Source organism: Loxodonta africana, chromosome 8, assembly GCF_030014295.1.
Source record: "Loxodonta africana isolate mLoxAfr1 chromosome 8, mLoxAfr1.hap2, whole genome shotgun sequence".
In the NCBI taxonomy this organism is placed as follows: domain Eukaryota; kingdom Metazoa; phylum Chordata; class Mammalia; order Proboscidea; family Elephantidae; genus Loxodonta; species Loxodonta africana.
This window is the reverse complement of record NC_087349.1, coordinates 107,934,309-108,222,666: the sequence shown is the minus strand read 5'-3', so window position 1 is coordinate 108,222,666 and position 288,358 is coordinate 107,934,309.

Genomic DNA, 288,358 nt, shown 5'->3' with positions numbered 1-288,358 from the left:
ACCCTTATGCTCATCCAAAGACAGAAGAGTAAATAGACATCCTACAGACAGGGAAAAAATTTTTGTCTATGACAAATCCAATCAGCATCTTATCTCTAAGGTCTCCAAGATACTGCAAAACCTCAACAGCAAAAAGACATGTAACCCAATTAAAAAATGGGCAAAGGATATGAACAGACACTTCACCAAAGAGGACATTCAGGTAAATAACAGATATGTGAGAAAATGCTGACAATCATTAGCCATTAGAGAAATGCAAACCAAAACTGCAATGAGATACCATCTCACCCTAACAAGGCTAACATTAATCCAAAAAAACACAAAATAATTAATGTCGAAGAGGTTGTGGAGAGACTGAAACACTTATACACTGCTGATTGGAATGTAAAATGTTACAACCACTTTGGAAATTGATTTGGCACTTCCTTAAAAGAGTAGAAATAGAACTACCATACGATCTAGCAACCCCACTCCTTGGAATATATCCTAGAGAAATAAGATCCATCACACAAATAGATACATGCACACCCATGTTCATTGCAGCACTGTTTACAATAGCAAAAAATGAAAACAACCAAGATGTCCATCAACGGATGAATGGATAAACAAATTATGGTATATTCACACAATGGAATACTGTGCAATGATGAAGAACAAGGATGAATCCGTGAAACATCTCATAACATGAAGGAATCTGTAAGGCATTATGTTGAGTGAAATTAGTCAGTCACAGAAGCACAATTATTATACGAGGCCACTGTTATAAAAACTGAAGAAAAGGCTTAAACACGGAAGAAAACGTTCTTTGATGGTTATGAGGGTGGGGAGGATGGGAGAGGGGAATTCACTAACCAGAGAGTAGACAAGAATTTTCTTAGGTGAAGGGAAAGACAACACACATTACAGGGGAAGTCAGCACAATGGGACTAAACAGAAAGCTAAGAAAAAAAAAAAGTGAAAGTTCCCTGAATACAACTAAACACTTTGAGAGACAGAATAGCAGGGGAGGAGGTCTGGGGACCATGGTTTCAGGGGACATCTAGGTCAACTGGCATAACAAAGTGTATTAAGAAAATGTTTTACATTCCACTTTGGTGAGCGGCAGCTGGGATCTTAAATGCTAGCAAGCAGCCATCTAAGATGCATCAATTAATCTCAACCTACACGGAGCAAAGGAAAATAAAGAACACCAAAGCCCAAGAGACAGAAAGGGCCACATAAACAAGAAACTTCATCAGCCTGAGACCAGAAGAACTAGATGGTTCTGGGCTACCATCAATATCTCCCCTGACAGGGAACACAACAGAGAATACTTGATGGAGCAGAAGAAATGCAGGATGTAGGCCTCAAATTCTCATAGAGACCAGATGCAATGGTCTGATTGAGACTGGAGTGACCCCAAAGGTCACAGCCCCCAACTCTCTGTTAGCCCAAAATGAAAACATTCTCGAAGCCAACTCTTTAGACAAAGATTAGACTGGACCATAGGGCATAAAATGATACTGGTAAAGAGTGTGCTTCTTAGCTCAAGTAGACACATAAGACTATGTTGGCATCTCCTCTCTGGAGAAGAGATGACAGGAGCTGGTTGAATGGACACAGGAAATACAGGATGGAGAGGAGTGTGCTGTCACATAGGGAGAGCAACTAGGGTCCCACAACAATGTGTGTATAAGTTTTTATATGAGAAACTGAATTGAATTGTAAACTTTCCCTTAAAGTACACACACAAAAAAACCTCTGCTAATATAAATAATGTATTTTTTTTATAAGTCAAAGTTTACAAATGCTTATAAGTTTCTGTAGTTAATTCCATTTAGCCGTTTGGTTCTCACAGAATGCTTTCTATTATTTTTTGCCAAACTCTTGTTTAACTCTATAGCCAACTTATGGTCAAAATTGACAAACAAGTGTAGCTTTAACATCAATGTTGGTTGATATATTTTTATGCAGCAATGAGTAAGAGCAAAGGGTAACAACAAAGACATGTTGGGAATTCACTCATTCTATGCTGAACTGAATATTAGTTTTCTAATATTAAAGGATATTTCCTCAATATTTTATGCTATTCACAATGTAATGACTAAAGACTTGACATACGGCATTATTACATTTTCTGCATCATTATCTTAATACTAAATGATTCAAAAAGCAATGTATGAAGCCTTACTTTGGAGAGTTTTCTGATTTATGTGGTATAAATACTCCTACGATGGCTAATTTGAAGAGACCAGTGTAAAATGCAGTAACACACCATTATATCTTACTTCCATCACCCAGATTGAATAGACATAAATAACTGCAAGAACATTGATAATAACAAAATATAAGAAAGGAAGATTTTGAATATCTATTACCTTGGTTTTTAATTTAATTAATTAAGTTTCTTTAATTTTCAATAATGGTTTTGCTTAAAAACCAGCTCATGACATTCCAAAACTTAACTATTGCTCCTGGGAGCCTATCTGATTCGGTCTCAATGTGTTGCTGATTCTATACGTACCCTGATAGCTCAGTTAACCACAGCCCACATCATGCAGTGGTATATCACAAAGTACTCTGGGATCTGGTTAATGTGATTACATTAATAAAGTAAGTCACGTTAATAAAGTAATTCACAATAAGAATTACTTTGTATTTATAAAGAAAACTTGTTAAACCAAGTGTTGAGCAGGAAGCATTTGGGGAATAATTATGAATAGTGATTTCCTTTAGTTCAGGATAATAAATCTATACCAACAAACTCTCCTTCTTCTTTTTTTTCTCCTCCTCCTCCTTTTTTTTCTACTTCTTTTTACTCTCACAGCTAGTTTGCCTATGTATTTTCAAACATGGATCAAGCATTACTACCAAACAAATAATTAGTCCTATTCTCCCAAAATAAGAACCATGAAAAGCCCTGTTCCACAAGGTTGAATGAATAAGAGTTAAATACGAGGGAAGGTATATATCTTAGCCTAATCAGCTTAGAGTACACATACAACCAAATTTTGTTCAACTGTAATGAAAAATGAAATCCCGATATACGCTAAAGCATGAATGAACCTTGAAAACATTCTGCTCAGTGTTATAAGTCTATCACAAAAAAGACAAATACTATATAATCTTACTAATATGAAATATCCAGAATTGTCAAATGTACAGAGATCAGAGGCAGTGGTTAGAATGGGAAGGAAGGAGGCAGAGAAGGGGAATTTTTATTTAGAAATCATCGAGTTTCTGTTTACAGTGACCGAAAATTTGACAAGAGATATTAGTGATAGTTACAAAACAAGATTGATGTAATTGGTGTCACCAAATTGCACACACGAAAAATGTTGAATTGGCAAATGTCGTGTTATCTGTATTTTTCAACAATAAAAAATAGCTTATAATGCAATTATGAATGTAAAATGAAGGAGAATTTCAAATAATGTTTCAATATTTTATGTAAACTTTTCCTCTTTTTCCCCCTCTTTCCTTCTTTGGTTAGGTGTTGTGTATACAACTGTAAAACTGGACAAGGATTTGCCAATTAAATGCACATCAAATCTCAATAAACTAACCTGATCACAGTTATATTTCAGTATAACCATACACATAAATTCCTTCCGTAGCTCAGTGACTGAATGAACTGCATTTCAATATCTGTTAATTTATTGAAATAGAGCTTGATTTGCCATCATATCTTTACATGAGTTAATTATGTCTTGTATACGTGATGTCCACATACAAGTATCCCCCTTTTCAAAATTTCTTCTTAGGCCACTTCGTTTTTATGAAAGGCCTGCATTAGTGCGTATTTTCAATAACAGAAAGAAATCCAAAGAGAATTTTCATTTTTATGAAAAAAGGCAAAAAGCAGAGAGTTCAGCGTTTGTTTTACAGCAAGCCATTAAAGAGGCCTCGCGTACCCCAGCAGCGAAAGTGGCATTGCCAAACTTCTTCCCAGGGAGCTACACTCCGCATCTGAACGTTAAAAAGCCATAACATGGAACTATATCTGTGAACAATCAAACGCTTGGTGATGTATAAATGCACCATGCATGGCGAGATCCCATCCTTGACTTGTCGTCCCCTGCCCATTTCTATAACTGTAGGATTCATCCCTCAGCACGCCCAGTTAAAACAAATCCCGCTCTTCTGCCGGATACTAATCCAGCCCTTCAACCCAGGCCCGTGTATCATTGCCAGCTAGGCTACGAGGCTAACATCATCACCACCCCTTCTCAGCCTTCCAGTGTGCTTGCTGGCTTCCCAATTCTGGTAAGTGTAACTGCAGAGTATATAAGCTATGTATTTATCATATCATTCCTGCTTTTACTATATGTTAGTGTTATTTTAGGTTTTATGGGTTATTTGGTATGATATGGTAAGTTATTTTTTGAGTCTGGGAACGCTCAAAATTTTTTCCAATTTCAACTTAGGAAAGGCTTCATAGGAAAGCTCTGCTTTCAGATTGCGGGGGAAACCTGTATTCCTTTACATGTGTTAGAATATAACCAACAAAACAGCATGCTATTTTCTTATATGCAACCGGATTGATTTTGAGAAAACTCTAAATTCAGAATAGTAAGATACATTTGGAGATTTGTTTGTCTATCTTGTCCTAGATGAAAACTTAGTTTTAAATAACCGACCCAGCAAGATCTCTACCAATTAAAATTGTACTAAGACATGTACATTTTTTAAATTTCCTACCTAAAGAGGTATTGTTGTTAGTTTATTTTTTTTTACTTTTTTCTATTTTTTTTCTTTAAAACAGAATCATTCTTCTATTCTATAGTTAAATTCATGAATCTACCTTAACTGTTCATGAGGAATTTGCTTCTACCTTAGGGTAGATTCCTTATTAGAGATGTGTATTTTAGATCTATTATACAAATTGCATGTACCCCACATATTTTGTCTTTTTTGTTATAGTAAAATAAAATGTTATTAGGAAGAACATCTTTCCTACTAAATTTCTACTATATCTTCCAATACCATATTTCTTATAAGACGTATCTTTCAAGTATTTAAATTGGATTATTAATTTGTTCTTACAGCTCAGGGGCAGAGTTTAAATTTATATGGAAATGTCACAACTTCTAAAGGTCTGAATTCATCTAGTTTGTTGGAGTGTGACTTTGCATCACAGAAAGTATGCATAATCCCCAGGAATACAAATGACATTCTCCAGTTATCTTTATTATAATAACAGGAACATTTGAATGCTTATGAATGTATAAGATCTACTTTATACTTCCATAAATATATCTCTACAGAGTCTTACAATATGTGTTATCATTCACTTTGAAGTCAATATCATTAAATGTCTAGAATAAGCCAACTAAATGTCACTATGAACATATTTTCAAGCACGTAATAAAAATAATTATGAAATATGCATAAATAATGTGCAAAGGAAAAGAGTGTTTGCACACAATCTCAGGCAAGAAAAAAATATATAGACAGTGGAGTCATTCTTATTTTGAAATAGCACCAGACATAATAATTCTACACCCTCTGTTAACCTGTTTTTTTTTTTAATAACAACTATTTATAGAAATGTCTTTTTCATAAAGAGCTTAATAGTCTCTTTAGGTCTTCAGAAAGATAGAGAGCTGTTTAATGCATCTCCTTTTTTAACCTTAATATGACCACACTCTGTTATTAAATCATCCCTAATGGTTCTGTTTTTCAGGGTAAGTGCCTCCATATTCTTTTTTTTTACAATAAATTTTTTCTGCAGGTCAAACTGCCTCAACCACTAGGTTATGGAACTACTCCAGGACAGAGGCTACATCTATTTATCATCACTCTGTGTCTCATAACTTAGACCATACCCTACATTCATAGTAGACACTCAGTAAATGTGTGTAGGATGAAAGATTTCCAATTCAAAATTATTCTGTCAGCCCACCTTGAGTCAGTTCCACTCAAGGTGACCCCACATGTGTCAAAGTAGAGCTCTGCTCCACCCGATTTTCAATGGCTGAATTTTCAGTAGTAGATATCAAGGCTTCTCTTTTGAGGTGCCTCTGAGAGGAACGGAACCATCGACCTTTCAGTTAGCAGCCTATCAAGTTAACTGCTTGCTCTACACGGGGACCCCAGTTCAAAATTAGCATGTAACATAGCCCCTATCATGCACTGGACAAGGTGTTCAGAAAAACAGAACACAGCACAGTCTTTGTACCCGAGGAAATTCCAGACGTGAACAGCAAATGTTTATGAAACAAAATGATAAATAATACAGTGGGAAAATATACAAGTCTCAGTGTTAACTCTAGGAGGGAAAAATCGCAATCAAAGAAGTTGGAAAAGACTTCAAAGTGGAAGAGTAAGTAAAGTACAATGTAATCGTATTAAGGGATTTCAGGCAAAGGAACTGGAATAGTTCATGTCCTGGATGAGGGTTTAGGCAGTAGTTTTCTGAGACCCACAGTATGGTAGATTACTAGAGATTTAAATTCAAAAGGGGTTATTTGGGTGTAAACATGAGTGTGGTATGGAAACATTTAGCTAGTCAACTGTTCTCAAATCATGTATTGAATAAGCAATCTGCACCCACTGCTGTAAAATGACACATTTATTATGTAAATGTACATGTATTTGGTTCCGTTTTGAACTTTGTATTAAACTCAATAAATTTATGTCTATTCCTGATCATTGTATACATTTTTAATTCCTATAGCTTTATAACTAACTTGATTAGGTTGTAGGGAGAGAATTCTTTATTACTTTCGGTTTTTGAAGATTTGTTGAATGAAAAGATGTGGGAATGGATATGGATATGAAGAGAGTGGGAATATGTGGAATAATATCTGCAGGGTATGAGTTTCTAGATGAGCTTTCATAACAGGATTGCTAGTCAGGATGGCAATCACAACTAAGATTAAATGCCAAAAATCAGAAAATGGATTATCTCTGAAATTGTATTGTATTCCCCTAAAAGTTCAGATTCCCGGGTACAGAACTCAAAAGTCAGGTGGTCACAAGTATCCCACTTTGGTTTATAGAAGGAAAGAAAATGGCTGGGTCATTGAGCTATTGGTTTAAGACTTCATAGGCATGAAAGTGAAGTCCCAACTTGGATTTTATGCTTGATGAACAAAAGGAAACATCTGTATTGCAGCAGAAAGTTTAGAAGTAAGAGAGTAGAAAAGAGTGGAGATGATGCTAAGAGAATTGGATATTTCAGAATTAGCTTCAGGTTTCTAGTAAGAAAGAGATCAAAGTTGTGGTCATGAAGCCAGTGGCAAAGTAAACTGGATTTGTTGGTCATTTGAATTAAACAGTTAAAAAAAAATCAGAGGTTAGAATGTTATCAGTCCTTTCTTCAAAGACATTGGAGATCTCCATGATGAGAGGTTTTGTTTTTAAATCATGAGATGTATTGGCTCCAAGAAATATGGTGATAGGTGATGTATTCAGGAAATCCTAAGAAAGAGAAAAAGGGGAGGCAGGAATGGAAAAGATCAGCTGGGAGAAGAGGGATTGTGATGGTTGCAGTTATTCTTGGAATTTCTATAGCTTTTTAGGTAGCTTCATGCAGGATATAATAAACATAACTAAAAGGATTATGTGAATGGTTGAATACTCAGTTAATATAAGAATTATGTCTAATTCACTATAGCCGGTCACGATTATATAAGTTATACATATGTTTTTGTTAGGTGCCATCGAATTGATTTCAACTCATAGTGATCGCATGTGAAAGAGCAAACTGCCCGGCAGGGTTTTCTAGGCTGTAATCTTTGGACAGGTTAGAACCTTCAAATGTTAACAGTCAAGTGCTGAACTGTTGCCCTAGGAGCCCTTTATAGATGTATGTGTGTGTACATATACAGACACACATATATATACACACACACTCACACATATACAAAAAAAAAAAAAAACTGCTGACAAATCGATTCTGACTCATAGCAACCCTATAGGATAGAGTAGAACTACCCCATAGGTTTTCCAAGGCCGTAAATCTTTACCAAAGCAGACTGCCACATCTTTCCCCCACAGAGTGGCTGGTGGGTTTAAACCACTGACCTTTTGGTTAGCAGTTGAGTGCTTTAACCACTGTGCCACCAGGACTCCTCTCACATATATACATATGTGTGTGCATATGTGGTAGGAATGTAATATTAATCTCTAATAGTTAATTATTAAGAAAATTTTAGCTTGATGTTTTTCAGCACATCAATAATGGTCTTTTTCTGTGTCATAATGTTCTTTTCTCATGCCATTCTAAGCTGGGGTAATATAACCTTATATCTGGACTCTGTTCTCAAATTGCTTTATTCAAAGCTCAATTTATATGTTACATATTTATCAACTATTTTATAGAGTCTTAATTTTGCTGTTTACATCCTGCAAAATCCTTGCCACTGATTAGTCAAAATAGGTGACTGTGCTGTTGCACAGTCTTGCAGTTTTTTTCTTTTACACTAATGACAGCATTCACTGATGTATATCCAGATGTCTCGACTCCTATTGTTGTTACACCACGGGAGGATGTGTTATATTCAGATTTCATAAGTGCACAAATACATGGAAGCTATGGGCTTTGTGGAAATATTGCTAAAAGCTCTCCCTGGCTCAGGTATACGGATTTATGTCTGCCATCAATCAGTTGGACCGATGCTACTCAAATTCATCACTCAGTGTTTGCTGAACTAGTATGACTTTTTCGTTTCTTTAATTCAATCTTTGGTAGTGTTGTGGGCAGCAGGGTGATTAGAGGAGTTGGGAAATGTGAGACCACTTTGCTTTTGGGCTGTGTATTAATTGAGGCTGGCAGAATTTCTGTGAGAAAGAGACAAGAGCTGTTTATCTCTCTTTTTCTGACTTGTAGGCTTAGAAACTGGACAACTTTTAATCAGAATTTCTCTTATAAATACTTTGTCATTCATTAAGCAACTCCTATGCTGAACCCTCTTCTCTGGGCTTCCAGATTAAAAGGACAGGCTGCACCAAAGCGTTTATCCCATTTTCTGGACTTCGGATTTTGCCTCCTGGGCTTACTTACACTTTAAAAAAATTTTTTTTTTTTTTATGAATATATAAATGTACCCAGATTCCTGGCTTGGCCTTATGTCAATAAGTAGGCCTATTTCAGCCGAAGAATGGGGCACAATTTTCTGTTTAAGTAATTTGAAAGCTGAAAAATTGTATCTCTTTACTTAATTTGATCATGTGTTTATTGAAAATGTGTATTATCCTTTTGTGAATTGTCTTTTTTTTGCTAATTCATAAAAAAAATTCATAAGTAATCTTTTAAAATTATTAATACTTCTGGCATTATGTTTACTGCAAATTGTTACTACAAGTTATTAATATTTAAACAAAACAAAACAAAAGAAGTTTTAGTAGGCTTCAGTCATTCCAAAATTTCAAATTTATTTTTTAAACCTTTCTAATTAAAATTAGTACATTCCACCTCAGAGAATATGGAGTAGACTTATTTTTCCTATTCTTTCTGCTAAATGTAACTAAAAATCCTGGACATTATATATGAAGCAAACATAAGACTCTGAAAGTTGGAGAGAAGAACGTAGAGTGGCTAGAGGCTTCCATACCTAAGCAACAGCATGGTGGAAATTTCCCTGAGGTTTTTTTTTTTTTTTTTTTTTTTCTTGCATCATGTATCTTAGACATGGAGTCGAAATTACCAGCAATCCAGAAACATCAACAGTAACAGACAAAAGTAAGACTGAACAAAAGTCCCATCTCTCTAGTCAAAGGACCAGGAAAAGAGAATCCCAGCAAAACAGAAAACTTAGATAGTAACCACTCTATTTCAGCCAAACAGCACAGAGAACACTGAACCCCACCCCACCAATGCCCAGCAAAAGCCTGGAGCTTAGATTTTTCACCTGTACCAGACTGTAACAAGGAGCCCCAGACCCTTGCACAGATGATTTCAGAGAAACCCTGATAGGGATTCAGGACTTTCACATAAACCAAGCAGTAATGATGTCCACTACCCTATGATGTAAATGCAGACCATATGAGGAGCCTGGACTTTCATCTCCACTGACAATAATGAGGCTTGCTACTTCTTCCAAGTGAGGTGTTGTCAGAGGAGGTCTAGTAGATATTTGGAACTTTCACTACCACTCAGCAGTAAAGAAGCCACCCACTCAGAAGAGTCCAGGTGCAAAGCAGTATATATGCACTCCTGCCTCTCAGTCAAGATGTAGTAGGGAGCAAGAACTCTCACTCCTACCCAACAATAACATGGAACCCCTTTACCCCTACTGGATGTCAATATAGGCCACGTGAGGTACCTGAACTTCTTCATTTGTAATGAGGTGGTATCCAGTCTCTCTCCTACTATTTCCCATATCCTGCTAAAAAATTGTCAGAGGAAACCAGATTAAACAAAAAGTTAACATAAGACCTAGAGTTTCATAACGTAAAACTCAAAATATCCAGGTCTTAATAGACAGTTACACATCGTAACAAGAACCAAAATGACCTACAATGGAAAGAAAAAAAGACTGTCAATAGATGCCAATACTCAAATGACAGAAATGCTAAAATTATTTAATGAATATTTTAAAGCAGCCATCATAAAATTCTTTAATGAGAAACTATGAATATGCTTTAAACAAATGAAAATGAATAAAGCCTAATCAATGAAGTAGGAAGACTCAGCAAAGAAATAGAAGATATAAAGAAGAATAAAATGAAAATTTTAGTGACAATACAATAATACAAATAAAAGTTCAATGGATGGGCTCAAACAGCAGAGTAAAGAGGACAGAAGAATCAATGAACCAGAAGGCGGAGAATATAAATTACCCAATCTGAAAAACAGAGAAGAAATAGACTAAAAATTAAAGAAAGAAACAAACAATAGCAGCAGCAAAAATGAACAGTCTCAGAGACATATGGGAGTGTTTAAAAAAAAATCTAACATTTGTGTCGTTGGAGTCCTGCAACAGACACAAATATAGACTGTATTCTGGACCATTACATAAGCCTAAACAAATTTTAAGAACTGAAATCATACAGAGTGTATTATGTAATCACAATTAAATTAAACTAGAAATCAAGAACAGAACAATAAAAGGAAAGTATTCAAATGCTTGGAAAGTAAGTAACAAATTTCTAAATAATCCAGTGGTTAAGAAGTCTCAAAGGAAATTTAAAAAAATACATTGTATTGGATGAAAATCAAAATACAACATATCAAAATTTGTGAGACATGGCTAAGGCAGTCATGAGAGGAAAAAAATTAGCATTAAATGCATACATTAGAAATGAGGAAAAGTCTCATATTAAAAATGCAATAATCCAGCAAAAATAATAATAATAAAATAGAAAGTGCAAATTAAACCCAAACCTCTCAGAAAAATAGGAATAGAGAACTTCCTCAACTTGATAAAGAGAATCTGCAAAAAAAGCTAGTTAACTTTCTTCTTATTGTTGAATGATAGTATTATTTATTAAGGACAGGAATGAAACAAAGGCGTATGCTGTCACCACTCTTATTCAACATAGTGCTGGACATTCTAGCCTGTGAAATAAGACAAGAAAAGGAAACAAAAGACACATAGATTTGAAAGAAAAAAATAAAGCCACCCCATTATCAGTTATCATGACTGTCTATGTGCAAAACTCAAGGAATCTACAAATTAATCTCTAGAATTAACCGATGAGTTCATCAAGGTTGCAGAATATGAGATAATCATACAAAAAATCCATCACACTTCTAAGTACTAAGCAATGAACACAGAAATTAAAAATGTAATACAACTTATTATCACTCAAAATAAAATTCTAGGTGTAAATCTAAGAAAACGTGCAGGTCTTGTATGCACAAATGTATAAAACACTGATAAATGAAAAAATAGAGGTCTAAATAAATGGAGATATATACCATGTTCATGGATGGGAAAAATCAATAAAGACGTCAACTTACCCAAACCTGGAAAACAGTTTGGCAGTTTCTTAAAACTAAACATGCAGCTATCATGCTGCTGTTGTTAGTTGTCACCCAGTTGGCTCTGAATCATGGTAACCTTATATATAACAGAATGAAGCATTGCAAAATCCGTCACCATTTTCATGGTTGTTGGTGTGTTTGAGTCTATTGTTCTGGCTATTATGTCAATCTATCTCAGTGAAGGATACAATTAGATGGATTGACACAATTCAACCCACCAATGGTACTCCTGGGTATTTATTTTAGAGAAAATAAAGCCTATGTTCGCAAAGAAAGCTTGTACATGGATGATGTTCATAAACGCTTTTATTATAATAGCCCCAAACTGGAAACAATCCAAATTTTCATCAACAGGTGAATGGTTAAACTGTTGGACACCCAAACCATAGAATATTTCTCACCAATGAAAAGGCAATAACTATCAATAAATACAACCACCTCTATGAATCATCAGAGACTTGTGATGAATGAAAAAAATCAATCCCAAGAGGTCACATACTATTTGATTCCATGTACACAACATTCCAGAAATGTCAGAATTGTAGAAATGGAGAACATTAGTGGTTTCCGGAGGCCAGGAATTAGGTGGAAGAAGGGACGTACATGTGGTTATAAGTGAGCAACATGTGGTGACGGAATTGTTCTGTTTTTTGTCTATATCAATGTCAGTATCCTGAATGTGATATTGCACTATAGTTTTTCAAAATATTATCTTTGAAGGAAACTGAGTAATAAATGGTACATGTGATATGTCTGTATTATTTCTATGTGCATGCAAATCTCCAATTATCACAAAAAATCTTAATTTAAAATTGTAGATATTCATTTAGATCACTATTTATTCATAAAGTACATTTTAAGTTTAAAAATGTTATTATGATCTTCTCCCTTTTATTACATGTCCATACACTTTCAGTCAATGACTTATTGCTATTTGCCTGCACTGATTTGTGGTTAAATTTCCCAGTTAGTGCAATGTTTTGTTTGTCTCTGGAAACTATTTCATACCTCCCCAAATATGCTACTGGTAAAGAATTTTTAAGCATTTTTCATTAGACTTGTAGAAAATTAAGCAAATTTGTGTGGTATTTATCCCTGTATAGAATGGAGCTAAATAAACCAGCTTGTAACATGACATGGTTAAGCAACATGACATTATTTTTCCCCACAGTCATTTAGCTTATGACTTCCAACTGTTCAATTCTCTATGACTCCGACAATAATCCAGCTCCTTATTACTAGCTAAGCTGAGCAGTTTGCCATACATTAATTAAAAAAAATAATAATAATGATAGCATTTAAGGATAGGCAACTATGCCATTAAATCTGAATTGTTTGCACAAAAGGCAGATAAAGATGTTATATTCATTGGGGAAGTAAAAATAATGGCTATCTGTTAATTATGTTATAGATAATTAAAATACCTGTAGTGTAAATACATAAAATCAATTCAGTCTTCATTGTTTGAAAAATTATTGCAGATTGATAATATACTAAAGTGTTCTTGCATATGTTGAGTTTTCCTTTGTTCTATTTTCTGTTTTATTAAGGTATCGGTATGAACTTCAACTGTAAGATATCTACTTTCTTGGCATCCTTTTTCCTAATTTCCTACTGAAACAACCATCCCAATATTTTCTACCTCCCAGCTCGGAAATCAGGGCGTGTTCCAACCAGAAAAGATAATGGGCATGGATTGCTCTACCAAATCAATGTTTCTTTTGAGTATCCACCCACTCCATTTTTTAAATAATATTTTATTGAGATTTTGGTGAAAGTTTACAGAGCAAGTTAGGTTCCCTTTTTGACAATTTCCCAACAAATCATTAAATGACGTTAGTTACATTTGTCACAATGTCTCAACATTCTCTTTAATGGCATTCTATTTGTTCCATTTACAATACTCTGGTTTCCCTGCCCCCTTCTCATCATGGCATTTGAGTAATTGCTGACCTATTGGTCACATACTGATTGATGTTTTTTAAGTAGAACACAGATCTTAAGGGTAATACTCTTTATTTCATGTGTCACACTGCTATTTCGCTAAAAGATGATCTCAGGGAATAAGTTCGGTTATAGATTTCAAGAGCATTTCAGGGCAATAGTCTTAGGAAGTCCTCTGTTCTCTACTGTTCAATTTGTCTTTTTTTTTTTTTAAATAGGAATTTGAGCTCACTGCACATTTTTCTCCCCTCCTGTCTGGGACCATCTATCCTGAACCCCATCATAAAGGTCAGTGGTGCTAGCTGGGCACCATCTAGTTTTTCTTGTCACAGGGTAAATAAGGTAAGGGCTTGTATAGACTTGTTCCTTCTCTGAGCTTTTGTTTTGCTCCTGGTGAGTGGAGACAATAGTTGTGTCTTAGATGGCTGTTCATAAGCTCTTCAGACCCCAGATGCTACTCACTTCATTGGGATGCAGATTATGATTTTTGTGAACTACATTATGCTAATTGGCTGAGTTTTCCCATGAGACTATGGTCCTGAGTTTTCACGCCAAGGAAACAATCTTGCCAAGTGTTTTCTTATGGCTGTGGAGTATCCTTATTTGTGTCTTCAGTGAATATATGTGCCTGCGCCCACGTATTTATATTAACACATATCTATAGATACTTCTCTCTCTTTTCTCACCTACGTACACATCTGTAACAATCTATATATACCAATGTGTCCATACCTATCCATATGTGCTCAAGTACTCATTTTTACTTTGGTTGTAGTGTGGTTACTACACCCACATTTGGTCCCACTTTTCCCACCATCAAAAATAAATGAATGAATGAATGAAAAATAAATAAATAAATAAATAAATAAAAGTCTCTACTATGGAGCCCTGGTGGCACAGCGGTTAAGAGCTAGGCTACTAACCAAAAGGTCAGCAGTTTGAATCCACTAGCTGCTCCTTAGAAACCCTGCGGGGGACTTCTACTCTGTCCGATAGGGTAGCTATGTGTCGAAATCGACTCCACAGAAAGCTTACTTTCTCCTCCGCTTCCTCCCTTGTAACCACCAATGAACACTATTGCTGTTGTTAAGTGCCCTTGAGTGGAATTTGACTCATATTGACCCTATCTATGTACAGCAGAAGAAACTGTGCCCAGTCCTGTGCCATCCTCATAATCATTGTTATCCCTGAGCACATCGTTGAAGCCACTCTGTAAATCCATCTCCTTGAGGTTCTTCCTCTTTTTCACTGACCCTCTATTTTATAAAGCATGATGTCCTTCTCCAGGGATTGGCCCCTCCTGATCACATGTCCAAAGTACTTGAGACAAAGTCTCTCCATTCTTGCTTCTAATGATTTCTGGCTGTACATATTCATAAACAGATTTATTCCTTCTTCTGGTGGTCCATGGTATATTCAGTATTCTTGCCAACACCGTAATTCACATCCTTCTTTTTGGTCTCCCTTATTCATTGTCCAGCTTTCCCATGCATATTAGCTGATTGAAAACAACATGGCTTGAGTCAGACACACCTTAGTCCTCAAAGTGGCATCTTTGCTTTTTAACACTTCAAAGAGGTTTGTTGCAACAGATTTTCCCCATGCAATATGTTGTTTGATTTCTTGACTGCTGCTTCCATAGGCATTGATTGTGGATCCTAATAAAATGAAATCCTTGACAACTTCACTATTTTCTCCGCTTACCATGTTGTTGCTTATTGGTTTTTTGTTTTCTTTATGTTGGTGTACAATTCCTACTTAAGGCTACAGTGTTTGATCTTCATCAGTAAGTGCTTTAATTCCTCTTCACTTTCAGTAAGCAAGGTTGTGTCATCTGCATATTACTGGTTGTTGATGGCACTTCCTCCAATCCTGACATCACAGTCGCCTTCATATGGTCCAGATTTTTGGATTATTTGCTCAGTGTACAGATTGAATAATTATGGTGAAAGGATACAAACTTGATGCAAAACTTCCATGACTTTAAATCACACAGTATCTCCTGGTTCTCTTCAAAAAACTGCCTATTTTTCTAAGTAGGTTCTACAAAAGCACAATAAAGGGTTCTGAAATTCCCATTCTTCCAATGCTAAAAATAATTTGTTATGATCTACACAGTCAAATGTCTTTACATAGTCAATAAAACACAGGTAAACATCTTTCTAATACTCTCTGTTTTCAACCAAGATCCAGCTTACATCAGTAATGGTATCCCTTCTTCGTGTACTTTTCTAAATCCAGCTTAAATTTCTGACAGTTCCCAGGTGATGTACTGCTGCGACCGTTTTTGAAATATCTTTAGCAAAATTTAAATTGTGTGAGATATTAACGATGCTGTTGTTGTTGTTAGGTGCCCTTAAGTCAGTTTTGACTCACTCTTACCCTATATACAACAGAGTGAAAACACTCCAGGTCCTGTGGCATCCTCATGATCATTGTTATGCTTTAGCCCATTGTTGCAGCCACCAGGTCAGTCTATCTCCTTGAGAGTCTTCCTCTCCTTTGCTTACCCTACACTGTACTAAGCATGACATCCTTCTCCAGGGACTGGTCCCTCCTGAAAATACGTCCAAAATATGTCAGACCAAGTCTCACCGTTCTTGCTTCTAAGGAGCATTCTGGCTGTACTCCTTCCAAGACAGGTTTGTTCATTCTTTTGGCAGTCTGTGGTATATTCAGCATTCTTCACCAGCAGTATAGCTCAAAGGCATCAATTCTTTGGTTTTTCTTATTCATTGCCCAGCTTTCACATGCGAATGAGGCAACTGAGCACACCATTGCTTGGTAGGCGCATCTTAGTCCTTAAGGTAACATTTTTGCTTTTTAACGCTTTAAAGAGGTCTTTAGCAGCAGATTTTCCCAGTACAATGCATCATTTGATTTCTTGACTGGTGTTTCCTTAGCCGTTGATTGTGGATCCAAGCAACATGAAATCCACAACAACTTCAATCTTTTCTCTTTTTATCGTGACGTTCCTTATTGGTCCGGTTGTGAGGATTTTTGTTTTCTTTATGTTGAGGTGCAGTCCATATTGAAGGCTATAGTCTTTGATCTTCATCAGTAAGTGCTTCAGGTCCTCTCCACTTTCAGCAAGCAAGATTGTGTCATCTGCATCACACAAGTTGTTAATGAGTCTTCCTCCAATCCTGATGCCCCCTTCTTCTTCATATAGTCCAGCTTCTCAGATTATTTGCTCAGCATACAGATTGAATAAGTGTGGTGAAAGGATACAAACTTGATGCACACCTTTCCTCACTTTAAACCAAGAACTATATTCCCTTGTTCTCTTGAAATGAATGCCTCTTGTTCTATGTACAGGTTCCTCATGAGCACAGTTAAGTGTTCTGGAATTTTCATTGTTTGCAATGTTATCTGTAATTTGTTATGATCCACACAGTTGAATGCCTTGGCATAGTCAATAAAACACAGGTAAACATCATCCTGGTTTTCTCTGCTTTTAGCCAGCATTCATCTGACCTCAGCAATGATATCCCTAGTTCCACGCCCTCTTACGAATCCAGCTTGAATTTCTGGCAGGTCTCTCTCAGTGTAGTACTGCAACTGCTTTTGAATGATCTTCAGCAAAATTTTACTTGTGTGTGACTTTATTGATATTGTTTTATAATTTCCACATTTGGTTGGATCACCTTTCTTTGGAGTAGGCATAAATATGGATCTCTTCCAGTCAGTTGGCCAGGTAGCCCTCTCCCAAATTTCTTGGCATAGATGAGTGAACACTTCAGTGCTGCATCCATTTGTCGAAACATCTCAATTGGTATTGTGTCAGTTCCTGGAGACTTGTTTTTCACCAGTGGCTTCAGTGCAGCTTGGAATTCTTCAGTCAGTACCATCAGCTCCTCTTCAAATGCTGACTCCTAAAATGATAGAATTTCAACCAACTGTTTTTGACAGAGATTCTGTGAATTCCTTCCATCTACTTTTGATGCTTCCCATGCTGTTCAGTATTTTGCCCATAGAATCATTCACTATTGCAACTCTAGGCATGAATTTTTTCTTCAGTTCTTCTACCTTGCAAAATGCTGAGTGTGTTCTTCCCTTTTGGTTTTCTAACTCCAGATCTTTACACATGTCTTTATAATACTTTGTCTTCTCAGGCCACCCTTTGAAATCTTCTGTTTAACTCTTTTATTTCATCATTTCTTCCTTGCACTTTAACTATTTTACATTCAACAGCAAGCTTCAGAGTCTTTTCTGACATCCATTTTGGTCTTTTCTTTCTTTCCTGTCATTTTAAGGACCTTTTGCTTTCTTCATGTATGACGTCCTTGATGTCATTCCACACCTCATGTGGTCTTCAGTCATTAGCTTTCATTGTGTTCAGTCTGTTCTTGAGATTGTCTCTAAATTTATGTGGGATGTACTCAAGGTCGTATTTTGGCTCTTGTGGACTTGTTCTAATTTTCTTCAGCGTCATCTTGAACAGCATATGTGTACTTGATGATCTGTTCTGCTGTCAGCCCAGTGCCTTGTTCTGACTCATGATATTGAGCTTTTCCACTGTCTCTTTAAACAGATATAATCAATTTGATTCCTGTGCATTCATTCTGGTGAGGTCCACATGCTTAGTTGCAGTTTATGTTGTTGAAAAAAGTATTAGAAATGATTAAGTTCTGGATCTTGCAAAATTCTGTAATGTGATCTCTGGCACAGTTTCTATCACCAAGACCTTATTTTCCAACTAATGTTACTTCTTCATTGTTTCCAACTTTTGCCTTCTACTCACCAGTAACTATCAATGCATGTTAATTGCATGTTTGATCAATTTCAGACTGCAGAAGTTGGAAAGAATCTTCAATTTCCTCATCTTTGGCATTAGTTTATGACAGGTAAATTTGAATAGTAGTCATATTAACTGGTTTTTCTTGTAGACATATAGATATTATATCAACTGGTTTTTCTTGTAGACATATAGATACTATATGACAGAGTTGTACTTCAGGATAAATCTTGAAATGTTCTTTTTGGTGATGAATGGGATGCCATTCTTTTTCAATTTGCATTTCTGGCATGGTAGACCATAGGATTGTGTGATTCAAAATGGCCATTATCCATCCATTTCCACTAACTAATTACTACGACATTGATCTTTATGCATTCCATTACATTTTTTAGGACCTCTAATTTTCCTGTATTCACATTTTGTACAGTCCACATTCCAATTATTAATGGATGATTGCAGTTTCTTCTCATTTTGAATCATGCCACATGGGCAAAAGAAGGTCCCCATAGCATTACTCCATCCATGTCATTAAGATGGACTCTATGTGGAGGAGTTACCTCTTCCTGAGTCGTATTTTTGAGGTCATTCCAACTTAAGGGCCCATCCTCTGGCACTATATCAGACAATGTTCTGTTGCTATTAATAAGATATTTACTGGCGTAGCTTCCAGCATCACAGCAACATGCTAGCCACCATAAAGTATGACAAAATGATATAGATGAGTGAAAGAAGGATCATACATTTGTCCTTATATGCTTCACTTATTTCTCTTGGCATTATGCCCTGTGTCTATACATACTATAATATGTTTTGCAGACTCATCCTTGTTCTTTATGGTTGTGTAGTATTTCATTGTATGTATGTACCACAATTTGCTTACCCATTCAAACACTGATTTACACTTTGGTGATTTCATTTATCTGCTACTGTAAGTAAAGCAGCAATGAACATAGGTGTGCATATGTCTTTTCATGTCATTATTTTTAGGTCTCTAGGGTATATACCTCCTATGCATCTGTAAGTTTGTTGTGCTGTGGTGGCTTGAATGTTGTTGTGATGCTGGAAGCCATGCCACCAGTATTTCAAATACTAACAGGGTCACCCATGGTGGACAAGTTTCAGCAGAGCTTCCAGCCTAAGAAAAACTAGGAAGAAGGCTTGGTGGTCTATTTTTGAAAACAGTCAGTAAAAACCTTATGAATAGTAAAAAAAAAAAAAAAAAATTAGTAGCAGAACATTATCTGATAAAGTGCCAGAAAATGAGCCTCTCAGGTTGGAAGGCACTCAAAAGATGACCGGGGAAGAGCTGTCTCTTCAAAGTGAGTCAACCTTAATGGCTTTGATGGAGTAAAGCCTTTGGGAACTTCATTGGCTATGTGCCATGACTCAAAATGAGAAGAAGCTGCTATAAATATACATTAATAATTATAACATTAAATGTATGAAGTATGACTCTAGGAAAACAGGAAGTCATCAAAAGTGAAATGAACTCATAAACATCGATATCTTAGGCATTAGTGAGCTTAAATGGACTGGTAATGGCCATTTTGAATAGGACAATCATATGGTATACTGTACCAGATATGACAAATTGAAGAATAATGCAGTCATTATCAAAAATAACATTTCAAGATCTATCCTGAAGTACAGTGCTGTCAGTGATAGGATAATATCCATACACCTACAAGGAAACCAGCAAATAGAACAATTATTCAAATTTACACATCAACCACACATGTCAAAGATTAGGAAATTGAAGATTTTTACCAACATCTCCAGTACGATATTGATTAAACATGCAATAAAGATGCATTAATAATTACTGGTGATTGGAATATGAAAATTGGAAACAAAGAACAACTGATGGTTGGAAAATATGGACTTAGTGATAGAAATGATCCTAGAGATCACATGGTAAAATTTTGAAAGAATAACATGTCCTCCCGATGTTGGTGGGGTGAGTTTTCCCAGTTTATGTGCTGTACTAGCTACTTCTCTCCCCTGCTTCTGGACTCACCCTTACTGCAAGAACCTCAGCTGCCACAGAGAGTTCTCAGATCTCAGTCTGTGCTTGTTTTTATTCGTTGTTCAGTAGATTAATTGCTGGGGGACTAAATGGGAGCATCTACCTATTTTGCTATTTTGCTCCATCCCTCTCCACCCATTCTTATATAAGGCTTTCCATATCCCTTTACATGCAAAATTAAGACCCTCTAAAAACAACAATAGGCAAGGGAAATATTTTTTCCAAAAGTAACACTTAGCAAGGTGATAACAGAGGAAAAGGATTCCTAATTGGATTTGTTAGGAATACCTGTCTGGAATGGCTTCAAAATTTTAGAGATAAGTCTGAGTGAACATGGTAACTACCTGAGGTGGACATGGTTGATGTGGAGCCCCATGTATCAGCTCCATAAGATGTTTAATAGAGGTGTTAGTCACTCAAATTGAGCTGGATGTTTACAATCGCCCTTATCCCTACCCTTTTACATCAGTCGGTGAAATATTTTTAACACGAAAGCACAAAAGTTCCTTCTCCTCTATTTTTGTTGTTAATTTTTAATTGTGCTTTAAGTGAAAGTTTACAAATCAAGTCAGTCTCTCATACAAAAACTCATATACACCTTCATATGTACTCCTAGTTGCTCTGTCCCTAATGAGACAGCACACTCTTCCTCTCCACCCTGTATTTGCCATGTCCATTCAGCCAGCTCCTGTCCCCCTCTGCCTTCTCATCTCACCTCCAGACAGCAACTGCCCACATAGTCTCATGTGTCTACTTGATCCAAGAAGCTCATTAAATGCTTCACCAGTATCATTTTCTATCCCATTGTCCAGTCCAATCCCTGTCTAGAGAGTTGGCTTTGGGAATGGTTTCTGTCTTTGACCAACAGAAGGTCTGGGGACAATGACCTCCGGGGTCTTTCTAGTCTCAGTAAGACCGTTAAGTCCAGTCTTCTTATGAGGATTTGGGGTCTGTATCCCACTGCTCTTTTGCTCACACAGGGGTTCTCCGTTGTGTTCCCTGTCAGGGCAGTCATCAGTTGTAGCTAGGCACCATCTAGTTCTGGTCTAAGGCTGATGTAGTTGTTGGTTTTTGTGGCCCTTTCTGTCTCATGGGCTCATAATTACCTTGTGTCCTTGGTGTCCTTCATTCTCCTTTGCTCCAGGTGCGTTGAGACCAATTGATGCATCTTAGATAGCCACTTGCTAACCTGTAAGACCCCAGACACCACTCTCCAAAGTGGGATGCAGAATGTTTTCTTAATAGATTTTATTATGCCAGTTGACTTACATGTCCCCTGAAACCATGGTCCCCACACCCCCACCCCTGCTATGTTGGCCTTTGAAGCTTTCAGTTTATTCAGGAAACTTCTTTGCTTTTGGATTAGCCTAGTTGTGCTCACCTCTCCTGTATTGTGTGTTGTCTTTCCCTTCAACTAAAATAGTTATTGTCTACTATCTAATGAGTGAATACCCCCTCCCTCAATCCCTTCCCACTCTCGTAACCATCAAAGAATAGTATCTTCTCTGTTTAAACTGTTTCTCGAGTTCTTATAATAGTGGTCTTATACAATATTTGTCCTTTTGCAACTGACTAATTTCACTCAGCATAATGCCTTCCAGACTCCTCCATGTTATGAAATGTTTCACAGATTCATCGTTGTTCTTTATCGAATTGTAGTGTTCCATTGTGTGAACATACCATAATTTATTTATCTATTCATCCATTGATGGGCACCTTGTTTGCTTCCATCTTTTTGCTATTGTAAACAGTGCTGCAATGAACACGGGTGTGCATATATCTGTTCCTGTAAAGGCTCTTATTTTTCTAGGATATATTCCAAGGAGTGGGATTGCTGGATTGTAAGGTAGTTCTATTTCTAGCTTTTTAAGAAAGTGCCAAATCAATTTCCAAAGTGGTTGTACCATTTTACATTCTCACCAGTGGTGTATAAGTGTTCCATGCTCTCCACAGATTCTCCAACATTTTTGTTTTGTGTTTTTTTGGATTAGTGCCAGCCTTGTTGGAGTGAGATGGAATCTCATTATAGTTTTGATTTGCATTTCTCTAATGGCTAATGATCGTGAACATTTCCTCATGTTATCTGTTAGCTACCTGAATATCATTTCTAGTGAAGTGTCTCTTCATATCCTTAGCCCATTTTTTAATTGGGTTATTTGTCTCTCTGTAGTTGAGTTTTTGCAGTACCATATAGATTTTAGAGATCAGACACTGATCAGAAATGTCGTAGCTAAAAACTTTTTCCCAGTCCATGGATAATCTTTTTACTCTTTTGGTGAAGTCTTTGGACGAGCATAGGTGTTTGATTTTTAGGAGCTCCCGGTTATCCAGTTTCTCTTCTGGTGTTTGTGGATTGTTAGTAATGTTCTGTATACTGTTTATGCCATGTATTAGGGCTCCTAACATTGCACCTAACTTTTCATCCATGATCTTTATCATTTTAGATTTTATATTCAGATCTTTGATCCGTTTAGAGTTTGTTTTTCTGCATGATGTGACCTATGGGTCTTGTTTCATTTTTTTGCAGATGGATATCCAGTTATACCAGCACTATTTGTTAAAGAGACTGTCTTTTCCCCATTAAACTGACTTTGGGAATTTGTCAAATATCAGCTGCTCATAAGTGGATGAATTTAAATGTAGCTTCTCAATTCGTTCCATTGGCCTATGTATCTGTTGTTGTACCAACCAGGCTGTTTTGACTACTGTGGCAGTATACGAAGTTCTAAAATCAGGAATCAGGTAGTGTGAGGCCTCCCACTTTGTTATTCTTTTTCAGTAATGCTTTTCTTATCCAGGGCCTCTTTCCCTTCCATATGAAGTTGGTGATTTGTTTCTCTATCTCATTAAAAAATGTTGTTGGAATTTAGATTGGAATTGCATTGTATCTATAGATCGCTTTTGGTAGAATAGACATTTTTACAATGTTAAGTCTTCCTATCCACGAGCAAGGTATGTTTTCCTACTTATGTAGGTCTCTTTTGGTTTCTTGCAGTAGCGTCTTGTAGTTTTCTTTGTATAGGTTTTTTACGTCTCTAAAAAAAAAAAAAAAAGAGATTTTATCTTCTTGGGGGCTACTGTAAATGGCATTGATTTCATGATTTCCTTTTCAATGTTCTTTTTGTTGGTGTAGAGGAATCCAACTGATTTTTGTATGTTTATCTTGTGTCCTGATCCTCTGCTGAACTCTTCTATTAGTTTCAGTAGTTTTCTGGAGGATTCCTTAGGGTTTTCTATGTATAAGATCATGTCATCTGCAAACAGAGATACTTTTACTTCTGCCTTGCCAATCTAGATGCCCTTTATTTCTTTACCTAGCCTACTTGCTCTGGCTAGGATTTCTAGCACAATGATGAATAAGAGTGGTGATAAAGGGCATCCTCGTCTGGTTCCCGATCTCAAGGGGATGCTTTCAGACTCTCTCCTTTAGGTGGACGTTGGCTTTTGGCTTTGTATAAATGTCCTTTAATATGTTGAGGAATTTACCATCTATTTCTATTTTGCTGAGAGTTTTTATCATGAATGGGTGTTGAACTTTGTCAAATTCCTTTTTTGCATCAATTGATAAGATCATAAGGTTCTTGTCTTTTGTTTTATTTATATGCTGGATTGCATTAATTGTTTTTCTAATGTTGAACCATCCCTGCATACCTGGTATGAATCCCATTTGGTCATGGTGAATTATTTTTTTGATATAATATATTGTTGAATTCTATTGGCTAGAATTTTGTTGAGGATTTTTGCATTTAAGTTCATGAAGGATATAGGTTTGTAATTTTCTTTTTTTTGTGGTGTCTTTACCTGGTTTTGGTATCAGGGATATGCTGGATTCATAGAATGAGTTTGGGAGTATTCCATCTTCTTCTATCCTCTGAAATACCTTTGTAGTAGTGGTGTTAACTCTTCTCTGAAAGTTTGGTAGAACTCTTCAGTGAAACTGTCTGGGCCAGGGCTTTTTTTTTAATTGGGAGTTTTTTTTAACAACCTTTTCAATCTCTTCTTTTGTTTGGGGTCTATTTAGTTGTTCTACCTCCATTTGTGTTAGTTTAGGTAGTTAGTGTGTTTCTGGAAATTCATCCACTTCTTTTAGGTTTTCAAATTTGTTAGAGTATAATTTTTCATAGTAGTCTGATATGATTCTTTTAATTTCAGCTGGGTCTGCTGTGATATCGCCCATGTCATTTCTTATTCAGTTTATTTGCTTCCTCTCCTGTTTTTCTTTTGTCAGTTTGGCCAATGGTTTATCAAATTTGTTAATTTTTTCAAAGAATCAGCTTTTGGTCTTATTGACTCTTTCAATTGTTTTTTTGGTTCTCTATTTCATTTAATTCTGCTCTAATTTTTATTATTTGCTTTCTTCTGGCGCCTGAGGGTTTCTTTTGTTGCTCTCTATTTGTTCAAGTTGTAGGGATAGTTCTTTGATTTTGGCCCTTTCTTCTTTTTGGATGTGTGCGTTTATTGATATATACTGACCTCTGAGCACTGCTTTTGCTGTGTCCCAAAGGTTCTGATAGGAAGTGTTTTCATTCTTATTGGATTCTAAGACATCTTTAATGTCTTCTATAATCCAGTCGTTTTTGAGCAGGGTATTGTTTAGTTTCCAAGTGTTTAATTTCTTTTCCCTGCTTTTTCTGTTATTGGTTTCTACTTTTATGGCCTTATGTTCAGAGAAGGTGCTTTGTAGTATTTCAGTGTTTTGGATTCTGCCAAGGCTTGCTTTATGACCTAATGTGTGGTCTATTCTAGAAAATGTTCCATGTGCACTAGAAAAAAAAGTATACTTGGCTGCTGTTGGGTGGAGTGTTCTGTATATGTCTGTGAGATCAAGTTGGTTGATTGTGGCATTTAGATCTTCTGTGTCTTTATTGAGCTTCTTTCTGGATGTTCTGTCCTTCATCAAAAGTGGTGTGTTGAAGTCTCCTACTATAATTGTGGAGCTGTCTATCTCACTTTTCAATGCCATTAGAGTTTGTTTTATGCATCTTGCAGCCCTGTCGTTTGGTGTGTAGATATTTAATATGGCTATATCCTCCTGGTATAGTGTCCCTTTATCATTATAAAGCATCCTTTCTTATCCTTTGTGGTGGATTTAACTGTATAGTCTATTTTGTCAGAAATTAGTTTTGCCTCTCCTGCTGTTTTTTGATTGTTGTTTGCTTGACATATTTTTGTTCATCCTTTGAGCTTTTTTTTTTTTTTTTTGAGCTTTAGTTTGTTTGTATCTCTAAGTCTAACATGTGTCTTTTGTAGGCAGCATACAGACGGATTGTGTTTTTTAATCCATGCTACCACTGTCTGTTTCTTTATTGGTGCATTCAGTCCATTTACAGTCAGCGTAATTATGGATAGGTATGAGATTTTTATGAGTTTAGTGCTGTCATTTTGATGACTTTTATTGTGTGTTGTTGACAGTTTCTTTTTCCTGCTTAATTTTCCTCTCATTTGTTGTTGCTGATTTTGTTTTTGCTGAATATTTTTTCTTGTATTTTATTTTGATGAGTAGGATTGTTAGTCTCCTTTTCAGCTACCTTAATATTAACCCCTTATTTTTCTAAGTTTAAATGTAAATTTTAATTCTTTATAACATCTTGACTTCCTCCACATATGAAAGATCTATGGCTACATTTCTTAGTCCCTCTTTACTGTTTTAATGTTGTTTTCTTTTGTATAATGGTTTCGCTGTTTCCTTGTTTTGGACATTTTTTTATCTTGATTTATTTTTGTGATTTCCCTATCTAAGTTGACATCTGGATGTTCTGTCCTGTGTTCTAGTCTTGGGTTTATATCTGTTATTATTGATTTTCTAACCACAGAACTCCCTTTAGTATTTTTTGTAGTTTTGGTTTGGTTTTTACAAATTCCCTAAACTTCTGTTTACTGGAAATGTCCTAATTTCACTTTCATATGTGAGAGACAGTTTTGCTGGATATATGATTCTTGGCTGGCAATTTTTTTCCTTCAGTGCTTTATGTAAGTCATCCCATTGCCTTCATGCTTGGATAGTCTCTGGAGAACAGTCTGAGTTTATTCTTATTGACTCCCCTTTGTAGGTGACTTTTCGCTTATCCCTTTTTTTTTTTTCTAGTGCCATATAGATCCCTAGCTGCTCTTAAAATTCTCTATTTAACTTTGGTTTTGTCAAGTTTGATTATAATATGTCTTGGTGATTTCTTTTGTGATCTACATTAAGTGGAATTTGATGAGCATCTTGGATAGATATCTTCTCATCTTTTATGATATCAGGGAAGCTTTCTGCCAACAAATCTTCAACAATTCTCTATGTATTTTCTGTTATCCCTCCTTGTTCGCATACTCCAATCACTTGTATGTTCTTTCTTTTGATAGAGTCCCACATGATTCTTAGGGTTTCTTCATTTTTTTTTTTTAATTCTTTTTTTGATTTTTCTTCAAATATTTTAGTGCCAAGTGTTTTATCTATTTTCAGTCTCACTAATTCTGCCTTCCACTTCCACAGTTCTGCTTCTCTCACTTTCTATTGAGTTGTCTAATTCTGTAATTTTATTACTAATCTTCTGAATTTCCATTTACTCTCGCTCTAGGGATTCTTGCAGCTTATTAAGTTTTTCATTATGTTCTTGAATAACCTTTTTAATTTCTTAAACTGCTTTATCTATGTGTTCCTTGGCTTGTTCTGTGTTTTTCCTGATCTCCTTCCTGATGTCTTGAAGAGTTCTGTATATTAATCTTTTGTATTCTGCATCTGGTAGTTCCAGGAAGGAACCTTCATCCAGAAGATACCTTGGTTCTTCCTTTTGAGAGCTTGTTGAAGTGATCATGGTCTGATCTTTATGTGATTTCATATTGAATGTTTTCTTCAAGCCATCTATAAATTATTGTGTCAGTTTATTTTATGTTTGCTTACTGTATCCTAGCTTCTTGTTTGTGTTTTTGATATGCCCAAATAGGATGTTGAGTGAGCTAACTTGATTATTTTTGCCTTTGAAGCTCTAAATTCCTGTCACCTGTTGGCTAGAGCTTTTATCAAGTATATAAGCCTAGGAGTCCATTCACTTTTCTTGTATGGATTCAGCTCAGGTGTCTAGGTATTTGGTCATCAAGTGTGTGGTGCAGGGTGTGTCCTACAGTCTTAGAGGTGCAGGAGTGATTGGTGTAGGTACCGATATCTGATTGTAGCAGGGGGTCACACACTGAACAAGACAGGAGTCTGACATTTTTCTCCTGAGGGCCTGTGAGGAAAGCATGTCCCTGTTCTGTAGAGCTCACAGGTGGGCAAATTTTGCAGTTGGAACATGGACACCCAATTCCTTTTGGTGTAAGGACTGGGAGGTACCAGGTACCCTTGGACCCCTGTTGCGAGTGGCTGGATGACCTGAGTGGGGCCACCAATCCTTACGCCCCTGATGTGGGTAGGTGAACCCCGTGTTTAATAGGCAATGCTGTGTCAAACATGAAACACCCACTTCTCCACCGCACAGCTGAAATAGTTGTAGTCTGCCAAGAAGGGCTTTTTCTCCTGAAATGGGCCCACACACGTCCATGCAGGGGAGAAAGTTATTCAAAGTCCATGGACCATTTATGTCTGGACAGGAGCCATTTCTTTCTTGAGCTCCCCAGCTTAGTGTAGCTGGGAGATTATCTTTTCCCCCAATTGTGAGTTTATTGCTTCTCCAAGCAAGAAGAATGGAGCAGGGCACTCAGCAGAGCCTATCTCAGGCCCAGGAAAAAAGACAGCTCCTGAAGTTGGCTTGAGGGCTGGGGGCACAGTAAAAAAAAAAAAAAAAGCAAGTACTTAGCTTTTGCCAAGAGCACCATTCTTCTCTGGTTTTGGAGGTGTCAGTAGGCTGTGCAGCTCACTGTCTCTCCCTAAGGAAACTGCATGCAGAAAGCTGTCATCATCCCACTGTGGTTGCTTCAGGGAATGTGTGTGAGGGTTCCCAGAGTTTCAGGTCCAGGAACTCCTCTCTGCTTCCCTCCCCTTGCCTCTCAGTCTGTTTTCTAACTTTGCCTTTGATGTCCAGAGCTCCTAGCTTGCATAAATATAATGGTTTCACTTGTTTTTTCAGGTCTTTTTTTTTTAAGAAGTATCACTGAAAGCGCCTGACTACTCCACCATCTCGGCCCTGTCTTCCCTTCTCCTCTATTTGCACACTTTTGTGGAAATGGGAAAGACTTTAAAAATAATGAAAACTACCTAAAATAGACAAACAAACAAATCATAAAATCATGTAACAGATTTCATCAACATTGGTGAAAACCAGGAATTAACATTATAAGCAGTCCCTGAATGGTGCAAATGGTTAACATGCTGAACTGCTAACCAAAAGTTTGGAAGTTCAAATCCACCCTGTTGCACCTCAGAAGAAATATCTGGCATAAAACTAGCCATTGAAAGTCTTATGGAGCACACATCTACTCTGACACACATAGGATCACCATGAGTTGGAATCCACTCCATGGCAACTGTTTCCGGATTTGGCATCATAAAGAGAACAGAACATTTGAAGAATATTTTGATGGCAGGATGCAATTGAGAAAACAAGTTGATAATCTTGACTAGCCTAAAATTTACACAGGAAAAATGATAAAAGCTTCCATAAGAGATTCTTATAATGATTTATCCTCAGAACAAGAGGGACAAGGAAAGTATAAGTCATGAGAATGGCAGTTGGGATGGAATGGAAGGCAAACTGAAGTGGTCAAGAAGTACTGCCCTTCTGAAATATGTTTAATAAGTTGATATAGGAAAAAAATTCCTGTTTTTAAAATATTTTCAGAGCAAGGATAAAAAAGAAACTGAGTATACTGAAGTTACTTAAAACAAGCCAACAAACTTGGAAAGAATTTTTAGTATGACAAAGAATTGTTATAAAGACATAAGAACAAAAATCACACAACATTAAAACTTTAATTAAGTTAAAGTAAAAAGCAAGAATAGTATTATTGCTTCTAATTTTTATCATTTCTCAACTTTCTACTTAATGAAATAAGACGAGAAAAATAATTGCAGTATAAACATAGAAATTACAATAAATTTATCAAAGTATGCAGAAGTTACAATTGTCTACCTAGAAATTATAGAAGATAGTATTGAAGAACTCTAATGAGCAAGTTAGTTTAGCAAAGTAGTCCTATACAGGAATGTAAAATGCATTTTTTTCAAGAAAGTATTAATTTTAAGGAGTATAATGCAAAAAATCTGATTCACAACTGTATATATAAATACGCATATAAGGAAATATAAAATGTATATGATGAAATAATAAAGCTTGTTGAAGAATTATCCTAATCAAAATATGAATGTAATTTACAAAGAATAATTTCAAAATCATTTGAAATGAAAAAAAAGTGCAAGAAAAGATCTTCCCGTAAAACATAGTTCATCCTTTGTATTTTATATCATTATGAAATTTGTTTCATGCTATGAAGTGAACAATAATAAGAACTTTTTTATTAAAAAAACTTCCATCAATAGTCCAATAAGATGATCTCCAAGTTTGATGTAAACATTAGGTTTATGAAAAATATTTTAATTAATTACATGAAGCCATATATCTCAATTACCTTAGGAAATAAAACCTGTTCATACCTTTAAACTATTGATTATTTAATGGATAAATGATTTCGTGATAAACACTTTTTTTTCCCTCCCTGTCCAATCCACCTCATTCTTTTTTTATCATCTCTCTCAGTATATGATTCAACAATCTTATATAGAATTCCAGGTACATTCTGAGGGTTTACAAAGCAATTTCCTTTTCAGCCGTGACTTAAGAAGGTGATCCTGACACAATTTTTTTTCCTCATCTTAAAGAATATAAGGACAAAATATGAAAAGCTAATATTTTCTGTGTGTATATTATATATATATAAAATAAATACACATAATCTATTTGTGTTATATATAGATATATATATATAGAGAGAGAGACCCCCTGTGTCTGTCAGTTTCTTGTACTGTGTGGGCTTGTGTGTTGCTGTGATGCTGGAAGCTATACCATCAGTATTCAGATACCAGCAGGGTCACCCATGGAGGACAGGTTTCAGCTGAGCTTCCAGACTAAGACAGACTCAGAAGAAGGACCCCGCAGTCTACTTCTGAAAAGCGTTAGCCAGTGAAAACCTTATGAATAGCAGTGGAACATTGTCTGATATACTGCTGGAAGATGAGCCCCCAGGTTGGAAGGCACTCAAAAGATGACTGGGAAAGAGCTGCCTCCTCAAAGGAGAGTCGACCTTAATGACATGGATGGAGTAAAGCTTCCGGGACTTTCATTTGCTGATGCGGCACGACTCAAAATGAGAAGAAACAGCTGCAAACATCCATTAACCATTGGACCTGGAATGTATGAAGTACAAATCTAGGAAAATTGGAAATCATCAAAAATGAAATGGAACACATAAACATCGATATCCTAGGCATTAGTGAGCTGAAATGGACTGGTACTGGTCATTTTGATTTGGACAATCATATAGTCTGCTATGCTGGGAATGCCAATTTGAAGAGGAATGGTGTTGCATTCATGGTCAAAAAGAACGTTTCAAGATCTATCCTGAAGTACAATGCTGTCAATGATAGGAAAATATCCATACGCCTACAAGGAAGAACAGTTAATATGACTATTATTCAAATTTACGCACCAATCACTAGGGTCAAAGATGGAGAAATAGAAGATTTTTATCAGCTACTGCAGTCTGAAATTGATCGAACATGAAATAAAGATGCATTGATAATTACTGGCGATTGGAATGCAAAAGTTGGAAACAAAGAAGAAGGATCAGTAGTTGGAAAATATGGCCTTGGTGATAGAAACAATGCCGGAGATCGAATGATAGAATTTTGCAAGACCAACGACTTCTTCATTGCAAATACCTTCTTTCACCAACATAAACGATGACTATACACATGGACCTCGCCAGATGGAACACACACAAATCAAATTGACTACATCTGTGGAAAGAGACGATGGAAAAGCTCAATATCATCAGTCAGAACAAGGCCAGGAGCCAACTGTGGAACAGACCATCAATTGCTCATATGCAAGCTCAAGCTGAAACTGAAGAAAATCAGAGCAAGTCCATGAGAGCCAAAATATGACCTTGAGTATATCCCACCTGAATTTAGAGACCATCTCAAGAATAGATTTGACGCGTTGAACACTAGTGACCGCAGACCAGACGAGTTGTGGAATGACATCAAGGACATCATCTATAAAGAAAGCAAGAGGTCACTGAAAAGACAGAAAAGAAAGAAAAGACCAAGATGGATGTCAGAGGAGACTCTGAAACTTGCTCTTGAACATCGAGCAGCTAAAGCAAAAGGAAGAATTGATGAAGTAAAAGAACTGAACAGAAGATTTCAAAGGTTGACTTGAGAAGACAAAGGAAAGTATTATAATGACATGTGCAGAGAGCTGGAGATGGAAAACCAAAAGGGAAGAACACGCTCGGCATTTCTCAAGCTGAAAGAACTGAAGAAAAAATTCAAGCCTTGAGATGCAATAGTGAAGGATTCCATGGGGAAAATATTAAATGATGTAGGAAGCATCAAAAGAAGATGGAATAATACACAGAGTCAGTATACCAAAAAGAATTAGTCGATATTCAACCATTGCAAGAGGCGGCATATGATCAGGAACCGATGGTACTGAAGGAAGAAATCCAAGGTGCTCTGAAGGCATTGGTGAAAAACAGGCTCCAAGAATTGTTGGAATATCAATTGAGATGTTTCAACAAACAGATGCAGCGCTGGAGGTGCTCACTCGTCTATGCCAAGAAATATGGAAGACAGCTTCCTGGCCAACTGATTGGAAGAGATCCATATTTATGCCTATTCCCAGGACAGGCGATCCAACCGAATGTGGAAATTATAGAACAATATCGTTAATATCACATGCAAGCAAAATTTTGCTGAAGATCATTCGAAAATGACTGCAACAGTATATCGACAGGGAACTGCCAGAAATTCAGGCCACTTTCAGAAGAGGACATGGAACCAGGGATATCATTGCTGCGGTCAGATGGATCCTGGTTGAAAGCAGAGAATACCAGAAGGATGTTTACCTGTGTTTTATTGACTATGCAAAGGCATTCGACTGTGTGGATCATAACAAACTATGCATAACACTGTGAAGAATTCCAGAACACTTAATTGTGCTCATGAGGAACCTTTACATGGATCAAGAGGCCATTGTTCGGACAGAACAAGGGGATACTCCTTGGTTTAAAATCAGGAAAGGTATGTGTCAGGGTTGTATTCTTTCACCATACCTATTTAATCTATATGCTGAAAAATTAACCTGAGAAGCTGGACTATATGAAGAACAGGGCATCAGGATTGGAGGAAGACTCATTAACAACCTGTGTTATGCAGATGACACAACCTTGCTTGCTGAAAGTGAAGAGGACTTGAAGCACTTACTAAAGAAGATCAAAGACCACAGCCTTCAGTATGGATTACACCTCAACATAAAGAAAACAAAAATCCTAACAACTGGATCAATGAGCAACATCATGATAAACAGAGAAAAGATTGACGTTGTCAAGAATTTCATTTTACTTGGATTCACAGTCAACAGCCATGGAAGCAGCAGTCAAGAAATCAAAAGACGCATTGCATTGGGCAAATCTGCTGCAAAGGACCTCTTCAAAGTGTTGAAGAGCAAAGATGTCACCCTGAAGACTAAGGTGCATTTGACCCAAGCCATGGTATTTTCAATCGTCTCATATGCATGTGAAAGCTGGACAATGAATAAGGAAGACCAAAGAAGAGTTGACGCCTTTGAATTGTGGTGTTGGCGAGGAATACTGAATATACCATGGACTGCCAAAAGAACGAGCAAATCTGTCTTGGAAGAAGTGTGGTCAGAATGCTCCTTAGAGGCAAGAATGGTGAGACTGCATCTTACATACTTTGGACATGTTGTCAGGAGAGATGAATCCCTGGAGAAGGACATTATGCTCGGCAGAGTACAAGGTCAGTAGAAAAGAGGAAGACCCTCAACAAGGTGGATTGGCACAGTGGCTGCAACAATGAGCTCAAGCATAACATCGACTGTAAGGATGGCTCGGGACCAGGTAGTATTTCATTCTGTTGTGCATAGGGTCGCTATGAGTCTGAACTGACTCGACGGCACCTAACAACAACAACAGATATACAGAGAGAGAGAGAGAGAATAAATGTATTTTATTGCAGTCCCATGCTATAGAGAGAATTGGAGATCACCAGAATACCCTACAATAAGTAGATTGTCACACAGAATATCTATCAACAACGACACAGTCAAAATATAGAACATTTCCACCATCACAAGGGTACCTCTTGTTGCCCATTTATAGCCACATGCACCTCCCTCTCCCAGCCTATTTTTGACCCCTGATAAACTTGAGATGTTCTCTGTTTCAATAGTTTTAACATTTTAAGAATGTTATATAAAGAAAGTATGGGGCCTTTTGGGATTTTTTTTTCTTTCCACTCAGCATAATTCTCTAGAGATTCATTGAAGCTGATATATCAATAGTTATTTCCTTTTTATTGCTAAAGAGTATTCCACGGTATGTGTGTACCACAGTTTGTTTAACATTCACTTGTTGAAAGACTTCAGAGTTTTCACAAAGTTTTGGCTGTTCGGAAAAAATTTGCTACGAGCACTCATATACAGGTTTTTTTTGTGAATATATATATATAATTATTTACTTCTATAAAATAATGTCCAGGCACATCTAGCAGTGTCACTACTTTTTTTTTTTAATTTTAGCAATCCTAATGGGTGTATAGTAATATTAGTTTGCATTTCCCTAATAGATATTGGTGTGGATCATGTGAATGAGAATTCCAGAACATGTAATTGTGCTCATGGGGAATCTGTACATGGATCAAGAGGCAGTTGTTCAAACAGAACAAGGGGATACTGCATGGTTTAAAGACAGGGATGGTGTGCATCAGGATTTCCTCTTGTCACCATACCTGTGCAATCTATATGCTGAGCAAATAATCCGAGAAGCTTCCCTATAAAGAAGAATGGGGCTTCAGGATTGGGGCAAGACTCACTAACAACTCGCATTATGCAGAAAATGCAACCTTGCTTGCTGAAAGCGAAGAGGACTTGAAGCACTTATTGATGAAGATCAAAGACCCCAGCCTTGAGTATGCATTACACCATAACATAAAGAAAATAAAAATCCTCACAACAGGACCAATAAGCAATATTATGATAAACAGGGAAAAGATTGAAGTTGTCAAGGATTTCATTTTCCTAGGATCCACAATCAATGGAGGCAGCAGTCAAGAAGTCAAAAAACAGTGGGTCCAAGGTGGCAGAGTAGTCAGATGCTTCCAGTGGTCCCTCTTACAACAAAGACTCGAAATAAACAAGTGAATTGATTACATATGACAATCTGGAAGCCTTCAACATCAAGGCAAAGTTGAGGAATCAGACCGAGAGGCAGGGGGAGGGAGAGATGGTTCAGAAGCAGCAAGGAGTTGCCAGAACTGACAGGGCAGGAACCAGCATCCTACAGGCAAGAGCAACTGGCACTAGCATGATGAGGCAAGCAGTGGCATTAGGTATGCATTTTCCTCATTGGGAGAGACCGAGCAGCAGAGCATTCACTCACACCTCCAGAATCAGCAAAAAGCAGCCCTCTGAGCAAAAGAGAAGTACTTGTGTATAACCTATCTCTTGGACCAAAAAACACCCCTTTGGAAAAAACTCTCTCCCATTTAACTGACTCCTCCTTGCTCTGCACCAGGTCCCAAGCCAGCTTCACTGATAGATGCTTTCCCTGGGGTGGGGGTAGAACCTGAGCCACCTTCCCAGCCTTGGAGAAGGAACAAATTAACAAATGGGAGGGAAAATAATCTGCCAGGTCCCCTAAGCTGGGAACTCAAGGCAAAGACAGCTCCTTTGACTAGGCACAGGCATAAGCGGTTCACAGACTTTGATAGCCTTTTCACCCCCGCATAGACCTGTGTGGGCCCATTTCAACAGTGTAAGTCCTCATTAGCACAGTACAACAGGGTATATATCTGAAGTATGACTTCAACTGTTTCAGCTATATGGTGGAGAGGCAGATTCATGACATTTGGCACTGTTCTGCCTATTAAGCAGGGTCCTCACCTACACACATCAGAGGCCTGAGGACTGGTAGCTCCACCCACATCACCTAGCAACCCTTGACAGGGATCCAAGGATGAGTGGTGCCTCCCAGTCCTTACAGCCAAGAGCACTGGGTACCCATAGTCCAACTACAAAACCCACTCACATAGGCACCGTAGGGAACAGGGACATACTTTCCTCACAGACACTCAGGGGCAGTTGTCAGTCCCCTGTCTTGCTCAGTCTGTGACCCCCTACCGCAGCCAGATACCTGTGCCTACACCAATCACCTCTGCTTGTCTAAGACTGTAGGTGAGCGCCTGCACCACACACTTGTTGACCAACTACCTGGGTACCTGAGCTGAATCCATAAAAGAAAAGTAAACAGTCTCCTGGGCTCATATACCTAGTAATAGCTCTAACCACCTGAAGACAGGATGTTAGAGCTTCAGAGGTACCAATAATTAAACTAGCTCACTTCTGCAGCCTATTTGGGCATACCAGAACAGGGGGAGATAACAGAAAACACAGAATTGTTGAAGAACTGTTGGCAGAAAACTCTCCTAATATTGTGAAAGATGAGAAGATATTTATCCAAGATGTTCATCGAACCCCACACAAGGAAGATCCCAAAAGAAAGTCACCAAGACATATTATAATCAAACTTGCCAAAACCAAAGATAAAGAGAATTTTAAGAAAGGATAGGGATAAATGAAAAGTTACCTACAAAGGAGAATCTTAAGACTAAGTCTGGACTACTAAGCAGAAACCATGCAGGAAGAAAGTAATCTGTTGAGTTACTTTCGTAATTTGATCCCATATAGATAGTTCTTAAAAGAGCATAATGCTCAAAGCAGCCAATTTTTTTTTGTTGTTTGTTTTTTTACTAGTTAAGCCAAACCATTATTTTATTTTAAGAAGACTTCAGAGGATATATTTGGTTTAAGATTTAAGGATAATCTCAGGGCAATAGTTTCAGGGGTTCATTTACTCTCCATGGCTCCAGAAAGTCTGTAATCCATAAGAATTTGAGATTTTTTTCTGAATTTTTCTCTTTTGTTCAGGACTCTTCTATGGAATCTTTGATTAAAACGTTTAGTCATGATAGTCAAGCACCATCAAGTTCTTCTGGTCTCAAGCAAAGGAAGCAGGTGTTCATGGAGGCAATTAGCCACACTTTCTATATCCTCCTTCTATTCCTGGCTCTCCTTCTTTCTCTGTTGCTCTAGGTGAAAGAACCCAGGTGAATAGAGACCAATTAATGTGCCTTGGATGGATGCTTGCAAGCTTTTAAGACCCCAGGCACTACGCAATGAGCTAGGAGGTAAAACAGAACTACGAAACATGTTATTAGGTCACTTTGACTGGGATGCTCCATGAACCATGACCCTAAATCTCCAAACCAAGGAAACAAATACCATGAGGTGATTGGTTATAGATAAGCAGCCTCAGCAGCTACTTTTGTTGTTGTTGTTGTTGTAAATACATCTATTTCACAACTTTTGCCAATTTTAACTTTTTACAGGTGTACAATTTATTTGCAGCAATTACAATAATCTACTCTGCAACCCAACCTTAGTCAATGCAATTTTTCCATCATTGTTAACTCCTTTTTCCCTGCCCCTGCCCCAAACCTGGTCAAAAAAAACAACTTTGCCTTCGAGTTGATTCCGACTTATGGCGACCCTGTAGGACGTAGTAGAAGAGCAGAACTGTCCCAGAGGTTTCCCAAGGAGCACCTGGTGGATTCAAACTGCTGAAATTTTGGTTAGCAGGGAAACTCTTAACCACTACGCCACCAGAGTTTCCCCATACCTGGTAAAAAAAAAAAAAAAGCCACTAATAAGTGTTGGTTTCTGTACATTTGCCTTTTCTTGTCTTTTTTTTTTAATAATTTTTATTGTGCTTTAAGAAAGTTTACAAATCAAGTCAGTCTGTCACATATAAGCTTATACACACCTTACTCCATACTCCCACTTACTCTCCCCCTAATGAGTCAGCCCACTCCCTCCTTGCAGTCTCTTCTTTCATGACGGTTTTGTCAGTTTCTAACCCTTTCTACCCTCCTATCTCCCCTCCAGACAGGAGATGCCAACACAGTCTCAAGTGTCCACCTGATACAAGTAGCTCACTCTTCATCAGCATCTCTCTCCAACCCATTGTCCAGTCCCTTCCATGTCAGATGAGTTGTCTTTGGAAGTGGTTCCTGTCCTGGGCCAACAGAAGGTTTGGGGACCATGACCGCCGGGATTCTTCTAGTCTCAGTCAGACCATTAAGTCTGGTCTTTTTATGAGAATTTGGGGTCTGCATCCCACTGTTCTCCTGCTCCCTCAGGGGTTCTCTGTTGTGCTCCCTGTCAGGGCAGTCACCGGCTGTGGCCGGGCACTACCTAGTACTTCTGGTCTTAGGATGATGTAAGTCTCTAGTTCATGTGGCCCTTTTTGTCTCTTGGGCTCATAGTTAACGTGTGACCTTGGTGTTCTTCATTCTCCTTTGATCCAGGTGGGTTGAGACCAATTGATGCATCTTAGATGGCTGCTTATTAGCATTTAAGACCCCAGACTCCACACTTCAAAGTGGGATGCAGAATGTTTTCATAATAGAATTATTTTGCCTATTGACTTACAAGTCCCCTTAAGCCATAGTCCCCAAACCCCTGCCCTTGCTCTGCTGGCCTTCGGAGCATTCAGTTTATCCCGGAAACTTCTTTGCTTTTGGTCCAGTCCAGTTGAGCTGACCTTCCCTGTATTGAGTGTTGTCCTTCCCTTCACATAAAGCAGTTCTTATCTACTAACTAATCAGTAAAAAACCCTCTCCCACCCTCCCTCCCTCCCCCCGCCCCGTAACCACAAAAGTATGTGTTCTCAGTTTATACTATTTCTCAAGAACTTGTAATAGTGGTCTTATACAATATTTGTCCTTTTGCATCTGACTAATTTCACTCAGCATAATACCTTCCAGGTTCCTCCATGTTATGACATGTTTCACAGATTCTTCACCGTCCTTTATCAATGCATAGTATTCCATTATGTGAATATACCATAATTTATTTAACCATTCATCCATTGACAGACACCTTGGTTGCTTCCAGCTTTTTGTTCTTGTAAACAGGGCTTCAATAAACATGGGTGTGCATATATCTGTTTGTGTGAAGGCTCTTGTATCTCTAGGGTATATTCCGAGGAGTGGGATTTCTGGGTTGTATGGTAGTTCTATTTCTAACTTTTTAAGAAAACGCCACATAGATTTCCAAAGTGGTTGTACCATTTTACATTCCCCCCAGCAGTGTATGAGAGTTCCAATCTCTCTGCAGCCTCTCCAACATTTATTATTTTGCATTTTTTGGATTAATGCCAGCCTTGTTGGAGTGAGATGGAATCTCATTGTAGTTTTAATTTGCATTTCTCTAATGGCTAATGATCGAGAGCATTTTCTCATGTATCTGTTAGCTGCTTGACTACCTTCTTTAGTGAAGTGCGTGTTCATATCCTTTGCCCACTTTTTGATGGGGTTGTTTGTCTTTTTGTGGTTGAGTTTTAACAGAATCATATAGATTTTAGAGATCAGGCACTGGTCAGAGATGTCATAGCTGAAAAATTTTTCACAATCTGTAGGTGGTCTTTTTACTCTTTTGGTGAAGTCTTTAGATGAGCATAGGTGTTTGATTTTTAGGAGCTCCCAGTTATCTGGTTTCTCTTCGTCATTTTTGGTAATTTTTGTATTCTGTTTATGCCTTATATTAGGGCTCCTAACGTTGTCCCTATTTTTCCTTCCATGATCTTCATCGTTTTATTCTTTCTGTTTAGGTCTTTGATCCACTTGGAGTTAGTTTTTGTGCATGGTGTGAGGTATGGGTCCTGTTTCATTCTTTTGCAAATGGATATCCAGTTATGCCAGCACCATTTGTTAAAAAGACTATTTTTTTTTTCCCAATTAACTGACACTGGGCCTTTGTCAAATATCAGCTGTTCATATGTGGATGGATTTACATCTGGGTTCTCAATTCTGTTCCATTGGTCTATGTGCCTGTTGTTGTACCAGTACCAGGCTGTTTTGACTATGGTGGCTGTATAATACGTTCTAAAATCAGGTAGAGTGAGGCCTCCCACTTTCTTCTTCTTTTTCAGTAATGTTTTACTTATCCAGGGCTTCTTTCCCTTCCATATGAAATTGGTGATTTGTTTCTCCATCACATTAAAAAATGTCATTGGGATTTGAATCGGAAGTGCATTGTGTGTATAGATGGCTTTTGGTAGAATAGACATTTTTACTATGTTAAGTCTTCCTACCCATGAGCAAGGTATGTTTTTCCACTTACGTAGGTCCTTTTTAGTTTCTTGCACTAGTACTTTGTAGTTTTCTTTGTATAGGTCTTTTACATCTTTTATTTTATCTTCTTGGGTATGCTATTGATTTGGTATATGAATGGTATTGATTTGGTGATTTCCTCTGCGATGTTCTTTTTGTTGATGTAGAGGAATCTAAGTGATTTTTGTATGTTTATCTTATAACCTGAGACTCTGCCAAACTCTTCTATTAGTTTCAGTAGTTTTCTGGAGGATTCCTTAGGGTTTTCTGTGTATCAGATCATGTCATCTGCAAATAGAGATAATTTTACTTCTTCCTTGCCAATCCAGATGCCTTTCATTTCTTTGTCTAGCCTAATTGCTCTGGCTAGGACCTCTAGCACAATGTTGAATAAGAACGGTGATAAAGGGCATCCTCACCTGGTTCCCATTCTCAAGGGAAATTTGCTTTCAGGCTCTCTCCATTTAGGGTGAAGTTGGCTGTTGGCTTTGTATATAAAAAAAAAAAAATAGATGCCCTTTATTATGTTGAGGAGTTTTCCTTCAATTCCTATTTTGCTGAGAGTTTTTATCATGAGTGGGTGTTGGACTTTGTCAAATGCCTTTTCTGCAACAATTGATAAGATCATGTGGTTTTTGTCTTTTGTTTTATTTGTATGGTGGTTTACCCCATTAATGGTTTTGGTAATATTAAACCAACCTTGCACACCTGGTATAAATCCCAGTTCGTCGTGGTGGATTATTTTTTTGATATGTTGTTAAATTCTATTGGCTAGAATTTTTTTGAGGATATTTGCATCTATGTTCATGAGGGATATAGGTCTGTAATTTTCTTTTCTTTTGGTGTCTTTACCTGGTTTTGGCATCAGGATATGGTGGCTTCATAGAATGAGTTAGGTAGTAGTCCATCATTTTCTATGCTTTGAAATACCTTTAGTAGTAATGGTGTTAACTCTTCTCTGAAAGTTGGTAGAACTCTGCAGTGAAGCTGTCCGGGCCAGGGCTTTTTTTTCTTGGGAGTTTTTTCATTACCTTTTCAATCTCTTTTTTTATTACGGGTCTATTTAGTTGTTCTACTTCTGATTGTGTTACTTTAGGTAGGTAGTGTTTTTCTAGGAATTCATCCATTTCTTCTAGGTTTGCAAATTTGTTAGAGTACAATGTTTCATAATAATCTGATATGATTCTTTTAATTTCAGTTGGGTCTGTTGTGATATGGCCCATTTGGTTTCTTATTCGGGTAATTTGTTTCCTTTCCTGTATTTCTTTAGTCAGTCTGGCCAATGGTTTATCAACTTTTTCAAAGAACCAGTTTTTGGCTTTGTTAATTCTTTCAATTGTTTTTCTGTTCTCTAATTCATTTAGTTCAGCTCTAATTTTTATTATTTGTTTTTGTTCAAGTTGTAGGGACAGTTCTCTGATTTTGGCTCTTTCTTCTTTATGTATGTGTGTATTTATCGTTATAAATTGACCTCTGAGCACTGCTTTTGCTGTGTCCCAGAGGTTTTGATAGGAAGTGTTTTCATTCTCATTGGACTCTATGAATTTCTTTATTCCCTCCTTAATGTCTTCTATAACCCAGTCTTTTTTGAGCAGGGTATTGTTCATTTTCCAAGTATTTGATTTCTTTTCCCTGATTTTTCTGTTATTGACTTCCACTTTTATGGCCCTGTGGTCTGAGAAGATGCTTTGTAATATTTTGATGTTTTGGATTCTTCAAAGGTTTGTTTTATGACCTAATATGTGGTGTATTCTAGAGAATGTTCCATGTGCACTAGAAAAAAAAGTATATTTTGCAGCTGTTGGGTGGAGTGCTCTGTACAAGTCAGTGAGGTCAGGTTGGTTGATTGTAGCAATTAGGTCTTCCGTGTCTCTATTGAGCTTCTTACTGGAAATCCAATCCTTCTCTGAAAGTGGTGTGTTGAAGTCTCCTACTATAATCGTGGAGGTGTCTCACTCTTCAGTTCTGTTAAAGTTTGTTTTATATATCTTGCAGTCCTGTCATTGGGTGCATAAATATTTAATATGGTTGTATCTTCCTGGTCAATTGTCCCTTTTATCATTATGTAGTGTCCTTCTTTATCCTTTGTGGTGGATTTAAGTTTAAAGTCTATTTTGTCCGAAATTAATATTGCTACTCTTGCTCTTTTTTGCTTGTTGTTTGCTTGATATATTTTTTTCCATCCTTTGTGTTTTAGTTTGTTTGTGTCTCTAAGTCAAAGGTGTGTCTCTTGTAGGAAGCATATAGACGGATCGTGTTTCTTTATCCAGTCTGAGACTCTCTGTCTCTTTATTGGTGCATTTAGTCCATTTACATTCAGCGTAATTATAGATAACTATGAAAAAAAAATTTTTTTTATGTGTTTAGTGCTGTCATTTTGATGCCTTTTTATGTGTGTTGTTGACAATTTCATTTTTCCACTTACTTTTTTGTGCTGAGACTTTTTCATTGTAAATTGTGTGCTCCTCATTTTCATAGTAGTTGAATTTGTTTGCTGAGTTGTTATGTTTTTCTTGGTTTTCATTTTGAGTTATGGAATTGTTAGACCTCTTTGTGGTTACCTTAATATTTACCCCTATTTTTCTAAGTAAAAACCTGACTTATATCGTCCTATATCGCCTTGTTTTCCTCTCCATTTGGCAGTTCTATACCTCCTGTATTTAGTCCATCTTTTTGATTATTTTGATCTTTTACATAAAGACTTCAACGATTCCCTGTTTTGAGCGTTGTTTTCTTTTTAAAATTAATCTTAATTTGTTTTTGTGATTTCCCTGTTTTAGTTGATATCAGAATGTTCTGTTCTATGACCTTGTGTTGGTATCTGATATTATTGATTTTCTGACCAATTTCCTTTAGTATTTCTTGTAGCTTTGGTTTGGTTTTTGCAAATTCTCTAAGCTTGTGTTTATCTGTAAATGTTTTAATTTCACCTTCATATTTGAGAGAGAGTTTTGCTGGATAAATGATCCTTGGCTGGCAGTTTTTCTCCTTCAGTGCTCTATATACGTCATCCCATTGCCTTCTTGACTGCATGGTTTCTCCTGAGTAGTCTGAACTTATTCTTATTGATTCTCCTTTGTGGGAGACCTTTCTTTTATCCCTGGCTGCTTTTAAAATTTTCTCTTTATCTTTGGTTTTGGCAAGTTTGATGATAATATGTCTTGCTGATTTTCTTTTTGGATCAATCTTATATGGGTTTTGATGAGCATCTTGGATACATATCCTTTTGCCTTTCATGATGTCAGGGAAGTTTTCTGCCAACAGACCTTCAATTATTCTCTCTGTATTTTCTCTTATCCCTCCTTGTTCTGGAACTCCAATCACGCACAAGTTATTCTTCTTGATAAAGTCCCACATGATTCTTAGGGTTTCTTCATTTTTTTAAATTCTTTTATGTGATTTTTCTTCCTTATCCTCCACCTCCCCCACTCTGCATTCCAATTGCTCGATCCTGCTCCTCTGACTTCCTATTGAGTTGTCTAATTCTGTAATTTTATTGTTAATATTTTGGATTTCTGAATGTTGTCTCTCTATGTATTCTTGCAGCTTATTAATTTTTCCATTATATTCTTGAATAATTTCTTTGATTTCTTCAACTGATTTATCAGTGTGTTCCTTGGCTTTTTCTGTAGATTGCCTTATTTCATTTCTGAGGTCACCCCTGATGTCTTGAAGCCTTCTGTAAATTAGTTTTTTTTATATTCTGCATCTGGCAATTCCAGGATTGTATCTTCATTTGGGAAAGATTTTGATTCTTTAGTTTGGAGAGTTGTAGAAGCAATCGTGGTCTGCTTCTTTACGTGGTTTAATATCGACTGCTGTCTCTGAGCCATCTATAAATATTGTAATGATTTATTTTATATTTGCTCACTGAGTCTTATCTTGTTTTGTTTTCTTTCAATATACGTAGGTGAACTACTAGATTGTGGTGTCTTGATTTTTGTAGCCTTTGAATCACTTATGTCCTATTGTCGGGTAGTTTGGGCTGTTACCAGATATATAAGCCTAAGAGTCCGTTCACTATTCTTGAGTAGAATCTGATTTTGGGTTACCAAGTGTGTGGTGTAGACCCTCACCTATCCACCTAGAGAAGTAGTGGTGATAGTTGTGTGTTCCAGATTCTCGTAGCAGCAAGGGGTCACATTCCAGAGGGGACAGGATGCAGACAGGCTTTCCCCAAGTGCCAGTGAGGTAGGTGTGTCTCTCTTCCTAAAGCACTTTGGTGGGTGGGCTCTGCAGCTGTACCTTAGGCACCCAATGCGTGTACCTCTACAGATTGGTAGGTGTCACCATCCTCAGACCCCTACGGCAGGAGGCTAGGTATTTGGGGGGAGCTTCAGTCCTCATGTTCCCATTGTGGGTCAGTGAGGGCTCTGTTGAATATGCAGAGATATCCGACCTGGGAAACTTGTCTTTCCAGTAATCTGCTAAAACAATTACAGTCAGATCCCTATCAGAATTGCCTTTGCATTATAATAGCCACTTTATTCCCTGTAGGGATGAAAGCCCATGACTGTGGATCTCATATGCTTGGCTGGAGCTGGTTCTGTATTTTTAGTCCAATTTCGGGAAGTCGGGGAAGGATACTTGGTCCCTGGGTTTTTTGTAGCTGCTTCTCTCAGGCCAGGAGAATGGGTTAGGAAAAGACACACACACACAAAAAAAAAAACCAGCAGAGCACTGCAGTCTCTGGCTCAGGAAATTCCAATGTTATTGAAGCTGCCTGGGAAGGTGAGGGGAGGGATCAGATAGATAGGAGAGAGTGGCACCCAGGAATATAGACAAAGTTAGTTATCTTGCTTGGAGATGACTGTTTTATCTGCGATTCCTAAGGGGTGTGTAGCCTGTGTGCATTGGCTGGGTAGAGATTGCCCCCAAGGGTCAGGTCCACGTCCTGTGCTTGTGCTGTCTCAGAAGCTGTTGCCAGTTCCTCTGCTCCCAGTCCAAAGCCCAGCCCCAAGGTACCCTGGCTGGGACGCCACACTCCAGGTCCAGTCTCCAAAACCAGCCGCTGCCTCCCAGTGATTTCTCCTCCTGTCAGCCGCATCGCCACGCTGCCTGTGTGCACTGGCTAGGCTTCCCCTGAGGTCACTCCTGGGGGCTAGGGCTGTGTCATGTGTTTGTGCCATCTTGGGATGCCATGCTCAGCTCCCCTGCGCCCAGTCCAAAGCCCGGTGCCAAGGTTTTCTGATTGGGACGCTGGCTCCGGAAACAGTTGCTGCTTCCCTGTGGTTGCTCGTTCTCTCGTTAACCACGTAGTGTGCAGTCTGCTTGCACTGGATGAGTCTCTGTCACTCAGGTCAACTCTTTAGATCTGTGTTGGATGGTCAGGGTTCGTAGATTGTCATGTATGTGATCAATTCACTTGTTTTTCCAAGTCTTTGTTGCAAGAGGGATCCGAGGTAGCTTCTACGTAGTCAGCCATCTTGGCCCCGCCTCATCCTTTTCTTGTCTTTTTATGAAAGTGAGGTCATACGATATTTGTCCTATTGTGATTTATTTCATTCAGCATAATGTCTTCAAGCTCCATCCATATTGTAGCATGTATCAAGACTTTATTTATCCTACTGGCTAAGTAGTATTTCATTTATGTATGTACTACATTTTGTTTATCCAATGCTCTGTTGATGGACATTTAGCTTGTTTCCACCTTTTGGTTGTTGTGAATAGTGCTGCAGTGATCATTGGCACACCAAGTCTCTGTCTGAGTCTCTGATTTCAAGTCTTTTGTATATATACCAGGGGTGGAATTGCTAGGTCACATGGTGGCTCTATTTTTAGTTTTTGAGGTACAATCACACTGTTTTCCAAAACAGCTATACCATTTTTCATTCCCACCAGCAGTGGATACCGCTAACCCGCTGCTGTTGAGTCGATTCTATTCATAGCGACCCTATAGGGATAAGAGTTCCAATTCCCTGCACCCTCACCAATATTTGTTATTCTCTCTCTTTTTTTTTTTTTTTTTAAACCTTAGTCATCCTAGTGAGAGTGAGATGGTATCTCATTGTGGTTTTGATTTGCATGCCTCTGATGGCTAATGATGATGAGCATCTTTTCATATGTTTTGTGCCCATTTGAATATCCTCTTTGGTGAAATGTCTGTTCAAGTCCTTTGCCCATTCTATAATTGGTTTGTCTTAGCCATCTAGTACTGCTATAACAGAAATACCACAAGTCGATGGCTTTAACAAAGAGAAATTTATTTTCTCACAGTCTAGTAGGTTATAAGTCCAAATTCATGGCATCAGCTCCAGGGGAAGGCTTTCTTTCTCTGTCGGCTCTGGAGTAAGGTTCTTGTCCTCCATCTTCCCATGGTTGAGGAGCTTCTCAGGTGCAGGGACCCCAGGTCCAGAGGACATGCTCTGTTCGTGGTGCAGCTTTCTTGGTGGTATGAGGTCCCCATCTTTCTGCTTGCTCCCCTTTCCTTTTATCTCTTGAAAGATGAAAGGTAGTGCAGGCCACACCCCAGGGAAACTCCCTTTTCTTTGTATCAGGGAGACGATCTGAGTAAGGGTGGTATTACAATCCCATCCTAATCCTCTCAACATAAAATTACAATCACAAAATGGAGGACAACCACACATGGCCTAACCAAGTTGATACATATTTTGGGGGGGGGGGCACAATTCAATCCATGACAGTTTATTTGTCCTTTTGTTCCTAAGTTGTGGAAGTTTTATGCATATTTTGATTTTTAGATTCTTATCAGATATATGATACAAAGATATTACAATAAACTACTCTGCAACGCTACCCTTAGTCAATGTGATTTTTTCCATCACTATTAACTCCATTTTCTCTGCCCTCCCACATCTGGTAAAAAAAAAAAAAAAAAAAAAAAAAAATCCAAGCCCAGTGCCATCAAGTTGATTCCAACTCATAGCGACCCTATAGGACAGAGCAGAACTGCCCCATTAAAAAAAAAAAAAAAAAATTTTTTTTTTGTTACTAATAAATGTTGCCATTTCTTGTCTTTTTCTGAAAGTGAAGTCATACAATATTTGTCTTTTCGCTTTTTTGGTAAAGTCTGTTAGTGAATGAAAGTTTCTAATTCTTCTGAGGACTTTTTATGTGTCTTTTGCTGTTTATGCTTTTGCTATTATATTAGAAAATTCGTTGTTAAAAACTTAGGCCTGACAACATTGCTCCTACATTTTCTTCTAAGAATTTTACGGTTTTACTTTGCACATTTAGGTCCTTAACCCATTTTGAATATTTGTGTGTGTGTGTGTGTGTGTTCATATGGTGCAGTCCATCTTTATCTCTTCTAACAGATTTTGTCTCAAAGTCAACTTTTTCTCACATTCAGATTGCCACCCCAGATCTCTTTTGATTATTATTTACAAGGGGTAAGTCTTTCCATCCTTTCACTTTCAATCTATTTGTGTCCTTGGGTTTAAGGTGTTTGTCTTGTAAACAGTATATAGTTAGATCATGTCTTTTTATGCATTCTTCAGCTCTTTGCATTTTGATTGGTACATTTATTTTGGTTCATTTACATTCAGTGTAATTACTGATAAGAAGTGACTTATTTCTACTCTTTTGATATTTGTTTTTTGTGTGTCTTAAGCCTTCTTTGTCTTTGTACTTTGGTACTGATCGCTTTTGTGTTTTGTTGGTTTATTGTAGTAAGCCTTTTTGGTTCCCTGCTTCTTTTGTGTGTGTGTGTGTTTTTGATATTCTCTTAGTGGTTACAATGAATACTGCGTTTAATAGCTTGTATTTATAACCTTCTAGGGTAAATTGGTACCAACTTGACTTCAGTAACATACAAGAAATTCTTTACCATTTCTCTCCTACCTTTTCTTTTTTATAATTGCTAATTACATTTTTATATTTCATGTGCCCTGTAATATAATTTTATCTTTACTTTTCATATATTTATTAATTAAAAAAAAAATGAAGGGCAAAACACTCAGAATTAGCAATCATTAATACCTTTCTACTAGCCCTTATACTTTTCCATTTATTTCTTTTTAGTAGGGATCTTTCTTTTTATGTATAGCTTTGAATTACTTTCTAGTGTCTTTTCCCTTTCATGTACAGAACTCCCGTTAGTATTTTTGTATGGCTGGTCTCATGGATATGAATTCTCTCAGCTTCTATTTGTCTGGGCTTGTTTTAATTTAACCCTCATTCGTGAAGTACAGTTTATCTAGGTATAGTATTCTTGCTTGATTTTTCTTTTATTTTTTTTCTTTCAGCACTTTAAATATATCATTGAATTGCCTTCTGGCCTCAAAAGTTTTTGAGGAGAAATTGGCACTTCATCTCATTGGAGATCATTTGTATATGACTGTTTCCTTCTCTCACACTTCTTTCAGGATTTTCTCTTTATCTTTACTTTTTGAGAGCCTAACTATGATGTTTCTTGGTGCAGATCTCTTTGAGCTTATCCTTTTGGGGTTTTTTTGAGCTTCTTGTATTTCTAGGTTCATGCCCTTCATTAGATTGGGGAAATTTTCATCGTTATTTCTTCAAATATTCTTTCTGTCCCTTTCTCTCATGTCCATCTGGAATCCCCATGATATGTATATGAGGTCTCTTGTAAAATGTGCTCAGCTGTCTGGAGTCTCTGTTTTTGTTCCTCTCTAGCATCTATAATTTAATTATCTTATCCTCTGATTTGTTGATTCCTTCTTCTGCCTGCCTGATTAAATCTGTTGGTAAGGCCTGCTATTGTGTTTCTCATTTCCGTTATCAACCCCTTTTTTTGCATTATCTCTCTTTTTAGATCCTCATTTGGTTCTTGCATTGTTTTTCTTATTTCTTTTAGCTCTTTGTCTATGTTTCCCATTAGTTTTTTAATTATGTTTAGTGTTGTATTATATTCTTCCTTTTTTTTTTTTTTTCATTGTTTGGTCATCCCTAGATGCACTTTCACTACCTTTGTCATGTTCATTTGAATGGGCCATTGTTTATCTGTTCTTTGTGTGTCTTGTGATTTTTTTATTGGGGTGTTGGAATTTTTGAGGGTGTTAACATTCTCAGTTTTCCCCAGTATTTGGTATTTTTGCCCACACTACTTTCTGCAAAAAAACTCTTAAATGGACCATGTCTTCAGCCTTTGCTTGCTGTTCCCTCTCCCTCTCTGTGGTAGCTTCTTCTCTCTCCCTGTTATAATTATGATTGAAGGTTCCAGTTCTCAATTTTCCATTTTCACTCTCTCCCAAATACAGCAGAGAACCCTCTGTGGTCAGTCTGTTCACCAGCAGACACCACCACACAGGTGCAATATTTTATACTAATTAATCTGTCCACCGGGGGCATAGTTCTCTCTCTCTGGTTATTACTCCCTTCTCTGTTTCTGTAACCATGTTTTTAGTTGGAAAACACTCTCCCACTTATCTCTCTTCTGGCTTGGGTATTGCCCTCTGGTTTTTCCCAAGGCTTCCTTCCCTGCTCTGTAGGGGCTGCTTATATCTGAGCTGGCATTCAGGGGAAACACAAGCAGACTTTCCTTCATGTCAGGAAGATGAGGGGCTGGAACTCCCCAGAGGACCTCTGAGAGGTCTTGTTGATTTCAGAGCCCCAGTGGCCCTGTGGTGGTTGGGGGAAGAGTCTCCATTTAGGTGACTCACCTCCTGGCTCTACTGTAGGGAACCTTCTGTAGGAGTTCATATCATTTCAACAGCCAACAGTTACCAGTTGAAGGAGAAGGGTTCACACTCTGAATAAACCCTCAGGGAGGTCAGCCTTGTTGCTATCAGAGCTCCCCACCACCACAATATGTTGGCTGTGGGTGCAGCTTCCACTCAAGATGCTTACTTCCTAGCACATAGCAGCCTCAGTCAGCAGTCCTCAGTGCTAACTGGAAGGGGGAGCATGCATACCCAATCAAATCCCTAGGGAGTTCTGTCCTGTTGGTTTCAGAGGCCAGAGCTATGGGGTGCACAAGGTAGGAAATAAGGTGCTGACTCCACTGCAGGGGCCATCTATAGTAGTTTGCAACAGCCTGGCAACTAGCAATTACCAAGTGGGGGACGGGGCATCATGCTCTGGTCAGATCTCCATGGAGGTTTGCCTTGTTGCCATCAGAGTCCCCTTGTTAATTGCTGGCTGTGAGTGTAGCCACCATTCAAGACTCCTGTTTCCCAGCACACAGCAGCCTCAGTCAGCATTCCTTAACACCAACCAGAAGTTAGGGCAGATTAACCGTTACTGACCCCCAGGGAGGTTTGTCCTGTTAGTTTCAAAGGCAAGAGCTATGGGGTGATCAGGGAGGCAGCTAGAGTGCTGACTATGAGAACAAACTCCAGTGCAGGAGTCTTCTGTAGCAATTCATAGAAAGCTTGCAAATGACAGTGTCTGGATGGGTAGAGGTTATCATGCTCCACAGACCCCCAAAGAGGTCTGCCTTATTCCCATCAGAGCCCCTCTCCACTCTCCATAGTAAGTTGGCTGTGAGTGTAGCCTCCAATAAGCATGCCTACTTCCTAGCACACAGCAGCTTGAGTCAGCATTCCTCAGCATCAACTCAAAGGGGGAACAGACAGACTTGAACTGACTCCCTTGGAGATCTGTCTTGTTGGTTTCAAAGGTCTGAGCTACGGGAGGCAGGTAGAATACTGACTATGAGAGCAGACTCCACTATATGTGCCTTCTATAGCAATTCTCAGGTGGCTTGCAGCCAATAGTGTCTGAGTGGAGTAGGTGCTGACATACAAGGTCTGCCTTGTTGATTTTAAAGCAGAAGCTTGAGTTTCTGTCTCTTTTTACAGGCATCCACAATCACTGCCCATGGAAGCAGTAATCGAGAAATCAAATGAAGTATTGCATTGGGCAAGTTTGCTGCAAAAGAACTCTTTGAAGTGTTGAAAAGCAAAGATGTCACTTTGAGGGCTAAGGTGTGCCTGACCAAAGCCATAATATTTTCAGTCACCTTAGATGCATGGGAAAGCTGAGCAGCGAATTAGGAAGACTGAAGAGAAACTGATTTATTTGAATTATGGTGTTGAGTACACCATGGACTGCCAGAAGAATGAACAAGTCTCTCTCGGAGGAAGGACAGCCAGAGTGCTCCTTGGAAGGGAGGATGGCGAGACTTCTCACACACTTTGGACATGTTATCAGAAAGAACCAGTCCCTGGAGAACTTTGTCATTCTTGGTAAGGGAGAGTGTCATGGAAAAAGAGGAAGACCCTCGACAAGATGGATTGACAGTGGCTTCAACAATGGGCTCATACACAGCAATGATTGTGAGGATGGTGGAAGACCAGGCAGTGTGTTGTTCTGTTGTACTAAAGGTCACTATGACTCGGACCTGACTCGATGGCACCTAACAACAATAACAACATGTGACTCATTTTTGATTCATTGATTCTTGCTAGTCTGCAGTTCCCCACTGCTTTCCTCTGTTCCCCGAGTCAGAGTTTCTTAAAGTTGAGTACCATTTCTTTGTTGTATTTCTTGTATTTGGGGGGGAAGGATTGAAAAGATGGTCAGTTTATGTCACCAGTTTCCCAGAATTTTCCAAAATTTTATAATATGATGTTTTGCATTAGATATATTTTGAGTTAGTTTTTGTATAACAGGTGAGATTAGGTTACGGTTTTGTTTTGTTTTATTTTGCTCATGAACATCCAGTCAGGCATATTTGTATGGGTCTATTTCTGAGGGTTTTATTCTGTTCTATTGCCCTGTGAGCTTGTCCCTCTACCAGTACCACATTCTTGATTACTGTAGTTATATAATATCTTAAAATCATGTCTATTAATTTCTCCCACTTTATTCTTCTTTTCCAAATATGTTTTATCTATTTTAGCTCCTTTGCTTTTCATATAAATTTCAGAATAGCCTCATCTATGCCTACAAAAAACTTTGGTAGAAGTTTGATAGAAATGCATTAAACATAAAAATTTAGGGAAAAGTGACGTCTTTACTATGCTGGTTCCATGAACATGGCATGTCTCTCCATTTATTTAGATCTTCGATTTCCTTCATCCACCTTTTGTAATTCTCAGCATACAGATCCTATACATGTTTGATGAGTTTATACCTAAGTATTTTATTATACTTGGAGTGATTATATATCTTATAGAATTTTCAATATCGTTACCACGTGTACATTGCTAGTACGCACAAATGTGCTTGTTTCATCAGCTTTGATCTTGTCTATTTGGGAATTGCTAAACTCACTTATTAGTCCTAGACATCATTATTTTAGTGTCTCTCATTTCCTACATAAGCAATCCTTTTATCTGCAAATAGAGATGGTTATACATAACTCTTCTTTATCTGTATGATTTATTCTTTTTCTTACCTTATTAAAGTGGCTAAAATGCCCAGTGATAAGTTGAATAAGAGTGAAGAGAGCAGATATTCATGCCTTTGCCCAATCTTAGAAGGAAAGCATTTAGCCTTTCACCGTTAACTATGTTAATAATGGTAGTCTTGTTTTCGTAAATGCTCATATCAAGCTGAAGGAATTCCATTCTCTTCCTGTTTTTCTTAGAAATTTCATTTGAACAGGTTTTTACTTTTTCAAATAATTTTTCTGTACCAATTGCTATAATTACATGGCTATCTTTCTCTAGCCTCTTATTTTGACGGATTACATCTGTTAATTTTCAAATGTTGAATCAGCCTTGTATCACTGAAATAAACACCAATCTGTCATGGTATGTAGTTATTTTTGTACATTGCTGGATTTAATTTACTATTGTTTTCTGGTCTCCAACATCATTGGTTTCTGTACTTATCTTTATTTCCCTTCTTCTGCTTACTTTCTGATTATGTTGTACTTTTTTTTCAAATTTATTGAGAAAAGTATACTATTTATTTAAGATCTTTCCTGTTTTCTAATGTAAGCATCCATTGTTAAAAATTTCCCTCTCAGCACTGCTTTAGCTCCATTTTAGTTGTTGCTCAAGGTACTAAATTATTCATACTTATTATTCTCTACTGGTGTTGAAGTTTTACTACTTTGAGTGAAGTTTAGAAACATTACTTCCATTTATTTTCTGAAGTTACTATCCTACTTTTGTTACCACTTTGCTCTTTTTGCATAACTTTCTTTTGTCATTCTTTGAAGATAGGTTTATTAATAACAAATTGCCTTATTTTTCCTTCATCTGAGTATGTGTTTATTTCCCCTTCATTTCTGAGGAACATTTTTGTCAAATGTAGAGTTGATAGTGGATGTTTCCTTCTTTTCATTACTTAAAATTATTGTGTCACTTCCTCTGTCCTCCAAAGTTTCAAATGAGAAATTCACTGTCATTCATATGGATGTTCTCCTGTAAGTAACACATTGTTTCTACCTGGCCACTTTCAAGACTTTTCTTTGTCTTTAGCTTTCGTAAGTTTAATTTTCATGTGATTTCATATGGATTTATTCAGGTTTATCCTATTTGTGGTTTACTTAATTTCTTGGGTCATAGATTTATTTACTTTTCCATATTTGGATGTTTTTGCTATTATCCTTGAATAATTTTTCATATGGATTTATTCAGGTTTACCCTATTTGTGGTTTACTTAATTTCTTGGATCATAGATTTATTTACTTTTTCATATTTGGATGTTTTTGCTATTATCCTTGAATAATTTTTCAGTCCCATACTCTCTCTCCCTGACCTCTCCTTCTGGGAATGATATGAATACTAACTCTTTGGTTATACTACCCTATTTCCCTGAAACTGTTAATTTTTTCAGGCTATTTTTTTTCTTTATTGCTTAGATTACGTAAATTCTATTTATCTATCCTAATTTTCCTTATTTTCTTCTGTCATTTCATCTTCATTCTACTATTGAGACAATCCAGTGAGGCTTTTGTTATTTATTTGTTTGCTTATTGTACCTTTCAAATCTGTAATTTCCAGCATGATTAAAAATTTCAAAGTGAAACCGTTACATTGCTTTTTGAAATCTTTCCAAAGGAATCTAAATACCACAGATATTTTCTGCCCAATATAAAGGGCAAGTGTTACGTTAAGAATAAAAAATTTTTCATTGTTCCTTTTCTTTTTAAAGTATGATCCCACTCCATGATTCTACAGAGTTTTATCCTAGTATAAAATATTTGAACCTTGAAATTATTTTACTAATCACTTCAGCATACATTGTGACAAAGTTATGAATAAAAAATTAATTTTGTAAAGATGCTGTGTGATTAAAGATTCTAAAGTAAATATTACCTGCATAGAGTCATTATAATGGTGAAGATTAAAATTCATTTATATATCTATATATATATAAAAAATGAAAGTTATCTGGGCAGAGTTATTATAATGGTGAGTATTAAAATTCATTCCAGATAATTTTTGGCATATATTGGATAAATTTATATATATATATATATCCCCCACGTGTCTGTCAGCTTGTTGCACTGTGGGGGCTTGTGTGTTGCTGGGATGCTGGAAGCTATGCTACCGGTATTCAGATACCAGCAGGGTCGCCCATGGAGGATAGGTTTCAGCTGAGCTTCCAGACTAAGACAGACTAGTAAGAAGGACCCCACAGTCTACTTCTGAAAAGCATTAGCCAGTGAAAACCTTATGAATAGCAGCAGAACATTGTCTGATGTAGTGCTGAAGATGGAACCCCCCCGGTTGGAAGGCACTCAAAAGATGACTAGGGAAGAGCTGCCTCCTCAAAGTGGAGTTGACCTGAATGATGTAGATGGAGTAAAGCTTTTGGGACCTTCATTTACTGATGTGGCATGACTCAAAATGACAAGAAACAGCTGCAAACATCCATTAATAATTGGAACATGGAATGTACAAAGTATGAACCCAGGAAAATTGGAAGTTGTCAAAAAAGAAAAGGAATGCATAAATATTGATATCCTAGGCATTAGTGAGCTGAAATGGACTGGTACTGGCCATTTTGAATTAGACAATCATATAGTCTACTATGCTGGGAATGACAGCTTGAAGAGGAAAGGTGTTGCATTCATCATCAAAAAGAACATTTCAAGATCTATCCTGAAGTACAATGCAGTCAGTGATAGGATAATATCCATACACCTACAAGAATGACCAGTTAATATGACTATTAATCAAATTTACCCACCAACCACCAGGGCCAAGGATGAAGAAATGGAAGACTTTTATCAGCTGCTACAGTCTGAAATTGATCGAACATGCAATAAAGATGCTTTGATAATTACTGGCAATTGGAATGTGAAAGTTGGAAACAAGAAAGATAGGTAGTTGGAAAATATGGCCTTGGTGATAGAAACAATGCTGGAGATCGAATGATAGAATTTTGCAAGACTAATGACTTCAACATTGCAAATACCTTCTTTCACCAACATAAATGGCAACTATACACATGGACCTCGCCAGATGGAACACACAGAAATCAAATTGACTACATCTGTGGAAAGACACAATGGAAAAGCTCAATATCATCAGTCAGGACAAGGCCAGGGGCCAACTGTGGAACAGACCATCAATTGCTCATATGCAAGTTCAAGCTGAAACTGAAGAAAATCAGAGCAAGTCCATGAGAGCCAAAATATAACCTTGAGTACATCCCACCTGAATTTAGAGACCATCTGAAAAATAGATTTGACGCAAAGAACAAGAGTGACTGAAGACCAGACGAATGGTGGAATGACATCAAAGACATCATCCATGAAGAAAGCAAGACGTCACTGAAAAGACAGGAAAGAAAGAAAAGACCAAAATGGATGTCAGAGGAGACTGTGAAACATGCCCTCGAACGTCGAGCAGCTAAAGCAAAAGGAAGAATTGATGAAGTAAAAGAACTGAACAGAAGATTTCAAAGGGTGGTTCGAGAAGACAAAGGAAAGTATTAAAATGACATGTGCAAAGAGCTGGATATGGAAAACCAAAAAGGAAGAACACGCTCAGCTTTTCTCAAGCTGAAAGAACTGAAAAAAAAAAAAAAAAATTCAAGCCTTGAGTTGCAATAATGAAGGATTCTATGGGGGAAATATTAAACAACGCAGGAAGCAACAAAAGAAGATGAAAGGAATACACAGAGTCATTATACCAAAAAGAATTAGTCGATATTCACCCATTTCAAGAGGTAGCATATGATCAGGAACCGATGGTGCTGAAGGAAGAAGTCCAAGCTAACCTGAAGGCACTGGAAAAAAACAAGGGTCCAGGAATTGATGGAATATCAATTGAGATGTTGCAACAAACAGATGCAGTGCTAGTGGTGCTCACTCATCTATGCCAAGAAATATGTAAGACAGCTTATTGGCCAAATGACTGGAAGAGATCCACATTAATGCCTATTCCCAAGAAAGGTGGTCCAACCAAATGTAGAAATTTTAGAAAAATATCATTAATATCACACACAAGCAAAATTTTGCTGAAGATCATTCAAAAACGGCTGCAGCAGTACATTGACAGGAAACTGTCAGGAATTCAGGCCAGTTTCAGAAGAGGGTGTAGAACCAGGGATATCATTTTTGAGGTCAGATGGATCCTGGCTGAAAGCAGAGAATACCAGAAGGATGTTTACCTGTGTTTTATTGACTATGCAAAGGCATTCGACTGTGTGGATCATAACAAACTATGGATAACACTGTGAAGAATGGGGATTCCAGAACACTTAATTGTGCTCATGAGGAACATTTGCATAGATCAAGAGGCATTTGTTCACACAGAACAAGGGGATACTGATTGGTTTAAAGTCAAGAAAGGTGTGCGTCAGGGTTGTATTCTTTCACCATACCTATTCAATCTGTATGCTGAACAAATAATCTGGGAAGCTGGGCTACACAAAGAACAACAGGGCATCAGGATTGGAGGAAGACTCATTAACAACCTGCATTATGCAGATGACACAACCTTGCTTGCTGAAAGTGAAGAGGACATGAAACACTTACTAATGAAGATCAAAGACCACAGCCTTCAGTATGGATTGCACCTCAACATAAAGAAAACAAAAACCCTCACAAGTGGACCAATGAGCAAAATCATGATAAATGGAGAAAAGTTTGAAATTGTCAAGGATTTCATTTTACTTGGATCCACAATCAACACCCATGGAAGCAACAGTCAAGAAATCAAAAGACACATTGTATTGGGTAAATCTGCTGCAAAGGACCTCTTTAAAGTGTTGAAGAACAAAAATGTCACCTTGAAGATTAAGGTGCACCTGACCCAAGCCATCATATTTTCAATCACATCATGTGCATGTGAAAGCTGGACAATGAATAAGGAAGATCGAAGAAGAATTGACACCTTTGAATTGTGGTGTTGGTGAAGAATATTGAATATGCCATGGACTGCCAAAAGAACAAACAAATCTGTCTTAGAAGAAGTACAACCAGAATGCTCCTTAGAAGCAAGGATGGCAAGACTTCGTCTTACATACTTTGGACATGTTGTCAGGAGGGATCAGTCCCTGGAGAAGGACATCATGCTTGGCAAAATACAGGGTCAGCGGAAAAGAGGAAGACCCTCAACGAGGTGGATTGACACAGTGACTGGGACAATGAGCTCAAGCATAACGATTTAAGGATGGTTCAGTAAGGGGCAGTGTTTCATTCTGTTTTGCGTAGGGCCGCTATGAGTCAGAACCAACTCGATGGCACCTAACAACAACAACAACGTGTGTGTGTGTGTGTGTGTGTGTGTGTGTGTGTGTATACATAAAACTAACAGTGTATTACAAATTTTGGTAAATCATAAACATATAATGGGAAATATTATTTCTTACATCTCCTGTCTTAGTTACCTACATTAGGATTGTATATTTTTTTAATTGTGCTCCTGTGCTTCTGAAATACAACTTACTCCTTGGATAAGTCAGGGCTCAACCGCATTTTTTTTTAATGTTAATACTTTATCTCTGCTCACATCAGTAAATAGAGGATCATAAGAGGAGTTTTATTATTGCTGTGTTATTCAATGCTTTGAAATATTACTGAGTCAGATGCCAAAAATCAGAGTGATCTGTCTCAGTCATTACTTTTAGTGATATAATAGCTAACATCTTGATTAGTTCCTCCTTCAATTTTGTTGAAAGAAAAAAAAAACTGAAACCTACTGACTCAGAAAAGCATTTTTTAATACAATCATTTGAATTCTTTTAAAAAATAGAAGAAGGTTGGCTGTCTAAGAACATCTTAACCTTAACCATAGATTTATTCTTAGGTGGATTAATTTTGGGAAAGACAACTTAATAATGACATTGGTGTTCTAGAGATTTATTTTTCCAAGAATATCTGTGAACTACCTTTTGAAGACTACTGCTACAGAGCTTCTGAAATAAAAGGACTATACCTACAGAATGCATCATAGATAAATGTATATTTTTCTCAAGCTATAAGTTCAGAAAGCAATGTGCTGTTTTATACCATTTAAACAAATTTTAACAAAAACACAGCACACATAAAAATTACACACAGAAACATACATACAGACATAATATAGAGTTCTACACCATATAAGATGAAATTATAAAAAAACATAAAATTGAAAGACACCTACTTTCCTCAGGACTTTGGTTACTTAAAAGGCTTCCACACTTTATAAAGGAAATGATCTTTGAAGAAGAGGAGGGAGGAAGAAGAGAAGCAGAAAAGAAGGACTAAATCATAGAGAAGGAGTTGATTTCAAAATTCTCATCAATAGATAAATTACAGATTTAAAGATGATATCCTATGTACAAACACTCTTGGCATTTCTCAAAATGGAAGAACTGAAGAAAAAATTCAAGACTTGAGTTTCAATATTGAGGAATTTTACAGGGAAAATATTGAATGACACACGAAACATCAACAAAGATGGAAGGAATACGTGGAATCACTGTAACAAACAGAATTGGTTCAACTATTTTAGGAGGTAGCATATGATCAAGAATTGATGGTAGCGAGAGACCAGGAGAACTAGATGGTGCCCGGCCGCAACCGATGAGTGCCCTGACAGGGAGCACAACAGAGAACCCCTAAGGGAGCAGGAGAACAGTGGGATGCAGATCCCAGATTCTCATAAAAAGACCAGACTTAATGGTCTGACTGAGACTAGAAGAATCCTGGCGGTCATGGTCCCCAAACCTTCTGTTGACCCAGGACAGGAACCATTCCCAAAAACAACTCATCTGACATGGAATGGACTGGACAATGGGTTGGAGAGAGATGCTGAGGAAGAGTGAGCTACTTGTATCAGGTGGACACTTGAGAGTGTGTTGGCATCTCCTGTCTGGAGGGGAGATAGGAGGGTAGAGAGGGTTAGAAACTGGCAAAATTGTCACGAAAGGAGAGACTTGAAGGGCTGACTCATTAGGGGGAGAGTAAGTGAGAGTATGGAGTAAGGTGTATATAAGCTTATATGTGACAGACTGACTTGATTTGTAAATGTTCACTTAAAGCTCAATAAAAATTATTTAAAAAAAAAAAAAGAATTGATGGTAGTGAAGGAAGAAGTCCAAGCTGCAATGAAGGCACTGACAAAAAACAAGGCTTGAAGAATTGATGGAATAAAAATTGAGATGTTTCAACAACTGGATGCAGCACTGGAAGTGCTCACTCCTCTATGCCAAGAAATTTGGAAGATAGCTACCTGGCCAACTGACTGGAAAAGATCCATATTTGTGTCTGTTACAAAGAAAGGTGATCCAACAGAATATGAAACTTACCCATCAATCTCATTAATATCACAGGCAAGTAAAATTTTGCTGAAGATCATTCAAAAACGGTTGCATCAATACATCTACAGGGAACTGTCAGAAATTCAAGCCGGATTCAGAAAAGGACATACCCATCACCCATTACCATCAAGTCGATTCTGACTCATGGCAATCCTATAGGACAGAGTAGAACTGCCCCATAGAGTTTCCAAGGAGTGCCTGGTGAACTTGAACTGCCAATATTTTGGTTAGCAGCTGAAGCACTTAACCACTAAGCCACCAGGGCATGGAACAAGACATGTCATTGCTGATGTCAGATGAATCTTGGCTGACAACAGAGAATACCAGAAAGATGTTTACCTATGTTTTACCAACTGTGCAAAGGCATTCAACTGTGTGGATCATAACAAATCATGGATAACATTGCAAAGACTGAGAATTCTAGAACACATAATTGTGATCATGCAAAACCTACACATAGAGCAAGAGGCAGTCCTTGGAACAGAACAAGGGGATATTCAGTGGTTTAAAATCAGAAAGGGTGTGTGTTAGTGTTGTATCCTTTCACCATACTTATTCAATGTGTATGCTGAACAAATAATCCAAGAAACTGGACTATATGAAGAAAAACATGGCATCAGGGTTGGAGGAAGATTCATTAACAACCTGCAATATGCAGATGACACAGCCTAGCTTGCTGAAAGCGAAGAGAACTTAAAGCATTTACTGATGAAGATCAAAGACTATAGACTTCAATGTGGATTACACCACAACATAAAGAAAACAAAAGTCCTCACCCCTGGACCCATAAGCAACATCCTGATAAATGGAGAAAATATTGAAGTTGTCAGAGATTTCATTTTATTTGGATCTGTAATCAATGCCCGTGGAAGCAGAAGTCAAGAAATCAAATGATGTGTTGAATTGGGCAAATCTGCTGCTAAAGTCCTATTTAAAGTGTTAAAAAGTGAAGATGTCACTTTTGAAGACTAAGATGCACCTGGCCTAAGCCATGACATTTTCAATTGCCTCACGTGCATGTGAGAACTGGACAATGAATAAGGAAGGCTGAAGCAAAATTGGTGCATTTGAATTATAGTGTTGGTGAAGAACATTGAATATAACATGGACTAGATGAAGAACAAACAACTCTGTCTTGGAAGAATTACAGTCAGAATGCTCCTTATAAGCAATGATAGTGAATCTTTGTCTCACGTACTTTGACATGTTATTATGAGGGACCAGTCACTAGAGATTGACATCATACTTGGTAATGTGGAGGGTCACCAAAAAAGAGAAAAACCCTTAATGAGATGGATTGGGACAGTGGCTGCAACACTGGGCTCATACGTAGCAACAATTATGAGGATGACATAGAGCCAGGCAGTGTTTCATTCTGTTGTACATAGGGTTGATGCATCGTATCCCACTAGACGACACCTATTAACAAAAACAAAGAGGAAAAAAAAAGAATAGGAGACATATAAAAGGCACAATAAGTATATCCAAAAAGTTAGAATTCAAAAAAAGACTAAATGTTATTCTGGTCCTAAAGATAAGGCCTAAACTGAGGTATGACATAGTGTATCCTCATGCAAACATAGAGAATTCAAAGATGATTAAATGGAAAATAACATGTTTTGTTTGTCCATTTGTTTTACCACCTGCAAACTTACCGATGACCAGATAATAAGGACCTTTTCCATACAAACAAGAACTTAGAATTATCCTACAAAACGATTACATTAGCACACACAACCTGAGTACATTTTACTTATTCTATATTTAAATGTTACAACAGCATTCATCTCTGTATTTCAAAGCATTATGTGGAATATTATATACACAAACCATTTCATTGTTTTTGGAAAAGTCAAAATGTATGAAAACTCAATAAATATATATTTTTTTGATTGAGAAACATAGCAGAAGAACAGGTACACATAAAACTTTGCTCTTTTGGCTATCTAGGGAGATACTTGAAAATTTATTCTCTTCCAAGCCTCTGAGAAGACGGGTTTTTCTGACTAATCCTTGTTCCCTGCTGTGCCTGTGTACTAATAGCTATTTTTCCCAGAATAAAAAGAATCACCAAGGTTATTGGTTATGCTAGACTGGAGAAAATAAGATCATTAAAGATAACCAACTGTTTCTTTTTATTTCTGGGAGTAGGAGGAGGTCAATGTCCAGCTTCAGCTTTTGGGTGGATTAAATGCTATAAGCCTCATTTCATAAGCAGGGCAGATTAACCATTCTCATAAAGGGTGAAGAACAATTTGTAAACATAAATGAACACCTGGTTTACAAATGTTTGCATTCTCATCACTCTCCAATTTCACTAAATAAAAGAAGTACTGTAACCTCAGAGTTTCTACTAGCTACAGAAAATGACTCTGAGGCGGCTAATGTGATAGGAAAACAGAGGCATACATGGTCTTTGGGACTGGATATCGTACATAGTGTTGACGAATGGTGTATATTCTCACACTCATTAAGTAGTTTCTAATATTATAAAAGAGAAAAATATAAAGCATCTGGACACTTTGTTTGGAAAACAGCTGAGTCTACCTTACGAAAGAGAAAACAATTTTAATGTTAATTTTTTTCCCCAGATGTTATCAATGACCAGAAGGGACTCTTTCTATTCCTGACATTTTGTATCATATGCTAAGCTCCAAAGACATAGGAATATGATTGGTACGGTGTCTCCTACTACAACACTGGGCTTCAAGTCCATGAAAGATCAAGGTAGATACTCAATACTGAAAAATAACCTCGAATATATTACTCCATGACAACCTGACTATGCCATAATTACCAACGGTTGAATTTCTAGGATTATAGTTGTATCAATATGCTACAACTATAATAAAAATACACCAAAGATATTAATTTTGATAATATAGCACTCTGTACTGTTTTATACTCATTTTACCTGTAGCAATTTGCATCTTATGGAAAGATGTCTGAGAATTTATCATAACTGTATTACATTTTAATGTTACTTAAGGGATTGAATATGAGAAATATTTATAAAATAAATGAATGGTATTGTGTTCTTTATTATTTTGTCGTTGGAGTCTTATCAGTTGGATAGAAAGGTGAGTAGGGGATAGTTTACACACCTAAAGTACTGTTTCAAGTTTTAAAACAGTTTGTGGAGGATAGAAGAGTTTAGATTGAGGTGGAATGAAAGAAACATTATCACTCCTATTTACATTGCTTAAAGTTCTGAGTGGTTATTCCATTGGTGAATCTGGCTTGGAAATTACGGAGAATATATTGTTCAGTGGGAAATCTAGGCTCAAGGGAAAAATTAAATAGGTCCATAAATAAGCAATTCCTTAGAACAGTGGAATGTAGTCCAAGATATGATTGAACTATAAATTCCAGAACTTTCTGTGCAACCCCAGAGTCTATAGAGATAATTCACATAATTAAGGATCTCATCAAAGAACACAGAACAGATCAATGGAAAATTGAGCGTGGATTTGGTAATTTTGGTAAAGTGTTCTATTTTTGATGATGGCAGAATAGGTTATATTGAATTAATCCTTTCTCCCGGATAACAATTATACATTGTTGAAAATAACTATTTGAAGGAACTGGAGAGCTACCAATAGTATGAAAAAACTGAAGGGGAACAGAACCTTATGGAAATGCACTGAATAAGAATTGTGTTTATATGGTATTTCACCAGATAGCACATATCAGTTCTTCAAATGGATTAATGGTCAATTATATAAAGGGTCTATGCATTACTGAGCTGAGGTTTCAGAGAACAGTGATCAGTGCTGGCAGGAAGGGCAGGAAAATGAGAGCATAAATTCCAGTGAGGGTGGCATCAGAGACAAAGAAGCCTAAAATCTCCATATGAACCTGACCCAAATCCTTGGCTGACTCTCACACAGCACGTACGTGGAAATCAAGCCACAAGTAAAAGGTTGAAACAAACTCAAATGCTTTAGCTGTTGTCCACCATAGAAGAGATAGAGCTTGGCATTACAGTTGAACTAAATTAATTCTCTGGTAGAACAAAAAACAATAGTTTGATTAAAAAAAAAAAGATGGAATCCATAATCTCTACAACATATAATAATGAAAATTTTAGAACTAAAAAATAAAATATTTAAAATGATAAATTTACAGATACCCTTATCATATTGAAGGCAGAAGGAGAAAGGGTCAGTGAAACTAAAGAATATTAATAGAAATTACAGAATGTGGAAAACAGAAGAATTAATAAAGAGAACAGAGGACTCAGAGACCTATGCAAGAATATCAAACTATCATATTGTCTAACATGCGCACAATTGCAAACAGAGCTCTAGTAGGAAAAGAAGGACAAAATTAGTCAGGAAAAGGAAGTAACAATGGCAAAAATTTCCAAAATGTGTTGAATAACCTCGAATTACAGATCCAATAGCTCAGCAAACCCTAAACATAATAAATAAAAAGAAAACCACATACAGGGGACCAATGATGAATGCTGGCTAACTTCACATTAGAAACATTGGAGGCCAGAGGAAAATAGAATAAATGTAAAGCGCTGAAACAAGGAAACAAACAAAATGAAAACCACTATCAAAAAAGGGTGCAAAAGATAGGTTGGGTAAATTTAACTCTACAGTTGCAATATTCTTACATTCCAAGTAAAAGTATAATATTAAGTCTAACATGACTCTGATAGGTTAAGAATACCTACTGTAGTCACAAGAGCATCCACTAAAAATATCTAAGAGGTATAGCAGACCCACATGTGTGGGAAGAAACTGTCTGAGACCAAGACAAGAACCACTCCAAAGGATTAGTGGGAACAATGCCTAGTATTCAAACAGGGCCAAGAATACTGCCTGTTCCCACTAGCCATACAAGTAAAACTCATAGTTAATGTGGTTTTGGCATATTTACCAGGCATGTAAAGACAAGAAAACACTGCACATAAATGAGAAGAATAATCAGTCAATCTAATTCAGCCCAAGACTGACATAAATGATAGAATTAGCAAAGAAAGCATTAAAACAGCTACTATAACTGTATTCCTTATGTTAACAAAGTTGAGTCATGGAAGATATAAATAAAGACCAAAACTGAACTTTCAGAGAAAATTACAATGTCTGAAATGAAAAAAATACACTGGATGGAATTAAGAGCAGAAGAAAAGATTAATAAATTTGAAAGCATATAAATAGAAACTATCCAAAATTAAATGAAGAAGAAAAAAAAAAAGAAATATGCATCAGTGTTCTGTGGAACAACTTCAAATGTCTTGATATACAGGCAACTGGTGCCCATGAACGAGAAAGACAGAAAAAGTATTTGAAGAATTAATGACCTAAAACTTTCCAAGCTTAAAGCTATAAACCCATACATACAAGATGCTCAATTAATTCCAAGTATAAAAAACATAAAGAAACCTACACCAAGGCATAACATAAAAAAAAATAAGACCAAAACTAAACAAAACATTGATAAAGATAAAGATAAAATCTTAGAAGCATAGAGAATAAAAGAGCATGTTATATACAGAAGGACAAATATATGGATGACATCAGATTTCTTATTAGAATAAATACTAGTAAGAAGACATTTCGCCTGTGGAGCAACAGCTTTAAAGAGGAAAAAAAATGTGGGAGGGTACAAAAAAAAAAAAAAAAAGTCCACCTAAAATTCCATACCTGACTAAAATGTTTTTCAAAAATATAAGTGAAATAAAGACATGTTCAGACATAACAAGGTTGAAAGAATTTATCAACAGCAGACTCGCACCTCAAGAAATGTTGCAGGGTGTTCAGGCAGAATGAAAAATAATACTGCATGTAAACCTGGAACACCAAAAAGTAATGGAGAGCACCAGAAATTGTAACTACATGAGTAAATACAGAATTGTTTTTCTTGTTACTGTATTAGTTTCCTTCTGCTGCTGTAACTAATTACCACAAATTTGCTGGGTTAAAATAGCACAACTTAATTATCAAGAAGTTTTAAAAGTCAGAAATCTAAACTGAGTCTTCAGGGTTTCATTCTTTCTGGAGGCTAGATAGATTTTTTTCCTTGACTTTTCCAGCTTCTAAAGGCAACCTACACAGCTTCGCTTGTGACCTCTTCCTCCAACTTCAAATCCAACAATGTAGCATCTTCTCTCTTGTGTTATTTGACCTCTGCTCTTTTCTTACATTTCCTATTACACTGGTTCTTCTGATCCTTCTTATCAGGACGCTTGTAGTTAAAGTGGATGTACCCAGGTAATTTAGGATAACCTCCCCATCTTAAGATATTTAACTTAAATTCATATGAAGAGTCCACTTTACCATGTAAGGTGGCATATTCATAGTTCTGAGGATTAGGATATTGAAATGTAGAAATCTTTGGGTGATCATTATTCAGGCAATATTATTATGTAGACTCCATAAAAGATAATTGTTTAAACAAAATGTAACAGCATGTTGTGGGATTTAAAACCTATGTAAGATTAAAATAATTTACAATGATATCATAAAGCCCAGAAGGGAGAAATAAAATTGTACCATTATAAATTTCATTCTATAAATGATGGTACCATACATTTGAAGGTAGACTATGACAAAGATGTAAACTCTATACCAATAAAATAACAAAACGAAGAAAGATAGCTAATAACCCAATAAAGGACTGAAATGGAATAATTAAAATGCAATTAATGTATAATAAGAAAAAAAAGTGATAAACAGAAAATTGAAAATGAAAATACCAAATAAATGGTAAAAAGATGCAGTCATACTTAACCATATCTATAATTGCATTAAATGCAAATGGCATAAACACTTCAAGTAAAAGGCAGAGATTGTCAAATTTAATGAAATAATAAGACCACGTATTGCTTACAAGAAATACACTTTAAATATATAAACACAAATGTGAAAGGTTAGAAAAATGTATACTATGTTGAAATCGGCCAAAAGAAATCTAGAATAGTTATATTAGTAAGAGAAAAAGTGAATTTTAGAGCAGATGATATTGCCAGAGAAAAAGAAGTTTATTTTGTAACAATAAATGGGGGTAAATTAATCAAGAGGACATAACAATATTTATGCACTTAATGACAGTTTAAAAATGTGAGATAAAAACTGATAATACTGCACAGAGAGATCAATTAGATAATACTGCACAGAGAAATCATAATTATAATTGAAATTTTGCCAAAAGGATTCAAGTAAAACAATGTGTTTTCAGTGACCACATTAAAATTAAAATATTGGTGAATAGTTAACATATTTATAAATAACCCAGGCATTAAAGAAGAAATTAAAAAAAAATGGAAAGAACTTTGAAATTAATGGCAATGAATATACAACTTAGCAGAATTTATGAGATGCAATTAAAGCCTTGCTTAGAGTGAAATTTATAGCAGTAAATATTTATATTAGAAAAAAATAAATGAACTCAAATCAATGAACTTAGTTTTTACCATCTACATAAATGAATGAATAAAGAAATAGAAGAAACTAAATTCAAAATAGGCAGAAGAATGGCAATAATAACGACTACAGTGGAAATCAATAAAATAGGCAGTTGTTCAAACAGAACAAGGGGATACTGTGTGCTTTAAAATCAGGAAAGATGTGCTTCAGGGTTGTACCTTTTCACCATACTTACACAATCTGTATGCTGAGCAAAATAACCTGACCCAAGCCATGGTATTTTCAATCACATCATATGCATGTGAAAGCTGGACGATGAATAAGGAAGACGGAAGAATTGATGCCTTTGAATTGTGGTGTTGGCAAAGAATGTTGAATATACCATGGACTGCCAAAAGAATGAACAAATCTGTCTTGGAAGAAGTGCAACCAGAATGCTCCTTGGAAGCAAGGATGGCAAGACTGCATCTAACATACCTTGGACATGTTGTCAGGAGGGATGAGTCCCTGGAGAAGGACATCATGCTTGGCAGAGTACAGGGTCAGCAGAAAAGAGGAAGACCCTCAAAGAGGTGGATTGGCACAGTGGCTGCAACAATGGGCTCAAGCATAACAATGATTGTGAGGATGGCTCTGGACCGGGCACTGTTTTGTTCTGTTGTGCATAGGGTCATTATGAGTCGGAACCAACTCGATGGCACCTAACAACAAACAACAATGCTGAGCAAATAATCTGAGAAGCTGGACTATACGGAGAAGAACATGGCATCAGGATTGAAGGATGTCTCAGTAACAACCTGCGATATGTAGAAAACACAGCATTGCTTGCTAAAAGTGAAGAAGACTTGAAGCACTTACTGATGAAGATCAAAGACTACAGCTTTCAGTATGGACTACACCTCAATGTAAAGAAGACAAAAATCCTCACAACTGGACCAATAAGCAACATCATGATATATGGAGAAAAGTTTGAAGTTGTCAAAGATTTCATTTTACTTGGATCCACAATTAATGCCAATGGAAGCAGTAGTCAACAAATCAAATGATGTATTGGGCAAATTTGCTGCAAAAGGGCTCTTTGAAGTGTTAAAAAGCAAAGATGTCACCCTGAGGATTAAGGTGTGCCTGGTCCAAGCCATGGTATTTTCAATAGCCTCATATGCATGTGAAAGCTGGACAGCAAACAAGGAAGATCAAAGAAGAATTGGAGCATTTGAATTATGGCATTGGCGAAGAATATCGAACATACCATGGACTTCCAGGGTAACGAACAAATTTGTCTTGGGAGAAGTACAGCCAGAATGCTCCTTAGAATTGAGGATAGCAAGGCTTCATTTCGTGTACTTCGGAGGTGTTATCAGGAGAGGTCAGTCCCTGGAGAATGACATCATGCTTGGTAGAGAAAAAGAGATAGACCCTTAATGAGATAGACTGACGCAGTGGCTGCAACGATGTGCTCAAGGATAGCAACAATTGTGAAGATGGCGCATGACTAGGCAGTGTTTCGTTCTAGTGTACATAAGTAGCAACCGACTTGCTGGTACCTAATGACAAAGGAAATCCTATGAACAGCACTTTGTCAACAGAGCAGATTATGTAAGTAAAATAGACAAATTCCTTAAAGAGCACTTATTACCAAAGCGTCCTCAATGGAAACAGAAAATCTGAATAGATCTATAATAATAGCAAATAAATTAAATTATTACTTAAAGTCTTATGACAAGGAAAAGCCAGAGCCCATATAGTTTCAGCAGTGACTTCTATCAATTACGTAAAGCCTATATAATACCATCTTTCCCAGACTTTTCCAGAAATGGAAAATAAAGAAACATTTTCCAACTCATCTCTGAAGACAATACTACCGCAAATACCAAAGCCAAGACAAAGACTTCACATGGAAAGAAACTGTGGACAAAATGTATTATAAACGCAGGCAACAAAATCCTCAACAAAGTATTAGCAATACAAGTCCAACAACATAGAAAAAAAGAATTGTGTACTATGACAAATTTAGATTTTTCCCAGGAATGCAGTGTTGGTTAAACGTTGAAAATAAATTCATGTAACATATTGTATCAATAAAAAAAAAACCAAAATTACCTTATCATCTAATTAGATGCAGAGAAAGCATTTGACAAAATCTCATACCCACTCATGAGAAAACTTCTCAAGACAAAAAAACCCAATTTTAAAAATGGGCAAAATAGTTGAATAGACGTTTCTTCAAAGAAGACACACAAATGGACAAGTGATTGAATAGATACTCAACATTATTTCTATTTATAGAAGAGAATTCCCTTAACCTGATAAAATGTTTCTTCAAAAACTTACAATTTATGCGATACTTGATGGGAAATGGTTGAAGTATTTCCCACTTCATCAAGGTTATGAATGGTCATTCTCCTGAAATCTATTTATTATGCTAGAAGTTTCACCTTCCGGATTCCCTGGTGGTTCAAATAGTTAAGCGCAGAACTACTAAGGTTGACAGTAGAAACCCACCCAGAGGTGTTTTGGAAAACAGGCCTGGTGATCTGCTTCTGAAAGGTCACAGACTTAAAAACCCTACGGTGCAGTTCTCCTCTACATACACGGGATCACCATGAGTCAGAATAAATAAATATATAAAAGGAAATTGGTAATTGAAAAGAATAAATACAGTTGTCTTTATATTCAAATGACCTGATCCTCCATATAGAAAATCCTAAGAACACACATGCTTATACACAAAACTGATAAATCATTTAACCAAAGTTGCATGTATTAGATATAAAAAAGATAATTGTATATCAATGTAATAGCAATAAATAATCTAAAAGTTAAATCAACACATTAATTCTATTCAGAATATTATCCAAAGAACAAACTACTTAGGAGTAAACTTAACAAATGCAGCATGAAATATGTATACTAAAATTACAAAACATTTCTGAAAGAAATTAAAGATCTAAATTAACAGAAACTTTCCATTTTATCAAATGGAAGACAGTGTTTTTAAGATGACTGATTAAAAACCCACTGCCATCTAACTGATTCCAACTCATAGCAACCCCACAGGATTGAGTAGAACTGCCCCATAGGGTTTCCAAGCAGTGGCTATTGGATTTGAACTGCCGGCCTTTTGGTTAGCAGGTATAGCTCTTAACTGCTGCATCACTAGGGCTCCTTTAAGATGGAAGTTCCCTCAAATTGATCTATAGATTCACCAGCCTATAGAATATCCAGAATATAAACAAAATTAATATTCTGAATATGTTGTTGTGTGTCACTGGGTCGATTTTAACTTATAACAAACCCATATGATAGAGTACAGCTGCCCCATCAGGTTTCCTAGGGAGAAGACCCCTAGGTCTTTTCTCCCTTGGAGCAACTGGTGGGTTTGAACCACTGCCCTTCAGGACAGCAACAGAGTGTTTAACCATTGCACCACCAGGGCTCCATTCAAACTATAAAAGGGCTTACTATCAGAATATATATGTTTAAAAAATAAAATTCTTACAACAAAAAGACAAACAACCAAATTAAATTTGAATAAGCATTTCTCCAAGGAAGTTACAAAAATAGACAAGCATATAAAAAAGTTGCTTAACATTATTAGTCATTGTTAGGTGATGTAGAGTAGGTTTTGACTCGCAGTCACCCTATGTACAACAAAACAAAACTCTGCCTAGTCCTGTGCCATTCTCATAATCGTTGCTATGTTTGAACCCATTGTTGCAGCCACTGTGTCAATCCATCTCATTTGAGGGTATTCCTCTTTTTCACTGACCCTCTGCCTTACCAGGCATGATGCCCTTCTTCAGAAACTGGTCCCTCCTGATAACATGTCCAAAGTACAGGAGACAAGGTCTCACCATCATCGCTTCCAAGGAGCACTCCGGCTGTACTTCTTCCAAGACAGACTTCTCAGTTCTTTTGGCAGTCCATGGTATATTCAATATTCTTCTCTAACACCCTAATTCAAAGGTATCAATTCTTCTTCAGTCTGCGTTCATCTTTGTTCAGCCTCTGCATGCATATGAGGTGACTGAAAATGCCACAGCTTGGGTCAGGTGCACTATAGTCCTCAAAGTGACATCTTTGATTTTAAACACTTTAAAGAGGTATTTTGCAGCAGGTTTGCCCAATGCAATACATCTTTTGATTTCCTGATTGCTGCATTCACAGATGTTGATTGTGGATCCAAGTAAAATGAAATCCTTGGCAACATCAGTATTTTCTACATTTATCATTATATTGCCTATTGGTTCAGTTTTGAGGATTTTGTTTTCTTTATGTTGAAGTATAATCCACACTGAAGGCTGTAGTCTTTGATCTTCGTCAGTAAGTGCTTCAAGTCCTCTTCACTTTCAGCAAGCATGGCATGAATTAAAAAAAAAAAAAAAAAAACCCACTGCCGTTGAGTCGATTCTGACTCACAGTGACCATATAGGACAGAGTAGAACTGCCCCATGGAGTTTCCAAGGAGCACCTGGCATATGTGAACTGCTGACCTCTTGGTTAGCAGCCGTAGCACTTAACCATTATACCACCAGGGTTTCCAATGCATGAATTCTAATTCAATGGCGTGAATTAGAGGCACCTTAAACCTCAAAGTGACATCTTTGGTTTTTAACACTTAAAGAGGTCTTTTGCAGCATTAGGGAAATACAAATGAGTCCACAAGGAAATACCATTTCACACCCACTAACCTGTCTCAAAGACAACAGGTTTAGTTTTTTAAATCCATAAAGCCCATTGCCGTTGAGTCGATTCCAACTCATGGTGACCCTAACAGGAGAGTAGAACTGCCCCACTGGGTTTCTGAGGAGTACCTGGTGGATTTGAACTGCTGACCTTTTGGTTAACAGTCATAGCTCTTAACCACTGTGCCACCAGGGTTTCCTACACCCACTAGGTAATTATAATAATAATGATGATAATAATAATAAAACAAAATGACAAGTATTGGTGAAGATGTGGAGAAAGTAGAACCTTTATGCACTGTTGGTAGGAATGTACAATGGTGTAGCCATTGTGAAAACCAGTTTGGAGGGCCCTCAATATATTAAACATTACATTACCATAAGACTCAGCAACTGAAACCATACATCCCTATAAAGACCTGTACGCAAATATTCATAGCAGCATTATTCATGAAAGTCAATAGATGGAAAAAAGTCAAATATGCATCAGCTGATGAACCGATGAACAAAAGTGTCGACTATCCATTCAGTGGAATATTATTTGACCATAAAAAGGGATACCACAGTGTAGATAAACCTCCAAAACTTTATGAAAAGTGAGAGAAACCAGAAACAGAAGGCAACATATGGTATTATTTCATTCTTATGAAATATTCAGAATAAGTAACCCCAAAAAGACAAATTGCAAATTGGTGGTTTCCAGGAGCTCAGGGGAAGGGAGAACAGATAGCAGCTGCTTAATGGATATGGGACTTCTTCCTTCAGGGGTAAAAAAATGCCTTGGAACTAAACAGAAGTGTTGATGGCACGATATTGTGCATTGAATTGTTTGCTTTAAATTAGTTAATTTTGTGTCATGTAAATTTCTTCTCAATAAAAATAAATTTGAAAAATAAAAATAAAACTTAAAAAAAGAGTAGATATTCCTAGATATGAATTCTAAAATAAATGTTAAACAGAAAAAAATTGAAAAATTAAGTTAACCCAGAAGAGAGCAGGAAAAGGAGGAATAGAGGCACAAAGAAGAGATTGGACTCAGAGAAAACAGATAGCAAAATAATAAGCATAAATCTAAACCCATCAATAAATTCAATGTAACTAGATTAAACACCTCATTTGAAGTTAGAAGTTGTTAAACTAGATAAATAGATCTACCTTAGCCTGTCTTTAAGAAGCACTGTTCAGATATTAAAGTTCAGGTTAAAAGTAAAAAGATGGAAAACACGTTTCGTATCATGCATAAACACGAGAAAACTGAAGTAGATATATTTACATCAGAGAAAATGGGCTTCAAGAGAGGAGTATAAATACAGTTACAAAGGGACATTTCACAATGACAAGAAGGGTTGATTGATCAGGAAGACACACCAGTAGTAGATGTGCATACTTCTAACAGCAGAGCTTCAAAACAAAATGAGGAGGATTCAATAAATAGGGCAGGATTACTGATGGAATTAAAGGGAGACATAGACAAACCCACAAGCTTAGCTGGAGATTTTAAAATCCATTTTTTTCAAAGAAGTGGTTGATCCTGGTGGGGTAGGGGAATTGAATGCAAAGTTGTTAGAGGGAAATTCTGGGAGAAATTGTTCTATACCTTGAAAGGTTTTCAGATGCATTAAGTCTATGCATTTCTCATACTTCATCAAACTGTACATTTAATTAAGATGTGTGATTTTTTTCAAACATATTTAGTATACATTAAAAAGTGAGCTGTAAATACATATTGAACTGTAGATGATAGGCTTGCTTTTCACAGTGATATGGATTAGCAATTCTGAAACTGCTCTCTCTGTATTCAACTGTGAGCACATAAGTTGTTAGGTGCCCTCAAGTTGATTTCAATTCATAGTGACTCCATGCGACTGAGTAGAACTGTCCCATAGGGTTTCCCAGGCGGCAAACTTTACAGGAGCAGATTACCAGGCCTTTCTCCTGCAGAGATGCTGGGTGGGTTTGAACTTTTTGTTAGCAGTCTTTTTGTTAGCAGTCTAGTGCTTAACCGCTGCACTACCAGGATTCCTTAGCAAATGAGTACATATACTGAGAATCAATAAAGGAAACCAGATTTCTTATTTTGTAGAATGAAATTACATAAAATGAGGAGGACTCAATAAATAGAGCAGAATTACCAATCTCAAAGATGAAGGCCCTGGTCTACACATGGAAAGAAACACTCGGGTTTCACAGTAATCTGAAATTTATTATTTTTTTCTTTGAATCATCCTACTACCTAAGCAGTTCATCTCTAGTGGCAGTCCACTATGCGTAGTAAAAATTGGGAATCTTTTTAAAAACACTGCTACAACAGGGAAAAAAGGAGGACCTTAAGATATTATTATCCAGGTTTTGACAACTGTACTTGCTTATGATGTAAGTTAATGACATTAGGGGATGCTGGATGAAGTATATGGGGGAACTGTGTGTGCTTATACATGCAACTTTTCTTTATCTAAAATTATTTCAAAATAAAAACAAGCCAACAAACAGAAAATCAGATTTCCTAGGGCTAGAAGATATGTTTTCATTTTTCCACTGTTTGATGATGGATAATTCTCAACAAGTATCTGAGTAACCTCATGATCGCTAAACTCTTCATGAGCTCAACAGTTGTTCTCTCTTAAATGCTTCATACACTTCCTTTAAAATGGAGTAAGGGTCTTTATTGATCAGTCTGGGATCATGACTTTGAAATTCCTCTTAAAAAAATTAATTTGTAAGCTGCATATGGTAGCTTCTGGCAGGTATCTGGTACATTGCAGGCATCTATATTTTTGTGGTTGTTATGATACCAATGATTTGTTTTTATCATGAGTACAATGTCTAAGTAAATGGAAACACTTAAAACTCAATGGGCACCTTGATGTGCACTTTTGGCCGGCAGGGTAGTCTCATCATGAGTTTTCTCACTCAGGTATAATCAGTAAATCATTGCCATCAAGTCACCTCCAACTCATGGCAACCCTATGTGTGTCAGAATAGAACTGTGCTGCATAGGGTTTTCAATGGCTGATTTTTTTGGACATTAATCCCAAGGGCCTTTCTCCAGCAGCAGCTCTGGGTTGACTTGAACCTCCAGCCTTTCATTAGCAGCCAATTGTTTGCATGGCCCTGTGACTCCCACTGAATGCACAAAGCATTAACCCTTTGCAACACAGATGACTCCCATTCAACTCTACAGAATGTTAACCCTTTATACTACCCAGGTACTCCCACTCACCTTTACAGATAAGAAAATTGAACTTTAGAAGGGAGAAACTGGCTTGTCCATGGTACACAGTGACTGAAGACCGATGAGGACATACTAATCCTGGACAGTGGTTTAGGATAATCTGTAGAAAGTCCATTTAGCCTGCATCTTCTAATGAATTTATTTATAACTCAAACCCTTCAAAAATCATGCTATTGACTAGAACTCATTTCCTAAAACTTTTTTATTTTTTGTAAGGTTCTGTAAGCCACTTATTTGTAATTACCAAGAATAAATACATGCTAATATGTTTCATTAAAGAATGAAGTTATATTTGTTCAGCTGCCACCAAGCCCTTCTGAGAATATGTCTCTTCTGCAAGTCTGGAGAAGCTTGTCTGCAGGTTTTGCTCAAAAACGTAGCATGAAACATAGGGAAGCATGTTACTCAGTCAAACTCTTCTCTTTGCTTAATCCACTCTAATTGCAGATAATCATTCACTAAAGTAGTGGCAATGCAAAAACAAATCAATTAGCCTGATACCTAAATCCACAAGATTAAGATACACACGGTCACAAAACAATAAGCAGGAATATTGCGCTAAATAAATTAGGCATGTGCATAAAAAATGAATTTGAGCAGGGGAGGAAGTTCAAAAATTCACAAATTCAATATGTAAATTTTAATTTTAAAGGAAGTACATATATTACCTTAAATAAAGAGCCAAGTTTAATATATATATATGAAAATATTTACAGCAAAGTGTCCTTACTATGAAGTATAAAAACACTATAATAATTGGCATACTTTTTCACTCCCTGGTTTTCTTCCTGTCTATATGCCTACTGTTGTTAGGAAATAAAATAAGAATAATTCTGTGAGGGTAGCCCTGTAAACGGATGGTTACAGCTTCAGGTCTTCACTCAGCATTTGCCTAGCAAACTTACAAAGTTCTTCTAGTAAATGTATTCTCTCACTATCTTCAGTTACTATAATTTAACCCAGATATTCTGTACACCTTTCTTCTGATGACAGTCCTGCCTTTACTTCATAGTAAAACAGAAACTATAAGTCAGGATCTTCTGGCCACCATGTGTGCAAACACATACAGCTGTGAGTCAGTTGAGTCGTGACAACCCCGTGGGTGTCAGAGTAGAATTATGCTCCTTAGGATTTTTAATCACTGATTTTTTGGAAGTGGATCACCAGGCCTTTCTTCCAAGGTGCCTCTGGGTGCACTGGAATCTCCAACCTTTCTTTTAGCAGCTGAGCACACTAACCATTTATGCCACCCAGGACTCCATATATGGCTATACCCTTCTCCTTATTTTAGAACCTTTTGATGCCCTGGAAGAGGAGAGCCTTCTTCTATCGAGGACCAGCATCTTCCCCTGGGCAGCATCATCACTCCTCTAATCCATTTTGTCAGGACCTTGCTCCAGTAGATGCTCCATTCTCCCTGATACATTCAACCTCTTTCTCTCTACTGGATCATGCTAATAAGCATTCAAACATGTTCTAATAATGTCCATCTTTAAAAAAAAAAAAAGGAAAAGACAAACATAACAAGCTGATCCCTAACTCCAAATCCTCCTTAGCTGTAAAATTACTCTTCTTTACTCAACTAAGCCCTCAAATGTTTTCTAATGCAACAATCCGCATATTCTTACACCTTTTCATTTAGAATGATTTCATATATGTAGAAAAGCCCATGTGATTGTGTAACTATTAAATATGTTAAATATGTTGTTACAGCTCAAACTCATGGTGGCTTCTGTTATATATAAGTGGTCCTGCACCATCTGCATGAGTTTTGGCATGTTTGAGACCACTGTTGCACCTAAGCACCTCTGATGACTCACTGGTTAAAGCATTTGGCTCCTAAGCAAAAGGTTGGAGGCTCAAATCCATCAGCCTCTCCATGGGAGGGAGATGTGGCAGTCAGCTTCCATGAAGATTTATTACCTTGGAAACCCTAGGGGCGGCTCTACTCTGTCCTATAAGGTGGCTAATCAGGTTTGGATTTTGGTTTGGTTACATCCCCTGTGTCGATCCATCCCATTAAGGGCTTCCTGCATTTTTGCTGACCCTCTACTTTACCAAACATGATGCCCTCTTTTAGTGATTGTTTTTTTCCAATGGTGTGTCCAAAATAAGGGAGTAAAAAACACTATGGATTACCACAGAATATTAATGATTTTGCCACTCCTGAAATTTCATAATTGTTAATAGTTTGCAGCTAGTTGCTTTAGACCTTTATATTTTTTTAACCAATTGAAATGTTTTAATTTGAGATGCTCCTGCACCTTCCCCCGATCCACTATGGGCTCTTCACTCCCTGAAGTTAACTAATATTTTGAAATTTTAGTCCAGGCTTTTATTTTTTTACTTTTTCTATATTTATTTGGATCTATACACAATATTGTACTGAAAATTTGTTTGGATCTATACACAGTATTGGATATAGTATTGTGCCGAAAATTGTAGTTTTTAAGCCTTTGGGATTCGTGCACAATGATCTCTATAGAATTATATCATTTATTTAAGATGCCCTATATTATTTCATGGAAACCCTGGTGATGTAGTGGTTAAGTGCTATGGCCATTAACCAAATGGTCAGCAATTCGAATCCACCAGGCACTCCTTGGAAACTCTAGGGGCAGTTCTAGTCTGTCCTATAGGGTCACTATGAGTTGGAATCGACTAGATGGCAACAGGTTTTTGGTTTATATTATTCCATTGAATGGATATATCACATTTTGACTATTCCTTTAGAGGGAAAGTGTGGCTGCTTGTAATTTGCTTTATCCCAAACCATGCTGTAATGAAAACCCCTGCACCTGTCTCTCTATGTAGGTACATATGTGAGTGGTTCCTAGTAAATACCCAGGATGTGAATTACTTGCTCATTGGATATGCTCATTCTCAACTTAGGTAGATGTTGTCAGATTGCTTTCTAAATTGTTTTTATCAATTTACATTTCTACCAGCACAGAGAGGATTCACATTCTTACATCAGACCAATAACATATGTTACAGTCAGACTTTGTAAACATTTGCCAGTCTAATGTGCGTCAGATGGATTCTCATTTACCTGATTACTGTTATGATTGAAATGTTTTCACATATGGGGGTTTGGGTTTCCTCTACTGTAAACTGTTTTTTTACCTACCTTGCCACTCGTTAGGTCAAATGTCTTTTTCTGAATCTAGATTTAATTCTTCGATGACTATAGTATATCCCTTGAAATATCTTTTTGCAAGCTCTGTTTTTGCTTTTGAATTTAGTCTCTGCATCTTTTTCATATAAATGCTTTACATATAATCCTATTTCTTTATAATCCTCTAAAAGCTTTTTTGCTGGTTTCATTTTTAGATTTAAATTCATTATTTATCAATTGTTTTTATAAAAGATAAGTTAAGGGTGGAAATTAAGTTTTTTTCACAAGGATATTCAATTGACAGATAACCATTATTAAATTGTTCTTAATTACCCATCCAATTTGTAATGCTCTGCCACTCAAGTACAAAGTGCCCTCTAGGTGTGAACTTATTCCTGGATTCTTTAGAAGATTTCATGGATTTATTTGTCCATCCTGCCCCAATGTCTTACCTGTTTTAATTATAATAAGTTTTGATGCAGGAAAGGGAGGATTCCATCATCTCATGCAGTTTTTTATTCATGTTAACTGTTCTTGTCTCTTTATTATTTTCCTATTATATTTTTAAATCAGTTATTATTGGTATATGCTATTCTTGAATTCAGAAAGTTTACATCCACAAACTTTCTGACCTCTGATTTTGTGTCTAGTCTTGTAATTTTTTGCACAATTATATCATGTGTAAGGAGATAAGCATATTTCTAATTAGTACTTTAGTACCACCCCACAAGTCTTAATATGCAAAAATTTCTTTAAGGTGCAATTATAATTATAATTATTTAATAATTTCATTGTACTTCTCCTTTTTATGCATATATAGGGCTGCTTTCTTAATTTTTCAAAGGTGAGTTTCTTTAGTCAGATTTATTGAAATATAATTTACACAGAATAAAATCCACCCTTTTTAGTATAGAGTGAGTGTTGCCAAATACACAGTCGTGAACCCACTACCACAAACAAGATATAGAACAGCTCCATTATCCAAAATAATTCCCTCGTACATCTTTGTAGTCAATGTTCTACACTTACTACCATTCAGTGGCTTATTTTGAGTTTATGATTTTTTGTTGTTGTTACAGTATTTTGTTTTTGCTGTTGATTTTAATATAACCCCATTGAAATCTTAAATCAGAGTTCTGTATTTCAAATTGTTTCTGTAAGTGATGGACAAATATTTTTTGTAAATTAAAATGCTTTTTGTTGAGTGAAGGGTTATATTATACACAAACATGTACACACACACACACATCGTTTCTGTTAGTTGCTGTCGAGTCGATTTTAACACATAGAGACCCATGTGTGCAGAATAGAGCTGTGCTCCATGAGGTTTTTAATTGCTGTAATCTTTCAAAAGTAGATTTCCAAGGCTCTCTTCTGAGGAGCCTCTGCTGGCACACTTAAACTCAGCTGCTACCTGAAAGGTTGGTAGTTCAAACCCACCCAGCGGCTCCAAGGGAGGAAGCCCTGTTGATCTGCTTCCATAAAGATTATAGCCAAGCAAACCTTATGGAGCACTTTTACTCTGTCACATGAATGACGTCTCTATGAGTCGAAAATCAACTCAATGGCACCCAGCAACACCATATATATTCACAAAGAATATCTATCTATCTATCTGGAAACATTGGTGCCATAGTGGTTAAGAGCTACGGTTGTTAACCAAAGAGTTGGCAGTTTGAATCTACTAGGCACTCTTTGTGACCTCAAAATAATTGATAAGCATCCTGATGAGTACACAGAAGATCAAAAGGACAAAGTGAAAATGGCCTTTATCTTGAGATACTTCATTTTTTGTTGGGAATAAGAAAAATATCTTTTCTAGCACTATAGTCATGCCTCATGTGCATAATTATGTCACATGACCACCCATCTCCGTAGAGGAGTCTAGAATTCTGCATCTCATTTTCCCAGCCTGGGTAGCTCACTCACATTGTTGCTCATCTGATAACTCACTTCACTGGTGTGAAGCACCAGCTGGGCCTGCAATGCTTGCCTTGCCCTGGGTCTTCTAGCTTCTTACTCCTCGGTCAGGTGTGTGTGTATGGCTCCAGGTGTGTGCACCCCAGCTTCTGCAGGTACTCATACCATCTACATCAATGTCAACTGGAACTGAGATGGGTTCTCAAGCTCATTTTTGTGCATGTAGCCTGTTCTTATTCCTCCCACTGTACATCTCTCTTCCCTTCCCAACTGCCTGCACTGTAGGCTTGAAACTCCAGCAACAAACCTGAAGACAATAGTCTTAGGAAAAAAAAAAAAAAGACAATAGTCTTAGAGAGGGAGCTTAATCAGTTTCCACAATTGCCTAGTCAAATAGGTAAAATCCTTTAACTGATTTTATTTATGGATACATATTACAAGTTGCCATTGAGTCAGTTCTGACTCGTGGTGATCCCATGTGTGTCAGAGTAGAACTGTGTCCATAGCGTTTTCAATGACTGATTTTTAAGAAATGGATCTCCAGCTCTTTTTTCTGAGGCAACCCTGGGTGGATTCAAACCTCTAACATTTCACTTAGCACCCAAAGCAAATCAAATCTGTTGCCCTCAAAAAGATCTGACTCATGGCCACCCCATGTTTTACAGCATGGGGCTGCTCCATCAGATCTTCTTGGCTGTTAATCATTATGTAAGCAGATTGCCAGGGCTTGCTTCTGTAGCACTGCTGGGTGGGTTCAAATCTCCAACCTTAGGTTAGCAGCTGAGCACAAACCGTCTTCTCCATCAAGGGAGCTCTTGTACCCACCCCCCACCACACACACACACACACGCACACATAATTTTGCTTCTCTTGTTGAACCCTAAATGATACACAATTTGACATTATAAGAGGCTAACCCAAAACCCAGTGCCTTCAAGTCGATTCTGACTCATAGCGACCCTATAGGATGGAGTAGAACTGCCCCATTGAGTTTCCAAGGAGCGCCTGGTGGATTATGGTTTACTTTTAGCTTTATACTATACTTTGCCATCTAGAAATGTGTTTTATTTTGGCTAGCATTTATCAGGCACATCTTTTTCAATCCCTTGTATTTCATATGCTGCTAATTATATCTCTTTTTTTTTTATGTATTGTATAGCTGTATTTAACATTTTAATGCAATATCGCTCTTTTAATTGGTGAGATTATTCTATTTGTATATATATTTTGTATTGTTTTCTACCTGAGTCCATGTTTCTTATTTGTCTTCATATTTCTTTGCTTCTCTTTTATTTCTCTTGCTATTGTTGAACTGATGCAGTTTGTACATATATATATATTTTTTTAATTTCTCTCTGCTAATTTTTTTTTTTTTTTTGATTTTGAAGGTAGAGGAAACTTCCATTATTTAGCTGTTACCTTTAAAATTTTAACTTGATTAATTATGTTTTCAATGTTTGTAACAATGTCTAAAATTATTCATAACTTTTCCCTCCTCCTTAATAAAACAAAACATAGCACAATTTAACTGCTTATAGACACATTCCCTGCCATCATTTTATTTTTATTGCTGTCTAAAGAGGTAGTTTTGCCTTTTAAACATACACACACACACACAGTCAATTTGTTATAGTCAATATTTAAATATTTAAATGTTATTACTAATGATTCACTTAAAGTAGTCTTTAATATTTCCAGTCTTGTTCTCGGGGATACTTTTTCCCTTGCTGAAGTTCCTTCACTACACTCCTTGCAGTTTGATGAGTCCAGGTGATTACTTCTGTATTGTATTACAATTGATAATCAATACCCAACTATTTCCAGTCCTCCATACAGATTATCCTAACAATGAGCTCTTAAATAGAACCTCCATAATGATAATTCATTGATTATATCCTCAGCCCAGAGCTTCTCTCTGAGTTCCAGACCACTGTGATCAGGTTATTCACAGACCACGTACTTAGCTTTCCCAGAGAAAAGGGCTTAGAGAGGATGCTGGAATTTTTGTTCTTACATACTTTGCCCTGGTCCCAAATGTTGATTCCCATATTTATGTATTGGAGAGACTTAACTGTTGTTGATGTTTAGTTTGGTGCCTAGTATTGGGATGCTGTATGTTTTTATTTGACTCTGTGCATCATAACATACTATGGATAACATTGCAAAGAATAGGAATTCCAGAACCCTTAATTGTTCTCATGAGGAACTTGCACATAGACCAAGAGGCAGCCATTCAAACATAACAAGAGAATACTGCATAGTTTAAAATCAAGAAAGGTGCATCAAGGTTGTATCTTTTACCATACTTACTCAATTGGTGTGCTGAGCAAATAACCCGAGATGCAAGAGTATACAAATGAGAATGCAGCATCTAGACTGGAGATTCATTAACAGCCTGCAATATGCAGATGACAAAATGCTTGCTGAGAGTGAAGAGGACTTGAAGCATTTACTGATGAAGATCAAAGACTATAGCCTTGCACATGAATTATACCTCAACATAAAGAAAACAAAAATCCTCACAATTGGACCAATAAGCAGCATCATGATAAACAGAGAACATAATGAAGTTGTCAAGGATTTCATTTTACCTGAATCCACAATCAGTGCCCATGGAAGCAGCAACGAAGAAATCAAAGGACATATTGCATTGGGCAAATCTGCTGCAAAAGGCCTCTTTAAAGTGTTAAAAAGCAAAGATGTCACTTTGAGGACTAAGATGTGCCTTACTATGGTATTTTCATTCACCACATATGTATGCAAGAGTTGAACAATGAATAAGGAAGACCAAAGAAGAATTGATGCCTTTCAATTATGGTGTTAGTAAAGAATATTGAATATGCCATGGGCTGTCAGAAGAACAAGCGAATTTCTCTTGGAAGAAGTACAACAAGAATGTTCCTTAGAAATGCAGACAGTGAGGCTTCATTTCAAGTACTTTGGACATGTTATCAGGAGGGACCAGCCCCTGGAGAAGAACATCATCCTTGGTAAAGTAGGGGGTCAGCAAAAAAGAGGAAGTCCCTCGGTGAGATGGACTGGCACAGTGGCTGCAAAAACGAGCTCAAACGTAGCAATTGCTGTGAAGGTGGCACAGGACTGGGCAGTGTTTCGTTCTGTTGATATGGGGCCACTATGAGTTGGAACCAACTCCACACAGCTAAAAACAAAAACAACAATGTCGTTATTTTGTCATTGCATTCTAAATTGCCCCACATTGGCAAGAAATATAAAGAATAGATGGCTGGCTCAGAAAAAACAAGATGCAATTAAGTTCTTAGCAAGATAAATTATCTTCCTAGAGAATGCAGAGGGGTCATGTGGAAACTGAGTAGATGGTTTAGTCACATTTTACATGCGGCCTCATCCTGAGTAATAAGTCCTGTACTAAAGGTAGTATGTCTCAGGTCGCATGATCCCACGGCATACATTTACTTTCATAAAATACATAAAAATTTAACGTAAATGCCCCTCACTCCTTTCCACACCTTAAATCCTGGAGCTTATCTGTTGTTGTTATTAGCTGCCTTTGAGTTGGCACCAGATTCATGGCAATTCCATGCACAACCATTGTGATTCACGGGGTTTTCATTGGGAGTAGATCACCAGGCTATCCTTCCTCGTCTGTTTTAGTCTAGAAGCTCCACTGAAACTGTGTAGCCTCATAGCAATACCCAAGCCTCCCCTGTCAGACGAGTGGTGGTTGCACTTGAGGGACATTGGCCAGGCATCAAATCCCAGTCTCCTGAATGTGGAAGGTGAGATTCTACCACCGAACCACCACTGCCCAATGGAGCTGATTTAGGAAGACCTGATTATCCAGCAACTAACCACTCTGTTCCCTGCTTTTTGCTAACCTACTTGGTTAGATCACAATAAAGATACAAAATATCTCAGGGATAATCCTCATTAGGGATATAGTGGCCTAGGTAGAGATAACCCTCCTACTCTCCTACCCTCAATTCTTTGTCGAGGATAGGATGTTTCTTACATCCAAGATTATCCTTGTGAAGACGGTGCAGAGGATGGGTGTGCTAGTAACTCCTATTCCCCATAGCCTGGCTGGTCCTGAATGATGTGAGGTTCCACTTCCGTTAAACAGCCAGGAGAGGACCTGGGACTGGGCATCATATAAAGCAGTAGGATTCAGAAAATCAGTTTTTGTAATTTCGACCTGGGACTAGAATTTAGCCTTTTTTTTTTTTTTTTTTGTGGTTCTCTACACCCACCCAAGACTATAGATGAGACAACTAGGACCTTAGTCATTCCAGGTAGATTCAGTATAGATAGCTACTTCTAGATGGGTGTCTTCTTTTTTTTTATTATTATTTAATTTTTCTTATTGTACTTTAGATGAAGGTTTACAGAACAAACTAGCTTCTCATTAAACAATTAGTAAACATATTGTTTTGTGTCATTGATCCCCAACCCCATGACATGTCAACACTCTCCCTTCTCAAACTTGTGTTGCCTATTACCAGCTTTCCTGACCCCTCCTGCTTTCTACTCCTTGCTGCTGGGCTGGTGTGCCTAGAAGGGTGCCTTCTTGATTTAATTATTGAAAATTGAGATTGAGAAGGGGTTGTGACATATTTAGCTCAATTTCATCTTAAATAATGAAGATTTGCTATTGAGAATAAGATCTTTATTCTTCATTCAACAGATTTCATTTTGATTATAAGCAATGTCTTTTTTTTTTTTTTACTATATCGCAATAACATGTCTGTTTATATCAATGTAGAAGGTATTGATTAAGAGTGTATGATATTTTGCTTTGTATTTGCAAACTATCTCCAACCTGAAATCCAGAAGCTTGAAAGCATGCTATCATCCAAGTCTTAGATTAGAGTGTAGGGAAGTTTAGAATCTAGTGACACATTTTAGCCTCAGGTTATGAATAAAGATCCATCTTGTCTTTTCAATGCACTGCATGGCATCAAAAACAACTTTTTTTTCTAAAAAAATTTCCCATAAAATGATTTCTTTTCCCCATCATATGTCTTAAGTATTCTGCAAAATGTTAGAGACATAGTTTATGTTATTTTTTTGGTGTGTGTGTGTGCATGTATATTTCATGCATAATATACTTACAAAGCATCTAGTTTCTTTTTTATGCTCATTTTCCTACCTTCCTCTCTAGTCATTCTTCTATTAAAATCACATTACAACTAGTATCATTCTGTATGTTTATGTTTTGTTACCCTTCCCTTAGCTTCTATTCAGTGAGAATCCACTTAAAGCCCATTTTCATGCCCCCCAATGTATGAAATCCACTTTTTTCAGGGTCACTATAAGTCAAAATCGGCTTGATGGCAACGGGTTATTTTTGTTTTTTGTTTTTGGTAATAATTTCTATGACATCAATTTCAGTAATCATTGACAGTTCTTATGTTAGTTGATCTTCCAACAACTTTGACAGATAGACTACTCCCTTTATCTTGAAGTTGTTTCTTTACTTGTCTCCCAAGATCCTCCCTTGTTATCCTTTTACAAAACTGTTGAATCCCTCTTGATCTTCATTGCTGAACAACCTCCTCTAAATAAATATTAGAGTGCCCCATGGTTCAGTCATTTTTTCCCTTACCTTTTTTAACATGGATTCCCTTGGTGATCCCATACCGTCTTATGGCCTTCAATCCCATCTGTTTTTTAATGGTTCTTGAATTTATACTCACAGCTTTGATCTTTACAATGAGCTCCAGATTTACAAACGTAACTGCCTGCTTCTCACCACTACCTGAATGTTTAAGATCTTGGCCAAATTTAGCATCTCTAAGGCAGTCCTATTGATTCCCCTCCTCATCCAACCTACCAAACAAAAACAAGTACATAATCTGCTAACCTCCTTCCCTGAGTCTTACACATCTCAGAATATAGCACCTCATGTATTCAGTTGCTCCAGAGGAAATCATAGAAGACATCCCTCTTTCCTCCTTTTTCTCTCTTATCTGACATCCAATTTATCAGTAAGTCCTGCCAACTCTACCTCTGATCAATGACTTATGATTTACTACCCTACTCAGAGTCAACATCAAATCTTGCCTTGACTACTGCAACAAATCCTTAACTGGTCTCTTTGCTACCACGCTTTCCCCACTGCACACTATTTCTATCCAAGAACTAAAGTTATCGTTTGAAAGCATAAATTAGATCATGAAATTGTTCTCTTCAAAATATTCCAATGATTTGCTATATTACTTAGGGGGGGAATATACTCCTCACCATGGTGTACCACCTCAGTGTGATCTGCTTATGCTTATACCAGAAAATAATTCAGCTCTGGCCACAATGATCATCTTGCTCTCCCTTGGTGAGGCCAAACTTGTTCCAGCTCAGGGGGCTTTGCACTTTCTGCTCTCTCTCTGCCTGCAATGCTTTCTCCCCAGACCTTTCCCTAGCTTACTTTTTATTGAGGCTTCAATTCAAACGCACCTCATCAGAGAGGACATTCCTGTAAAATACATTCTTCTTCACTCTTCCCAACAAATAGTTTCTGCAACTTATTAGGAGCTCAACAAATATTAGATGAATGGGTGGATAATTTTTAAATGAACAATCATTTATTAGATGGTTAACGACAGTACAAATTACATATACTATCAGACAAATTTAAGGTTGGTATAATTTCTCATCAGAAGAAAGGCCTGGTGATTTACTTCCAAAAAAATCATCCAGTGAAAATCCTAAGGATCACAAAGATCTGATCCCATTGAGCATGGAGTCTCCATGAGTCTAGGGCCTATTCAAGAGCAACTAACAACAATAATAGTTACTTACATAGAAAACAGGGCTGCCTGTGGGGCATGCAGAAACTCAGCCACATATTCTTACTTGTGAAGTTTCCTTCTCTAAATAAGCAATTTAATTTAATTTAATTTTTTTTTTTTTTTTACAAAGTTCACGGGCCCATGAAAAGTGTAATGTCTTATTTTTCTAAGACTGCAGTAAAAAGATACCACAAACTGGGTAGCTTATAAGAACAAAAATTTATTGTCTCACAGTTCTGGAATCTGGAAGTCTGAGGCCAAGGTGCCCGCCATGATGATTCTGAGACTTCAAGGGAGTATCTCATGCCTCCCTCCCAGCTTCTGGTAGTTCTAGGTAGTCCCTGCCTCACATCTGCAACATCACATGGTATTCTCCCTCTGTCTCCCTGTCTCTGTGTTTCTTCTTCTCTTTTAGAAGGACAGCAGTCATATGGGATTAGGGCTCACCCCACTCCAGTATGACCTCATGTTAACATCTTCAAATACACTATTTCCAAACTGGGTCACATTCACAGGTACAGGGGTTAAGACTTAAATATATCTAGTGGCAGAACATAACTCAATGGGTCATGTGTTAAATACATAGTCCAACTCATGCCATGGCTCTTTGGAACCTGTTTGTATTGAAACAAGGTAGATCTTCTTGCCTTTGCAGTTCCCTAGCCATTTATTTAAAGTTGGTCACATCATTACCCATAATGCTGCAGCATTCATTGTGCAGCAATGACACTTTCAAAGGCTATAACAGTTCTTCATTTATGATGACCTCAAGTGCAAGTCTTATTCATAATGTTTAGGAAAATTTGAACAGTAGTTTGGTTTTCCATTCAGAATTTCATAGTATAGACATAGAAAAACACATCTTCCAACTATGTTTTCTCTTGAACTCTTTAGCTGTCATCACTGCATTCCTAGAATGGAATCCCTTTTGGTGTTGAGGACACTCGGCTTCCAAACACTACCAGAGGATGGGCAGGGTTTATGGCCAGAACAGCAGAATAATCCCTTCAGCATAAGGTAGACCCTACCCTCTTCAGTTAGGCATGATTTTAGGCCAATCAGGGAGAGCATATCACCACCATCAGGATAGGAAGGATCTTTTGGCATTGCAGAACAAGGGCCCAAAAGTCCTCAGAGAAGATAGTCAAAGCTTCTCCCAGGATACCCACACACATGGACAGAGCCTACAGGGAAGGGCATGGCTGATCTTGGCCTGGCTTGAGCTATAGAGAGCAGCTTGGTCAGGAAAAGGCTTGAGCCCAGAGTCCTGACATTGTCAGCCTCATTCTGGTGCCCCAGCCTCTTCCTGGAACCAGACTGCCTGGATCTGGTCCCAGCCAATGGACTCCACATCTAGATCTCCTGAGTGTCTGGTTGTCCCCAAGAGTAAGGGGAGGGGCTGAGGGATGACGATCAGAGAGAGTTCTGAGGTGAGAAACAGGAATCAGGACATGTGGCCTGGTAGATGCTCAGAGTTTCCCGCCTAGATAGCCATGTGGACCAGCTGGTCTCAGGCACCTGAGCTGGGTTTGGAAAATTTCCAGGAAACTTCTCCAAGGCCTGGGCCCCCTAAGGCACTGGGCCCCCTAAGGCACTGGCCCCCTAAGGCACTGGGCCCAGGCTTTACTTGCCTGGGTCTAAGGACTCTAGCGTAGGAGAAAGCAGTTTCTTTAACCAGAAGAATGATAAGATCATTTTTATATAAGACCCTCAAATGTGCTAAATTAAAATCCTTAAAATATAGATTAAGACAAAAATGCACAAATATTGCTAGCTGAAAATTTGAATCATATTGTTTTTGTTCATTGTGAAATGCATTATGACTTTCAAATAATGAAACATTTATTTTATTATTTAACTTAAAAACCGACTCTAAAAGCAATTGCAGAAACCAAACCCAAACAAAGCCCATTGCCGTCTGAGTTGATTCCAACTTGTAGCCATTCAACAGGACAGAACATTGCCCCATAGGGTTTCCAAGGCTGAAATCGTTAAGAAAGGAGACTGCTATATATCTTTCTCCCATGGAGCAGCTGGTGGGTTCGACCTGTCAACCTTTTGGTTAGCAGCTGAGCACTTAACCACTGCATCACCAGGACTCGTAAATGCCGGAAAGGAAATCTGAAATTATTTTGAGCAATGGAAGCATCATTAGAATAAACATATCACCTGATGTAACTAAAGATAGTGTTTGTCTTGTGGTGTGTGTGTTGTTATGAGTATTTAAAGATTGAGCCTTATTATGGGTCCAACAAAGTAAAATAATGAATTTTCCAGCAATATCAGGCAAGAGATGTGCCTCATCTTCATGACACAGGTAAACACCAATCTCGGTGAAATTCACTGGTTAGTTTCCCAATTTTAAATAGGCAAAAACAAAAACAAAACACTGGAGGGAAGAGTGAAGCAAACAATAAAAATAATTGAAAGACTAGGAGATACAAGTTGGATTTGATTTCGTTGACCAAAAGAAAAAAAAAAAAATACCCAAGGGGAAAAAGGAATGTCTCTATTACTCTTCTTAAATAAATGAGAAGAAGTGCCAGTTACAGAGCATGTGTACACGGAAACAACTTCATTCGCAGGAGTCTATGTACTGTGCACGCATTTCATTGCCTACACACACTACACTCCTAGGTTACTCCAACAGTATAAATCAGAGATGTCTAATACACAGACACAGACACACACAGACACACAGACACACAGACACACACAAAAAACACCTTTACCTCAAATTCAGAGATTAAAGCATTGGCCTAAAACCAACCCGATAGAGCCCTCAGGTGTATTCACGATTGACCCGTGATATTCTGAAATCCCTGTCCTAGAAGAATACAATCTCTACACACAATCTGTCACAAAAGGGAATGTAGGGCCTGAGGGGAGGGCTGACTCAGTGCACTCATTCTGGGTTCAATGGTGGGTTAGCATTTTCTTTCTAAACAATTGACTAGCTATATTAGCTTCTTGTGGCTGCTGTGACAAAGTAATACAAACTCGGTGTCTTAAAGCAACTGACATTTATTTTCTCACTTTTCTGGAGGTCAGACGTGTGAAATCGACATGACTGGGCTAAAACCAAGGGGTCGGCAGAGGCTTAAGAGGGTAATCTGTCCCTTGTTTCTGGTGGCTGCTGGCACTTCTTGGCTTGTGGCCACATCACTCCAATTTTCAAAGCCATTATCTTCAAATTCCTCTCTGTTCTGTATTCACAATACCTTTTGCTCTATGTGTGTCTGTGTGCAAAATCTCCCTCTCATTCCTTTTTATAAAGATGCCTGTGATTGAATTTAGGCCTCCCCAGATAATTCAGGATACCTCCCATCTCAAGGTTCTTAAGTTAATCACATGTGCAAATACTTTTTTTTTTTTTGCCATACAAGGTAACATTCAGAGGTTCCAGGTATTAGGCCTTGAAGGACTTTTTGTAGCATGAAGAAAGATTAAAGTAAAAAACAAAACAAAACAAAAACTCATTCTTTAATACATCAGTAAAGATTTACTATCTCATTGCTAGAATACAATTAAATGACAACTGGTCTCTGAAATTGTATGGAGTACAGGTTAGAAAGATCATAAAACCTTATGAAGGCTTGCATAATTTTTCTTCTTTAGAGCAAAACTATAGCCATTTAGAGATGTGTATATAAAGGTGCCCAGAAGAAGTTACATTTTGACAAGATCAGGTTTTAGCCTACATCACTGCCTTATTCAGGCAAGTGATACTCTTTTATATTGCTTTAAAAAATGGAACCATTTATTTTTACTGCATCACTCACATTGTAGGGCCCAGGACTGAAGACATGGCGTTTATGAGAACTCTTCATTCAGTCCTGCTGCTGGGGCCATGTTAAAATTTTATCCAGCTTGCAGGTCACTAGATTTCTGCTTTCTTTCTCAGAGAACAAGTGTTTATTTACTTTTTTTTATCCTAATAGCCAGATCCTGATCTTGTTCCCATTAGACCAAGACCCTAGTAATAATAAATGGTCACTCATTACATATATATTGGTGCCCTGGTGGAGTAGTGGTTAAAAGCTCAGCTGCTAACTAAAAGGTCATCAGTTCGAATACAACAACCATTGCTTGCAAACCTATGGGACAGTTTTGCTCTGTCCTATAGGGTCACTTCTTTCACCATACCTATTTAATCTGTATAAAAAAAAATTAATCTGTATACTGAACAAATAATACGAGAAGCTGGACTATATGAAGAAGAACACGGCATCAAGATTGGAGGAGGACCCATTAACAACATGTGTTATGCAGATGACACAACCTTGCTTGCTGAAAGTGAAGAGGACTTGAAGCACTTACTAATGAAGATCAAAGACCACAGCCTTCAGTATGGATTACACCTCAACATAAAGAAAACAAAAATCCTCACAACTAGACCAATGAGCAACGTCATGATAAACGGAGAAAAGATTGAAGTTGTCAAGGATTTCATTTTACTTGGATCCACAATCAACAGCCATGGAAGCAGCAGTCAAGAAATCAAAAGACACATTGCATTGGGCAAATCTGCTGCAAAGGACCTCTTCAAAGTGTTGAAGAGCAAAGATGTCACCCTGAAGACTAAGGTGCGCCTGACCCAAGCCATGGTATGTTCAATCCCATCATATGCATGTGAAAGCTGGACAATGAATAAGGAAGACCAAAGAAGAGTTAATGCCTTTGAATTGTGGTGTTGGCGAAGAATATTGAATATACCATGGACTGCCAAAAGAACGAACACATCTGTCCTAGAAGAAGTACAACTAGAATGCTCCTTAGAGGCAAGGATGGCGAGACTGCGTCTTACATACTTTGGACATGTTGTCAGGAGGGATCAGTCCTTGGAGAAAGACATCACGCTTGGCAGAGTACAGGGTCAGAGGAAAAGAGGAAGACCCTCAACAAGGTGGATTGGCACAGTGGCTGCAACAATGAGCTCAAGCATAACAACGATTGCAAGGATGGTGCAGGACCGGGCAGTGTTTCGTTCTGTTGTGCATAGGGTCGCTCTGAGTTGGAATCAACTCGACGGCACCTAACAACATAGGGTTACTATGAGTTGGAATTGACTTGACAGCAACATTTTTTTTTCTTTACATATCGGATGCTCTGCAAATGCTTTAGATTGTATAATAAGTCTAGTTGGGGGTTATTTTCCTATACATTTTACACATCAGGAAAGTGAGGCCTTGGATATTAGGTATCTTGAACTCAATCTCAGAGAGAAAGAATAGAAGCGGGATTTGAATCTCTCAGTCCAAAATTACCTGTCACTTAAATTTAACACCCTTAGTGATGGTGTGCCTACCTAATGCTGAGAATCAGAATCAGTGTTCTTTAATACTTGGTGCCCTTTAACTGAATTCTCTGGACTTGATAACTAGAACCAGTGATAACTGCCTGCTTTACTGAAACCTAGAGTCACAGGCAAACTTAAAGAGCATGAGGTCTTAGCTATTGCAGTTGAATCCTGCCTGTGCCTTCCTCTCAGACAACTCTGTCTATCCATGGGTCAATCTTACTTGCTACATTTTGGCCCAAGCCTGTGTGTGCACCCTTGATGAATCGCTGGATTTACACAAAATTTATATGCCACATCTTTATCTGTACAATTTTGGTTTAAACCTCAGTTTGTATCTTATGAATTTGGCTCAGTTTGCTAGCACATTACTCATCCTATCATTCCTACAGTAAGGGGCCACGTTCTGAAGGTATTACATGTGAGAAACTGACACATGGGAGGCCAGAAAATGAAGTATATATCTATGTCTCTGCCCTCAGATCTGGCAACATCCCATCTAGCTGAAAATTCTTCTGTAGTCACAATTTCACTTTAAAGTGTTGAAAAGCAAAGATGTTACCTTGAAGACTAAGACGTACCTGATCCAAGCCATGGTGTTTTGAGTTGCCTCATATGCGTGTGAAAGCTGGACGATGAATAAGGAAGACCAAAGAAGAACTGATGCCTTTAAATTGTGGTATTGGTGAAGAACACTGAATATACCATGGACTGACAAAAGAATGAACAAATCTATCTTGGGAGAAGCAAAACCAGAATGCTCCTTGGAAACAAGGATGGTGAGACTGTGTCTCACATACTTTGAACCTGTTATCGGGAGGGATCAGTCCCTGGAGGACATCATGCTTGGTAAAGTAGAGAGTCAGCAAAAAAGAGGAAGGCCCTAAATGAGATGGTTTGACACAGTGGCTACAACGATGGACTCAAGCATAGCAACAATTGTGAGGATAGTGCAGAACCAGGCAGTGCTTTGTTCTGTTGTGCATTGGGTAGCTAAGAGTCAGAACTGACTCGAAAGCACCTAACAACAACACAACAATGAGCCAGTGTAAACCCAACCAGAGCTCACCCCCTAGGTGAAAATTCCCTCAATAATTTCCTTCTAAGGCTTGCTGTGTCTGGAATCTCTAAGTAATGTTTTACATAGTTGTTGAGCAAGATTATTCCCTGAGCAGGTACAAGGAAAACAAATTGCTTAATCTGTGGAAATTTTCCACTGCATGGTCACTATGCGAGGCATGCCACCACCAAATTTTGACACTTGTACAGTGATTTTCATCGCTTGTTCTTTCCTTAATTCAGACTCAAGTTATCACAATTCCAGTGGCCCTGGACAATTAAGACATTTATTATCACATAAGAGATCCAGCCACTATCCATCTGTGACTTTGTAGTAGCTTGGGTGGTAGCTTGGGTGTTGCTGTGGTCCTAGAAGCTGTGCCATTGGTATTTCAAATGCCAGCAGGGTCACCCATGATGGACAGCTTTCAGTGAAGCTTTCAGACTAACACAGATTAGAAAGAAAGGCCTGGCAGTACACTTCCAAAAAGCCTTCAGTAAATACCCTAGGGATCACAACAGAAGATTGTTCCGTATAGTGCTGGAAGATGAGTCCCCTAGATTGAAAGACAGTCCAAATATACAGTGGCCACAACAATGGACTCAATCATACCAATGATTGTGAAGATGGAGCAGCACCAGGCAATGTTTGGTTCTGTTGCACGTGGCATTGCCTTGAGTCGGAGCCAACTGGAAAGCAGCTGTTGACAACAACACAAAGAAGAGAGAGGATAGTTCCAGGCCCTGGTGGATTGTGTCCGGGGAGGGAGGACAAATCCTTTCAGATAGACTTGTTTGAGGCAGAATTGAGGCAGGAAGATCTGCAGACTTGGATTTTTCTTGTGCCGAAACTATGCGTATTGTCAGAACATAGATGTGTGGCAGAAATACAATAGTCCATCCACAACTGTGAAATAAGTTTAATCAAAAACCTACAACACAGATTAAGTTATGGATTATATTTGACAGCATGTAACAAACATTACACTGGTGCACATTAAACTCTTTTTTTTTTTCAATAATTTTTATTGTGCTTTAAGTGAAAGTTTACAAATCAAGTCAGTCTCTCACACAAAAACCCATATACACCTTGCTACACATTCCCAATTATTCTCCCCCTAATGAGACAGCCTGCTCTCTCCCTCCACTCTTTTCATGTCCTTTTCACCAGCTTCTAACCCCCTCTGCCCTCTCATCTCCCCTCCAGGCAGGAGATGCCAACATACTCTCAAGTGTGCACCTGATCCAAGAAGCTCACTCCTCACCAGCATCCCTCTCCAACCCATTGTCCAGTCCAATCCATGTCTGAAGAGTTGGCTTCGGGAATGGTTTCTGTCCTGGGTCAACAGAAGGTCTGGGGGCCATGAACGCCAGGGTCATTTCAGTCTCAGCCAGACCATTGTCTGGTCTTATGAGAATTTGGGGTCTGCATCCCACTGCTCTCCTGCTCCCTGAATGGTTCTCTGTTGTGTTCCCTGTCAGGGCAGTCATCAGTTGTAGCCAGGAACCATCTAGTTCTTCTGGTCTCAGGATGATGTAGTCGCTGGTCCATGTGGGCCTTTCTGTCTCTTGGGCTCATGATCACCTTGTGTTCTTCATTCTCCTTTGATCCAGGTGGGTTGAGACCAATTGATTCATCTTAGATGGCTGCCTGCTAGCATTTAAGACCTCAAACGCCACTCTTCAAAGTGGGATGCAGAATGTTTTCTTAATAGATTTTATCATGCCAATTGACTTAGATGTCCCCTGAAACCGTGGTCCCCAGACCCCTGCCCCTGCTACACTGGCCTTTGAAGCATTCAATTTCTTCAGGAAACTTCTTTGCTTTTGGTTTAGTCCAATTGTGCTGACCTCCTATTGTATGCTGTCTTTCACTTCACCTAAGTTCTTATCTACTATCTAAATAGTGAATACCCCTCTCCCACCCTCCCTCCCCACTCTCATAACCACAAAAGAATGTTTTCTTCTCAGTTTAAACTATTACTCAAGTTCTTATAATAGTGGCCTTATACAATATTTGTCCTTTTGCAACTGACTAATTTCACTCAGCGTAATGCCTTTCAGGTTCCTCCATGTTATGAAATGTTTCACAGATTCCTCACTTGTCTTTATCAATGCGTAGTATTCCATTGTGTGATTTATCCATTCATCCGTTGATGGGCACTTTGGTTTCTTCCATGTTTTTGCTATTGTAAATAGTGCTGCAATAAACATGGGTGTGCATATATCTGTTTGTGTAAAGGCTCTTATTCCTCTAGGATATATTCCAAGGAGTGGGATTGCTGGATCGTATGGCAGTTCTATTTCTAACTTTTTAAGGAAGCACCAAATCAATTTCCAAAGTGATTGTACCATATGATATTCCCACCAGCAGTGTAGAAGTGTTCCAGTCTCTCCACAGCCTCTTCAACATTTATTATTTTGTGTTTTTTGGATTAATGCCAGCCTTGTTGGAGTGAGATGAAATCTCATTGTAGTTTTGATCTGCATTTCTCTAATGGCTAATGATCATGAACATTTCCTCATGTATCTGTTAGCTACCTGAATGTCTTCTTTAGTGAAGTGTCTATTCATATCTTTTGCCCATTTTTTAATTGGGTTATTTGTCTTTTTGCAGTTGAGTTTTTGCAGTATCATGTAATTTTAGAGATCAGGCGCTGATCAGAAATGTCATAGCTAAAAACCTTTTCCCCAGTCTGTAGGTAGTCTTTTTACTCTTTTGGTGAAGTCTTTGGATGAGCATAGGTGTTTGATTTTTAGGAGCTCCCAGTTATCTAGTTTTTCTTCTACGTTTTTTATAATGTTTTCTATACTGTTTATGCCATGTATTAGGGCTCCTAACGTTGTCCCTATTTTTTCTTCCATGATCGTTATTGTTTTAGATTTTATATTTAGGTCTTTGATCCATTTTGAGTTAGTTTTTGTGCATGGGGTGAGGTATGGGTCTTGTTTCATTTTTTTTGCAGATGAATATCCAGTTATGCCAGCACCATTTGTTAAAAAGACTGTCTTTTCCCCATTTACCAGTTTTGGGGCCTTTGTCAAATATCAACTGCTCATACGTGGATGGATTTATGTCTGGATTCTCATTCTGTTCCATTGGTCCATGTATCTGTTGTTGTACCAGTACCAGGCTGCTTTGACTACTGTGGCTGTATAACAGGTTCTAAAATCAGGTAAAGTAAGGCCTCCCACTTTGTTCTTCTTTTTCAGTAATGCCTTATTTATCCAGGGCCTCTTTCCCTTCCATATGAAATCGGTGATTTGTTTCTCCATCTCATTAAAGAATGTCCTTGGGATTTGGATTGGAATTACATTAAATGTATAGATCATTTTTGGTAGAATGGATATTTTTATAGTGTTAAGTCTTCCTATCCATGAGCAAGGTATGTTCTTCCACTTATGTAAGTCTCTTTTGGTTTCTCGCAGAAGTGTACTGAAGTTTTCTTTGTATAAGTCTTGTACATCTCTGGTAAGATTTATTCCTGAGTATTTTATCTTCTTGGGGCCTACTGTAAACGGCATTGATTTGGTGATTTCCTCTTCGATGTTCTTTTTGTTGGTGTAGAGGAATCCAATTGATTTTTGCATGTTTATCTTGTATCCCGATACTCTGCTGAACTCTTCTATTAGTTTCAGTAATTTTCTGGAGGATTACTTAGGGTTTTCTGTGCATAAGATCATGTCATCTGCAAATAGAGATACTTTTACTTCTTCCTTGCCAATATGGATACCCTTTATTTCTTTATCTAGCCTAATTGCTCTGGCTAGGACTTTCAGCACAGTGTTGAATAAGAGTGGAGATAAAGGGCATCCTTGTCTGGTTCCGAATCTCAGTGGGAATGTTTTCAGGCTCTCTCCATTTAGGGCGATGTTGGCTGTTGGCTTTGTAAAAATGCCCTTTATTATGTTGAGAAATTTTCCTTCTATTCCTATTTTGCTGAGAGTTTTTATCATGAATGAGTGTTGAACTTCGTCAAATACCTTTTTTGCAACAATTAATAAAATCATGTGATTCTTTTGTTTTATTTATGTGGTGGATTACATTAATTGCTTTTCTAATGTTGAACCATCCCTGCATACCTGGTATGAACGCCACTTAGTCATGGTAAATTATTTTTTTGATATGTTGTTGAATTCTATTGGCTAGAAATTTGTTGAGGATTTTTGCATCTACATTCATGAGGGATATCGGTCTACAATTTTCTTTTCTTGTGGTGTCTTTACCTGGTTTTGGTATCAGGGATATGGTGGCTTCATAGAATGAGTTTGGTAGTATCCCATCCTTTTCTATGCTCTGAAATGCCTTTAGTAGTAGTGGTGTTAACTCTTCTCTGAAAGTTTGGTAGAACTCTGCAGTGAAGCCGTCCGGATCAGGGCTTTTTTTTGTTGGGAGTTTTTTGATTACCTTTTCAATCTCATCTTTTGTTATGGGTCTATTTAGTTGTTCTACCTCTGCTTCTGTTAGTTTAGGTAGGTAGTGTGTTTCTAGGAATTCATCCATTTCTTCTAGGTTTTCAAATTTGTTTGAGTATAGTTTTTCATAGTAATCTGATATGATTCTTTTAATTTCAGTTGGGTCTGTTGTAATACTGCCCATCTCGTTTCTTATTCGGGTTATTTGCTTCCTCTCCTGTTTTTCTTTTGTTGGTTTGGCCAACAGTTTATCTATTTTATTGAGTTTTTCAAAAAATCAGCTTTTGGTCTTGTTCATTCTTCAATTGTTTTTCTGTTTTCTATTTCATTTATTTCAGCTCTTATTTTTATTATTTGTTTTCTTCTGGTGCCTGTGGGTTTCTTTCGTTGCTCTCTTTCTATTTGTTCAAGTTGTAGGAATAGTTCTTTGATTTGGGCCCTTTCTTCTTTTCGGATGTGTGCATTTATTGATATACATTGGCCTCTGAGCACCGCTTTTGCTGTGTCCGAAAGGTTCTGATAGGAAGCATTTTCATTCTCATTGGATTCTATAAATTTCTTTAGTCCATCCTTAATGTCTTGTATAATCCAGTCTTTTTTGAGCAGGGTATTGTTCTGTTTCCAAGTGTTTGATTTCTTTTCCCTGCTTTTCCCGTTATTGATTTCTGCTTTTATGGCCTTATGGTCAGAGAAGATGCTTTGTAATATTTGAGTGTTTCGGATTCTGCTAAGGCTTCTTTATGACCTAATATGTGGTCTATTCTAGAGAATGTTCCATGTGCACTAGAAAAGAAAGTATACTTGGTTGCTGTTGGGTGGAGTGTTCTGTATATATCTACGAGGTCAGTTTGGTTGATTGTGGCATTTAGATCTTCTGTGTCTTTATTGAGCTTCTTTCTGGATGTCCTGTCCTTCACCAAAATTGGTGTATTGAAGTCTCCTACTATTATTGTGGAGCTGTCTATCTCACTTTTCAATGCTGTTAGAGTTTGTTTTATGTATTTTGCAGCCCTGTCATTGGGTGCATAAATATTTAATATGGTTATATCTTCTGGGTGTCTTGTCCCTTTAATCATTATATAGTGTCCTTCCTTATCCTTTCTGATGGATTTAACTTTAAAGTCTATTTTTTCGGAAATTAACATTTCCACTCCTGCTCTTTTTGCTTGTTGTTTGCTTGATATATTTTTCTCCATCCTTTTTTAGTTTGTTTGTGTCTCTAAGTCTCAAGTGTGTCTCTTGTAGGCAGCAAATAGATCTTGTTTTTTAATCCATTCTGCCACTCTCTGTCTCTTTATTGATACATTTAGTCCATTTACATTCAGGGTAATTATGGATAGGCATGAATTTGGTGCTATCATTTTGATACCTTTTCTTGTGTATTGATAGCTTCTTTTTCCCACTTGATTCTATGTGCTGAGTAGATTTTCTTTATATATTGTCCTTTCCTCATACTTGTTGTTGTTGATTTTGTTTCTACTGAGTCTGTATTTTTCCCTTGTATTTTATTTTGATGAGTAGGATAGTTTGTCTCCTTTGTGGTTACCTTATTATTTACCCCTATTTTTCTAAATTTATAACTAACTTTTTTTTCTTTGTATCACCATATCTTCCTCTCCATATGGAAGATGTATGATTACATTTCTTTGTCCCTCTTTATTATTTTAATGCTGTCTTCTTTTATATAATAACATTGCTGTTACCCTGTGTTGGGCTTTTTTTTTTTTAATCTTGCTTTTTTTTTTTTTGATTTCTCCGTCTGGGTTGACTTCTGGTTGCTCTGCCCGGTGTTCTAGTCTTCGGTTGATACCTGATATTATTGATTTTCCAACCAAAGAACTCCCTTTAGTATTTCTTGTAGTTTTGGTTTGGTTTTTACAAATTCCCTCAACTTGTGTTTATCTGGAAATGTCTTAATTTCACCTTCATATTTTTATTTAAGAGACGGTTTTCATGGATATATGATTCTTGGCGAGCAATTTTTTTCCTTCAATTTTTTAAATATGTCATCCCATTGCCTTCTTGCCTGCATGGTTTCTGCCGAGTAGTCCGAGCTTATTCTTATTGGCTCTCCCTTGTAGGTAACTTTTCTTTTATCCCTCGTTGCTCTTATAATTGTCTCCTTATCTTTGGTTTTGGCAAGCTTGATTATAATATGTCTTGGTGACTTCCTTTTAAGATCTACCTTATGTGGAGTTCGATGAGTGTCTTGGATAGATATCTTCTCATCTTTCACAATATCAGGGAAGTTTTCTGCCAACAAATCCTCAGCAATTTTCTCTGTATTTTCTGCTATCCCTCCCTGTTCTGGTACTCCAATCACTCATAGGTTTTTTCTCTTGATAGAGTCCCACACGATTCTTAAGGTTTCTTCATTTTTTTTAATTCTCTTATCTGATTCTTATTCAAATATATTAGTGCCAAGTGATTTATCTTCGAGTTCAGAAATTCTAGCTTCTACTTGCTCAATTCTGCTCCTCTGACCTTCTATTGAGTTATCTAATTCTGTAATTTTATTGTTAATCTTCCGAATTCTGATTGCTGTCTGTCTATGGATTTTTCCAGCTTATTAAACTTTTCATTATGTTCCTGAATAATCTTTCTAATTTCTTCAGTTGCTTTATCTGTGTGTTCCTTGGCTTGTTCTGCATATTGCCTCGTTTCCTTCCTGATGTCTTGAAGGGTTCTGTATATTAAACTTCTGTATTCTGCATCTGGTAATTCTGGGAATGCACTTTCATCTAAAAGATCCCGGGATTCTTTGTTTTGAGAGTCTGTTGAGGTGATCATGGCCTGTTTCTTTATGTGACTTGATATTGACTGTTGTCTCCGAGCCATCTATAAGTTATTGATTTAGTTTGTGCTTGCTTACTGTGTCATAGCTGCTTGCTTTGTTTTGTTTTGATACACCCCTATGGGTTGCTTGAGTGAGCTAGCTTGATTTTTTTCGCTTTAGGAGCTCTGGTGTCCTGTCTCCAGCTGGCTAGAGCTGTTATCGGATATATCAGTCTAGGAGTACATTCAGTTTTCTTGTATGAATTCAGCTCAGGTTTCCAGGTAGCTGATATCAAGCATGTGGTACAGGCTCTGTCCTACAGTCTTAGAGGGGCAGGGGTGATTGGAGTATACACCAGTATCTGATTTCAGCAGTGGTCACGCTCTGAACAGGGCAGGGGGCTGAGAACTGACCCCCAAGTGTCTCTGAGGAAAATGTGTCTCTGTTCCCTAGAGCATGCTGGTGTGTGGGTTCAGCAGAGGGACCATGGGCACCCAAAGTGTTTGGTTGTAAGGACTGGGAGATACCAGTTATCCCTGGACCCCTGTCACGGGTGGCTGGGCGACCCAAGTGGAGCCACCAGTCCTTAGGTCCCTGTTGTGGGTAGGTGAGGACCTTGTTTAATAGGCAATGTCAAACGTCAAACACCCACCTCTCCACTGCAACGCTGAAATGGTTGGAGTTTGCCAACAAGGGCCTATTCTCCCAAAATAGGCCCACACAGGTCCATGCAGAATGGAAAGGTGCTCAAGGTCCACAGACTGTTTATGTCCGTACAGGAGCTGCTTCTGTCCTGAGCTCCCCCAGTTAATAATAAAAAAAAAAGGAGCTAGCAAATTATCTTTTCCTTCCAGTTGCAGTTTTTCCTTCCCTAAGGCGGGGTGGATGGCTTCAGGTGCTCACCAGGGTCTATCTCAGGCTTAGGGATTCAGCTCCTGAAGCTGGCTTGGGCGGGGGGGTGGGGTGGTTTGTGGTAAAATATATGCAAGTACTTAGCTTTTGACGAGAGCACCCTTCTCCTCAGGTTCTGGAGGTGTGAGCGGGCTGTGTGGCTGGCTGCTTCTCCCTGAGGAAACTGCGGCCGAACGCTAGTGCCCGCCGCCGCTGCCACTGCAGCCGCCACCACCGCCACCCTGGGAATGGTGCCTCAGGGCTTCCCGCGATTCAGGTCTGATAACTCCTCTCCGCTTCTGAACGGCCCCTTCCTTCCCCTGCCCCTCAGTTCGTTGTCTAAGCTTGCCTTTGATGCTCAGGGCTCCCAGCTTGTCACAAACTTACTCGTTTCACTTGTTTTTTCAGATCTTTGTTGTAAAGAGAGCTCGACAGAAGCGTCTGTCTATTCTGCCATCTTGGCTCCACCTCAACATTAACCTCTTTTTTTGGCATAACTGAATATCTGAGACAGAGAAGGACTGGTAAAGGAGCTCCAAGACACCATAACAGCTCCAGCTTTCTGTTATTCTGCTCCTCCTTTCATTCCATTCACATATCAGTTTTGCATGGTGGGGTTCCTTTTTTATAAGGGGCTAGAATAAAATCCATTTTTGGAAATATACAATGCAAGTTTTAAGAGTATTCTCTAAATGTTACAAAACTATAAAACAATTCAGTCCTGTTTAATTATTCTTTCACATATATTTTACATATCAGTTTTACACCTATGCATTTGTCCTTTTGTTCCTCATATTTAAAAAATAATTAGCTCTTACAACCGTTGGCACACAAATATTCTTGTAGGCAAATTGCTCATTAATGAGTATTTTTCTCTGTAGTAATTTATTCCTTTGTTCTTTTTGCCCTGTCATCTAATAATATTACTAAATTTGGCATTTAACTTGTAATTTGAGTATATTGAATTGATATATTTTCTTTTAAAAGTAATAATTCTCTATTATTTCATATGTGATTTTCATCCAAATAGTTTTAAGAGCAGCAATGAATCTTAACATACTTTCCTTTTGTAGAGGAATGTGCAAGTTTACATTTATTCTCTGAACTGAAAGCTCTGGCCTCAATTGTTGTTGTTGTTAGATTCTGTTGAGGTGGTTCTGAATCATAGCAACCCTATGTACAACAGAAGGAAACATGGCCCAGTCCTGCACCATCCTCACAATATGTTGTTATGTTTGAGCCCATCATTGCAGCCACAGTGTCATTCCATCTCCCTCAGGATCCTCTTCTCTTTCACTGACCTCTACTTTAACAAATCTGATGTCCTTCTCCGGCGACTGGTGTCTCCTGATAACATGTCCAAAGTAGGTAAGAAGAAGTCTCACCATCCTTGCATCTGAGGAGCATTCTGGTTGTACTTCTTCCAAGACAGATTTTGTTTGTTTTTCTGGCAATCCATGGTGTATTCAATATTCTTTGTCAACACCATAATTCAAATGCATCAATTCTTCTTCAGTCTTCCTTATTCGTTGTCCAGCTTTCACATGCATGTGAGGCGATTGAAAATATCATGGCTCGGATCAGTTGTGACATCCTGGCTTTTTAACACTTTAGAGAGATCTTTTGCAGCAGATTTGGCCAGTGCAATACATTGTTTGATTTCCTGATTGCGGCTTCCCTGGGTTTTGATTGTGGATGCAAGTAAAACGGAATCCTTGACAACTTCAATCTTTTCTCCGTTTATCATGATGTTGCTTATTAGTTGAGTTGTGAGGAGTTTTGTGTTCTTTATGTTGAGGTGTAATCCATACTGGAGGTTATGATCTTTACGAGTAAGTGTTTCAAGTCCTCTTCACTTTCAGCAAGCAAAGTTGTGTCATCTGCATATTGCAGGTTGTTAATGAGTCTTCCTCCAATTCTGATGCTGAATTCTTCATGTAGTCCAGTCTTGGATTTTTTGTTCCGCATACACATTGAGTAAGTATGGTGAAAGGATACTACCCTGACATGCACCTTTCCTGATTTTAAACCATGTAATATCCCTTTGTTCTGTTCAAGCAACTGCCCTTTGATCTATGTATGGGTTCCTCATGAGCACAATTAAATGTTCTGAAATTCCCATTCTTGCAATGTTACCCATAATTTGTTATGATCCAAACATTAAAATGCCTTTGCATCATTGATAAAACACAGGTAAACATCTTTCTGCTATTCTTTGCTTTCAGCCAAGCTTCATCTGACATCAGCAATGATATCCCTCATTTCACATCCTCTTCTGAAACTGGCTTGAGTTTCTGACAGCTCCCAGTTAATGTAATGCTGCAACTGCTTTTGAAATATCTTTAACAAATTATCTTCAATTAGGTCACTTTTTTGAATTCTTTCTGTGTTCTATATTCATTTTATGTAACATACTGAATAGATTATATAATATTCTAATTTTCCTCGTTACTTTGTAACCTGAATGGTACACGTCCTGTACTATCTTGCTAGTATTTTAGTGTCCTTTACACACACTTGATTCAATGTTACTCTACAAAAAGTTTACCACGAATATACAATTTGTATTTATCCATAACAGCATTCAGCAATCTGCAGCTTTTAGGCCCAATCTAGCCCCCAGTCTGTTTTTATAAATAAAGTGTTACTAGAACACAGCCACACCTATTTGTATATTGTCAATGCCTGTTTTCTCACTATGATGGCAAAGTAAAATAATTACTACAGACATCTCATGACTGACGAGTTGAGAATATTTACTTCATATCCCTTAATATAAAAGTTTGTTAGCCTCTCATCTAAACACACACACACACACAAATGTATACATACATTCCCGTTTGGAATACAAAGCAAATTTTAACGAGATAAATTATTGACAATTTACTGTTAGGAGTGTATTGGTCTAACACAGTGTTAATTGTTAAAGATATTCTTAAAGAAATATGTGAATAAATGTAAGGCAGTATTTCATATCTCAATGAATTAAAATAAAAAAATGCATTTTTGAAAGAAGAAAATGTGTTATCACTATACAATGTGAGAACAACACACTTTATTATGTACGTTCGTTATACAGAAAATTCTTATAGCAGGAATTACTTCTTTAAGGGATCAAAATAAGTGAACTTCCTTTAGAATTCTTTGTTAAAAATATTCCAAATTGTAGAAAGAAGAGTTTTAACAAATATAGAAAAAACAAAAATATATGTATATTATAAAAAATTCCTATTTTTCTTTATGTAAAGGCCTGTTTTAATATTTTCTTAATCCTTTTAAAGCAGGACTAACTGCATTTGAATAAATGCACTTCATTTTATATTAATAAACTCCCGAGGGTGACATAAAATTTGACAGTGATATAAGTGGCAAACCACTATCTAGTTCTTGCATGTCTGTTCTAGAGTATTAATCGTGCTGTTGGTATTTAAAGGGTTGCAGTGAACATTCCCATTGGTATTCTATAGCAATTTAATCGCAATACTATTCATCATTAAGTGTTACCCTGTGGATAATATCAGTCACCATAGGGCTGATATTATGATACACTAGAGGGACCAGACAGCTTTGTCTTCATTAGCTGACTTGTAAGATTAAATGTCATCAGTGACCTCCAAATTGCTAAGCCCATCGGCCTCCTTAGAGTTCTTGTGTTAATTGTCCTTTCTGCAGCATTTGACCCTGCTAAACACCACATTTTCTTACACACTTTTTTTCTCTGTTTCCTGAGTTCAGTACTTTCCTCAAAATGTTCATTTTCAGTCTCTTCGAATACTGTATTACCTCTGCGTGGTCCTTAAGTAAAAGTACTCATGAGTTGCTTTGTATCCCTCATTAGGGGGTAATTTCCACTCCTATGAGTTTATTGGTGTTCAGAGTCATCATTCCAAGTACCTGGTAAAGTTGGGTTCAGGTCACATAAAGAGGACAGAGAAAAGAAAAGAGGGATGTAACAGGGCCCTTTATTGTAGATAATTAATTCCTTCATGTTCCATATTTTAGGCCCATGTAAAAACTGATTGTAGACATTCCTCATTATAAGGATTTTAATAAATATCACTTAAGCCATCTTTGTACTTCTTATTATTAAATTAAAATGCATTTCTCCATGCTGAGAATTGGTCTTTTGATGATGTTGTTGTTAGGTTCCATCTAGTCGGTTCTGACTCATAGTGACCCTGTATACCACAGAATGAAACACTGCCTAGTCATGCGCCATGCTCACAATTGTTGTTATGCTTCAGGCCATTGTTGCAGCTACTGTGTCAATCCACCTTGTTGAGGAGCTTCCTCTTTTCCTCTACCCTGTTACGCTTTACCAAGAATGATGTCCTGCTCCAGGGACTGATCTCTCCTGTTTTTCCCTTTTGATTTTCTATCTCCAGGTCTTTGCACACATCATTACAATACTTTGCTTTGTCTTCTGGAGCTGCCCTTTGAAATCTTCTGTTCAGCTTTTTTACTTCATCATTTCTTCCTTTTGCTTTAGCTGCTCGACATTCATTAGCAAGTTTCAGAGTCTCTTCTGACATCTATTTAGGTCTTTCCTTTCTTTCCTGTCTTTTTAATGATCTCTTGCTTTCTTCATGTGTTATGTCCTTGATGTCATTCCACAACTCCTCTGGTCTTCAGTCACTAGTGTTCAAAGGGTCAACTCTCTTCTTGAAATGGTCTGTAAATTCAGGTGGGATACCCTCAAGGTCACACTTTGGCTCTTGTGGCTTTGTTCTAATATTCTTCAGTTTCAACTTGAACTTATATATGAGCAATTAATGGTCTATTCCACAGTCAGCCCCTAGCCTTGTTCTGACTGATGATATTGAGCTTTTCCATGGCCTCTTTCCATAGATGTAGCTGATTTGATTTCTGTGTATTCCATCTGGCAAGGTCCATGTGTATAGTCGTTGTTTTTGTGAAAAAAGGTATTTGCAATGAAGAAATCATTGGTCTTGCAAAATTCTATCATGTGATCTCCAGCATCATTTCTGTTACTGAGGCCATATTTTCCAACTACAGATCCTTCTTCTTTGCTTCCAACTTTTGCATTCCAATTTCCAGTAATTATCAGTGCATCCTGATTGCTTGTTTGATCAACTTCAGACTGTAGCAGTTGGTAAAAATCTTCAATTTCTTCATCTTTGACCTTAGTGTCATACTGTGGGGGCTTGTGTGGTGCTGTGATGCTGGTCTTTTGATAAGAAATATCAAATATATATTTGGTTAAAATGTAATGAGTCATTTTATTATTTATTGACTATATTCTCTGTCAGAGACTGTGAAGGGTCTGAGAATTTACCCTACATGTAAGCTAACAAGTTAGCCTTCTAGAGCTTTAGAGATGCTCTACAAGATTTCAGGATAGTTTATCACTCACAGAAACAGCAGTTGCTAGAGTAGTAGCACTTGTGCTAGTTCTCCAAACAGCAAATCCCACAGAGTGTCTCAAAGAGGATCAAGTGATGCCTTCACATACAGTGGGTTGTATAACAGGAAATGAACCCCGAGGGTAGGGAAATCAAACTTTTATAAGGGGCAGTGATGGGTGGTGCAAACAGTTAACACGCATGGCTGCTAACCTAAAGCTTGGAAGTTCTAGTCAACTCAGAGGTGCCTTGGAAGAAAGGCCTAGTGACCTACTTCCAAAAAAATCAGCCATCAAAAATCTTGTGGATCGCAGTTCTACGCAGACACATATAAGGTTGCCGTGAGTCAGAACTGACTTGACCACAACAGCTGTTTTTTAAGCCAGCTTGACCTTTGCCCCAGAAAGTGGCATTTTCTTTGTTATATTGGAGAGTAAACAAACTTTCCTTTGCTGGGGATTGGGAAAATACAATCTTCCAAGGTTGTTCACTATACAAACATCTTTGAAAATATAGTGTGGAACAAAGGCAGTCAGTAATCCACCCCTAAATCATATAGAAATATGTGCAACTCACCCCCTCTTTCTACACTGTCTTGGCTTCTGAACTATTCCTCATAAAGACACCACTACTTTAACCACTCTAACTAATCTGACTGACAGAGGCTGGGACCAAATCCACTCAATATGTCTCATGCATCATTTAATTAAAACTGCTTTCAATAGGACTTCAAGCTGAAGGGTGAATTCAGCCTTAAGTATTGACTTCAACCATGTCCCCAGGGTCCTGGCTCCAAAAAAAAAAAAAAAAAAACAGGTGAAAAAAAAAAATCTCAGAAATCATCAGTATCTACCTTAGAAAACCAGGTGACTTACTCTTTAAATTTTGATCTTGACCTTTCCTCTTGGCCCCAGGAAATTGAGGTGAGCAGGATGTATTCTTGGTTGTGCAGTTTCCACTTTGACCAATGAAGAACTCTAGAGCAGTTCCATCATCTGTAACACCCCTGGTCAGTGAATTGAGGCAGTTGTGAATGCCTTCTAGGACCATTGAAGTGTCAATGATCATTTCAGGTAAAGTCGAGCAAAACTTTAATGCCACCCTTTCTAATTGGGTTGCTCTCATCACAGAGAGAGTTGTCTACCATGTGTGCATAAATAATGACTTAGTTATCCCTATGGTAAGCTCTGCTGAGTAACCAAGACTAGTTGGTTTTGGAGAGATGTCCACAATTATCTGAGGGCTACATGATCTGCTGAAGATATTTCTTTAATGCTAAAATGTCTCTTGTCACAATTCCTAAAGTAAAATTGATTGTGTGTGTTTTATTTTTGTTTTTGTTTGAGGGAGGCTAGGGACGCAAGTTAATGCTTGGCTTCCACACAAGACGTACATTTTGAGGGCACACAGGAAGCCTCTGGAGAGCACTGCTGGGGCTCTTCAAGTGGGACCTACATTAGTCAGGGGTACTGATCGAATGCTTACAACATAGCTTCCCAGAAGGCAGGTATCCCTTAGGATACTAAGTTCTGTTTAAATACTTGAATCCAATCCTTTTTTGTGGAAGGACTTCCTAAAGGCAGTTAGTGCAGCCTGTCCTGCTTGTCCATGCCACCAGCAAGTTAGAATTCATTTTTCTTATGGAATGACTAAGAATGAGGGTGGGAAAGATACTTGCAGTTACTGATAGATATTTTACATGAAAGGTGTAGGTGTAGGATCAGGAAGGAGCAATGTCTTGTGCTTTGTGTCCTCTCCTACAACAGATCAGTTTCTGGCAGGAATAACAAGTCTGGCATGCAATGGGAGCCTCTGCATCAGAAGCATAGAGTTCTTTATTTTGTGCCTGGTCAATGATTATGAATGTGTTAACACATATAGCACTATGACACATCCATGGAGTAATGATAGCCATCTGACAGTGCGGGTTTGATCAGTAGCTGGACTCCAGGGAGTTACTGTAGAGAACAGGGCCTTACAGATGGTTTGGTTGGTATCTACAGATGATTTGATCAACAACTGCATTTTGTTTCCATAGTTGATTGTCCAAGAAGCGATATCTTTATTCCCCTTGTCTGTAGTTTTCAGAATTCAAGGCCAAAGAGATAGGTTATTGGCAACAGCCCGAGTCTTAGTAAAAATAAAACAAGTTTCATCAAGGGGAGTATTGGCTGGAGCTATGAGATGGGATGTGAGTTCTGCCCACTGAGCAGAGTGAGTCTTCCCAATGGGAAAATCCTGTGTGCACTTACGGGAAGGGGAAGAATACACATATCATTCAATAACTCATTTACAGTCTCATTTACATAAGTTTCTCTGTCTCACAGGCATTGCTCTGAGAACACCAAAGCTCCGTTACAGCAGCCAGGAGTCATTGCAAAAAGCATTCATTGTCTCCAAATATATATAATATTGGCGAAGTAGATAGTAGAAGGGACAGAGCCATAGATGACCCAGTTCTTGTCATTCTTCCTTTACCCTGCCCCTTCATCTCCCAAATGAAAGAGTCAAAGTTCTAAAAATTGGCCTAGTTTTGCCCTTAAAAAAAAAAGCTGGGTGCTTTTGAGTTGATTCTGATTCACGGTGGCCCATCCTGGGTCAGAGTACAACTATCCTTCATAGAAGTTTCAATAATTTATTTTTCAAAATCAGATCAACAGACCTTTCTTCAGAAATACCTCTGGGTGAATTTGAACTTCTAATCTTTGGTTAGCAGCTGAGCACATTAACCATTTACAACACCCAGTGACTTTTTTTTGCCAATAGCAGTTGTAAATTTCCCTTTTTTCACGGTGAGTGTAGGTGTACATCTTTGTAACTGTTGTTTGAAAAACAGAAGAACCACCAAGATGAACTTTAGTGCTAGTTGTTCCACTGGGGCAGATCTTAGTCTGACCTCCTTGTTGGCAAGGAAGTCTTTCCACCTGAAGGAGAGTTAGCTAAACCAGAGAAACCTTGGACATTGTCTTTGAACTTACTTCTTAGAACTTGGCCTACACCCACCTCCTCAATTTATCCTTATTAATAGACAATATAGTGAAGCAGCATTTATTGCCCATTTTGCAATACATTGTGATCAAAGTGTTCATCACTGGTTTCCATAGACATCCCTCAAATCACTAATTAGCTGCTGAGGACCTCATTCTTCCTCTTCTAGTAAGCTATGTCTCCGTCACCACCCAAACAGTGAAATAAATCTTCACCACACAGACAGTGAAGACCTGTGAAGGGTCTGAGCTTTTACTCTTCTCTGAAGCTAACAAATTAGTCTGCCACAGTTTTACGGGTGCTGGCAGAAGACAAAAACTTCCCAGATCAGAGAGAAAAGACTGTTTATTATGCACAGAAGTTGATCATCAGCATTTGCACTGGTTCCTCAAACGCCAGTTCCTACTTGATGACATGAAGAGTGTCAGGTAATGCCTGTATATACAGAGAGTTGTACAGGAAGGCACCTGAAGTTTAGGAACCTGAACCTTCCATCATGGGCAGTAAGCCTTCCTGGCCTTTATTCTGGAGGGAGAGGTCATTTTTATTATATTGGAGAGCAAGCCAACTTGCTTTTTGTGCACCTCCGCTTCCAAGATACGAAGAAACACAAGTAATCCATGGAGAATTGTTTCCCAACATTCTCTAATTAAAATAAATATTAATGAAGTACGAATCAGAAATAGCATTTATGTAGCCATTTCAAAAAACATGTAAAGCAAGTACAGTGTTTTTTATAAGCCATGTCTCTAATATTAGTCACCTTGATCAAAGTAACTTATTCCAAATTCATTTAAAATTATTCTGCCTCATTGCTACAATTTACCTCTATGGTAATTGAAAAAGACACCACCTAACTTTCTAGCCATGGGCTCCCTACCAGTGAATAATCATTAAACATTTCACACTTACGAATTATCTCCCTTTCTGATGAGCATTCTAGACATCCTAGAAAGGCATAAATTCTCTCCTAAATCCTTCCATAACAGGGAAGGTGAAAATTTAAATAATAGAGGCTCATGTCGAGTGAGGTTGCCCAAAGACCCTTAGGGAATTTTAAGCAACCATAGAAGACATATTATTTCTACACGAGTTGCCTTTTATGATAAATCCTTACAAGTCATAGATTTGATTTACCTTCTCTGATACACTTGCTCCATGTCTGGTGGCCCACATGCCAGGAAGCAGGAGAGACATAAAGTACTGAATGAAACAATTACAAAAGGAGTGAAAAGCAGTAAAAACATAACCCAAAAAAACCAAACCAAACGCAACCCACTGCCGTCGAGTCGATTCCGACTCATAATGACCCTATAGGACAGAGTAGAGCTGCTCCATAGAGTTTCCAAGGATTGCCTGGTGGATTGGAACTGCTGACCTCTTGGTTAGCAGCCATAGTACTTAACCACTATGCCACCAGGGTTTCCCGAAAACATAACAGGCGCTTATAGTTAGGGCAAATTTTGGAGATGTCTAAATAAACAGTAGATTTTATGTTGTTGTTTGTTTTTTTCAATCTCTTACTAATTCTGTGTATTATAATTTTTAATCTTTTTCAAACTGACATGCAAAACTAAAAACTTTTAACATTAAGAAAATTAGCACATATTTGTCATATGTGTTTAAAATCATCTTCCAGTTTTGCCTTCAAGATAATTCATCAAATAATCCACCTATTCAGAATGATTTAAATGCTATTTTGTCACATATTAAATTCTTATGAGTTTAGTTTTATTTTGTTTTATTCGAAAGGTCATACTCTTAATTATCAGAGATTTATAACATATTTTAATAAGTTATAAGGCTAGTTTCCCCTGTTTCAATCTATTCTTCAACCATATTTTCAAATTATTCTTATCTGTATATATTTTAGGACCCCTGGTGTCACAGTGGAGCCCTGGTGGTGCAGTAGTTAAGTGTGCAGCTGCTAACCAAAAGGTTGACATTTCGAATGCACGAGCTGCTCTTCAGAAACCGTATGGGGCAGTTATACTCTGTCCTATAGAGTCATTATGAGTCAGAATCGACTCAACGGCAACGGGTTTGAGTGTTTTTGGGGGGGGGCAGTTTGGTGTCACAGTGGTTAAGAGCTTGGCTGCTAACCAAAAGGTCAACAGTTCAAATCTACCAGCTGCTCCTTGGAAACCCTATGGGGACAGTCCTACTCTGTCCTGAAGGGTCGCTGTGAGTCTAAATTGACTTGATGGCAATGGGTTTGGTTTTTTGGTTTTGTATCTAATTTTATAGCTTAAAAATAATGTCTAATTCTACACAAAAAAGAAATGAAATTTGACAGAAATTTTATTTTAGGAAGATTGGAATTTAAAACAATAACTGTTGTTAAATGTGAACAGAATGAATCAAAGCATATCCAGCGTAAACTTCTGGTGTTTAAGCCTAGAGAATAGCACATTGGTTAGTCCATCCCTGTATCGCTCGGGTGACATTTTTGTTAAAATTATTGGATTTTTACTGCTTCCTTAAAAATGATTTTCTTCCAGTCATTTCTATGTTCTTCTAACAGCTTCTTTCATTGACCCATTTTCCTGGTCCTTGAGCATTTTGCCATGACATTCTAAGACCTTTTCCTCTTGCAGAGCAAACACATTCAATTTTGTTAGCACTTTTTAAATTACATGATAAATTTTGAGCAATATATTTCATTAGTTTTAGGATTATTTATTGCTTCTATTTGATTTAAGCACATGGAGGTCAGGGATTTAGCCATGTTGGCTACCACTTCATCTCCAGCCAAAGACCTTTAGCAGGCCTTCAAAATGATTGCTAAGTGGCTAATCTATTGGCAATTTTCTCAAAAATGTAGTTGGCTTCCTGTTGAGCCATCTTTTCAGTGGTCACAGAGAGGTCAGTTATGGAAATAGAATTAACAGTGATCTTAGAGAGGGCAATGAACGTTCAAACTTTACACCTTCCACCAATTCAATGCCAGGAAAGACCTCCAAACAGGACGGCTTTGGGTAGATATTCATCACAAAAGAGATCATCTTTCTTTTAATTGACTTTGGCTCAATCACAACACTTTGTAAAGAAGCCTGTAAGTGTTAAAGGCAAGAAAGTGTATAATCCTGTATGCACATTTGTAATTTTTATGGTTTAACCTGCAGCCTCAAGATGTCAAGAAAAGGCCATAGTCATCGGTATTTATATGTGGATGAGGAAGATCACAGAAGATGGAATCTTAACTGGACAAGAAAGGATTAATATCCTCTAAGGCAAAATTTGAAACTGAGGCAGCCATAGGCTGTCTTTCCTAATTAGGCAGTCTACTCTTCCTAGCATACACCCTTATCATTACTGATTACAGTCTCGAAATGAGAAGAAAGGATATTGAAGAGATTTTGGAGCTATAGTTACTCTAAGGTTTATAGACTCTTTGAGAGAGCCACTCTGAGAGTCAGGTTCAGGTTGGAGAATTGGCTGTACATTTCACGTACTGTGGTTGTGTGTGCAGGTGGGGGTTATGGCCAGAAATGGGCAACTGAAGGTCAAGAACAAATCTTAAATTCTATGAGGACGAAGAATTCTGTGTTACTTTGCATCACCTCATTTCCCTAGTGGCCTTGATTATGGATAATATGTTGTAATGTCCTTGACATAATCATTAGGTCTTCAATCCTAGATCATTTATTAAGTTTATAATGATAATGGAACAATACTAATGTTCTGCTACTGAAAAATCAATCAAATTAACATGTATTTACTAGGTACCTTGAATTGGACACTATTTTCCTCAGAAGGTCGCTATAGGGTCTCTGTGAGACAGAATCGACTCAATGGCACACAGTAAACAAAAACATGTCCAAAATAGTAGGAAGCAGAAACAGACTTTGTAGATAAAATCTAAAACTTTAACCAGACATGAACAATTTCAAATTCTTGCCACTCTCAACTTCATGGCCTAGTATCTCTAGCACTATGCTCTCAACTTTTTTTTTTTTTTTTTTTTTAACATTTGTGGCTTGCCTTGTTCTTCTTATCCAATTCTTCTCCTGAGTGTTATCTTATGATTGGCATCTGAAAATGACTCAAATGACTGCTTTGTCACTAGACCTCTACAAAATAAGATATATGTATAAAAAAATAACATCACAATGTGTCCCCATGAGTAGTCATGAAGAGTAGTAGGCTCATTGGTTCTCCTCATTGTGTAGAATCTGGGGTAGCTAAATTGGCCGACCAAAGATACAGCCTCTACTAGGGAAGTGAATTTTTGCCACCTCCAACTACTTTGCTTTTTTGACTATGTTCCCTCTCTAGGTAAATTCAATTATATTTGTTAATAGTTCCTAAATTCATATCCCTAGCATTTATATCTCCCTTGAGAAACCATTGTGCATTCAACAGCCTTCTTGTTTGCTGCACTGGTATATCTACTGTACATATTGAAATTAATATGCCCAACACTTTTTCCTCGTTTAGATTTATGCAATTCTGTAAATGACACCACTTATTTTCTCAGACCTCAAACTTAGGATTCCTTTCTTAGTTACACAGCCACAATATCCTATCCTCAAGTTGGTCTTAAAATATAAAACCAATCAATTCCTTCTCAGCTTGCAAGCTCCCATTGGCTTCTGAAATTATACTTTGAATAAAATCCAAATCCCTAAATAGAGTTTATAAACCTCAAAATATGAGAACTTTGCTTACTTCTCAGACCTTAACGGCTACGCTGGTTTCCACACCACATACTACTCTTACACTCACTGACCTCTTCTCTGTTTCTTGAACCCACCAAACTTGGTTTTCAGATTTTATTTTCTCTGCCTGGAATGCTCTTCTCAATGACCTCTACATGGATGGCTATTCCTCCTCAATAAAGTCCCCTTTCTCAAAGAGAAATTTCTGTATTACCACTGGCATCTGAAGTTAACACCTCAACTCAAGTCATTTTATAAATACCTTTTCAGCTTTATTGCCTTTATTGTTGTTGTCATTGTTGTTAGTTGCCATCAAGTTGGCTCAGACTCATGGTGACCCCAGGTAAAACAGAACAAAACATTAACTGGTGCTGTCTCATCTTCATGATTGTTGGTATGCTCAGAGGATCTCAATAGGATTGCTATGAGTCAGAATTGACTCGATGGCACAAAATAAACAACAACATGTCCAATATACTAGGAAGCAGAAATAGACTTTGTAGTTAACATCTAAAACTTTAACTGGGCTTGATGAGTCCATTGTTGTCGCCCCTGTGTATTTTGAATGCCTTCCAACCTAAGCCCTGGTGGCACAGTGGTTAAGTGCTACAGCTGCTAACCAAGAGGTCAGTAGTTCAGATCCCCCAGGTGCTCTTTAGAAACTCTATAGGGCAGTTCTACTCTGTCCTATAGGGTCGCTAGGAGTTGGAATTCACTTGAAGGCAGTGGGTTTGGTTTTTTTGGTTTTTCCAAACTAGGGGAATGATCTTCCAGCACTACATCAGACAATATTCTGTGGTGGTCTATAGAGTTTTCATGGGCTAATTTTTAAAAGTAGATTGCAAAGCATTTCTTCCTATTCTGTTTTAGTCTGGGAACTCCACTGAAATCTGTCCATGTAAGTGACCCTGCTGGTATTTGAAACACCAGTGGCATAGCTTCCAGTGTCGTAGCAACATGAAAGCCACCACAGTACAAAAAACTGACAGACTACTGGTTGATAGCCTTTATTACATTTTATTTAATTATTATTTAATCTCTACCTTTCATACTGTAGTATGAGCTCCATCAGGGTAGAGAGCTTTGATCTTTTTCTCCCCACTGCTTACCCAGTACCTGAAATAGTACATAGCACATAGTAGAGACTTAACAAGTATATGTTTACAAATTTTGGACTGGGGTCCATCACTATTTGCATCCCATTTTCCATTTTTCTAAATGGGAGTTTTCTTTGAAGACATCCTGTTTCACCTACTATTTTATATTGGATATATTGTTGTTGTTGTTAGGTGCCATCAAGTCGGTTCCGGCTCATAGCGACCCTTTGCACAACAGAACGAAACACTGACTGGTCCTGAGCCATCCTTACAATCAATGTTCTGTTTGAGCTCATTGTCCCAGCCACTGTGTCAATCCACCTCGTTGAAGGTCTTCCTCTTTTCCGCTGACCCTGTACTCTGCCAAACATGATGTCCTTCTCCAGGGACTGATCCTTCCTGCCAAAATGTCCAATGTATGTAAGATGCAGTCTCGCCATCCTTGCTTCTAAGGAGTATTCTGGTTGTACTTCTAAGACAGTTTGGCAGTCCATGGTATATTCAATATTCTTCACCAACACCACAATTCAAAGGTGCCAATTCTTCTTCGGTCTTCCTTATTCACTGTACAGCTTTCACATGCGTATAATGCAGTTGCAAATGCCATGGCTTGGTTCAGGCGCACCTTAGTCTTCAAGGTGACATCTTTGCTCTTCAACACTTTAAAGAGGTCTTTTGCAGCAGATTCACCCAATGCAATGCATCTTTTGATTTCTTGACTGCTGCTTCCATGGCTGTTGACTGTGGATCCAAGTAAAATGAAATCCTTGACAACTTCAATCTTTTCTCCGTTTATCATGACGTTGCTCATTGGTCCAGATGTGAGGGTTTTTGTTTTCTTTATGTTGAGGTGCAATACATACTGAAGCCTGTGGTCTTTGGTCTTCATTAGTAAGTGCTTCAAGTCCTCTTCACTTGCAGCAAGCAAGGTTGTGGCATCTGCATAACACAGGTTGTTAATGAGTCTTCCTCCAATCCTGATGCCCCATTCTTCTTCATGTAGTCCAGCTTCTCGTATTGTTTGCTCAGCATACAGATTGAATACGTATAGTGAAAGAATACAACCCTGATGCACCCCTTTACTGCCTTTAAACCAATCAGTATCCCCTTGTTCTGTCCAAACAACTGCCTCTTGATCCATGTAAAGGTTCCTCATGAGCATAATTAAGTGTTCTGGAATTCCCATTCTTCACAATGTTATCCATAATTTGTTATGATCCACACAGTCAAATGTCTTTGCATAGTCAAGAAAACACAGGTAAACATCCTTCTGGTATTCTCTGCTTTCAGCCAGGATCCATCTGACATCAGCAATGATATTCCTGGTTCCACGTCCTCTTCTGAAAGTGGCCTGAACTTCTGGCAGTTCTCTGTCAATATACTGCTTCAGCTGTTTTTGAATGATCTTCAGCAAAATTTTGCTTGTATATGATTATAATGAAATTGTTCTATAATTTCTACATTCAGTTGGATCACCTTTCTTGGGAATAGGCATAAATACGGATCTCTTCCAGTCAGTTGGCCAGGAAGCTGTCTTCCATATTTCTTGGCATAGACAAGTGATCACCTGCAGCACCGCATCTGTTTGTTGAAACATCTCAATTGATATTCCATCAGTTCCTGGAGCCTTGTTTTTCACCAGTGCCTTCAGAGCAGCTTGGACTTCTTCCTTTGGTACCATCAGTTCCTGATTATATGCCACCTCTTGAAACGGTTGAACATTGACTAATTCTTTTGGTATAATGGCTCTGTACTCCCTCCATCTTCTTTTGATGCTTCCTGTGCTGTTTAATATTTTCCCTATAGAATCCTTCACTATTGCAACTCGAGGCTTGAATTTTTTCTTCAGTTCCTTCAGCTTGAGAAACGCCGAGCGTGTTCTTCCCTTTTGGTTTTCCATCCTGAGCTCTTTGCATGTCATTATAACACTTTACTTTGCCTTCTCAAGCTGCCCTTTGAAATCTTCTGTTCAGTTCTTTTACTTCATCAATTCTACCTTTTGCTTTAGCTGCTCGACATTCGAGAGCAAGTTTCAGAGTCTTCTCCGACATTTGTCTTGGTCTTTTCTTTCTTTTCTGTCTTTTCAATGACCTCTTGTGTTCTTCATGTATGATGTCCTTGATGTCGTTCCACAACTCATCTGGCCTTCAGTCGCTAGTGTTCAGTGCATCAAATCTGTTCTTCAGATGGTCTCTAAATTCAGGTGGGATATACTCAAGGTCATATTTTTACTCTCGTGGACTTGCTCTGATTTTCTTCAGTTTCAGCTTGAACAATTGAGCAATTGATGGCCTGTTCCACAGTTGGCCCCTGGCCTTGTTCTGACTGATGATATTGAGCTTTTCCATCGTCTCTTTCCACAGATGTAGTCAGTTTGATTTCTGTGTGTTCCTTCTGGCGAGGTCCATGTGTATAGTCACCATTTATGTTGGTGAAAGGAGGTATTTGCAATGAAGAAGTCGTTGGTCTTGCAAAATTCTATCATTCGATCTCCAGCATTGTTTCTATCACCAAGGCCATATTTTCCAACTACTGATCCTTCTTCTTTGTTTCCAGCTTTTGCATTCCAATCGCCAGTAATTATCAATGCACCTTGATTTGCATGTTTGATCAATTTCAGACTGCAGTAGCTGATAAAAATCTTTTATTTCTTCCTCTTTGGCCCTAGTGGTTGGTGCGTAAATTTGAATAACAGTCGTATTAACTGGTCTGCTTTATAGGCGTATCCCTGACAGCATTGTACTTCAGGATAGATCTTGAAACATTCTTTCTGATGATGAATGCTATTTTCTCTTCAAGTTGTCTTTCCCAGCATAGTAGACTATATGATTGTCTGATTCCAAATGGCCAATACCAGTCCATTTCAGCTCACTAAGGCCTAGGCTATTGATGTTTATGCATTCCATTTCATTTTTGAAGATTTCCAATTTTCCTAGATTCATACGTTGTACGTTCCTGGTTCCGATTATTAATGGATGTTTGCAACTATTTCTTCTCATTTTGAGTCATGCCACATCAGCAAATGAAGGTCCCAAAAGCTTTACTCCATCCACGTCATTAAGGTCAACTCTGCTTTGAGGAGGCAGCTCTTCCCCAGTCATCTTTTGAGTGCCTTCCAACCTGTAGTGCTCATCTTCCAGCAGTATATCAGACAATGTTCTGCTGCTATTCATAAGGTTTTCACTGGCCAATGCTTTTCAGAAGTAGACTGCTGGGTCCTTCTTCCTAGTCTGTCTTAGTCTGGAAGCTCAGCTGAAACCTGTCCTCCATGGGTGACCCTGCTGGTATCTGAATACTGGTGGCATAGCTTCCAGCATCACAGCAACACACAAGCCCCTACAGTATGACAAACTGACAGACATGTGGGGGTTGGATATGTTAGGAAATTAAATTGTTTTATTGATCCATAGATATCAAGTTATATATGAGAAGTTACATGTGTTTCAGTTTGAGAAAAATAGAAAAGACCTAAAGATTTTAACTTAGAACTAGGCCTAGTGATGGTTATAATTTTGGAGTAGGAGTGTCTTTGCCCATATATACTATTTGTGTATTACAATAACAAAGAGCAAATTCAAATTGTAGTGTATAAAGATAGGTGTTAATGTGCCTGCGCATGTGTATGCATGCACCAGGCAGCCAAGACATGATTGCACTCAGTGCTTATTATTTCGTGTGTCTAGAACATAATATCATTTTTCTTAGAAAATTTTTCATCCATTCTAACTCTGACAGCAGATACTCAGGCCATGAGGTGGGAAAGTGGCACCAACACACAGAGGAAGGCAATCATATTATGCATGTGCTAGGCAATAGTGATTAAACCTGCACTGAGGCATGTGGTCTAGCTGAGTCTTCCCCTGTACGTGCTCTACCTATAGCCCTACTTTTACTCCCATGGGCACAGAAGACTTGAGAGTATGAACCAAGCATGCTGAGAAAAGTAGAGACAAGGAACAAACCATGAGAAGGAGGGTTCAGCTGTCTGGTTTTATCTCTAGCCTACATCTTTGGGTATTACTTATTTAACCCAATACATTTCTTTATTTTAGGTTGTTGCTGTTAGTTGCCAGTTCCCGTAGGGTCTGTTTTGACTCAAGACAGCCCCATATGTGTGGAGTAGAATTTCTCCATGGAGTTTTCAAGGCTGTGATCTTTCAAAATCAAGATCCACCAATACTTCATGTAGTCGTTGAGCTCTTAACTGTTTGTACCACCCAGGCATCCTTACTATATGTAAGCAATTTCAATTTGGATGTAACACTCCTGCAACCTAAGAGTCGTGAATAACTTAATTTTTTTTTTATAAAGGCGCTCTGTGAGCTCTGAAAACCTGGATTAGCATTTTGGTCACATTACTTTCCACCTCAGAGCGTCTGTTTTGTTATTTATACAATGGAGATAACGATTACTTTATTTTTTTAAGATTAAATAATGAGACCAAAACCAAACCAAACCCATTGCCACTGAGTTAATTCCAACTCATACTGGCCCTGTGGAACAGAGTTGAACTGCCCCACAGAAGTGGCTGATGGATTTGAACTGCCTACCTTTTGGTTAGCAGGCAAATGCTTAACCATTGCCCCACCAGGGCTCCAAATAATGAGACAGCATGTATAAAGTGCTTATCAAAGCTCTTACCCCCCAGAAAAACAGTTTATACTCCTTGTGTTACCACTGCCACGATCACCACCAACAACAAACTCCCACAACCACCACTCTATACTTGAACATAATTATTGAAATGATTTTAAAATGATTTATGCAGAACACTCCAACTTTCTGGATCTCCCAGCATTAAATCTAGATCCTTGTTCACTATACTTCTTTTAAAACCTTTATTATACAAGGAATTATAGTATTGAATAGATTCAACTTTGTTCATAAAAGTTTAAAACCATATGCTTATTGTATTGACAAAGCAAATGTTTGAAGTCCATCTCTCAACCTGTTATTATTGCATCCTAAATAGAAAGAACTAGAATACCACTTTTCAGGTGAAAAATACCATGAATTTATTCCTAGTAATTGCTGATTCCATCTATAATTATTTCAACACACTGAAGATATACAACATACCCATGAATTAATGCCAAAATGTTCTATAAATTTGTTTTTCTCTCAAAACTCCTCTTAAAAATGTTAGTGAATTTTCAAGTGTATTAGAGAATTTGCAAACTGCAACTGCAGATAAATTCAAAGTCTCTCATGTGGAAAAACACTATAAAGTAATACATTGACTATTTTTATGAATACGTGAATTTCCTTCTTCTCCACTCCAAAGAATACATGTCGTATGTTTATTTCATCCTTATTTACTTGCCTTTCTAGGCAAAAATGACGATAACCTATAAATACGAATCAAGGAACTATTAACCAGTCTTTTGCAATAAATTATTTGTGGGAAAAATTGTCATATCCTGAGTACTCTATACCCCTAGCGTGATACAGTTTAAATTTTCTACTGCAGAGCTGAATGTTGTTGGTTGTAAATTCATTTATTCACAATTCCTCAATTTACAAATTCACTAAAAGAATAAGATGAAGCAAATGCACTGCTTTCTATTACTGAGCTAATAATATGTTATGAGACATTTCTCTTCTAGTAAGTTAAGAAAAGTATCCTACAGTTATTTTCTGCTTATTGAGTTAGCAGCGAATGCATTTATACGCATTAGACATTTGTTTCTTCAAGGATATGCTTTGACAATGTGTACGAATTTTTTGAGAGACAAGACAAACAAAATGACAAAGTCCTGATGAAATAAAAATTTCAAAATAGCTGAACCATGACTTTTGAGAGTAAATGAATATATTCATCTAATTCTTCTGAAACTTTCATTTCTGATTCAGTTACTAGAGGGTTCTATGCATGATGACAACATGCATTGATGAAGTTTTCTTTATTTGTTAATTACTTCAATGCTAGTAAAATGTTTTGCAGGATAGCTGAGAATTTGTTATATGAGAAGGCTGATCGGGTCTTGCTAAATGTAATAACATCTGTATTAAAACAAGAATGCACTACAGTGTTGTCAGTTCTTGACTTTATATGTGTTTTTATTAATCTCGACCTTTTTTTTTTAGAAAAATTACCATTTATGCTTCTAAATGTATTGATGATATATGAAGTTTTTGCTCAGCGGTATGATCAATAATACATACACTGGTTTGAACCATTTAAATGAAACAAGGTTTACCTTACAGTCCTTCAGATATACCATCGCTTTGTCTAGTAAAAAAATGCCTCTTCTCAAGGGGATAGTTGTACATTCATTAATACAACATTTTTAAAACATTTTATAGCAAATGAATAATAAATAACAACTGAAAAGAGGAAATCTGGCAAAATACTCATGACAGTATTTTTATTCTCTAAATATCTTTGAACATCTACTAAGCTTTAAGCACTATTCAAGTGTCAGAGATATAGGAATGATAGAAAACAAAAACAATGGCAAAAAACTCTGCCTTTGGAGAACTCATATTCATTGTTTCAATAGATATTTGATTATTTGGGATCTGCAAGGCATTATACTAGGTTCTAAAGGATGATACAATAAGAAGTAAATCCATGAAAATATAGATTATTTGAACTACTCTTGGTGTTTATAAAATAACACAAACTAAGAAATACAAGTTAAATCAATCAGTCAGTATCATAAAAAAAGAGAAAATTTCTACTTGCAGGTTTGGTTAAATTAACGCATATTCATTATCATTTAGATTTTATCCACTTTTAAGGGAAAAGTGGCACTATTGCATGTAAACCTTACTAATTACAAACTAAAGATAAAAGCAAGAATAGTGGAATTACTGATATTCAATAGTTCTAAAATGCTTAATTTATTCCCATTTTCACTCTATTTTCATTTATGACATGACCAACATAAAATAATTATCAAGAAAGGATAACACAAATATGTGAAATAAAGAGAATATAAAAATACTGAAGTAAAGGTAGTAAATACCTTTTTTCCCATGTCCTAACCAATTATCACCTATTATATAATCCATACTAAAAAGTTATTTCTCTTATGACATACTTTGATAATGTATGAGAAATGGTATGTTATTTTTGATAGGCTGAATAATGTACCCCCAAAATGCTCATGTCCTAATTCTTGGAAGTATGAATATGTTGCCTTAGACAGCAAAAGGAACGTTGCAGTTGTGATTAATCTAAGAGTTTTAATAAGGAGAGATTATTCCGAATTATCTGGGTGAGGCCTATGTTATCATAAGGGTCCTTATAAGAGTGAGAAGAATAAGATGAAAGAAGGAGAATTAGTGTCAGAATGGATTTGATGACAGAAGCAGAAGTTGGAGTGATGTGAGGAAGGGACCATGACCTTAGGAAAGCAGACAACCTCTGGAAGGTGAAAAAGGCAACAGGACTCCCCCGCCCAGAGTCTCCAGAAAGAATGCAGCTCCACTGAAACCTTGATTTTAGCCCCTAACATCCATTTCAGACCTTTGATAGCAGAACTGTAAGAAATAAATCCCTGTTGGTTTAGGCTGTTAAGTTCATGCCGTTTTGTTATAGCAGCAACAAGAAGCTAATATACTATTTATTAAAATGTATACTCTAATCTCTCTGCATTGCCATTTTATTAATCCATTTTATTATTTATTTTCAGCGTGGCAATTACAAGAGTCCTAATGATTAAGCCAGAGGGTTACAGGGCTTTCAGATAATTGTAAATTACCATGATGTTCTCCTCTGTCTTTGTTTACTTAAATCATATTTAGTCAGCATAGATATGCTGTTAATGAATCCCATGTTCCACTTCCTCCTTCACTGTATTTGCTGTGAATAATTTTCATTACTTGAGCATAACACAAGCATTTAATCTTTAGAGAGTATGTTTGAAGTAATAGAGGAAAATATAGCTGGAGAAACATCCTACCTTATCAACTTTTAAAGCAAATGCAAGACTCCTAAGTCTGGTAAGTGACTGCTTGCTTCAAATAATAAAAAGCCCAAGGGAACTTGGCAAAAATAAAAATATCCTTGAAAGTGGCTGTCATGGATTAACTTGTATCCCCCAAAAATGTGTGCCTACTTGGCTAGGCCAAGATTCCCATTATTGTGTGATTGTCCAGCATTTTGTCATCTGATGTGATTTTCCTGTGTGTTGTAAATCCTACCTCTATGATATTAATGAAGCAGGATTAGAGACAGTTATGTTAATGAGGCAGGACTGAAAATCTACAAGATTAGATTGTATATTGAGTCAATATCTTTTGAGATATAAAAGAGAGAAGAGAGCAGAGAGACAATGGGACCTCATACCACCAAGAAACAAGAGCCAGAAAAATAGCGTGTCCTTTGAACCTGGGGTCCCTGTGCTGAGAAGCTCCTTGACCAGGGAAGATTGATGACAAGTTTTCCCCAGAGCTGACTGCGAGAAAGCCTCCCCCTTGTGCTGACACTTTGAATTTGGACTTCCAGCCTCCTAGAGTGTGAGAGAATAAATTTCTCTTTGTTAAAGCTATTCATTTGTGGTATTTCTGTTATAGCAGCCCTAGGTAACTAAGACAGTGATGAAAGCATTTAATGTCATCTTTTGATACTCCAAATTCAGCTTAAATAAATAAGCTTGACCTAATTTTTCCATCAAATGTAACTGCATTACTTGACTAGGATGGAAATACTCTGACAAATACCCTAAGTTTCACCCTGTAAATATCACCACTTCAATTTCACCTACTGTACATTATAAAGAATTGTTTGCTTTGATACCCAATAGAAATTTTACTTTATTAGAATGAAACCTTCTTCTACTTTTACTTTCACTTTGATACTCAAATCTAAAGTAAATGTGGGGAATTATATATATATATATATATATATTTTTCTGTGTACACAGCATTATAGATTGAACTGTGTCCTAAAAAAGATATTTTGTTCAATCTATACCAGTGAATATGACCCTGTTAGGAAAAAAGGTCTTTGAAAATGTCATCAGCGAGGTTAACATGAGGTCATACTAGAGTAGGGTGGGTCCTAATGCTACAGGACTGGTGTCACTATGAAAAAGAAGAAGCCACACAGAGACAGGAGACAGAGGAAGGACATCACTGGACACTGCAGCTGCAAGCCAAGGAACCTGGAGCTCCCTGATCTCAGACTCGTAGCCACTAGAACTGTGAGCCAAATAATTCCTATTCATTTAAACCACCCAGTTTGTGGATTTTTATATATATATATATATGTATATATCAGCCCTAGGGAACTAAGGAATATATTCCACCTAAATTATTTTAAATTATACAAGTGTTTAATATAGCTAAATAGATTCCAAAGATGCATCAGGTAAGTATCAGGTATACTTGACTGGTTTTCAGAATACATCTTTAATGCTTGAGGCTGACATTTGAGTGTTTCAAGGAGGGAGTCAGAAGCTAAAGCCAGGCATCAGGTTAAACTCCAGTTTAAAAAGCCTTGCTTGATAAATACTGTTTCAACTTTACATTAAAATATATGCAAGATGATAAATATAAAAGACAAAAATTGACAACAGCATCAGAAAGGTAAAAGAATCGACCAGGGCTGGTGGAAGAGATTTTAGATGCCCTGGATGCTCATATTTTTCAACCTAAACAACAGTGCTGTTGCAATGAAAATATATTTTTTTAAAGTGAAAGAAAGACAAAATACCAACAATTTAAATCAATCTTCACATTCCCCAGCATTCGAATTAAAGAATTCCTGTATATTCCAAAAAATGGGCAACCACACCCTTATTGGAGCCCTGGTGGTGCAGCGATTAAGAGCTTGGCTGTTAACCAAGAGGTCATCAGTTCAAATCCACGAACCACTTCCTGGAAACCCTATGAGGCAGTTCTACTCTGTCCTACAGGGTCGCTCTACAGGGCTATACAGGAAACTTTCTTTTTTTTTTTTTTAATAAGTTGATCAAGGTCCTGCCGATACCTACTCCACCTTCATCATTAAAGAGGATATACTTTCACTTTTGTCATACAACCACTCTTGGGTTTGAACATACTCATTTTGCAAAAGCCCTCATGGCTGCTTACATAAGCTTTGACCTCAGAGGCACAATGTATAGGTAGACAAATCCATCAGTTCCTTTAGAAGGTAGAATCATTTCAGGAGTTCCATGCATGAGTTTTATTATTTAAAAATGTAATGAAATATCCCAGGAAAGATAGAAGGATCTAGATTAGAGGATATATTGGAAGCTTTTGTCTTACTGTCAAATATGTACAAGAGAGTTGAAGAGGTCTGGCCTATAGAGCCAGAAAATCAGAAGGTAGAAAAATATTAAATATATGACCTAATATTCAGAAAGACCACATTGCATATAGCGACTCCCAGCCCGAGAATTGCTAGGATATATTGTTATGGGTAATGCTGTCACAACCTACTTCTGAAGTGAGGGTATAGATGATAGGAGGTCATTGCAGAATCTTTAGAAAATAATTAAAAAGCAAACACTGTAAAATATTCTGAAGCCAAACATTAAAAATGAATCAAAAATAAAACTGTAGTGTTGGGAAGAAATTACTGAGAGAGCCAGCAAGGTAAATTAATATTGTAAATAATTTCACTTATGAACAAAAATGTTAAAATTAAAAAAAAAAATACCAGCCAGTTAAATTTAAGAATGTATTGAAATGGTAATCTACCATAACCAATTTATTTTTTAATGGCAACAATACAAGATTGATAATAATAGGGCTTTTTAATATCAAATGATCAATACATAGATTAGCATATAAATAGAAACTTGCAATAAATGGATGCATTTTTAATTCATAGTAAAATGTTTTTCAAAACATGAAATAGATACTTCCTTAAAATACATTTCTTTGACAATCATACCAGCAAACCATATTTAGCTATCCAACTAAAGTCATTTAAAAATATCTGGCCATATAATCAGAACAGAAACAGAAATGAAGTATATAAACACTCAAGAAGATCAATTCATGAAATTATTGGAAGTTTAATAATGTATGTTTCCGTAATGTTCTCCAGTCACATATGTATAAGGCACTGTTTGCCTCTGTAACGCTCTTCCACCACGTATGTACAAGTCGTCTATAACATGATGTTAGATGTAGAATATTTCTGGATTTAGAAACCGAAAAATAGAAGTATGTTGTAAACAACCTCTCTAAGTAGGTTTTGCACCTGAATGCTGCGATAAAAGAAAATGTAGCTCATAGTTAAATCTCTGTAAAGTGACCTCGAGGCATTAAGTCATAAACAACCACTTTAATCTCTAACCTTAAAGAAAAGATGCTACATACAGCTAATCTCTGACGTTTGAGAAAAAAGGTAACACACTAGACTTTGTTAGGTATTACATCATCTAGTATTTATCAGAGCCCGGTGGTACAGTGGTTAAGGGCTCGGCTGCTAACCAAAAGTTGGCAGTTCAAATCTACCAGCTGCTCCTTGGAAATCCTATGAGGCAGTTCTACTCTGTTCTCAGGGTTGCTAAGAGTCAGAACCGACTCAAAGGCAACAGGTTTGGTTTTTTGGTTTTTGGTGCCAAAGTGATATAATATTATATAAACCATGGACTTGAGACAAATCAGTGGCAGACTTTGCCCACTGCTATCTTCTTCGGACCCCAGCTACAAGAGGCTTCCCTCCACCAAGCATGAGCTGTGGGGTCAAACCTTCCTCCTGAGACCATTCATTAAAATTAAATGCCTGAAGTCTAAAGATTTGGGCTGTTTAACCACAGGACTAACACTGTAATAGTTAACCCTGATTTTCCTGTCATAAAGGAATGTCTTGTGGTCTCACCTGTGTGCCTTACCAATATCATCTTGAAATAAACTAAATGAGTTTATGCATGACATACATGAGCATTTACTTACTTAATTTAAAATTAAATCTCACAGGACAATTGGCAATGACTAACTAAGAGCAATTGTTAGGGAGGAGTCTCCATGCTGAATAACAAAACTACATGGAATATATACGTAGAAGAGTATGCAACTTTATTGAATGTATTGGAGATAAAAAAACAAAATGACGGAACACATTACTTAATAAAAACGTTGACTACTACACTGATGAAGTATCAGCATTTTTTTTCAAAGCTTCCCAGGAATTTCAATGTGTAGTCAATGTTGAAAATGGATATTGGAAAATTATTTTTGCATAACCACTTTAATTTAGATAAATCCCAAGGACATAAATTAGTTGTGTGAAGAACGCACCTATCTTAAACATTTGTTATGACTTTCCGAAAGGATAGTCCTATTTATTATTTCCACAGATACAGAGTGAAAGGATCCACATACCTGCATATAAACACTTTGTTTTCTAATTTCTTTTAGTTGTCAATTTGGTATAAGAACAATCCTTACATATCAAAATTTTGATTTGCAATATTTATATTCAGTGAATTTCCAGTTCACACATTGTGCCAATATTTAAGCATTGTATTCCTCTCTTATATGCTGCTTTTTTAAGGCTTCTTATAACATTAATATTAATGTCTTTGTGTCACCAACAAAACACAGGTAAATGTCTTTCTCATATTTTCTGCTTTCAGCCATGATCCATCTGGCTTCAGCAGTGATGTCTCTGATTCCATGTCCTCCTCTCAGTCTGTTTTGAATTTCTAGCAATTTCCAATGTATTGCTACAATCATTTTTTAAAAATTATCTTCAGCAAAATTTTACTTGTAAGTGATATTAATGACATTACTTAATAATTTTGACATACTGGTAGATCACCTTTCTTTGGAATATGTGATTATAATGTGTTGCATTTTACTGCAATTATTATATTAACTTCTCTAAACTTTTAGCCTTATGGTTGTTTTATTTAATACATCAGGAATTGAATTACTTACATTTCAAATATGAGTTACAATTCTTTTTTTTAATCCAAGTAGTAAGTTTTCCTATTTATTTTGTAAATAGGTTATTACATGATCCATCCTTTTTTTCACACTGATTTCAAATATCATTTCTATCATATGTCAAATTCTTACGTGCATTTAGATTTACCCGTGTGTGTTTTCATTGCACTCCATTGAGTAGCCAATTGTTCATTTAAGTTATATTGCAAAATTTTGATAAATTTAGCCTTATTTTATATTTATTATCTGGTAATAATATCCCTTTTTATATGTTTCTCCAAAAAGGGTATGGTTAGTTTCACATAACTGTCTTTCCAGACATACTCTAGAATAATTTTGTCACACTGAAGAATAAAAACCCTCTCCAGATTTAACTGAAATATACGAACTGATATCTGTACACCAGATGATGATACCATTTGGAAATTTGTTATATTCCCGCATGTGTTCAAATCCCACTTTAAATAAAATCTGCTCTTACAATAAAGCTTTTTTTTTCACCATATGGAATATGCTACCTCTATCTCTATAGCTATCTAACATTCTGTCTTTCTATCTATCTAGATTTAAAAAATAACCAGTTGCCTTCTAGTAGTTTCCAACTCAGTGATCCCATGTGTGTCAGAGTAGAACTGTGTTTCATAAGGCTTTATTACTTGATTTTTTGGGAAGTAGACCATCAGGCCTTTTTTCTGAAGCACCCCTGGGTGGTACTTCCAACCTTTCTGTTAGCAGCTGAGTATGTTAACCACCCATGGACTCCCGATCCAGGTTATTTCTGTACTTAGTGTATATGTATGTATGTATGTATGTGTGTGTGTGTATATATATGTGTATGTATGTGTGTATATATATAATATATATATGGATGGATAGACCGATAGATAGATATAGATATACTCACTGCCATTGAGTTGATTCCAACTCATAGTGACCCTACAGGATAGAGCAGAAATGCCCTACGGGGTTTCCAAGGCTGTAAATGTTTATGGAAGTAGACTGCCACACCTTTCTCCTGCAGAGCACCTGGTGGGTTTGAACCGCCAATGTTTTGGTTAGCAGCTGAATGCTTTAACCACTGCTCCATCAGAGCTCCTTAGATATAGGTATATAGACATAGATATAACTTATTTATATATATATATGTACGTATTATTTCATCAATTGCTGTGATAAATTTGCATTTTTTCTTCATATTATCTGCTAATTTATTATTTCTGATTAATACAGAAGGTATTGATGTTTATATATTAATTATTTATAATTAACAAAAAGTGACATTGCTGAGTCCCTGTAAGATCTCTAATTTGATTTCAACTCTTTTTGTTGTGTGTTTCAGTAGAAAATTATATTTGCATATTGCATTTCCAATATTCAAAAGTATCTCTTATCATACAGACTTTTTCTCCAATGGGACCTTGGCATCTCTCCCATCAAAATAGGAGCCTATGTCTTTCCCACATTGAACCCAGGCAGACTTGTAATTTCCTCTTAACCAAAGAATGTGGCAAAAAGTGACATCGAGAGACTTCTGAGGCTAAGTCAAAAAAGGCTATGCAGCTTCTATTTTATTCCATGGTATCCTGAGTCACATAAACAGTCTGACTGCCCTGAGGCCACCATGCTGTGACCACCCAGGTAAGATCTGAGGCTACACTAAGAGAGAGAGTGATGCTATGTCGGCCCCCAATTTTAACTGCTACTGTCTGACAGCAACTGCTTTACAGACTTTGAGCCAGAACCACCCAGCCAAGCCCTTCCCATATTCTTGACTTAACTAATCCATGAAATATTCAAATGATTATTTGGGGGCTATTTGTTGCTCAAAAATAGTAAGCAGAACACTTTATCATAGGAAATAATGATAATTTTGCCTCCTTTCTAGTATTATTATCTCTTTTTTTAATTTTTTACCTTATTGCTAAAATTTCTGAGATAGTATTAAATAATATTGATTTTACTGGCCTTCTTTTCTCTGTCTTCTCTAATTGGATTGCCAAAAGTATAACACTAGGAAGCATGATATTAACTGAAAGCTAAGAGCTTTCAACACCTGGTAAAATTTCCTGGTGCTACGTGAACTACATCCTTGGAAAATCAAGAATAGTTAAAGGTAAACTGAAATATCCTGTCTCCTCAGGTGTTACTCAGGCCAGTGGGGCACTCAGCAGTGTTGTTGGGGTAATGAGTAGTTAATTTTCCATGTGTATTAGGCACTTTACCTGGACCTTCATGTATTGAGTCCCATATTCTGATATAATAACCAGGCCATCTATAAGTAAAATATAAAATCAAAAACCCATTGTTGTCGAGTTGATTCCAACTCATAGGGACCCTATAGGACAGAGTAGAACTGCCCCATAGAGTTTCCAAGGAGTGCCTGGTGGATTTGAACTGCTGACTTCTTGGTTAGCAGCAGTAACACTCAACCACTACACCACCAGGGTTTCCAAGTAAGATATACAGACATGAAAATAAATAAGACCAGAGTGCTGTAATCTGAACCCATGTCTGTGTAGCATCAGAATTCAGGACGCTTTATGCCTGGTAATGAAAAAATTTTTAAAAAATGTTTAATGGCATACACATTAAAAAAAAAAAAACTTGTTATTGGATAATATTGTTTTTTATTCTGTTATTTTTCTAAAAATCCTATTTGTACAGAGCATGGTAACTCACATTCGATCTGTTAATTTAGCACTCAGAATTATTTCTTAGTTCTTACTGCTCAGAATGCAGGCGGAATGATGGAAAACAAAACAGCTTCTGGGAAACTAACCTTGAAAACTGAAGCCCATAATGGTAAAACGCATGCCATTGGGTCATTAAACATAGCCATAGGGAACTAAATTAACTTCCCCTTGATGAGAAATTTGACTTGTGATTTCCTCTAAGTTAATTAGCACAATCTTACTAGAATATGTTCTGATTTAAATGGATTTAGTGATGTCAATATCTATCTAATCATTCATTTATTTTTATAAGTCACCTTGTAACAAAAAATGGATTTGTGATGCTGTACAAATATAAATGCAAGAAAACAAGATACGCTTTAATAGAGGAATTAAGAGTAGAATGGGAAAAAGTAAGACTAAAATCACAATACAAAACAAAGAAAAACTAATCCACATAGCAATGAGGAGGATACATAAATTTCGAAATCCAATATTTTATTTTGAACGCATTTTACTTTAACAATTATTCTAACAAGCAAGGGTGTTAGAATTATTATTACTATTTGCCAGATATACTCATATTACTTTGATCCTGATATTTGAAAGCAGGCCAATATATAAAGAGGATTGGAACTGATGATGGTTTGTATTCAGAACTGGGGCAACAGTACCCTAGTGGCCCGTGGAAAATTGCTATTTTTTTTTTTCAGTCTAATTATGGAGAAAGGATGAAATTGCATTCATATTAGCAGAGGCTTTTTCATAAATTAAAAAAGACCGTGGGCATCCAGGGCAGGACATTATTAATTAGGTACTGATCAAGAACAAAATATTTTAAATCGCGTGTTATTCCTGTCAGTTACATGGTCCATCAAGCCACAATTGTCTCTAAACTGAACTGGCAATTTCACTGAAAATCAGACGGAGTAAATCACAGCAAGAAGCTTGAATAATAAAGACATGTTTTCCCTATCCTTGCATGAAAAAGTGCTTTATTAATTTTAACCCCACCAATCGTGTGCTCACGAACTTGGATAGAGTGTGAAGGAGAGTAGAAGCAGTGATGGACTCCTCAATTAGATTATTTAGCCAAACATTCCAAAGTAAGTTAAAGAGTTAGTTGATGGATTTCATTAATTAGTTAGTTAGTTATCAAATGTTTATAAAGCAACAACTCCTGACCAAGCTCTGTAATTTATGTTTATATATTAATAATTAATTCCTGTTAATAGTTTAAAGTCATCTCTTCTAATTCATTAAATAGGCTGTTTTCCTTTTTTTATTCTATTCTCTTATTTGAGAAATATCGTTACACTTGTATTTCAAATCCTTTCTGAGAGAGTAAGTTTTAAGCTCCTCCTGAAAAGAATCACAAAGATTAAAAATAACTGCCTATCATGTACCTTATAAGTGATTAATAGCTAATAACATTATTCAAATGAAAATGTCCTGAAGAATTGAGATAAAGCAATATTACTCTCTGTAACTGGCTGATATTAAATCCCTGTTCATTCAGAATCTGGGAATACCATTCACTTTAGAATTCCGGTTTCTCTCTGTACCTTTTCTGGATTTTATAAGCAAATACTTTTTTCACAAGGTTATTTAACCTACCAAAATAACAAAATATTAGAATTTTGATTAAATAATGTAAATAAGTTTTAAACACTATTACTTCACCCTCATTTGTGATTACCTTCTCCCCATTTCCATTTATCCTAATCTGTAGAGCTAATAAAATCAGAAAAAAATCACAGGTGAGGGTATGGGCAGATATTGGCTAATACATAAATTGTGCACTGGTACTTTTCTAGGAGTGAGTGTAAAAAGAAGAAGTGAGCAGACAACAGGGCCAGGGTTTAGGAGCTGGTTAGTGGAGAAATGGCTGCAAAGAGCCAGCTAAAAGGCAGCTTTGGTTGTGAATGTACTGGATAGATTGCAAGGGAAAACCACCGTATACCTAAACCTTCTAGAACTCAGTCACATGCCAAATTAATCTTCTCTTGAATTCATGGTTAGCATTATCCACTGTGGGCCACATCTACTCTGTGAAATAAGAATATCCTACAATTCGCATAAGACTATCATTCAAGCAGCAGGTGAAATTTTACAGAATAAATACAATATTTTATTTGCCTGGTTGGGTCCAAGTTGGTTTCCAAATTAAATTCTGCTACTTAAGTTGGTGCTACTATCCTTCCATAGCATGTAGCCTAGTGTCTGTAGTTTTCACACTGCTCTTGGTTTTACGGAAGCAGGAAAGTGTCACGTGAACTGGAATGGAAGTCACCATTCTTCTTTTGCTTCTCAAGCCCCCTCTTGTTTTTTCACTGAAGCGGTGGGGAGCTATTCCTGACACCAGTTTGTAGTGGTGTTAATTTTTACACTATTACCATATCAAGCATGAAAAAATATACACATATATATGTTTCTTATTTCTATGTAACTAAACTATACCCAGGAGTCCCTCTTTTTGCTTGGAACAGAAAACTTAATCTTGCAAATTAAAGGAAACACAATCCCTTTCCATTTGAAACTCCTTTATCTTCTTCCTTTAATTTAGGACTCTCTCTTTCTCTCTCTTGTCCTTCTCTTATTTCCTGGTTGCATCTTACCCATTTCATGATCCATGGGACACATGGTATCCAACCCACTTTTTCTGGCTGTCAGGTTTCTTGGGACTCTACTTTTTCCACTAACAGTATTTGCTACCATCCAGTGGGGACTTTTGTAATGGTGAGAACTGAAAGAATTTGCTCTTTGGAGCAAAATAGCTAGGGTATCAGCCTTAAATGTGAGGTAGTACATCCAAGAAGTGTGATTGGGTAAAAAAATTTTCTCTTTTGGCTTTTGTACAGCTAGATAAGCCTTGTAAGCATATTTGTGGTTTCCTTGTGATAGTTAGGATCCCTGGTGGTGCAGTGGTTAAGAGCTATGGCTGCTAACCAGAAGGTTGGCAGCTCTAATCCACCAGAAGCTCTTTGGAAACCCTACAGGGGCAGTTCTACTCTGTCCTATAGGGTTGCTATGAGTCAGAATTGGCTTGATGGCAGCAGGTTTGGTGTGATAGTTATGGAGCCCTGATAGGTTTGTTATTTCATGTGTATATGTGTGTTATACTACATCATGTCACCCATGACTAGTGGGAAAGATGGGTACCCACTAATCCTGGTGCCCAAGAACCCCCCAAGGTTTGTGGTAACCATGTATTCCCAATAATATTTCTCAAAATCCATATTACGAACCGAAAATTTAAACACACTTCATGACTTAGCATGCTTCCATTAATGAAAATATATGGTATCAAAAGAAATTCAAAGGAGAAAATAAAAGGGTCTTTAAAGGATTATTTCAAGGGAGGACTATATAACATCAGGGATGAAGGTGCCTGTCTGGTCTTTAGTTATCTTTTTTCTAGATGACTCCCATCCAGTTGGCATACACATCTGTACTGGTTGCCTCTTTTTTGTCAAGTCAAAAGTTCCTGAATTTCGCCTCCTTCCATTCATTCAGCATTTTCCAGCTCCTATACTGCTTTACCATACTCAGGAAACTTAGAAGCTATCAACGCTTTCTTCACGCAGCACATTGGGATTTCCAGAACCCTGTAAACTTCCCCTCAGAGCCATGTGGCTGTTCTTCCTTCTTTAGTCATTACCTCTCTATGCCTGAACACTATGTAGACCCACACCCCTGGATCAATTGTTATGCACATCCTAGGAATTAGGCAATTTCCTCCCCCCCTCTGGACTTTTGACCATCAAAGGAATTGTCATTGATCCTATTCTCAAGAACCTATATAGGTAGATAGATAGATAGACAGACAGACAGATGATAGATAGATAGATGAAAGATAGATAGATAGATGATAGATAGATAGATAGATGATAGATAGATAGATAGATGATAGATAGATAGATAGATATAGATAGATAGATAGATAGATAGATAGATAGATAGATAGATAGATAGATAGATAGATAGATAGATAGATAGATAGATAGATAGATGATAGATAGATGGATGATAGACAGACAGATAGACAGATAGATAGGTAGGTAGGTAGCTAGATAGATAGACTGATTGATAGCTGCCATCAAGCTGACTCTGTCATGGAGACCTTATATACAACAGAATGAAATTTCCTTGATCCTGCAGCATCTTCACAATCACCAACATGTTGGAGTCCATTATTTCACTGTTATACCAATTCTACCCATTCATCTCCCCAGGGGTCACCCTTGCATCACTAGCCCTCTACTTCCCCAAATATTATGTCCTTTCCCAGTGATTGATCCTTCATGATGACATGTTGTAAGCAAGCAAGTCAAACATTGTTCCATTCTGATCAATAGGGTTTTCACTGACTAATTTTAGGACGTAGATCGCCAGGCTTTCTCCCTAGTCTGTCACAGCCTGGGAGCTCATCTGAAACCTGTCAAACATGGGTGACCCTGCTGGTATTTGAAATACTTCCAGCATCAGAGCAGCGCACATGCACCACAGCACCACAAACTGACAGACAGATGGTGGCCTCAGAAACCACCAGGGTCTAAGTCCTAGCCACCTCCTCTCTGATTACCTTCTTTCTACTACCTAGTTAAACTTGTTTACTTCTGATTAGGAAACTGATTTTATTCTCCACAATATGCTTGAATTCCCCATTACTAAGCACTTGCATTTAAAGCCAAGATTCGGAATTGATAGAAAAGCAAGGAACATTCTCTCAGGATCTTTCAACTGAAAGCCATAGCTCCCAAGAGCTTTGTCTCTACTGAAGAATAATGAAAACTACCGGAGTTCAAAAAATTATTACTTTTTTTCTCTCTCTGTTACCCTTACCCTGAAAGAACATTATAAAATTCTTTCTGCTAACCGTATGGTGAAAAGTGGAGATAAAATAAACTGGAGAAGAGAAAATGAAGGCTGTGTGGTACCAGAGTTAATATTCTATTAGGTAGAGTGGAGCGCTGGTGGCATAGTGATTAAGAATTTGGCTGCTAACTGAAAGGTCAACGGTTCAAATCCACCAGCCGCTCTGTGGAAACCCTATGGGGCAATTCTGTTCTGTCCTGTAGGGTCACTGTAAGTTGGCATCAACTTGACGACAATGTGTTTGGTTTGGGTTATCAGATAGAGTGGCCTTGTTCCTTAGTTTCTTGTGGTTCTTCCTAGAGGACCGTGTACACCTAAGTCTGGGGTATGCCTAATCTTAAGTATCCCTAAGGCAAGATGGCATTCATTTAATTTGTGCTCCAGGATTATTGCATCTTAAACTATTTCAGGAGGTTACTAGATGATCTCCTCTCTCCAGTAAAGTTTCTTTCTCATCTAAAGTACCTCTTTATATGTCTGAAGGAGCGTTTTTAAAAATTGTTATTCACGATTTTAATTTCTATATCCAGGGCTGAATGCTCAATTTCAGATTTATCATTATTATTATTATTTTGCAGGAGACCCTCCTGAGTCGTCCTATCAGAAAGACTCCAGATGCTTGACCTCATATTCCATAATTCCAAAATGAGCTTGTAAAATAAGGCTCAATTACTTAGTGACTCACTTCCAAAAATAGAACATGGAAAGGAAAACAGTAACTTTACAGTGGAGACATCTGGCAGACAGCACCTTAATCAAGTGATCAAGGTTAACATCACCACTGACATGTTGATATCTAATACTCTTTGATATGATGAGATTAAAAGAGCACTTAACCACTGTGATATTCTTCCCCCAAACCCATAACCTTATTCTAATGATGACAAAACATCAGACAAACCCAAACTGAGACACATTCTACAAAGTATGTGACCATTATTCTTGATAAATATCAATGCAATAGAAGACAAGGAAGGATTGAGAAACTGAAATGGACAGAAGAGACAAAGACACCTGACAACTAAATGTTATAGAGCATACTGGGTTGGCTACTGCAACAGAAGAGAACATTAGTAGAAAGAACACTGTCTGAAATGCAAAAATGTGAATAAATCTCTTGTTCAGTTAATAGTATTTTACCGATATTAATTTCTTAGTTTTGATAAACATACCTTGAAAGATGTTAACATCAGGCAAATCTGGTTGAAGTGTTTACAGAAACTCTCTGCGCTATCATTGCAACTCTTCTGTAAGCCTCAAATCTTTTTGAAACAATAAGTTAAAAAATATCCACTCCAACATGACATTTCTGGAGCTTAATTTTCATCTTCCTATTGGGCACATGCCCCTGGATGTCTCACAGGTGTCTAATAGTAAACAGGGTCCTGAAAAACTCTTTTCTTTCCTCCTGAATTAAACACTGTATTGACAAAGCTCTGTTTCTTGAACTGATTCATCTCATAGTTTTACAAACTGCTCCCTCTTAGTTTTAGTTCTACTGCTTTTTTTCTCCTTTGCAGAGTTCGTTCCTTTTTTCAACATTAAATGTCAGTTATCTCAAGAGCTCTGTCTTAAACCATCTGTTTCTCTCACTGTCTATATAATTCTTGAGGTAACTTGCCCTCACCCATGAAATTAGGCATCACTTAACTGTGATGAACCTCAATTCTTGACACACAACCCAGAATTATCTGTTGAACACATCTAATTGGCTGCTGTACACTTACCTTTGAGACACTTTCGGTACCTTTAATGCATCCAAGAGAACTCGAAATCTTTACCTGGAAATGATATTGAGCCTGTGAATTCTATTTCCATGAATGACATCTCAGGAGCCCAACCAAGAAATCAGAAGATGACTGCATAGTGCCCCCTGTACTTAATCTCAGTATTAGCAAATAGTAAAGATTTTAATCTCATCCCTTATAATTATTTTAATCCATCCCTGCCTCTTGTTACCTACACATGAAAGAAATGTCTCATGGAAATTTGTAAAAAAGATTTTAGTTTTTTTCTTTTTTCACATGTAATAGATCATTGCCCATTTAATGATAAATTATAACATGAAGCCATCTGCTAATTTCTACAGAGATTACTAAAAATACCACAGTGATAATAACACATTTGGTAATTCAAAGCTACTGAAAATTTAAATATCTACATATGTGTGTTATCATTTTGTAATGCTATTGAAGGTAAATAAATATTCTTTTTAGTGCACCATGTGACTCAGAATTCCGTACCACTGAAGAAAATAAAGCACTTATGAAGGAAAGAACCAGAAGAATCATTTGACCAGTTGCCCAGGGACCTAAAACTGTTATTAAAATGATATGAATACACAAGCACAGAAAGATGGAAACAACCTAAGTGCCCATCAAAGGATGAATGGGCAAACAAATTGTGGTACAAACATGCAATGGAATACTACGCAACTATGAAGAATAATGAGGAGTTCATGAAACATAACATGAAGAATCTGGGGGACATTATTCTGAGTAAAATAACTTGGTTACAAAAAGACAAATATTGTACGGTGCCACTATTACAAAAAGTCAGGAATAGATAAACATACAGAAAGGAAAGTTCTTCCATGGGTACCAGAGACTGGAGGTGGGGGGAGAGAGGGAGAGAGAATCACTTTCTAGATAGTAGACACTTTTTCTTTTTTTTTATTGTTTTAAGTGAAAGTTTACAAATCAAGTCAGTCTTTCACACAAAAACTTATATACACCTTGCTAAAAATATATATATATATATATACACCTAGCTACATACTCCCAATTGCTCTCCCCTTAATGAGACAGCCCGCTCCCTCACTCCACTCTCTCTTTTTGTGTCCATTTCGCCAGCTTCTAACCCCCTCCACCCTTTCATCTCCCCTCCAAGGAGGAGATGCCAAAATAGTATCAAGTGTCCACCTGATCCAAAAAGCTCACTCCTCACCAGCATCCCTCTCCAACCTATTGTCCAGCCCAACCTAGTCTGAAGAGTTGGCTTTGGGAATGGTTCCTGTCCTAGGTCAACAGAAGGTCTCGGGGCCAAGACCACTGGAGTCCTTCTAGTCTCAGTCAGACTATTAAGTCTGGTCTTTTGATGAGAATTTGGGGTCTGCATCCCACTGCTCTCCTGCTCCCTCAGGGGTTCTCTGTTGTGTTCCCTGTCAGGGCAGTCATCAGTTGTAGCCAGGCACCATCTAGTTCTTCTGGTCTCAGGCTAATGTAGTCTCTGGTTTATGTGGCTGTTTCTGTCTCTTGGGCTCGTAATTACCTAGTGTCCTTGGTGTTTTTCATTCCCTTTGATCCAGGTGGGTTGAGACCAATTGATGGATCTTAGATGGCCGCTTGCTAGTGTTTAAGACCCCAGATGCCACTCTCCAAGGTGGGATGCAGAATGTTTTCTTAATAGATTTTATTATGCCAATTGACTTAGATGTCCCCTGAAACCATGGTCCCCAAGCCCCTACCCCTGCTAAGCTGGCCTTCAAAGCATTCAGTTTATTCAGGAAACTTCTTTGCTTTTCGTTTAGTCCAGTTGTGCTGAGCTCACCTGTATTGTGTGTTGTCTTTGTCTTTCCCATTACCTAAAGTAGTTTTTATCTACTATCTAATTAGTGAATACCCCTCTCCCACCCTCCTTCCATCCCCCCTCTGGTAACCAGCAAAGAATATTTTCTTCTCTGTTTAAAGTATTTCTGGAATTCTCATAATACTAGTCTTATACAATATTTGTTCTTTTGCAACCAAATAATTTCACTCAGCATAATGCCTTCCAGATTCCTCCATGTTATGAAATGTTTCACAGGTTCATCACTGTTCTTTATCGATGCATAGTATTCCATTGTGTGAATATACCATAATTTATTTATGCACTCATCCATTGATGGGTACCTTGGTTGCTTCCATCTTTTTGCTATTGTAAACAGTGCTGCATTGAACATGGGTGTGCATATATCTGTTCACGTAAAGGCTTTTATCTCTCTAGGATATATTCCAAAGAGTGGATTGCTGAATTCTATGGTAGTTCTATTTCTAGCTTTTTAAGGAAGTGCCAAATTGATTTCCAAAGTGGTTGTACCATATGACATTCCCACCAGCAGTGTAGAAGTGTTCCAGTCACTCCACAGCCTCTCCAACATTTATTGTTTTGTGTTTTTTAGATTAATGGCAGACTTGTTGGAGTGAGATGAAATCTCATTGTAGTTTTGATTCATATTTTTCTAATGGCTATTGATCGTGAGCATTTCCTCATGTATCTGTTAGCTACCTGAATGTCTTCTTTAGTGAAGAGTCTGTTCATATCTTTTGCCCGTTTTTTAATTTGGTTATTTGTCTTTTTGAAGTTGAATTTTTGCAGCATAGTGTAGATTTTAGAGATCAGATGCTGATGGGAAATGTCATAGCTAAAAACTTTTTCCCAGTCTGTAGGTAGTCTTTTTACTCTTTTGGTGAAGTCTTTGGATGAGCATAGGCGTTTGATTTTTAGGAGCTCCCAGTTATCTAGTCTTCCTTCTGCATTGTTAGTAATGCTTTGTATAATATTTATGCCACATATTAGGGCTCCTAACATTGTCCCTATTTTTTCTTCCATGATCTTTATCGTTTTAGGTTTTATATTTAGGTCTTTGATCCATTTTGAGCTCTTTTTTGTGCATGGAGTGAGGTATGGGTCTAGTTTCATTTTTTTGCAGATGGATATCCAGTTATGCCAGTACCATTTGTTAAAAAGACTGTCTTTTTCCCATTTAACTGTTTTGGGGCCTTTGTCAAATCTCAACTGCTCATATGTGGATGGATTTCTGTCTGGATTCTCAATTCTGTTCCATTGGTCCATGTACCTGTTGTTGTACCAGTACCAGGTTGTTTTGACTCCTGTGCAGTAAAATCACGTAGAGTAAGCCCTCCTGCTTTGTTCTTTTTCAGTAATGCTTTACTTATCCAGGGCCTCTTTCCCTTCCACATGAACTTGGTGATTTGTTTCTCTATCTCATTTAAGAGTGTCATTGGAATTTGGAATGGAATTGCATTGAATCTATAGATCAGTTTTGGTAGAATAGACTTTTTTCTGATGGGAAGTCTTCCTATCCATGAGCAAGGTATGTTTTTCCACTTATGGTAAGATTTATTCCTAAGTATTTTATCTTCTTGGGGGCTACTGTAAACAGTATTGATTTGGTGATTTCCTCTTCGATGTTCTTTTTGTTGGTGTAGAAGAATCCAACTGATTTTTGTATGTTTATCTTGTATCCCGATACTCTGCTGAACTCTTCTATTAGTTTCAGTAGTTTTCTGGAGGATTCCTTAGGGTTTTCTCTGTATAAGATCATGTCATCTGCAAGTAGAGATACTTTGACTTCTTCCTTGCTAATCTGGATGCCCTTTATTTCTTTATCCAGCCTAATTGCTCTGGCTAGGACCTCCAGCACAATGTTGACTAAGAGTGGTGATAAAGGGCATCCGTGTCTGGTTCCTGATCTCAAGAGGAATGCTTTCAGGCTCTCTCCATTAAGAATGATGTTGGCTATTGGCTTTGTATAAATGCTGTTTATTATGTTGAAGAATTTTCCTTCTATTCCTATTTTGCTGAGAGTTTTTATCATGAATGAGTGTTGAACTTTGTCAAATTCTTTTTCCACATCAATTGATAAAATCGTGTGATTCTTTTCTTTTATTTATATGATGAATTACATTAATTGCTTTTCTAGTGTTGAACCATCCCTGCGTACCTGGTATGAATCCTATCTGGTCATGGTGAATTATTTTTTTGATTTGTTGTTGAATTCTATTGGTTAGAATTTTGTTGAGGATTTTCACATCTAAATTCATGAGGAATATAGGTCGGTAATTTTCTTTTTTAGTGGTGTCTTTTTACCTGGTTTTCGTATCAGGGATAAGTTGGCTTCATAGAATGAGTTTGGGAGTACTCCGTCCTTTTCTAGGCTCTGAAATACCTTTAGTAGTAGTGGTGTGAACTCTTCTCTGAAAGTTTGGTAGAGCTCTGCAGTGAAGCAGTTCCTGCTGAGGCTTTTTTTTTTTGGGTGGGGGAGGCGAATTTTTTGATTACCTTTTCAATCTCTTCTTTTGTTATTGGTCTGTTTAGTTATTCTATCTCTGTGTTAGTTTAGGTATGTAGAGCGTTTCTAGGAACTCATCCATTTCTTCTAGTTTTTCAAATTTGTTAGAGTACAGTTTTTCACACTAATCTGGTACTATTCTTTTAATTTCATTTGGGTCTGTTTTAATATCACCCATCTCATTTCTTCTTCAGGTTATTTGCTTCCTCTCCTGTTATTCTTTTGTCACTTTGGCCAACAGTTTATCAATTTTGTGGATTTTTTCAAAAAAACAGCTTTTGGTCTTGTTAACTCTTTCAGTTGTTTTTCTGTTTTCTATTTCATTTATTTCTGCTCTAATTTTTATCATTTGTTTTCTTCTGGTGCCTGAGGGTTTCTTTTGTTGCTCTCTTTCTATTCATTCAAGTTGTAGGGGTAATTCTTTGATTTTAGCCCTTTCTTCTTTTGGAATGTGTGCTTTTATTGATATAAATTGACCTCTGAGCACTGCTTTCACTGTGTGCCAAAGGTTCTTATAGGTTGTTTTCATTTTCATTGGATTCTATGAATTTCTTTATTCCATCCTTTATGTCTTCTATAATCCAGTCTTTTTTGAGCAGGGCATCGTTCAGTTTCCAAGTGTTTGATTTCTTTTCCCTGCTTTTCCTGTTATTGATTTGTACTTTTATGGCCTTATGGTGAGAGAAGATGCTTTGTAGTATTTCAATGTTTTGGATTCTGCTAAGGCTTGCTTTATGACCTAACGTGGTCTATTCTAGAGAATGTTCCATGTGCACTAGAAAAGAAAGTATACTTGGTTACTGTTGGGCAGAATGTTCTGTATATGTCTATGAGGTCATATTGGTTGGTTGTGGCATTTAGATCTCAATGTGTCTTTATTGAGCTTCTTTCTGGATGTCCTGTTTCACCGAAAATGGTGTGTTGAAGTCTCCTACTATTATTGTGGAGATGTCCATCTCACTTTTCAATGCTGATAGAGTTTGTTTTATGTATCTTACAGCCCTGTCATTGGGTGCATAAATATCTAATATGGTTATAATATTTAATATGGTTAAGTCTCATTGGTATATTGTCCCTTTGATCATTATATAGTGTCCCACTTTATCCTTTATGATGCATTTAACTTTAAAGCCTTTTTTTCCAGAAATTAATATTTCCACTCCTGCTCTTTTTTGATTGTTGTTTGCCTATATATTTTTTTCCATCCTTTGAGTTTTAGTTTGTTTGTGTCTCTTAGTTTAAGGTGAGTCCCTTGTAGGCAGCATGTAGATGGATCATGTTTTTTAATCCATTCTGCCATTCTCTGTCTCTTTATTGGTGCATTTAGTCCATTTACATTCAGCATAATTATGGATAGGTATGAATTTAGTGCTATCATTTTGATGTCTTTTTTTGTGTGTTGTTGACAGTTTCTTTTTCCCACTGAATTTTATGTGCTGAGTAGATTATCTTTATATATTGTCCTTTCCTCATATTCGTTGTTGTTGACTTCGTTTCTGTTGACTCTCTATTTTTTTCTTGTATTTTGTTTTGATGTGTAGGATAGTTTGTCTCCTTTGTGGTTACCTTATTATTTACCCCTATTTTTCTAAATTTCAACCTAACTTTTATTTCTTTGTATCGCCTTATCTTCTTCTCCATATGGAAGATCTATGACTACTTTTCTTAGTCCCTTTTTATTGTTTTAATTATGTTTTCCTTTAGGTAATTACATCGCTGTTATCCTGTCTTGAGCATTTTTTTTATCTTGCTTTTTTTTTTTTTTTTTGATTTCCCTGTCTGGGTTGACTTCTGATTGCTCTGCCCAGTGCTCTAGTCTTGGATTGATACCTGATATTATTGATTTTCTAACCAAAGAACTCCTTGTAGTATTTCTTGTAGTTTTGGTTTGGTTTTTACCAATTCCCTAAACTTCTCCTTATCTGGAAATGTCCTAATTTCACCTTCATATTTGAGAGACAGTTTTGCTGGATTTATGATTCTTGGCTGGCAATTTTTTTTCTTTCAATGCTTTGTATAATTCATCCCATTGCCTTCTAGTCTGCATGGTTTCTGCCAAGTAGTCCGAGTTTATTCTTATTGACACTCCTTTGTAGGTGACTTTTTGTTTATCCCTAGCTGCTCTTAAAATTCTCTCTTTATCTTTGGTTTTGGCAAGTTTGATTATAATATGTCTTGGTGACTTCCTTTTAAAATCGACTTTATGTGGAGTTTGATGAGCATCTTGGATAGACACCTTCTCATCTTTCACGATATCAGGGAAGTTTTCTGCCAACAAATCTTCAACAATTCTCTCTGTATTTTCTGTTATCCTTCCTATTCTGGTGTTCAGTCATTCGTAGGTTATTTCTCTTGGTAGAGTCCCACATGATTTTTAAGATTTCTTCATTTTTTTAATTCTTTTATCTGATTTTTCCTCAAATATATTAGTGCCAAGTGATTTATCTTCAAGTTCAGAAATTCTGCCTTCAACTTGCTTGATTCTGCTCCTCTGACTTTCCATTAAGTTGTCTACTTCAGTAATTTTATTGTTAATTTTCTGATTTCTGTCTATGAATTTTTCCATTTTTTTAATTTTTTCATTATATTCCTGAATACTCTTTTTAATTTCTTCAATTGCATTATCTGTGTGTTCCTTGGCTTCTTCTGCATATTGCCTCATTTCCTTCCTGATGTCTTGAACTGTTCTGTATATTAATCTTTAGTATTCTGCCTCAAGTAATTCCAGGAAGACTCTTTCATCTAGAAGATCCCTGGGTTATTTGTTTTGAAAGTTTGTTGAGGCAATCATGCTCTGTTTCTTTATGTGACCTGATATTGACTGTTGTCTCTGAGCCATTTATAAGTTATTGTATTAGGTTATTTTATGTTTGCTTACTGTTTTGTAGCTTCTTGCTTTGTTTTCTTTTGATATGCCCAAATGGGTTGCTTGAGTGAGCTATCTTGATTATTTTCACCTTTGGAGACCTGATGTCTTGTCCGCAGATGGCTAGAGCTGTTATCAGGTCTATCAGTCTAGGAGTCCATTCACTTTTCTTGTATGACTTTAGCTCAGGTGTCCAGGTAGCTGATCATCAAGTGTGTGGTACAGGCTCTGTCCTACAGTCTTAGAGGGGAGGGTGACTGGTGTAGGTACTGGTATCTGATTCAGGAGGGGTCACGCTCTGAACAAGGCAGGGTCCTGAGAATTGTCCCCCATGTGTCTCTGCAGAAAGTGTGTCCCTAATCCCTAGAGTGTGTGGGTGGGTGGGTTCTGCAGATGGACCATGGGCATCCAATGTTTTTGGTTGTAAGGACTAGGAGATACCAGTTATCCTAGGACCCCTGTTGTGGGTAGCTGGGTGACCTGAGTGAACCTACCAGTCCTTAGGCCCCTGGTGTGAGTAGATGAGGACCTTGTTTAATAGGCAAAGCAATGTCAAACATCAAACACCTAACTCTCCTCCGCACAGCTGAAATGGTTGCAGTCTGCCAACAAGGGCCTATTCTCCTGAAATAGGCCCACACAGGTCCATGCAGAGAGGAAAGTTACTCAAAGTCCGTGGACCATTTATGCCCAGACAGGAGCCACTTCTGTCCTGAGCTCTCCTGGTTAGTGGATCTGGCAAATTATGTTTCCCCCCAACCACAGTTTTTTTCCTTCTCCAAGGGTGGGAGGATGGCTCTAGGTGCTCGACAGGCCCTATCTCAGGCCCAGGGAATTCAGCCACAGAAGCCGGCTTAGGGATGGGGGGAGGGGGCACAGTAAAATACACGCAAGCACTTAGCTTTTGCAGAGAGCGCTGTTCTTCTCTGGTTCCGGGGGTGTGAGTAGGCTGTGTGGCTGGCTGCTTCTCCCTGAGGAAACTGCAGCTGAATGCTAGTACCAGTCTGCCACTGCTGCTCTGGGAATGGTGCCTGAGGGCTCCCCGTGATTCAAGTCCAGTAACTCTTCTCTGCTTCTGAATGGTCTCTTCCTCCCTCTGCCTCTCAGTTCATTTCTAAATTTGCCTTTGATGCTCAGGGCTCCTAGCTCGTCATAAATATACTCATTTCACTTGTTTTTTTTCTGGGGGGGGGTCTTTGTTGTAAAGAGGGCTCTCCAGAAGTGTCTGTCTGGTCTGCCATCTTGGCTCCTCCTCGACACTTTTTATTTTTAGTGATAGAAAAGGCAATCTCAAAAATGGGTGTACTTAGCACAACTTAGTCAGTTTAAATAGACACAAAGAAGTACATGAGAAAAAGGTAGATATGTCGATGGCACTGGGTATGGATGCATATAAGTGTACGGTAAGGCATGTGGAAGTAAATGCGTGTGCATGTATACGTGAGTCTGTAGGCATATGAGGAGCCCTGGTGGTACAGTGGTTAAGAGTTCAGCTGTTAACCAAAAGGTTGGCAGTTCAAATCCACCAGCCGCTCCTTGGAAACCCTACAGGGCATTTCTACTCTGTCCTATAGGGTCACTATGAGTCAAAATAGGCTTGATGGTAACAAGTTTGGTTTGGTTTTTGTCGGTATTTGTATATACACATTTGTGTGTGCTACATATGTATCCACATGTAGGGTAATGCTATTCAGCTATATGCATCCCCTCCCTAATGGAATCAGCTTTGCTCTTCCCTGAAGCATGCTGGGAATGAATTTGGGACAGACTTGGGCTAAGGTACAAGTCTGGGAGTGGCATGACAGGGTCAGCGGCCAAGGCTGAGGAATGCCTTAGCAACCAGAAGGAAAACGTCTGACCCTGGATGTGAAGTCCCAGAGAACACTGACTGCCCAAGGACATGGAAGAGAACAATGAGCCTGGATCCCAGCTGAAATGATATATAGGCTAGTGTTCCCTGCTAGGTGGTTGAGGAAAATACTGTAGCCGGCCGCCACTGGAGAAAGCAGCTGCTTGCCTGTGTAAGTAAGTTTCCCTGAATAAACATATGAATCTGGAAAGGGCTACGTGTCAGTTCTTCAGATTATCTACCAGGATGCACAGTGCAGATCTTCCCTTGCTGGGGCCGTCCCTCGACACACCTATATAACAAACCACATAGAGGCACAGTTATGGAGGCTTCCTAAGCGTATCCAAACAACTTCCAGGATCAGTTTACTGGGTTAAAAGGCTTGGCACCATAGTCTTGGGGGACAATTTAGTCAATTTGCATAACATAGTTCACAAAGATAATGCTCTACATCCTAGTTTGGTGAGTAGCATCTGAGGTCTTGAGAACCTGACTGTGACCACCTAAGATACAACTATTGGTCTCTACTTGTATGGAGCAAAAGAGAATGAAGGAAAATGAAGGCTCAAAGAAGAAACTAGACCACAGGACTAATAACCCACATGAACCACAGCCTCTTCTAACTTGAGACCAGAACTGCTTGGTGTTCGGCTACCACTACCGACCATTCTAATCAGGGACACAATAGAAGGTCCTGAATAGAATGAGAAAAAAAAATGTAGAACAAAACTTAGATTCCTAAAAGATGCCAGACCTACTGGACCGACAGAAACTAGAGGAACCTCCAAGACTACCATCCTAAGATACCCTTTGAACTTGGAATTGAAGCTATTTCTGCAGGTCACCTTTCAGCCAAATAGCAGCTTGGCTTATAAAATGAACAGTATCACCCGTAAGTAATGTACTTCCTTAAACAATTAAATACACGAGACCAAATGGTCAACATTTACCCAAAAGGAAAGATTTTTAGAAGGAAAGGAGGGGAAGGGGAAGCTAGATCATTGGAAACAGAGCAAACAGTATGGAAATAATGAGAATGCTAGCACATAGAAAAAAAATTAACCGATGACATGGAACAATTTGTATAAAAATTGTTAAAGGAGTACTTCTTTTACAGTGTAAGCTTTAACCTAAAACACAATAAATTAAAAAAAAAATGATGTGAACATAAGGGTTTGGTGGCAGAAATCACCAGAGCCTGAATTGCAAAAAGATTTTTGACATAAAAGCCCAAAGAAGAAGAGATATATGTGAGTGGCATATCACCCTAGAGACAAGCATTGATTTCTGCAAGTGACAAAGCAATCCACCACATATGCAAACTAGTTTAGAGGCTGTTGTACAGTAATCAGTGTCAAATTCCAAGAAACGAAATTCTCATAAATTCTAAATATACAAGAGAGCGGTGAGCAACATGGATACAGTGATGATAGTTTGTGGTGCAGATGGATGGCAAAAGTCATTTTTAGTGCAGGCATATTCAGGATTATTGTTTATTATGGGTTATTGTTTAGGGAATCAGTCACAAAACCTCTATTTTCCAATGAATTAATTTTAAATTGCCGTCACTTGCATCTAGAGTAAAGATTAATTGCTCAGAACAAATAATGCATCTGATTTTAAATTCGTTACAAAATGAAAACTACATTTTTATTAACCATTTTTTATATACAAACAAGTAGTTTCTCCACTTCTCAGGCTGAGGAAATAAGTAAATAAAGGAACAAGAGGAAGAGAAGATTAGGAAGTTACAGTTTTGTGATAGTGTGGAGCTAAACAGTACCTTTCCTAGAACGTTCCTACTTACCTCCCATTTGATTTTTTGGGTAGGAGTGGAGCTGAAAGGAAGGGTTCTCTCCTTCTCCTATCCTTATGATTATACATAATATACTTATACCTTGAGAACATGGCCAAGGTATTCAAATTGTACATGAAATATTCTTTAATGTAAAGAATTACATTTCAATGTAAAATAAAATGTGTTTTTCTAAATATTGTATTTATTTAGAAACATATCAATATATATTAAAAAAATAGTTATTTAAATTGTGGACAATTTCATTCAGAAAATAAATAAAGCTGTTATAAATTAAATGTAAACATTCAAGTTTAACATTAGTAGAAATGGATCATGTTTGGGCTACATTCTGAAATCTACATATTTGAAAAAAGAACAGTCTTTTCCTTTATTCAACACACTTAGTAAAATAGTAACTATCTTCCAGGCATCATGGTTCTACTAGAGGATCTTAAATGTAGGAGGTATGAAGCCTTCTGAATAAAAGATTGTAGCTAGAGATCCTTCTCTAGAAGAATTCATTTTGCCCAATACTTTGAGTTACTTGGCACTCCAAGCCCCTTAAAACATGTTCAAGGTCCCCCTCTAAGTTGGCTACTGGTTAAGCGTGCCTCTGTAAGAACATGTACATCTGAAACATACACAGACAATGCATGGCAACCCTTCATTTTTTTATACAGAAATGGTATATGATGTAGATGGTTCCTAACAGAGTTTTCCTCGGCAGTATCCAGCCACCACAACAATGCAAAGATACATCAGTGACAAAGTAGGTTCATAAGCAAAAGCGCAGCTTATTACGAATGGAATGTACCTTCATAAGCAGAGATTTAACTTACTAGAAAGCCAGCAGCTTCTTCCATATATGGAGGAGCCATGACAGGCATTGAGATCACTGTGATAATGGACTGTAGAGTGAGGAGATTAGAAATGATTAAAGATAGAATGGGATCTACAAGAGAGGCCACATGCAGGAGAGACACCTAATCAGGCTCCCGGTGAAGCAGGAGAGAGCCAGGATCCAAAAAGACTGGAAGCTCCACTTTGGTTCTGATTTGAGCACCACCTCCAGCGATTATGGACACACACTTTGAGACTCTGTAGTTATAGATACCAGAAGGGAGCCTTGTCGAGGGGCTGTGTCACATCGAAGTGGCACATGCAACATAGGCATCATCCACATTCAAACAGTTGGCTGAGAGGGAAGAAAAATTGGAAGTAGTGGTCAGTGATGCAAGCTGTTAGGCCATGCCAATGAAGGGTGCAGTTATCCCACTTTTTGGAGCCAGGGTCATTGCAACCACAAAAGGATTCTAAAGGGGGAGAAGAAGTAATGAGATAATTGGGGATTCAGTGAGTTTAGGCTAAAGGCACTGGGGCAATAAGTCTTTGATGTAATTTTGAACCTATTTACTAGTGTACCTTTTTAGTCTTAGATCAGATGTCTTCATTAGCGCTTTGTAACTTAGACTAAATATCCAAAGGAGGTGCTGTTTATTGGAGATATATATTATTAATATTTTTTAAATGATAATGCTAATTCCCCAAGTGGTGTCAAGTTGTTCCTAGGCCACTGCAATAGAGGAAAAAAGTTTATAGAACTATATTTTAATACTTATCTGTTTAATTTAAATTTAATTTAAATGATGCTAACATTATTTTCTCTTAGATTAATTCTGGCAATGAGGATATTGTGCAGATAAGTAACTGACATAATAAAAGTTTGCAGTTCTCCAGGGAATAACAGTTCCTGGTCTTTACAGTGACAATTAAAATAAATAAAGCATTGTTGAATGACTAAAACCTAAACTGATGTTCATATAGGAAATATTCTAGAGATTATATGCTGTTTTATATTAAAATATTTATGTATAAGGGTAATGCAAATGTAGAGAAAAATAACAGGTCTTCAGAGATGCATATCTTGATTTTACACGAGTCTCACATTCACTAACTGAATAGTTTAGGTTAGTATTTTAATATTTTTTAATCTCAATTATGTCATAAATGGGAAATAGCACTCTACAAATTAAATAGAACACACTTGATCAAATAGTACTTTGGGGGACATGAGATTCTCAATACTTTACTTACTTTATATTGTTTTTATTTAGGCTAATCACATAACTATAAGTAATCAACATTTTAGATTGAGGCATATATCTGTTGATCTGCCCTTAGCCATTTCCTCTACTTTGACTGAACTCAGCTACTTTTGGTGGGAGAAAGTGTTACGGAGAGTAATCAAGGTATAACTTTACTATATATGCAAGTAACCCAATCCAATTTAAACAAACAACAAAAACAAAACAAAAAAACATAAGAATGAACTATACCACTTTCCAGTCCATGATTGTTTTCCAGTTACATATCACCAGGACAGAAAGTAGATTTGAAGACATCTTAGTTTGTTTATATAGATGTGACAACAGATCAAAAAAGGTCTGTGGAACCCAGGAAGTACTTGCACTTCTTCTTAAAACATTTTTTTTTTTTTTTTTACAATGCAAACCTTTGTCTCATACTCCAATTTTGTCCACTGGACCAACTCCTTCCATACCCTTTATCTGACCTTTGTTCAAGGACAGGTTGGCTCTACCAGATGTTGTCTAATACTAATTACAATTTTATGTTATGTGGTTGTTGCACATTATAAGGTCAGTAATATGAGGAGCAGAACATGTACTCAAGGACATGTACTCACTGGAAGTGTTGTCTGTATAATTTCTTCTTAGAGAGATACCCCATCACATATGTGTGTGCATAAAATACACCTAATGCTTCTTTTTTAAGTGGAGAAGTTTTTGTTTCATTGCCATTCTATAAAAGGTACAAATAGAGATCTTTTAGCTATACTATGTGTCTTAGTTATCTAGTGCTTCTGTAACAGAAATACCACAAGTGGATAGCTTTAACAAACAGAAATTTATTCTCTCACAGCCTAGGAGGCTAGAAGTCTGAATTCAGGGTACCAGCTTCAAGGGAATGTTTTCTTTCTCTGTTGGCTCTGGGTGAAAGTCCTTGTCATCAATCTTCCCTGTTGAGGAGCTTCTGAGCACAGAGACCTTGGATCCAAGCACATGGTATTCTCCTGGCTCTTGTTTCTTGGTGGTATGAGGTCCCCATGTTTCTCTACTCGTTTCTCTCTTATATCTCAAAAGAGATTGGCTTAAGGCACAACCTAATCTTGTAGATTCAGTTCTGCCTCATTAACATAACTGCTGCTAGTTCCACCTCATTAACATCATAGAGGTAAGATTTACAATGCATAGAAAAATTTAATCAGATGGCGAAATGGTAGACAACCACACAATAATGGGAATCATGGACTAACCAAGTTTATACACATTTTGGCGGGGGGACACAATTGAATCCGTAACATTCCACCCTTAAAAAAAAAAAAAACCCAGTGCCTTAAAAAAAAAATTCACATCCTTGACACATTTAAAACACATTCACCCCATCATATCATAACAAAAGCTTTAAATCAACTAAAAGTACAAAATCCAAAAATTCCTCTTCATCTATGAAATCTAGAATACAAGTTATCTGCTTCCAAGGTACAGTGGTGGAACTGGCACAAGGTAGACATTTCCATAACAAGTGGGAGAAATTGGAGGGAAAGAAGGGATAACAGTTTTCAACAAGTTAGCAGAACACTTTACGTTAGCCCTCAAGGCTTGAAAATACTCTTCTGTTCTCTGAGACCATTTACACAGTGGCCCTGTCCTCCAGTCTCTAGGTTTGGCCACACTGTCTGGATTCTGAGTGGAGGCCCCCTCAGCCCCGGGCTTCAGTTCTGCCTTCCAGGCCCACTGGAACAGCAACTCTACTCCCTCAAATTTGGGCAGTCACATTCTCCTAGTCCATCTGAGTAGCAACTCCACTCTTTGAGATCCCAAAGGTAGTGGCCCTACTGTCTGAGACTGAAGTAGCTCTGATTCCTGTGTTTCTTGTCTCTTCAGCTTCTGCTTCCTGGTTCCTTGGCCTCTTGGCCCCTTGGGCCTCACTTGGGCCTCACTTGGGCCTCACTGCCTCCGTTTAGCCTGCTGGAGCAAGTGTTCCAAAACTCTTTATCTCCACCGATAAGTGCCTGGAGGCAGCCCACTCCAACAGTAAACTTCAGCTGGAAGGCACTCAGCTTTCCTACTCTGTGGGTCAGCAACCCTAGCTCCACCAAAAAGTACTCGGAGACAGTCCACTCCACCACTATGGAGTTCATTTTGCCTAAGGAAATATATTTATCATAGGATTATTAACTGAGTTATATCCAAAAGTCATTATTTTGGAAACTTTACTATATTCCATTACTTTTGGACAGCCTGAGTAGGACAAATCAGCAAGTATGTAGTATATTTTCATTTTTCTCCATATTATTAAAGTGCAATGAGTACCTTTATGTATTCACTTTTGTTTGCCGTCTAGAATATTTTATTTAAAAAAATGATTACTGAAGCAGTATTAATGGACTAGAGTATATAAACACTTTTATTGGTCTATGTAAATATTCTGTCAAACTAACTTTGGAATTTTTCAGTGTTTATTTTATGCTTCATTTTAAAAGTCATTTATTTGGAAATAATTTAAGCTTGCAGAAGAGTTGCAAGGATAGTACAAACATCCTTTAACCACATTCACCAAATTTTAATATTTTACCAAATTTACATAGTCATTCTCTCTAGGCAGACAGATGTATATTTATGGTATATATTAGGTAATAAAATATACATACTTTTTATTATTTTTAATGTGTATGTTGCATACATCATGCCTCTTAATATTTCAGCATATGTTTCCTAATATATTCCCTTTTAAAACCACGGTTATTAAAGTTAGCTATTAAATTCAGGAAATTTAATATTGATATACTTTTACCTGTAGTCAAAATTTGAATTTCTTGAAATTGTCCCAATAATATTTTTTATAACATGTTTCCCTCTGATACAGGATCCAGTTCAGGATTATATATTGCATTTACTTTTCATGCCTCTTTAAGCTTCTTAAACTTAGGGCAGTTTTTGAGCCTTCTATTGTCTTTCATAATATTGATGTTTTTGAATAGTAGAGCTCATTTATTTTGTAAAATGTCTCTCAAATTAAGTTTGTTTGAGGTTTGTCATGATTAGATTCAGATAATGGGCCCTCACTGGGATACTGAAAAGACATAGCCTGCCCTTCTCCTTCTACCCAGAAGAACATGGTATCCTTTCATGCCTTTACTGATGATACTATACTTGATAACCTATTCAATGACAATATAGTTTTTTTATTGTGTATTTACTATTTTTCATATTACAAAAAATATGCAATCTGTATTGAGATGCTTTGAGACTACACAATATCTCAGTTCTATCAAATTGAACTATCTATGTCAAATTTTTTTTTTTTTTATGTCAAATTTAGCAACTACTGATGATTCTTGAATGGTTAATCCAGCCTATAATGGTATCAAAAGTGATGTCAGTGCTAAGAATTCTCTGTAAGGAAAAAAAATAACTCTCTCTTTTCCAGTATTTATTTTTTGTGTGTATTTTTTTATTATTATTATAAATATAGACCTGTATGTTCCATTTTAATCAATGGTATGCACTCCATTAGTTTTCTTTTTATTTTGCTGCTCCATTTTTCTCAGATTTGGCCCTTGGGAGCATATTAAAGTGTTATTTTGACTTGTCTCCATCATTTTTGATCACTTCCTGACTTGGTGGCACAACCGGATGTTCTAGGGTCATCTTGTATCTTCCCTGTCTCAGTCTTGGAATTAGAATTTCTCCAAGGATCTCTGGTTCTTTTTAGAGGGGAATGATATTTAGAGACAAATATCTGGACCGTAATGGGGCTTATCGTTATTGAATAATGACTGCTTCTAGGTCTTTCCCATGCCAGAGCTAGAAATTTTATATGTATACATATATGCGTGCATATGAATGTGTCAGAAATCAGAAGTTGGCACTAATACTTCCAAGTACAATCCAACATCCACAGGCTACTACCTTGCTTTCCCCTATTCCACACTTGTGTATTCCAGAGTGAGAAACGTGGCTCCCTAGGACACCTGTATATTGGCTCATTTGCTCAACCCTACAGAACACAGCAATAGTTTCCTGGATGCTTCCTCCACACCACATGGAAAGACAAACTTCCTAAAAAAATGCAAAGTCCTCTTTTCCTACAACCTTCTTCTGGACTAAGGGTACAGAGTCAAAGTACAGTCTTCCTAAATTACTTGGATAACACTATCTTTACCCTTCAGTGTAGTTTTCTTAGAAATACAAACAATGTTTATTTGTGTCTGCACTCAATTTTAGTTTTTCCCCAATCTTGCTGATTTAACTTCATTTCTTAGTATGTAGAACAATAATAAGTTTCCAAAAGTCAAAAGTGTATCAAAAACTATTTTCAGAAAAGTGTTGCTCCTTCCCCAATTCCTGTCACACTCTACTAACCCTCTCTTCCTTGTAGGTAAGCAATGATTTATCCTTCATGTTTTTCTTCTACAAAAATATCAAATTCATGTATGTTTTGTTACATGCCTTCTTACTTAGGTAATATATGGCATACTACATGTTGTTTTGCATTTTTCAAATAGCCTGCAACTCTTTCCATGTCCATTCTCGAGGTCTTCCTTATTCTTTTTATAGCTGCATAGTACTTCAAGGCATGCATGCATTGTTATAGCTTATTAAGCCAATCTTCTATGTTTGGGCTTTTAGGGAATTATCAACATTTTGCAAATAAAATATTATTAAAATGAATAAATGTATGTATATACATTTTCATATTATTTAAAAGTATATAAAAAAAACCTGTACATATACTCAGGGCAAATTCCTAGAACAGGAATTGGTAGGGTCATAGGGTAAATGTATGTATTATTTTGTTCATTTTGCCAAATTAACCTCCACAGGGGTATTACCATCTTACACCCTGACCAGTATTATAAGATAGTAATATATAATTTCCACACAATCGTGTCAAAAGAGTACATTGTCAAGTTTTAAAATTTTGCCTATCTCTCTTTTATATCCCTTCTTTTTCTTTTCTTTTCTTAGTTATCCCTGTATAATTATTTTTCTATATAAACATCAAAAATCAAATTGTCTATCTCCAGAAAAACATGTTGGTATAGGTATTGGGATCACATCGAAGTTTTAAATTAGTTGATTTTGAGATATAAAAGGCATGCCTTTTCATTTGTTCAAATCCACTTTCTTTTTGAGTATACTTTTCTTTTTTATTGAAAGGAAGCACTCTTTTAGACAGCTCAACAACTGTAGTCCTTCCGTCCCCACAGCTAGCAGTCTTAGGCTTCAGGACAAGCAACAGCCCACCCTGAAGCCTAACATTCTGTCTAGCGAATTCACAAGGGGAAAATGATAATATTGCAATGGCGCACAGATGTCTAACTATGAACCTCCTTGGGTTGTCAGGCCATAAAACCTGCAATTGTGCTTAAGTGAAGTAAGTCACATAGTCTCTGGAGTATAAAACCGAGTGGGGGACAGACTTGCTGGTTTCTCTTCTACGGTGAAAAGCGGGGCACACATGGAATAGTTTCCATCCCACCCAGACAGCCTTCTGAGCCCAGGGGGACTGGCTCACCATGAATCTGTTCCTGTTGTTTACTGTCCACTGTCTGTGAGTAATCAAACAGCTTTCACTTTATGAACACTGTGTAAGTGTCTCCTGCTTGTGACTAACCAGACTGGATGGCTATAACACCATGGAGTACTGATTGGGGTCCTCATCCTAATAGTCTTGTGGCTGCTTGGGATCTTTGGACCATCTCTGATACAACCTGCATGTATAACACATTTATTATGTAGGTTTGTTCTTTTTTAGTTTCTTGTTAAATTTATTCATAATTGGTTGTTATATGGAGGATATTGATAATTGTATGCTAATTTTATTTCCTTCTATCTTACTGAATAACTTTATTGAATTGTTTCTATTGTTTATTATTTAGGGTTTCCCAAATATATTATCATGTCATCTACAAAAAAAGATACACTTTCATTTATTTTTAAAATTTATGCCTCTAATTTTTTCTCAGTACGGAATTAAATAGGAATGAGGCTAGTGAAACATACTTGCCTTATTCTGACCTTAATAAATGTCTCTGGAGTTTTCATGTTTAGTAAGATGCTGTTTAGGAAAGGAACACACACACACACACACACAGAGCACCCTTGAGTGGTGCAGACACTCAGCTACTAACCCGAACATTGGCGATTGGAGTCTACCCAGAGGTGCCACAGAAGACAAACCTGGTAATCAACTTCTGAAAGATCAGCCTTTAAAAACTTTATGGAGAACAGTTCTATTCTGATACCCATTGGATTGCCATGAATTGGAATTGACTTAATGGAACTTTTTCTTTTTTTAATTATACACACCTAAATGTTTTAATGTTATGTTAATATATATGTTATGGTATATGTGTTATTTTATGTATACACACACAGACATATATGTTAAGGAAATATCTATTTCTCTATTCTTGAATATTTCTTAAGAAAATTTGTTGAATTTTGTCAAAGACTTTTTCAGCATCTATAATGAAAACCATATGATTTTTTTAAGATTTTTAAATTTGTTTTGCATTATACATAAAGATTTTCTAATACAGTAACTTTCTTGAATTACTTTTATAAACTCCACTTGATCAGAATGTATTATTTTCTTAATATCCAACTAGGATGTGTTCATGATATTTTATCGAGAATTAGAATTTTTGTACCAGTATTCATGAGAGTTATTTGAACGTCATTTCCTTTTTATGGTGCTAACCTTATGAGGTTTAGCTATCAGCTTCGTATTTGATGTTAAAAAAAAAAAAAAAAAACTTTAAAATTTTTGTTTATTTTCTATGCTCCAAAACAATTATGTAGCATCAAAACTATCTGCTTCCATTTTGTTGTTAGGTGCTGTTGAGACAGTTCTGACTCATAAAAACCCTATATCCAACAGAACAAAACACTGCCTGGTCCTGAGCCATCCTCACAATCATTGTTATGCTTCAGCCCATTGTTGCAACCACTGTCTCAATCCATCTCATTGCTGACCTTCTACTTTATCAAGCATGGTGTCTTTCTCCAGGGACTGGTCTTTCCTGATAGTATGTCTAAGGTATGTGAGACAAAGCCTCGCCATCCTTGCTTCTAAGGAGCATTCTGGCTGTACTTCTTCCAAGACAGATTTGTTCCTTCTTCTGGCAGTCCATGGTATAGTCAATATTTTTTGTCAACACCATAATCCAAAGATGTCAATTCTTCTTTGGTTTTCCTTATTCATTGCCCAGCTTTCACATGCATATGAGACGATAACACCATGGCACGGATCAGATGCACCTTAGACATCAAAGGAACATCTGTTTCCATGGTTTGGTAAAATTCCCCTGTGAAACCAACTGGAGCTCCTTTCTTGATTATTTTTTTTTTCAGTGAAAATCGTTTAAACTATCTTTACAGGAATCAGTTTTGGTAGGCCACATTTTCCTAAGATATTTTTCATTTCATGAAAGTTTTCAAATTTATTTGTACAGAAATGTGCAAAATAATCTCGTTTTTGTTTAACTTAAATTTTTCTATATTGATAATTATCTTCTTATCATTTCAAATATTTATATTGTGTTCTGTCCTGCCTTTTTATTAAATTAAATAATTATTTATTAATGTTTTTCTAATTACATTTTTTATTTATTATTTTCATATACTGATTTTTTGCATTCTCTACCTCATTACCCATTGCCATTGAGTCGATTCTAACTCATAATGACCCTATAGGAAAGAGTAGAACTGCCCCCATAGTGTTTCCAAGGAGTGGCTGGTAGATTCGAACTGTCAACCTCTTTCCTCTTAACCACAGCGTAGGTCTTAAGTACTGCACCACCACTACTCTCTCTACCTTATTAGTTTCTATTATTTTGTTCTTTGTGCTTTCTTTTGGTTTGTTTTGTTCATTTTTCAATCCTTTTCATTGGAAATTTAATTCATTTATTATTATTTTTAATTACTATAAGTTTCAAAGTTATGACTTTTTATCTGATCACTACTTTAAATCTCTCTCTTCATACAGCATGTTAGCATTTTGATATCACTGTATTTTAGAAGTTCTGTTATTTCTGTTTGTACTTAACCTTTCGTCCAAGGATTCTTCATTAAGGTTTTTTTTTTTTCCATTTATTCCTTGGTGAAAAAGCCTTTTAATTTTTTTTAATTTTCAATTTTATTGACTTTTAAGAATATTATATGCAATATTTCAATCTCATGAAATGCACTGATTATTCTTCAAGATCTAACATATATTCAATTTTGTGACCATTTCATGTGTATCTGATAAGAAAAAAGACTTTTTTTCATTGTGTTAATCTATTCTGAAATATTTTTTGATCTCCAAAATTATACTAATTCCTTTTTGGGGGCTCTAAGGATACTCGAGGGCACTGGGTAAGGATATAGAAAAAAAATTAAAAAATAAAATTCATTTACTGATGGAACTTATTTTTTTTTAGTAAGAAGTTATAGAAAATGCTCATTAAGAGGAAAGAAGCTATAGAAAAATCAGTCGATTTTAGGGAGGTGGAGAGTGGCGTATGTAAGCTAGTCAGGGAAAGAGTCTATGTTTATCTAGTATTTGAATAGTTAATATGAATTTAAAAAAAAAAACTTGAAGAAGTGAGGGGCCAAGTCATGGGAATATTTGGAAGGAGAGCATCCCAGGTGGAGGTACAAGAACATGTAAAGTTCTTAACAAGAGAATGTGCCCTTTTGAGAAACAAAAGCTTCTGTTGTAGTCATTGGAATGGATAAAAGGAAAAGTCGTTGGAGATGAGACTGGAGAGGTAGCAAAGGAACTGTATAAATTAAGATGTATGTTACAACAAAGAGAACAAAAATACAGATGCTCGAACAGGGTGAAAGTTTGTTTTTCTTTCACCTAACAGTCCAGACATAGGTGAGTGTTTCAGGGTGGCTAAACAAAAAGAAAACAACAACATTGACATTGCCAGACAGTGACTCCACAAGACCTAGACATCTCTTAATCACAAGTTCATCCGAGACCCAGATTCCTTCTATATTGTTGCTCTCATTTCAGACGAAATCAAGGTCAACAGTGCCAAGTCTACGTTCCAATGTTTTAGCCTAAAGAGAAAGGAGAAAGAGAATAACTAGTGTACAAGTAATGTCATTTCTAAAGGCCATGACCTGAAATTTTAATTGCATAGCCACTCCTAGCTGCAAGGGAAGCTAGAAAATAAAACCTCATGATGGGTTGTCCAAGTGCCCAGACGAATCTTCTGGATTCTACCACTAAAAGGGAACAATGGAAGGGGAACCTTGGCGAGAAAACTAAGATTCTGGCAGAGGTCCTGATCTTTTCTTTTTTTGTAGGCCCTGGTAAGAACTGTGTCTTACACACTGAATTAAATGGGAAACCATTAGAAGAACCAAGGAATAATAGCCTTTGATTTTATATAAAAGGATTACTTCTTTACAGTGTTAAAATAACACTAATTTATTTGTGAGAGTTCCTTTTATATACAACATGCAATTTTATATAATTGGATCTGTTTCAAGGACACCTTTTCTGCCCATCACTCTATTATTAGTTGTATAGTTTTCACTTTTAATTATTGTAGTTCTATACAGAGAGGTGGTCTAATTTAGCAGGTAACAGAATGGATTCTAGAGCAGATTATCCATATTTAAATCTCAGATAAATTCATTTCTTGTGTGAGACTTCCCCATATGTCAATTTATTCTGTCTCAAAGATTTTTGTGAAGACTAAATGAGTTAATATATATTTAGTACTTAAACAGTTCCTGGCACATAGTAAGACTTCAAAAACTGGTAGAAGTTAAAGTTTTATCCTAGCCTATTTTGATTTCATCAATTTATTTTCTTTATAAATCAGATTATAAAATTTTTCACTTAACTTCTTATGGTTAAAACTTCTTTATATTATTGTCATATTATAATTTTAAGAGCTATGTACACTGTATAGTCATGCGTCATTAACGTTCAAGATACGTTCTGTGAATCAGGATGTTATGTGATTTGGGTGTTGTGCAAATACCATATTATATACTTAGCAAAGCTAAACGGCTACTGTTGCTATCACTAGCACTGGTTTTGCTGTGTTTGGGAGCCATGATGCACTTCACAGGAATATTTACAAAAGAAAATTAAACCAGGAGATAATGCTACAACACTCAAGAGACATGTGATACATGAAATTGGAGGCTGCTGCCTAGGAGTGGAAGCATACACTGTTATACAGTAAACATTTTACTTGTAATTCGGAAAAGTTCACATTAAAATAATGATAGAAAGTACAGTACATAATAAATGTCTATGTTATGTAAGCCAGTAACATAGGCATTTGTTGTGACTATCAAGACTTACGTATTATAGGTTATATACGTACTGTACCATTATATGCCTGGCAGCTCAATCACTTTGTATACAAGAGGCATGAGATACATAGGTTGCATGCAGGAAGCTGTTGCATTTGCTACATCCAGTTATATCTATTATGTCTTGTTCTCTGATCAGGATTTCTGAGTTCTATTATAACCTTTGGGGACCACAGACTTATATGTGGTTGGACATTTCCCAAATGGATGTTATTTGGTGCATGACTGTATATGTTTATACAGATTTTTCAGGGGTTCCATAGCTTTTATGGACTTATCGAAATACAGAGCGAGCCACAAACCCATCAATATTTTATTTCAAATATTTTATGCTATACTTTCCTGCACATAACCCCACAGTGGACTGTGTTTTACAATAAAAACAGCTCTGTGTTCTCTTTGATGCTATTACCTTGAATTCAGTTTGGCCTGAAATTAAATAAATCAGCCAAGCGACAAAGCAACAAAAACTTTGATATGATTTTTGAGTGCCTGATAAAGTTTGTTATATCAAACTGCAGAAATTCTGCATTAATATATATTCTAGATGCTGAAATTTTTAAGACAAAACTACTTTCCCTTCTTATTCCCTATGTAAAGGCAAAACACAAGCCATGAACTCAAAAAAAAAAAAAAGGCAACATTAGATAATATATACTTTTTATTTCTTAGATTTATCATTGATTATTTCTGAAAGTATGCTTACGTTGACTTGTAGAGTATAGCTTTAGTCTAAGTTCCCTCCATTTAGCACTGCACATAGATTCCCTGGGAAACATATTCTTCTTTATTGCTGCACTCAATCTCAGTTGATTGATACTTACTGATTGTTTCCTAGGGACTAGAAGGCAGCCCCAAGAGAGAAATGCACTCGTGATTTAAACCCTTATACCACATCGTTAAGACCATCACTACTTTCCTTGACTGATTGAATGACTAGGCAAATGAAACCATGATTGACCTCAGCACACTGAACACTTTCAATGATGTGTTACCCGTTTCAAGAATAATTTTTCTTTAAAATGAAGTGCTTGCCACAACACTTTCGTGATTACAACACGTCATTCTAATTATACAAAATACCCTTGCTGTTACAAACTTTCTCCCCATAACATAGCAACATTCATAGCACAAAATAAATGAATTCAATGAATGTGGTGCTTGCACACTTCTCACTCCATCCCTCCAATTTGTGCACAAAATATATTGCAGAAAATAAGATGCTTATCTGGTAATTTTCTCTTCAGATGGTTCAGCCAATCTATACAAACTTTTTATCTTTTCTTGTTTTCTGCATTTTGTTGTTCTTGTTGTCATTGTTGAATTTTGGGGGAATATTTACATCTCACTCAGTCCTTTTATACTTTAAGTAACTCTTTTTCTTTTTTTTTTATATTTCTAAGGAGGCAAAATGAAGCCCAGTACAAGACAAGATTCCAAGGTCCCTCGGATGAATTCTTCTGGATTTTTAAATGCAACAATCCAGCTAGCTCTCCAAGAGGTGAGTGACCTGGGTAGAGCACTACAATGATTTTCCCTTTCTTCTCACTTGACGATGTGATTCTCCCAAGGCAAGTCAGAGGCTATGGGTTCCTCAAAGGGTGTTAGGAGGAGGGGAATAGCCCTATGGGTCGTACATTCTTGCCTTTCTCTTACCAGCTTGAACAGTATTTATTAAATGTGATGAAGTACAATGCAAGGAGTAAGTCAATATTTGACTGAGAGAGTTTTTGCACTGCATTGGTTTTTTACACAATCATGAAAATCAGAGTGTCAGATGGAGCCTGGATGTTCCTCAAAGTCCTGTGGTACTATGTCCTGAAACAGGCACTGTTCTCTGAGGGATGATTTGCTTGCTTACTCTGTCAAATCTGAACGCACAAATCTTGGCAGGAAATCTCAGTTGAGTCCGACCTTTTAAGGCCTCTCAACAACTAGAGATTCTTTTTCTTCCTTAGGAATTTCATAAATGAGATACAAAAGGACATTGTTGTTGTTTTAGATGCTGTGGAACTGGCTCTCACTCATGCCTCATTCTGTGCCATCTTCGTGATTGTTAATGTGACCTAGTTCATTGTTGGGCCACTGTGTATTTTGAGTGCTTTCCAACCTAGGGAGCTCAACTTCCAGTACTATATTGGACAATATTTTGTTGTGATCCATAGAATTTGTATTGCCTAATTTTCTGAAGTAGATTGCCAGAGCTGTCTGCCTAGTCTGTCTATGTCTAGAAGCTCTACTAAAACCTGTCCATCATGGGTGACTGTGCTCGTATTTGAAATATTGGTGGCATAGCTTCCAACATCAAAGCAACACACAAGCCACCACAGTATGACGAACTGATGGAAAGGTGGTGGACAAAAGGGCATAGTTGAAAATGAATAAACTCCCATTACCTGAGTTATAAGAGTGAGTTCAACCAGTGAACAGTTAACTGTCTTGGAAGGGCAGAGGTTTAAAATTTGCCTGGTGTCAACAAAACGGTTTGCATGTTCAAGTTTAAAAAGAAGACTATATTTTAGGACAACTAAATAAAATATGTGATCACTGACTACAGCCCGCTGTGCATTAGGCACTTTCTATGCTCTTAATCCCCCACGTGTCTGCCATTTAGTCCTACTATGGGGGCTTGTGTATTGCTGTGATGCTGGAAGCTATGCCACCAGTATTCAGATACCAGCAGGGTTACCCACGAAGGGAAGGTTTCAACTGAGCTTCCAGGCTAAGACAGATGAGGAAGAAGGACCTGGCAGTCTGTTTCTGAAAATAATTAGCCGTGAAAACTTTATGAATAACAGAGGAACATTGTCTGATTTAGTGCTGGAAGATGAGGCCCCCAGGTTGGAAGGGACTCAAAACAACAACAGGGGAAGAGCTGCTTCCTCAAAGTAGAGTCGACCTTAATGATGTGGTTGGAATCGAGCTTTGGGACCTTCCTTTGTTGACGTGGCATGACTCAAAATGAGAAGAAACAGCTACAAATATCCATTAATAATCAGAACCTGGAATGTATGAAGTATGAATCTAAGAAAATTGGAAATCATCAAAAATGAAATGAAACACATAAACATAGATATCCTAGGCATGAGTGAGCTCAGACGGATTGGTATTGGCCGTTTTGAATCAGACGATCATATAGTCTACTATGCCAGGAATGACAACTTGAAGAGGAATGGGGCTGCATTCATCGTCAAAAAAGAACATTTCAAGATCTATCCTGAAGTGCAACTCTGTCAGTGATAGGATAGATAATATCCATACGCCTACAAGGAAGATGAGTTAATATGACTATTAATCAAATTTACACAACAACCACTAATGCCAAAGATGAAGAAATTGGAGATTTTTATCAGTTTCTGTAGTCTGAAATTAATTGAACATGCAATCAGGATGCATTGATAATTACTGGTGACTGGAATGCGAGAGTTGGAAACAAAGAAGGACCGGTAGTTGGAAAATAATGGCTTTGGTGATAGAAACAATGCCGGAGATCGAATGATAGAATTTTGCAAGACCAACGACTTCTTCATTACAAATACCTTTTTTCACCAAAAAAAAACCGTGGACCTCACCAGATGAATACACTGGAATCAAATCCACTATGTCTGTGGAAAGAGACGTGGAAAAGTTCAATATCATCATCAGTCAGAACAAAGCCAGGGCCGACTATGTAACAGACCATCAATTGCTCATATGCAAGTACAAACTGAAACTGAAGAAAATCAGAACAAGTCCATGAGAGCCAAAATACAACCTTGAGTATATCCCACCTGAATTTAGAGACCATTTCAAGAATAGTTTTGACGTGTTGAACACTAATAACAGAAGACCAGAGGAGTTGTGGAATGACATCAAGGACATCAAACATGAAGAAAGCAAGAGGTCATTGAAAAGACATGAAAGAAAGAAAAGACAAAGATGGATGTCAGAGGAGACTCTGAAACTTGCTTTCAAATATGGAACAGCTAAAGCAAAAGGAAGAAATGGTTAAAAAAGAGAGAGAACTGAACAGAAAATCTCAACGGACACCTCCAGAAGACAAAGTAAAATACTATAATGACATGTTCAAAAAGCTAGAGATGGAAAACCAAAAGGGAAGAACACGCTCAGCATTTCTCAAGCTGAAAGAACTAGAGAAAAAACTCAAGCCTCGAGTTGCAATAGTGAAGGATTCTATGGGAAAATATTAAACGACACAGGAAGCATCAAAAAAAGATGGAAGGAATTCACAGAGTCATTACACCAAAAGAATTAGTCGATGTTCAACCATTTCAAAAGGTAGCATATGATCAGGGACCTATGGTACTGAAGGAAAAAGTCCAAACTGCATTTGAAGGCATGGGCGAGAAACAAGGCTCCAGGAGTTGACAATATCAATTGAGATGTTTCAACAAATGGATGCAGCACCTGAAGTGCTCAGTCATCTACGCCAAGAAATTTGGAAGACAGCTACCTGGCCAACTGACTGGAAGAGATCCATATTTATGTCTATTCCTAAGAAAGTGATCCAACCGAATGCAGAAATTTTTGAACAATATCACTAATAACACATGCAAGCAAAATTTTGCTGAAGATCACTCGAAAGTGGCTTAAGCAGTATATTGACAGGGAACAGTCAGAAATTCAGGCCGAATTCAGAAGAGGATGTGCAACCAAGGATATCATTGCTGATATCAGATGCATCCTGGCTGAAGGTAGAGAATACCAGAAAGATGTTTACCTGTGTTTTATTGACTATGCAAAGGCATTTGACTGTGTGGATCATAACAAATTATGGATAACACTGAGAAGAATGGGAATTCCAGAACACTTAATTGTGCTCATGAGGAACCTTTATACAGATCAAGAGGCAGTTGTCTGGACAGAACAAGGGGATGCTGAGTGGTTTAAAGTAAGGAAAGGTGTGCATCAGGGTTGTATCCTTTCACCATACCTATTCAATCTGTATGCTGAGCAAATAATCCGAGAAGCTAGACTATATGAAGAAGAAGTGGCGTCAGGATTGGAGGAAGACTCATTAACAACCTGCGTTATGCAGATGACACAACCTTGCTTGCTGAAAGTGAAGAGGACTTGAAGAACTTACTGATGAAGATCAAAGACCACAGCCTTCAGTATGAATTACACCTTGACATAAAGAAAACAAAAATCCTCACGACTGGACCAATAGGCAACACCACGGTAAACAGAGAAAAGACTGAAGTGGTCAAGGATTTCATTTTACTTGGATCCACAATCAACAGCCATGGAAACAGCAGTCAAGAAACCAAAATACGCATTGCATTGGGCAAATCTGCTGCAAAGGACCGCTTTAATGTGTCAAAAAACAAAGATGTCACCTTGAAGACTAAGGTGCGCCTGACCCAAGCCATGGTATTTTCAATTGCACCATATTTATGTGAAAGCTGGATAATGAATAAGGAAGACCAAAGAAGAATTGATGCCTTTGATTTGTGGTGTAGGCGGAGAATATTGAATACACCATGGACTACCAAAAGAGTGAATAAATCCATCTTGGAAGAAGTACATCCTAAATGCTCCTTAGAAGCAAGTATGGCGAGACTGTGTCTTACATACTTTGGACATGTTGTCAGGAGGGATCAGTCCCTGGAGAAGGACATCATGCTTGGTAAAGTACAGGGTCAGTGGAAAAGAGGAAGGCCCTCAACAAGATGGGTTGACACAGTGGCTACAACAATGGGCCCAAGCACAACAATTGTAAGGATGGCTCAGGACAGGGCAGTGTTTCGTTGTGTGGTACATAGTGTCGCTGTAAGTGAGAACCGACTCGGCGGCACCTAACAACAACACACTCTTAATATGTAAAAATCAATTTGCAGAATCTCAGCAGTACGCATCCAACTCATCTAGTTATAATTACAATGGTAGTCTGCTGTTTGTTTTAAAATTTACTTCACCAAGTCATTGAAAACAACTTGACATGAATACTTACAGAAAATCCCTGTCCAGCATCCACACTGATTTTTTTTTTTTTTATGGTGTCATTCTATAGACCATTGCCACCACTGCTCCTTTGCTAAGCCTGAGGAAGTCTGAGAGGCTGAGGCTGAGGAAATTATGAATTTCTATGATATTTTAATTCCAGGTCAGTTGTTGCAGCAGTATCTGTGTTATGTTTTCCTTAACTCATGTTATATATCTTTTAAATAAAACAGTTAATAAATCTTCCTTTCTAATGATAAACAAGTTTTACCATTGTTCTGTTCATATCTTATTCCGCTCATGTTAATGATGGCACATTATGTAAAGACTTTCTTCAAATCAGTATTGTTCATTAGGTTAAACGTTATTCTGCTCCACAATAGAGACTGTCAGAAGGAACGTGATTTCTGTAATAATTTAATAGCAAATTCGGGTCCTTCTGTTTTTGAAAAAGATACTTTTTAGTGCACTTAAAAAGAAACAAATGTCTAATTGAGGAAATATTATTGAAACATGTAACACTACAAGCACCAGTATCATGCTAATGTGTATTTATTCCAAGCTATAAATTTCCAATTAATTTCAATCAGACTGAGTTCCCTGTTTCATAACATGCATTTCGTGTAAAACTGGGTACTATTTTATATTCTTCTTGTAGTATCAGCAATGAAACAATGTCAGTCTTGCTTCTTTAAAGAAAGTGCTTTTAAAATATTAGGGAAAAAATCATCACTTAAATGAAGAATTCCTTCTTTTTAAAAATCATTAATTTTATTAGAACAACTCTTGTTTCAGTGGTAAACATGCTTGCAGCAAGAGAAAATTGCATGAAACAAGGTACAAAGTATTCTGTGAAAGCATATTTCACCCTAAATATTAGGACTGCTCCTTAACGTGTTACAGAATATTATCATGGAAGTTTCTAACCATGCAATAGGGAATGAAGTAAACAAAGAGTGGCAAAATGATGGAATGGAGGAAACACCATTTATATGAAGATTATAGAATAGAGCAACGTAAAAATATATATATATAAAAGTAGAATCTCTTACATTGTCCAAGCTTTCACGGTGAGATTAAAAACCAAAACAAAACAAGAAAGTAAAGACTTTAATTATATGGATGGTGTCATTGTGAATACTTTTTAAATCTGTCTGTATTCTCCAAATGGAATACACCTTTTCCACAAGTGGTCCTGGGACTTTTACAAAGGTGCTCCCGTGCTGGGTTGCAAATCATATGTCAATAAGTTTGAGAGATCATAAAATGCACAGAATATTCTTAGAAAATAATGATAATAAAAATAATTTAGGTAATACCTACTAATAATACTATCATTTATTGAGCACTAAATACACATCAAGCCTTGTGTAAAATAAAATAAGTGTTCTGGCTATTATAAAATGGTGGAGAGACTTAATTAACTACCCAGTCATCATAATCTGAATGCAGATCACTCCTCCAAAGCCCATGTTTATCACGGTAATAAAAATGCACTAAAAATGTTTCAACAAAGTGGAAATTAACAAGACACGCATTTAAATAATTTTGAAAATATTTAAGTTTCAGCTACAGAATACTTAATCTATAAAAGAAATATGACTCATTAGTCTTTATCATTTATGAACAAGGGTATAATCTCAGGCCAAAAAAAAAAATTAACAAAATAATTTCATTATTTAAAATGAAAAAATAAAATTTACCCAGAAGTTAAAATTCAGTAAAAATAACCATAATTAAAACTTAAAGAAAAAAGTATTAAAAAAACATTAATTTAAAATATAAAATAGACTTTTTTCCTGGAGAAGTATCTAATTAAAAATATAGCTATAAAAAAATGTTAATTGGCATTGTTTTGTTTTATATTGCTTTTGCGGATGAGGAAACCCTGGTGGTGTAGTGGTTAAGAGCTACGGCTGTTAACCAAAAGGTCTGCAGTTTGAATCCACCAAGCGCTCATTTGAAATTCTGTGGGGTAGTTCTATAGGGTTGCTATGAGTCTGAATCGACTTGACAGCAAGGGTTTTTTTGTTTGTTGATGAGTATAGGATGTGATGGAAACACTGGTGGCGTAGTGGTTAAGTGCTACAGCTGCTAACCAAGAGGTCGGCAGTTCGAATCCACCAGGTGCTCCTTGGAAACTCTGTGGGGCAGTTCTACTCCTGTCCTATATGGTCGCTATGAGTCAGAATCAACTCGATGGCAATGGGTTCGGTTTCTTGGGTATAGGATGTGATACTACACTCCAATCATTTTGAAACTGTCCATGAAATTGAATTGTCTTTTAAAAATATCAAAATTGCTTGAAGACTTTTTTTTTCTTAATCCAAATTGTCCAATATAACCGTGAAAGAAATTACAAATTGCTCCAGAATTATTTCTCTAAAACCCTGGGTCTAAATGGATTGACACAGTGGCTGCAACAATGGGCTCAAGCATAACAACTATTGTGAGGGTGGCTCAGGATCAGGCAGTGTTTCATTCTGTGGTTCATAGGATCACTTTGCTATGAGTTGGAACCGACTGGATGGCGCCTAACAACAACAACAAATGGTTTTATTTATAAATTTTTTCTAACATAAGTATAACTGAGTTTCTACGAAATGTTAGTTTATTGAATATAGAAAAAGTCATTTAACAAATCCTGAAAAACTCTGATACTAAAATAAAGCAAGTATAAAACAAAACTTGGCATAGATTCATTTCACATGTGAACATAAGTGCATATTTTTCTTTTTAAATTTGACATTTTGTTCCAGCAGTAGATTAACAAAATCAATACATCATTGCCAAGGCACATGTTCTCTATTAACTTATCAAACCCATAGACTAATGGAGGTAAGATAAAAGTGACCATCTTGATGGATATAAAAAATGTTACTTGATAAAATCAATATCTACTTACAATTTTAAGCAAATATTCTTAATAAGTGAAGAGCAAATTACTGATCTATAAATGCAGTGCATCACCAGGCTCCTTTATCTTGAAACTGGAGAAGCTAATTCTAAAATTCATATGTAAGAGAAAATGACTAAGAATAGTCATACTCTAACTAAATTATTGTCTAAGCTCTTGTGTTATTTTCTCTTTTTAGTTAGAAACTATTTAAGGATATAAAATCATTGATCTAGCAACCTCCCATGAGTCTTAATGTATAAAAGTCCCATGTTGCTAATTTTTGAAAGAGCATCTATGTGTATTAGTTATAATTAGTCATTAGTCATAATTAACCAAGTTTTTCTTCAAATTCCAAGCTTAGATCAATTTAATGGTCTACTCTGTAGCTGGCCATTCTTATAAATTAATGGCCTTCAATCTCATTTGGACAATCAGCACGACTGACACAATTTGTAAGTGTCCCCAGATTATTTTCCATTCCTTTCCCACTGACATTGCCAATTTTATTTCCACTCCATGTCTACTCCATATTTCATCACTTTAACATTTAAAGAGATGTGGCAATTCTGTGATATAGTCTTGGCCACAAGTTTGGAATGCTTAGGCCTGCCTAGTGATTTTTTTTTTTTTTTAATGATAACATGCCTGAAGTGTCTTAACTACACTGAGTTTCCCTTGCTTCACCTAAAAATTGGCTTTAAAGTAGCTGACACATGCCTTGCACACTAAGCAAACTGTCAGCAAAGACTGCTTGTTTGCTATTCCAGTTGACCAGTGGTTCAGGCTACTTTCTACCTCTACATATTTTGATCTTATGGCCCGTAAATCTGTTCAGACCTAAGCAGTTAAAAATCCTCCTTAATAAAAAACAAAAGTTTAACAAGACCATAGGAAAGCATTCAGTCTCTGCAAACAGATGGAAAATTTTCCGTAATTCTTCACTAATTCTTGCTTTCCTGACTTTCTGGTACATTAATTACTGTGTCAGGTAACCTAATTGTTTTGGTTGATTTTCTCATATTTATTTTCCTTTGTGCCATAAATATGAAATGCTCCTATTTTAAAAGTAAGACTCTGGCCAAATACAAATGATAGATAAGGAATGAAAAGTACTTTCAAACAGATATGTATTTGTATAAAGTTTTGTGCATTTAGTTAAGCTACTCAAAATCTCAGTTATGTTATAGATGTGGTGGAGTTACAGAGGGAGGTGGGGGGAGCATGTATGAAGAAGCAATTAGCAATGTTGTTTTACTCATTTTAAACAAGAATGTTTCAGTGTGGATTGTATTTAGATCAGACAAAATGAAATTTTTCAAAAAGAGGTGGGAAACCTAACCTGATTTCTCCCCTTCTACCATATCTTATCATTTTAACTCTCCAGTGACCAGAACAAAACGTCAGTCTAATTGGTGTTTCAATAAAAGTTTAATGAATGTATCAATGAATAAATAAGTTATACAGACTCTTCAGTCAATCTCTGAGAATGTGGCTTTCTTTTATTTATTTGATGCTTAAATAATATTGATTAGAACTGTACTGCCCAGTGTGGTAGCACCCAGCAACATATGACTATTTAAATGTAGATTAATCAAAATTAGATAAAATTAAGATTTATTTTCTCAGCCACACTAGCCACATTTCAAGTGTTCAACAGCCGCATGTCACTACTTTCTACCTTATTGGTCAGTGGAGATACAGAATATTTTTGTCATTCCAAAAATTTCTATTGGACAACGCTGCTTGAAACATTGTAGGTAAAAGTCATTTAGGTTGTATGCAACCAAAAGTGAGAGAAACTGGAGACTGCGCTACATGTTTTGCTAATTTTTAAGTAAAAATTATAAACTTAAGTTGTGATTTTTTCCCCAGGATCTTTTCTTAGGAAATGTAGTGGTCTGGTCAGTTGAGGCTCTTACAGAACACACACAGATATCTTTCTTAATGAAGCTTCCAGGGCATGAACAAGCTACAGACACCTGTGCAGCTCTCACCAAGGCTAGGATTACAACGATTAGTTGAATGGGAGAGAATTTTAAAAATAAGTCCACATTCTGAAAATTCAAACAAAATGTTCTTATATATACACCATATAAGAATTAAAGTGAAATCTTCTGTAACAAGGTTTCCCTTCCTGGTAGAACTATATGATGGGTCCCTGGGCAGAGAGAGCACTTAAGTGCTCAACTACTAGCCGAAAGGTTGGCAGGTCGGACCCAACTAGAGGCACCTCAAAAGCTAGGCCTTGCAATCTGCTTCCGAATGGTCACAACCTTGAAAACCCTATAGAGCAATTCTGCTCTGCACAGTTGGGTTGTCATAAGTTGAAATCAACTCGAGGGCAACTGGCAACAACAAAAAAATCATAATGTTCAATAATTTTTTACCAATAATTAAATATTACATTATTTTATTTCTCATATTAACTTAGTACTTAACACATAACTTCAATTTCAACATAGTTCCCCTTGCAAAAAATGTGCATCACACTTTTAAGTACGTTCAACTTTTGACTTAGAGAGATATGCTAAGTTTTACTGTTAGAGTCTACTTTTGTGAATAGCTGCTGGCTGTCTAGTGCTGTGTTGGAGATTTAGAAAAATGAATCCTACTATAATGGGCATTAAATATGTCACAAGTGTGTAACATATATACCACAAATATAGATATATACTACATTTTAAGAAATCATGCTTTTATCCCATAAAGTTGAGTAGTGAGTGGATAGCTCTTAAAAACATTTTCAGTTTAAAGCACCTTACAACTAAAGTGGCCAAATGATAGGAACTATTATTTTAGCCATAAGATGTTTATAAACAGATGCATAGCATTTTGATTTAATGAGAATCTTGTCAGGTCTGTTAATGGCAAAAACTTTCAAAAAGTTAGAAAGTAAAGGAGATAGACAACCTCTATGAATCACTCTTGTATTTTATGATTTCCTTTTATCAAATATAAATTAATAACATTACTTGTTGTTGTTTTTATGTGCCTTCCAGTTGGTTCAGACCTATAGCCACCCTTTGGACAACAGAACAAAACATATCCCTGTCCTGTGCCATCCTCGCAGTTGTTGTTATGCTTAAGCCCATTGTTGCAGCCACTGGGTCTATCCATCACAAAGTCCTCCTCTTTTTGCTGACCCTCTACTTTATCAGGCATGATGTCCTTCACCAGGGACTGATTCCTACTGATACATGAAGTACATGAGATTAATTCTCGACATCTTCGCTTCTAAGGAGCATTCTGGCTGTACTTCTTCCATGACAGACCTGTTTGTTATTCCAGCAGTCCATGGTATATTCAATATTCTTCTCCAACACCATAATTCAAAGCATCAAATATTCTTCAGTCTTCCTTATTAATGGTTCAGATTTCACATACATGAGGCAATTGAAAACACCATGGCTTGGATCAGGTGTGCCTTAGTCCTCAAAGTGACACCTTTGCTTTTTAAAACTTGAAAGAGGTCTCTTGAAGCAGATTTGCCCAATGAAATATGTCCTTTAATTTCTTGACTACTGCTTCCATGGGCATTGATTGTGGATCCAAGTAGAATGAAATCCTTGACAACTTCAATCTTTTCTCTGTTTATCATAGCATTACTTATTGGTCCAGTTGTGAGGATTTTTGTTTTCTTGATGTTAAAGTGTAATTCATACAGAAGGCTGTAGTCTTTGATCTTCATCAGTAAGTGCTTCAAGTCCTCTTCACTTTCAGCAAGCAAAGTTGTGTCATCTGCATATCACAGATTGTTAGTCTTCCTCCAATCCTAACGCCACCTGCTTCATATAGTCCAGCTTCTCAGATTATTTGCTTATCATACAGATTGAGTAAGTATGATGAAAGGATACAACTCTGACACACACCTTTCCTGACTTTAAACCATGCAGTATCCTCTTGTTCTGTTCAAACAATTGCCTCTTGGTTTATGCACAGGTTCCTCATAAGCACAATTAAGTGTTCTGGGATTCCCATTCTTTACAATGTTGTCTATAACTTGTTATGATCCACACAGTCACATGTATTTGCATAGCCAATAGAACACACATAAACATCTTTCTTGTATTCTCTGCTTTCAGCCAAGATCCACCTGACATTAGCAATGATATCCCTCCTTCCATGTGCTCTCCTGAATCTCGCTTGAATTTCTTGCAGTTCCCTGTTGATGTACTGCTGCAACCGCTTTGGAGTGATCTTTAGCAAAATTTTACTTGGGTATGATATTAATGATATTTCAATAATTTCCACATTCTGTTTGATCACCTTTCTTTGGGATGGACACAAATATGAATCCCTTCCAGTTGGTTAACTAGGTTGCTGTCTTCCAAATTTCTTGTCATAGATGAGTGAGGCCTTCCAATTTTGCATCCATTTGTTGAAACATCTCAACTGGTATTCCGTCAGCTGGTTCCTCAGGACTTGTTTTTCACTAATGCCTTCAGTGCAGCTTGGATTTCTTCCATCAGTGACATAGGTTTTCAATCATATGCTACCTCTTGAGATGTTTGAATGTCAACCAATTCTTTTTGGTACAGTAACTGTGTATTCCTTCCATTATAATATTATATATGTTTGCGTGTGTATGTGTGGGTATGTGTGTGTAGCTTCCTCAATTTCACATTATAACTTGAGCTTCACAGTTAATCCTGGAATCAGATGTATTATAACATTTAAGAGATACTCGCATTGCCATCAAGACCATTCTGACTCATAGCAACCGTATAAAAAAAATAGTTTTTTTTTAGGACAGAGTAAAACTACCCCATAGGTTTTCAAGACCATACTCTTCATAGAAACAGGTTGCCACATCTTTCTCCTATGGAGCACATGCTGTTTTTGAACTGTTGACCTTTCAGTTAGCAGCCAACCACTTAACCATTGTGCCATCAGAGTTCCTTATTTAAAATAATAGTAATAATACTTTAGGAGCCCTAGTGGTACAGCGGTTAAGCAATTAGCTGTTAACTGAAAGTTTAGGTGTTTGAATCCACCAGCCACTCCTTGGAAACCCCATGGGACAGTTCTCTGTTCTACAGGGTCACTATCCGTGGGAATCGACTCAACTGCACCAGGTTTTTGGATAATATTTTAATATTTATTATAAGACCCCATGTCCAGAGACCTAAGCAAGTTTCTACTGTTAGTTATCATTGAGTTGACTCTAACTCATGATGATCTTATATACAACAGAACAAAACGTTGCCTGATAATAATAAGTTTCTTAGAGATCTTCATTCTGAGTAAAATGCATCTTTATTTTCTGTAAATATATCAGGAAGAAGTCCTATCTTGAAGTACAAGGAATTCCTATGAATCCAAAATCCAATCCACATAAATGGCATGATTAAACATGTATTTCCACAGGGTCTCAGGGTTGAGAAAAGACTAGGGCTATAACAGACTTTTTAGATGATAGCAGATGTCTGCATTGGCCTTTACGCTAATTACTTTTAAGTCCCTTGCCTGTCTACTCCTGAACCTTTCGAACTACTTTTCAACAATTTCAGCTACAAGCAAATTGTTGTTTCCTGAGTTCTTTCAAGATTGTGCTAGATCTAGATTGATTAATTCTTGAGGTCTTTTTTTTTTTCTTCGAAGCCTAATCATTGATCTGATTCTCTCCTTTGGGGCCAAACAGCTTTTTTTTTATGACAGCCTTTAAAATAGCCTGATTTTGTGAACTGTCCACAGTCTTCTCTCCTCCAGGTCAAATACATTTAGATCATTCACTATCCCTGCAGTGAACTTTTAAATGAATTCATTTAATGTATTCCTTTAGAGGATAATATCCAAAACAAAAAGTAAAGCTTCGGGAATAGAGAATTGTAATAATCCATGTGATGCTAAATTTGAAGTGTTTGTTTACACTTGTACCGATGGTAGTCATATCATTCAAGCTATCATAGGCAGGCATATCACTCTTTTGATTCGTATTTGTCTTACTGATAATTATCCCTTCCACAATATCTTCTCCATAAATTTTGTTGTTAGATCACATGACCCCTCCCATTCTGTTCTAGTTCCCTTAGTTTTGATATTCATCTATAGTACCATTGGCATTGCTCTTGCTTGATTTGCTATATTATCCTAGCTCCTTGAAAGCTCATGCATTTCTCCTCATCGACCCAAATTTAGACTCTCCAACACATCTTGAAATAATAGCATGTCTTATAAGTCTTCATGTAGTTCACTGACAAAAAAAAAAATGCAAATGCTTAAGAAAGCAGGGTTGTAGACAGAGTTCTCTTATAAAGCTAATGAGCAATTTTCCGTTAAAGCCTTTTAATTAGTTACTAACTCCCCTAATTGAACCAACAGCAAGTCCATATTTCTTCATAATTTCCACAAAAATATTACTTAATTCAATATTGTGTTCCAGACATGCTGTTACATATTTCCATTCTTCAGCAGGCCAGTAACATTGTCATATATGGAAGCAAGAATAATGGGACATAAGTTATTGTTAGTGAACCAGGACTCATTTGGGATAAATGTAACACTCTTTTAATAGTGCATTGTAGATTATTTTTTCAGGATCAATGCCATGTTTATGGGCTTGTCGATTTTACAATATTCCTTTCACTTCCGATAATTGAAACATCATTGCCAGTTTTTTAACATCCAGTTCCCTTTCTCATTCTGTCTTCATCTCTGAAAATTACTGATAGCACATCAATGCTATTATTAAATAAAAAAAATAAAAATAGAACGTTTTATTTTCTTTTTAATTTATGTGGACCAGAGTCTTTGAACAACTTGGCCTTCAATTCCCAGTTATTAACGTTGATACACTCTTTACAAGAACTTGATCTCTTGGAAGAACAATGAGCTCGTAGCTGAGAAGAGGAAACCAAAATAAGAGATGAATCTACTCTTTTTAATACTACATAGCTCCAAGTGGTGTCCTTATCAGTAAAATGGTTAAATTATGTTCACTCACTCTATATGGTTGACAATCTGCAATTTTCATACATACAGTAGTTCAATTTTAACTAGGAAATTTAATCAACCAGAATATTTTATTTTTCTGCTCTTTTGAATAAGTGGTCATTTCCTGAAATAGACCCTGATTTATTATAAAAATTCATATGACTTTTAAAACTCAATTATACATATTGATTAATAGAGAATACTTATTCCTACTACTGGAGATCATGAATGATTACTTAATTTATGTTCCGTAAAGTGCTGAATTGCAATGAGGTAAAAAGAGAGCAGTAATGGATCGTATTATGTTAAACAATATACATCCACTTAGTCTGAGAAAAGCACTGCTGAGCCCACCATCCACCGAGGCAGAAGTGTAATACCAGATACCTCTCTCACTATTAGCTCTGCAGTATTACACTGTACAGTGAAAAATCCATATTTTACTTTTCCCATTGAGACCAGGTTGTCAAGATACTCTTCTTTCTTACTAAATATATGCTGAATGAAGTTTTTTAAATTCTAATTTTGAAGAATTTTTGTCGTACAGAAATAGCTATAGATGCAAAAACTTTTTAAATGTCAAAAGCAAACTAATGTTCCTCCATAGGAGGAGTGGAAATGTTGTGTTGTCAAGACTGTGGCTTTAGGGCTTACTCTAAAGTCAATTAATTGTCATTCAATTTTAGGGGTAAAATGACTTGGATTTTGAAACATGAATTCCGCCCTCATGGCAACCCCATGTGTGCAGAGTAGATCTGTTCCATAGGGTTTTCATGGCTGTGACATTTTGGAAGCAGATCTTTCTCTTAAGGTGGCTCTGGGCGTGTTTAAACAACCAACTTTTCAGTTAGTAGCCAACTGTTTTACTGTTTGCACCACTCAGGAATCCTTAAAGATAAAAAAAAAAAATGTTGCTGTCGAGTCAGATTTCGACTCATAGCAACCCTATAGGACAGAGTAGATTTTATAGGATGAATATTTGAGGAATTCAGTGTTAAGCATGAGCAAAAATATGCATAAAGATTGAGAAAATTCATTTTCATACGTCTTTTATATAATGGAGCTTGAGACAGTGAGTCATTATTTTATTTTATACAGAAGAGTTATTTTTGAAAAAATAATGGGTATTTTTTAGTTTATAAGGGTAACGTACACTACAGAACATCTAGAATATACAAAACATTGTAAAAATATCATTAGAAGCTATTGTATCTTTCATTTTCCTTCATTTCATTATTTTATAAAAAGAACCACCAGAGGAGAGGAGAGGGACGGTTTGGGGAGCAGGAGAGGTTAAATTACAAATGAGTCACATAAGGATTTTTTAAAGGATGATGGAACCATTCCATGTTTTGACATGCACTGATTCCATGATTGCATTTGCCAAAATTTATAACTGTACATCAAAAGGAATTAATTTTGTTATTTGTTAATTAAAACGAATTAAAATAACAATTTTATAAAAGGTTATATAGGGACTAAAGTTTATACTATTTAAAAACACTTCCACTTTCAACACCCTGAAAACCTGTGGGGTAATTACAGAAAGACACAGCTCACCAAACACGCATATCAGCACTGCAAGGTTTTCAAATTTTCCCAGGTTTACATACACACTTTGCCATCAAGCACTTCATTTTTGTGTTCTTCCTGGTATTCTGGATCAATTATCACATAGCCCCCCAAATAAATAACTCCTTTCATTGATAAGAGGGAAACTAAAGGGGAATCTTCATAGATGAAACCTAACCCTAATCAATTGCTGTTGAGTCGATTTCAACTCATGGCAGCTTCCTGTGTGCAGAGTCCATCTGCTCCATAGGGTTTCCATGGCTGTGACATTTTGGCAGCAGATGGCCAGGACTTTCTTTTGAGGTGGTTCTGGGTGGGTTTAAACAGTCAACCCTTCGGTTAGTATCCACCTGTTTTTGTCCATTTGTGCCACCCAGGATCTCTTAAAGGTGGGAAAAAAAAATTAAATTAAAAAAATCTGTTGCTGTTGAGTCAGATTTTGACTCATATTGGCCCTATAGGACAGAGAAAAACTTTTTCATAAGCTTTCCAAGGAGCGGCTGGTATATTGGAACTACCAATCTTTTTTGTTAGCCGCCATAGCACGCCACAGCTCTCAACCGCTGTGCCACCAGGGCCCCTTCAAGATGAAAGAAGAGAGAAAAGTCATCCAACGATGATTTTGCCTTTTCAGCAATGTCGGACAATGGCAGCAGTAGGTAGCCTTTGAGTTTAGGTTCCTTTTACTTAGCATGATATGTTTTAGATACGTTTATGTTTTGCATATTTCTGAGTCTATTTTTAGACTCTATTCTGTTTCATTGAGCTATGTATCTGTTTTCTAACCAATATCACACTGTTCTGATTACTGAAACTGTATACTAATTCTTGAAGTCAGGAAATATGATTCCTTCAACTCATATACCTTTTAAAATAAGTATTTCAACAAATATACTAAAAATTAAAGCCTCTTGCTCTGATAGGCACCTCTCTCTATGTCTGTCTCTCTGTCTTCTTCTCTATATCTCAGCCTCTTCTTTGTCTGTATCCCTTTATTTCTTGAATAACAGGACCACTTTTATTTAAAAACTCTGTTCTGTGCTTTACCTATGAGGGATCTATGTGTAGGTGGCCATGGCTTCTTTCTAAACCTGAAGCCTAGTGGACTACATTGCCTTTGCCCTCATTTTCTAGTCTATGAAAATATTAATCTTGTTACTGATCTCATCTGTATCTTTTTGGCTACTTTTTTTTTTTCTCTTTTATATATGTGTTTGGTCAACTTTGGAGTCATCTTTTATATGTGTGTTTGCCTCAACTTTGGAGTCATCTTGATCAAATTGTGCATAAAATCATCCTTGATGGATATCATGATTGATAGAAGCATTTATTTTCTTTACAAATAATGCTGAAATTAAGATCACTTGCACACAAAAAAATTATTCCACATCTCAAATTTCCCCATAATCTAACAAAAAAAAAGGTAGAGTTATTTTTATGTTTGTTTAATTCTCTTGGCATTAATTTATTAATTAGTGTTGTTTCAGTAAGCCCATTTCAGCATATCCTGTACAAAATAGGTACAAAAAATTTTAGATCGTGTTAATTTGATGGGGGAAAAAATAAAATGCATTTTGTGGTTATTAGGATTCATATTTATTTACTAGTAGGGTTTTGTTTTAAAATCAGACTTTAAAATGTTAACCAACAGGCATGTCTGTGTGTGTGTGTGTGTGTGTGTGTGTGTGTGGTTTAGGCAAAAGTTTACATATCAAATTAGTTTCTCATTCAAAAATTTATACACAAATTGTTTTGTGACTTTGACTACAATCTCACAATGTGTCAGCACTCTCCCCCTTACCATCCTGAGTTGCCTGTGTCCAATAGTCCAGTTTTCCTGTCAGTTCCTGCCTCCTCATCTTTGCTTTTGGGCAGGTGTTGCCTTTTTAGCCTTCTACACTTGATTGGACTAAGAAGCACACTCTCTGTGCATATTTTTTGTTTTACAGACCTGTCTAATCTTTGCCTGAAAGGCAAACTTCCAGAGCGGCTTCAGTTCTGTCTTAGGAGGGTGTCCAGGGGCCATAGTCTTAGGGGTTCCTGCAGTCTCTGCCAGAGCAGACAGTCTTTTTTTGTGAATTTGAACTTTGTTCTACTTTTTTCTCCTGCTCTGTCAGGAAACCTCTTTTGCGATCTCTGTCACCGTGGTCCTTGGTGGTAGCCTGGCACCATCTAGTCCTTCTGAGCTCAGGCTGATGGAAGCTGTGGCTCCTGTAGTCCATTAGTCCTTTGGACTAATGCAAATGCTTTAGACTAATATTTTCCTTGCGTCTTTGGTTTTCTTCATTCTCCTTTGCTCCCAACAGAATGGGACCAAAAAATATTTCTTAGATGGCTGCTCACAAGCTTTTAAGATCCCAGCCACTACTTACCAAGGTAGGAAATAAAATATTTTCTTTATGAACTATGCTACGCCAACTGACCTAGCTGTCCCCTAAGACCAAGGTCGCTAGCCTTCAGCCCCAGTAACTCGGTCTCTCAAGGTGTTTGCATGTGTCCAGGAAGCTTCTATGATTTTTCCTTGGTCAAGGTGTGCTAACTCCCGTATATTGTGTATTGTCTTCCCCTTCATTGAAGTTAACACTTGTCCCTACTCCTCTCATCCCTCTCATAAACATGAAAGATTTTTTTTGTGTGTGTAAAACTTTTAAGTTTCTCTAATACTGGTCTCATGCTATTTTTGTCCTTTTGTGATTGACTTATTTCACTCAGCATAATGCCCATCAGAGTCATGCATGTTGGGAGATGTTTGTCAGGTTCACCATTATTCTTTATCATTGAGTACTATTCCATCATATGTACATACCGTAATTTGTTTATCCATTCATCTGTTGATGGGCACTTAGGTTGTTTCCATATTTTTGTTATTGTGAATAATGCTCCAGTGAATATGGGTGTGCATATGTCTATTCATTCGATGGATCTTATTTCTATAGCATATATTCCTAGTAGTGGGATTGGTTGTTCATATGGTATTTCTATTTCAAGCTTTTTAAGGAAATGCCATATAGTTTTCCATAGCAGTTGAACCATCTCACATTCCACCAGCAGTGCATTAGGAGCTTCTATCTCCCTGCAACCTCTCCAAAATTTATTTTCAGTTTTTTTTTCTTTCTTTTCTTTTTTTAGTGCACGTAATGTAGAGATGAGATGGTGTGGTGAGATGGATCACTTTTATATGGCCTTTCTCACCATGTCCTTATAACTCCCATCCACGTGATTAGGTGGGGCTATAAAAATAAGGTATTGTGGCCCACCAAGGGAATTGGTTACTTGTATGAAGTATGAATCTAGGAAAATTGGAAGTCATCAAAAATGAAATGGAATACACAAAAATTGATATTCTAGTCATTAGTGAAATGAAATGGACTGGCATTGCCATTTTGAATCAGACAGTCATGATATACTATGCCAGGAATGACAAATTGAAGAGGAATGACATTGCATTCATTGTCAAAAAGAACATTTCAAGATCTATCCTGAAGTACAATGCTGTCGGTGATAGGATAATATCCATACATCTAGGATGGCCAGTTAATATGACTATTATGCAAATTTATGCATCAATGCCAAAGGTGACAAAATTGAAGATTTTTACCAACTTATGCAGTCTGAAATTGGTCAAACATGCAACCAAGATGCATTGATAATTACTGGTGACTGGAATGTGAAAGTTGGAAACAAATGAGGAAGAGTAGTTGGAAAATACAGCCTTGGTGATAGATGACGTTGGAGATCATATGATAGAATTTTTCAAGACCAACGACTTCTTCATTGCAAATACCTTTTTTCAACAACATAATTAAGTGATGAGTAAACACATGGACCTCACCAGATCAATTCCAACTCATAGCGACCCTACAGGACAAAGTAGAACTGTCCCATAGAGTTTCCAAAGAGCACCTGGTGGATTTGAACTGCCAACCTTTTGGTTAACAGCCATAGCTCTTAACCACTACACCAGTAGGGTTTCCAGATGAAATACACAGGAATCAAATTGACTACATCTGTAGAAACAGACGATGGAAAAAGTCAACATTATCAGTCAGAACAAGGCCGGGGCCAACTGTGGAACAGACCATTAATTACATGCAAGTTCAAGATGAAACTAAAGAAAATTAGAACAAGTCCACAAGAGCCAGAGTACAATCTGGAGTATATTCCACCTGAGCTTAGAGACCAGCTCAAGAATAGATTTGACTCATTAAACACTAATGACTGAAGACCAGGCAAGTTGTGGAATGACAGCAAGAATATCATACATGAAGAAAGCAAGAGGTCATTAAAAAGACAGGTAAGAAAGAAAAGACCAAAATGGATGTCAAAAGAGACACTGAAACTTGCTGTTGAATGCAGAGTATCTAAAGTAAAAGATGAAATGATGAAATCAATAAGCTGAACAGTTTTTAAAGGTTGGCTCTAGAAGACAACGTATTATAATGAAATGTGCAAAGATCTAGAGTTAGAAAACTAAAAGGGAAGAACATGCTTGTCATTTCTCAAGCTGAAAGAACTGAAGAAAAAATTCAAGCCTCGAGTTGCAACACTGAAGAATTCTATGGGGAACATATTAAAATATGCAGGAGGCATCAAAAGAAGATGGAAGGAATACACACAGTCACTGTACCAAAAAGATCAGGAGGTAACATACGATCAGGAACCTGTGGTACTGAAGGAAGAAGTCTAAGCTGAATGGAAGGTTTTGGAAAAAACAAGCCTCCAGGAATCGATAGAATACCAACTGAGAAGTTTCAACAGATGCATAGTTGCATGCAGCGCTTGATAGGGCCGGCGGAGAGAAGGGTGTGGAGCAGGGTACTGAGCTGTGGTGCAGTGGGGCAAAAGGGGCATGTGGCTGGGTTGCTCAACTACAGTGCAGCTGGACTTTGTTGGTGGATTGGGTGGGTACAGGTCACTCACCTGAGGTGCCATTGGTCAAGGTTGGCACAGGGCTGAGTTGCTCAACCATGGCACAATGGGCCAGTGTCAAGTCACTCAGCTGGGGCACAGTTGGACAGGCTGGCAAGAAGGGAGGGGCCTGAGGCCGGGATTGGTCAACTGCGGTGCCCCGAGGCAGAGCCAGTGGTGAGGGAGGGGTGAGCAGCTGGGTAGCTCAGCCATAGCGCAGCAGGGGGTGGCCAGCAGAGAGGGAGAGGGGAGGTTGATAGGGGAAAAATAAGAGGGGTTCATACTGTGGTCCCCAGTAGTCGAGGCTGCCAGGGATGGGGTGGTTCGTGCCATGACAGCCCAGAAGAGTGGGAATTGGAGGAGCGTGCTCCTCTGATTACGGACTGAGAGTGTCTGAGCACTTCCTTGCGCTGCAACCAGCAATCAGGACCTTACCTGGCTGTTCCTGCAGTTCCTCTGTCTCCTCTTGGGAGCTCCATGAAGATGCCTTTCTGTGCTCCTCTTGCAGGGTTGTTGCTTTTATCTCAAGAGGGCTGCACTGTGCCATGCAGCTTGCAAGGGAAATTTCACATCAAATTTCTACTGGTTCGTTGTTTTCCATGAATTTCTTCTTCTCAGTGGCTTCTGATCTTTACTTTTTCTCATCTTTTACAGTTCAGAGTTCCAGGATTGACATCTGTATCTGTTCTATTTGGTTTTGTTGGGTCTTTGGTGCAGAGGGAGGGCTTGGTGGGTCTGACTAGTCTGCCACCTTGGCTCCATCTCTAGACCTGTCTTATTCTATAAAATATGAGCTTATATCTTTGGAAGAATTTTTCAAATGTTCCATTTTAACTATTTTTATAAGCCATTGATATACTAAAATATATCGTTTTATAATACTGTTGGCATTTTTTTCTCATTTTAATTTTGAGCCTTTCAATGTTGCGTATAATTTTTCAGGAATATAAAATTTTACTTTTTAATTTTATGGGTAAATTGTCAATGCCTTCAGAGAAGCTTGGACTTCTTCCTTCAGTACCATCAGTTCCTGATCATATGCCACCTCTTGAAATGGTTGAATATCAACTAATTCTTTTTTGGTATAAAGACTGTGTGTATTCCTTCCATCTTCTTTTGATACTTCCTGCGTATTTTAATATTTTCCCCATGGAATCCTTCACTATTGCAACTCGAGGGTTTAATTTTTTCTTCAGTTCTTTCAGCTTGAGAAACGCCGAGCATGTTCTTCCCTTTTGGTTTTCCATCTCCAGCTCTTTGCACACGTCATTCTAATACTTTACTTTGTCTTCTCGAGAGGCCCTTTGAAATCTTCTGTTCAGTTCTTTTACTTCAACTCTTCCTTTTGCTTTAGCTGCTCGATGCTCAAGAGCAAGTTTCAGAGTCTCCTCTGACATCGATCTTGGTCTTTTCTTTCTTGTCTTTTCAATGACCTCTTGCTTTCTTCATGGATGATGTCCTTGATGTCATTCCACAACTCATCTGGTCTTTGGTCATTAGTGTTCAATGCATCAAATCTATTCTTGAGATGGTCTCTAAATTCAGGTGGGATATACTCAAGGTCATATTTTGGCTCTCATGGACTTGCTCTGATTTTCTTCAGTTTCAGCTTGAACTTGCATATGAGCAATTGATGGTCTGTTCCACAGTTGGCCCCTGGCCTTGTTCTGACTCATGATATTGAGCTTTTCCATCGTCTCTTTCCACAGATGTAGTCAATTTGATTTCTGTGTATTCCTTCTGGTGAGGTCCATCTGTATAGTAGCCGTTTATGCTGGTGAAAGAAGGTGTTTGCAATGAAGAAGTCCCTTGTCTATGCCAAGAAATATGGAAGACAGCTTCCTGGCCAACTGATGGGAAGAGATCCATATTTATGCCTATTCCCAAGAAAGGTGACCCAAATGAATGTGGAAATTATAGAACAATATCATTAATATCACACGCAAGCAAAATTTTGCTGAAGATCATTCAAAAACGGCTGCCGCAGTATATTGACAGGGAACTGCCAGAAATTCAGGCCAGTTTCAAAAGAGGACATGGGACCAGGGATATCATTGCTGATGTCAGATGGATCCTGGCTGAAAGCAGAGAGTACCAGAAGGGTGTTTACCTGTGTTTTATTGACTATGCAAAGGCATTTGACTGTGTGGATCATAACAAATTATGGATAACACTGTGAAGAATGGGAATTCCAGAACACTTCATTGTGCTCATGAGGAACCTTTACATAGATCAAGAGGCATTTGTTCGTACAGAACAAGGGGATACTGATTGGTTTAAAGTCAGGAAAGCTGTGCATCAGGGTTGTATTCTTACACCATACCTATTCAATCTGTATGGTGAAAAAATAATCCGAGAAGCTGGACTATATGAAGAAGAACGGGGCATCAGGATTGGAGGAAGACTCATTAACAACCTGTGTTATGCAGATGACACAACTTTGCTTGCTGAAAGTGAAGAGGACTTGAGGCACTTACTAATGAAGATCAAAGACCACAGCCTTCAGTATGGATCACACCTCAACGTAAAGACAACAAAAATCCTCACAACTGGACCAATGAACAACATCATGATAAACGGAGAAAAGATTGAAGTTGTCAAGGATTTCATTTTACTTGGATCCACAATCAACAGCCATGGAAGCAGTAGTCAAGAAATCAAAAGACGCATTGCATTGGGCAAATCTGCTGCAAAGGACCTCTTTAAAGTGTTGAAGAGCAAAGATGTCACCTTGAAGACTAAGGTGCGCCTGACCCAAGCCATGGTATTTTCAATCACATCATATGCACGTGAAAGCTGAACAATGAATAAGGAAGACCAAAGAAGAGTCGATGCCTTTGAATTGTGGTGTTGGTGAAGAATATTGAATATACCATGGACTGCCAAAAGAACGAACAAATCTGTCTTGGAAGAAGTGCTGCCAGAATGCTCCTTAGGGGCAAGGATGACGAGACTGTGTCTTACATACTTTGGACATGTTGTCCGGAGGGATCAGTCCCTGGAGATGCTTGGCAGAGTACAGGGTCAGCGGAAAAGAGGAAGACCCGCAACGAGGTGGGTTGACACAGTGGCTGCAACAATGAGCTCAAGCATAGCAACCATTGTAAGGATGGCGCAGGGCCGGGCAGTGTTTCGTTCTGTTGTGCATAGGGTCACTATGAGTTGGAACCGACTCGATGGCACCTAAGAACAACAACAACAGGTAAATTGTATAGGTAAATTATTTAAAATTAGAGAAAAAAAATTAGAAGGTATAAAAAAAAAGGTATAGATAAACAAAAAGAAAATGCCCCCTTGAAATCTAAAAACTAGATATAGATAATATTTTGCTGACAATGCTGCCACAATTTCCCTAATGCAAATATACTCTCACAGACACACATTTGCACACACACGTATACATGGAGCCATAAAAAATGGAGGCAAACATAGCTAAAATGTAACATTTTAATTCAATATTTTCAAACAGTATATTTAGAAAATATTTTTTATGTCACGAAATAATAGCCTATATAGTTTTTTTTTCAAAAATTCTGTATTAAGATGTATTTAACTAGTTACTTGATGTTGGATTTTAGTTAATATTTTTTGTTCTGGCTGATTATTTGTGAGCAATGACTGACGTAGCATATTCTTATCCGCAAATTCAAAGAGTATCTCATTATCTAAATATGCATTTTATTACTACTGACATCTATTCCATTTTAACTTGTTCATTGTTCATTTTTCATTTTGGATTAATTTTTTTAATTTAGTATGCTCATCTGTCTATTGGGTTTTTAGTTTTTTGCTTATGATTTGTAAAGGCTCATTACTTATAAATATTTACATGACACAAATGATTAGATTGAGTTTTTATTATACTAGCTTTTATTTTATGTATTTTTTTATCATTACTCTTTAGAACCTATTGATTTCTTCATTTTGTTTTGATTCTTTTTTGTATCTTGTTTTGAATGTGGAGTTTATCTGTTTTCATTATTTTCTGGTTGCTTGAATTTGAATTCTCCTCTAAATAGAGTTTATAAATTGGGGTTATATTTACCTCATTATAATTTTCCTGAAATCATATACAGTTGTCCTTTTGATTTTCTCTTTCATCAGAGTTACTTAGAAGATTTTTTTTTTTTTTTACTATGTTTATGGATATTTTTCCATTTCCTTTGACATTTGTAGAAACTATTTCCCAGGTTATTGAATATCTTCTTTTGTTATTTTGTATAGAAATTTACATATTCATATAGTCAATTATCTAGATATTTTCTTTTTCTCTGTAAAAATGTGATTTATGGCTCATTAGCTTTATTTTAATGATTCATACTAGCCTTACGTTTCCATAGTGAAGAATCATCACTCAATAGACCAATATTCCTTTTTGCTCTTCATACTACTCCTTTTCTTCCTACTCATTCTCTTCCTTCTTCCTTACTCTAAATATATTAAGCAGAATAGTATTTAATACAGAGAACTGAAGCTTAAAAAGTACTTGGAAATGCTAAAAAAAAGTAGGCTGTAGACCAGGACTCCAGAAATGATTCTTATATGGAAACCCCAATCCAACCCATCAGGAATGCCACTACCTCAGCTAAGAACAGGAGGATGAAAAATTATGAAACCACTCATGATTGATTGAGTTTAAATAAATAAATAAACCTATTGTAGGTGAAATCTAGGGCTCAGGAGGCAACAATTCTGGACACCAAAAACACTAGATTCTTCAACCAACAAGGCTGGAAGTTTGAGTTAGAATCAAAGTGCCAATTCAATATGTGTGCCACACTTATGTAAATGAGAGCTTATTGCTGGACTCTCGAAATTGTTCCATTCATCTTCCTGGTTATTCCTTAAATAGTGCTGTATGATTTGAATTAATGTAATTTTAGAATATGTTGGTTTGTATATTATTTCCATGTATCCCATGTACTATTACAAAGCATTTATTTTTGTACAAAATACGTTATCAACCACATTTAAAGTTTACATCATGAAACTGCAAGGTATATGTGGTGCCATTCACTCACCCTTTTAATAACTTCTCCTTTTGTGCTCTTGAACACAATACCTTCTTATCGACTTTTCTCTTCTGGTGACTAGAGGCTATTAACTCTGCCTCACCACGCAAACATTTTTACCGCTCTATAAACCACTTGGCATTGAGTAAAGTCTGACCAATGACAACACCTTGTATGTCAGAGAAGAACTATGCTCTATAGGGTTTCGATGGCTAATTTTATAGAAGTAGATCGCCAGGCCTTTCTCTTTAGGCACCTCTGGGTGTATTTGAGCCTCCAGATTGTTTGGTTACACCATCCAGGAACTCCTCTCTTGCTATAACCCTGCTATTTTATTGTTTTAGTGACTTATTCCTGCTTCCAGCTAATTTGCTTTCCTAGCTCTTGGTTCACTGCTTGCAGCTAGTGCTATGAAGATTTGTGCAGGAGGTACACCTGAAATTCATCACTCATACTTTTCTATTTGTATATCAAGCCTGAGGCGTGTGTGAGCTTCAGTCCCTTCACTCTCTTCATTACTTAAGGTCTAATTTTGAGAAACATGATAAATCCCAAATCACTCAACTTTTAAGTAAGTTAATATGACAAAATAATTTAGTTATAAATGAATATCTACCCCTAAAATATTATTTTCTTTAACGCCATATTATGACTTAATGTTGGCATCAACAACTTAATGACATAAGCTGCCTTTAGCCACCACAAGCTCTCTCAAACCCCTTCAATTCTCAGCAAGCTTCTGCCTAATTGTGTGCATTTACGTAAGACGTGCCTTTAGGCTGATTTCTTTTTCTTTCACTAACTCCAAATTATTCTTCAAATCCAATCTCAAAATGTCCCTTTTTTATAAAGATTTTTCAAACTGTGCTTTTATTGAGTTACCTCTGCACCTTAAGCAAATCCCAGTGGCATAGCGGTTGAGTGCTATGGCTCCTAACCCAAAGTTCAGGAGTTTGAATCCACCAGGTACTCCTTGGAAACTCTATTGGACAGCTCTGCTCTGTCCTATAGGGTCACGATGAGTCGGACTCAACTTGATGTCACTGGGTTCTGTACCTTAAATATATCTCCATTTAACAACTTATGAGTAAAATATTTCCCTATTTTTAAATTAATAATAAGTTGTCATTCATGTTTGCTCCACTGAGGATCTTACAAGTGCCATGCACAGTGTAGATACTAAGAAGTAAAAAGGGCATCAATATTATCCACAAAGTCCCTAGAATAATGAGACATGCTATTTTTGCTCAAAATCCTAATTGCCCATAACATGCCATCCCTAGCACAAAGAAATGGCTAATGTTAAAAAATGTAATGATATAACAGGCCAAATAAGCTTTCTTTTTCAAAGAAGACTGTTGCTCTCTTCAACTATCAGACGATCTATTGACTTAATTGCAAGGTACCACCAGCCTATGCTAGGCTATTCTTCTTAACCTATACATTCAGATACAAAGTAACACAGATATCCATGGTTTTCCTCTTTCCTTTGTATACTTCTGGAGCCCTGGTGGAGAAGTGGTTAAGAGCTCAGCTGCTAATGAAAAGGTCAGCATTTTGAATCTACCAGCCACTCCTTGGAAACCCTATGGGGCAGATAGATCTACTCTGTCTTATAGGGTTGCTATGAGTTGGAATCGACTCACTGGCAACGGGTTTGGTTTTTTCTACCATATGAGTTTCCACCAAGGGCTCCTCATGCTTACTTTAACATTTATATGTCTCTATTTTTTTTTTTTTTTTATTCTCCCAGGCTCCATCCTTGTTTCTCTGTTCTTCTCACTCTACACACTTCAATGTGTGGCTACATACGAAGTTATGGTTTCAAGAAAATTTATGTTCATGATGCTCAGCTCTATATTCCTAGCTCAAATTTTCATCCTCAGTTTCAGACTTTTATCAGTAACTGCGGAGTTGATGAATCCAACTCAGCTCCACATACCCTAAACTGAATTCATCTGTTACTCTAAACCAATACTTTCCTTTTTTTCTTGGTAAATGATACTACCTACCATCCTGTTGACCCAGATTCCTTTTTCCCACTTGTTCACCTGTTTTTTTTTCCCCCTTAATATCCTCTTGCTTTATGCCTAGTATTGCTGTCTTTGCTATTGCTGGTAATAAGTCATTTTTGGTAGTACCTGTGAAGTACCTGCTGTGCCCAGCACTGTATACATGCAGCTTTCACTGCTTTTCTTGCATTGGGCCAAATCCTATTTAATTTTCTGCTCCTGGTATCTAGTATAGAGTTTATGGTGCAGTTAAGATAAAACCTCATAAATTTTCTATTTCCTAAATAAATAAATGTATATGTGAATCAATACATTAATTAATGTTAAATGAGAATTTTATGGTATTGCTGGCATGTTTATGCCTTCTCTCTTTGGAATGTGATTTTTTTCTATGTAAAATTTAATAAAAGAGGTGTGTATTAATCTGTTTTCATTGTGTGTGAATTCATGGCAATGACACATTTATAATCCTTAAGGTAGAAGCAGACCTATTCATCACATTTAAGGTCTTAAACTAAACAAAAAGAAACTAAATTAAAGAAAACCAAAATCTCAAGGAAATATCCAGTAACTGTTGAAACTATCTCATTGAAGAAAAAGTGTTGTAAATTTCCTAATTAGTTAAAATGTCCCAGTTTTTGATGAGTCTGTACATTAACACATTAGGCGTTGACCAATAAATAAACTGACCGTTTCTCGTTTTGACTAGGAAGGTGAATTGACTTACTGGAAACTTCAAACCTACTGAGTTAGCAGCTGTTAATATCTATAAATCCACCATCCTGAGAATCACCCACTATTCTACTCATGTCCTTTGCATTGGTTAACAAAGTGTGCTGCAACTACAATCAAGTGGAAAACTTTAATAAGTTCCAGTGCCCAGGCTGCACCCTACACCAATTATCTCTGAATCTCTGTGGGTAGAAAACAGGCACCAGTATTTTTTAAAACCTTCAGGTGATTTCAACAAAGAGCCAAGTTTGAGAACCAGAGCCCTAGTATGATCCTCACCATAAAAGTTCTAAATCTTTTTTTCAGTTTTTTTCAAGACTTCAAATACACCTTTCAAGACTATTCCCTCCTGATGCCATAACACCATGCAGATTGGAACCAGCTGATGCTGCTACATTAATGCGCTTCAAACACAGATCTGATTATGTCACACTGTTAGACAAAGAGCATGCTCCATTCCTTCGTGAAATGCACAGTCCGATGGAAAGGGCAAGAGTGTGGATAGAGAGGAGGAAAAATTCTTCAGTGAGAGAAGTGTAAGTAAGGGTAGGGATTTACCTGAGTTGAAGCCTACAGAAAGGAAAACTAACTGTGACTTAAAGCCAGGACTATTCCTCTTGATTTAGGTAGCGTCTCAGCTGAAACATAATGGAAAGAAATGGCGAAAGAATGTTTAAGGGGACCTATGTCCTGGTGGCGCAGTGGTTAACAGTTTGGCTGCTGACCAAAAAAAAGGTCGGCAGTTTGAAACCACCAGCATCTCCTTAGAAACCATATGGGGCAGTTCTTCTTTGTCCTATGAGGTTGTTATGGGCCAGAATCGACTCGATGATAACAGTTTTGGTTTTTACGTCTAGACGTGAGAGAGGGCTTTTATTTAGCAGCGTTACAGGTAGTTTACCAGGTACGGATGCTGCATTTGAGGGAGGAGTGGAGATGAGGCTGCAATGGTAACCAGGAGCCACCTCTGAAAGGACCATGAAAATTACCTTAAAAACATTAAACATTTTTCTTGCTTTTCCTTCAAAAATTAAATAAAGAAAATGGCAGTATTATTTTAAATAAAGATAACATCATGCAAAATTCAAATATTCTGCAGAGTCTCCATTAGTTTCTAGTTAAATATAAGTTATTGAGGTACACATTCCTTAAGACAGACTCTCCTATCTGAACCAGAAAAGGAGAGCCCCAGAGCTCCAAGGAAAAAAATTATGTTCCTTTTTCTTAAGATTTCTTACTGAATCTTGGATCCTGTCTACCAGAAAAGGAGGAGAAGGATTGCAAGCTTTTAAAGTATGGGCTTGAACTGCAGAGCCAGGTAGACCCAGCATCATGCCAGGACAGCCCTCTCAGAGTCTCTCTAGTCATACTTCTCCTTCCCACACACTCCCATTTAGGAAAAATAAATATAAATCAGCAATGAAACCAATAAAGAAACACTGTTGGTTTGCGAAGAATCTGAGGGAGACAAAATTGGTTCAGTATTTCCAGGGAAAGAAATTCAGAAATAATTTCAGCAATCATGTAAAATTCCATATTCTTGTATTAGTGATTTTATTTCAAGAAATTCATCCACTGTAATAATCAGATGTATGAATAAGAATTTATATGCAGACTTTCACTTCAACATGCTTTATTTTCTAAAAATAAAGAAAAAGAAAGAACATGAATAATCACAAATAAAGCATATAGCACTAAAATTAAGACACACAGATTTGCATATGAATTAATGGACTGTTAAAATTCATGATTTGGGGTATAAAAAATGAGAGTATAAGAAAAAATATAATTGAAAACAAAAATACTTGGATATACAAGAAGTGTCTGATATCTGATGTCTTATGTAAATGTATATTTTCTGTGATCTGATACCTATAAACACATGCACAGAGAAATATGCATGCAAGAAAGAAAACTGATAAAATTAAAATGTGAAATAATATTAGGAAATGCAAGCATATTAAGCCAATATTTATACCACTATATGTTGAAAAAATGTTCAAAGATTATGGGATCACTTTCATTATCTCAAGTGTACATGTACATTTAGGTGTTAGTATTCTTTTTATATAATTGATATTAGACTCTATACAATTTTCTGAACTCTGCTTTCCACTCATTTTGGGCATTGTGCTGGTATTCGGTATAGTTTGGAAACATAATCATAAACTATATAGTTACCAGCCATCTTTCCTGAGAAATTCTCCAGTGTTGGTTGTCTACTCAACAACCGTTTGCTACCACTGTCCTTTGATAAACACCTAACCCAGGTTTTGCTTGTACCATCTATTCCACATAGTCAAACCTACCACGGCAATTATTTCTCCTTCCCAGGAACTGATTTAGAAAGAAGCATGTAGCACATTCTGGTCAATGAAAAGCTATAGAAATGTCTGCTTGATGAGAAGAGTTTTTCAATATTAAAAAGTTACAAACTGGAGGAAAGAGACCTCTCTTCCACTGTACAATTAGAGATCTGTACTGACACTCAAAGCCAAGAGAGGAGAAAGCCTGAGTAGAAACACATTCAGCATACAGGGAAGATATCAGAATTGAATGATTGATAGAATTTCATCCTTGATGACATAAAAAACCACTGAATAATACCAAATTAGAGTCACACTATCCTGAGGCTTCTTGTTATATAAAATGGTGCATTTTTCTTATGATTAAGCCAGTATAGGTAGCACCTTTTCTATTCCTTGCAGCCAACTCAAACCAAACGAAGAAACGTGCATGTGGATGTTGGCAAGGGTGAGGTGGACAAAATAGCTTGTTACCAATGCCTCCAGGAGACAATTTACCTCCTTTCACCTCAGGTCTAAAACAAGGAGCATCAACTTACAATTTCCCTTTGATAAAGTCTAACTGAGAGTAAAATTTGACTATGAAGGAGAAAGGTTTACAAAGGCAAGATGAAGAACAAGAGGGAGAAAGTCTTTACCATAATACTTGTGCTGAGTTTTGCTAGACAGCTGTTCCTCTGTCTTGCCAAGCCAAAACAGAAGTATTACCTTCATCAACAGTGAAAATGAAAATCACATGAGTAAAGAAAAATTGCAGATACTTTCCCTAAAGAGAAGCCTTTTGAACTCAATTATCATTTTTAACATTTGGGAGGAACAAGGTCCAAAATGGAGAAAGAAGTATGAAGGCACAGTCTTCTCTGGTACCACAGGCCACAGACTTTCCTGACCCTCATCATCTGTCTTTAAATCTCCATTCCTGAGGTGAGACAAAGAGATACTTTAAATAACATATAGGAAATGAATAACTTTTCCTTGAAAAAAGCAGTCTCTGTGGTGAATTAACAAGTCCCTGGGTGGCACAAACTGTTAAGTGCTTGGCAACTAATTGAAAGATTGATAGTTCCAATCCACTCAGAGGCACCTCAGAATAAAGACCAGGTGATATGCTCCTGAAAGGTCACAGTCATGAAAATCCTATGGAGCACAGTTCTACTCTGAAAAATATGGAATCACCAGGAGTTGAAATTGACTCAACAGCAACTGGATTTGGTTTGGTGGAGAATCAGTTGAATCATCTGTTCATCTGACCCACATTAAAAAAAAAAAAAAAAATCAAGTGTGTTCCTATTAAAGAAGCTTGACATTGAGAAGTCAATTCTATTTAACACAAGCTGAATAAGACAGCATGTGTGAGTCATTATCTAAAAATTGAGTGGATGTCTGAATAACATCAAACCCAGGAGAACCGGATTAGGCATATCCTTAAACTTTTCTAAGTCACTGAATCTGAATGGAGATGAAGATTTGCACATAGGAGTTTTATCAGGATCAACTCTTGGGAGCAACACCTGAGTGGTAGCGGGAGAAGTAGGATTGGGCACAGGCAGAAATTAAACTTTGAGGCAGTTGCATTAAAAGGTTTCAGCCAATCCCATGGGAAATCTGATAATAGGATAGTTTTTCAGAGATGTGTCCTGAATGGAGACCAGAGATACCAGCCCTTGTACCTCCATACCAGGCAGTCTTTGGGGTCAAGTTGAAGGGGGCATGCTCTTGGATGAGGCAGCTACTTTAGTCCATGCTTAATTCCTGGGTAGAGATTCAGGTTAGAAATCAAAGCTTCTGGCTGTCAGAGGAATGAGTATCTAACAGAAATATCTGGGCAGTGCATCACAGCAACCACTTCAGGGTCCAAGATCTAAACAGTCAACCACTGTGTGCATGCGTGCATGTGTGTGTGTGTGCATGTGTCCGTGTGCATGTGTGTGTGAGTGCATGTGTGCACATATGCATGCACAGTTGTTCACAAATTACAAACACTAGAGAGGAAGAAACCAGACCAGAAGGAATTGGAAGGAAGTATTTGTATTACAAGAAAAAGGAGGAGGAGGAGAAAAAGAGGGGAAGGAGAATGGGAGACAAAGTGCAGTATGTTAGGTGCATAATGATTAGGATAGAAATCTTTTGCCTGAAAATATGAGAGCCAGCATCCCTATACTCTAATATCTTGACAACATTTGAGATATATTTTCCTGGTACATGGTAGCAAGAGAGGTTTATGGAAAGGGATAATCCTTTCAGACAATACATGACATCTTAAAAAATTGTGTTAACTCTATTAAAAAAAAAAATTGTAATTTCAACATATTTTACATGTACAACTAAGTGATATTGATTATGTTCACCATATTTTATAATTATCACCACTGCTTCCAAAATTTTCTATCACCCTTGACAGACACTCAGTGCCCCCTAAACAGTGACTCTATCTTTCCCTAGCCTGTACCCCTGGTAACTAATGACAAACTTTGTGCATATTCCAGATATTTCATAAAAGTGGGATCATACAATATCTGTCTTTTTGTGATTGACTTATTTCACTCAGCATAGAGTTTCCAAGGTTTATCTACCCTGTAGAATATTTCAGAACTTCATTCAACGAGACCAGAAGTTAGTTCTTTGAAAGGATCAATAAAATAGACAAACCACTTGCTCAACTGACAAAGGAAAAAAACGAGAAGATGCAAATAACCAAAATAAGAAATGAAATTGGAGACATTAAAACAAATCCAATGGAATACTATGGAAAACTGTACGTCAAACAAATTCGAAAAATTAGATAAAATGGACAAATTCCTAGAAACACACTGCCTACCTAAACTGATGCAAATAGAGGTAGAAAATCTAAGCAGATCCATAACAAAAGAAGAGAATGAAGATGTCATAAAACAAACAAACAAACAAACAAGTCTCTCAACAACAACAAATCTATGACCCAGATGGCTTCACAGGGGAGTTTTACTAAACATTCAGAGAAGAGTTGAAACAAATCCTACTCAAACTCTCCCAAAACATATAATGAAACATTCTATGAAACCAGCATCACCTTGATACCAAAACCAGGTAAGGACATCACAAGAAAGAAAATTACATGCATGTATCCCTCATGAACCTATGTTCATGAATGAAAAAACTCTTAACAAAATTCTAGCAAACAGAATACAAAAATATATTAAGGAAATTATACACCATGACTAAGTGGGATTCATACCGGGACTACAAGAGTTGTCAAATAGCCAATAAACATATGAAAGGATGCTCACTGGCATCGCCCATTCCAAAAAAGAAAAAACAAACTCATTGCCCTTGAGTTGATTCCAATTCATAGAGACCCTATAGGACGGAGTAGAACTGCCCCATAGAGTTCCCAAGGAGCAGCTGGTGAATTTGAACTGCTGACCTTTTGGTTCACAGCCAAGCTCTTAACCACTGTCATTAGGGAAATACAAATCAAAACTGCAATGAGATACATACTAGGATCTATTATTAGAAAATAACAGCTGGGCTTTTTGTTTGTGTTTTTTTCACACCTTCTAGGATGGTTATTTTTATAAAATTGGAAACTAACAAGTGTTAAATTGGAAACTAACAAGTGTTGGCAAGGATGTGAACCAATTGGGGCCCTTGTCCATTGTTGGTGGGATTGTAAAATGGTGCAACCACTATGAAGAAAAGTTTAGTAAGTCCTCAAAAAGTTAAATATAGAATTTGTATATGACCCAAAGATTCAGCCACTAAGTATACACCCAAAACTCTTGAAAGCAGTGACTCAGACAGATACTTGTATGCCAATGCTCACTGCATTGTTCACGATAGCCAAAAGGTAGAAACAACCCAAGTGTTCATCAACAGATGAATGGATAAACAAAATGTGGTACATATATACAATGGAGTATTACTCTGCCATAAAAAGAAATTAAGTCCTGATACGTGCCACAACATGAATGGACCCACAACATGAACGGACCTAGAAAATATTATGCTGAGTGAAATAAGTTATACAAAAGGACAGATATTGTATGATTCCACTAATATGAAATAGCTAGAATAGGCAAACATATAGATACCAAAGTGTATTAATTGTTACCAAGCATGGGTTGGAGAAGGAGATAGGGAGATATTGCTTACAGGATAATAAGCTTCTATTACAGTTGATGAAAAATTTTGGAAATGCATAAATGGAAAAGCACATATGTAATCAATGTCACCAAAGTGTAGGCATAAAAATGGTTGAAATGAAAAATATTTTGTTTTGTATATTAGATGACAATTAAAAAAAATAGCTCATCAAACTTAATGATAAAAGAATGGATGCTTTCCTTTTTAGATCAGAAATAAGACAAAGATATTTATTCTTGTAATTTCTATTCAACATTATTCTGGAGGTTCTAGTCAGAGCAATTAGGTAGGAAAAATAAATAAAAAAGCATCCAGCTTGGAAAGGAAGAAGTAAAACTCTTTGCTGATGACATGAGCTTGTAAATAGAAAACCCAAAGGAATCAATAAAAAAAAAATTTAGAATTAATAAATAACTTCAACAAAGTTGCAGGATACAAGATCAACACACAATAATCTAATGTATTTCTATACACAAGTAATGAACAATCCAAAACTGAAATTAAGAAAACAACTTCATTCACAACAGCATTAAAGAATAAAATACTTAGGAATAAATTTTAAAAAAGAAAAAAAGAAGTACAAGATTTGTAAACTAAAAACTGCAAAACAAGATCTAAATAAATGGAACATCATCCTGTTTTTGTGGATTGGAAGACTTAACTTATTAAAATGTCAGTACTGCCCAAACTGATCTACGGATTCAGTGCAATCCCTCTCAGGATGCTAGCTTATTTCTTTGTAGCAATTGACACACAAATTCTAAAATTCATAAGAATTTAAAGGAACCAGAATAGCCAAAATGACACTGAAAAATGACAAAACAGGAGGGCTTAAACTTCTTAATTTCAAAATTTATTACAAAGCAACAGTAATTAAGACACTGTGGTCAAATAGACCAGTTGAATAAAACTGATAATCCAGACATAAACCCATACTGATTTCCAACAAGTATGCTAAGGCCATTCAATGGGGAAATAATTGTAATTTCAACCAATGGTGTTGGCACAAGTGGATAGCCACATGCAAAAGAATGAAGTTGGACCCTTACCTCACACCATATATAAATATTAACTCGAACAGATCAATAACCTAAATATAAGAACTTAAACTATAAAACTTTTAGAAGAAAATATAAGGGTAAATTTTCATGATCTTGTATTTGGCAAAAGATTCTTAGTTATGATACTAAAAGCACAGGAAACAACAGAAAAAAATACTGTGCTTTGAAATACACCCACATATTGGGAGAATATATTTGCAAATCATCTATCTGATAAGGAACTTTGTGTGTATATATATATATACACACACACACATATATATAAGCTCTTACAACTCAATGATAAATACACAACTTAAAAAATAAGCAAAAAATCTAGATAGACATTTCTCTAAAAAATATACAAAAGGCCATTAAGCACGTGAAAAGATACCTGATATCATTAGTAATCAGGGAAATGCGAATCAAAACCACAATAAGATGCCATTTAACATCCATTAGGGTGGCTAGAATTAAAAAGTCAAATAATGACAAGGGTTGGAGAGAACATGGGAGAATCAGAAACCTCATACACTGCTGGTGGGAGAATAATACGTTGCAGCCAGCCACTTTGGAGAACGGTTTGGCGTTTCCCCACATAATTAAAGTTACCACATGACCCAACAATTTCACTCCTGTGCATACACCCAAGAGAAGTGAAAATGTATGTCTACACTAAAACTCGTACATAAATGTTCATGGCAACGTTCTTCATAATTGCCATAAGGTGGGAGCAACTAAATTTCCATCAGTAAACAATGAGCAAATAAGAAGTGGTATATACGTGCAATGTAATATCATTTGATCATAAAAGGAAGTGCAGATGCACATTAAAACTTGGATGAACCTTGAAACCATGGAACAATGAGCTGAGTGAAAGAAGCCAATCACAAAAGTTCATCAAAGTCCAAAATACAGCAAATACAGAAAATTAGATTAGTCTGCAGAGGGAAGAATGGGATATAGGGGGACAATAACTAAAAGGTAAGAGTTTATTTTCGAGGGGATAAAAATGTCCCAAAATTTACTGCAGTCCTGCATTCACACGCCTGAAAATACTGAAAACCACTGAAATGTACACATTAAATAGGTGAATTGTGTGATAAGTGAATTATACCTCAATAAAACTGTTAAAAACAAAACTTTAAATTATCGATTTTCTCAGTAACAATTACCATAAACAGCAGAATCACAAAAGTTCAACAACCAACTTCTAAAAGAAGAAATAGTATCTTTTTTAATATTTAAAACTAAAATAAGCCAAGTATAATTTGATTTTTTTTCCTTAGGGAATGTGGACATTGCCAAATTTTATAAGTGAATAATCATTTAAAAAGGAAAGAAAACATTGCCATCAAGTCAACTTCTGACATATAACAACCATGTAGGACAGAGTGGAACTACCCCACAGGGTTTCCAAATAGTAGCTGGTAGATTCAACCTACCAATCTTTTTGGTCAGCAGCTGAGCTCTTAACTGCTACGCCATCAGGGCTCCAATCATAATATAAGACAATTAAAATGTTAATATAAAAAAGAAATCCTTTTAAACATTTAGAAACAAAATCAGAGCACTTGTAGAACAATCAATACAACAAAGGTGGTAGGCCATCTGTCAAGGGCATTGGAATTAAATCCATAAAAAATGTGGAAAATCAATTTGGTCATCCGTTTTTAATGTAAGATATGCCACATGAGGTCTAGTGTGAAGTTCAAGGACAGTGCTTAATCTGAATTATATCTCCTATTCACCAGGATGAAACTCCAGATAAAATTCTGAAAATGGGAATCTAGAAGCATTGAAAAGCCTAAGAATTCTTATCTAGGTAAATATAACTAGTTCCATCCACCTTATTATCAAATAAAGGTACATTGCTATTTATAGTTTTTTGGTTTTTTTTTTTTTGAGTGAGCCTTCTGTAGTATATAAAAGCAGCATCAAAGCTACAGAACCTGTAGGGCATGAAAGTCTTCTATAATTACTTAAATTCTTATAAAAGCAGACATTTCCTTGGACAAATACTGACTTAATCAGTGTAACATCAAACAGAATGAGAAATAGATAACCTCAGGGGACTCTTTGTTAAACAAGAGTTAAATTTTGTGATGCAATGACTCAGCAATAAAACGCATAATTATACCTTTTGCAAAGATTATCAGGCTTGATGACTGCAACTTTTTGCAAATTATCTGTTAGCATGATTTTTGGTCCCTGTAATTTTACCTTCAAAATTTTAACTTCAAAGTACTGTTTTGTTTAAATATTTCATAATAAATTTCCTCCACTTGAAATAATTAGCCCCAAATGTATCAAGAATTGACAATAAAAGACTGGTGTGATTATTTGTCTTTTCAGAGAATATTGTTAAAAAGGGTTAAAGAGATTTTTTTTGCGGAATTCATGTAATTACTAACATTGTTTTTATTGAAGCAGAAGTAAAAAACAAATAATAATCATATGAAGCATTGTGTGTTTTGCAATCTATTGTAAGTCTCTGAAACACAAATAACGTTGCTCATGGTCACCTGAAGCCTAAACCCCAGCTGAGGACCCTTAGTCCTATTTAAAATCTTAAATGCTGAGTATGTTTATAAAGACAAAGTCATTCAAGATCAGTCATGAAGTAGATTTAAGTCCAGCTCCATATCACAGGTAGGACATAACAAATAATAGATTTGAACATTTTATTTTAAGTGTTCATGATAAATCTAACACAAAATCCCCTGGGAGAAAATATGTAAATAGCACAATGTGGCTTCACAGCTTCAGTCCCCAAGGACATGCCATGACTTTTTTGAAGTTCTTTACTTGCCTGTTATTTGTGAATTGGGTTTGTGGAAAAGTTGAAAACTGACAGGATCTGGGATTTAATTTTGATGGAAAATATTTTCTTTTGTTTTGTTTTTTCCCCTTTTAGATCCTGCTATGAGCTAAAAGTCACTTTCTGAGGGAATTTTAAGAAAGACACATTGAAGGCTTAGCTGTATGTAGAATAAATAAGGGGTTGCATTTAATAGGCTTTTTCATTAAAGTGTCCAAAGCAATCAACTCTGTATAGAATTATTCAAAAATTTCACTTTTTATTTCTAGTGAAAATGTAAAAAAAACAATAGGGAAATAGTTTCAGAAGGATACTTACTGCCATTCTCTTTGCATGCTATTACTGAAAAAGTAATTGCCTTCATTTAGGAGTAAAACATTTTCACTAACAGGTTTTCTTTTTTCCTCTCTACTGAAGATTAAACTAAAAAAATAAAATTAAAAAAAAAAAACTGTTGCCATTTAGCCAATTCCCACTTACACTGACCCGATAGAGTAGAACTGCCCCATAGGGTTTCCAAGGCAATACTCTTCATGGAAGCTGACTGCCACATCTTTCTTGGATCTGCTGGTGGGTTCAAACCATCCACCTTTCAGTTAGCAGATGAGCACTTAACCACTGTGCCACCAGTGTTCCTTCTACTGAAGATTATAGCCTAGGAAACCCTATGGGGCAGTTCTCCTCTGTCCTATAAGGTCTCTGAGTCACAACCCACTCAACTGCACACAAAACAACTACAACTGCTTTTAAAGTTTGAAAAATAATTTCTTTCTGAACTATAAGCTTAAAAAAAAAAGTCTTATTGTGATTCTAAGCTAATTACAGGAAACGTTTTAAATCTATTACTTTTCCTCAATAATTGTCACATTCCAGTTAATTTCAGAGTTTTAAGTTAATTAAGTACATTACAAGCAGATATTAAAACTCTAGCGATAACAGGACTAAAGAGACAGGATGTTCTCAGTGTTTTCAAAACAATAACCAATACAAAACTATATTTGCCTGAATCAAAATACTTAATTAGATATCTTTTAAAGAGATACTGGAAATTTTAAAAATAAGCTTAGAAAATTGCCTAAAATCAGAATCATGGCATGATACTTCAAATTATAAAGCTCATTTTGGACTAATAATTTTTGAAAAAATAATTTTACATTTTTGTTCCCAATTGTTATAAGAATATGCTCACAACAGGTGTTGACCTGGCACATAAACACAACTCCAGCATTCAGAAATCTGAAGAAGAGAAGTTGTAGAGTGACAATTCTACAGCCACTTAATGGTGGAGTGGCTATATCATTTCATTAACACAAATAAATCCACTGGAAATACAATAACTTAGACAAGCCTGTCAGGGAGAGTAGAAAGGTTGTGCTTTACATTTGTACTTGCTTATCTCTATGTGGGATGAATATGTCGTTTTAAAATATGTGAAGTTCTTGCGTTTGACCCTGATGTGCCTACATCGAATCCTGAGAGTCTAAAGAACACAGTTTGAAAACAACAAGTTAGATGCAGAATTGATTTGAATTTATCATGTAGGATTTGATCTTAGAGAATTAATAAATACTCAGGTTCATCATGCATAACGTCATGTAATTTATTGCAAGGTATTAATGGCAAGTCATGAAAGAAAGCCCTCAAGACACTCATTTAGGCCCAGGGAATCAGAATTAACAATTACAACAGTACTTAAATGTCTAGAGCCCAAATCTCTAGATTTCAGTCTATCTTTAAGGAGAGGTCTCAGGAGGAAGGCTTAACCAAGGCTCTAACTCTGCTAAGTCCCTAGTGGCTAGGGTCCCAACTCATTGGCGATGGACAGAGTCTTAGTGGGCTCTTAGTCTTCGGAGAAAGTAGGAGACTAAAGTAACTTCCCTTTGCCTCTGCCTTCTTTCAGTGAGTGAGCAGGAATTCAGGGTTTATGTGTGAGATTCTCACCTTTGCCTCACACAATAAGGGCCAGTGGGACATCAAAGATTAGTATGTTATGTCTTTTCTCTAGGGTTAGAGATTACAGGAATGTCACATTCTTTTTTTCCAAGGTTAGAAATTAGGGTGGTCATTTAGAATTATGTTTCAAGGATAGTTTACAAAGATTAACTATGTTTTGACCTCTTTTATAGCAAGTAGCATGTGGGGTCAAAGTCAAATGTTGTTTACCACATTCTTCACATATTTCACATGCTTCTGTGTCTAATTTTAGAAGTTTTATGAATAATTTTCTAAGGACTTTAAAGTTTCTAATGGCTTATACTTAATGTCGGAGAGCTCCACCAAGGTAGACATATTTCTAAGTCCATACCATGGGAGTTTATACACAAGTATTTTGAAAACATAACAGTGTATTTTTTTTTTTTAATAATACTGAGTTTTGGCAAAGTTTACACAGGAAGTTAGGTTCCCATTTGACAATTTCCACATATATTGTTCAGAGACATTAGTTATATTTGTTACAATGTGTCAGCATTCTCTTTAACTGTGTTCTGTTTGTTCCATTTCTAGTACTCTAGCTTTCCTATCACCTGATCTTATTTTGCTTTCAAGTAATGGTTGACCTTATGGTCTCATACTAATGGTTTTTAAGTAGAACAACAATCTTGTGAGTAAAATCCTTTATTTTGTGTGCCGCTTCGCCATTTCACTAAAAGGTGATCTCAGGGGATATAGGCTGAGTTCTAGGTTTAAAGAGTATCTGAGAGGAATGGCCCCAGGAAGTCCTCTGTCGTCTACTATTTCAGTTGGTCTGGCTTTTTTTTTAATAAGTGTATGAGTTCTGCTCCACATTTTTCTCTCATTCTATCTGGGGCCAACCATTGTGACCCCAAACAGATGGTCAGTAGTGGTAGTGGGGCACCATCTAGCTCTCCTGTTCTCGGGGTGGATGAGGTTGTGGTTCACGCAGACTTGTTTCTTCTCTGAGCTTTTGGTTGCCTTCTTACTGTCTTGCTCCTGGCAAGTAGAGACCCTGTAGGTGTGTCTTAGATAGCCACTGACAAGCTTTTAAGCCCCTAGACACCACTCACTTCACTAGGATCCAGATCACGATTTTTGTGAACTATATTATGACAATTGACTGAGTTGTCCCATGAGACTATGGTCCTAAGACTTCAAACCCACAAAACCAATCTTGGAAGGTATTTGGTTACATATGAGGAGTATCCATATTTGTGTCTTCAATGAATAGATATATGTGCACCCACACATTTGTATTTACATGTACCCAAAAAAAAAAAAAAATTTTTTTTTATAGATGGTTTTATCTGTTCTCACCTATGTACACACCTGTACATTCCCATATACCAATATGCCTAAAACCCATCCATATGTGCTCACTCATTTTTACTTTGATCGTGCTGTAGTCACTACATCCACATTCGATGCCACTTTTCCCATCATCAAAAATTTCCAAGTCTCTGTGGTCTAAAGCAAGTAAACAAAATCTTAGAGAAGAAACAAGTCTACGTAATCCACAACCTCATTCAGAAATACTTGAAATGAATGGTTTCTGGCTACCACCACTGATGATTCTAAACAGGATCACAATAGTTTGTCCAGGATACAATGAGAGAAAAATATTCAGTAGACCTCATACATATGTATGTGTGTGTATGTATATATATATATATATATATATAAAGACAGACAAACTGTAATAGTAGAAAATAGAGGATTCACTGACATTATCACCCTGAGACACTCTTTAAACCTAAAACTGAGTCTATCCCTTGAGATCACCTTTTAGTGAAATAGCAGAGTGGAACAAAAAATAAAGGAATATTACCTGTAAGATCAGTGCCTACTTTTAGTGTGAAACCAAAAGGTCAACAATTACTAAAAAGCAAAGAAAGCAAGTGGTCAGGGAAACTAGAGTACTGGGAACGGAATGAACAGAACACAAAGAGAATGTTGACACATTGTAATAAATGTAACTAATGTCACTGCACAATTTGTATGGAAATTGTCAAATGGGAATCTATCTTGCTGTGTAAACTTGTGCCAAAAACAAAATAAAATATTTATTTTAAAAAAGTCTATTTTTTCTGATATCAGTATGGCCATACCTGCTATCTTTTGTTTACTCATTCCTGGAATATCTTTTCCCTTTCTTTTTAGTCTCTTTGTGTTCTTATGTCTAAGGTGTGTTTCTTATAGACAGCAAAAGGATGGACCATGTTTGTTTGTTTTTTTAATACTTTCTGCCACCTTCTGCCTTTGGCTGGGGCATTTAGATCATTTACATTTAAGGTTATTACTGAAAATGAGGAGTCTTCCTCTTTCCTTTAGCTACTTGTTTTTTGAGTGTTTCATTATCTTTGTTTTTTATTCTGATTTTTCTCTTTTTGTTTGTATTTGACTGCTGGCTTGTGATAAGCCTTTTGCTTTATTCCTTCTTTTCTTCTGAATGTTTTTTCTTGGTGATTTCAGTGATTAATACCTATATTACATTATACAACTTACAATTGCAAAGTTTAACATATGAACGTCAGTTAACACACAAACTTAACATAGTAAATCTATTCCTGATATGCTCTTCCCTCCCCCATTTCTATTGTCTCCATTAACATCAACATGTTGCTGGGTGAAAATCCCAGGTTTTGCTCAGTATGACTTGTTACAGCCAATTAACAAGAGGCCAAGCTGGGAGATCAGAAAGACGCCTTTATCTCATTGTATAAGGAAAGGAGCTATTGGGGTTGTTGCCTCTGAGACTGCTCCCAGGTAGCTTGGGGAGGTGGGCTTTTACAGAACAGACGGTAGACAAGGAAATGCAAATTCATCATGAATATTCAGGACTGACCTTCATGCAGGTGCTCAGAGCTTAGGGATGACTATGCATTTTCTTTAGATAGGGCTTAATGCCCAGGATGGAGAAAGAGGTTGGTTTTCTTTCATTAGGATGTTAAGTCTCCACCCAGAGGCAGGATAAGGACATCTGTAGCCCATTCTATGTTTATGTTGTCAGGAAAAACTTTAGAAGAATGTGCGGCTTATTCTGCTTGATGTAGGAGGATAAACCAGAGCAGGTGTCTCTTAGAAGTGTTGGGCTCTTAGGCTTCCTGACTCAAATATACTATCTATAATCTATAAGTTTACTTTGTACATATTTTTACAAAAATGATGTGTTGTTTGCAGGATTTAATTATTGAGTTTATTCCCTGAAAATGTCATGACTTGGTCTTTATGATTGACTGTGTTGTTGCATTTTTTGGAGATCACTCTCTCTCTTATTCATTATTTATTTTTAACCCAGGTATAGATATAAGTATTTATTTAATTCTCTTGCCTTTCCATTTGGAGTACACCCTTGCATAAACACTTGTAAAGCTGGTCTGGTAGTAGCAAATTCCAAGAGGTTCTTTTTGGGAATGTCTTGATTTCTGCCTTACTTCTTTTTTTAATCAATTTTTTTTGTGCTTTAAGTGAAAGTTTACAAATCAAGTCAGTCTCTCATACAAAAATTTATATACACCTTGCTATAAACTCCTAATTGCTCTCCCCACAATGAGACAGCACACTCCTTCCCTCCACTCTGCATCTTCAAGTCCATTCGGTCAGCTACTGTTCTCCTCTGCCCTCTCATCTCCCCACCAGATAGGAGATGCCAACATAGTCTTATGTGTCCACTTGATCCGTGAAGCTCAGTCTTCACCAGAATCATTTTCTATCCCATAGTCCAGTCCAATCCGTGTCTGAAGAGTTGGCTATGGGAATAGTTCCTGTCTTGGGCTAACAGAAGATCTGGGGAACACAACCTCTGGGGTCCTTCTAGCCTCAGTCAGACCATTAGCTCTGGGCTTTTTACGAGAATTTGAGATCTGCACCCCACTGCTTTCCTGCTCCCTCAGGGGTTCTCTGCTATGTTCCCTGTCATGGCAGTCATTGGTTGTAGCCGGGCACCATCTAGTTTTTCTAGTCTCAGGCTGATGGAGTCTCTGGTTTATGTGGCCCTTTCTGTCTCGGGCTCATAATTACCTTGTATCTCTAGTGTTCTTCATTCTCCTTTACTCCAGTTGGGTTGAGACCAATTGATGCATCTTAGATGGCCACTTGCTTGCGTTTAAGACCCCAGAAGCCACTCTGCAAAGGGAGATGCAGAATGTTTTCTTAATACGTCTCATTATGCCAATTGACTTAGATGTCCCCTGAAACCATGGTCCCCAAACTCCTGCCCCTGTTACACTGGCCATCAAAGCATTCAGTTTATTCAGGAAACTTCAGTTGTGCTGACCTCTCCTATATTGTGTGTCATTTTTCCCTTCACCTAAGATAGTACTTATCTACTATCTAATTAGGGAAAACACCTCTCCATCCCTCCCTTCTTCTCCCTTCTCGTAACCATCAAATAATATTTTCTTCTCTGTTTAAACTATTTCTCCAGTTGTTACAATAGTGGTCTTAAACCATATTTGTCCTTTTGCAACTGACTAATTTCACTCAGCATAATGTCTTCCAGATTCCTTCATGTTATGAAATGTTCCATGGATTCATCATTGTTCTTTATCCATGCACAGTATTCCATTGTGTGAATATACCATGATTTCTTTATCCATCCATCTGTTGATGGGCACCTTGGTTGCTTCCATCTTTTTGCTATTGTAAACAGTGCTGCAATGAGCAAGGTGTGCATATATCTGTTCGTGTAAAGGCTCTTGTCTCTCTAGGATATATTCCAAGGAGTGGGATTGCTCGATCTTAAGGTAGTTCTATTTCCAGTTTTTAAGGAAATGCCAAATTGATTTCCAAAATGGTTGTACCTTTTTACAGTCCCACCAGCAGTGTATAAGTGTTCCAGTCTCTCCACAACCTCTCCAAAGTTTATTACTTTGTGTTTTTTGGATTAATGCCAGCCTTATTCGAGTGAGATTGAATCTCATTACAGTTTTGATTTCCATTTCTCTAATGGCTAATGATCATGAGCATTTCTTCATGTATGTGTTAGCTACCTGAATATCTTCTATAGTGAAGTGCCTATTCATATATTTAGCCCATTTTTTAAATGGGTTATTTGTCTTTTTGTAGTTGAGTTTTTGCAGTATCATGTAGATTTTAGAGATCAGTCACTGATTGGAAATGTCATAGCTAAAAACATTTTCCCAGTCTATAGGCAGTGGGTTTTTTTTTTTTTTTAATAGGTAATCTTTTTACTTTTTTAGTAGTCTTTGGGTGAGCATAGGTGTTTGATTTTTAGGAGCTCCCAGTTATCTAGTTTCTCTTCTGCATCATTAGTAATGTTTTGTGTACTGTTTATGCCATGTATTAGGGCTCCTAGCACTGTCCCTATTTTTCTTCCTTGATCTTTATCATTTTAGATTTTATATTTAGGTCTTTCATCCATTTTGAATTGGTTTATGTGCATGGTGTGAGGTATCGGTCTTGTTTCATTTTTATGCAGATGGGAAACCAGTTATGTCAGCAAAATTTGTTAAAAAGACTGTCTTTTCCTCATTTAACAGACTTTGGGCCTTTGTCGAATATCAACTGCTCACATGTAGACTGATTTACGTCTGAATTCTCAATTCTGTTCCATTGGTCTATGCATCTGTTGTACCAGTACCAGGTTGTTTTGACTACTGTGGCAGTATAATAGGTTCTAAAATCAGGTAGAGTGAGCCCTCCCACTTTGTTCTTCTTTTCCGGTAATGTTTTACTTATCTGTGGCCTCTTTCCCTTCCATACAAAGTTGGTGATTTGTTTCTCCATTTCATTAAAAAATGTCGGAATTTGGATCGGTATTGCATTGTATCTATAGATGGCTTTTGGTAAGACTGACATTTTATAATGTTAAGTCTTCCTATCCATGAGCAAGGTATGTTTTTCCACTTATGTAGGTCTCTTCAGGTTTCTTGCAGAAGTGTCTTGCAGTTTACTTTGTGTAGGTCTTTTACACCTCTGGTAAGATTTATTCCTAAGTATTTTATCTTCCTGGGGGCTACTGTAAATGGCATTGATTTGGTAATTTCCTCCTCGATGTCCTTTTTGTTGGTGTAGAGGAATCCAACTGATTCTTGTATGTTTGTCTTGTAACCTTAATCTCTGATGCACTCTTCTATTACTTTCAGTAGTTTTCTTTAGGGTTTTCTGTGTATAAGATCATGTCATCTGCAAATAGAGATAATTTTACTTCTTCTTTGCCAAACTGGATGCCGTTTATTTCCTTATCTAGCCTAATAGCTCTGGCTAGGACCTGAAGCACAATGTTCCATAAGAGTGGAGATAAAGGGCATCCTTGCCTGGTTCCTGTTATCTAGAGGAATGCTTTCAGACTCTCTCCATTTAGGAAGAAGTTGGCTGTTGGCTTTGCATAAGTGGTCTTTATTATGTTGAGGAATTTTCCTTCTATTCCTATTTTGCTGTGCGTTTTTATCATGAATGGGTGTTGAATTTGTCAAATGCCTTTTCTACATCAATTGATAAGATCATGTGGTTATTCTCTTGTTTCATTTATATGATATATTACATTAATTGTTTTTCTAATGTTGAACCATCTCTGCATACCTGGTATGAATCCCACTTGGTCATGGTGAATTTTTTTTTTTTTTTGATACTTTGTTGAATTCTATTGGCTAGAATTTTGTTGAGGATTTTTGTACCTAAGTTCATAAGGGATATAAAAAAAAAAGATATAGGTCTATAATTTTCTTTTATTGTTGAGTCTTTACCTGGTTTTGATATCAGGGATATGCTGGCTTCATAGAATGAGTTTGGGAGTGTTCTGTCCTTTTCTATGTTCTGAAATACCTTTATTAGTCGTGGTGTTAACTCCTCTCTGAAAGTTTGGTAGAACTCTGCACTGAAGCCGTCAGGGCCAGGGCTTTTTTTGTTGGGAGTTTTTTGATTACCTTCTTAATCTCTTCTCTTCTTACGGGTCTATTTAGTTGTTCTACCTCTGTTTGTGTTGGTTTAGGTAGGTAATGTGTTTCTAGAAATTCATCCATTTCTTCTAGGTTTTCAAATTTGTTAGAGTGTAATTTTTCATAGTAATCTGATATGATTCTTTTAATTTCAGTTTGGTCTGTTGTAATATCATCCATCTCATTTCTTAGATTATTTGCTTCCTTTTCCACTTTTCTTTTGTCAGTATGGCCAATAGTTTATCAGTTTTGTTAATTTTTTAAAAGAACCAAATTTTGGTCTTGTTAACTCTTTCCATTTTTTTTCTGTTCTCTATTTCATTTTTTATGTTGGTGAAAGAAGGTATTTGCAATGAAGAAGTCGTTGGTCTTGCAAAATTCTATCATTCGATCTCCAGGATTGTTTCTATCACCAAGGCCATATATTCCAACTACTGATCCATCTTCTTTGTTTCCAACTTTTGCATTCCAATCGCCAGTAATTATCAATGTATCTTGATTGCATGTTCAATCAATCCCAGACTGCAGAAGCTGATAAAAATCTTCTACTTCTTCATCTTTGGCCCTAGTGGTTGGTGTGTAAATTTGAATAATAGTGGTATTAACTGGTCTTCCTTGTAGACATATGGATATTATCCTATCAATGACAGCATTCTACTTCAGGATAGATATTGAAACGTTCTTTTTGACAATGAATGCAACACCATTCCTCTTCGAGTTGTCATTCCCAGCATAGTAGATTACGTGATTGTCCAATTCAAAATGACCAATACCACTCCATTTCAGCTCTCTAAGGTCTAGGATATCATTGTTTACGCATTCCATTTCATTTTTGACGATCCGGTTTTCCTAGATTCATACTTCGTACATTCCAGATTCTGATTATTAATGGATGTTTACAGCTGTTCTCATTTTGAGTCTTGCCACATCAGCAAATGAAGGCCTCGAAAGATCTACTCCACCCACGTGATTAAGGTCGACTACTTTGAGGAGGCAGCTCTTCCCCAGTCATCTTTTGAGTTCATTACAACCTGGGAGCTCATCTTCCAGCACTGTATCAGACACTGCTCTGCTGGTATTCATAAGGTTTCACTGGCTAATGCTGAAACGTGTCCTTCATGGTGACCCTGCTGCTATCTGAATACTGGTGGCATAGCTCAAGCATCACAGCGACACACAAGTTCCCACAGTCTGACAAACTGACAGACCAACGACTTCTTCATTACAAATACCTTCTTTCACCAACATAAACGGTGACTTTTTTATACACATGGACCTCGCCAGATGGGACACATAGAAATCAAATTGACTATATCTGTGGAAAGAGACGATGGAAAAGCTCAATATCATCAGTCAGAACAAGGCCAGGGGGCGACTGTGGAGCAGACCATCAATTGCTCATATGCAAGTTCAAGCTGAAACTGAAGAAAATCAGATTAAGTCCACGAGAGCCAAAATATGACCTTGAGTGTGTCCCACCTGAATTTAGAGACCATCTGAAGAATAGATTTGATGCATTGAACACTAGTGACCGAAGACCAGACGAGTTGTGGCATGACATCAAGGACATCATCCATGAAGAAAGCAAGAGGTCATTGAAAAGACAGGAAAGAAAGGAAAGGCCAAGGTGTATGTCAGAGGAGACTCTGAAACTTGCTCTTGAGCGTCGAGCACCTAAAGCGGAAGGAAGAATTGAGGAAGTAAAGGAACTGAACAGAAGATTTCAAAGGACCTGTCGAGAACACAAAGTAAAGTATTATAATGACATGTGCAAAGAGCTGGAGATGGAAAACCAAAAGGGAAGAACACGCTCGGCATTTCTCAAGCTGAAAGAACTGAAGAAAAAATTCAAACCTCGAGTTATAATAGTGAAGGATTCCATGGGGAAAATATTAAATGATGCAGGAAGCATCAAAAGAAGATGGAAGGAATACACAGAGTCATTATACCCAAAAGAATTAGTCGATATTCAACCATTTCAAGAGGTGGCATATGATCAGGAACCGAAGGTACTGAAGGAAGAAGTCCAAGCTGCTTTGAAGGCATTGTTGAAAAAGAAGGCTCCAGGAATTTATGTAATATCAATTGAGATGTTTCAACAAGCAGATGCAGTGCTGGAGGTACTCACTCGTCTATGCCAAGAAACATGGAAGTAAGCTTCCTGGCCAACTGACTGGAAGAGATCCATATTTATGCCTATTCCCAAGGAAGGTGATCCAACCAAATGTGGAAATTATAGAACAATATCATTAATATCACACGCAAGCGAAGTTTTGCTGAAGACCATTCAAAAACTGCTGCAACAGTATATCAACAGGGAATTGCCAGAAATTCAGGACAGTTTCAGAAGAGGACATGAAACCAGGGGTATCATTGCTGATGTCAGATGGATCCTGGCTGAAAGCAGAGAATACCAGAAGGTTGTTTACCTGTGTTTTTTGACTATGCGAAGGCATTCGACTGTGTGGATAATAACAAACTATGGATAACACTGCAAAGAATGGGAATTCCAAACCACTTAATTGTGCTCATGAAGAACCTTTACATCGATCAAGAGACAGTTGTTCGGACAGAACAAGGGGATACTGATTGGTTTAAAGTCAGGAAAGGTGTGTGTCAGGGTTGTATTCTTTCACCATACCTATTTAACCTGTATGCTGAACAAATAATATGAGAAGCTGGACTATATGAAGAAGAACAGGGCATAAGGATTGGAGGAAGACTCATTAACAACCTGTGTTATGCAGATGATGCAATCTTGCTTGCTGAAAGTGAAGAGGACTTGAAACACAAATGAAGATCAAAGATCTTCAGTATAGATTACACCTCAACATAAAGAAAACAAAAATCCTCACAACTGGACCAATGAGCAACATCATGATAATGGAGAAAAGATTGAAGTTGTCAAGGATTTCATTTTAGTTGGATCCACAATCAACAGCCATGGAAGCAGCAGTCAAGAAATCAAAAGACCCATTGCATTGGGCAACTCTGCTTCAAAGGACTGCTTTAAAGTGTTGAAGAGTAAAGATATCACCCTGAAGACTAAGGTGTGCCTGATCCAAGCCATGGTGTTTTCGATCACATCATATGCATGTGAAAGCTGGACAATGAATAAAGAAGACCGAAGAAGAATTGACTCCTTTGAACTGTGGTGTTGGTGAAGAATATTAAATATACTATGGACTGCCAAAAGAACGAACAAATCTGTCCTGGAAGAATTGAAACCAGAATGCTCCTTAGAAGCAAGGATGGCGAGGCTGCCTCTTACATACTTTGGACATGTTGTCAGGAGGGATCAGTCCCTGGAGAAGGATATCATGCTTGGCAGAGTACAGGGTCAGCGGAAAAGAGGAAGACCTGCAATGAGGTGGATTGAGACAGTGGCTTCAACAATGAGCTCAAGCATAACAACAATTGTAAGGACCGGGCAGTGTTTCGTTCTGTTGTACATAGGGTCACTATGAGTCAGAACTGACTCAACGGCACCTAACAACAACAACATCATTTCATTTAATTCTTTTCTAATTTTTATTATTTGCTTTCTTCTGGTTCCTGAAAGTTTCTTTTGTTGCCTTCTTTCTATTTGTTCAAGTTGTAGGGATAATTCTTTGATTTTGGCCCCTTCTTCTTTTTGTATGTGTCTATTTATTGACGTAAATTGACCTCTGAGCACTGCTTTGGGTGTGTCTCAAAGGTTCTGATAGGAAGAGTTTTCATTCTCATTGGATTCTATGAATTTCTTTATTCCATTCTTAATGTCTTTTATAACCCAGCCTTTTTTGAGTGGGCTATTTTTCAGTTTCCAAGTATTTGATTTCTTTTCGCTGCTTTTTCTGTTATTGACTTCTACTTTTATGGCCTTATTGTCAGAGAAGATGCTTTGTAGTATTTCAATGTTTTGGATTCTGTTAAGTCTTGTTTTATAGCCTAATATGTGGTCTATTCTAGGCAATGTTCCATGTGCATCAGAAAAGAAAGTATACTTAGATGGTGTTGGGTGGAGTGTTCTGTATACGTCTATGAGATCAAGTTGGTTGATTGTGGCACTTAGAGATCTTCCATGTCTTTATTGAGCTTCTTTCTGGATGTCCTGTCCTTTACCAAAAGTGGTGTTTTGAAGCCTCCTACTATAATTGTGGAGCTGTCTATCTCACTTTTCAATGCTGATAGAGTTTGTTTTATGTACCTTGCAGCCCTGTCATTGGGTGCATAAATATTTAATGTGGTTATATCTTCTTGATATAAAACCAAAATCAAAACCAAACCCAGTGCCTTCGAGTCGATTCTGACTCATAGCGACCCATAGGACAGAGTAGAACTGCCCCATAGAGTTTCCAAGGAGCACCTGGTGGATTCGAACTGCCGACCTTTTGATTAGCAGCTGTAGCACTTAACCACTATGCCACCAGGGTTTCCCCTTCTTGGTATAAGGTATAAAAAAAAAAAAAATAGTGTCCCTTTAATCATTATATAGTGTCCTTCCTTATCCTTTATGATGGATTTAACTTTTAAGCCTATTTTCTCAGAAATTAATATTGCCACTCCTGCTCTTTTTTGATTGTTGTTTGCTTGATATATTGAATTTTAGTTTGTTTGCATGTTTAAGTCTTAGTTGTGTCTCTTGTAGGCATCATACAGCTGGATCTTTTTTTTAATCCATTCTTCAATTCTCTGTCTCTTTATTGGTTCAGTTAATACATTTACATTGAGCATGATTATAGATAGGTATGAGTTTAGTGCTGTCATTTTGATGCCTTTTTTGTGTGTGTTGTTGACAGTTTCATTTTTCCACTTATTTTTTTGTGCTGAGAAGCTTTTCTTTGTAACTTGTGTGTTCCTCTTTTTCATTGTAGTTGAATTTGTTTTGCTGAGTCTTTATGTTTATCTTTGTTTTTTATTTTGAAGTGTGGGATTGTTAGTCTTCTTTGTGGTTACCTTGACATTTACCCCTATTTTTCGAATTTAAACCCAACTAGTATCTCCCTATATTGCCTTGATTTCCTCTCCATATGGAAGATGTATGCCTAATTTATTTAGTCCCTTTTTATTGATTATTGTCATCTTTTATGTAATGACATCACTGATTCCTCGTTTTGACTGTTTTTTTTTTTTTTTTTAATCTTGATTTATTTTTTTAATTTCTCTATCTGAGTTGATGTCTGTTTGCTCCATTCTGTGTTCTAGTGTTGGGTTGATATCTGATATTATTGATTTTCTATCTAGAGAATTCCCTTTAGTATTTCTTGTAGTTTTGGTTTGGTTTTTGCAAATTCCCTAAGCTTCTGTTTATCTCTAAAAGTTTTAATTTCACCTTCATTTTGAGAGACAGTTTTGCTAGATATATGATTTTTGGCTGGCAATTTTTCTTCTTCAATGCTTTATATATGTCATTCCATTGCCTTCTTGCCTGCATGGTTTCTGCCAAGTAGTCTGAACTTATTGATTCTCCTTTGTAGGTGACTTTTCACTTATCTCTGGCTGCTCTCAAAATTTTCTCTTTATCATTGGCTTTGGCAAGCTTGATGATAATATGTCTTGGTGACCTTCTTTTCGGATCTACCTTGTATGGGGTTTGATGAGCATCTCGGATAGATACCTTTCATCTTTCATGACGTCAGGGAAGTTTTCTGCCAACAAATCTTCAGCAATTCTTTCTGTATTTTCTGTTATCCCTCCCTGTTTTTGTATTCCAATCACTTGCAAGTTATTCTTCTTGATAGAGTCCCACATGATTCTTAGGGTTTCTTCATTTTTTTAAATTCTTTTATCGGATTTTTCTTCAAATATACTGGTGCCAAGTGCCTTATTCTCCATCTCCCAAATTGTGCATTTCAATTTCTTAATTCTACTCCTCTGACTTTCTATTGAGTTGTCTAATTCCGTAATTTTATTGTTAATCTTCTGAATTTATGAATGCCATCTCTCTATGGCTTCTTGCAGCTTATTAAATTTTTCATTATGTTCTTGAATAACCTTTTTAATTTCTTCAGCTGATTTATCTGTGTGTTCCTTGGCTTTTCAGTGTATTGCCTGATGTCGTTCCTGATGTCTTGAAGAGCTCTGTATATTAGTCTTTTGTATTCTACATCTGGCAGTTCCAGGAATACATCTTCATCCGGGAGAGTCCTTGATTCTCTGTTTTGGGAGTTTGTTGAAGCAATCATGGTCTGCTTCTTTACGTGATTTGATATTGACTTCTCTCTCCAAGTCATCTGTAATAATTTATTTTATGTTTGCTCACTATGTTCTAGCTTCTTGCTTTGTTTTGTTTCAAGTTTTAGGCTTCTAGAGTGAGCTAACTTGATTATTGGAGCCTTTGAAGCGCTAATGTCCTGTTACTAGATGGCTAGAGCTGTTACCGGGAATATGAGCCTAAGAGCCCTTTCACTATTCTTGTATGGATTCCCCTCAGATGTCCTGATAGTCGGTCATCTAGGATGTGGTGTAGGCGTACACCTACTCCCTTAGAGGAGTAGTGGTGATGGTTGTATGCAGTGGTTTCTGGTAGTGGCAGCTGTACCTTATGCACCCAATGCTTATAGCTGTAAAGACTGGTAGGTACCACTATCTTTGGACCACTTTCGTGGGTGGCTATGTGGAGTAGATGGAGCCTTGAGCCCTCAGACCCCTGCTGTGCATAGGTAAGGGCCCTTTTTAATAGGCAGAGTATCAGACCTCCAAAACCTGCCTCTCCACTGCACAGCTGAAACAATTACAGTCAGACCGCTAACAGATTTGCCCTTGCAAAATAATAGTCACCTGGATCCATGTAGGGGTGAAACCAAAGTCCATGGATCACTTATGTCTGGACTGGAACTGCTTCTGCTCTGAGCCTCCAGATTAGGGGAGTTGAGAAAGTATTTTTCCCATTTGCTCATTGTTTCTTTTCCCAGGCCAGGAGAATGGCTCAGAGATAGCACAGGAGGTTCTAGCTCAGGCCCAGGGAAATCAACTGTTAATGAAGCAGGCTGGGGCAGAGTTGGGAGGGATCAGATAGACAGGAAGGAGTACTTTCAAAAGAAGGAGCTATTAGATCTGTGTGGTAAATTACACAAAATCGCTGTTTTATCTGATTCCAGAGGCGTGTGTAGCCTGTGTGCGCTGCCTGGGTCCCCATCGAGATTGCCCCAGGGGGTTAGGAGCTGCATCCCGTGCTTGCCTTCTTTCACTGAAGCAGCTTTGTCCTAAACTTCACGGCCTGTCCCACAGCCATCACACCAGGGGGCCAGGGGGCCAGCACTTCATTTGCCTTCTTTCACTGAAGAAGCCCCTTCTTAAAAGTCACTGATTTCTGCCTTATTTTGAATGACAACTTTGCTGAGTAAAGAATTCTTGGTTGGCATTTGTTTTCATTCAGTATTTTATATATGTCCCTCCAGTGCCTCTGGTCTCTAGAATATCTGGAGAGAAATCCACACTGATTCTTATGGAAGACCCTTGGTATGTTATATTGCATTTTTCTCTTGTTGCTGTCATAATTCTCTCCTTGTTTTGGTTTTTCAAGAATTTTATTAGGGTATGGCACAGAGTTGGTCTTTTTTTGTCTCTTCTGATTGAGGTTTGTGTAGGTTCCTGCATTTGCAGGGTTGGTTTTCTGTTCAGATTTAGGAAATTCTCTCTGATTGTCTCTTAGATAATTGTTCCTATGCCATTATTGTTGTTACGGTACTTTGGGATTCCAATAATTCTAATGTTAGATTTCTTAATTGAATCACATGTTTTCTTTTGGGTTTGTTCATTTTTCTTTGTTCATTCTTTTTTTTTTTTTTTTGTCTTGAGATTTGATAAGTTCAGTTATTTTGTCTTCTGGTTCATATATTCTATATTATGTCTTTTTGGGCGCCCTGTTTGACTCTATTGTTGAATGTTTCTCTTGTTTTTTATAATTCACTTGCTTTATTCTTTATTTCCAATGGTTTTCCTTTTTTTATCTGTTTTTTATGTTTTCATTTTCTTTGTTGAGTCTCTCATTTTGTTCCTCCATTTGTTTCCTGATCTCTGTTAAATTGTTTTCTTGTATTTTTTGCTTCCTTTAAACATATTTAGCACCCTAGTATGAAAATTATCAAGTCTTTGCATTAGTGTGGCCTCCACAGGAGAAATGCCCTCTTCTTCATAACATGCTTTTGATTGGTCCTTCTCTTGTTATTTTGTGTGTTTCAGTATTTTTTGTTGAACTTGGGCCATTTTGCTTTTTTTTATTTTAAATTTTGTATTCTGTTTTTCGTGGAAAAATTTTCTGATTGGGTGCCTTGGTGGTGCAGCAACCAAAAGACTGGATCCTGCACCTATCAGCTGCTCTGTGGAAGAAAGTTGTGACAGTCTACTTTTGCAAAGACTCATGGCTCTGGGAACCCCACAGAGCAGTTCCACTCAACCGCACAGGGTCACTATGAGTCAGAACCAACCCAGGGACAATGAGCTTGGTATCTTCTCTGGAAAATCATTAGAGCGTACTCTCATCCTTAGGTTTTTATTTATTTATTTTTAGTGCTGATTCAGGAGTTCTAGATGCTTGATTTCTGGAATTTAATATGCATGCATGGAAAGGTGTTAGCTGGCCACAGACACTGGTGTAAGCAGTGCGGCTTGACTTTCTTGTGGCGAAGGTGGGGCCTTTCTATGTCTTTTGTGGACTCACCTGCACAACATCTCTTACGGTGTCCCACTGTGGTCAGGGAGTCAGCCATTTCTCTCTGTATTGCCCATCTCTTTGAAGTGTTCCCCTCACCCTGCTACCCTTGCAGTTCCTTCCAGTCCTAGTGCCCATCCATCCTAGACCTCAGTGAGATTCAACAGCACTGTTTTGGAGTGATACGGTCTTCCTTCTCCCCCTCCCAGCTGCAACCTTCCAAAACCAATCTGTGCTGCCTTTAAAAATCAGGCTACAGCTTCCTAAGACTAGCTCCTTTTCCGTGTTCCCTGTCTGGGGTGTTTCCCAGCCCCGACCTAAAATGGCTGCAATGATAAGTACTCCTGACATTAGCAGGTAGGTTCTCCCAGCTTCTGCGCCATCCTTGCTCCTCCTCTCTCCTGCATCTGAACCCACCCTAACTATCCAACACCTCAGGTGCCGTCTGGAGTTCTGCGATCTTAGCCTGTGATTGTTTTTATTTGTTGTTTAGTGGGTTAGTTGCTGGGAGAGTAAATGGGAGCATCTAGTCACTTCACCATCTTACTCTGCCCCCCTCATAATACTGTCTTGTACCTTATGGGATTTGAGATTATAGAAACATACAGAATACAGTTTTAAAGGCTAAAATGACTCCTTACTGCTGGACTTTGCTGGGATTCTATGAAAAATTGTTTCTTACCAAGTTTTTCCTGCAGTGCAGAAGAGTCATTGGTATTATATCACTAGTTACCCTGGCCTTATGCCTGCCTACCCACCACCAAGCATGTCACACAGCCAACATCCTACAATACTAGCCCTCAGTATTACTGTGTCATTCACAGCATCTTGCTTTAAAAACTATTGTACATTGAACATCATTAATTAAATTTCTCATCCATCTAAGTCATGGATTTTTTCACATATCTTATCCCCAAATTTGTACTTATCCAAACCATCTGATACCTTCTACGACTCATCTAGCACTGACATGAAATCCTTTCTTTCTCTGCTATTTCTGCTTGTCAACTTTTAGAGTAAAAACTCACTGGAAATAAATTGCCAATTTCATGGAAACTCACAGTGGCATCTAGTCACCTTGCTGTAGCCCATACCAGATTATATTAAGTGCCCTAACAATGAGTTCTCTCATTTTCTTTATTTTATGTGCGTTACTGAACATATGGTCCATGTGTATTATTTCATTTTGATCTGCATAATTACTATCATCATGCTATCTTTTTTTTTTTTTTAAGTAAAGAAAACTCACCCTTAAAGGCTAAGTAACTTGCCTGAGATCACAAAGTAATGGGCCACATAACAAAGACAAAAACCTTGAATTCTCAACTCTAAAGTTATTACCATAAGATCACAGTTTGTCATGGAAATGAATTGTATACCCCAATCCCCACTACTCCCATTCTCATAAGAGAGGCTGTTTCACTGCAAAGGGAAGAAGATAGGAAGATAAATGGAAAATGGAAAACCTTCAACATGGAATTAGAGATCATAGGAATAAGTCAGTCTTTACTAAGTTTTCTTTTTTCTTTGACTTTTTTCTTGGAGTAGACTTTATACTGAAAGAGAGATAAAAATCCCCCAGAAGGTCAAAGAAGTTAGCCTGAATTGGAACACAAGTATCAGAGAATTCCTTTGGATTTTCATGTCTATTTGAAAAATAACTAGTTGGGTTTTGCATTTTAGTTACCATAACTACATATATGTAGATATAGAAATAAATAGATAAATAAATATAGGTATACAAATATAGTTAAATCCTTAAGTAAGCAAACTGATAAGCCATATTTATACTTTTTTTTTTTTTTTTTATATCATAACCTTGAGTTTACTTCAACAAACTTAGAGGTTTAAATGGGCATTAAGTCAGAATTAGGTGTGTAAATGTAGGTATATCTCAAATTCTGAGACTAATTGCATCTTTTGGACCAGATTATTGCAAAGAAAATTTAGTTCTCAACTTCTGGACTGAATGTTGATATAGTCAATCATTCAGTGTCATATTAATTTATCAATTATGAATTACAGTTGTTCTCAGAATCCTCTAGTGAAGTATAATGCATGTGAATTGGAACCAAGATACAACTTTATAACAAGTCATGCACTCCAAGATTTCTCAGCAGTTCCCACCAACTCAACAGTTACCTTGGGTCCATTCAAGCATTATTATGTTTCAAATGTAACAATTGCTAATAAACTAGAGGTGGAGCTGAAGTTAACTTTGAAATTGAGGCTTAAGAAAGGAATGAAGATAAAATGGAGATGAGGGACAAAGATGGAGAGAGATAGTGAAAGAGAAAGGGACAAAGATAAAGGAGCATAGTTTATTTACATAGGATTTCCCAGAGTTGTAGCAGCTAAAAGTCAATTGATAACTCATTCAATTTCTCTTTCATTTGCCTTCTCAACAATTATTTATCAAGTGAGAGTTACTGGGCAATGTGCCAAACATACAATGTTAAGCAAAAAAAAAAAATTGTACCTATTGCCAAATGCTGCCATGTTCTATTGTGGAAAGTGTCAAGAACCATGAAGAATCTGAAATTTTACCTTATTTATAAGTAAGGCTATTTATAAGCCTACCACAGTTTCACAGAATGCTGGTAGAAGACTTCAGATTCCTGAGCCAGAGATGAAAGACTTTATTATTCACAATAATAGCAGAATATTCACCTTTGCCCCAGTTTCCTGAGGTCCAGCTCCCACAAGTCAAAGTGAAACGGGCCAGGTGTAGCCTGCACACACAGAGGGTTGTGTCACAGGACAGGAACATGAACTTAGGGAAAACGAACTGTTTATAATGAGCAGTAAGTAGTCAGATAAAATATAGGACACCCAGTTAAATTTGACGTTAGATAAGCAACAAATAATTTTTTTAGGATACGTGTGTCCCAAATATTGCACAGGTTGTATGTAGTCTAAAAATAAAATTGCTTATATGAAAATTAAATTTTACTGAGCATCCTGCATTTTTATTTGCTGTGTCTGATTACTCTAGGCCTGCCTGACCTTTGTCCCTATGGGAGATACTATCTCTATTATTCAAGACTGTTAGCTATACAAATATCCTTGTAAAGATAGCTCAGGACACAGAGTTAGTGCCTTTGTCAGAAGTTGTACAGAAACAGGAAAGATCATAGAAAATTATCTCCCAACAATAGGCATTAATCAATACATCAATATATAATTTCAGTTTGTGGTAAGTGGTATGAAGAAATATGAAGGGCACTGCTAGAAGGTAGACGTAATATATCCTGATGGAATACTCTCAGGTAACTTAACTAAATGTAAAATTAAACTTCAGAGTAATATCCTCCTTTAATCAGTTGTAATTAAATATTAAATAAAATCTTACAGTAACATCTCCACTTGTCATTTTTTTAATAAATGTATTATTCCTATTCTACAACCACAAAGATTATACTTATCTATATCTTTCTTAGAATATTAGAGTTAAAATCTTAATAAAAACATTATTCACTTTTTAAAAGTTTATTCAATTTGTTCATTTGATTGCATTATTATACTCCTTTTCCTAGAATGGCTGATTTCACTTGGTAGACTGCACCCTTATTATTGTCATACAGAACAGAAAACTTGATCACTCTTTCTGCTTTCAAAATTGAACTTTCTCCCCAGGCTGGAGATAAACCATAAATTCTGCTTAAGTAACCTATTTTGTTTTTCATCCATGGGATTTAAAATTTATCAGCTGTGATATTTTAAGCTCTAGTCTCTAAAAATGTGCTTGTTTTATATGGTTATATTTTGAATATCTGCCAAAATATTTTAAATTATCTAATTGGTGCATCAAATATATGACAATGAGATTCAGAACTCTACTCGATTTGTTCACTGTATTAATTTCTCCTATTTTGTTAAGTAATTCAAGTGTCATTTACAGGTTCAGTGAATATGATTAAATCACATTTTCTGATGTCTATTGAGATTGTGGGTTAATCTTCATTATTCAAACAATGAATCTAGTACTTGTACATAATCTACCACCAAGTTAGGTGCCCAAGTGGTACAAATGGTTTGCTGCATTTCTAAATGAAAGGTTCTTCCTTCCATAAATATTACAGTGAAAAAAACCCTGTTGAGTAGTTCTACTCTGCAACACATGGGGCCACCATGAGTTGGAATCAACTTGACGGCAACTTTTTTTTTTCTTTTACTACCAAGTTGGGCCTAATTTTGACTTCCCCTCCAAAGTTTTCTCTTTCCTGCAGAATGAAGAAAGGGATATACTTGGCTATCTACTTATCTTCCACACTAACATCATATAGGAAACTGCTCTTCTATGTACAGTTATATTTTTTCCTTTTTGGAAAACATATAAGCTTTACTGATTTCTGAAATTAGATTATTAGATATATTTTAATATAAATTTCAGACACTTTACTGGGAGGAAATCAGATTTAATTAGGATATTTCTAGTGGGCTGAGGCTAAAATCATAAGGTTTCCCTCTTTCTATTTTCCTGAAAAATTTTTGTGTGCCTTGAATTAAACTAATCAGGGCTGATTTTCATTAGAATCCACAGCTCTTCAGTTTCTGATTCTTCATTCATTTCTGCAGATCGCCTGGCACATAAAGTGCTTCACCGGCACCAAGCCTCTAATGATTTCATAATTGCTGTCCCACTGAACGTCTATGTGTCATCTGCCATTGTTGGCCTCATTAATCCATTCATTAATCCTTTCTTTCTATGAATGTGCAGCGGGCATCTGAAAGTGCCTGATGCCCTTCTAGAAACTGAGAACACAAAGATGAGTATTGTTATTTTGCATTTCTCTTAAGTTCTATGACCAAGAACCAAAAAAAAAAAAATATGAGAAACAAACCTGTTGCCATCAAGTTGATTCTGGCTCATAGCAATGCTACAGGACAGAGTTGAACTGCCCTATAAGCTTTCCAAGAAGCTCCTACTGAATTTCAACTGCTGACCTTTTGGTCAGCAGCCAATTTCTTAACAACTTCGCCACCAGAGCTCCAACTTCTATGACACTGATTTTTCTTTATGTCATTATGACTGCTTTTGCTCAGATACCTTAGCTCTTCCTGCACTCATCTGTTAAGTGTTGGTGTTATTTTAGATACTTTATTCAACTCTTGGAGCCCTGGTAGCACAGTGGTTAAGAGCTCATCTGTTAATCAAAAGGTCAGCAGTTTGAATCTACCAGCTCCTCCTTGGAATCCCTATGTTACAGTTCTACTCTGTTCTATAGGGCTGCTAGAATCAATGGCAATGTTTTGTTTTGTTAATTCAACTCTTGCTTTAAACTACTCGTTTTCTGCAAAGATCTCATTCATTCTATGATTTCAGTTATAACCTAGTCACTAATTACATCCACATTCCTATAACTATGTCAAATTGCTCTCCTGAATTACTGATGTAAATTGGACTTTATTTTATCTGACACTCCTCCTTTCTTTATGAAGGTATGAGACCCGAACCTATGTACCTTCCATTTCTTTGAAGAACTTCTTTTGACACTTAAGATAGGGCACTTCTAGGGCCCAAAGTCCATCAACGGGGGAAAAGACAATCTTTTTAGTAAATGTCCTGGCTAAACCGGATGTCCATCTGCAAAAGTGAAACATGATCCATACCTCACATCATACACAAAAACTGATTCAGAATGTATCAAAGACCTAAATATAAAACCAAAAACTATAAAGATCATAAAAGAAAAAATGATATCAACATTAGAGTCCCTGGTAGATGGAATTAACACAATACAAACCATAATTAACAACACACAAACTCCAGAAGATAATTTAAATAACTGGGATTTTCTAAAAATTAAACACTTTTGCTCATCAAAAGATTTCACGAAAAGAGTAAAAAGAGAACCTACACACTGGGAAAAAAATTTTGGTCATTACAAATGTGACAAGGTCTAATCTCTAAAATACACAGGAAAATCCAACACATCTATGACAAAAAGAGAAATAATCCAGTTAAAACAATGGGCAAAGGAAATGAGCAGACACCACCAAAGAAGACATTCAAGCGGTCAACAGACACATGAGGAAGCACTCTGGATGATTTGCCATTAGAGAAATGCAAATTGAAACCACAATGAAATACCATCTCATGCCAGCATTACTGGGATGCATCAAAAAAACAAAACAAAAAAAAAAACCAGAAAATAACAAATATTGCAGAGGCTACAGGGAGATTGAAACTCTTACGCACTGCTGGTTTTAGGAAAACAATATGGCACTTCCTTAGAAAGCTAGAAATAAAAATACCATTAAAAAAAAAAAACTAATTTGCCGTCGAGTGATCCCCACTCATAGCAAACCTAAATACCATATAATCCAGCAATTCCACTCCTAGGTATATGTCCTAGAAAAATAGGGCTGTCACACAAATAGATATATGCACTACCATGAGCACTGCATCATTACTCGCAATAACTAAAAGATAGAAACAATTCAAGTGCCTTCAACAGATGAATGGATAAACAAACTAGGGTACATACACACAATGAAATACTACGCAACAATAAAGAACAATGATGAATCTGAGAAGCATCTCATAACATGGATAAATCTGGAGGGCATTATGCTGAGTGAAATACATCAATCACAAAAGGACAAAAACTGTATAAGACCACTACTATAAAACTGATGAAAAAGTTTACACACAAAAGAAATAACCTTTGATGGTTGTGAGGAAGAGGAAGGGTGGGGATGGAAAAACACTAGGCAATAGATAAGCGGTAGCTTTGGTGAAGGGTAAGACAGTACACAATACTGGGGAAGCCAGCACAACTTGTATAATGCAAGGTCATGGAAGCTCCATAGATACATCCAAACTCCCTGAAGCCCCGAATTGCTGGGCTGAGGGCTGTGGGGACCATGGTCTCAGGGAACATCTAGCTCAACTGGCATAACATAGTTTATAAAGAAAATGTTCTGCATTCTACTTTGTTGAGTAGCATCTGGGGTCTTAAAAAGCCTGTGAGCGGCCATCTGAAATACTCCACTGGTCTCACTCCTTTGGGAGCAAGGGAGAATGACGAAAATTAAAGACACAAGGGAAAGATTAGTCCAAAGGGCTAATGGACCACAACTACCATGGCCTCCACCAGACAGAGTCCAGTATAGCTAGATGGTGCCTGGTTACCACCACAGGCTGCTTTGACAGAGATCACAGTAGAGGTTCCTGGACAGAGCTGGAGAAAAATGTAAAACAAAATTCTAACTTCATTTGAAGATTAGACAGGCCCATAAAACACAATGAGGCTAAAGGGCACACCAGCCCAGGGGCAAGGACTAGAAGGCAGGAGGGGACAGGAAAACTGGTAATAGCGAACCCAAGGTTGAGAAGGGAGACTATTGGCAAGTTGTTAACCAACGTCATAAAACAATATATGTACTAACTGTTTAACAAGAAGCTAGTTTGTTCTGTAAACTTTCATCTAAAACACAATTAAAAACAAAAAGGAAAAGGACACTTCTGCTAGCTACAGATTTCCTCAGTTTTGCATGTCAGAGAAAGCCTTTATTTTCTTCACATTTGAAGGATAATTTCACTGGATATAGAATTTTGGCTTGGTGTTTTGTTTTATTTTGTTTTACACTCAACATTAAGTATTCTACAATATTCTGTTTTTGCCTGCATGGTTTCTGATGAGAAGTCCAATGTAATTCTTAAAATGTAATTCTTATCCTTGCTCTAATATAGGTGATGTTTTTTCCTCTCTCTCCTGTGACTTCTTTCATGATTTTCTCTTTTTGTTTTGTTTTCTTCAGTTAGTTTAAATATGGTATATCTAGGCATATATATATACTATTTCTTCTTCTCAGAGCTTCCTGGATCTGTGATTTGGTATCTGTCATTTATTTGGAGAAATTCTCTGCCACTATTACTTCAAATGTTTCTTTTACTTCATTACTTCTTTCTTCTATCTCTGGTATTCTGTTTACTCATATAAGTTACATCTTTTGAAATTGTCCCATATTTCTGGAATATTCTGTTCTATTGTTTTCATTCCTAATCTTTTTTTTTTTTTCTACTTGCATTTCTGCTTGGCAACTTTCTGTTGACCTATTGTCAAGCTCATCGATTCTCTCCCCTGTCATGTTAAGACTGACTACCCCCTCTAGGAAATGCTTCATTTCTGTTACAATATTTTTGATTTCTAGCATTTCCTTTTAATATTTTTTTGAGTTTTCAACTCTTTGCTTATATTACCCATCTATTCTTACGTATTGTCTATTTCTTCTATTAGAGCCATTAACACAATAAACATAATTATTTTAAATTCCTATCTGATAGTTCAAAATCTGTACCAAATCTTAGTTTAGTTCTAATGGTACTTTGTCTCCCCAGGTTTGTTTTTCTCTGCCTTTTAGCAGACCTTTTAATTTTTTGTTGAAATCCAGCTATGATGTGTCTGATAATAGGATCTGAAGTAAGTGAGAGGTTTTATGATACTCTGGCTAAGAGTTATGTTTAATATTTGTTGTGATTATAGATGTCAGAGTTTCATTTCCTCTCCCGTTCCTTAATTGTACCCGTTGCTGTCCTTGGGTTTTCCTAGGAACATTTCCTTGAATAGAATCTTTGTCTTTTAGCAGTAATCCATTGTTCATATACTAGACTATTGTTGATGTATAGGTAATGTGTGAGGGATAGAAAATATTTTGTATTCTTATTAATTAAATTTCAGTCTTTTAATGAGCAATTTTTTTTTTTTAGCCTATGTCACTGGGCTGGGATCTCCCCAAGTGTTTCTTAGCTATTTTTTTTCCTTCACTTAGGTAAGACAAAAAGCCTAGAGGAGGCTGGGGTTGATCAATTGATTTTTTGTCATGGGAAATAAAATTCTGGTAAAGTTTTTTCCCCTGCAGAGTAGGCATTCATTATGGAAAATTCTCTGGATGCATTTCTAAATGGTTATTTTTCCACTCCTACTACCAAAAACTTGAGAGTTTTGTTGTTGTTGTTGGAGTTCCCAGCAGTGAAACCCATGAAAATGTTGCAACTCCCCCAAACATGGGCCTCCAAGAGATTCTAACTTTTAGTTATTCCACACTCAGCTTCCACTAATTCATCAAAATCTCCATTTAAATGTTCCTACAAGTGTATTACCCAGCTGCTCCTGCTCCAGGTTAACTGATTTTGGCTGTCATTCTCTGTATTTACCTGTCTCTCTAGATTTGGGGTGGCTGTTTTCACTGTGACCTCAAATCTCTTGTCAGTCCAGAAAAGTCCATGATTTTCAATTTGTTCACTTTATTTTTCTTTTTGGAAAAATGAGTGCTGCGTCTTTCAACCTATTTACATGTCACATCTGAACCCAAAAGATTACTGTATTTTATGCAAAATAATATGCACCTTTTACATTTGTTTGCCAACCATCCCCTCTCCCTGTAAGGCGTTTTTGTAGGTATGTTATGCTCATTTTTTTCCAGCAACATGTAAAAAATATTTGCATAGTGATGCTTATGTAAATACCTCACAGGAGGAGGGTGTGGTTGTCAAACAAACATAGAAAGTGCACATTATCTGTTTAAAAATACAGTATGTATAATTTTTGATGACGTGACCAAAGTGTTTTCCAAAGTAGTTGTACATTTTACATTCCCATCAGCAGTGTACTAAAATGTTGGTGTTTCATATCTTTTCAACACTCGTTATTGCCAGTCACTTAATTTTAGCCATTCGATTGTGGGTATAATGGTATATCATTGTGGCTTCAATAGGCATATCCCTGATGATTAATGATTTTGAGGATATTTATATGTACATATTGGCCATTCCTGTATGTTATCTTTTGAAATCTCTATTCAAATATTTGACCATTTTCCATTTCCTTGTTTTCTTTATTTTGAGTTATATATATATATGTACACATAATGTATATGTACTAGATATACATTCTTTTGTGATATATATGTTGCAAATGTTATCTCCCAGTCTGTGGTGACCTTTCTTTCAATGGTGTCTTTCAAAGAGCAAAATACTGAGTATTAAAAGTTCAATTTATCTCTTTATTTTTTTTAAGATTAATGCTTTTGTACATTCTAAGAAATCTTTATTTATACCCTAAGTCACAATCATTTTTTTTGTTTGTTTTAATATAGAATTTTGTAACCTTAGTATTTATATTAAATCCATGATCCATTATAAATTGCTTTTTAGTAAGTTTGTGAGATAAAGTTTGGTGTTCATTTTTTTTTTCTTATTTAGATATCTAGTTTTCCAAGAACTATTTGTTGAAGTGTTTCTTTCCAATAGAAATGCCTTGGCACCTTGGCACCTTTGTCTTAAGTTAATTGACCATATATGCATGTTGATTTCTTGACTCTGAATTTTGTTTCCTTGATAAATATTTCTATTTTTCACTAATACTGTGGTCTCTTATTCAATATAGCTTTACACTATGCCCTAAAATCAAATGTGTAAATCCTTCAATTTTTTAAAAATCTTATCTGGCTATTCTAGGATGCTTGCATTTTCACATAGATTGAAGTAATAACTCCTACTCTCCCCATGGAATTTTTATTAAGATCTAGGTTGCTCAAACAGTTTGTACTCAACTACTAATGTAAAGGTTGATAGTTAGAGCCCATCCTGCAACACCGTGAAAGAAAGACCTGAAAATCTGCTTCCATTAAGATTAGATCTGTGAAAACCATTAAGATTAGATCCACGAAAACCTTATGAAGCATAAGAATCTAATAATCTGGATATATATATGTGTATATATATAACTTCAACAACTTAACAACAAAAGGCAAATAGCCTAATAAAATAATGAGCAAAGGACTTGACTAGGCATTGCATCAAAGAGGACATTCAAATGGTAGCCAAACATATGCAAAGATGTTCAGCATACTTAGCTATCAGAGAAATGCAAATACAAACCAAAGTTAGACACCCTTTCACTCCTACTAGGATGGCTAAGATTAAAAAAAAAATAATAACAAATGGTGGTGGGGATGTGAGGAAATTAGAACTTTAGTCTTTTGCTGGTGGGAATGCAAAACAGTTCAGCCATTGTGGAAAAGAGTGTGGCAGTTCCTCAAAAAACTAAAATAGAACTATCATATGACCCAGTAATTCCATTGCTAGTAATAGGCACTTGGGTATATTACTAGCAATACAAACAGCAATACAGGCAACAATACAAACAGACACAAGTACACCGATTTTCATTGTTGTATTATTCACAATACCAAAGGTGGAAACAAACTATCAACAGATGAACGGATAAACAAAATGTGGTACATACATACAATGGAGTACTACTCAATTCTTGATATAGACTACAACATGAATGGGGCTTGAAGACATTATGCTGAGTGAAATAAGTGAATCACAAAAGAACAAATATTGGATGACATCAATTACATAAGAAGACAAAAATAGGCAAATGTATATAAAAAAAAAACCATTGCCATTAAGTCTATTCCAACCCATAGTGACCCTATAAAATGTATAACCCACTGCTGTCTAGTTGATTTCGACTCATATTGACCAATGTATTTCCAAAATAAATATAAAATGTATCCCAGTGCCATCGAGTTGAATTCAGACTCATAGCGACCCTACAGGATGGGGCAGAAACTGCCCCATAGAGTTTCCAAAGGACCCTTTGAATGTACAGAGACCAAAATTTGTTAGAGGTTACCTGGGTAGATGAAGGAGATGGAAATGGGGGTGTTATTGCTTATGAATCACTAAGTTTGGTTTATGGGGATGAAAAAATTGCATTGATTAAGAGTAAACCTGCACAACCAATTCATGTAATTGTTGTCATGAGACGTACATGTGTAAAGAGTTGAATTGACCAAAGCTGTGTGATGCATATATTTACAACAACAACAAAAACAGCAGCCACTGAGATTGTTTATGTGCAATGAAATACCTCATAGGTTTTGGTTTCTTAGGGATTTAGGGTCATTGTTTCATGGACCATGCCAGTTAATAGACTTAATACCATGTTTAGTGTTTCTGTTCTATCTCCTAGCTTATTATATGGTACCTTTGGTCTTAAAACTTGCCAGTAGTCATCCAAGGTACAATTGGTCTCTATATGCCTGGAGCAACAGAGGAAGAAGGAGATCCATGAATACGAGGAAGAAAAGGAATGTGTGGCTAATTGTTGCCATGAACAACTGCTTCCTTTGCCATGAGACCAGAAGAACGTTTTGGTCAAAGATTCTATAGAAAAATACTAATCAAAAAGGAGAAAGTGTAGAATAGAATTTCAAATTTTCATGGAATTCAGAGTTCTGGAGCCATGAATGAAGTCTTGAAACTATTGCCCTGAGATAATCTTTAAATCTTAAACTGAAAATATCTCATGAAGTCTTATTAAAACCAAAAAATAGTTTAGCTTAACTAGTAAAAAATGTCTGCCTTGAACATTGTGATATATGGAATCAACTTGACAACAGCAACTCAAAAGATTAAATAGGAAACTTAGGCGGCAGTGAGTTTATGTTATGGGGCAGGAACACTTCATAAAAGGAGGGTGAGAATGGTTGTGCAAACTTGAAGAACGTAATAAATGTCACTGAATTGTACGTGTAGAAATTGTTTCATTGGCCTATGTTCTGTGATATGTATTCTCAATAACAACAACTAAAATAAATTATTAAAAAAAACTATGGGACAGTCCTACTCTGTAACACTTGGGGTCACCATGAGTTGGAATCATCTAGATAACAATGGCCTTGTTATTTATTTAGTTTTAAAAGATCAATTTGTGGAGTGTTGCGTGCTAAAAATATTAAACCTTTACATCTACAAACATGGTATGGTCCTTCATTTGTGTAGGTTTTCTTATATTTTTCTTAGCAATGTTTTATCATTTTTACTGTGCCAGTCTTGGAATGACATTATTAGATTTATTTATAAACATTTTTATGTTTTATATCATTACTGTAAGTGGCATTTTTAATTTAATTTTTCCAAATTATGTGCTGCTACTTAACAAAAATACAGCTGATTTTTAAATTAACCTTATATTCTGTGAATTTGCCGAATTTACTTGGAAGTTCTAGTAGTTCCTTCGTACATTTGCTGGGTTAGCAATCTCTATTATTAGCAAAGTAATATTTTTTTCTCTATCCATTTTTAGGTGTTCAACTTTAGGTAGAAAATTGTCTATTCCTATAGAACTTTACTGAAAGTTGCAATGAGGCCATTAAATTCATAAGAACTAATAAATGAGTTAAACAAGGGCTGAAAGATACACTATTAATGTTTAAAAAACAATTCTTTCTCTCTACATTAGCTATGAAAAACCCAAAATGAAAGTAAGAAAACAATTCCATTTGTAAAAGCATTACAAAGATAAAATAAAATAGGGATAAACTTACCAAAATAAGTGCAAGAATTATATACCTGAAACTGCAAAATATTCCTGAAAGAATTTTAGAAAGACATAAATAAAATGAAAACCCACCTCGTGTTTACGGGTCAGGAGAATTAATATTGCTAATATGACAATATTCTTTAAATTGATCTAAAAATTCAACACAGTCCCTATTAAAATGCAGCTGTCTTTTCTCAATTTTGACAAGCTGATCCTAAAAATTCATATGGAAATGCAAGGGATCCAAAAAATCTTTAATACAAAAATTTTAATGGCTCACAATTTCCAAAATTACTACAAAGCTACAATAACGAAGACAAAGTGGTATTACCACAAGAATAAACATATAGATCAATGGAATAATCATGAAAGTCCAGTGACGAACCTTTAATTTATGGTCAATTGATTTTTGACAAAGATGTCAAAAAATTTCAATGTGGAAAATAGTCTTTACAAAGATGGTGCTGGAACAAGTATATAATCGCATGCAAAATAATAATATTGGACTCCTTTCTGACACCATAAACAAAAATTAACTCAAAATGGATCATAAACCTGAATGTAAGAGCTAAAATGAAAAAAAAAAAAAAATCTTAGAGGAAAATATCAGAGAAAATCTTTATGAAATTGAGTTAGGCAAAGACTTCTTAGATATGACACCAAAAGCAGAAACAGCAAAAGAAAAAAACAGATAAATGGAACTTTACCAAAACTAAAACTTTTGTGCAGCAAATTATATCATCAAGAAAATAAAAAGATGACCCACATAATGGGAGAAAATATTTGGAAAACATATATCTGATAAGGCACTTGAATCCAGAATACATAAGGAGATCTTACAACTCAATAACAAAAGGATAAATAAACCAATTAAAAATTAGGTAAAGTGTCTGAATAGGTATTTCTCCAAACTGGATATACAAATGATCAATAAGCACATGAAAAGATGCTCAATATCATTAGCCATTAGGTAAATCCAAACCAAAATCACAAAACACCACCTTACACCCACTCATAGCGACCCTGTAGAGCACAGTAATACTGCCCCATACCGAGTGCCATCGTGTAGATTCCAACTCATAGCGACTCTATAGGACAGAGTAGAACTGCCCCATGGAGTTTCCAAGGAGCGCCTGGAGGATTCGAACTGCCGACCCTTTGGTTAGCAGCTGTAGCACTTAACCACATAGGGTTTCCAAGAAGCAGCTGCTGGATTAGAATTGCTAACATTTTAGTTAGCAGCTGAATGCTTAAGCACTGTGCCACCAGGGCTCCACAATCGCTGTTGTTGTTAGGTGCTGTCGTATGGGTTTCGACTCATAGTGACACATACCCACTAGGATGGCTATAATCAAAAAGACAGATAATAACATGTAGGGGATGATGTGGAGAAATTTGAACCCTTCATACATTGGTGGTAGGAATGTAAAATGTTTCTGCCTCTTTGAAAAGAGTTTGGTAGTTACTCAAAAGGATGAAGAGTTACCACATGGCTCAGCAATTCCACTGGTAGTTATATACCCAAGAGAACTGAAAGCATGAATCCACACAAAGACTTTTACACAAATGTTCAAAAAAGTGTAAACAAGCCAATTGTACATCAGGTAATGAATGGATAACAACATGTGGTGTACCATACAATGGAATATTCAGACAAAAAGAACTGATGTACTGATATATTCTACAACTCAGAAGAACCTTGGAAACATTATGCTAAACAAAGGAAGGCAGATACAAAAGGATATATATTGTATGATTCCATTTACATAGAATGTTTAGAATAGGAAAACTCATAGAGACAGAAAGTAGACTAGTGGTTGACTAGGGCTGGGGTATGGGGGTGGAGATGAGGCTTGACTGGTAATGGGTATGGAGTTTCTTTTCAGGGTGATGAGAAAGTCTTAAAATTAGATCTGTGCGGATGAATGCAAAGCTGTGAATATAGTAAACAACACTGAATTGTTTACTTTGAAATGGGTGTATTGTATGGCATGTGACTTACCTCTCAAGAAAACCTAAAAAAAGAGAGACCGTTTCACGAATTAGATTTTCCCATTATTCCTTTAAAGCTCAGTAAGCACACAGTACTGAACAAAGTAGACAATTTACGTAGATGTTTTAGGACCGTACAACATGAATTACTCAGCTGGAAATAGAAACATCACTAGTGTTAGGATTCCACTTCACCACAGGGGATTTCACATACATTTTATTGTTTGTTTTCCTTACTGACAAGTACCAGCTCTGTCTACTAGACAGGACTCTCTTGGTTGTAAATTATAGAAATTCAATTCAAATTAGTCTAAGGACACACGACAATTTATCTGCCTAAGTAAATGGGGCGGGGGAGGGAACAAGTATTTATCTTTTTCTCAGGTAGGTTCTGCTCTACTAGAAACCCACAACTTCTTATGTTCTTACATGACAATAGCAGCAGAAAGACTGTTTCCTAACCAAACGCTCTGGTAAATAAGTTCCAGGTAGAACTGTGCATGTTACACACCCACCTCTTTATCAGAAAAAAAATAAAGAAGAAGAAGGAGGAGGAGGAGGAGGAGGAGAAGAAGCTGAAAGAGATATGTTAACAGGGAGAAAAAATAACTTGTCAACTGACGAGGTTTAGGAGTAACAATGAACTGCTGTCCTCTCTTTATTAATAATTTAGTATAAAGTCAGAATTAAGATATAGGAATCATAAAGATAGAGGAAAAAATATCAGCTTCGTTAAAAGTAATGGTAATCAAAGAGTGGGGCTTATATCTGTGACCAAACATTATTCATATTACTATATCTTAGCCAAGTGCCAACCTATTGAAGAAGCCATTTTCCACCTGGTGAAAGTCAAACTGTGTTTAAAAAGAAAGCCATCAGAAAGCATTTAATTCCCACTCCCATTCTCACCAATCACACATGCCAATCCCTCCCTCTGCCCCCTTTCCAATTCTCTTCCTGCTTTGGGAAGGAGTGAGAGAAGGAATAAAGAAAAGTCAAAATAACTGCCCCTACACCTTTATTTTCTGAGGAGTGTAGTTTCCTTTCCCTCTATGAAAAGTGGGACAATGTGATTTTTCTTTGATAGCATCCAGAACAGAGAGAATAAACACATTTATGTAAAAGTTAGTTAAGCTAAGGGACACACAGGTTGGTATGTACACATACATGGACAAACACACATACATTATACTGTTAAACTCTCTGCCAGCCTTCCCCAAAGGGATCTATGACCTTTTACAAGAGTAACTGTTCACTAAGGAAAAGGAAATAATTGGGCTTTTCAGGGATTACTGGATTCTGGCTCTGAACTGACACTAATTCCAAGAGACCCAAAAGGTCATTATGACCTACCAATCAGAGTGGGGGCATATGCAAGTCAGGTTATTAATGGAGTCTCAGCTCACGTCTGTCTCACAGTAGGTCCAGTAAGTCCCCAAACCCATCCTGTAGTGATTTCCCCAGTTCCAGAATGCATAATTGGAATAGATATACTCCTTAACTGGCAGAGACACACATCGGATCCCTGACAAATGCAATAAGGGCTATTATGGTAGGAAAAGCTAAGTGAAAGCCATTAGAACTGCCCCTACGTATGAAAATAGTAAACCAAAAGCAATACCACATTCAGAGAGAGATTGCAGAGATTACTGCCACCATCAAGGACTTGAAGTTTGCAGGGGTGGTGATTCCCACCACATCCCCATTCAACTTGCCCATTTGGCCTGTGCAAAAAACAGATGGATCTTGGAGAATGATAGTAGATTATTGAAAACTTAACAAAGTGGTAACTTTGATTGCAGCTGCTGTCCCAGATATAGCTTTCATTACTTGAGCAAATTAACCTGGTATGCAGCTATTGATCTGGTTAATGCCTTTTTCTCCATATCTGTTTCGAAGGACCACCAGAAGCAGTTTGCTTTCAGCTGCCAAAGCCAGCAATACACCTTCATGTGTCTACCACAGGGCTACATCAACTCTCCAGCCCTGTGTCATAATTTAGTCTAAAGAGATCTTGATCACCCTTCCCTTTCACAAGATATCACACTGGCTCATTACATTGAGGACATGCTGATTGGACCTGGTAAGGAAGAAGCATCAATGACTCTGGACTTGTTAATAAAACATTTGTGTGCTAAAACCAAAAACCAAACCCACTGCCGTTGAGTTGATTCCGACTCATAGCAACCCTATAGGACAGAGTAGAACTGCCTCATAGAGTTTCCAAGGAATCCCTGGTAGATTTGAACTGCCGACCTCTTGGTTAGCAGCCGTAGCACTTAACCAATACGCCACCAGCGTTTCCATTTGTGTGCTAGAGGGTGGGAAATGAATCCCCCCATAAGTCAGGCACCTTCCACCTCAGAGAAATTTCTAGGGTCCAGTGGTGTGAGGCATGTCAAGATATTCCTTCTAAAGTGAATGATAAGTTACTGCATCTAGGTGCTCCCATAACTGAAAAGGAGGCACAGCACCTAGTGGGCCTCTTTGGATTTTGGAGGCAACATATTCCTCATTTGGGTGTGCTACTCCAGACTGTTTATCAAGTGACTCAAAAATCTGCTAGTTTTGAGTGGGGCCCAGAACAAGAGAAGGCTCTGCAACATGTTCAGGCTGCTGTGCAAGCTACTCTGCCACTTAGGTCATATGATCCAGCTGATCCAATGCTGCTTGAAGTGTCAGTGGCAGATAGAGATGCTGTTTGGAGTCTTTGGCAGGCCCCTATTGGTGAATCACAGCCCAGACCCTTAGGATTTTGGAGCAAAGCTTTGCCATCCTCTGCAGATAACTACTCTCCTCCTAAGAAATAGGTTTTGGCTTGTAACTGGGCCTTAGTAGAGACTGAATGCTTAGCCATGGGACACCAAGTTACCATGTGGCCTGTACAGCCCATCATGAACTGGTTGCTGTCTGGCCCACAAAGTCATAAAGTTGGATGTGCACAGCAGCACTCTGTCATTAAATGGAAGTGGTATATACGAGATCGGGCCTGAGCAGGACCTGAATGCACAAGTAATTTACATGAGGAAGTGGACCAAATGACCATGGTCCCCACTCCTATATGTGTGCATCAGGTATTTTTGTTTTCTTCACTTGTAAAATATAAGATGTAAATGGGGCTAGTGCTTTTTTGGTTGCACATGTGTTAGCTGTATCATGTCATGCACAAGTGTGACTTTTCAATTGTCTTTGTTCAAAGAGTATGCATGGTTTGGGGGGATGTGTACAGGTGCCAAGTTGACATGGGGTGGACTATGATGTTAAGATTGTGTGTGAACTTGGTTGGGTCATGATTCTCAGTGTTTTGGCAGTTGTATAATGTTGTAATCACTTCCCTGTTGAACTTTGATATGTGATAACCCCCATGATGAAATCTGCTGAGAGGTACCAGCTGGGGAAGGGCTTGTGGCAAATTATCACCCCCTCAGCCTTCTTCTCTCTTCCCTCTGCCACCTACTTCCTTCCTGCTCACCTTGTCAAGGCTTTTGGCTTATTCTGGATCCAGCAGCTGTCTCTTGTAAGACCTCTGGTTCTTGAGACTTGAGCTAGCAGCTTACCTGTCTATCTTGGGATTCATCAATCTTCACAGCCTGCAAGCAAAAATCCTGCTCTCTGACCTGCTGATCTTGGGTTCGCCAGCCCCTGCAGCTAGTGAATCAGAAGAAACCTTGAAGTCTCACCTGATGATCTTGGGATATGTTGACCTTCACAGCCTGGGAGTGGGAGCCCTCCTCTCTGACCTGCTGGTCTTGGATCTAACAGCTTCTGAGGCTGCGTGAATTGGGAAGGACCTCTATCCTGATCCATGGACTTGAGACTTTCCAGCCTCTACAATCACATGAGCTGTTTCCTTGATATAAATATCTCTCTCTGTATATATTTATATGTTTTACTGGCTTTGCTTCTCTAGAGAACCCAGCCTAAGACACACCAGTACTGCTCAAACTATTTTAGAACATAGAAAAAGAAGGGGTACTTCCAAGTTCATTCTATGAAGCCAGCATAACCCTGATATCTCATGAATGTAGATGCAAAAATTCTCAAAAATTTTCTAGCCAACGGAATTCAGCATCATTTAAAAGAAAAAAAAAAAGAAAATACACCCTGACCAAGTGAGATCCATACCAGGTATGCAAGGAATGTTCAACATTAGAAATCAATGTAATCCACCACATAAATAAAATAAAAGGAGCACTTGATCATCTCAATGGACACAGAAAACACATTCGTTAAAGCCCAACACATATTCCTCATAAAAACTCTCAATATAATAGGTATGGGGGGAAATTCCTCAATATAATAAAGGGCATCTATGCAAAACCAGGAAACCCTGGTGGTGTGGTGGTTAAGTGCTATGACTGCTAGCCAATAGATAGGCAGTTCAAATCCACTAGGTGTTCCTTGGAAACCCTATGGGGAAGTTCTACTCTGTCCTATAGGGTCTCTATGAGTCGTAATCAACTCAACAGCACTTTTTTTTTTAATGCAAAACCAACATCCAGCATTCTTTTCAACTAAGAGAGGCTGAAAATATTCCCCCGATAACAAGAACAAGACAAGGATACTCTTTATCACCACTTCTATTTAACGTTGTGCTAGAAGTTCTAGCTATAGCCAAAAGGTAAGAAAAAGAAATAAAGGGCAACCAAATTGGTAAGGAAGAAGTAAAACTAACCCAGTTCAGGGGTGATATTATACTATACATAGAAAAACCAAAAGACTCCACAAGAAAACTACTGGAACTAATAGAAAGATTCAGCAGAGTAGCAAGATACAAGATAAACATACAAAAATCAATTAAATTCTTATATGCCAATAAAAAGAACAATGAAAAGCAAATCAGGAAAACAATACCATTTATAATAACCCCTAAAAAATAAAATACTTAGAAATAAATCTAAGCAGCTATGTAAAAGACCTAAACAAAGAAAACTACAAAACGCTACTGCAAGAAAACAAAAAACACCCACAAAAATGGAAAAATATACAATGCTCATGTATAGGTAGACTCAACATTGTGAAAATGTCAATTCTACCCAAAGCAATTTACAAATAAAATGCTATCATGATCCAAATACCAAGAGTGTTCTTTAACAAGAGGGAAAAACTAATCATGAACTTTATATGGAAAGGAACAGTTTCCAAGTAAGAAAAGAACTATTGAAGAAGAATAATAAATATTAGGCCTCACAGTACTTGATCTCAGAACCTACTATATAGCTACAGTAGTTAAAACAGCCTGGTACTGGTACAGTGACAGATTGATTACTGAAACAGAATTGAAAACTCAGATACAAACTTATCCACCTATGGTCACCTGATCTTCAACAAAGGCCCAAAGCCCATCAAAGGGGGAAAAGACAGTCTTTTTAAAAAATGGTGCTGGCAAAACTGGATGCCCATCTGTAAAAAAAAAATGAAACAGGACTCATGCCTTACACCATACACAAGAACTGATTGGAAATAGATCAAAGGCCTAAATAAAGAACCAAAAACTATGAAGATCATGGAAGAAAAAACAAGATCAATGCTAAAGGTCCTAATAAATCTTTGCTGTTGAGTGAATTCTAACTCATAATGACCCTATAAGACAGAGTAGAACTATCCCATAGAGTTTCTAAGGAGCAGATGGTGGATTCAAAGTGCTGACCTTCAACGACTGAGCCAATAGATGCTCTAATACATGGCATAAATAGGGTACTAACAATACACAAATAACAGAAGATAAGCTAGATAACTGGGACCTTCTAAAAACTAAACACTTATGCTTATCAAATTCTTCACCAAAAGAGTAAAAAGAACTACAGAATGGAAAAAAAAGAAAATTGGCTATTACAAATCTGATAAAGGTTTAATTTCTAAAATCTATAGGAAAATCCATCACCTCTACAAGAAAAATGATCCAATTAAAAAATGAGCAAAGTATACGAACAGACTTCAGCAAAGAAGACATTCAGGTAAATAACAACAACCCGAAGAAATGCTCACAATCACTAGCCATTAAAGAAATGCAAATCAAAATTACAATTCTATACCATTTCATTCTGATATTATTGGCACAAATAAAAAAAAACAGACAATAACAAATATTGGAGAAGCTGAGGAATATTGGAAATTTTATACACTGCTAGTGGGAATGTAACATGGTACATTCATTTTGGAAAATGATATGACGCATCTTTAAAAAGCTAGAGATAGAAATAACATACAATCCAGCAGCCCCACTTTTAGGAATATATCCTAGAGAAATAAGAGCTGTCACACGAATGGACATATGCACACCCATGTTTGTTGCAGCATGATTCATAATTCCAAAAATATGGAAACAACCTAAGTACTCATCAACAGATGAATGGATAAACAAATTGTGGTACATATACACAAAGGAATGCTATACAACAATAAAGAACAATGATTAATCTGTGAAACATCTCACAACATAGATGAATCTGGAGGGCATTATACTGAGTGAAATAAGTCAATCACAAAAGAACAGATATTGTTTGACACCACTATTATAGAAACTCATGAAAAGGTTGACACACAGAGAGAAACAATCTTTGATAGTTATTAGGGAGGGGAGGAGTGGAGAGGGAAAACACTAACTAGACAATAGATAAGTGGTAACTTCTGTGAAGGGTAAGACAGTACACAGTACTGGGGAAGTCAGCACAGCTTGACCAGGCAAGGTCATGGAAGCTTCATAGACACATTCGCAATCCCTGAGGGATTGAATTACTGGACTGAGAGCTGGGGACCATGATCTCAGGGCACATCTAGCTCAACTGGCATAATTTAGTTTATAAACAAAATGTTCTACATCCTACTTTGGTGAGTAGCATCTGGGGTCTTAAAAGCTTATGAGCAGCTGTCTACTGGTCCCACTCCATATGAGGCAAGGGAGAATGTTGAAAACTAAAGATGCGTGGGAAAGATTAGTCCAATGGACTAATGGACCACAACAACCACAGCCTCCTCCAGACTGAGTGCAGCACAACTCGATGGTGCCCAACTACCATGACCGATTGCTCTGACAGGGATCACAATAGAGGGTCCTGGACAGAGCTGGACAGAAATGTAGAACTAAGTTCTAACTTATAAAAAAAGGCCAGGCTTACTGTCTGACAGACTGGAGAAACCCCCAGAGTATGGGCCCCAGATACCTTTTTAACTCAGTACTGAAGTCACACCTGAGGTTCACCCTTCAGCCCAAGATTAGACAGGACCGTAAAACAAAACGAGACTAAAGGGTCACTCCAGCCCAGGGGCAAGGACCAGAAGACAGGAGGGAACAGGAAAGCTGGTAATGGGGAACACAAGTTTGAGAAGGGTAGAGTGTTGACATGTCATTGGGTTGGCAACCAATGTCACAAAACAATATGTGTATTAATTGCTTAATGAGAAACTAATTTGCTTGGTAAACTTTCATCTAAGGTACAATTAAAAAATAAGAAAAAAGAAAGAATTCTTTTAATATTAACCATTATTAACTTTCCATTAAATTAAGCAAGTAGTTAAAGATACTATCATATTCATTGGTGCTATTTATTATTTTTTTGTCTTCTGATTTCTCAGAATGTATTTAAATATTGTTGGTATTGATTTTCCCCAGTACTCAAAGAACATAACTGCAAAAGTGCTGTAAAGAATATGTAAACATGTACGAGAAAAAAGAACTACAGATGAGTTTCTGAAAAATGAATTTATGTATTTTGTATCCAAAATTCATTGAAAACTTCATATATTAATTTTCCACAACTTTAGACTTTAAAAATTTTAAAGTAACAGTCATAACTGTAAATATATAAATATTTATAAAAATATTCCTTTAGCCAGTTAAAAATTCATCATTTTTATTGTAAAGTCAATTTAAAGTCAATCAAAAAACACTGATTGAAAGAAACCATATTCCCAGTTTCATGTCACTAAATATTTTTCTTATGCAACTGAAACATTTTTTTAATTTGAAAAACTGTAATCATGTTTAAACTGTCATTTATAGTATGAAGTTAAAGAAACCCTACTGAAATTTCTTCAACACATCAATTGTTGACATATTAATACTATAAAAGATATAATTTCTACATTCAATTTATTTTGTTGTTGACTCTTCTTGTTTTTTTTTTATCATTAATATATCTTAATTACATATATAGGCTAAGTCAACGACATACAATTCCAGTGTATATAATCTATTTCTTCTCTTAATCCTCAATATGCTACTTTCATTCCCCTTTTCCTATCTTTACATTTTATATCAAATAACAACAATAACAGTATGCACTATGTTTCCTATGTATATAGTAATTTGAGGCAGTTTACATAGTCTTCTTATTGCTAGAGCACTATTAAAAAAGAACTATTAGAAAACAATAATTAAAAAAATAGTTTTACAGAATAAACAGAAAGTCAGAAAGTTTTCTGACTTGTTCAAAACACAGCCCCCAAATTTTTTGGAGTTAGTTCTTAAGCCCTACATAAATGAACACATATTCATTTTTCTTTCCATGACAAGACCTATCTCCTCTCCTTACATTTAATGATAGTATTATATAATGCCTTTAAGCATTGGCTTATTTAGGCTAACCTGGGCTCAGCAAATAATGACTGTTTTAATTATTATTTCAGCAATGAGTAGAAAACACATATTTTCACATTTGTTATGTTGATAATTGGCAATGAGAAAATGAGGATAAAATTTCTAGAGTTATTTTCAGGTTTAAATACATTGGCTGGATACTAGTAGGGCCTTTAGACCTGGGATAGGCAAAGGGAGCTGTGATTACACAGAGCTTTTTTGAATATCTTCTGAAACAGCAAGGTTAATATCCAAGTTATTCATATCATTTGAAAATTAGTTTGTAGACATATTCTTGAAAACTTGGAAAAATTTAGAAGTATTACAAATTTGAAGCTTGACAAATAATGATTATACTTTGAAAAGTTGGAAGAAGATTCTGCTTACTGCTGATGTGTAGCATAATATTGCCTTCTTTTGTAAGGAACACATCATTAAAGTTGAAAGATGGTTCCTTAGAGGGGGAAGTAACTATAGACCCACAAAGAACAAATCATGTCAGAGTAGACATTTGTTGATAAGATTTAGAAAAGTGCGAGATCAACATGATGGATTAGTAGCTGATTGAAAAACTCAACCCAAAGAGGTGATTAATGGATAGATGTCAATGTGTAAAAGTGGTTTCTAGTAGGGTGCCACTGACTTTATCCTCGGCTATGTCCTTTTCAAAATTTTTTCAGTCATTTGGAATAAAAATGTAAAGTAAATGACTATTCTGTGCCTGACTAGTAGAAAGTATGTATAGAAATTATGTTAAATGACCAATTAAATAATAGGGACTTAGATGAACTTCTCAAAAAAAAAAATCAATTCAGGAACACAGCTGGCCAGAGGATAAAAAAAGTAAATACATAAGCTGATTAACAGTATTTAAAATGAAGGGAATAGTAACTTTGTTCAATCCTACAGGGATATAAGAATGCCTAGAAATCTTTCAGCTGTGTGATAGGATGCACACTTTAAAAGCAAATGTCAAATTAGAACACACAGGAGGGTGAAGACGGAAAAATGTGTTACATGAAAACACAGTTGTGTTAATAAGAGATTTTATTGCAGGTGATATGGCTTACAGTAAAGAGGTAGGTTGACTGGTCTTTGATGACTTATAAGACGGCTTATATTTACTGTGTGCTGGTTTACAGGCAGAGAGAAGAATGAGATGTAGAAACTACAGAAAGACAGACTTATATTCCAGCAGATGATGAGTACAAAGTTGAAAGAATAGACTTAGTAGGCTTGAATCCCCCATTTATGTTCATGTTCAAATATAATTCAAATGACTACTTGATCAATAGAGAATATTAGTTGCAGGACTCGACTTCTGAATTTTTTTAAAATGTTATTTCTAGCTGCAAAACTAAGTCACTTGTAGAAATGAAATGCAAAAGGCAGGTAGAAACAGCTATTAAGTTGCCCCATCACAGCTCTGTGTAAAGAAAAATATAAGACTCATCTCTGTGGTAGACTTTATTACTAATAAAAATATCTCCTTTCTGTCCCCGGATGAATAAAAAGGCAACTAAGTTTTTTAGGAGAGTTGCATTTACAGTAGTCATCAGCATGGGCCAGAAAAGACTCTGATTAGTCAGAGCTTAAAACATGCCTTTGTTCCCCAAATGACAAAGAATGAAGAATAGACTGAGAATATTGTCTAGACGCCAAAGGGGGCATATTCTCAAGGCCCTTCTCAGATGTGACAAAGTAGGATGATGGAAAAAGAAGAAAATGTCCAAGAGTAAAACCAAGGACCATGGGGAAAAACAACAATAGCAAAAAAAAAAAAAAAAAAAAGGTGGAGCCAACATGGCATTATAGACAGAATCACCATGCTGTCCCTCTGCAGCAAAGACCTGAAAAACTAAGTAAAATAGACACAAATATTAATCCTGGAATCCTAAACAAACAAATGAAGGGAAAAGGAACTAAAGCAAGCACTGAATGCAAGAAGAAACTGACAGAGAACAGAGAAACTGACAGCTACAGAGAGGAGATCACCAGACAGCTGTTGGGGCGTGGATTTGCCACCTTGGAGAACAGCCACCTAGGACCTTGAAAAATGAGTATGGGAAGGCAACTTCACAGAGCTCCCAACAGGAGAAAGAGCACCCAGTAACCAGAGACACACGCTTTCCCAACCCCACTCCTCTGCCTTATACACAGCCTCTGCCACTTTCCAATGGGCCATAGTTCCTAGATCAAAAGGACACCGAGTCATTGCCGCCCCTGGTCTGCCATGCCCCCAATGGCCAGTTTCCTCAGCAACATATTCTTTTCTGTTTGATTTTTTTGTTTCTTCTCCCTCTTTCCCTTCCTTCCTTTCCTTTCTGCCACCCACCTAGCCTCATGTACAGCTCTGCTCCTTCTTGACAGAACTTGCCACACTGCTTGGCTAGAAAGCCACATGCACACAGCCTCCCTGGGTCTGTGCTGCTCCCACCAGCCAGCTCCCCCTGGGTCATATTTTTTATTTTTCTTTATCTTTCCCTTTCACATTTCTCTCTCACCTAGATCCTGTGTTGTTTTTGCCCCTCCCTAATGGGCCGTACCATGCCACCTAGCAGCTAGCCACCACTCTGGTTCCACCCCACCAATGGTTGATTCCCTCAGTGTCATATATATGTTTTCTGTTTTGTTTCTTTTCTCTCTCTCTCTCCCTTCCTTCCTTTTCTTTCTTCCACCTACCTAGCCCTGTGTGCCACCCCCTCCCCTTCTCAGTGGGTCGTGCTGCATTGCTCAGCTAGAAAGCCACTGGCACATGGCCTCCCAGTGTCTGCACCACCCCACCTGCTGGCTCCCTCAGTGCCGTATTTTTTAATTTTTCTTTATCTTTCCCTTTCTCCCTTTTTCTTCTCCCTCTCATCTAGGCCCTAAATTGCTTCTGCCCATTCCTGATGGGTCATGCCATGCAGCCCAGTGAGAGAGACACCAGCCACCAGCTCACTACCACTCTAGTTCCATACCACCCCCAACGACCAGTTCCCTTAGCACTGTATTTTGTTTTGTTTTATCCATCTCTCTCCCTTCCTGCCATTCCTTTCTCCCACTCACCTAACCGTGTACCGCCTCCATCCCTTCTCCATGGGCCATGCCACACCACTTAGCTAGAGAAACTTTGACACACATACTCTTCAAGGCTGCCACACCCCCACCCACTGACTCCCACTGTGTCACTATTCTATTTATTTATTCATTTTTTCTTCTGTTTCTCTTTCCCACTTAGCTCCACATATCACATCCTTTCTCTTCCCTCCCGCCTCTCTGCACTGTGTGCCAACCACTGTGCCTCCCAGTGACACTTTGGTGGACGTCCAGACACCACTCTGCTGAGTGCCACACTCCCAAGTGATACAAATGCGAGCCTCTGGACCCCTGGGCCCCACCCCATGCTGCTCCCTAGCCCTGTCCTGCTGAATGCCACAACTGCATGCCCCTGAGTGGCACCTGTTTAGACCTCCAGACTCCCAGGCCCTGCCATGCCAGACCCCAGGTCCCAACCTCTCAAGTGCTTTACCCCTGAGTGGCACCAGTGAGGACTCCTGGACTCCACCTGTGCTGCTCCTCAGCCACACCCCACCAAGTGCCACATTCCCAAGCAGGACCCCTGGACTTTGCCCTGCCACATCACCACCCAAAGACCTGCCCCGTGGGCCCCAGTTCATACTGCAAAGGACCCATCCTCACCTCCCTCACTCCCTCTCACCCCCCCCGCCACACACACACTGGACCTGCCCTGCTGAACTATAGATGAGAGACCTGCCTTGCTCACCTGGACAAGATGATGAGAACTATCATGCCCACAGATAAGTAAGCAAAAAAATATGCCCAGCCCACCTGCCCAGACAAAACCAAATAAAACAAAAAAGCAGTAGGAAACAAACAAACCTACAAAGGAAGAAAATATTTTCTGAATGGCTCCAGTAAGAGATCAAAGTAAAATACCAGATGACCTTCCAGTAGAAGAAAAGATGCTAGAACTAAATGACAGGGAATTCAAAAGTCAAGGTTCTCCAAGAGATTAAAGCCCATAGCTGTCAAGTCGATTCTGACACACGGCAACCTATAGGACAGAATAGAACTGCCCCATAGGATTTCTGAGGAGCAGCTGGTAGATTCTAACTGTAAACTTTTGGTCAGCAGCCAAACTTTTAACAGTGCTTAAGAGCTCTTTTGATTACCAGCCTTTTATTAGCTTGATTAGCACTTCACAGTGGTTAAGAGCTCAGCTGCTAACCAGTGTTGGCTATGACATATCCAACACAGGTCTAATCTCTAAAATCTATAGGAAAATCCAACACCTCTACAATGAAAAGACAAAAAATCCAATTTAAAAATGAGCAAAGGATATAAACAGATGCTTCACCAAAGAACATATTCAGGCAGCTAACAGACACATGAGAAAATGCTCGAAATCACTAGCCATTAGAGGCCCCAACATTACTGGCACAAATCAAAAAAACAGAAAATAATAAATGTTGGAGAGCCTTTGAGGAGATTGGAACTCTTATACACTGCTGATGAGAATGCAAAATGGTACATTGCAGTATTATTCACAATAGCAAAAGGATGGAGACAACCTAAGTGCCCATCAACAGATGAATGGATAAACAAATTACGATGCATACAGACAATGGAATACTACGCAACAGTGATGAATCTCTGAGACATCTCACAACATAGATGAATCTGGAGGGCATTATGCTGAGTGATATAAGTCAATCACAAAAGGACAAATACTGTATGAGACCATTATTTTTAAAAATCCAAGAAAAGCTTTATATACAGAAAGAAACAATCTTTGATGAGAGGGGAAGGATGAGGAGGGGAAAACATTAACTAGACAACATATAAGTGATAACTTTGGTGAACAGTAAGACAGTATGCAATACTGGGAAAGTCAGCACAACTTGACCAAGGCAAAGTCATAGAAGCTTCATAGACACATCCAAACTGATGTTTGATGACTGAGGGCTAAGGACTGTGGACTTGGGGACATCTAGCTCAATTGGCATAACATATTTTATAAACAAAAATTTCTACATCCTACTTTGGTGAGTAGTGTCTGGTGTCTTAAAATCTTTTGAGCAGCTATCTGAGATATGTCTACTCGTCCCATTCTTCTGGAACAAGGGAGAATGAAGAAAACCAAATACACAAAGGAAAGATTAGTCCAAAGGACTAATGGACCACAACTACCACAGCCTCCAACAGACTGAGTGCAGCACAACTAGATGGTGCCCGGCTACCACCACCAACGTCTCTGACAGGGATCACAACAGAGAGACCTGGACAGAGCTGAAGAAAAATGTAGAACAAAATTCTAACTCACAAAAAAAGACCAGACTCACTGGTCTGACAGAGACTGGAAAAACCCTGAAAGTACGACCCCCAGGCACACTTTTAACTCAATACTGACGTCATTCCTGTGGTTCATCTTTCAGACAAAGGTTAAACAGGCTTATAAAGCAAACAATAACACACCTAGTTCAACCGTATATATGAGACTAAACGGACACATCAGCCCAGGGGCAAGGGCTAGAAGAGAGGAACAGACCTGAGAGCTAGATCAATGGAAACGGGGGATCCAAGGTAGAGAAGGGGAGATTGTTGATATGTTTGGGGGTTGGCAACCAATGTCACACAAAACAATATGTGTATTAATCATTTTATGAGAAGCCAATTTTTTCTGTAAACCTTCACCTAAAGCACAATTAAAAAAAAAAAAAAAAAAGACTGGGATACAGGATATTATTACCAGGAAGTACAGTCAGGAATGACATAGGATATAAAATCAAAAGAGCCTTTTGATCCAAATTAAAATGGCTGAACTAAAACTTAGGTTCAGTATAAATATTTAACGCAGATTCAAACCCTTTTGCTTAGGAACCAGCTCTGTTATTAAGGAAATACTTCACTTTGTGGTCAGCCTAAGAGTGTGGATACTGTAAGTCATGGTGTCTTTAACTAAAACCTTATTGAAACACTTTGTACCAGATCTCCCCAGGAAATCTTATTCTCCGAGAGAGGTAATTTTAACAACCTGTTCCTGAAAGTACCTATTATGCCATTATTTGTAACAAAAGTATCCATCATACCATTGTTTGTGACATAAGTACTATCATGCCATTGTTTGTGACTAATTATGAGACTGCGTCTGCTACCACATACCTTGTAGTTACGTCTTTTAGCCAAGCAATATATGTCAGTTATATTAATATAACCAATAATGTTAAACATCATGCTTTCCTTTGTCCCACCTTTAACTGACCTCAATCGCTATAAACCAGTGAGAATATTAAAGACCCCATTCTTTGCTTGAGCCCTATAAAAATGTCTTAGTAATTGCTGTGCCTTGGACTTCGTGGCTCCATTTTCAAGGGCCAGAGAGATGCCTGGTTTGCACTGTCTCGAACTTTTCATAAACCCCTTTATTTTAATTCAATTTAAACTACAAGCTTTTCACACGTCAATAAGGCCTAGACAACATTCCCTACCACCAATTGTAGGGGCCTCTCAAAATATCCTTCCAATGGGATATCAGGATTCCTATTTACCAATGACTGCTGTTTTCCTCACATTTTTACCTTTTCCAAGTGGGGAGCATTTTACTTGGCCCCCTTATCATAGGTCTTCTTATCAAGAGGATACAACTCCAGAGATGTGGAGACTAATAGGTGATTCTGGATTTTGAGACTGATGTTGTGATTAGATGGGAATTTTGGTTTGTCACCCATAATGAGGTAGTGTGTATGTAGTATATGTGCGATGAGGGAGGCAAATATTAACATCCAGAAGGATAGACTCTGGTGAACTGCATTATTGCACAAAAATGTTCAGTGCCCCTCACTGGGAATAAATATACTTCCCCATCTCACTGATATCATTCCTGTTTTTTTTGTTTGTTTGTTTTGGCTCTGGTCAAGAAGTGGAAGTAACATGATTTTCTTCCTGCAAGAAATTTTACAAGCTCTTTTTTCTCTCCACCACAAAACTAAGGCTGCTTCATCAGCCCAGGGCACAATGTAAAGATCTGTAACGTGAGGAAAGCCACTGAGGTTTTTAAGGTGTTTGTTATACAGCTAATAAAGGCTTTCCTGACCATTACACTTTCTAAGAAAGGATAATCTACTGCTGAAATCCAATCACCTTCAATTGAACAAAAAACTATGGACCAGATCAATTAGACCTATGATATGTATATATACATATGTAGATATATTCAGATGCTATGCTAAAAAATGCATTACTCTGAGCAAATAAGGTACCCAGATATTTATCTAGTTTGCCAAAATAAAAATAAAGTAAAAGAATCTATTTAATGATTAATGACAAGAAACAAACTTTTTAAGATTATGCTCTGCTGTTTAGCATAAGAGATGGGTTGTTGTTATCGTTAGTTGCTATGGACTCAATCTGGACTCGTGGTGACCCCATGTATATAGAGTAGAACTTCCCTGTAGAGTCTCTGGGTACTTCTGCTAAACTCTCTTAACATGTAAAATAAAGTGATAAGAACCACTGGTTTTAAAATTGTTACGATTAAAAAACTACCTTTACCTATTTAACATGTTAACCTCTAGAGATCAATATACAGGAAACACATTTTACATAAAAGTAGGAAGGTAGACAACATTGGTGGAAAGAGAAAGTAAAAAATATCAAGGAATGTTGTGGAATAAAAATTTATTATAGGAATTAGACATTATATCACTGTGAGAGGAGTTGAGGAAGTAACGATCTACAAAGATTAGAGAAAAGGCTCTGGTCAGCCCTGGTGAGGAAGAACAAGTTAGAGTTTGCAGGAAGCTAGGTATTTCCAGCTGCTATCCAAGGAGTGGAGGAGGGGGGTACCACTACTTCCTCTGAGAGTTCGAAGTGAAGAATCTGGTGGCAGGCCTGGGGTACAGTTAGAATCAAGCCAAGGAGAGCTGGAAGGAATGATGGGAGAAGCTAGGAATCCACCAGCCCCTCTGCTTCTGTCCTTCATTACTTCTACTCAGAATCTTCAGATTAAAGTCACGGCTGCTCTTGCCTACTGATACTCAGCAAATTTCTCTGTGGCCAAACCTAGACTAAACCTCCCAGAGAGGGGGGAATGCTATGAAAAGTAATTCTAGCTTAGGTAAAATGATGCTTTAAAAAAAACACCACAGTACCCATTCTTAATCATTCTATTTCTGAGTTTAAGCTTAAACATTTACCTTTCTCCTTCTTTACTTTAAAAAAAGCCCTTGGTTTTATACACACATGACCAAACTTATAGGAACTTCTGATGTTTGAGGTTGTTGTTAAAATTTGCACCATAAGTTTTCCATATTGAATCAAATGAAGGTGCTCTGACAGTCGCTAATTCTCAACATAAAGACACATTTTGCATGTATTTTCAAACCTAAATTACATGTATTTTCTACCTTATAGCCCCAAGACATTTGATCCACATCTGTGCAGCCTAGGTATTCAAGGACTAGAATGGAAAACAATTGGATTTAGTTCATTTTCCTTTTAAAGTTTAAGTCCTTAATTCAATGATTCAATGATTGTGGTTATTGCTGTTTGGTGAAGTTGCACTTATTCTGACTTGTAGCAACCCAATGTGACCGAGTAGAACTGTTTTCTTGGCTATAATCTTTACAGAAGTAGATCACCAGATCTTCTCCTGTAGAGCCTTGGCTGGCAGCTGAGCACTTAACTGTTGTGCCACCAGGGCTACTTATTCAATGATTCCTGTTTTCAAAATAAAATTACTGGTCTTATTTGGCCTTTTCAAAATCTTTTATACTGTTACACTGTATAATATCAGCAATGACATTATCACACAGCCAGCAAGACAGCTTATTACGGGGGGCAACTCAGAAGATGTTAGACAAAAACTTCTTACAGGAGCTGAGCATGTGTTGGGTTATTTTTGGGAGATCTCAAGAGTTTGGAGAATTGCTGTGGATTGGATGTTGTCAAAAAGTAGGACCGATTTTCTAATAGTGTGTCTTAATACTTCATACCTAGAAGACAAGAGAAATAAAGCCAGGCTAACACAGTAATTTTTTGAAGAAGTACCAGTCATTCATATTACTCAGGAAAAGGAGATGTTTGGCTATTTTTGTGGTTTGGTCAAGGCCCATATTTTTTCTGAGTTCAAGCACGATTTTGAATTGGTTTGTTTTTGCCTTTATCTGTAACAGTCTTTGAGAGTGAACTTGTCTGATATTGGTGCTCTGTGACATTGTTTATGTGCAGCAGGAGAATGCCAGGGCCTACCTTTGACTTCCAGGCCAGCTCCTGGATGTCTTTCATGAAACCAAGGTTTTATTTATTTGCATTATATATTTTCTCTCTGAGTAAATTATATAACAGTGCCTTACAAGTACATAAGTCAAATACAAAAAAGTCAGATTTTCCTTTCACTCAGTGCTTCTTTTAGAAATGTCACATAGTATGATATATGTCATGAAATGGAATGCAGTTGATAACAAGCCAGGTATATGTAGAACACCAGATCAGAAGGGGATGGGGACAGGTCTTTAGCATAAGCGAATAGGAAAAGTGTGGACATGGACCTAGCTAAAGAAGATGGGAGCGGCAAGCATAAACTGTCACTTAGAGAGTTTGTTAGAAGTCAGTACGTGATCATCCTGGGAGACTAAAAACTCAGTAGAAAAGGGATCCCAGTCACTGTGGCTCCAAATCCAAGAACCAGCATCACTCCATAATCTAACTCCCAACCCCACCACCCAGTGCCTTCAAGTCGATTCCGACTAGAGAGTCTGATATTGCACGGCCAACTGGATCTCAAACACTAGACAGGAATGTAGGAAAGATTTTCTGCCAATAACAATAGGTGACAAGGAGTGGACTGTGGCAAGAAAGCAAGAAAACAACTCAGAGTAAGGGAATAAGAAAGGGAATCAATGTCCTAAATAAGTCAGGAACTATTACACAAATCAAAAGGGACATGCTTTAAAGATAAATTGAAAATGCACTCGTAACACTGGGCTAGACTTCCTCCAGGATCTTCACTCCAGCTGAGAGGTGTCTGGTCTTGGGTAGTAATCTAAACTGGGCAGAGGAAGAGGGCTCAGCAAGAATCCAAACTAATCTTGTTATGCTCTCTTTTTGGACCTTTTGACACTTGGCCAGTTCTTAGCTTTCCCTCAGTGATTCTTTGCTGTCCTGAGGTGTCCCACTGTTTTCATAAATTCTTCTTCAAATGTACTAACCCCAACTATCTTTGGCAAACGTTTTCCCTAAATTTTACTCAATTATTCTATTTAATGAAATATTATCTTAAAAATTTATTAGCTCTCGATTCATCTTTTTATTCCATAATTCAGATTCTTAAGGTTGTACTGAAGACACAAAAGGCTTTGGGATTTTGATAAATACTTCTGAATTATTAATAATATAGCTCTTAATTTATAAACAAAAGTTTGATAACAGGGTGAATTCTTAATTTGGGATGTACTTCTAATTGCAATCATTTTATTTAATCATGTGTAATTATGGAAACCCTGATGGCGTAGTGGTTAAGTGCTATGGCTGCTAACCAAAGTGTCGGCAGTTCAAATCCACCAGGCACTCCTTGGAGACTCCATGGGGCAGTTCTACTCTGCCCTATAGGGTCGCTATGAGTCAGAATCAACTCGACGGCACAGGGTTTGGTTTTTGGTTTGGTATTGACTGCCCACTATATTTGTGGCACAGAAATATACAAATATTAACAGACATGAAAATAAATTATGTATGGGCTACCTAGGGCAATCATGTGGTCTACTTTACCCAGGAAAGTCCTTGCTTACACCTGTTAATTTAATTATTAAAAACAACTCTTCTGCTTTCACTCTTAAAATTAACCTGCTAGTATGATAAATTATATGGACAATCTAGAACTAAGCTCGAGGAGCTCAAAGCAGGAGCAAAGGACAACAGAATATGTTTCAGTAGTATCAACAGAGAATTTATCCAAAATAGTCTGAAGTTCCACTCGAATGCCAATAAGAACTAGTTGAGTGACATCAAGTAAGCTCTATATTTCTGATCCCAGATTTCCCTTTGGCAATTGAAGATTAAACTGATTTCAAGGTCTTCTTTTGAGGATTAGATCTGAAAATATGTGCAAGCTCATAGCATTGTTGCCAACAACAAGTACTCCATGTTTTTCCTTTCTTTTCTTTTTTCTTTTTAAAGAGAGTTTTCAGTTGGGATAAATCAGAAGAAGCCTTGTAAATGAGGTAGTTTGAGCTAAACCTTGAGGTATGAGTAGATATTTTCTAAGAGAAAATGAGAAGAATAGACTGGTCCTGGAGAGAAAAGAAAATCTATGGATAATACCAGAGAGTAGGAAAAATTTTTCAAGGATTCTTGAACTTTCATGTAGTCTGATGCTCATATTGATATAGGCAGGAGGTGGGGCAGATTACTAAGAAAGATGGAGACTGAAGCCTGGCGGGCTTGAGTGTCATGTTTGAGGTTTACCTTGTGTGTAATTTAGTTTTAATGCAAGGAGTAACATGATAAGATTGAAGTATCTAAAATTCCTTTATACAGAAATATGCAGGATGGACCATTCTCATGGATTGAATTATGTCCTGCAAAAATTCATGTCAACTTGGCTAGGCCATGATTCCCAGTATTGTGTGGCTGACCTCCATTTTGTGAAGTGTTGTAAATCCTAACCTCTTTTCCTTTGGTTATGGTCCCATTTGGGAGTAGCCTGTTCATTATAGTAAAGAGGCAGGATTAAGTCATGTTAATGAGATTAGAGTGGTACGCAAAACCCTTACTTGGATCACAACCCAATCTGATGTAAGGGGAGTTTCCCTGGGGAATAGTCTGCATCACCTTTTATCTTACAAGAGATAAAAGAAGAGAAGCTAGCAGGGAGAGAGGAACCTCACTACCACCAAGAAAGAAGAGCTGGGAGCGAAGCATATCTTTGGACCAATGTCCCTGTGCTGAGAACCTCCTATACCCAGGGGAAGGTTGATGTCAAGACACATGGAAAACATTTACAAAATTATTGCTATTCTTCTTTCTCAGCTCTTGGTAATTGGAGAAAAGTATTGGGACACTTTTTTTTTTTTTGGTCATATTTTAGTTGCTTATTTATCACATAATAATGGACTATGTGTCTATGTTGTTTTAAACTTTAGAGAATCTTTTCTTAAATATTTGTGTTATAAAGTGTGTAGTAAGCTTAAAAAATGTAAAAGCAACAGAATAGGCAGAAAAAAGACAACGAACACCTGCCTCCAGTTCCAAATATATATATTCACCTTTGCATTTCAAAATAAATCTTCTCAAAGGAAATGGAATGGGTGTCTGGTGACCTCCATGAACAATTGCCTCCTTTACCATGAGACCAGAACTGGATGGTGCCAAGCTATCATTACTGGGCATTTTGATCAAAGATTCTATAGCAGAATCCTGGTCAAAAGGGGGAAAAAAATAGAACAGAATTTAAAATTCTCAATGGAATCCAGGCTTTCTGGAGCTATTAAGTCTGAATGAGCTTCTGAAACTATTGTCCTGAAATAATTACTAAATGTTAAACTTCAAGCCAGGATTATCCCCTGACTTCTTTGAACCAAAGAAATAGTTTAGCATAATTAGTAAAATATGTCTGCCTTGAGAACTGTTCTTTTTTTTTTAAAGAGTTACCTACATAGGATCAAATTCACAACAGCAACTGGAAAAGTTAGATGAGAGCTTAGGGGGTACTGAATTTATGTTAATGGTAGTAGAATAATTTGGAAAAGGATAGCAAAATAGTTACACAACTTGAAGAATATAATTATTGTCACTGAATTGTACCTGTAGAAATTGTTGAAATGATGTATCTCTTGCTGTGTACATTTTCAAATAAATAAAGAAACAAATAAAATGATCTCCTCATAACCAGACTTCCCCTATGGACTCCATTCCTGAAAATCTCCAAGGCTAAAGGCAAAAGTGGAAAACAAGTGTTTATTCCTATATCCTATAATGTACCTGAACACCAACTTAGAACAAAAATAAGTTGGTTACATGAGTTTAAAATAACCACAAATTATACATATTAGAAATGCTTTTATTTACTCTACTGAATGCTATCATAAACTACGCTCCCCAAAAATATGTATCTTAACTTGGTTAGGCCATGATTCCTAGTTCGTGTGGTTGTCCTCCATTTTATGATTGTAATTTTATGTTAAAGAGGATTAGGATGGGATTGTAACACCCTTACCAGGTCACATTCCTGATCCAATGTAAAAGGAGTTTCCCTGGAGTGTGCCCTGCACTGCTTTTTACCTCTCAAGAGATAAAAGGGCAGAGAACTAAGCAGAGAATTGGGGACCTCATACCACCAAGAAAGCAGTGTCAGGAGCAGAGAGCATCCTTCGGACCTGGGGTTCCTGCACAGAGAAGCTCCTAGTCCAGGGGAAGATTGATGAGAAGGCCAACAGAGAAAGAAAGCCTTCCCCTGGGGCTGATGCCCTAAATTTAGACTTTTAGCCTGCTTTACTGTGAGGAAATAAACTTCCCTTTGTTACAGCCATCCACTAGTGGTATTTCTGTTATAGCAGCACTAGGTAACTAAGACAAATGCCATTTAAAAAGAAATAGCTGAGCAGAATACCAGGATTATATTTTAAAAGAGCATTTATTATATAGCAATGCATTCCCAGTAAAATATATTTGAGAGGAAAGAGGCACATAAGCACACAAAAAGAAAAATAAAATTATCCGTATACCCCTAATCTTGATTATCAAAATTATGTACAAATATCTAGTCTTTTCTATGCATAAACATGCATATATACTAAAATATGTATACTATTAATAAACGTACTGTATAATATATATGACCATCCAATATTTATTTTATCATCCATTAATGTTATGATTCCTTCCAATGTCAGTCTTCATAGAACATAATGTGTCTACAACTGAGGGTTTTTTTTTTTTTAAACAACTATAATTTCTATAGGAGAGGCCATGTTATAGACTAGAGTTTATAATGCTGGCATGAATCATAAAGAATAATGGATTATTTATTCCATTCATATACAAGAAAATCCTAATGAAAAGGATTTGTTATATCATTTTTGTAAAAGCTATCGTAAATATATTTGGGTAAATTTTTAAAACAGATTACTTTTTTATTAAGATATAGAATTTAAAATGAGGAACAGCTATTAGAGATGAAAAAGTTTTCTTTAGAAAGTCACAAAGTTAAAACCATTTTGGATAAAACTGATTATTTTAATTTAAACTTTGAAAGTTAATAGGTACAGAGTTGACCTCTATTGTTGCCATGGGTTGGAATTAAATCAGTTTATGAAATGTACAGGATTACAATCTAGTCTCATTAGACACAGAGATGCAAATCAAATCAGATGTCAAGTGTTTGAGACAAACAAAGAAAGGAAGGAAGGATTAAATCAGGGAGAAACAAAGAAATGAAGGAAAGAGGGAAGGAAGTTAGGAAGAAAACTAGGAAGGAAGCAAAAAAAAAAAAAACCCTTGCCATCAAGTCAATTCTGACTCATAGAGACCCTATAAGGCAGAGTGTAATCGCCCCATAGAGTTTCCAAGTAGCTGCTGGTGAATTACAACTGCCGACCTTTTGAACTTAGGAAGAAAAGAAGGAGAGGGAAGATTGCAGGAAGGCGGAAAGCAGGAAGGCAGAAAGATGAAAGGCATGAGGGAATACCACCATGTCTTCCTCTCTATTACAAGTTTATTTGAGTTGTAGACAGATGGCATGGGAAACACGGAAAACAACCCTAACACCATTTGTGTTAGCCTGAGGCGCATACACATTTCTGCCTATGTATTCAAAAACGCTGTGTCGCAGTTCTTAATATCTCAGCCAAGTTCCAGTGTAATGAATCATACGTAAGGATACTTATCAACCTAAAATGACACATTTGAATAAAATCTTGAACGAACAAAACACTTGCTTATTTTTAACACAATTTAATTGAATGCAGTCATATATATTAGAACTCCTGTTCTTACGAGTTTCATAGTTTGGGGGCATGCCCTCAACATTAGCTCAAATTATTCCTTCTCCATATTAACTAAAGGGGCATTTAGGAGAGTATATCCTTTTACTGGAAACCCTGGTGGCATAGTGGTTAAGTGCTACAGCTGTTAACCAAAGGGTAGGCAGTTCAAATCCGCCAGGCGCTCTTTGGAAACTCTGTGGGGCAGTTCTACCCTGTCCTATAGGGTCACTATGAGTTGGAATCGACTCGATGGCACCGGGTTTGGTTTTTGGTTTTGGTATCCTTTTATTTTATTATTATTTTTTAATTGTCACATAAATGTTCTGATCTCTATGGTAGTAACATCTAATTATGTTTGTTTTTCTTAGATTATTTAAACTGAGCAATTTCTATTTTGGGAATATTTGAAGTTTAATGATATTCTTGGGAAATGATGTTTTGTCAGTCTTTTGAACGTTCAACTAAAATTTAAAATCTCCGCTTAGAGTTTATATTGTTTGATAAATAGCTATTAAGTCAATAGAATTAAATTAATTAGATTTACTTGGTTTTCAGAATCCATTGGTGACATATAGAAATATTAACATCTGTCATTACGGTTGACATTTGAGTCAATACCTCCATGCAATGAAAACAGATGTTATATTATACATTTTAAGACTCTGCTTGGAGTGAATTAATTTCCATTGTGGACTCTGTCTTACCGATATAAAATAACCCTTTTATGCACTTTGGTTTTCTTTTGCCTCGAATCTTTCTCTGTCAGATATTAGTATTGATACCTTCACTTTGTTTCTTATTTCATTTCCTACCAAATGTTGATCTACCTCTCATTTTTTTAAATTAAAAATTTATTTTTTTTATTATCACTTTTTTTTTTAATGTATGTTTCAAACTCTAACTTTTAGAAGAACGGAAAAATAAAACATGTTCTCAATACCAGATTTGGACTTCTAAATTTTCATATATAGTTTTCTTCCAAACAAGTGGGAAAGCAGTGTAAATACAGAAGAGAAGTGGCAATAGTATTGCTGTTTTTGGCCTTGAGGTAATTGTCTAACAGAAGCATGTTTAATACTATTGCAGACTGAAAAACTTTCACTTTGGCCAACCAGGCCTTCGGCACCCCCTATTTGCTGCACACTTTGGCTCCCTCTACCACCATGAGCAGCCTTGTGCACAGATGTGTGAATGCTCAAGTCCCCAGGTTGCACTTAATATCCCTGAATCTGCCAAGGGGCAGGAGTATCAGTGATATACCAGTTATGACAGTTAAGATTGTGTGTCAACTTGGTCGGGCCATGATTCTCAGTGGTTTGACAGTTGTATGATGTCTTGATCATTTCTATGATGAGATTTGATATAATGTCATTACTCCCATGATGGGATCTGTTGTGAGTAGCCAATCAGCTGAAAGCGCTTGTGGACTGCATCAAATATAAGTGGACATTCTGGCAAGGCTCATGAGATTTTGCTAGCTCTTGATCCTGCAGCTGGCTCCTGCTCATCTGACCTCCGGTTCTTGGGACTTGAGTTAACAGCTTACCTATGGTCTTGACTGCTGATCTTGGGATTCGTTGATCTTCAATCTTTGAAGCCTGTGAACAACAACCCTGCTTTCTGACCTGCCAGTCTTGGGTTCATTAGCTCCTGTGAATACGTGAATCAGGAGAAGCCTCCAGCTTGACCCACAGACATGGGATGTTCTAGTCTCTACAACTGTGTGAGCCATTTCCTTGATATCAACCTCTCTCTATATATATTTATACTCGTTATTGGTTTTGCATCTTTAGAGAACCCAGCCTAAGTCCCTGGTACTGGAATTGGTGTGGGGAAATTGGCAGGAAATTCTGAGTCTTGGATACCAGAAGAATGACCTAGAAAGGAATTTGGAGGTTTGAAGAGGACAGTTCTAGGAGATGTGGGCTTCTAGCTTTAAGTACCAGGCCTAGAGTAGAGACCTCTTGGCATTATTCTAAATGCATTTCTGATGCTAAAGACAAAAATACAAACAAAGCAAACAAATGAGACTTTAGAATATAATAGAATAATTGTGACTTTAACAAGATCAACAAAAAATATAAATTTCTTGGTAATACCTTGAGTAAGAAATGTACAGTTTTATGGAGGCCTTGAATCAGTATATAATCCTTGTTTCTTGATAGAAATATTCTGTATTTTAAAGATTGGCAAATAATTATAACTCCCAAAATGAATATTGACTAAACTATAACAAGTTAAAAAGAGAAGGTGATTCAAAAGAATAATATCTGTTTAAGTTCATTTGGAAGTGCTTAGATAGAGAAAATTTCATCAAATTTTCCACTAACACTATTACTAACAAGGCTGATGTATGTAACACATGATATTGGAAAACAAACTGACACACATAATCTAGTGGGAAATTTGAAAATGCGTATTAAATGCTGTAAACCTTTTAATGCGGATTACTTCACAATTCCACTTACAGAAATCTATCTTAAAGTGAAGGATAAATATCCAAGGATTTGGTTTGTTCTGTTAGTAAAAAAAAAAAAAAAAATTTAAGCCCAACATGGTAGAAGAGAATATTTCTCTATGATAAATGATTCTGTGTGATGTTTTAATGTTGGATACGTGAAATGATGCATTTGTGAAAACCAATAGAATTTTACCACTTGGGGAGTAAACCTTAATGTATGCAAATTTAAAAAAAGAAATACCAGGGAGGAATACAAACTGTGAAAAGAAAATCTAACTTTATTACAAATATATGAAACAACCTTACTGAATGAGGGAGAGAAACAAGGTACTTACCTAAGTAACTTTTTAAATACCTGTAGTGTATAGGATTAAAGGAGCCCTGGTGACACAGTGGTTAAGTGATACGGCTGCTGATCAAAATGTTGGCAGTTCAAATCCACCAGCTACTCCTTGGAAATTTTCTGGGCCAGGCAGTTCTACTCTGTCCTCTAGGGTTGCTATGTGTTGGAATCGACTAGACAGCAGCAGGCTTGGTAGGATGAAAAGCAAAAGAAATTGCACGTAAGTATTGTACCCCTGTCAATATCATTGATTCTCACTGGTATATCAGTTAACAATCTGATATTTATATATATGTGTACTGGAATTAAACAATTAAGAAAATGCATGGCAGATGGTAGGAGCAAGGATTCTCAAATTTGAGTGGAAATTTGCAGATAAATAGGTGGTGCTAGAATAATTTATGTGGTAATGGATTAAAATTAGATGCATAATTAAGAACTTATGTTTAACTTAATGCATGAATCTAGGAAAATTAGAAGTCATCAAAGAAGCAATGGAATGTATAAAGGCATAAAGATCGATATCCTAGGCATTAGTGAGATGAAATGAACTACTATGGACCATTTTAATCAGACGACCAAATGGTCTACTATCCCAGGAACGACAAACTGAAGGGGAATGGCATCACATTCATTGTCAAAAAGAGCATTTCAAGATCTTTTCTGAAGTACAACATTGTCAGTGACAGGATGATATCCGTATGCCTATAAGGAAAACCAGTTAATAGGAGTATTATTCAAATTTACACACCAACCGCTAATGACGAAGAAGAGGAAATTGAAGATTTTTACCAACTTCTATAGTCCAAAATTGATCAAACATGCAATCAATACGAACTGGTAATTACTGGTGATGGGAATGTGAAAGTTGCTGGTTCAAACCCAACCAGCAGCTCTGCAGGGGAAAGACCTAGTGATCTCCCTCCATAAAGATTACAGCTAAGAACAACCCATTGGGCAGTTCTACTCATTACATGGGGTCACTATGAGTCAAGATCAACTCAGTGACACCCAACAGCAACAACAGGAAACTAATACACCATACATCACCTACAAGTCACCCTCGAGTGGACCCTTATATACACATGCATGGGTACATGAGTATGCAAATATGTTCATAGACAGAGAGAGCCTATGTAGTAATGATTAATACCATGATTATTAATGCAATCACTAGTGATTATTCTCATTTAAGGTAGTTGTGACTAGAGAAAGATAGGACAATCTATAAAACAAAGGTTCATAAGTCATAGTGATCAATATTTGAGGTCTGATGTGATCTTTACTTGCTGAGTAAATTCTTTGGAAAATTCAATTTATGTAAGCTTAATCTTATCTGCCAAATAAGTGTAATTATTTTACCTACTTATATGACTTATGTATTAAGTGTGACTGAATCTAAAGGGATCAATACACTGCCTAACACAATAATAAAAAAAAAAACCACTTAACAATACAGGGTTTATATTTATATTATAGTATAGCACCACTACCATAATACTGTATGTCTTTTTTATTTCCCTAACACTCAGAATGTAGGAATAGGCTTGATAAGATGAAATTCTAGAAGGAATGAACAATGTCTTAGTTTCTGAGTGCTACTATAATAGAAATATCACAAGCAGGTGGCTTTAACAAACAGAAATGTATTTTCTCAGTTTTGGAAGCTAGAAGACCAAACTCAGGGCACCAGCTCTAGGAGAAGGCTCTCTCTCTGTAGGCCCCAGGGGAAGGTCCGTGTCTCTGTTCAGCTTCTGTTCCTCAGTCCCTTGGCGATACTCATGTAGCATCGCATCTATCTTCCCTCATCTTTGATTTCTTGCTTCTGTGAAACTGGGTGTGGGATGACTAATCTGCTCTTTTATGTCTCAAAAGTGACCAGCTGAAGACACATCCTATGCTGATATGGCCTCGTTAACATAACAAAGAAAACTATTCCCAAATAGTATATCCACTAATATAGGAGTTAGTATTTACAACAGATTTTGGAGGGACATAGTTCAATCCATAAAAGACTGAAAAAAAAAAACAAAGCTTCCAAATAATTAGAGAGAAAGTAACCCCTCAGAGACAATCTAGATATCATAATTTATTTCCTCTCTTTCCTCAAATGTTATGAATAAAAAAGAAACTCAAAATACCATAAAGCCATTGTGTTTAAGGTCACTTTTTTGCCAAACTACTTTAAATATATATTAGGAGAAATACAACCACAAAGAAGAATGAGAGACATCTCAAACAGGACATTCTGTTCTCATTAAGGGAAGCCTTGTGATGATTTTATGATGATTAGTGCAGGAAGTTGATGATTTTGCTTCGTTCTTTCTCAAAGAATCATTAAAAATACTCAAATTTGAAAATATAAATGATCCCATAACTTCAGAGTTAGATATTTTTTTTTCTGTTCTATAATACGTAGCATTTTAAAGCTGATTTTAATAATGCTGAAAGTCAGCTCACACTAATTAATTATGCTTTTTAAATCAAGCAGTCTTCTAACTTACTTCTATGCCAATCAAGGGCCCAGCTCAAGAATTTGTTTGTATTGCATTTTAATAATCTTTGTTGCATACCCATAGAGAGACGTTTTTACTTTTCCAAGTATATCTATGTTATATGAGGTTATTACAATGAAAAAGTGGGGCAGATATTTTCAGTGGAATTTTTACAATCCTAAGTAAAATCAGTACAGGGGAGTTGTTTGACAAGGACATATTATCTGTGCTGATTACCCAGCTGTTTTAGAGCATTTTAATATTGTGGGAAGCTTGATATGGAAGAAGGAGATTGGCATACTCGATCCAAGATTTCAGAATATATATGGATCTCCAAATTTCTGAATCATTTCTGACACTAATCAGAGAAAAATGGAATACCCCAACATGATGTAGACAATATTCCGATCATTTTTTTTGTAACATATAAAAATAACATGCCTAAAGTTGACAGTTTTGATATTTTATGTAACTTATCATGTTTATCATATTCTGGAATTAATTAAAATCATGTGTTTTTCAAAAAAGCACATGTAGAAAAATAATTGCATACCAGAAGCCTTTTGAAAGGCTCCTCAATGAGTATGTGCCTGTGTATGCATTTCATAAACAAGATGAGGCTGTCCTGGCAGTTGGGCACAGACCTGAAATGTTTGGATTCCTTATTGAGTGTGCATGCACGCCTGCACAAATAACTTGGCTTGAAGACATTTCTGTCTCTTTGGGTCAATTGCTTTATACAGTTTTAGAACTTACTTAGAAGAAAACAAATTTTATTACTTTTAAGCATAATATACTTGAACATCTAGAAATAGAGAAGTATCCCTCTGAATGATTTCTAGCTAAAAAAAAAAAGAAAGAAATATTCAGAATGGCAGTTTCAGGGGTAATGAAAGATTTCACCAACAGACCTAACAAAAATCTAAAATCATCAAATTCAATGGGCTGGACGCACACACAAAAATATCTATTCGATGTCTGGAATGAAGAAATCACTCTACTAGAGATTTCAACAAAAAAAGTACATTTAAAACTTCCCCTCAGGGGTTTACAGTTTAGTTGAGTAAATAAACACGGAAGCAGAAAATTGCAGGTAAGATCACCATGGGGCATAGTGGTTAAGTGCTACGGCTGCTAACCAAAAGGTCGGCAGTTCAAATCCACCAGGCACTCCTTGGAAACTTTATGGGGCAGTTCTTCTCTGTTCTGTAGAGTTGCTATGAGTCAGAATCAACTTGATGGCAATAGGTTTGGTTTTTTTGTTAGTTTCGGTTATAGCTCTTCTGGCGTTTTACGCTACCTAACACTGCTTTTTTTTTCCCCCCCTATAAACCAACTGTAAGTTTGTCATACTCTGGTGGCTTGTGTGTTGCTGTGATGTTGGAAGCTATGCTACCAGTATTTCAAATATCAGCAGACTAGTTCTTCTTCGACAGATGCTTCTGGACTAAGACAGATTAGGAGCAAAGGCCTGTATTGTCAATATAATGTTGGAAGATGAGTTCGCTAGGTTGGAAGGCACTCAAAACACACAGTGGCCACAACAATGGACTCACTTATACCAAGGATTATGAAAATGGTGCAGAATTGCACAATGTATTGTTCTATTGTACATGGGGTCACCATGAGTTGGAACTGACTCAGTGGCAGCTATCAGCTACAATATTTGTTTAAATAACAGATTTTATTTTTTAGAACAGTTGTAGATTTACATAAAAATTGAGCAGGCACACACAGTTTCCCGTATTAATAAAATCTTGCATTAGCAAGGTCCATTTGTTCAAACTAATTATTCAACACACTATTATCATCTAAAGTCAATAATTTTTCCAATATTTTTTAGTTTTTAACCTAATGTCCTTTTTCTGTCCTAGGATCTCACCCAGGATTTTGTGTTACATTTAGTTGTCATGTCTCCTTGTGCTCCTATTGACTGTAATATTTTTATCAGATTCTTCTTGTTTTTTAAATAGCTAGACAGCTTTGAGGAGTACTGATCAAGTACGGAGTCCCTGGGTGGCAAAAACTATTAAGTACTCAGCTAATAACCAAGAGACTGGCATTTCAAGCACACCCAGAGGCACCTTAGAAGGAAGGCCTGGTGATCTACTTCTGAAAAGTCATCAGTTGAAAACCCTGTGGAGCACAGTTTTAATCTTATGACCCACAAAGAGTCACATGGGTGAGAATTGACTCGACAGCCCCTGGTTTAGTTTTGGGTTTTGGTCAAGTATACTGAGGTATGCCATTCTATTGAAAATTGTCTAATGTTTTTCTCGTAACTGGAGTTGGTACATAGGTTTGTGGGAGGAGATCACAGAAACTAAGTGCCATTTTCATCACTTTGTATCATGGGTACATATTATCCCCATGACTTACCACTGTTGATATTAATTTTGATCACCTGGTTGATGTATTGTTAGATTTCTCCACTATAAAGATACTCTTTGTTACCCCTCCCATATTGTGCCCTTTGGAAAGAAGCCTATATGCACAGCTCACACATTAGGACTGAAAGTTTATTATCTACCTCCTTTAGGGTAGCATATCTACATAATTTATTTGGAATTTTTTTTTAATTCTATGTATTTGTTGTTGTTGTTGAGAAATGCACAGCAAAACACACACTAATTCAATGGTTTCTACATGTACAGTTCAGTGACATTGATTATATTGTTCAAGTTGTGCAGCCATTCTCACCTTTCTTTTCTGAGTTGTTTCTCTCCCATAAACATAAACTCACTGCCCCCTAAGATTCCTATCTAATCGTTCAAATTTTTGTTGTACTTTGATCCCATATAGATAATTCTTAAAATAACATAATGGCTGAGGCAGGTATTTTTTTAAGAGTTAAGCTAAGCTATTGTTTGCTTTTAAGAAGACTTCTGGGGATATTTTTGGCTTAAAGTTTAAAGATTATCTCAGGGCAATAGTTTGAGGGTTCATCCAGCCTCCATGGCTCCAGAAAATCTGGATTCAATGAGAATTTGAAATTCTGTTCTTCATTTTCCCCCTTTTCATCAGAATTCTCCTATAGAATCTTTGATCAAAATGTTAGGTAGTGATAACCAAACCAAATCCATTGTCATTGAGTTGATTTCCACTCTAGCTGGGCAAAATCCAGTTCCAGTCTCATAGAAAAGAGGCAGTTGTTCATGGAGGCAATTAGCCACACATGCCATTTCCTTCTTCTATTCCTAACTCTCTTTCTTCCTCTGTTGCTCCAGGAGAGTAGAGATCAATTGTAGTGAGTTGGAAGGCCAATTCCAAGTTTTTAAGACCCCAAGAACTATGCAATGAACTTGAAGTTACAACAGAAGCACTAAATACATTATTAGCCCAATTAACTGGGATGTTCCACAAAACCATGATCCTAAACCTCCAAAACAAGGACCCAAATCCCATGAGGTGTTTGCTGTGCAACCTTACCTTTAATTAGTGTGACTTTTCCATCACCATAAACCCAAACTCAGCCCTCCATAAACAATAACCAGCCCCTTCCCACTTCCATTCCACCCCTGGCAATCACTAAAAAGCTTTGGTCTCTACACATTTGTCTGTTCTTGTCTTTTTACATAAGTGAGGTCATACAATATTTGTCCTTTGTGATTGACTTATTTCACTCAGCATAATGTCTTCAAGTTCCATCCATACTGTGGCATGTATCATAATTTCATTTCTCTTACTGGCTGAGTAGTATTCCATTGTATGTATATACCACATTTTGTTTATCCATTCACCTATTGATGGGCATTTAGGTTGTTTCCACCTTTTGGCTCTTGTGCATAGTGCTGCAGTGATCATTGGTGTACAAGTCTCTGCTTTCAAGTCTTTTGGATACATACCTAGATGTGGAATTACTGGGTCGTATGTAGTCCTAGTCTTAGTTTTTTTTTGTCCACAATGGCTGTACCATTTTGCATTCCCATAAGCATTGGATAAGGGTTCCAATTTCCTGTACATCCTTGCTAAGATTTGTTATTTTCTTCTAATTCTGTTTTTTTTTTTTTTTTTTTTTAAGTCTTAGCCACCTTAGTGGGAATGAAATGGTGTCTCATTGTGGTTTTGATTTCCATCTCTCTGATGGCTAATGACACTGAGCATCTTTTCATTATGTTTGGTGGCCATTCAATTGTTCTTTGGTGAAATGTATATTCAAATATTTAGCCTAATTTTGATTGAGCTATTTATCTTTGTTTTAAGTTTTTAAAGTTTTATATATATTTTGGTTAATAGGTTCTTATTAAATACATGGTTTCTGAAGACATTCTCCTAGTTGGTAGCTTGCCTCTTTACTTTTTTTGATAGTGTTTTCATGAACAAAATTTTAAATTTTTTTTGCAGGTACCATTTATTTATTCTGTCTTTTGCTATTTGCACTTTTTTATAATATTAGGTAATCCATTTTTAAAAGCTAGGTGTGACAACACTGCCCCTGCATTTTCTTTTAAGAATTGTATGGTTTGGGTTTGTACATTTAGATCCTTAATCCATATTTAATTTATTTTTGTGTATAGTGTGAGACATGGATCCTGTTTCATTTTTCTGCATGTGGAAATCCAGTTTTCCCTACACCATTTACTGAGGAGACTCTTTTTTTCCCCATTGAATTCACTTAGCACCCTTGCTAAAAATCAGTTGACCATAGATGTTTGGGTTTATCCCTGAACTCTCAATTCTATCAAATTAATCTATCTGACTATTGTTATACCAGTACCAGGTTGTTTTGATTATTGTAGATGTGTAATGTTTTAAAATCAGAAAGTGTGAGCTGCACAGCAATAATCTGGATAATCCAAATGAAATGGACAAATACTTTGAAGCATACAACCTACACAAACTGACTCAAGAGGAAATAGAAAGTCTCAACAGACCCATTACAAGTGAAGAAATTGAATCAGTGATCAAAAACCTCCCTCCCATCCCCTCAACCAAAAAAAAAAAAAAAAAAAAAAAGGTCCAGGATAAGATGGCTTCACTGGGGAATTCTATTAAAAAGAATTGACACCAATACTATTTACATTCTTCCAAAAGATACAAAAGGAAGGAATACCCCCTAATTCATTCTGTGAAGCAAACATAACCCTGAGAGCAAAATCAGACAAGGACACGAGAAAAGAAAAGAAAGAAAGAAAGAAAAAAAAAGCTACACAGCAATGTCTCTTATGAACATAGATGCAAAAATCCTCACCAAAATACAAGGGAACAGAATGCAATAGGATATTAAGAGTCACAACACCATGACCAAATGGAATATACTCCAGGAATGTGGAGATGTTTCAACATCAGAAAATCAATCAAAATAATACACCCCATCACATTGTGAAGAATGGGAATTCTAGAACACTTAATTGTGCTCATGAGGGACCTTTAAATTGATCAAGAGACAGTTGTTTGGACAGAACAATGGGATACTGATTGGGTTAAAGTCAGGAATGGTGTGTGTTAGGGTTGTATCCTTTCACCATACCTACTCAATTTGTGTGCTGAGCAAATAATACGAGAAGGTGGAGTATATGAAGAAGAACGGGGCATCAGGATTAGAGGAAGACTCATTAGCAACCTGTGTTATGCAGATGATACAACCTTGCTTGCTGAAAGTGAAAAAGACTTGAAGCACTTACTAATGAAGATCAAAGACCACAGCCTTCATTTTGGATTGCACCTCAACATAAAGAAAACAAAAATCTTCACAACTGGACCAATGAGCAACATCATGATAAACGGAGAAAAGATTGAAGTTGTCCAGGATTTCATTTTACTTAGATCCACAATCAGCAGCTGTGGAAGCAGCAGTTGAGAAATCAAATGATGCATTGCATTGGGAAAATCTTCTGCAAAGGACCTTTTTAAAGTGTAGAAAAGCAGAGATGTCACCTTGAAGACTAAGGTGCGCCTGAACCAAGCCATGATATTTTCAGTCCCATCATATGCATGTGAAAGCTGGACAATGAATAAGGAAGACTGAAGAAGAATTGACACCTTTGAACTGTGATGTTGGAGAAGAATATTGAATATACCATGCACTGCCAAAAGAACAAACACATCTGTCTTAGAAGTACAACCAGAATGCTCCTTAGACCCAAGGATGGCAAGACTGTGTCTTACATACTTTGGACATGTTGTTGGAAGGGATCAGTCCCTGGAGAAGGACATCATGCTTGGCAAAGTACCAGGTCGGCAGAAAAGAGGAAGACCTTCAATGAGGTGGATTGATACAGTGGCTGCAACAATGAGCTTAAGCATAACAATGATTGTAAGGATGGTGCAGGACCGGGCAGTGTTTTGTTCTGTTGTGTATAGGGTTGCTATGAGTTGGAACTGACTCGACGGCACCTAACAACAGCAACAACAACAATACACCCCATCAATAGAACAAAGAAAAATAACTACATGATCATCTGATGATCATGATCATATGAAGTAGAAAAAGTATTTGATAAAATCCAAAACCTTTTCTTGATTAAAACCCTAAAGAAGATTGGAATGAAAGCAAATTCCTCAATATGATTCAGGGCATATATGAATAGCAAATAGCCAACATTATGCTTACTGGAGGAAGTCTGAGAGCTTTCCCCTTGCAATTAGGCACAAGACTGTGTTCCCACTCTCACCACTTCTATTTAATATTGAATTAGAAGCCCTAGCCAGAGCAATAAGGCAAGATAACGAAATAAAATGTATTCAAATTGGAAGAGAAGGAGTAAAATTATCTCTCTCCCACAGGTCTGTCAATTTGCCATACTGTGGGGGCTTGCATGTTGCTGTGATGGTGGAAGCTACTTCACCGGTATTCAAATGCCAGCAAGGTCACCCATGGCAGACAGGTTTCTGATGAACTTCCAGACTAAGACAGACTAGGAAAAAGGACCTTGAGGTCCACTCTGGAAAAGCATTAGCCAGTGAAAACCTTACGAATAACAACAGAACACTGTCTGATGTAGTGCTGGAAGATAAGCCCCTGAATTGGAAGGTACTCAAAATATGACTGGGAAAGAGATGCTTCCTCCAAGTAGAGTTCACCTTAATGACGTGGAAGAACTCAAGCTTTCGGGACCTTCATTTGCTGACATGGCATGACTGAAAATGAGAAAAAAGAGGTGCAAACATCATTTAATAATCAGAATATGGAATGAATGATGTAGGGATCTAGGAAAATTGGAAATAGTAAAAAATGAAATGGAAAGCATAAACCTTGATATCCTAGGCATTAGTGAGCTAAAATGGAATGGTATTGCTCATTTTGAATCAGACAACGTGGTATACTATACTGGAAATGACAACTTGAAGAGGAATGATATTGCATTCATCGTTGTACAAAGAACATTTCAAGATCGATCCTGATGTGCAATGCTGATAGTGATAGGATAATATCCATAAGCCTAAAAGGAAAACCAGTTAATATGGCTATTATTCAAATTTATTTGCCAATTACTAAGGCCAAAGATAAAGAAACTGAAGATTTTTACCAACTTCTGCAGTCTGATAGTGATTGAACATGGAATCAGGATGCATTAAAAATTACTGGTGACTGAAATGCAAAAGTTGAAAACAAAGAAGATTGGTAGTTGGAAAATGTGGCCTTGGTGATAGAAATGATGCCAGCAATTGCATGATAGAATTTTGCAAGACCAACCACTTCTTCAATGTGTTTTTCAACAATGTAAATGGAGACTATACACATGGATCTTGCAAGATGGAATACACAGGAATCAAATCCTCTACATCTATGGAAAGAGACAATGGAAAAGCTCAAAGTCATCGGTCAGAACAAGGCCAGGGGCTGACTATGGAACAGATCATCGATTGCTCATATGCAAGCTCAAGTTTGAGCTGAAGAAAATTAGAACAAGTCCTTGATACCAAAGTATGACCTTGATTATATTCCACCTGAATGTAGACTGGAGGTATTGAACACTAATGATGGAAGACCAGATGAGTTGTGAAATGACATCAAGGACATCATACATGAAGAAAGCAAGAGGTCATTAAAAAGACAGGAAAGAAAGAAAAGACCAAGATAGATGTCAGAAGAGACTCTGAAACTTGAACGTCAAGTAGCTAAAGCCAAAGAAGAAAAGATGAATTCAAAGAGCTGAAGAGAAGATTTTAAAAGGTGGCTCCAGAAGACAAAGCAAAGTATTATAATGACATGTGCAAAGACCTAGATTCGGAAAACCAAAAGGGTAAAACATGCTCACCATTTCTCAAACTGAAAGAACTGAAGGAAAAATTCAAGCCTCAAGTTGCAACATTGAAGGATTCGATGGGGAAATTTTAAAAGATGCAGGAAGCATCGAAAGAAGATGGAAGGAATACACAGAATCACTATAACAAAAAGAATTGGTTGATGTTCAACAATTTCAGGAGGTAGCATATGATCGGGAACCAACGGTACTGAAGGAAGAGTTTCAAGCTGCACTGAAGGCATTGGTGAAAAACAAGGCTCCAGGAATTGACAGAATATCAATAAAGACATTTCAACAAATGGATAAAGCACTGGAAGTGCTCACTCATCTATGCCAAGAAATTTGGAAGACAGATACATGGCCAACTTTTAACAAGAGATCTATATTTATGCCTGTTCCAAAGAAAGGTGATCCAACCAAATTTGGAAATTATTGAGCAATATCATTAATATCACAAAAAAAAACCCCAAAATTTTGCTAAAGATTATTCAAAAGCAATTGCAGCAGTACATTGACAGAGAACTGCCGGAAGTTCAAGCTGGATTCAGAAGAGGACACGGAACAAGGGATATTATTGCTGATGTTAGATAGATTCTGGCTAAAAGCAGAAAATACCAGAAAGATATTTTCCCCTGTTTTATTGACTATGCAAAGACGTTCAACTGTTGGATCATAACAAATTATGGATAACGTTGTGAAGAGTGGGAATTCCAGAGCACTTAATTGTCCTCATGAGGAACCTGCACATGAATCAAGATCCAGTCATTTGAACAGGATAAGTGGTTACTGCCTGGTTTAAAGTCAGGAAATGCATGTGTCAGGGTTGTATCCTTTCAACATGTATGCTGAGCAAATAATCCAAGAAGCTGGACTATATGAAGAAGAACAGCGTATCAGGATTGGAAGAAGACTCATTAACAACCCGAGTTATACAGATGACACAACCTTGTTTATTGAAAGTGAAGAGGACTTGAAGTACTTACTGATGAAGATCACAGACTACCACCTACAGTGTGGATTACACCTCAAGGTAAAGAGCACAAAAATCAGAGGCAGGGCCAAGATGGCAGAATAGACAGATGCTTCCAGTGAGCCCTCTTACAACAAAGACCTGAAAAAACAAGCTAGGAGTCCTGAATATCAAAGGCAAGGTTAGAAAATGAACTGAGTGGCAGAGGGAGGAAGAGACAGCTCAGAAGCAGAGAGGAGTTACCCCACCTGAATCTCTGGGAGCCATCAGGCACCATTCCCAGGAGCGGCGACGGTGGGCTGGTATTAGTGTTCAAGTGCAGTTTACTCAGAGAGAAGCAGCCAGCCACAAAGCCTACTCACACCTCCAGAACTAGAGAAGAACGGCGCTCTTGGCAAAAGCTAAGTACTTACATATATTTTACTGCTCTCCCCACCCCCAAGCCAGATTCAGCAGCTGATTTCCCTGGGCCTGAGATAGGCCCTGTTGAGCACCTAGAGCCATCCTCCTGGCCTTGGAGAAGGAATAAATTTGCAATTGGGGAAAAAAAAATTGCCAGCTCCACTAACCGGGGGAGCTCAGAGCAGAAGTGACTCCTATACAGGCATAAATGGCCCGTGGATTTTGAGTAACTTTCCCCTCTGCATGGGCCTGTGTGGGCCTATTTCGGGAGAGTAGGCCCTTGGTGGCAGACGACAACTGTTTCACCTGTGCAGTTGAGAAGTGGGTTTTTTTTTTACATCTTTTTATTTATTTATTTATTTTTTAATAACTTTTATTAAGCTTCAAGTGAACGTTTACAAATCCAATCAGTTTGTCACATATAAGTTTACATACATCTCACTCCCTACTCCCACTTGCTCTCTCCATCTTGAGTCAGCCCTTTCAGTCTCTCCTTTCTTGACAATTTTGCCGGCTTCCCTCTCTCTCTATCCTCCCATCCCCCCTCCAGACAAGAGTTGCCAACACAATCTCAAGTGTCCACCTAATATAATTAGCTCACTCTTCATCAGCGTCTCTCTCCCACCCGCTGACCAGTCCCTTTCATGTCTGATGAGTTGTCTTCGGGGATGGTTCCTGTCCTGTGTCAACTGAAGGTCTGGGGAGCATGGCCGCCGGGATTCCTCCAGTCTCAGTCAGACCATTAAGTTTGGTCTTTTTATGAGAATTTGGGGTCTGCATCCCACTGATCTCCTGCTCCCTCAGGGGTCCTCTGTTGTGCTCCCTGTCAGGGCAGTCATCGATTGTGGCCAGGCACCAACTAGTTCTTCTGGTCTCAGGATGATGTAGGTCTCTGGTTCATGTGGCCCTTTCTGTCTCTTGGGCTCTTAGTTGTCGTGTGGCCTTGGTGTTCTTCATTTTCCTTTGCTCCAGGTGGGTTGAGACCAATTGCTGCATCTTAGATGGCCGCTTGTTAGCATTTAAGACCCCAGACGCCACATTTCAAAGTGGGATGCAGAATGATTTCATAATAGAATTATTTTGCCAATTGACTTAGAAGTCCCCGCAAACCATGTTCCCCAGACCCCCGCGCTTGCTCCCCTGACCTTTGAAGCATTCATTTTATCCCGGAAACTTCTTTGCTTTTGGTCCAGTCCAACTGAGCTGACTGAGTGTTGTCTTTCCCTTCACCTAAAGCAGTTCTTATCTACTGATTAATCAATAAAAAACCCTCTCCCACCCTCCCTCCCTCCCCGCCTCGTAACCACAAAAGTATGTGTTCTTCTCAGGTTTACTATTTCTCAAGATGTTATAATAGTGGTCTTATACAATATTTGTCCTTTTGCCTCTGACTAATTTCGCTCAGCATAATGCCTTCCAGGTTCCTCCATGTTATGAAATGTTTCACAGATTCGTCACTGTTCTTTATCGATGCGTAGTATTCCATTGTGTGAATATACCACAATTTATTTACCCATTCATCCGTTGATGGACACCTTGGTTGCTTCCAGCTTTTTGCTATTGTAAACAGAGCTGCAATAAACATGGGCGTGCATATATCTGTTTGTATGAAGGCTCTTGTATCTCTAGGGTATATTCCTAGGAGTGGGATTTCTGGGTTGTATGGTAGTTCTATTTCTAACTGTTTAAGATAACGCCAGATAGATTTCCAAAGTGGTTGTACCATTTTACATTCCCACCAGCAGTGTATGAGAGTTCCAATCTCTCCGCAGCCTCTCCAACATTTATTATTTTGTGTTTTTTGGATTAATGCCAGCCTTGCTGGTGTGAGATGGAATCTCATCGTAGTTTTAATTTGCATTTCTCTAATGGCTAACAATCGAGAGCATTTTCTCATGTATCTGTTGGCTGCCTGAATATCTTCTTTGGTGAAATGTGTGTTCATATCCTTTGCCCACTTCTTGATTGGGTTGTTTGTCTTTTTGTGGTTGAGTTTTGACAGAATCATGTAGATTTTAGAGATCAGGTGCTGGTCGGAGATGTCATAGCTGAAAATTCTTTCCCAATCTGTAGGTGGTCTTTTTACTCTTTTGGAGAAGTCTCTAGATGAGCATAGGTGTTTGATTTTTAGGAGCTCCCAGTTATCGGGTTTCTCTTCATCATTTTTGGTAATGTTTTGTATTCTGTTTATGCCTTGTATTAGGGCTCCTAGGGTTGTCCCAATTTTTTCTTCCATGATCTTTATCGTTTTAGTCTTTATGTTTAGGTCTTTGATCCACTTGGAGTTAGTTTTTGTGCATGGTGTGAGGTATGGGTCCTGTTTCATTATTTTGCAAATGGATATCCAGTTATGCCAGCACCATTTGTTAAAAAGGCTATCTTTTCCCCAGCTAATTGACACTGGTCCTTTGTGAAATATCAGCTGCTCATACGTGGATGGATCTATGTCTGGGTTCTCAATTCTGTTCCATTGGTCTATGTGTCTGTTGTTGTACCAATACCAGGCTGTTTTGACTACTGTGGCTGTATAATAGCTTCTGAAGTCAGGTAAGGTGAGGCCTCCCACTTTCTTCTTCTTTTTCAGTAGTGCTTTGCTTATCCGGGGCTTCTTTCCCTTCCATATGAAATTGGTGATTTGTTTCTCTATCCCCTTAAAATATGACACTGGAATTTGGATCGGAAATGCGTTAAATGTATAGATGGCTTTTGGTAGAATAGACATTTTTACTATGTTAAGTCTTCCTATCCATGAGCAGGGTATGTTTTTCCACTTAAGTATGTCCTTTTGAATTTCTTGTAGTAGAGCTTTGTAGTTTTCTTTGTATAGGTCTTTTACATCCTTGGTAAAATTTATTCCTAAGTATCTTATCTTCTTGGGGGCTACTGTGAATGGTATTGATTTGGTGATTTCCTCTTCGGTGTTCTTTTTGTTGATGTAGAGGAATCCAAGTGATTTTTGTATGTTTATTTTATAACCTGAGACTCTGCCAAACTCTTCTATTAGTTTCAGTAGTTTTCTGGAGGATTCCTTAGGGTTTTCTGTGTATATAATCATGTCATCTGCAAATAGTGATAACTTCACTTCTTCCTTGCCAATCCGGATACCTTTTATTTCTTTGTCTAGCCTAATTGCCCTGGCTAAGACTTCCAACATGATGTTGAATAAGAGCAGTGATGAGAAGTGGGTTTTTGATATTTGCCATTGCTTTTCATATTAAACAGGGTCCTCACCTACCCACATCGGGGGGCCTAAGGACTGGTGGCTCCACTCAGGTCACCCATCCACCTGCAACAGGGGTCCAAGGATAACTGGTACCTCCCAGTCATTACAACCAAAAACATTGGTTGCCACTGTTCTGTCTACAGAACGTACCTACCTGTATGCTCTAGGGTACAGGGACACACACTTTCCTCAGAGACACTTGGGGGACGATTCTCAGCCCCCTGCCTTGTTCAGAGTGTGACTCCCTGCTGTAACCAGATACCGGTATCTACACCAATCACCTCTGCCCCTCTAAGACTGTAGAACAGAGCCTGTGCCACACACTTGATGATCAGCTACCTGGACAAGTGAGCTGAATTCATACAAGAAACCTGAATGGACTCCTAGACTGATATACCTGATAACAGCTCTAGCCATCTGAGGACAGGATGTCAGAGCTCCAAAGATGAAAAAAATCAAGCTAGCTCTCTCAAGCAACCCATCTGGGCATATCGAAACAAAACAAGAAGCTACAACACAGTAATCAAATGTAAACTAATACAATTACTTATAGATGGCTTGGAAACAAGAGTCAATATCAAGTCACATAAAGAAACAGACCATGATCGCTTCAACAAGCTCTCAAAATGAAAAACGAGGGATCTTCTAGATGAAAGTGCCTTCCCGGAATTACCAGAGGCAGAATACAAAAGATCAATATACAGCACCCTTCAAGATATCAGGAAGGAAATCCAGGAATATGCAGAACAAGCCAAGGGACACATAGATAAACCAGCTGATGAAATTAAAAGGGTCGTTCCAGAACATAATGAAAAATTTAATAAGCTGGAAAAATCAATAGGCAGACAGCAATAGGAAATTCAGAAGATTAACAATAAACTTACAGAAATAGAAAACTCAAAAGAAAGTCAGAGGAGCAGAATTGAGCAAATAGAAACCAGAATTTCTGAACTTGAAAATAAAGCACTTGGCACCAATATATTTGGAGAAATATCAGATAAAAGAATTTTAAAAAATGAAGAAAACTTAAGAAACATGTGGGACTCTTTCAAGAGAAATAACCTACAAGTGATTGGAGTACCAGAACAGGCAGGGATAACAGAAAATACAGAGAGAATTGTTGAAGATTTGTTGGCAGAATACTTCCCCAATATCGTGAAAGATGAGAAGATATCTATCCAAGATGCTTATCAAACTCCACATAAGGTAGATTTGAAAAGAAAGTCACCAAGGCATATTATAAGCAAACTTGCCAAAACCAAAGATAGAGAAATTTAAGACCAGCTAGGGATAAAGGAAAAGTCACCTACAAAGGAGAGTCGACAAGAACAAGCTCAGACTACTTGGCAGAAACCATAGAGGCAAGAAGGCAATAGGATGACTTACATAAAAAATTGAAGGAAAAAAATTGCCAGCCAGAATCATATATCTAGCAAAACTGTCTTTCAAATATGATGGTGAAATTAGGACAGTTCCAGATAAACAGAAATTTAGGGAATTTGTAAAAAAGCAAACAAAACTACAAGAAATACTAAAGGGAGTTCCTCAGTAAGAAAATCAATAATATAAGGTATCAACCCAAGACCATTACCGGGCAGAGTAATCAGAAGTCAACCCAGACAGGGAAATCACAAAAATAAATCAAGATTAAAAAAAGCTCAAAACAAGGAAACAGCGGTGTTATTATGTAAAAGAAGACATAATTAAAACAATAAAGAGGGACTAAGAAACATAGTCGTAGATCTTTCATAGAGAGAGGAAGACAAGGTGATACAAAGAAATAAAAGTTAGGTTTAAATTTAGAAAAATAGGGGTAAATATTAAGGTAACCACAAAGGAGGCAATCTATCGTACACATCAAAATAAAATACAAGAAAAAAATAGACACTCAGCAGAAACAAAATCAACAACAATGAATATGAGGAAAGGATAATATATAAAGATAATCTACTCATCAGATAAAATTAAGTGGGAAAAAGAAACTGTCAACAAAACACACACAAAAAAAGACATTAAAATGATAGCACTAACTTTATACGTATCCATAATTACACTGAATGTAAATGGACTAAATGTACCAATAAAGAGACAAAGAGTTACGGAATGGATTAAAAAACATGATCTGTCTATATGTCGCCTACAGGAGACCTTAGAATTAGAGACACAAACAAACTAAAACTCAAAGAATGGAAAAAATATATCAAGCAAACAACAATCAAAAAAGAGCAGGAGTGGCAATATTAATTTCTGACAAAATAGACTTTAAAGTTAAATCCATCAGAAAAGATAAGGAAGGTCACTACATAATGATTAAAGGGGCAATATACCAAGAGGATATAACCATATTAAATATTTATGCACCCAATGACAGAGCTGCAAGATACATAAAACAAACTCCATCAGCATTGAAAAGTGAGATAGATAGCTCCACAATAGTGGTAGCAGACTTCAACATACCACTTTCAGTGAAGTATAGGACATCCAGAAAGAACCTCAATAAAGACACAAACGATTTCAATGCCGCAATAAACCAACTTGACCTCATAGGCATGTACAGAACACTCCACCCAACACCTGCAATGTATACTTTCTTTTCTAGTGCACATGGAACATTTTCTAGAATAGACCACATATTAGGACATAAAGCAAACCTTTGCAGAATCTAAAATATTGAAATATTGTAAAGCATCCTCTCTGAAAATAAGGCCATAAAAGTAGAAATCAACAGGAAAAGCAGGGAAAAGAAATCAAACACTTGGAAACTGAACAATACCCTGCTCAAAAAAGACTGGATTATAGAAGACATTAAGGATGGAATAAAGAAATTCAGAGAATCCAATGAGAATGAAAGCACTTCCTATCAGAACCTTTGGGACACAGCTAAAGCAGAGCTCAGAGGTTAATTTACATAAATAAGTGCACACATACAAAAAGAAGAAAGGGCCAAAATCAAAGAATTATTCCTACAACTTGAACAAATAGAAAGAGAGCAATAAAGAAAACCTTGGGTACCAGAAGAAAATAAATAATAAAAATTAGAGGAGCAGAATTAAATGAAATAGAAAACAGAAAAACAATTGAAAGAATTAACAAGACCAAAAGCTGGCCCTTTAAAAAAATCAACAAAATTGATAAACCATTGGCCAAATTGACAAAAGAAAAACAGGAAAGGAAGCAAATAACCCAAATAAGAAATGAGATGGGCGATATTACAACAGATGAAACTAAAATGAAAAGAATCATATCAGATTACTATGAAAAATTGTACTCTAACAAATTTGAAAACCTAGAAGAAAAGGATGAATTCCTAGGAACACACTACCTACCTAAACCAACACAAACAGAGGTAGAACAACTAAATAGACTCATAATGAAAGAAGAGATTGAAAAGGTAATCCAAAAACTCCCAACAACAACAACAAAAAAACCCTGGCCTGGATGGCTTCACTGGAGAATTCTACCAAACTTTCAGTGAAGAGCTGTCACCACTACTATGAAAGGTATTTCAGAGCATAGAAAAGGACACAATACTCCCAAACTCATTCTATGAAGCCAGTGTATCCCAGGTTCCAAAATCAGGTAAAGGCACCACAAAAAAAGAAAATTACAGGCCTATAACCCTCATGAACTTAGAAGCAAAAATCCTCAACAAAATTCTAGCCAATAGAATTCAACAACATATCAAAAAAATACTTTAACATGACCAAGTAGGAGTCATACCAGGTATGCAGGGATGGTTCAATATTAGAAAAACAATTAATGTAATCCATCATATAAATAAAACAAAAGACAAGAATTACATGATTTTATCCATTGATGTAGAAAAGGCATTTGACAAAGTTCAACACTCATTCATGATAAAAACTTTCAGCAAAACAGGAATACAAGGAAAATTCCTCAACTTATTAAAGGGCATTTATACAAAGCCAATAGGCAGCATCATTTTAAATGGAGAGAGACTGAAAGCATTCCTCTTGAGATCAGGAACCAGACAAGGATGCCCTTTATCACCACTCTTATTCAACATTGTGCTGGAAGTCCTAGCCAAAGCACTTAGGCTAGATAAAGAAATAAAGGGCATACGGATTGTCAAGGAAGAAGTAAAAGTATCTCTATTTGCAGATGACATGATCTTATTATACACAGAAAAACCTAAAGGATTCTCAAGAAAACTACTGAAACTAATAGAAGAGTTCAGTTGACTATCAGGATACAATATAAACATACAAAAATCAGTTGGATTCCTCTACACCAACAAAAAGAACATCGAAGAGAAAATCACCAAATCAATGCCATTTACAGTAGCCCCCAAGAAGATAAAATCTTAGGAATAAATCTTACCAGAGATGTTATAGACAAGGAAAACTACAATACACTTCTGCAAGAAACCAAAAGAGACCTACATAAGTGGAAAAACATACGTTGCTCATGAACAGGAAGACTTAACATTTTAAAAGTATCTATTCTACCAAAAGCAATTCTGAACCAAATTCCAGCGACATTTTTTAATGAGCTGGAGAAAGAAATCATCAACTTCGTATGGAAGAGAAAAAGGCCCTGGATATGTAAAGCATTACAGAAAAAGAAGAACAAAGTGGGAGGCCTCACTTTACCTGATTTTAGGAACTACTATACCGCCAGAGCAGTCAAAACAGCCTGGTACTGGTGCAACAACAGATGCACAGATGAACAGAAGAGAATTGGGAATCCATATATAAATCCATCCACATATGAGCAGTTGATATTTGACAAAGGCCCCATAGCATTTAAATGGGGAAAAAGACAGCCTTTTTAACAAATGGTGCTGGCATAACTGGATATCCATCTGCAAAAAAATGAAACAAGACCCATACCTCACACCACACACAAAAATGAACTCAAAATGGATCAAGGACCTAAATTTAAAATCTAAAAAGATAAAGATCATGGAAGAAAAAATAGGGACAAAGTTAGGAGAACTAATACATATCATAAACAGTATACAAAACATTACTAACAATGCAGAAGAAAAAGTAGATAACTGGGATCTCCTAAAAATCAAACACCTATGCTCATTCAAAGAGTAAAAAGATTACCTACAAACTGGGAAAAAATTTTTAGCTATGACATTTCCAATAAGTGCCTGATCACTAAAATCTACATGATACTGCAAAAACTCAACTACAAAAGACAAATAATCCAATTAAAAAATGGGAAAAAGATATGAGCAGACACTTCACTAAAGAAGACATTCAGGTAGCTAACAGATACATGAGGAAATGCTCACGATCATTAGCCACTAGAGAAACACAAATCAAAACTACAATGAGTTTCCATCTCACTCCAACAAGGCTGGCATTAATCCAAAAAACATAAAATAATACATGTTGGAGAGGTTGTGGAGAGACTACATACACTGCTGGTGGGAATGTAAAATGTACGACTGCTTTGGAAATCAATTTGGAGCTTCCTTAAAAAGCTAGAAATAGAACTACCATAGGATCCAGCAATCCCACTCCTTGGAATATCCTAGAGAAATAAGGGCCTTTACACGAACAGATGTATGCACACCCATGTTTATTGTAGTACTGTTTACAATAGCAAAAACATGGAAGCAACCAAGGTGCCCATCAAGGTCAGCACAACTGGACTAAACCAAAAGCAAAGACGTTTCCTGAATAAACTGAATGCTTCGAAGGCCAGCGAGGCAGGGGTGAGGGTTTGGGGACCATGGTTTCAGAGGACATCTAAGTCAATTGGCATAATAAAGTCTACTAAGAAAACATTCTGCATCTCACTCTGGAGAGTGGCGTCTGGGGTCTTAAACGCTAGCAAGCAGCCATCTAAGATGCATCATTTGGTCTCAGCCTACCTCGACTAAAGGATAGTGAAGAACACCAAGGACACAAGAAAATTACCAGCCCACGAGACAGATAGGGCCACGTAAACCACAGGCTACATCAGCCTGAGACCAGAAGAACTAGATGGTTCCCAGCTACGACCAATGACTGTACTGACAGGGAACATAACAGAGAACCCCTGAGGGAGCAGGAGAGCAGTGGGATACAGAACCCAAATTCTCATAAGACCAGACTTAATGGTCTGACTGAGACTAGAAGGACCCCGGTGGTCATGGCCCCCAAACCTTCCGTTGGCTCAGGACAGGAACCATTCCCAAAACCAACTCTTCAGACAGGGATTGGATTGGACAATGGGATGCAGAGAGATGCTGGTGAGCAGCGAGCTTCTTCGATCAGGTGGACACTTGAGACTGTGTTGGAATCTCCCATCTGGAGGGGAGTGAAAGGGTAGAGGGCGTTAGAAGCTGGCGGAATGGACATGACAAGAGACAGTGGAGGGAGGGAGTATGCGGTCTCATTAGGGGGAGAGCAATTGGGAGTAAGTAGCAAGCTGTATATAAGTTTTTGTGTGAGAGACTGACTTGATCTGTAAACTTTTACTTAAAACACAATAAAAACTAAAAAAAAAAAAAGAACACAAAAACCCTTATAAGTGTACCAGTAAACAACATCACGATCAATAGAGGAAGCACTGAATATGTCAAGGATTTCATTTTACTGGGACCCACAATCAACACCCATCTAAGCAGCAGTCAAGAAATCAAAACGTGTTTTGCATTGGGTAAATCTGCTGCAAAGGACCTCTTTAAAGTGTTGAAAAGCAAAGATGTCGCCTTGAGGATTATGGTGCACCTGACCCAAGCCATGATGTTTTCAGTCGCCCCATATGCATGTGAAAGCTGAACAATGAATAAGGAAGTCTGAAGAAGAACTGATGCCTTTGAATCATGGGGTTGGTGAAGAATATTAAATATACTATGGACTGTCAAAAGAATGAACAAATCTGTCTTAGAAGAAATACATCCAGAATGCTTCTTAGAAGCAAGGATGGCACAGCTGTCTCACATAATTTGGGCACATTATCAGAAGGGTTCGGTCCCTGGAGAAGGATATATGCTCGGTAATGTAGAGGGTCAGCAAAAAAGAGGAGGGCCCTCAATGAGATGGGTGGATACAGTGGCTTCAATGATGGACTCAAGCATAACAAAGATTGTGAGGATGACGCAGGGCCAGGCAATGTTTCATTCTGTTTTACATAGGGTCCCTATGCATCGGGACTGACTAGACAGCATCTAACAACAACAAAAAAATTGTCTCTATTTGCAGAGGGTATTATCGTATATATATATATATATATTTTATTATCGTATATATAGGAAAATCTCAAAGAGTCCATAAGAAAACTGCTAGAGCTAAAAGAGGATTTTAGCAAAGTTTGCAGGTTACCAGGTCAACAAAAAAAAAAATCAGTTGGGAATTATTCTTGACATTTGTTTTATCTCAACATTTATTAATTCCTTCAAACATTTACAAATAAGTATATATACACATATATATTTATCACTACAGAGTCATGGATGTTTGTTTTATACTCTGGGTTATAATCTAATACTACTTTAACTATTTTGATGTTAAAATTTTCCATTTTTGACCATTGGAAGCTTTTCAGTTGATTCTGGTACCACTTTAGCATACTCCCATCAATGCATGTATGTTTCTTGTCTATTGTGTTTTATTTCAGCACTCACTTACTTTTTGTTACAACAAGATGCTCCAGAATCATTTTGTATATTTCCTTCCCCTGTCTTAGATGCAAATCTAAGGGTCGCTATGAGTTATGAGTCAGAATTCACTGGACGGCAACGGGTTTGGTTTTTTCTTGGCTTTCTGTCTTACATGCAGCCACTTCTCCAAGAAATACTGGCTGCTTTTATTGGAAAATGGTATTAAAAATCAAGAACTGAGTTTGTGTGTGCTTGTTACTAAGAGAGTGGCATTTATTTTAGGCTCTCTCAGCTGACAGTGCGAGAAATACGTGTCTACACTAACCTGTGGATATTTACATATCTATATATATAAATCTATACTCTGTTGCAGTTGAGTTGATTCAAACTCATAGCCACCCTATAGGACAGAGTAGAACTGCACCATACTGTTTCTAAGGAGCAGCTGGTGGATTCGAACTGCCAACCTTTTGTTTAGCAGGTGAGCTTTTAACCACTGTGCCACCAGGGTAGCCATCTATATCTACATTAAGTTAAGCATAGTTCTTAATTATGTCTCTAGCTCTAAACATCACCATATTAATTATTCTAGCACTCTCCCCCCTTTAATAATCTGCAAATTTCCACTCCAAATGTGAGAAAACTTGCTCTCACCATTTGCATTCATTTACTTAATTGTTCAATTGCTGTACACGTACATAGAAGTATCAGATTGTTAAAGGATATACTGGTAAGAATCAATGACGTTAACAAAAGTACAATACTTATGTGTAGTTTCTTTTGCCTTTAGTCCTGTAGACTCCAGGTATTTAAAATTTACTTAGATAAGCACCCTATCCCTCTACCTCATTCTGCAAGGTTGCTTCAGACATTGGTAATAAATTCAGATTTTCTTGTCACAGTCTGCATTCCTTTTTAGTATCCTCGACCGCTTATTTTTTTTTTTCAATTTGCAGATGTTAAGGTTCACTCCCTGAGGTACAGAATTCTATAGGTTTTGGCAAATGCATCATTTCATGTACCCAACATTAAAGCATCGTGCAGAATCATTTATCATAGAGAGTATTTTCCTCTTCAGTATTGGACTTAAATTGTTTTTCTTCCTCTTAGTTTCTTAGGGGGAATTTTAGATTATTGGTTTTGGATCTTTGTATGCATTCAGTGCTATAAATTTCCCTCCAAGCACTTTTCACTGAAATGCACAAATTTCTTTAAGTTGTATTTTTATTTAGTTCTTTTTTTTTTCTTTTGATGTTTTTTTCTTTGACCTATATGTAACTCAAAGTGTGTTGTTTAATCTCTAAATATTTTGGGAATATCCAGCTATATTTCTTTTATTAATTTCTGGATTTGCTCCATTGTGGCCTGAAAACATAACTTGTATAACTTATATTCTTTTAAATATTTTAGGATTTGTTTTATGCTACAGAAAGTGGACAGTGTTGGTGAATATTCCATGAGCACTTGAGAAGAATGAACATTCCACTGTTATTGGATGATGTATTATACAAATATCATTTAGATCAATTTGATTGATGCTGCTGTTCACTTTAACTATGTGCTTATTGATTTTCTGCCTGATTTATCTATCAAACTTTGAAAGAGTGGTGTCAAAGTCTCCAACTATAATAGTCAAGTTGTCTATTTCTCCTTGCGGTTCTATCAGTATTTGCCCCACATATTTTGATGTTTTGTTGTTAGGCATATACACATTAAGAATTGTTATATCATTTTGCAGAATGTACACCTTTATCATTATATAATGCCCCTGTTTATACCTGCTAATTTTTCTGACTCCGAAGTCTGTTTTGTCTAAGATTAATATAGGTACTCCAGATTTCTTTCGATTAGAATTAGAATAGTGTATCTTTCTCTATCCATTTACTTTTAACATATCTGTGTATTTGTATTTAAAGTAGGTTTCTTTTAGACATGTAGTTAGAGCTTGTTTTTTTCAGTCCAGTTTGTCAGTTGCCGTATTTCAGTTGGTGTATGTCATGAGTTGAATTGTGCCCTCCCAAAATATCTGTCACCTTGACTAGATCGTGATTCCCTTGTATGATTGTATGGATGTCTACCATCTTATCTTCTGATGTGATTTCCTTATGTGTTGTAAATCCTATCAGTATGATGTAGCAAGATAGATTAGTGGCAGTTATATTGATGAGGTCTACAAGATTAGATAGTGTCTTAAGCCAATCTCTTTTGACATGTAAAAGAAAGAATCGAGCAGAGAGGCATGGGGACCTCAAACCACCAAGAAAACAGTGCCAGGAGCAGACTGTGTCCTTTGGACCTGAGGTTCCTGCACTGAGAATCTCCTAGACCGAGGTAAGACTGATGACAAGGACTTTCCTCCAGAGCCAACAGAGAGAGAAAGCCTTACTGGAGCCAGCACCCTGAATTCAGACTTCTAGATTCCTGGGCTGTGAAAGAATAAACTTCTCCTTGTTAAAACGATTGTTAATATTGTTCAGTGAATATCTACTATGTTTGTATATGTTTGCTATTTGTTGTACTTAAAAAAAATTCCCTTCATTTTCTACCTTCCCAGCTTTTAATTGAGCAATTCATATGATTCCATCTTATCTCCTCTCTTAGTATATCAATTATACTTTAAAAACATTTTAGTGGTTAACCTAAAGTTGGCCATATACATTTACAACTAATCTAAGTCTACTTTCAAATATCTCTCTACTGCCTCACAGGTAATGGAGGTATTCATAACAGAGTGTTTCTAATTTCTCCCATCTGCCCCTTATAACATTGCTGTCATTTATTTTACTCACCCCTATACTATAATCAAGAAGCCCTCATGCCTAAGTGGTTAAGAGCTTGGCTACCAGCCAAAAGGTCGGCAGTTTGAATCCACCACCCGCTCCTTGGAAACTCTATGGGGCAGTCTTACTCTGTCCTATAGAGTATGTGAGTTGGAATCCACTCTTCCTTTCTTTACCTAAATCTGAATTTCTGACCTATATTATTTTCCTTCTTTTTGAAGAACTTGTTTAACATTTCTTGCAAGGCAGGCATACTGTCAAAATATTCCTCAACTTTTGTTTGTCTGATAAAGTATTCTCCTTCATTTTTGAAGAATAATGTCACTGGTATAAAACTGTACGCTGGCTTTGTTTTGTTTTCGTTTTTAACACCTTAACTGTTTCATTCCGTTCTCATCTTCCTTCTATTGTTTATGACAGGAGGTCCTATTTAATTCTTATCCTTGTTTCTCTATGGGTAAAGTGCGCCTTCCTATGGTTTTCTCTCAAGATATTCTCTTTTCCTTTGTAATTCTGCAGTTTGAATATGATATACAGAGCTCTGATGGCTCTGTGATTAAGAGATGCGGCGAGCTATGGCTGCTAACCAAAAAGCTCAGCAGTTCAAATCCACCTTGGAAGCCCTATGGTGCAGTTCTACTCTGTCCTATAGAGTCATTATGAGTCAAAATCTACTGTCTGACAGCAGGTTTTTCACATGTTGATGTTTTTTGGTATTTATTTTCCTTGGTTTTTTCTAACCTTCCTGGATCTATGATATGGTTTCTGTCATTATTTTGCAAAATTTTAGTCACTATTACTCCAGATACGTCTTGCTCCTTTTTCTCATTCTGGTATTTCAATTATGCCTGCATTACATCTTTTTTAAATTGTTCCACAGTTCTTGGATATTCTGTTCTTTTTCTTGTATTTTGTTTGTTTTGTTTTTGTCTTTTCATTTCAGTTTGAGATGCTTCTATTGTCATATCTTCAAGTTCACTTATTCTTTCCTCAACTGTATTCAGTCTATTGATGATCCTTTCATTTCTCTAATAGCATTTTTTTTTATTTCTAGAACTTCCTATTGAATCTTTCTTAGAGCTCCCTCATCTCCGCTTGCCTTACCCATCTGTTCTTTCATGTTGTCTACTTTTTCTATTAAAAAAGGGAGATGCATTCTATAATATTATGATTAAATCCAGGTCTTTTAGTGGGCCTAAGTCCCTGGGCTGTGACTTCCAGAAGATTTTCTTACCTTTTTATCCCATTAGGTAAGACAGAAAAGCTACATGACCCATGTGTTGGCTAATCACTCTTCCCCCAGGAACATAAGTCTCTGATAAAGTAGTTTCTCTTTGAAGGAAGCCCATTTTTATGAAGAACTCTATGGAAATATTTCAAAATCTTTGCTGTTTCTCTCCTAATACCCAAGCATGAAGGGATTAATTTTAAATCTTTACCTTGACAATTTTGTGTGGTTCTTACAGGTAAAACAACGGCAAGTGCCCCCTCTAAGACTCTGAAGCTAATCCGCACTCAGCCTCCAGAAAATCATCAAAGTTATAATTTAAGTGTTCCTACCAGCTATGTCTGTAGTGGCTTCTGCTCCAGTAAGACAATCTGTCTTATTGATTTTCTCTCTTTAACTGTATCTTCAGCTTCTGGAGTGGTGGCTCCCCATGTAAACAATTGTCTCAAGGGTCTAAGAAAAGTCATTTATTTTCTGTTTGGATTTTGTGTTGCTATAAGGATTTTTATAAGGATAGAAGTGACTACTTTCAAGCCCTTTACATATAAGATATGAAACCAGAAGTCTCTGATTTTTTAAAAATATGGTCCTAAATTACTTCTTGCCTGATTTGCCTTTTATCACAATAATTATCTTTTCAAAGCCTATGGCTGTTCTTCATCTCTTCATTTTCTTATGTCAAAGTGCTAACTTTCCCTGGTTTTTTGCTTAGAACTTCATTTTTTTTTCTTTTCTTTCTCCTTTTCTCTCTGCCTCTTCTCACCCCTTTTTGACACCAATATATCACTTAATATGCTTTGAGCACATGTATTCTAACCTGACACGCATTGAGAGTATCATGTATTCTAACCCTATAAGAGTTTTAAGTTTCATGTATCCTAACCCTATATCCTCACTTTTCCCTGAAGAAGCTCAATAACAGAGGTGTTAAGTACATGTAAGTAGTGGTCCATTTTCACAACAGTAGGATCAGATTGTCTTTTCTAAGAACAACCAGTGATCTAAGCCCTGGTAACTGCCAAGCATATGGAAATGCTCACATCATTGACTTGAGCACCAGGTTCATAGTTACAGAATAAATTTGACACAATATTTGGGAAGAGGCCTTTTCCCCACAGGGAACAGGAATAAGAACAAAGGGGAAGTTACCCAGGTTTTGAATGTCTTGCATTCTTTTACTGAAAAACCTCAAATAATCCCTCCTTTAATTCCCTGTGGGTCCTCTACTACTCTGGGATTCACAACATCAGGGTGTGAAAGAAACACTACTAGTATTGCACTTAGTTTTGAGGTATTACTACTCTCTCCACATATTCCTAATTGTCTTTGACTGATGTTTTGCTCTTTCAAAGAAATCTT